The sequence below is a fragment of the Mesoplodon bidens genome (genome assembly GCF_964165515.1).
Source record: "Mesoplodon bidens genome assembly, chromosome: 7".
Lineage (NCBI taxonomy): Eukaryota > Metazoa > Chordata > Mammalia > Artiodactyla > Ziphiidae > Mesoplodon > Mesoplodon bidens.
The window spans coordinates 55,263,677-55,529,896 of NC_138164.1; the positions used below are offsets into that span (position 1 = coordinate 55,263,677).

A 266,220-nucleotide genomic window follows, 5' to 3' on the forward strand; every position below is an offset into this window, starting at 1 on the left:
ATGGACCAACAAATAGAGGGAGGGCATATAATCAGGCATGTACCTGATCATTGATGGAGAAAGAAACCATTGGTATAAGTCTTCCATGATTTCTCTCTTCATAAGGGTAAATTCATTACAGAGAATACATAGAAGTTATTTGTCTATGTTTGGGGGAATAGATGACTGGAGGAAGCCGTTATTCCTGAGATCTGAGGAAAGAGATTGATGCCATATTTGGGACTTTTTGAGGACAAAGAACAAATCTAGTGAAGAGCAGTGTAAATTCTTTTTCTCTGTATGGAGGGGGCAAAAAAGGGTTAAAACCGTAGGATGCAAAAGTGGGTGTCATGCCAGTTAGACAATGATTTATACTGCACATACCAAAGAATGTATAAATCATTTTATCTGACAGGTGGTATTTTTATTTCTTCAGCAGACTTAGCTTTAGAATCATTATAGCTTTGTAACGTAGTATTACAGTCATTAGATCATGACTGAGTGAGTCATTAGATCGTTCATTTTGCCTGATTACATCAACTCATTGGGTTATTGGGGAATGAAAGAAACTCATCAAAATTGCCATCGCAATTATATAGATTAAAGAAAATGAATCCAACTTCTGAGAATTAGCTTTCACAAAATGTTAAAAATTGAGTGGAAGTTAAAAAATTGATTGCAGCGCAGGAATGATTAGTGAAAAGCTTTGTCATTTTAAAAACATCAGAGATTAAAGGAATAGTAATTTTGGAAGCTATAAATAATTGGAATCCATGTAGAGTTTAAAAAAAACTACTTTGAGGGGCTTCCCTGGTGGCGCAGTGGTTGAGAGTCCGCCTGCTGATGCAGGGGACACGGGTTCGTGCCCCGGTCCGGGAAGATCCCGCATGCCGCAGAGCGGCTGGGCCTGTGAGCCATGGCCGCTGAGCCTACGTGTCCAGAGCCTGTGCTCTGCAATGGGAGAGGCCACAACAGTGAGAGGCCCGCGTACCACAAAAAAAAAAAAAAAAAAAAAAAACTACTTTGAAGCATAATTTACATGTAAAATTCACCTGATTGAAGTATACAATTCAGTACATTTTAGTTAATTTACGCAACCATCACCACAATCCAGTCTTGGAACATTTTCATGACCTAAAAAAAGAACCCTAGTGTCCACCATGTGCAGTCAGTCTTAGCTCCCACCCCTAGGCCCAGGCGAACACTATTCTGCTTGCCATTTCAATAAATTTGCCTTTTCTGTCCAGTGCCTATAAATGAATCTTATAATATGTGACCTTTTTGTCTGGCTTCTTTCACTTAGCATGATGTTTTTGAGGTTCATCCATATTGTAGCCTGTATCAGTACTTCATTCCTTTTTATGGCTGAATAATATTGCATCGCTATATTAATATACTACATTTTGTTTATCCATTTACCAGTTGTTTCCAGCTTGGGGCTGTTATGAATAAGGCTGCTATGAAAGATTGGGTATAAGACTTTGTGGATACAGGTTTTCATTTCTCTTGGGGAGATACTTAGGAGTTAAATTGCTGGGTGCTACAGTAAATTTATATTTAACATTTTAAGAGACTGCCAAACTGTTTTCCAGAGTGGCTGTACCATTTTACATTTCCACAAGCAATGTATGAAGGTTCCAATTTTTCTACATCCTCCTCAGTGCTTGTTATCGTCTTTTTTTTTTTTTTAATTTGGCTGTGTCGGGTCTTAGTTGTGGCACGCAGGATCTCTCGTTGCAGTATGTGGTTCAGTAGTTGCGGCTCACAGGCATTCTACTTGTGGCGTTCAGCCAGCCTCAGTAGTTGCGGCATGTGGGCTCTCTAGTTGTGATGCATGGGCTCCAGAGTGCCCGGGCTCAGTAGTTGCGGCGCGTGGGCTTAGTTGCTTCACAGCATGTGGGATCTTAGTTCCCCAACCAGGGATTGAACCCATGTTTCTTGCATTGGAAGGCAGATTCTTAACCACTGGACCACCAGGGAAGTCCCTGTTATTGTCTTTTCGATTATAGTCATTCTAATGGGTGTGAAGTAGTATCTCATAGTGATTTTAATTTGCATTTCCTTAATGGCTAATGATGTTGAACGTGTTTTCTTGTGGTTATTAGCTATTCCTATTTCTTCTTTCATGAAATGTCTATTCAAATCTTCTGCTCCATTTTTAAATTTTTTTTTTAATTGAGTTATAAGAGTTCTTATTTTTAATAAGAATTCTTTATCAGTCATATGATTTAGAAGTATTTTCTCCCAGTCTGTGTCATGGCTTTCATTTTCATAATAGTGTCTTTTGAAGCACAAACATCTTAAATATTGATGAAGTCCAACTTATTAATTTTTTTCTTTTATGGATTGTACAATATTTTTGGTGTCATATCTAAATATATCTTTGCCTAACCCAAGGTCATGAAAATTTTTCCCTATGTTTTCTTCTAAAAGCTTTATATTTTAGTTTTTACATTTAGGTTTATGCCATTTTGCATTCATTTGTATGTGTTATGAGGTAAGGGCCTTTATTCTTCTCTTTACATGCAGATGTCCAATTATCTTAGTACCATTTGTTGAAAAGACTATCCTTTTCTCATTAAATTGTTCTGGCACTTTTGTTAAATATCAATTATTTAACAAATTAAATATAAGGATCAGCTTTTGAATTTTTAATTCTGTTCCATTGATCTGTGTTTGTCCTTATGTCAGTATCACACTGTCTTGATTATTATAGCTTTCTAGTAAGTTTGGAAATTGGCAGCTATGAATCCATCAACTATGTTCTTAATTTTCAAAATTGTTTTGGTATTCTAGGTCATTTGTATTTTCATAAAATTTAAATTCAGCTTATCAGCTTATGCATAATTATTAGGATTTTGATAGAGGTTATACTGAATCTATAGATCAATTTAGGAAGAATTGTAATCTTAACATTAGGTTTTTGAATTCATGAAAATGGAACATCTGTGTATTTCAGGGGTTTTTTTTAGTTTTTCTCAGCAATGTTGTATAGCTATTACTGTACTCTTGCACTTCTTTTAACAACTGTATTAAATACTTAATTTTTTATGTCATTGGGAATAGAATTGTTTTCCTGATTTTATTTGCAGATTATATACTAGTATATAGAAATATAGTTGATTTTTACATATTGATATTGTGTCCTGTGACCTTGCTGAATTCATTTGCTGGTACTAGTAGGTTTTTTGTGGATTCTTGTGTTCATTGCACTTGGAGTTCATTGCACTTCTTGAATGGGTAGATTGTTTTTCCTCATATTTGGGAAGTTTTGGACCTTTTTTTCCTGCCCTTCTCTCTCTCTCTCCTCCTTCTGGGGCTCCCCTTACACATATGTTAGTATGTGTTTATTTTTCTTCATCGTTTTTCCTTTCTTGTCTTTAGATTGGATAATCTCTATTGATATATCTTCAAGGTCACTAATTCTTTTTTTCTGCAATCTCAAATCTGCTGTTGAATCCCTTGGTGAATTTTCATTTCAGTTACTGTGCTTTTCAACTCTGGCATTTGTTTTGTTTTATAATCTCTATCTTTTGATTGACATTCTCTATTGAGTTGTTGTCATACTTTAATTTAAAAACTTGCTTATTTTTCAGTTCTTTAAACATGTTTATAACAGCTGCCTTGAAATCTTTGTTAAGTCTAACATTTAGGCCCCCTCAGAGCCAGTTTCTATTAAGTGTGTCCTCTTTCTGTATATAGGCCTCCCCTTCCTATTTATTTGTATATCTCATAATTTTTTGTTGAAAACTGAACATTTTAGATCAGGGACCAACAAATGTTTTCTATAAAGGACCATACAGTAAATATTTTAGGCTTTGCAAGCTATGTGGTCTCTGTTGTAACTAACTCTGCTGTTGTAGTGGGAAAACAGACATAGGCAATATGTAAATGAACGAGCATAGATGTCTTCCAAAAAAACCTTTATGTAAAAAAAAACAGGCAATGGGCCATAATTGGGCCATGGGCTATAGTTTGCTGACCTCTGTTTTAGATAATATAGCAACTCTCGATTCTGATCTTCCCCCTCACCAGGGGTTGTTGCTGCTACTGTTGTTTGTTGGCTGTTTGGTAACTTGCCTGGACTGTCTGTAGAGTCTGTTTCCCCTGCAATGTGTGGCCACTGATGTGTCTCCTGAGTTTTTTTTTTTCTTTTAATTCTTGTTTTGATTTTTTTTTTTTTTTTTTTTTTTTTTTTTTTTTTTTGCGGTACGCTGGCCTCTCACTGCACAGGCTCCGGACGCGCAGGCTCAGCGGCCATGGCTCACGGGCCCAGCCGCTCCGCGGCATGTGGGATCTTCCCGGACCGGGGCACGAACCCGTGTCCCCTGCATCGGCAGGCGGACTCTCAACCACTGCGCCACCAGGGAAGTCCCTCTTGTTTTGATTTTTAAGGCTGACTTCCTAGGGATTGTCAGCATAGTTTAGTGGTCAGCTAATAATTGGTAACAGGTTGTACTTAAATATCTTGAGCCTAGTTTGGCTTTACCCTTTGCTGAGTATCTGTGTATGACTTGAGCAACACATTTAAAGTTCAGTCAAGTCTGCTGTGACTTTTATTTTCTGTATATGCAAGGCCTCACATTCAGCCAGTGCATAACCTTGGACATGGGCACACCTTCCAGACCACCAAGGATACGTGAGAGCTTACCAAGGTCTACTACGACTGTTCCCTGGGTCTCACTTAAATTTCTGGCTGTTCTATTGCTTGCCCCAACCAGTGCTGCAGTCTCAGCCAGCTGTAATATTAATTTTCGGTGATCGTTTACCACTTATTTTCTAAGATCATTTGTTTCCGACAATACTCTGGACACCAAATGAAGCCATCACCCTCCAAGCAGCAGAGCTGCTGGTTTTCATGGCTTGTCCTGTCCTGATAGAATCATCATGTTGGAGTTGGGGGTATGGAATAGGGCATGAGAACAGCCTCTGATGCCCCAGATCCCTACATTTCTTAACAGAGGTTCGGTTGTTGTTGTTCTTTTAAATAATGCTTTTCAATTTGTTGTGTACCTCTGGTTAATTTCCCCCCCAAAATCTTGAAATGATTGTTTTGATAATTTTGTATCATTTTAGTGTGGCTTTTTGGATAGATGATTTGTCAGTCTCCTCAGTCCATCATTCTGGAAGTGTTCCCAATGTGGAGTTTTTTTTTTTTTTTTTTTTTATGTTCTAGTCTTTTATTGGATGAATGTTGATAACAGTAATTTAAAGAATTGTAAGCCCTTTCTAAATACATTGAATAACGTTGATAACAGTAATTTAAAGAATTGTAAGCCCTTTCTAAATACATTGAGTAGACATTTACAGTTTGCTGTGAGGAGAAGAAGAAATGAGTGAGAAAGTCATTGTTTTTGAGAGGTTTATAATCTAAGAGTGGAGGTACGTACTATGTAAACATGAGGACTGAGTAACCGTGATGTACAGCGGAACTTGATAAGTAGCATAGAACAATGTCTGGGGAGTTGAGAGTGGCAGAGGTTACTTCCAGTTTGGGGACCTTGAGAGGTACCTGCACCAGGCTGGAAATCTAGGTATGAGTCCAGAAAAAAAATGCATCATGGAAAAAATCCCGTGAAAGGGAAATATTCTTTGCATTTGGGGCAAATGAAAAATACATGCCAATGTGGAGTTTTAATGTCCTAAAACCTGACACAGTATATCTTCACAGACCCAGCTGCTTTTTAAAAATTAATATATTGATCTTCCTGTTCCCTTCCAATTTTATAACCCTCCTAACCTTTTAAAATATAACTCTTTTAACTCTCTCTTTTTTTAATTGAAGTAAGGTGATTTACAATGTTGTGTTAGTTTCAGATATACAGAAAAGTGATTCAGTTATACATACATATATATCTATTTTTTTGAGATTCTTTTCCCTTATAGATTATTAAAAAATATTAAGTATAATTCCCTGTGCTATATAATAGGTCCTTGTTGGTTATCTATTTTTGAAAAATATATTTATTTACTTATTTGGTTGCACCAGCTTCTAGTTGTGGCAGGTGGGCTCCTTAGTCATGTCACAGGGGCTCCTTAGTTGTGGCATGAGAACTCTGAGTTGCGGCATGCATGTGGGATCTGGTTCCCTGACCAGGGATCGAACCCGGGCCCCCTGCGTTGGAAGTGTGGAGTCTTATCCACTGCACCACCAGGGAAGTCCCAGTTATCTATTTTATATGTAGTAGTGTGTTTATGTTAATCCCAAACTCCTAATAACTCTTAACTCTCTTAAGATTTACTTTTACATATTCTTTAGGATGAAATTTATGTTTATTCTTTCCATCAGCATTTCTTTATTTGTTCAGTGGTCATTTATTAAGCCTCTGTTCTGTATTGATGTTTGGATGTATTTCCATTCCCGGAAGCTCTAACAAGTGGAGTAGGAAACCAAATTTCTAAGGTTAGAGAAAAACTAGAGTCCTAGTCCTAGAGAAAACTTTACTTATATTTCCTGGTCTGTACTAAGTTTACCTAATTATAATTATAGGTATACCCTATTTTAAGAAATAATAGAAATAAATTAAGATTTTAAAGAAATAATAGGGTGCCTATATCATTTAAAATGTACTATTTACACTCAAATATTTGTATCTTTCAGTTTTGTGACCCTTTTTTCCAGTCACATACCATCCCCTTCGCATTTTGTGGAGAGTGCATAAAATGGTGTACACACAAAGTTTTGTTGTTTTGTTTTTTCCCATGAGGCCCAATAGTAACTAAGGTAAAGATGTTCTGTTTAGGAGGGAAGGAGCAGATTGGGTGGATATTGGAAGTAATGGCTGGTGGCTGTGGAATATGGAGAAGGACCTCATAGTTGCAGTGGCTCAGATTGTTATATGAGGTGCCCTGACTACAGGATAAGATAGGCAGGTAGACAGGTATGCCACATTTCATATGACTTTGTTACTTGGGCCAGGGAAATTTTGCTCTGGGTTGTGGACTGGGTAAGATTCGGCATAAGATGAGTGGGGCATAGGATGCTTTCAGTGTGAGAAAAGGGGAAGAGAAGATAGGTGATGGGACTGTAGCAGAACAAAACAGGTAGGCTGGTGGAGGGAGGAGGTACAAAAAAGCTGACTAGGCTGTATACAAGGGAGGAGATATCTCTAGCTGATAGCAGGTGTTCTGAGTCAACACCTAGATCCTCATCATGCTTTCTGCAGTTTAAGAAAGTGAGGTGAGGTCAAAGGTTTATTTTAGTAGATATGAGAATAGGATTTTTGGATCCATTATCTGGTACATAGTGGGGACAGAAGGAAATGTACTAGAAAATATTTCAGACAAATAGGTTAGGTCTGGTCCTCTAACTTAATCTTTGATTTAATTTTTGTACTGACATCTCACGAGATGTTAGTTAGCATCAGTGCTAGCACTTGTAAAATAAAATGTTAGAACAAAAATTAAGATAATGGATGTAAAATATTTTGAAAAATTAATTGCTATTTAAATGCCAGAAAATCTTATCATTGTATAATGCTAAAATATTTAGAGCTGCTGCTAAATGAAAATTTCTTGTAAGATAAAGCTTCACCAAAATCGTGATGAAAATTAATAGAAAGATAAGGTTTAATTTACCAGCAAATTTCAACAACCATGTACTGAGTATACGCTTGTTGAGCAGTGAGGTCCCTGTGTGTTAAAAGTGCAGGACAGATCACTTGTTAGGGATTCTAAAGATACCATCATTTAAAAATCCTCTGTGCCCTTTTCTGCTTATTGTGTTCATGATGCTAGTTAGACTCAGTACATTTGCTTTGTAAGAAGTCAAAGAAGAAGATTTTTCCAAAAAAAGATGATAGTCTGTTTATCTAGGCCCTCCAAAAGCATTTCCTGCCAGGCAGTTGACATGTAGCCTTGGCACAATTTCAGGAAACTATTTGCTTCTGTTTACCCTTTCCAGATACAGCATCTCCTAGGAATTGAGATGAGGAATCTCCTTTAACTCTTTTAAATTTTAGAAGCATACTTTATATAACACTTTAGAATCTACTCTTTATACTAGCACAACGAGAATTCTTGTGCCTTTAAAAGAAAAATGCGTCTGTTTTAGTAATTCCCTGCTAGGAAAATCAAAGCCTTTAACTGAGTTAACCCAATAAAATGTACTTAGAATATTCCTTTCCCCTAAGATTGTTAAGATAAATCTCTTTCAGAAAACTCAATGCAATTATATCTGAATATGTAAAACTTATTAAATTATGGGACAAATGATAACATTTCCAAAATCTTTCCTCACTAAGAAAAAGAACCCACCATTGAGTTTCTTCTGAATAATATGTTCTACTTAATTCATTTATAATATTTTTCTTTTTATGTAACATTTCAGAAATATTTTGTAAAGTGGGCTGTACTATATTTAAAATAAATTACTCAAAATTTTTATTCCTTTTAGGGAGCCAATTTGTTTCTAAATGTTCTTAATACTCATTTTACAGTTGGGAATGCAGGAGCATATTATATATAGCTTTGTTATAACCTCAGAATACATGTTATTTTAATTAAGTATAAATATATCTTTGAGGGAATGTGATGGCAAATGTATTAATTTAAGGAGAGAAATTTGAGATGCAGAAAGGTATAATTACGTGATGTACATACTACAGTTAAATGTGAGCAAATTTACGTCTTCTCTGTACACTGTTGTTAAATAAACTATTATTACTTACCTCCTTTGTCCTGCCAGAGTGAGCTAGAAAGGATTCTAAAGTTCTAGCCAGCCCCAAACTATAGGCAACAATGGATGGGGAAGGAGGACAAGAAGCTGTGGTGAGACTGAAATAAGTGGCATGAGCATAGGTGGCAAGAGAACAAAGTTTGTGATCAGGCCTGGGCTAGGGATCCAGAGCCAGATAAGTGTTTGAGATTGGGCATATCCATGATCCAAGATCAGAACACCGCCGTGGATCAGAATCAGCCTCTGAATGGCAAGGCTCAGGGCAAGCAACAGATCAAAGACGAGTATAAGAGGTTGACATACAAACACCAGTGGCATGGGTAGATGGGGAATAATGAGCACATGTCCAGGGTCTGGAGTCTCAAACTGAAGGTCTACCATTAGAATCTGACCCCTTATACATCTGGACAACATAGGTCTCTCACTTCCCACCCTCCTTTCTCTCTGTCATTTACAAGATTTCAGACTTAGTTGGAAGTCATGACCCTGCTTTCGCACACTGATACTGAAGGCTTAGGTGCTGAGATGAATGGCTCCCTGCTTTAAGGGAATCAGAAATCAACATAGCTTTCTGAGGTCCACAGAGTTCTGTCTTAGAGGCTGGAGTTGTCAGGGCAAAAAGATTGAGCAAACCTAGGGTCACCACTGGTACCACAAACAAAGAGTTATCTTGGTCTTGTGAATTGGTGGCTTTGGTCCCTTCCGTGACTTCTTAAATCTGTGTCTTGAAGCCATATTGACTTCTGGACTGTGTGGCCCTATAACCATCTGATCACCGAGTGACTGCCTTAACCCGATACTACCTTGATTTTCAGGACTTCATATTCCAGAGGAAGCAAAGAATAGGAAATCCAGAATCAGGATGAAACAAGCAAAATGACTGAGACATCCATTCTATTAGTCAGGAAACTAGCATCACTGTTCTTTGTGGACTGAACTCATCCCCACCCTCACAGCATTGCCTGTCCTGGGTTAAGGCCTTAATAAATATTGGTTGAATATTGAATTATGGGGTCTGCAAGTGATGGAAGTAACTGAATGGGAGAAGGAGTGAGGGCATAACTCCTGACATAGGCACAGAGCCTGAATACAGCTTTCAGGTGTGAGACAGATGGAACTGTATTGCTATATAGGCATGTCCTAGAAATGAACTAAGGCACAAAGAAATTATTGACCTATCCAAGGCTATAGAACCATTCAGGGAAATTAACTGGAAATTAACAGTGTCTTTGTTCCTAGATTTTTGCTGTGCACACTAAACAAATGGGTTATAAAGATTCAAAACAGTGCTTAGGCCAGCAAAAAAAGTTTTTTTAATTAATGTAAAGTTTGAGTAAGTGAAATTTTGAAGATGGTGGAATCTAATTGATAACTTCCTTACTCTTTAACCTGTAAATAATCTCCCTTTTCCAAGTGCTCATTATGTATAGTAGTGATTATGCAGAGAAAAAGCCTGTGATGAAAATGTGGTATAAAATTGTGTTCTTTGTTCAGCAAGTTAAAACAAGCTGGTCTGTAAGCAATTATTATCTTCATCAAAATTCCTAGCTCTAATGTTTTGGCTTCTTTGGCCCAGCACGTATGCCTTCTCAAACAATTGGATGGATTTAAAACACTTAGGAGATGTTTGTGCCTATATCTTAATGTAGCATCAGTTCAACAGGAAAAAGAAAAAAATGTAAGATTTGGCATTGTGGCATGGTTTTAAAAAGAAAAATCAAACCCAAACTAAACTAAACAAAAAGCCCTGAACGCTTAAATCCCTGCATACCGAATGAACATTCTTTATTCAGCTCTTAGTAGCAATATACAAATGTTAATGTGAGTAACCTTTCAATAACTTAGTATTTTAACAGAAACTCCCTAAACATTTATCATTCCATTTGTCAAGAAAATAGTTATTTTATTATACTGTTTATTTGAAATCACTAAACGTGTAAACTTGGTCATTTTAGGACTAGACATGTCCTCCTTGACTCTAACCTGTAGTCTAGAATTTCCCATAGAGTTTTTTTCAATTATAGGTGCCTAGACCCTACCTCTAGAGATTCTGGTTCAGAATATCTAGAGACACCCTGGACCAGAGCATTGCATTTTGAAAAGCTCCTCAGATGATTTTTTTCCCCAGAGGACAAATATTTTATTCTTTACAGAAATATAAAGAAATTAGAAGATGACTATAGTTCTCCTCAGGTGATTTCTGATGTGCACCAGAGGTTGAGGACTGCTTTTGTTCATACTTTACTCAGCACATTGCATCCAGAATTATTTTCCTCAAGTGCACATCATGTCACTTTTCTCCTCAAAAATATTGTCTCTCTACGCCCTTCAGAATAAGATTAAAATTTCTTAATATTGTTCTCATGGTCTTCCTGGATCTGACCCTATATTAGTCAGAGTAGGATTAGTTTACACTGCAGTAACAACCCCTAAAATTTCAGTGACTTAAGATAGCAAAAGCATATTTCTTACTCATACGACACGTCCAGCGTGGGCCAATAGGGAGGCCCTCATTTATTCAGGGACACAGTCTTCTCCATTGTCTCACAGGGCTTTTCAGGGAAGAGAGGCATGGCATCTCTTACCCATTCTTCAGTACTTTGGCCAGGAAGTGACATGTGTTGCTTCTGCTCACAGCCTGTTTGCTAAAACAGCCCCATGGGGCTTCCCTGGTGGCGCAGTGGTTGAGAGTCCGCCTGCCGATTCAGGGGACACGGGTTCGTGCCCCGGTCCGGGAAGATCCCACATGCTGCGAAGTGGCTGGGCCCGTGAGCCATGGCCGCTGAGCCTGCGCGTCTGGAGCCTGTGCTCCGCAACGGGAGAGGCCACAACAGTGAGAGGCCCGCGTACCGCAAAAAAAAAACCAACAGCCCCATGGCCCTGCCTAACTGTAGGGTGACTGGACGATATAAACTTCTGGGGACTGGGAAGAATATTAGTAAGCACTAGTAGTATGTACCACCGACCTTCAATCTACCATTAAAAAAAAAATTGAGGTGGAATTCATACAACATAAAAGTTAATCATTTTAAAATGTGCAATTCAGTGGCATTAATTACATTCACAGTGTTGTGCAACCATTGCTTCTGTCTTGTTCCAAAACATTTTCATCACCCCCAAAGGCGTTCCTTATACCCATTTCTCCCTCACCCTGGCCCCCGGCAACCACTAGTTTTCTTTCTGTCTCTATACATTTGCCTGTTTTGGATAGTTCAGAGAAATCGTACAATATAGTGACCTTTGTGTCCGTCTTCTTTCACTTATATGGTGTTTTGAATGTTCATCCACATTGTAGCATGTATTAGTACCTCATTCCTTTCTGTGGCCAAATAATATTCCATTGTATGAATATACTACATTTTGTTTGTCCATTCATCTGTTGATGGACATTTGGGTTATTTCTACCTTTTGGTTACTGTGAATAGTGCTGCTGTAAACATTCGTGTACAAGTATTGATTTGAACATCTGTTTTTAATCTTTGGGGTATATACCTAGGAGTGGAATTGCTGGGTCATATGGTAATTCTGTGTTTAACTTTCTGAGGAACTGCCAAACTGTTTTCCACTAAATCTACATTTTTAGTCTGTGTTACTGTAGTCAAATGAGGACCGGTCATTGTTCCTAAAGCTACTATTTCACAGCTCAGGCAATTTCTTTGGTTTTGAATTATCTCCCCTTCTTTTCTATTTATTGAAATGGAAATTCTAACAATCATTTAAGGTTCAGTTCCAGCCCTCTCTCCCTCATTTCTCAGTAAGAATCTCTACTACTTCTGCAAATTTCTATATTTCCTCCTCATTGTCTCTTTTATACCACTTATTTTATTCTGACTAGTTGTTTATATATATTTACCTTCCTCACTAGATTATAAACTTGCTTGTACAATTTATTTCTCTTTTATTCCCCGTGATCAAAATCAGTTTATTGCAGATGTTTAATAAACACTTGTTGAGTGAATAAATAACTATATTTATATAATCATTTTTTCTTATTTATTATAGGTTCTTTTTTTGCAAGTAATATGGACTAGAAGATATTACATTCTTGTAATTCTTATTTCGGGGATGCTTGTTGGGCAAAGTTCAGTGAACTTAGTGACAAGGGCAAGTCACTCTTTAATGTAGAGAGATTTCTTAGATATAAGGCTGACTAAGCCAGCCTTTCTGAGCCTGTTCTTGTCTCTAATCCATCTAATGAGCACCTGGCATCTCATCTTATTCTCTGTCAGGTCCAGCCCACCCAGCATCATCAGTCAAGCTATCCTAATACTTTCTTTAAATAAATACTATATAGCCTAGTATTTGGAATAAAACCCCAAACAACATTATAGAACAAGAAAAGAAATGAACTTAGGTCTGACTGAACCTTTTTGTAAGCTGATTATAGAAAAAGAACCTTGCTCTTAGGTACTATATCTTTCATGTACTTTGGAAGGGGAGAGTGAAAGGCACTATTCAGGCAAGGAAAATAGATTCTACTATGAAAAAGGAGATAAGTGAAGTAGTTCAGTTCCATTATCCCTTAATACTTTAACAAACTAATAATTTATTTGTAATTTTATGTTAAAATCCCAGTTAAAACACTTAAGAAAGTAATAATCACTGAAATCCAAAGGAGATTTACTATCTTGACAAAATTAATTTATACCTTAAAGGATAGGTTCTTAAGATCTTTATTAATAACCGCAAACATATGTTAATTATATCTACCAGGAATACTGTTAATTTTCCCCCTTAAATTCTGTGTAGATATAAATAAAATCTTTATTTTATCCTAATAGAAAATTTTCAGGTTGTGAGAGAAAAATATCTACTGTCTTTGTATATGTATATGCCAGAAATTTCTTACAGATTTTCGTTGTCTGTCAGTCAACAGGAGGAACTATTTATTGGAGGGATTGTTTGAGAAAAACATAAAATCAGGAGGTTATTTACAAACAGATGTGGTATTTTTAAACCATGTCTGTATGTTAACCAACATTGCTTGCTGAAGCTATTTTGTAGTCTGGAATCGTGCATAGTAATATTCACAAGCAAACTGAAAGTTGAATTCTGCTAATCCTACCAATACACTGGGGTAGAACTTGAACCCTTAGCCTTGCTGTAGAATGGTGATTTTACCTTTTTTGAGATTATGAACCTCTTTGAAAATCTGTTACAGTATATGGACCTCTCCTCTCAAAAATGTATTATGCACACATAAATAATTTTGCATTCCCTTTGAACATTTCTGAAAAAATATACAAGAAACTCCAGTGATTGCCTGAAGAGAGAGGAACAGGAGGTCAAGAGTGGGAAGGAAGACTTTTTAATATATTCTTCTATACTGTTTTTGAAATTTTTAAACCAGGTATATATCTTACCTGTATATGTATATATATATATATTTTTAATGTGTTTTCTTAAGTCACAATGTTAAAAATTTTTGTACACAATTTTGGGTTCTTTGATTCTTTCCCCCTACAATGAATTCCTCAATTTTAAAATCTTCTTAAACTTTTGTAAACAATGTATAGTAGGAATAAATTTTTAAAGCATTCAGTTTAAGGATTTTTTTTTTTTTCAAAGTTAGGCTGTAAAGGTAACTGTGCTCCAGTATGTTGCTTACTGTGAAGGAAAGAACTAAATTCCGTTTCAATTCATATAATATCTTGCTGATTCCTTTCGGAAAGCCTGTATGAATGTGTGGTGATAGAGGGGCTTTCTTCTAAGGGAAAATTGCCATACATAGAACTGACAAAGATCTTAGAATTAGTTTAGTCTAGTGTTTCTTAAATTTGGAGATGCTAATTCTGTAGATCTGGGACTGGAGCCAGAATCTGTATTTCTGACAAGCTTCTTATGTGATTCTGAAGGGTTAGGAGATGTAGGAATTAGTAATCTAGTACACACTATTACGCTTTACTGACTGCAAAAACTAGTTGCGAGGATTCCTACTACTGACTTAGTTAACATCTGTGTGAATATAAGTAAGCCCCATTCGCCTTTTGAGGGGCTTGGAAAAGAGGAAAGTAAAAAGCCAAAGGGAGTGACAAAGTCATCCCTTCGCACTCTTGATAGCTATTTCTGAGGTGTGCTGGGCCCCTGGAGATTACAGATCAGAGGTTGTTTTATGTCAAAACTGGCCCAAAGTCTTAAAGCTTATGGAAAAACTCCAAGGGTAAATATGGGGTGCTTTAGAAATGAGGCTCTACTTAAATTTAGGGAGAATGGAAAGCAGGATTGGATTAAATAGTACTTGTTGAGGTTATGGATTAGTGATTAGTAATTATTTTCTTTAAAAACTGTTTTAGGATGATTTCAGTCTTTAGTATTTAAGTTTAGCTGTTTCAACAAAACATACTATTTTTATTAAAACAAAAATTTTTGAAAAAAGGAAGTGATATGTGGAAAAGGATGACCTAGAAAACTTAAAGGTCATCTGGGCCGACCATCTTTTCCAGTTGCCTGCCTTAGAGAAACCTGGTTATTTGGATCATGTGGCATAAATAAGCCACCATTGCCCTTTTAAGGACCACATATAATATTATAGGCAGAGCACCTAGGAGGAAATAAGTGCTTCATGAGTACTAGACCTGTACACCTGAAAGACTTCCTTGAAAATCTTAAGCCCTTTGTTCCTCAAAGAAGAAAAAAATGCCAAAGCAAAATCCAGGAACCAGAAAACCCAAACTACTCACCACGCTCAAGTGCAGGGTTTAAAATAGCAAAAGGAAGAAGTAAAGCCCATCTCTGTGACATCAAGTGCTATTTTGGTATATGGCAAAATAGTTGAATTATAAGTCCCTCAAAGTTAAAATATTAAACAGACCCTTAGCTATAAGATGTGTTGCCAGGCATCTGTATGGAATATAACCATGTAATCAGAGTGTATTGTACTTCTCCACACAAAGAGAACCAAAGCTACTGCTTCTAAAGATTAGGAAACTTTCATTAGACTGACAGAAGACAGTACAGAGGAAATGGCTTGGGGGTGGAGGAGATGTATGAGAGAGGATGAAAGGAACAGCATTCATACTATCCAAATTAGAGCCAGGATGTTTATGCTCAAATCTTGTCTTGGCTCTGTGTTGAGAGGACTGAATAATGGGGACATGGGAAAGTGTATCTCTGAGGTCCCTAAATTAGGCACGAAATACACCAAATTCTTCTTATAAACGCTTCTTATTTGCAGCAGTCTCTGCACATTTCTGAATATATATTGTGATTAAAATCCAAACCCAGCTAACGCTAATTATTCCTTCCTCTCTTTTTGTTGCTGGTATCCTTTCTAAAGATGTTATTTCATTCTGTTGTTTACAAGTCACATGCCTCTACCGGATTATAACCTTATGAGGAGTGTTTTTGTTTCTCTTTCATTTATTCAAACAGTATATATTTATTGTGCACCTCTTTCATGCTGCGCACTGTGTTAGGCACATAGGCTACAGTTTTTAGCAAGATAGGCCTAGTCCTTGTCCTCATAGAGCTTATACCTCCCTTAGCACCTTATATATAGTTGGCTTTTTTTGTCAAGTATGTGGACATTAGGTTAATGCAAATCACTAAATTAATACCATTTACAATAGCATTAAAAACATTTCAGATGTCAGTGTCTCTAATAAATCTTTGGCTAGTATTAAGATGAACTAATACTGACATCAGTGGAGTTTAGACTCAAAACTATATTTAGAAAAGCTAAGGGATGTTACTTTTCTTTCTGAAAGAGAATATCTAATTAAGGTTTTTCTTAGGAATTAAAAAAGTTTGATGCATAATTTGCCAAGCATTGGTAAACAAAAAGAACAACTATTTGTATGTCATTATTGCCCTCTTACTTCAGCACATGTAAGAGGCGGCAGCAGCAGTAGCTGCCAGAGATGAAAACAGTTACTATCCTGGGTCTGAAGAGAGAACATCTTGATGCTTTCCAGTGAGTTGGCTTTCTTCACAGGTGTCACGCACAAGAAGAACAAGACTTTAATAGAAGTTTTAATAGTTTTGGAAGTGGGAAACTTAAGAACCTCTGTACAGAGCTTGGGAGCTGCAGGTGGAATTTGCCTGGAGCATTGTTAAATTTTGTGGCTTGTGTTCCCTGAGGATTCTTCTACATGACTTCTCTTGTTGCTTGTGGAGGGTAGAACCACCCTAATTTGAGATCGGAGAAGACTGAAGAAGGCTCAGTCCATCCAGATAGCCCAAGTCTCCTGAAGGGTTCAAGCATGTCAGTGAACTTTTTGAGTTTGGAGTAAAGCTTGTTTTGATTTGCCTAGTTTCAAGTTTTCTCCTGTGTTTTCCAGTAGAGAAATGAAAATCTTGGGTTTTCCTTATGTAAAACCAATTCACTTTACCAAAGACGGACATATTTTTCACACGTAGACAACTATGTAAGGCCTTCTGCTAGAAAGGCCAAACATATGCTCTGGCACCAATTTTATTGAGATAAAGCATTAATACTAGTAATTCATGTTAATATCCTTTTTTGGCAAAGGAACAATAGACTATCAGTTTGGTTCTTGCCACTTTTCCTGTTGGATCAAGAACAAGTTAAATTATCTTCAAGATGTATCAATATCTTAAACTCCCTATTTTTCCCCCCATTATTTTTGATGCTTGCCCTGCAGCTGAGTAAGTACTTCTTTAGGGTATGTGAGAGTTGAATTGGCTTGGGCTTTGGGAACATGTGTTGGCCTTAGAGCCTGTTTATGGTCATTCTTTTTTTAAAAAAACAAATTTTATTTAATTATTTTATTTATTTATTTATTTATTTATTTATTTATGGCAATGCAGGCTTTCTCTAGCTGTGGCAAGTGGGGGTTACTCTTCGTTGTGGTGCGCAGACTTCTCATTGCGGTGGCTTCTCTTGTTGAGGAGCACGGGGTCTAGGGTGCGCAGGCTTCAGTAGTTGTAGCACACGGGCTCCGTAGTTGTGGCTCGCGGGCTCTAGAGCGCAGGCTCAGTAGTTGTGGTGCACGGGCTTAGTTGCTCTGCGGCATGTGGGATCTTCCCGAACCAGGTATGGTCATTCATATACGTTTGCTCCTACAAAATGTAACTAGGTTTGTGAAAGTCAATTTTGTGCATTTCAACATTAAGTTCTATTTATAGTGATTTATGGGATGAGCAATTGGGCTACATGGCTTCCTAACATCCCACCAAGTATGTATGGGTTTCGATTTTAAGTGATTTGCATTATTCTTTTCCAAGTGGATAGTCATACTGAGTTAACAATTTCTTTAAGAATTCCACTAATAAATCACAGATTCTCACTGCTAGTATTACATTGCTTTTTCTTTAATGACACCCTTTTCCAGTTTTTGGTTTTGCAAGCTAATGGAGTATTTAAAACAAATTCTCAGAATGCCCTTAGAACTTTCGGTTCAGACCAGACGCCTTGGAACCCTAGTGCTTTCAGAGTTCTTCCGCTACTCCTGCACTACCAAATGTAGCTTCTTTTAGCGTCTTTTTGGGTTTTGCAGGGCTCCCCCAGCCTAGGGCTGGGAGAGCGGAGAGAGCTCATCGGTTAGTTTGAAGGCAGGCGGGCTGTACAGGCAGCTTTTCCCAGACTCTCCCAGCTCCGGCTTTTCATGCATACCAGCAGAGCCGCTTTTTTCCTCCGGTGATTGAAACCATCTGGACTGCAGGGGGGTCACGTGTGTATGAGAAAATGACATAAAGTTTCAGACCCCCTTGTGCTTTGCTCCAGACCCAGACAATTCTTGGTCGGATGGTCCGAGGTGAGGGCCAGTCCAGTTTGAGGACCAACTCCTCACCCTGCCCCCGAGCCCCGTCTTCCCATCCCCAGCGCCCTCCCTTCCCCCTTTGCGCACTCTCGGCGCGGTTTTCTTGTTCCCTCCTGAGCCTCCGAGCACACCCCCTCCGCCAGGCTCCAGCAGCCCACCCTTTCTGTCTCGGGTGGAGGCACACCTCCTCCACGCCCCCCTCCACTCAAATCTGTGCTCCCTCCCTTCTCTCTCCCTCCAGCCCGGCCGCAGCCCTGGGCGCGGATGCCCGCCCGCCGACCGCCCTCTCTCCCGGAGCGGCTCCTCCTCCGGGCTGCGCGGCTGCAGTCAAGCCCCCATCCGTGCGAGCGCCCAGCCTGGCTGGGGAGCGCAGAGGTAAGTGCGTCCGGGCCGCCGCCCCGGCTTTCCCTGCCCGTCTTCTCGCCGGGAGGTTGCTTGCTTGCCCGCCCCAGTGCCCTTGCTCCAGGCCGGGTGGCGGGCAGGAGGGCCACCGGTTCCGGCTCTGCCTCTGCCGCGCCCTGCCCTGCCGCTGCAGTCCTAGCCCTTTTCCCGCTATTCACCACTCCTCGCCCCGGAGGCGTTCCAGCCCTGGGGGTGTTTGCGTTCGGGGGCCTCTGAAGGCGCAGACGAGCTGGGCTGTTGGGGGCTGCCCTCCGGACGCTCGTGGCTAGCCGTACTTCCCGGCTCCGCTGGGGCGCGCAGTTAGGGGTGGGGAACATGGAGCCGAGGGTCTGGGGAAGTGCAGAGCTGTGGTGTGCGACGAGGAGCCCGAAGTCCGAGCGGTCCTGGGAGTGGGCTCTGTGCGAGCCCCTGGACGCGCCCGGGCTGCTCTGCAGCTCTTACCTGGAGCTGTGGTAGTTTGTGTGCAGGCTCCTTCAAGAATACACACACACAACTCAAACAAAGGAAAATGAACTTCGCACTCTATTACTTTGATTACCTTTCCTTTCTCGCCCTTGTTCTGAAGTGCACTAAATATTAAAAGAGTATTTTTAAGTGACCCAAGACTAATGGACCACACTTCAGCCAACGTTTATGCCACCTTATTAAAGAATTCAGTAGTTTGTAGAGTTCAAGAGACTGAACGTTTTCAAGTGTTTCTGAAGAGAGATTATTGCATTTTCCTGTGGTCTTTATGAGAATGTGGTTTATAATTACTTGAACCTGAGTAAGACTACTTAACTAAGTGAGAGAACTGGCCTTAATGCTGCCTTAGTCCAGCTCTTGCTTTTATCCCCATGCAGGTGTTTCTGCTGTTTGGACCACAGGGTCTTGGGAATGGTGAAGGGGTCATTATCCCATCTCCAGGGCTGTTTTGAGCTATCCCTTATGTGCACATACGTCAATTGGCCATCTTAGGACAGGCCACAATGTTAAAACCGAAGTGACTGTATTACTGTTTGTTTTTTCTTTTCTCCAAGTAATATTTTCAGAAAGTGAATCCCTTCACTGATGAGATTTTTCAGAAATAGGGGTTTCTAACGGATCAGAAATAGTCTAGGTTCCAGAAAGCTAATCAAAGGTAGAGACCAGATTGCTCTTAATCTGTCTCCCATGCTGAATTAAGGGCAGCACAAAGCAAGGGCTCAGAAAGAACCTGTTGAATGCATGGAGTGAATTAAAGCTTCTTGGACTCTGCCAGCTTGGCTGAGAGTCCCCCTGTGACTTCATAGATTAAGGCTTCATTTTCATTTACCCAATAAATATTACCCTTGGAAAAACTCCCCAAGATATAGGTGAGATTTGGTCAAGTGTATGTGGGAAGTGGTATTATCCCCTAATTGGGCCAGAAGGGCAACCATTATTGGTAGACAACCTCAAGGCAACTGAATCTTCAAAGTATTTTTTTTTTTTTTTTTTTTTTTTTTGCGTTACATGGGCCTCTCACTGTTGTGGCCTCTCCCGTTGCGGAGCACAGGCTCCGGACGCACAGGCTCAACAGCCATGGCTCACGGGCCCAGCTGCTCCGCAGCATGTGGGATCTTCCCAGACCGGGGCACGAACCCGTGTCCCCTGCATCGGCAGGCGGACTCTCAACCACTGCGCCACCAGGGAAGCCCCAAAGTATTTTTCATTGAACACTTAAATTGTTATTGGCTTGACAATTGATAAAAACTTTGCTCTTGGGTTGGTGGACTCATCGGGGAAAGAGGAGTGACACATAAGAGAACAATAAAAATTTTAGATCCATTGGCTTAGACCATAAGAATTATAGAAGCTCAGAGGAGAAAATGATTATAAGCCAGGGTAGTTTCATAGAAGAGAAAAGATTTCAATTAGGCGTTGAAACAAAGCATGGTTCTGAAATTAGTGGAAAGTTGATGGGGAGAATTTTCAAGAGAAGAGAGAGTAGACCTTTTGGATTGGAGCTAGGGAAAGAAGTGATGCTTACTGAGCATCTACTCTGTGCCATATGCCATGTTCTGTCTTCCATCTTCTAGTGCTATGAAGTAGGTATTGCTGTTCTTGTTTTAAAGAGAGGTGATCAGAAAGATAAGTAACCTGTTCAAGATCACACAAATAGTAAGAGGTAGAGCTGGAATTCCAGCTCCCTGAGGTCTGATTCTAAAGCTTGTGCTTCCCCAGCTGCCTTCCACAATGGCAATGGCAGGTTCAGTTGAAGCAGACTGGTCAGCTTGAATTCTGGCTCAGGAGCTGGAACTTTATCCTGTAACATTGTCTAGCTTTTTTTTTTTTTTTTTTAAATAAATTTATTTATTTATTTTTGGCTGTGTTGGGTCTTCGTTTCTTTTATAAGTGATTGTCTATCATCTATTTATCACTCTCTGTTTTTTTGTTTTTTTTTTTTAGATGTTGGGAGTAGGATTTTATTAATTAATTTATTTATTTTTGGCTGTGCCAGGTCTTCGTTTCTGTGCGAGGGCTTTCTCTAGTTGTGGCAAGCTGGGGCCACTCTTCATCGCGGTGCGCGGGCCTCTCACTGTCACGGCCTCTCTTGTTGCGGAGCACAGGCTCCAGACGCGCGGGCTCAGTAGTTGTGGCTCACAGGCCCAGTTGCTCCGCGGCATGTGGGATCTTCCCAGACCAGGGCTCGAACCTGTGTCCCCTGCATTAGCAGGCAGATTCTCAACCACTGCGCCACCAGGGAATCCCTGTCTAGCTTTTAAAGAGTTTTGAGAGAAGAAGTGATAGGCAGTGTTTTTAGATTAATGTGACATCTGTGTACAGGAATGTGACATGCTCATCTTAGGTAAAGTGCAAGATGTAGTTCTTAATTAGCAGGTTAAAGAAAGTAGTGTAGTCAGGATATCTGGGTGTGTAAATTCCTGCCCCATTTCCCATATCCTTCGATGGCTTTGTTCACTAGGTAAGAATGGGTTGCACAGACCACAGGGTTGCCAGGGATCAGAGAAGAGCTGGGTCTGAGCAGGTGAGCGTTGACATGGAATGTGTATGCGGAGCAGCATGACTGCCAGTTTGTCATTTATGTTCCCCATGTGTTTCTCCATGCTTTGGTTAAAAACTTTTTTCTTTCCTGACTACCCTGGGTTGTAGATCAATGTTGTAATTTGTTTAAGAGCCTTTCCTAAGTGGCAAAGTTGAGCTCCCAAACTAGGGCCTCTGCCCTAAAGATGTTGTTTACGTTGAGATGCCCTTTTCCCCCAACATTCCGTTGCTTCTTGTAAATGCTGAATTTTAAAACTTGGCACTAGCAAAGTAAAAATGAATTGAGATTACCTTTCTTATTAATAAGACCAATTAAGAGAAAACGTACATTTATTTCACTTTTTGTTATGGAGGAGCAATAGGATGCCTTGGGGTAGTTACTGTGGGGGAATTTAGAAGGGATAGGAAAGCCAGGATTTAGAGATGTGCAAAGCTCTTTCTACCTGGCCACATTTCTTACCAGTTAATTGTGTTGTTCATGTGTACAGCTAGGGAGCTTACAGGGCCATTGACTATCCAAGTTTATAGGCAGGCCCTCTGATTCTCTGCAGATAATGGGCTCAGGAAGGGCAGCAGTGGGTGGAGCCATTTTGTTGGAATTGTCTCCCACTTTGAATGAATACAATCTATTTTTATTTTTATTTATTTATTTATTTATTTATTTATTTGCAGTACGCAGGCCTCTCACCGTTGCGGCTTCCCCCGCTGCGGAGCACAGGCTCCGTATGTGCAGGCTCAGCGGCCATGGCTCACGGGCCCAGCCGCTCCGCGGCATGTGGGATCCTCCCAGACCGGGGCACGAACCCGTGTCCCCTGCATCGGCAGGCGGACTCCCAACCACTGTGCTGCCAGGGAAGCGCCCAATGAATACAATCTAGATTTCTTGCTCTTCCTTGTGCAACCTCTAGGCCTTTTCCTCCTCTGAATGTGTCGGTGCTCTGAAGACTTGGTTCTTAGGCCAAGGAACATCATGTAACAGGAGGCTGCACAAAAAAGGGCAGCTGACAGAAAAATCAAGTTTGTCAACTAAAGAAGTTTCAACTGTTAGAGTCAACCATGTTTTTTGGTAAAATAAAAAAATGCCAAACCAAAATTTGATCTCAGTTCTCCAAATCCATTTTTACCTTTAGGAGCCTCTAACTGGAGAGCTTGCCCTTTTGAATGAGGCTTTGGTGTGTGAAATTCTCACCAGCACCTCTAAATGTGTCAGGACATGACTCAGTTTGGGTTTTGGACCTCTGAGGAATGTGACCTCTTGGTGTAGGGGATTTAGAGTCCAAAGATATGGGTTAAGGTTCCAGCTTTGCCATTTATTTAGAAGTGTCTGGAATTCGATGTTGGAGGGATTTCTTAGCTCAGTTTATCTGTTTCTTCTAGATCAGGGTAGTCTCCCAGGATGAACTGTAGTTCATGCCCTGATAAGTCCCTTGGTTCCTTCTCCCGTTTTGTATCTTGTATCACCTGAAAGCCATTTTGTTTTATCTGTAGCCTGTGGTTACAGATGAGAAAGGAAAACCATCTAGGATTCTCTCCAGAGAATGGCAGCTCTCATTGTTAGTTTACTGGTGATCTTTTGGTGTGGATTTCTGTGAGAATGCTCTTGAGGTTAGTTTTGAGAGTTGGGGTCTCAGAAAGAGACTTTGGCAGTGCTCTTGTTTAAATGTCAGAGATGTTTGGTTGCATTTTTGGCTCAATGCTTACACAGTTGTTAATGTTTTTATATTTCGTAAGCATCTGTCATTTTTATAATTTATTAAAGGAGTGATTTAGATTTTCTAAGATAGCTAAAAGCTTAGAAAAATAGGACTAGAATATCCTTTTGATACTCAGATGTAATCTCATAGTATAGTAGAACCACTTGACTATTTTAACCCACTCCACCTCCAAAAATATCCTTAACTCTCCACCTCCAAATATCCTTAAATTTTTCTCAAGAGATTTGCTCTCTCTCAAGAGACTTCACAACCTCTCCAGGAAATGTTTTCTGAGCTTTCCAGACTGATGATCACAGATTATCTCCTTGTTGTTAGCCTGAGTTTTCTTTTAGTGTTTCTTACTTTTACTGTTTTCCCATCCCTCTTCAATGCATAGTTGTTCACAGAGTGGACAAATTGTCTTCTCTGGACCCTAATGTCAGCTACCAAAAGTGCAGATTGTTCCTTCTGTACCCATCCTTCCCTTCTCTTTCTCTGGCTAAACAAGCTGAGCTTTCTCTGTTTAAGTCTTGCTTTTTAGACCTATGATTATACTTGTTGTTTTGTGTGTTGTTTTATGCAGGAAGTCAATATCAGATATGTTGGCAGTTGGAGCTTTCAGATTGAAGGGAGCCTTTTGGAAATAAAATGTGCTTTTTTTCTCCCCTATCAGCATGAGTAATTGTGGAACATATGTAAACTCTGGAGATGATCTTTTTAAAAAATATTATCACCAAAAGAATTTTGCCCAAGTCCTTTAAGGACTTAAAAAGACTCCAGCCTTTGCAAGATTGCACTAAAAGTAACAGACTAACCCAATTAAGGCCTTTCTAGAAGTGTGGGAATCATTTGTTCAAACCGGAATTTAGGACCCCCAAGCAAATATGATAGAAATAATCTGCTTAACCCTTTATTAATAACATAAGAAAGAAAACCCTTTTTAATGGACCTCTTGTGATCAAGGGCCATAGTGATTAGAACATGCTGAGTGTCCTGATTGTCAGTGTTCTGGAAACTGCTTTGAGTGGACAAGTGTCAATGTTGGTGGCTTTTTGTCTTTCTTTGACATGAAGTTGGGATCTTGGTGTTAATTTAGCTAAGGACAAGTTTGAATATAGATATTTGTAGATTTTTTTTCCCCTTCTCCCTACTCTTCCCTTTCTCGAAGGCTAAAGTGGAGTAGATATAGCCTCTAGTGAAGGAGTCAGTGTCTTGGGACATTTTGTCAGACACTGGTCTTCAAGGAAGCACTCTGTATTGCTACCATTTGTACACTCTGGTGTTCACCTAATGTTATTGAATATCTGCTATGGACAAAGCACTGGCTAGTGCTTTCAAGCATCTGTTTGTTCTCTTATTGCTTTTCTTCAGTGAACATGCTTAATATTAGGTGTTTGATGAATTGATTAGTGGGTAGAGTTGAGAAGTTAGATGGGAAGTAATTTTTGGATACCCCCGATTGGATTACTGCTATGGGGAAGTGGCTGTTTGTACATCAGTCTGGCTTCTGCTCTAGATGCTGAGATGACCCCTGATAAAGAGGCTCAGCATGTGGGCATGTATTTTCTAGTGAGTGAACGGGGCGCCGTCAGTTATTTTTGCTATTAGTCATGTTAGGTTACATATACTGGTGCCGGGAACTCCACTTAGTGTAATATCTCCTGCATTAGAAAGTGCCCAATGGGTTAGTAGTAAGGATTGCCTAGAGAAGTTTTTCCTAAAAGTCTGGCCTTGCCACTTGAGCCAGGGCTGGATTCTAGGTGCTTAGACCTGAAGGGCTTCTACACAAACCAGAGTGATCCTAACACTGGGATCCAAAGGGAATGGAAGTTCTCCTGAAATTTTGTACTGCTATGGGAGGGGAATCAAAGCTTTTGCTTCTCAGTGGACATTAGAATCTATACACAGAGACCTAGGGATGAAGAAAACCAGCTTACAAATGAATATTTAGTGCTGTATAGGGTTAGGAAGAGCATGGAAAAATGGGATTTAAGGTCAGAGTGTTCATTTGAGTCCTTAATGTACAATTAATCAGAGATAAGAGCAGTGAGGGTTTTGTTTTGCTGTTTTTTTCCCTCCACATCTGTGTTTTGACAGGTCACTGTCTTGAATTAGAATAGAATTTAGTACCAACGTGTTTATACGGAAAGTGATAGCAGAGTCATGGGAGATGGGCAGAGGACACTTTGTATCTTATTTCAGATGGACCATTTTTAAAACCCCCATAAGTAGCTCAGTGGTCCAAATTAGTTAGAAATAGCTTTGCTGAAAGGTATTGGTAAAATAACATTTAGCAGCCTTTTGTCTGTTCCAGGTTTAGATATGAGTGAGAAAGCCAATTTGGGAGCAGTTCATGTGCTCAGCTCTGCCCACATTCAAATCGCCGACATAGTTCCCATATCCTTGTCACTGTTACTGGTCCCTGGGGGCCCAGGGGCAGATCTCAGGATCTGAGGCACAGATGTGGTTGAAGCCACATCAAGAGTTGGTCCTGGTGGGTCAGCATTATTTTCTGTGGTTATCACCAGCACTGGGGGCATGGGGAGGAAGGTGGGTGGGACACTGAAGAAAAACAGAAGGGCATATAGTTCTGTGGAAATTGAGTAAAGAAATAAACTCTTAGAACTTCTTTTTCCCCCTCATTGACTTTTACCTTTGTTCTGTTGGAAACTCATATCACTTGAGGTCATTTTATAAATACTCAGAGTTGGGCTTCCCTGGTGGCGCAGTGGTTGAGAGTCCGCCTGCCGATGCAGGGGACACGGGTTCGTGCCCCGGTCCGGGAAGATCCCACATGCCGCGGAGCGGCTGAGCCCGTGAGCCATGGCTGCTGAGCCTGCGTGTCCGAAGCCTGTGCTCCGCAACGGGAGAGGCCACAACAGTGAGAGGCCCACGTACCGCAAAAAAAAAAAAAAAAAAAAAAGTTGCTGTGGATAAATACTCAGAGTCACTAGCCAAAGGCATTGTGACACCTGTGCATTGGTGGAAGGAGCCCTCCTAGATGATTCTCTGGATGTGTATTTGGCTTATGCCCATTTTCTTCCCTCTTTTCATCTAAGTTTTGATACTGTTGTTTTTTTTTAAGGAATAATTTGGCTTCAGTGTCCAGAATTCTTTAGGGCTATAGGGACTGGGGGCCAGGGGCCTGAGTGTGACATGTTGCGAGATAGGAGAGACTTTTACACCTAGACAAATCTTTAGGAAAGAAGAGACAGAAAAGTTTATACACAAAGCATAAGGATTGGAAATCAGAAGGGAAAATGGCGTGGCAGGTGCTTTGGCCATTGTGACTATCTCTAGCAAGATGGGCCTGATGGTTGGATGATGGTGTGGTACTAAGGGTATCTTATAATCCACATCATTCCTTGAAGAAGACGAAGAACTTTTTTTCCTTAATAGAAAAATATAATAATATATTGACTTTAAAATTTTTAACTTACTTGATGTGTCCACAAGTGAGTTTCAAACACCCTAGTATGTGTTTGACTCTGTGCCAAGCATGGTAGTGGGTGTACAAGTATGTGAAAAAACCAAAAAAACCAACCCTGAACTTTGAACATATAATTGTTGCCTAAAGAACTGTATAAAGTATTAAGTTATCAAGCTTTAAATTGTGAGTTGCGTACCGGGGGTTTGGGTCCCCAGACAAGGCTTAGGACATTGCAGGTTTATGGAAAAGCCTTGGGTTGAATGGAGGCCTTTGGAGATGTTGGAGTGCCCCAGGGCTCAGGCTGCAGCCCCCTTTTCTTCTCTATCTGCACTTTTCTTAGGTGATCCCATGGCTTTAAAGTACTAACGTTCATGGAATGTTTACTTTGTGCCAGACTCTGTTCTAGGGGCTTTACATGCATTAGTTTAATCTTCAGACAACTTGGTGATGTAGGTACTGTTATCCTCACTTAAAGATGTGGAAACTGAGGTCAGAGAAGTGAACTTTTTTGAGATCACACAGTTCATAAACTGGAGAGTCAAGATGTGAACTTAGTTGGAGACTGGATGCCAATCCCTTAAGTCCCTTCTGGCCTGCAGAGTTTCTGCTGAAAAATCAGCTGATACCCTTATGGGGATTCCCTTGTATGTTACTTGTCACTTTTCCCTTCTTGCTTTTAATATTTTTTTCTTTGTCTTTAATTTTTGTCAGTTTGATTAATATGTGTGTCGGTGTGTTCCTCCTTGGTTTATCTTGTATGGGACTCTGCACTTCCTGGACTTAAGTTGAATGTTTTCTTTCTCATGTTAGAGAAGTTTTCAGCTATAATCTCTTCAAATATTTTCTCAGGCCCTTTCTCTCTCTCTGTTCCTTCTGGGACACCTATGATGCAAATGTTGGTGCATTTAATGTTGTCCCAGAGGTCTCTGAGACCTCACGCAGAGGCTCAGGACTCTCACTCTTATGGGAGGACCTCTGCGATATAATTATTTTCCAGTTTGTGGGTTGTCCATCTGGTGGGTTTGGGATTTGATTATGTTCCGAAAGTGCCCTTCCTACCATCTCATTGTGGCAACTTTATTGTCTTTGAATGTAAAAAATCTTTTTTGGTAGCTTCCAGTCTTTTTTGTCAATGGTTGTTCAGCAGTTACTTGTGGTTTTGGTGTTTTTGTGAGAGAAGATGAGCTCAAGTCTGTCTCCTCCACCCTCTTTTCCGGAATTGAGTGGCTGTTAAATTTGGATGCTTGCTGCCTCTTTCCTCAGCGTGTGCTGGCCATCATCCCACTGATACGGATGTGCAGGCACAGCGGCCCTCGCGCGCTCCCGGGACTGGGGAGTACTCAGCGTTGTTGCAAAGATTAAGTAAGACGACGTGAAACTATCTTGCCCATTTTCCAGCAAACATGTCTTTGTTTCTGCCCTTTTTTCCTTAGCAGTTCACTGTGCAAAAGCTTTGCCCAACCATGCCTTTTGAATAGGATTTCCTTTCTGAGGTAGCGTGATGAAGTCCCGTGCTATCCTGCTCAGGGCTGGAATCCAGCACGTGTCCAGCATTTCCCCCCTGAGTCACTCAGTAGCCATCTTGCTTCAGTCTGTCCTGTTTTAATGAGGCACCAAGAAAAATCTCCATCCCAACCCTTGGTGGAGCCACGGAGGGGCTCCTTAGTGGACGTGGTGAGGCCAGTGTACAGGTCTCAGCACAGAGCATTGAGAGGGCAGAGGAAAGCAGGAACTCATGTCACCAGATTAAAATGTAATCTACTTGGCTACAAGCTACTCCACCAAGTTGCAGGTTTCCTGTGAAAATGGTCTGCATGATGGGGGGCTGCCGTCCTTCATCCCTGCTCTCCCCCTTCCCACCACTCTCCTTTGTCTTCCTCCATTTGCTTCCTGTCCTTTGTTAACTAATTATAGAAGTCCCCTCGCCTTGGAATTAGCATCTGTGTTGCCACTTCCTAGTAACATTAGTAGGAAACACATTCTTTTTCATTTGAGAAGGTAATAGAGTCCAGGGAAAACTCATGCGGGCAGAATGTCTCATTTATTCAGCTGCAGTGTGGTTTGGACGCTGAGCAGATGTCTGTGGGGACCAGGTATCCATTTGAGATAAATTAACCAGGCTGGTTTGTAAAAAGCATTTCCTCAGCATATACATTTGTCCGTTCCTGAGCAATAACCTCTAAAGGGTGAATTTGGATATGATAGTCTCCTGTTTAAGCCCTTCATGATTATTTTTTTTAAAAATAATGATGAGACATTGATGCTATGGTTATTTGTTGTTTTTTTTTTCCTTTGAGTTCTTTTAACGAAACATACTGAAGTATTTGGAGATGAAATTATATGATACCGGGGATTTGTTTCAAAATTATATGGAAGGGGGTGGGGTGGACGGCAGTAGAGATGAAACAAGGCTGGCCGAGTTGATAATTGTTGAGGGAAGTGGGGGCTACAGGGGTTCCATTGCACTCTTCTGTTTACTTTTACATATATGTTTGTAATTTTCCATAATGAAAATAAAAAAAAACAAAAAAACCCCCACACCCTTCCACAGGTTTTCCATTGTCTCAAGCTAGTGTCCAGCCCTCTTAACATGGCCTTCACACCCCTTCACCTGTCTGGCACCTACTAACCCTTCCAGGTTCATCTCCTTAGGTGTTCTGGTCCTGTGAAATGATTTCCAGTGGCCCCAACATGTACACCCCCCCTGACCTTTGTACTTGCTGCCTTCTCTTCCTGCAATGCTTTTTCCCTCCCTTTCCATCCGCCCATCCTCTCCCCAGTTTTCCTGCCTCATATGGACCCTCAGGCTCCAGACAGCTCACATGCTTTCAGCCTTCCCTGACTGCCCTCCACCTGAGTGTGGGTTCGGTGCCCCCCAGGGGTGCCTCTGTCACTGTTCCCCTCATCTTAGCCTTCCTTACCCTAATTCTAACCACTGCTTCCTTCCCGTCGTCTCCGTTGTATTAAACATGGTTTCGAGGAAAGGGATTATGCCTTGTTCACACTTCTGTCCCTGGCACCAAGCACAGTGCCTGGCATAGAGCAGGCAACCCATAAATTAGGGAATAAAAAGGCCCACCCAGGACTTACCAAGGCTCGGTCTCAGGTCTCCCAGTGGTGCCTGGTGCTGATGCAGCATCTCTCTGCCTTTTTGTTTCTTCACGTCCCTATTCACCTCGCCTCTGTTCTGTTTCATTGAGATTTTCAGTGACTTCCTGTGAGGTCACAGCAGCACAAGCGTAAGTTTGGGCCCTATTTCCCCAAATTTCTGCTGTACATTGTGGAGAAAGTCCAGTCAAACTTGGAGCTCTGATACTCTCTTGAAAATGACTAGACTTGAAATGGTGTCCAGTGATACTAGGCAAATTTTTAAGTTTGTTCTTTATTGATGGTCTGTGTTGCCCCTCTGTTTTTTTTTTTTTTACATCTTTATTGGAGTATAATTGCTTTACAATGGTGTGTTAGTTTCTGCTTTATAACAAAGTGACTCAGCTATACATATACATATATCCCCATATCTCCTCCCTCTTGCGTCTCCCTCCCTCCCACCCTCCCTATCCCATCCCTCTTTTTTTTTTTTTTTTTTTTTTGCGGTACGCGGGCCTCTTACTGTTGTGGCCTCGCCCGTTGCGGAGCACAGGCTCCGGACGCGCAGGCTCAGCGGCCATGGCTCACGGGCTCAGTCGCTCCGCGGCATGTGGGATCTTCCCGGACCGGGGCACGAACCCGTGTCCCCTGCATCGGCAGGCGGACTCTCAACCACTGTGCCACCAGGGAAGCCCCCCATCCCTCTTTGATTAAAGTCTCTCTAGGACACAACTCCAGGGGCATGTGATCTGTGCCATCCATTTGATGGTGACATATGAACCAGGAGCATGGTGCAGGAATGTTCATTACAACAGTTTGAAATAGGAAAAGAAGAAATCATGTGAAGTGAAAATGCATGAACTTAGAGCTAGACATACAAGTTGGTTGTTTCACACCAAAAACCAGCAAGTCAAAGAATATATACAGTATGATACTATTTATATAAAGTTCAAAGGCATACAAAACTAAACAACATACTGTTTAGGAATTCATAATTATAATAATATATAATATGCATATACAGATATATGCAGGGAACTGATAAATGCAGAGATCAGGATGGAGGCGTTCTCTGGGCAGGAGGGAGAGACGTGATTACGAGGAGGCATGGGGAGCTCTGACAGTACAGATAGCGCTTTGTGTCTTGGGCTGCATGGTGGGTGCATGGTTTTTCATTTCATTATACTTAATACTTTATATATAAGCTAAATATATTCTTTGGATATGATTAATTTCCTAATAAAAATAACATGTAAAATAAATCCACCAGCAATTTTTGAGTGAGACTATGTTCTCAGCACTTTGAAGAAGGAAGAGTTTTTTGGTTTTTAGTTTTTATTCATGTTGCTTTTCTTCCGCAGTTCATGGGGGTAATTTTTTTTTTTTTTTTGCGGTACGCGGGCCTCTCACTGTTGCAGCCTCTCCCGTTGCGGAGCACAGGCTCCGGACACGCAGGCTCAGCGGCCATGGCCCACGGGCCCAGCTGCTCTGCAGCATGTGGGATCTTCCCGGACCGGGGCACGAACCAGTGTCCCCTGCATCGGCAGGCAGACTCTCAACCACTGCGCCACCCGGGAAGCCCCATGGGGGTAATTTTAATCAAATCATTCCTTACTTCTGCTTTACCTAAAAGGCTGATGGTAGAAATACAAATTGTAGCAGCTCCCCGTTGGCGATCATCACAAAGTAGATTAAGTAGATCACCTCTCTCTCCCCCGACCTTGTCCCCTCGTTGTTCATCTCAGATGTTGCCGTGGTGGACATGAGCAATGTCTCCAGACAGCCTTCCCTCTTCTACCATCTTGGAGTCCGTGAAAGCTTTGACATGGCCAATAATGTGATCCTGTACCACGACACCTATGCTGACACTGCTCTTTCATTGAAGGTAAAGAGTATTGTCCACCTTCTCCTGAATACTTTGTTTTGGGAAAGCAGTATTGTGTGTTCAGTTGAAATGTACATGTAGCAGAGGAGGTTGGAGAAAAACAAGAAAGATTTGCTTGTGCAGTTCCTTCCTTCCCACCCCAGGTTCTGGCTCACACAGGTGACTTCCTGGCTTCTGTGTGAGCGTATGTGCTAGAGATGTGCGTTTGCAGGCAACTTGAATATTTCTAAGCTCACTGGGGAGATGAAGGCAAAAACTTCTGTTAGTTTCTGTTGAAGCAAACACAGCACTTTGAATCCTCTATTGGGCAATTTGATCCAAACCTGCACATTAAAAAAAAAAATCTTGGGCTTCCCTGGTGGCGCAGTGGTTGGGAGTCCGCCTGCCGATGCAGGGGACACGGGTTCGTGCCCCGGTCTGGGAAGATCCCACATGCCGTGGAGCGGCTGGGCCCGTGAGCCATGGCTGCTGAGCCTGCACGTCTGGAGCCTGTGCTCCGCAATGGGAGAGGCCGCAACAGTGAGAGGCCTGCGTACTGCAAAACAAAAAACAAAAAACAAAAAACCTCAACTTGGATAATAATAAGAAGATGTTTAACAGTTACCAAAATGGGTAGAAACGTTTAGCACAGATGTAATCAGTATTTAATCTGTCATTTTTTTCTCCCCAGTTTAAAGCCAAGCAAAACTGAAAACTTGTGTGTTCATACACAGCTCAGTAATTATTGAGAATTTTTAAATGTATTTTTGCGAATTTGATACAAGCTTTTTTGGATAACAGTACTTTTAAAAATGCTCCTGTTTGTAAAATGTGAAGGTCAGATGTGAGTTATTACAAAATTTAGCTAATATTAATATTGCTTAATATCTTAACATTAGTCAGGAAATCCTGGTCTATGTTAAATTATTTCAGGAATAAAAGATTAGTTTGTTTACAGCAGTGTTACTCAACCTTGACTGCACTTTAGAATCATTTGGGGGGTTTGTAAATATCCCAGTACTCAGGCCACACCAAGATCAATTATGTCACAATCTCTAGGGGATTTTTTTTAACCTCCCAAATATGCAACCAGAGGTGAGAACTAGTGGTTCAGAGTTAGCTTTCCTGGATGTCATTTCTAAATGTTCAGCTACCTTAGCATTAAAAGTCACTAGTATATAAATGACACAATTTTGTGATGGCAAATTGGACATTTTTGATTTGTGTTTCTTAAGGTTTAATATTAACCAGATGTTTCTGGGTTCTGTAACAATTTGGGATTATTTCCTGGTAGAAATACTACCTATCTCTAATACTAATACTACCTATGTGTAACCTTTATGTGTTAATATATCACATACACCTTATATAGGTGTGTCCTCTCTCATCCTAGCACAGTACTGTATTTTAAGAGTCATTCATGTGACAGTGGAAAAAGAAACTGTTTTGCTATTATACTTTACGTTGTAAAATAGTTTCCCAAAAGGCTATAAACCAGTCTAAATTACTTTAGATATTTAGATTTTTTTTCTTTTACCGATATTCACTAAAGTGGTTATGCTTAGAAATATTTAGAATTAGAAAATGTGAAAGGGTAGATTATTAAGCTGTATTTTGATGAGAAACATGAAACTGGAATGTATTTTTTCCCAATTCAATAAATTTTTTTTCTCATTTGTGCGTTAGTGAACTCCTCTGGAAAGTCCCATGACCTAGATAAGTTTTAATTTTTAATGATATGGAAAAATACTTCCTAAAACAAATGGGTACTCAGTTATATCTGACGCCAGAAGAAGCGATCTGCACTTGTCAGAAAATAGAAATCTCAGAACAGGTAAAACACATTTTACGGGGACAGCTGTTTAATTATGTTTTCTTTTTTCAGCAAACGGCTTGCAGCACATAAATGATACAGTCAAGGGCTGCATAACCATTATGCTAAGTTAACCAACTAAAACTGTTGTCACTGAGTTTGAGTTTGAAAATTCCTATAGTGAATATGTATAAATATAATACCTCTAGTGAGGTGTCAGGAATCCTGTCAGCAACACCCCTTCTGTAGGAAGACTGACTTGGGCGGGGCGTGGCCTGCAGCCTTCACACTGATGACTCAAGAAATGGTTCCAGGCCCGAGGTTACCACGGGCTGCGCATGCGCTTCACTGCTGTCACTGAGAAGGCGAGGTGCAGGGCATTCAGAGCCCTGAACTTGAATCTCAAAATATCTTTGGACAGAAGCATTGCCATTGCTATGGGAAAATCCTTATAACCATATATGTCCCCCAGGAATTCCAAAGCTAACCAATCATGATAAATTTTCCTTAGAACATGAATTTTACATTTCTTCGAGGCCCATTCTTTTTGAAGCTTTTTACAGGGGGAGGTTTCAAATGATTAACTCTTGCTCTAAAATGGGTGCCAGATGATGGCATGGGGACAAAGTGCTTACTAGTGCTTATGGAAATTAACTGTTTTGGAAAAAAGCTATATTGATCCTATCTTTTCAGGATATAGTAACTCAAAAAAACACAGTAAGTATTGTATTTTCAGATTTTTAACTTTGTGAATGTAAACATATAAAATGCTTGCCTGAAAATCCCACAGATAGCCAAGTGATGTCTAATTGTACCTGTTGGTTGTGTTTCTAAGGGGGACACCTAGAAACCCCTACCCCCCAAGCTGCCAGCTGGATCAGCCCCACTCAGCTGCCCAGGGTGCAGGGCAGAGGGCAAGGTCAGGCAGGTGTACTTGGTCTTCGTTACACGCTAGGACTTTGAGCCTGCAACCACCCGGCTGTCTTTGAGCTGGGTCCGTGCTCCTATGGACCACCAGGATTCTTTCTGCTGGAGCCAGTGCCTCCATACTTCCCACCACAGTTTCCCTCACAACAAAGAGACATGAACTTATACCGGAGTTAAGGTGGGAGCCTAGCCCAAAGTTCCCTGCCGTAAGCTGAAAAGAAGCGGGATGGAATTCCACTTCTTTCCTTTTATGTGCTAGTGTCTCCTGATTTGACTTAAAAGTTCCTGCAGTGACATAGTGATAACACCGTTTTGGTTTGACTTGTATCATGAAACCCTCCCCCACCCTAAAATCATTCAAGTAAGATCATGTCCTTGGAAATAGTGCCACAGTTATCCTGTACCTTTGAATGCCCCCCACCCAAAAAAACTGCCCATCCTCCGAGAAATTGTGACCTAGACTAAGGACAGTTCTTTCTTCCCTTTGGCCCTCAGCCACTGACCCTTCTAGAAGGGCAGGGCCTCTTGCCTCTTTTCCTAGTCCAGTTGGAGTTCCCAGAGGGAGAGGGTGAAAAGGGCCCAGGAGGTAGAGGTCTCCTGAAGGCGCCCTCCGCAGGGGAGCCGGAGCGTGGTGTGACGCCCCCCTCCACAGAAGGTCCCACCCTGCAGCCCCGGGGCCCAGGCTTCCCCAGGACCCAGGCAGGGCTCCCTGCCAGAGGTGGAAGCCTTGACTCTCCTCCTCCAAGCCCGAGGATGAAATTCTAGAAACAAAACAAGTACAGTTTATGTCATTACCACTGGAGTGTGGGTTTAATAAGCTGACCTGAAAATAAGGCATCAGGGTGGTTTTCTTGGGAAAAGAAATGGGAAGATTTGTCACTTCATTTGGTCCCATTTACATGATAATACTGCCCACTTATGGGCTCTTTCCTGTTCTTTCTAGATCTTGATTTCTTAAACTACCTCCTTCTTGGAGACAGGAATCCAGTCAAAGGAGATTGGGCCTGAGGCTGGGAGGCACAGGGCGTAGTCCCAGCTCTGTCTCTTAGTAACTTTGGGCAGTCATTCCATCCCCCACCCCAAACTTCAGCGCCCTCGTCAGTAAAATGAAAAGGTTGAACTCTGTCGTTTCGTTCATAGATATCTTCCGGCACTCATTGTCCGTGTTCCATATTTGTTGTACAAGTGACAAGACGTAACTTGGGTTCAATACAAGGAATGTCTAGGAAACAGTTAATCCTTAAAACAAGAATTACATTCAGGCAAGGTGCAAGGAAGAAAACTCTTTATTTTTACATCCTGACTGTTAGTTGTGTCGGAGTCTAGAAATCCTGTTCTCGGGGAGACTTAGTGTCATTCTGTTACCATTCTACTACATAACCTCCCTTCTGGTATGTTCTCCCTTGTCTCAACACCCAGGAATTCCTTCACATTCTTGGTAATTCTACCACAGCATCATTCTCCCTAGGCTTTTGTTTGTTTTGTTTGTTTTTTAGGAACAAACTTATTCTAAACGATTTGGCAATGAATCTCTCTGCTGTATTTGGCATTACTTTAAAACTCTGTGCCCAGGACTGGTTGTCATGCTTGATGGGGTATGAAAATTTAGAGCATTCAGGGGAACAAAATAAAGGACCAGAGGTGACTGGAAGGGTTGAAAATAGCACCTAAGAGGAAAAGTCGAAGGGAAGCAAACCTCAGGAGGTATTGTTCATGGTCATTTTCAAATGTTATCCCTTTTCAGGAAGCAGGGAAGTGGTTACTTCTACTCCGGATGTCATGGAAGTAGGGCAAACTGAAAAGAGGTTGGGGTCAGCAGAATGGACATCTCACAAGTAATGGTGATTAAACATTGAAATAGAATGTCAAAGTAAATCAGCTGACATTTAAGAAGAGTTTGTTCACTTGTCCCCTCCACATGGATGGAGGTAATGCTGCTTGGGAGCAGGGGTATGGATCGTGTAACACCAGAGGTTTTGAGAGGGAATCTGATGAAATTGTGGGTCTGTGATAATTGGATAGCTTTAAGAAAGAGAGATACAACATAGTTGTAGTTGGTGAATTATAAAGTCCTGTGAGTCAGGTAGAGATTAAATGCCACACACTGAACATGCAGCTGGGTGCTTGAAGTGATTTATGAATATATGGAAACCAAGATGCTTTGACATCTCTGTCTTCAGGGAGTATTTTATGTTTCTAGAATTGTGCCTGATAATGTATGGAACTCGGCTTCATTTGGCAGAGGGATAGGGTATTAGCCAGGGTTCTATAGAGTAGCAGTCCCCAACCTTTTTGGCACCAGGGACCGGTTTCGTGGAAGACAGTTTTTCCACAGACGGGGACGGGGGCGGGGGCGGGGGGGCGGGAATGGTTCAGGCGGTAATGCGAGCGATGGGGAGCGGCAGACAAAGCTTCACTCGCTTGCCTGCCGCTCACCTGCCTGGCTGCCTGGTTCCTAACAGACCATGGACTGGTACCGGTCCGCGGCCCAGGGGTTGGGGACCCCTGCTCTAGAGAAACAGAACCAATTGGAGATATAGAAAGAGGGAGATAGAGATATTTATTATGAGGAATTACCTCACGTAATTATGGAGACTGAGAAGCCCAACAGTCTACCATCTGCAGGCTGCAGACCCAGGAAAGCCAGTGGTGTAATTCGGTTTAAGTCCAAAGGCCTGAGAACCAGGGGAGCGATGGTGTAGATCAGAGAAGATGAGATGAGGTGTCCCAGATCAAGCAGTTAGGCAGGAAAAAGAGGGCGAATTCCTCCTTCCTCTGCCTTTTGTCCTGGTCAGGCCTCAGTGGATTGGATGATGCCCACCCACAGTGGGGAGGGCATTCTACTTGACTGAGTCCACTGACCCAGATGCTCATCTCATTCAGAGACACCCTCACAGACACACCCAGAAATAATGTTTAATCTGGGCACCCTGTGGCCGGTCAAGTTGATACACAAAATTAGCCATCACAGATGGCTACATTTGCTGCCATTTTTAGGAGGAGTTGCTTTGCAGGGATGTAAAGGATGGGAAGCCAATCTCTAGGCTTCGGGCTGGACCAGACCTGCAGCCTTCTGGGCCCTTCTGTTCTTTGGCAACATAGTATCACTTTTTGTGCTCACCTCTTTTTCAGCTGATGTTCATAGTCTCGTGTTCCAGGGGGTATTTTTTAGACTCTTTATTTAGGTATAATTGACATACCGTAAAATGCACCTGTGTACACACAATTCATTGATTTTTAAGAGTTGTGCAGCCATCACTACAACCCAGTTTTAGAGCATTTCCATCACCCCAAAATATACTTGTTTCCAGACAATGCCTGTTCCCATCCCAGCCCCAAGCAACCACTAATTTGCTTTATGTGTTATAGATTTACCTTTTCAGGACTTTTCATAGAAATGGAAGGATACAATAATGTGGTCTTTTGCATCTAGTTTCTTTCACTTAGCATGATGTTTGTGAGGTTCACGCATGATGTAGCAAGTATCAGTAGTTCTTTTTTATTGCTGAAAAGTATTCTAGTGTATGGATATTCCATGTTGTATTTATATATTCCCCAGTTGATGGACATTTGGATTGTCTCCACTTTTTGGTTATTATTCATAATGTTGCTATAAACATTCAAGTACAAGTCTTTGTGTTGCAAATATGTCTTCATTCCTCTTGGGTAGATACCTAGGAATGGAATTGCTGGATCATATAGTAAATATATGTTTGACTTTGTAAGAAACTATCAAAATAATGTTCAAGGTGGCTGTACCGTTTTACATTTCCATCAGCAATGAGAGGTTTGGCTTCTTCACATCCTCATCAATACTTGGTATTGTCTGTCTTTTTATTATATCCATTTTAGTGAGTATGGAGTGGTATCCTATTGTCGTTTTGTATTTCCCTAGTGGGTAATGATGTTGAGCATCTTCTCATGTGCTTATTAGCCATTCATAGTCTTTTTTTGGTGAAATGTCTATTCAAGTCTTTTGCTTATTTTTAGTTGGATTTTTTAGTCTTACTGTGGAGCTGTAGAGTTCTTTGTGTATTCTGGAAGCAAGGCTCTTATCAGAGACTTTATCAGTTACTTTTTTTTTTTTTTTTTTTTTTTTTTTGCGGTAGGCGGGCCTCTCACTGTTGTGGCCTCTCCCCTTGCAGAGCACAGGCTCCGGATGCGCAGGCTCAGCAGCCATGGCTCACGGGCCCAGCCGCTCTGCGGCATGTGGGATCTTCCCAGACCGGGGCACGAACCCGTGTCCCCTGCATCGGCAGGCGGACTCTCAACCACTGCGCCACCAGGGAAGCCCAGTTACTTCTTTTATGGCTCATGCTTTTGGTGTTGTACCTAAGAACTCTTAGCCTAACCCAAGGTCACGAAGAATTTACTCCTATGTTTCCTTTTAAAGTTTTATAGTTTTGGCTCTTACATTTATTCCTCTGACCCATTTTGAGGTAATTTTTGTGTCTGGTGTGAGGTAGGGGTCCAGCTTCTTTCTTTTGCATGTGGCTATCCAGATGTCCCAGCACCATTTCTTAAAAAGACTATTCCTTCCCCATTGAATTTTCTTGGCACCTTTGTCAGAACCAACTGATCATAAATGTAAGGGTTTGTTTCTGGACTTGAAATTCTATTCCGTTGACTTGTATGTTTACCTTTATGCCAGTACCACGCTGTTTTGACTGCTGTACCTTTATAGTACGTTTTGAAATTAGGAAATCTGATTCCCCCAACTTTGTTCTTCTTTTTCAACACAGTTTTGGCCATCTGGGGCTACTTGCAGTTCCATATGAATTTGAGAATCAACTTTTCCATTTCTACAAAACAGGCCATTGGAATTTTGATAGGGATTGCATTGTATCTGTTTATCACTTTAAGACTTAACAATATTAAGTCTTCCAATCCAAAAACACAGGGTGTCTTTCCATTTATTTAGGTCCCCTTTAATTTCTTTCAGAATGTTTTATAGCTTTCTGTGTACAAGTCTTTTACCTTCTCAGTTAAATTTATTCCTGGATATTTTATTCCTTTGGATATTCTTGTAAATGAAATTGTTTTCTTAATTTCCTTTTCAAGATTTGTTTTTAAAAAATACCTTTCGGGACTTCCCTTGTGGCGCAGTGGTTAAGATTCCACGCTCCCAATTCAGGGGGCCCAGGTTCGATCCCTGGTCAGGGAACTAGATCCCACATGCATGCTGCAACTAAGAGTTCACATGCCGCAACTAAGGAGTCCATGTGTTGCAACTAAGGAGCCCACCTGCCGCAACTAAGACCCAGCACAACCAAAATAAATAAATTAATAAGTAAATTAAAAAAAAAACTTTAAAAAGAAATACCTTTCACAGAAATCTTTAACACATCATATTTTGCTTCATAATTCAGTATTTGAGTTAAAATGTAATTCAGCTTTTGATCAGAGATCCATAAAAATGACTTCTTTTCATACATTATTTTCATCCATTTTCATTCTTAGGCTATCTTCTACTGCTTTAGAGATAACAAAGATAGACGCTTTCAGCATTTTATCACTTCAGAAGACATATTTATATGATGAACAATCAAAAACAAGAGTGAAAATATAGCCTTTATGAAAACAAGAGTGAAAATGTAGCCGACCCCAAGAGACTACTTTATCTATGAAACCTTGGAACTTCCTGGTAGTTTGTTATTATTGTACATAGTCCACAGGTATTCTCTGTTTGTTTTAATTTTCCTTTGTAAATATAACCATACTTTCAAAGTTACATTATATTTTGCAGGTTGATTCCCCCCAGGAAGTAGACTCTGAGACTGAGTTTAGTGAACAGATTTATTGAGGAGTGCCCTTGGGATCACTTCTGAGGGAGAGGAGGGCAGGAAGCAGGACTGGGAAGGGAGAGAAATCCAACTGGGATGCAGGCTCAGTGGCAGCCTTGGCTGATCCCCCATGGGGAGCTCTGAGCTGTAATGACCTTTTGGAGTAGTTCTGAGTTGGGATGGGATGGCCAGGCCTTTATTCTCCTGTATCCATCCCTCACTGGGAGGAGAGTGACATTGAGTGAAGTGCTCTCTGCAGCTGAGGCAGTTCCCGAAGGGGCTGACAGCAGGGGTGAGAGCTACAATGCTCCTGGTAGCTGGGGCAGCACGTCCTTCCTTGAAGGGGGGATGTGGGTGTACGCCTGAGTGTCCACCACCTTATAATCATTTTACTTGAGAAATATGTAAATCATATATACCCCAAGACTAAGCATGTACCTTGAAAGCTGAGATGCACAGAAATAATTTTTTCCTTTGAATTGGTGGGAAATTGTTTGGAAGCTGTGTGTAGCCTCACCAGAGAGGAAGCATGGGGACATAAACCTTCCTTGTCCCCCAGGAAAATTACTAGCAGAAGATGAGGTTTTCCACCCAATACTTGTAGAAGAAATTGTTCGAAGTAAACTAGATTTTGCTTTCATTTGTCATGTCCTAAGGCCAGAGATCAGAGATGGTTTTTTAAAAGCAGAGTTAAATTTCCAAGCTAGGATCATGTTACTAAAAAACACCTTATTAAAAAACTAATCTGGTTCTTGACCTCTGGACTAGGTAATTATTTTTTTCCTCTGGAAGGCCAATGAGATTTAAAAGAAGCTCATTGTTCCCATCAAAATAGTTATCTCTATGATCCCAGCGAAGTGAAAATTCTTTGAGAACCAGACATTGGCAGTATTGGGGGTATTGCCTACAATACTGGAAGTCTTTTACCTGGCTTACAAGCACACTGAGGCCTCAAGTTTAGAATAACAGAATTTCTCCTGGTCCTGCCCTCTTGCCTTCCTCAGTTCTTCATTTTGCTTTGGCTTGGGATCCAAAATTACCAAGGATGATGTAGATTGCTTAGGGACACTTTGGTAAAAAGGCAATTAAATTTCTTTTCTACTTTCCATATCCTTTGGGTTTTCTGAATTCAGAATCAGAATTTCTACCACTTTTATTAGTGAAGACTCAATTTCAAACAAGAAGGCTAGCTCTCATAGTAGATGGAGAGGGAGAATTTTATTTTATGCATTGAATGTGATTTATGTAAAAATTTCTGCCCTTTGAATATTTATTTCATTTGTATAGCTATTTTTTATTTCTACCTCATCTTAAGTTCTCTGTTCAAGTCTTTTTTTGTCTTTTTTTCCTGCCTGTGGTCTGTGTTCTCTTTTAAATTGGAGTACTCTGAATAAATAAACAAATAAGTTGGAATACTCTGGAGGTGTGAACCATAAAACTTTTCTCTGTATCTCTTGAATATCACAGGAGTAATGTCACATTTCACAGGGCCAATGTCAGAACTGAGATAGAAATATTTAATTCTGCCTACCAACTGAATAAGTCTTTAGTGTCCCATGATACCCATTTATTTTCTTTAGGATGTAATTCACATACCATAAACTTCACCATTCACTCATCTGTTGGTGTTGGGCATTTTGTTTTGTATGTCATGTCCGTGTCTATTTAAGGATATTTCAGAATTAAGCTGGATTGACAGTTAGTGACAAGAAGTCTAGGAAGGGATGGGGAGGACATGAGATTTGCCTGGCTCTGTGGTCATCTGTGGGTCAGTTGGTTAACCTTGCTGGGAATCGGTTTCCTCCCTTATAAAATGAGATGATTATTAATAAGGTGATTACTGTGATTTGTGCCAGCTCTGAAATAATTCTCTGACTTTATGATAGCCATTCTGTTATTTGAACAAAGCAGATGGACTCTTGGAATAGCTCAGTTGGTGCTACATGGCATGTTTCCAGCAGGGATATCTTCATTCACCTTTCAGTGGCACAGTAGTCTGATTATCCAATTGAAATTGTTACTCAGCTTCTGTATATGCATTTGTTCCTCTTATGACCAGGCCAATATAGAAAGATAGCAATGTAGAATGCTATTTGCATTAATCTTAAAAAAGTGCATTTCCCTGATGTGCATGCATGCTGATTTTTAAAAATTCTCCTTTAACTGACTAGACAAAGAATTGTACCTTGTAATCATTTTTTTTAGAGTGGTACCTGACCTAGATTTTCTTCCTTAATAAATTGACTTTGTCAGACATGGTTATGTTAAATAATTTTTTAATTGTCTTAGGTTTGCACATTTGCTCCCTAAATTTTCTTGGGAACAATTTTCTATGCTGTTTAAATTCTAGTTTTCACTAAGGATTTGCAGTCCATTTGTATTACAAGATTTAAGCTCCAAAGCTTGAATCTGCCAGCAATCAAGATATGCATTCTTCCATAAGTGCTCAGAAATCAGCTTACCTCGTGGGTAGTATTAAACCACCTTCCATCTGCCTTAGATTTTCCCCCTATCTTTTGAGTAGGCCATTTGTTGACTGATTAAATGTTTGTATCATTACTTTTAAAATGTTCCCTGGAAAGTCAAGCTGAAAGTCTCATCATGAGTTGGTTGGGGTAAATTCTTACACATTTTATTTGCTCCAAAGAATTAATTTATAAAACTTGTGCTGTTTTTGACCAACTATGTGAGCTGCTGCTAGCCACAAACAAAACTAAGCGCTGGTGTAATGGAGGCCCCTTCACTTGTGTTTCTGTGCTGGCCTTCCTGGGCCGCTGACCTTCCTGCACAGGGTGCCTGCAGAGGAGCCTGCTGGGGGGTGCGTCCCACGTGTTCTTGGTTAGTGGCCATGGTTGAACCTGATGGGCAATTAGGTTGAGACCCCAACATGCTCTGCTCTCCTGGGCTGTCCTGGAGAATCCAGACAGTTGTTTATGGATGGGACTCACACTATTATCATGGAAATGTTCATATATGAAGCCCACTGAAGAATCTCTGATGTTTTAGGGCTACAGGTAGGCTGTTCTATGTGAAACATCTGCTTGGAGTCCAGAGCAGGGTTTCTTACATTTTGGGGGCCTGGGACTCCTTTGTCAGTCTGGAGGAGCCTATGGACCCCTTCTCAGAATGTATCTTAAAGTGCTTAAATAAATACAAAGGATTACAAAGGAGACCAACTATATTTCAGTATGACTATATTTATACTAAAATATAGTTATCAAAAATATTTTTAAAGTTGTATATTGTAATCTATGTCCTCCTTTACTAATGTCTCAAATAATAAAATGAAGCAGCAAGTCTAAAAACTGTCATAATTTTGGAGTAGTGATAAGTATAAAAGTTATTTTGAGATCTCTGCAGGAACTGTAATATGACATGAAAAATTCAGTGATTTCTATTAGTGACAAAGTCCCATGTCCTGCTAAAACAAGAATGGGTTACCTACATTCCTGATCGAAGGCTCTGTTGCATTTCAATTAAAGGCAAATGATGACAGAGGTGGAATTTTTTTCTCTCATTCAAATTCACAGACCCCCAAGAATTAATGAGCTCCGGGTTCAGAATTCCCAGTCTGGTCTGGTCTAACATAGCTAATACTTTTATTGGATGTCCACTATGTGCCATGACTGTCTTTAAACCTCTATCACTTAAAGAAATTGACAGTATTATTGTCTTCATTTTAAACATGAGAAAACTGAGGTTTAGGTGGATAAGTACATTTTCCAAGGTTGTCATCTAGTATGGAGCAGCGTTGGGATTCAATCTTTGGCTACACAAATTGTCCACTATGTTGCTATGCTTGAGCTGATATGATACTGACTTCCTATTTCAATAATCATAAGTTATTTCTTTTTTACCTAACTTAGCAAATGTGAAAAAAACCCCCCGACTACCCAGCTCTCCTGAGACAGTGATGAAATTGAAGTGCCTTCGTACACTACCAGTGGGAGTATAAATTGTTCCATCCTTTTTGACAGCAACTTGGCCACACGTATCAAGAACCTTAAACTTGCTCTAGTAATCTCACTCCTGGGAAGCTATTCTTAGGAAAAGACCACAGTGTAAAGATGCCATATGCAAAGGTGCTCATCTCAGTGTATAGTAAGAAAAATTTCAAAACAAAGTTAAATAATAGAATGATGAAGTACATTATATATATTCACCAGTTGGTATATTAGGCAGGCATTAAAAATTACGGCATTTATTTATTTATTTATTTATTTATGCGGTACGCGGGCCTCTCACTGCTGTGGCCTCTCCCGTCGCGGAGCACAGGCTCCGGACGCGCAGGCTCAGTGGCCATGGCTCACGGGCCCAGCCGCTCCGCGGCATGTGGGACCTTCCCGGACCGGGGCACGAACCCGTGTCCCGTGCATCGGCAGGTGGACTCTCAACCACTGCGCCACCAGGGAAGCCCTTTGGCATTTTTATAACCACACTTTTTTTTTTTTTTTTTTTTTTTTTTTCTTTTTGCGGTATGTGGGCCTCTCACTGTTGTGGCCTCTCCCGTTGCGGAGCACAGGCTCCGGACGCGCAGGCCCAGCGGCCATGGCTCACGGGCCCAGCCGCTCCGCGGCATATGGGATCCTCCCAGACCGGGGCACGAACCCGTATCCCCTGCATCAGCAGGCGGACTCTCAACCACTGCGCCACCAGGGAGGCCCTAACCACACTTTTGTAATGAGAGCTTTTTTAAAGATACCTATTATTTAACCTAGTGATGCTACGGGATGAACTGTTCACTGTGGTGATATTTGTAGATAGTGGTAGTTTGGGAAATCTCAGTTGCTAAGTTTAGAACTAAAAGCTTCAGAGGACAGATTCCTCTACTCCCCACCCTCGTAGTGTTAGAGACCAGTGGCTTGTACTCTGCTCTCTGACTTCACTTACTGTGTCAGAATCATCCTTTTGGAAATACTTGAAGAGTGTTTGGAATAAGAGTTTACATAGTTATGTGCCTAGCATACTGGTTCTAATGCCCCTTTATGTAGGAGACTAAGCTGCCTTTGTTACGTTTGTTTTAATGAGCTGGATTCTTGAGATGTTTCCATTTATACATGTAACAATTACAAATATCCAAGCCTGGTTTGCTATTGAACATGTGTTATGCTAATCAGTGTTTTTCTTTTTAATTTTGGGTCACCCCCACCAACAAAAGTCTGAATGTGTTCCATCATTTGAAGATGTTTGGGCCTATTCTTTGTAAGAACAAAAGTACTGCACTCAAGAGCCTGTGCTTTCATTTGGAAGTTTAGGAATTGCTTTTTAAAATGTAGTCATGAGCCCCAATTTCCTTCTGTAAAATTTCTTAAACTTCTATATACACTTTATGAAAGATTTTCTCAAAGGAAGTATTTTTACTTTCCCAAGGCTCCAGATGCCTGCTGTCTCCTCAGTCCTGTTCATTAAACTTGTTCAGTTGTTTTCAGAGTTCATGCGTTCCCTTTCTTTCTCCTTATTTTCTCAAACGGAGGCTAAATGTTTGCTCAGAGAATCAGATCCACTCCAGCTGTGGGCAGGCTTTCACCAGCCTCCACCACTGCTGCTCTGCCCACTTGAGCCATAACCTTGACAGCAAAGAGCATATATTTGTCAGAATCTTATTTTTTCACACCTCATTATTGAGGATTAGAGCAGGACTGGGGCAAAGTTAACTTTTGTGCTATTTGGGTAGAATAGGTTTGCTAAAGGAAGACTGTCAAGATTTCAGCAGAAATATTTGTTTTGGAAATAGTTTTAAAACCTGTAACAATCCTATCCAAATAGGTTGGATTCCTGCACCTTCACCTTACCTACCTCTTATGGATACTCAGGTTTATTTAGTTGTAACCTTTGTACGTATTTTTGTTAGAATTATTATTCTGTATAATATTATCTTTTAACAAAGCTGAGAGAAGAAAGGAAAATAAGTACTTATAGAGTTACACTAACCTGTTTGTTTACCATTTCTGATTCTTTTCATTTGTTTCTGTGGATTCAAGTTACCAAATGGTGCTATTTCCTTATTCCAATACAGCTTTGTTTCCACCTGCATCTTTTGTACTTCTAGTGTCAAATATATTACATATCTATATGTTACAGGCCCCAACATATGATTATATACATCATCTTATGCAATTGTCTTTTAAACCAGTTAAGAAAGAAGAAATTAGCAACTATATTGTCTCTTACAATTACCTGTATAACTAACTATATTGCATACTTTGTTTTTATCATGTGAATTAAAATTAGTCTGGTGTCACTTGCTTTTAGCCTGAAGAGCTTCCTTTAATATTTTTTGTAAGATAGATCTGCTAGGAACAAATTATCTCAGTTTTTGTTAACCTGAAAATGTCTTTATTTCCCCTCAGATTTTCTTTCAGATCCTTTATTAGGGTGTTGGAATTTTCTCTAGAGACTTTGTATACTTTCAGTGATGTTAGATTCACCTTTATTTTTAGATTGATTTTTTTTTTAAGGGTGCACCACACAACGTGCAGGATCTTATTTCCCCAACCAGGGATCAAACCCATCCCCCTTGCATTGGGAGTGCGGAGTCTTAACCACTGGACCGCCAGGGAAGTCCCTCGTCTCCATTTTTAAAAGATAGTTTTGCTAGATATAAGATTTTTGGTTCACTTTTTTTTCTCTCATCACTTTGAATATGTTGTCCTGCTGCCTTCTAGCATTCACTGTTTCTGATGAAAAGTCAGATGTTTTTTATTGGGTTGCCCTTGTACACAATAAGACACTTGTTTCTCTTGCTGTTTTCAAGACTTTGTCTTTCACAGTTTTGACTACAGTGTATCTGGGTGTGGATCTCTTTGAGTTTATCCTACTTGGAATTTATTTAACTTCTTGGATATGTAGATTCATTTAATCAAATTTGTGAAGTTTTCAGCAATGATTTCTTTCAGTATTTTTCTGCTGCTTTCCTCTCCTTTCAGGACTCCCATTATGAGTTGTGTTTGTTGGTGCACTTGATGGTGTCCCACATTTCTTTGAGGCTCTGTTCATTTTTCTTCATTCTTTTTTCTCTCTGTTCTTCAGTTTGCATAATCCCTATTGATCTGTCTACAAGTTTACTGATTTTCTTTCTTCCACTTAAATTTCCTGTTGGGGGCCCCTTCAGTGAATTTTTAATTTTGGTTATTATGCTTTTTAAGTCCAGAATTTCCATTTGCTTCTTCTTTGGTAATTCCTGACTTTTCATTGATATTCTGTATTTGATGATGCATTGTAGTTATACCTTTAATTTGTTAAGTATGGTTTCCCTTAGTTCTTTGAACATATGTATAATAGCAGTTTTCAAGTCTTTGTCTCCAAAGTCCAATACCTGGGTCCTTTCAAAGGCAGTTACTTGGTGCCTGCTGTTTCTCCTGTATACAGATCACACTGTCCTGTTTCTTTGCATGTTTTGTATTTTTTGTTGCTGAAAACTAGACATTTTAGATAATGTAGCAACTCTAGATACTGACTTTTCTCCCTCCTGCCTCTGAAACTTGTTCCTGTTTGCTGGTTTATTTGTTTAGTGACTTTGCTGGACTAGTTCAGTGAAGCCTATTTCCTCCAGTGTGCAGCCTCTGATGTCACTCCTCAGAAGGTGCAGCCTTGAACATGCACACAGCTACCCTAACCCTCCCATCCCCACCTGGGGATGACAGTGGTTATAGCTGGGCTCTTTTTGACTGTATCTTTCCCCAGTTTCCCTGTTAAGTTTCTGACTGATCTTCCTCTATTGATATTACATCCAGTTGTTAGTCTCCCCTAATTGTTAGCTGATTGCTTTATTGTTTTTGCCAATCACCGGAGACATAAATGTTGCACAGTCTAATATCATTAACATTGGGCTTCTTTGCAGGGGTAGTTTTTTTTTTTTTTTTTTTTTTTGCGGTATGCGGGCCTCTCACTGTTGTGGCCTCTCCCGTTGCGGAGCACAGGCTCCGGATGCGCAGGCTCAGCGGCCATGGCTCATGGGCCCAGCCGCTCCGCGGCATATGGGATCCTCCCGGACCGGGGCACGAACCCGTATCCCCTGCATCGGCAGGCGGACTCTCAACCACTGCGCCACCAGGGAGGCCCTGCAGGGGTAGTTTTTAAAGCTGGTCTTTAAGGTTCACTCTGACCACAGGAAGCCTTTCATAACTCTCTCTTCCCCTGCTTCTCTTTGTTAAACTTCTAGCTTGTCTACCTTTCACCCATTGCTATCATGGAGCTACCAACCTCCTCTTAATTTCTTACCATAAAAATCTCCATTGTCTTTGACAGTGCCTGTAGGTTTGAACTTCTCCATGCTATGTTTCACATAAAGTCAGTCCCCTTAGGGAGAGCTGCAAAGCTCTCTGTTCTTATAGCATGCCTCTACCCTAGGCAGAGCCTCTGCACCACCCCTCCAGAGCTGGGGAGTTGGGGGTAGCAGCCTGCCTCTCTCAGAGTGATACTCTGCTATGAGCGGGGTGCTGGTCAAGGGTAGCAGTCCCTGATCTTCTCAGCTTGCCTCTCTTGGCATGGAACCTTTGCCCTATGTGAGCTGGGACATAGATGATCAGGGCCCAGTATTCTTGGCCTATTTCATCTAAGATAGAGCTTCTGCCATACAAGTGGGAACGTGGTGGAGAAATGGAGCCCTGGTCCTCTTGACCATGCTTGCCTGGAATAGAGCTTCTACGGGACAGGGCTGTGGGGAATGAGGATGCTGGTGGCTTAGCCTGCTCAGGGAGAAACTGCCACCCTAGACTTGAAGCTGAGGGTGGGAGGGGGTCCCATCTTCTTGGCTATGCCCATCCAGAGTAGAATTGTCACTCTGGGCTCGAGGGTAGGGGAAGAGCTGGTTATAGCTCAAATACTAGAGTCTCAGTCTTTTTATCAAGATTTAATCAATTTTCTCGAGTAAAGGTTTCTCCATTTGCTGTATGTTCTTAAGACAACTTATAGAGACTTTAAATGGTTTTTAAAAAATATTTGTTACGAGTTATGTTTTTCTGGGGAGGGGATCTGAGGAGCTCCACACACCTCCAGCCTAGCTCTAACTTTTTGAAAATAGCAAATTCTATTTCTTCAAGGATTTTTTTTTTTTTTTTTTTTTTTTTTTTACCTTCTGGACTTCACTGATTCACACAGCTCTTTTCTCCCTCTTAGTCTGAACTGGGAAATCTTTTACCATAAACTCGACCATTTTCAGGTAGAAGAGCAAGCAGTTTAACTTCTGAGTGTATAAATGGCATTTAATTTAATTAACTTTAGCAACATGGCTTTCTTGTTATAGATGATGGAGAAATTCATCTCTAACCTACCAAAACCTTACTTTGCTGGGCAATTTGAACCTGTCTTTGAGAATTTGAAGATATTACTAGAGGGGGAAGGGTCTTTGTTCCTCCTATTCCCCAGTTATCACCAGCACACCAAAAATTTTGCTACTTCTCTTTGTAACAGACTGACATTTGTAGTTTGAGGTGTTTAACCCCAATATCTAGTGTCCACAGGGACAGTATCCAGCTGCTGTTTTGCAGCAGGGTAAGTACTCTCATCAAACCTATTACCAGGAATCATGAAACATCAGGAAGCTTAGTGTTAGACAAGGGTTGGCCCACCACCTGTTTTGGTATGACCTGTGAGCTCCCATTGGGTTTTACAGTTTTAAATGCTTGGAAAAAAATCAGAAGATGAAGAATACTTCAGGACATGTGAAAATATGAAATTCAAATTTGTGCCCATAAATAAAGTTTTACTGGGACACAGCCATGCTTGTGTGTTTACATGTTGTCTGCAGCTGCTTTCATGCTGTAACAGCAGAGTCGAGTAGTTGCAGTAGAAATTATATGGCCCACAAAACCAGAAATATTTACCATCTGGCCTTTGACAGAAAAAGTTTGCTGACAGTCTCAAATATGGTTGAGTGGGGCATCACTAGTCATTTTTGCTTAACGAATTATTTTAGGGCCTAAAGACATATCGTGACAGGGCTACAGATGCCCTAGAAAATACAAAAGAGGGAGAGAATTGCAGGACAATTATTTGTATTTTGAATTTAGATAGAATTAAGAATGCCACCTGTCCTTGTGTAAGCAAATCTTATTCAAAAGGAAAACTTTAAAATGTCTGTCACATATTTGTTCTAAGCTAGTTCCCCAATGTGGAAAGTTTTCCCAAGACTTCTGTTTGATCTGAGATTGTAGCATTCTGACAGTTGTCTCTGTGATGAATGAATTTCTTTTTAATTTAGATGAAACTGTGTTGCTTCTTTGACTTCTCATTCTTGGTGAAAGTGTACTTCCCAAGGTTATGTTTGCATTATGCCAAAATTCCTAGATAACTCCCTTAGTTTAAAAAATTAAAGGGAAGAAGTCGGATGAATTATTTCTGGCATCATGTAAGTTCTTTAAAACTTAGTGAAGATGAAGGAATTAGAGAGTCTGAAATTTTAACCTAGTTGCTTTTTATGACAGTATAGACAAAAGATTGACTATGATAGAAGAATGTCATATAAAAACATATTTTAGTCCTCTAAATATGCTAAAAACTGAGCATGGGCTTAATGCTATTTAAAGGTGGTGTTTATGCTTTACAAAGGATTACAATTTGACTGTGAGTCATGATTATTCCATAGAAAAAAGATACTGTTTTACTTGAGTATTGTTTGACAATATAAAAAATTTTAAACAGATCCTTTTTTCAAAACATCTCTGAAACTAATCATATTTATTAATATCTGCTTCCTGCAAAACAGTTTTTACTCAACAGAGTTTATAAATAGTTCACCTGTGGTTAAATTATCAAATAACAAGGCTTTTCCACCTATGCTGAAAGAAAGAAAATAAGCCTTTACATTGTAATCCTTGGTTATCATTGGGCTGAAGTTCCCTCTGATTTGGGGGGATATGTAATGAAATGATGTAATTTCTGAGACTTAAAACCCTAAAATCTTTGCTGATGAAGTTCAGAAACATATACAGATCAGTTCAGCGTTTGAAACCAAATTTTTGTCTTATGTCCACGTGTTAGAGCTTGTGAAATTGAGTGGTTTCCTGTTTTGCGTATGATAGATTCATAGTCGTATTGTGCAAGTTGTTCATCGTCATTTTCTCCTTTCGTGTCCCACCAAGGTTCCACCTTCCCAAGTCCACAGCTGTGCTTCTGCATCAATTATTTCGTGAAACATTTTTGTTTCTTTTTCCCAGGCATCTAGTGGAATTATTTCATCCCGTACATCATGACACCATGCGCTGATTATTTTTGCTGCGAGAGTGACGCCCAGAGACGTGCCTCGGAGTACATGCAGCCCAACTGGGACACCATCCTGGGTCCGCTGTGTGTGCCCCTGGTGGACAGGTTTACTAGCCTCCTCAAGGATATCCATGTGACCTCATGGTAATTCCCATCAACCGTCAACGCGGGGAGCTTTGCCAGAATTTCCCTTTCACATCCATGGAGGTGACGTAACTTCAAGAGACCTTAGTGCCCAGAGAGTGGGGAACCCCGACCAATTATTTTGAAGTCATCCTGGAATCCAGTGTTCCTTACTGGCTCACTAAGTTGGGCCGTTGAGGTGTAACCGAAAGAGAATAAAACTGGAGTTGAGGTCAGGGTTGAGCTTGTGTTTGGCTCCAACTCCCTGTGTGACCTTGACAAATAACTTTTCTGTAGCTGTTTTCTCATCTAGAAAATAAGGAACTTAAGTCACTGATTTTCTTTCATGCTCTTTCAACTCTGAGATTCTGTGTTTCAAGGTCATTTCTGAATGTGATTTCCTCCCTACTACCAATCAGCTGTTAAGGTTGTTAAAATGCGTCAGCAAAGTCATTCCAACCATAAGTCCTTGTGCTGTAAAAGTCGGGATGTACTTAGTCAAGCTGAAGCCATCCTGACCTCGGCGTGTCCTGTGACGTGTTCTTGGTAGATTTATGTCAGAGAAGGTGTGGAGTAGTGATTCAAGAGTTGACAGGTTTGGGTTTGAATCCTAGCTCAGGCGATTCTTCACAGTGTAGCCTTGGAACAGTTAGCTCACCTCTTTGAGCCTCAGTGCTCAAGAAACCAGTCCTTAAAACATCCCTGTTCTAAAACTTGAAGGCAGAGAAATTCTTCTTCTAAACCAAAGGATCCAGTTTTGGGTTTTTTTTCTTGCCTGCGGCCAATTTAAAGAATTTATTCCTGAAAGTTACGTCTCAAGAAGGATTTGTCCTTCCAAAACAAATGAAAATCCGAAGCACTGGCAGAACTGACTTAAAATGAGATGTAAGGGACCACACGTCCCTGTGGCTTGCATTGTGACTCCCCGAACTGTGGAGCGTTACTACTGTAGGGTTGGTGTGAGGTGCACACTTGTTAACAGTCTGTTCTCTTTTTCTATCCTGTCACCTCTTCTCTGGACACAGTTTCTGCTACAGATTGTAATGGGAAAAGAAGACTGGAAACCCAGACATATGTGACCACATGCCAACATAGAAAGCAAATGGGAGACCTTTTGCAGCACATCCCTGGAAAGCCTCTTTCAGTCCCCCCTTGCTAACTATTGTCTTATTGCACAGTGAACATTTTAGTGAAGCTCAGGGAGAGAACTCTCTCAGTATCATGTTTTCAGGTCTGACAAGCAAGTAGGCTAGCTTGAGTCTGCTAGATGAGCAAGGTCTTTGCAAGAAGTAGATTCAAGTTTGTTTCTCATTCACTTCATGTATGTTTCAGTAGGAAAACAACTCGTTTGATTTGGTTTAATTTCAGAGAACTTGAAATACCTGTTAGTTGATTCCACTCCTTGAACTACCGGATACCTGGCAAGGGTTAATGAGAGGGTAAATGGGGCTTATGGTTTAAAACATCTGTAACAGGGATGGCAGATAAATTTTCAGCTCAAGTGCCAACTTTGATAGATTGATGAAGGCTACCCAGAGCCCTGTGCGGAAAAGGGGTTTGAAGCTATTTCTTTTTTTTTTTAATCTTTTAAAATTTTTATTTATTTATTTATTTTCGGCTGCATTGGGTCTTTGTTGCTGTGCACGGGCTTTCTCTTGTCACGGCGAGCGGGGGCTACTCTTCATTGTGGTGTGCGGGCTTCTCATTGCAGTGGCTTCTCTTGTTGTGGAGCACGGGCTCTAGGCACACAGGCTTCAGTAGTTGTGGTGCGTGGGCTCAGTAGTTGTGGCGGGCAGGCTTAGTTGCTCCGTGGCATGTGGGATCTTCCAAGACCAGGGCTCGAACCCGTGTCCCCTGCATTGGCAGGTGGATTCTTAACCACTGCACCACCAGGGAAGTCCCTGAAGCTATTTCTAAGTCCACATTGATTAGCAACATCTTCCCTGGTTACCAGAGGCAGAAATGGCTGCATGTTTATTACATATATGATGTCTCCAAGCCATAATTAATTCAGTGTTTTGTTCATTTACTTACAAGTTACCATTCTTATTAGGTTTCTTAGTTTATTAAAACTATTTTTCAGAATTACCCTTGAAAACAAGTCTAAACTAAAGTATAAATTTTTTACTTGTCAGGCTGAACTAATAATACTTTAATAGCTTTGATGCCTTTATAGTCCAGCAAATGGACAATGGCTGTCACCCAACTTAATGACTCATTTGATTAATCATAGAATTTTAAACATTAGTAGAATCTGCTAATTTGCTCATCATTGGGGTAATAAGCAATAGACAAACAAGGAAATAAAAATTAAAACAATGCACTGATAATTTTATCAGAGCACTTTCTGTGGGACATCACTTAATTCCTGAAATGTTCATTGAGATCTTATTATAAGCATTGGACCAGGCTGTGTACAGTAAACACTTTTTTTGACATAGTTTTATAACTATTAAAAGTGACATTTGTTATTCTTAGGTGTTGTTTTTCATTCTCTGAAGAGTTTACTTACTGAACCTATTCTTTTTAATAAACAGCCTAATTTTACTGTCTACAGTTAAAACATTTGAGCTGCTTAATGGGTTGACAGTATTACAGCTTGGCAATGCCCAGTCTCCATAAAAAAAAAATTACTTGGAGCGTAGACAACATACTTAAGTCAATCTATGGTCATTGTAAGTTGGCCTCTGTATACCAAATTCGGTCATTTTTAAAGATTTTAAACCAAATACCAGATACTAGCATTGGTTCTTTGAGGGGCTATGATGAGACATTCCAGTGTGGATTTAAACTGCTCGAAATGTTGTCATACATCCCTATTATTATCTAGACACCCACATGAAGGAAGTTTTATGTCTTATATTTGCTTACAGAAAAGCAATCTGGGGCTTCCCTGGTGGTGCAGTGGTTGAGAGTCCACCTGCCGATGCACGGGACACGGGTTCGTGCCCCGGTCCCGGAGGATCCCACATGCCCCGGAGCGGCTGGGCCCGTGAGCCATGGCTGCTGAGCCTCCGCAGCGGGAGAGGCCACAACAGTGAGAGGCTCACACACCGCAAAAAAAGAAAAAAAAAAAAGAAAAGAAAAGCACTCTGGCTGTCAAAAATGACAAGGGGAGTATGGGGTAAAAAGCCGAGGTTGCCCGTAAGCGTCCAGGCACAACTTCTTGGATTGCTCGTGGACACATCCAGGTTCTGGCTCTCGACCAGCTGCAGAAAGCTTTGTGATTACTAGCTTGGGACACCTGATAGATACATTTTAAAGAAGTTCTCATTTTACTCTGTTTCATGGCTTTGGAGTTTTGTTCAGCTTTGTGAAAATCTCTTAATCATGGGGGAAATTACTATTCAAATAAGGTACTTTCTTGTCGTCTTTGTGTTTGAAAATACCAGAGAGAGGGGGATGGGCTGGGGTGGGTAGCAAGTCCTGTGGGTCATCCAGATACATATGGGGTCAAGTTTGAAAATATTTTCAAGGTCATAATGAACTGATATTTCTTTGTTACTGTTTAGTGGTGAGTTTTTGCAGAATGTCACTCACAAATAGGACGTGTCTCCTGTTTGCTGATGCAGGGAGTCTGAGGTCTGGGCGAGGCCCCCATGTGTTAGCCTAAGTCCTGTCAACGAGAACCAAGTTTGTTTGAGCTGCTAAGGGCAACACAGTCCTGGATGCACATGGATGCGACTGGAGGTTTTCTTGTTTTCCTCTCCAGTGCTTATTACAAAGAAACCTTGTTAAATGACATCCGGAGAGCCAGAGGGAAATACCAGGGTGATGCACTGACGAAGGAGCTGGCTCGCATCAAGCTCCGCACGGACAATACCGACGTTCTGACCTCAGACATCGTCATTAATTTACTGCTGTCCTGTCGTGATATCCAGGTATGAAATATGCTTGTCTGAGGCTATCACACTTCTTCCTTGACATGAGGAATTTCTCATATGAAGTACTCTTACACTAGGTGTACGGTTAGGTAACTGTTTTACAGACAAAATAGGGATGTGGCTAGGTCATAGGTCACCTCGCATATCTGTTGTGGTGGACGTATTGAAGAAGGTTTTGTCATATCAGAAGGCCACTCCAGCAAAATCTCAGAAACAGTACTGCTTAATAAAAGGAATTAGAACTAAACAGTTTATATGCACGTAGTGTTAGGCGTTGTTCCAAGCCCTTTGCAAGTCCTAATTCACTTAATTCTCTTCATAAGCCTATGGGGTGTACACTTGGATTATCTCCATTTTACAAATGAGGAACATGAGGTTCAGAGAAGTTAAGTAACTTGCCTAAGGTCACACAGCAGTTGGCAAAGTCACGATTCAAACTGAGGCAACCGGCTCTGTCCTCTTTGCTATTAACTCCTCTGCTAGTTCCTTTAGGCCTTTGTCACTTCCTTCTTTGTTTACCACTATCTATTAGTGAAAGGGAGAGCAGGAGTAGCAGAGGCAAGTCCAGGGCCCAGGGAATGCAGGGGTTTATTCTAAGACAAGTGACAGAGGCTTCTGGAAAGTTCTTGAGACAGGGTTTGTAGAATATGGTACCATGGAGGAAATCAGTCGTTTCCTCCCTCCAAGTTTAATGCTGTGGAGCCATTTCTAAGGATGTCTTGCCTTACTTTCCTTTGGAGGAACACAGGGCAATGTACATAACCTGCAGAATTCTACAAAGCCATATTGGAGGTTGTTGGCCACGGGTCTTTAAATCTGAATGAGAGAGGCTTCCGTTTATGACCTGAACCAAGAACAGAGTCAACCACTTAAGGAACTCGTGCCCCTGGTGATAAACAGATGCATCTAATTGATTTTAATAGCAGGTGCTATTAGGAATTACGATGATTAAATTATTCCCCATGGAACAAGAGAACGGGAGTGACCTTTTTTTGAAGTTTTTCTTCTGTTGAGCTGCTGGCTTCCTTCTGCCCTTGCTTTCACACATCTCTCCTCTTTATAACCTTCCATTGGTGGGACTCTCGGGCTCAAGGGTGAGCCAGAAGCTTCTTGCAATACTCTGCCTTCCCTGTCCCTGGGTAGCAGCACTGAGGTGTAAAGCCACAAAACAGACCTGAGATTTCAGTGGGAGGTCCTCATCTGCTAACTGTGGCTGGCTGTCAGCGAGTTGGCCCGAAAGGATTGTAAGCGCTGCTGAAAGGGTAGCACATGGCCCTGCTCGGAGGGGACACAGCTCAGACAAACACGGTAGCAATTTCTCCCTGGGTAATTATGCAGTTTAGAGCTATGCTTCTCAAGCGGGGGACATGTGGCAGTATCTGGAGACATACTTGGTTGTCACAGCTCGAGGAGGGAGGGGGAAGTGCTCCTGGCATCTAGTGGGTCAAGGCCACGGATGCTGCTTAACATCCCGCGATACACAGCACAGCCCCCACCGTAAAGAATGATCCAGCCCCTAAATGTCAGGAGTACCAAGGTTGAGAAATTCTGGTTTAGATGAATGTGATTGTTTCTGACAAAAAAGGAAGGATTGGCATGTTTCCCCCCCCTTTACGTGGCAAATAACTCTAAGATTTCCTACATGTTTATGTCCCGTTCATTTTAACCCACAGCCCTGCTGGTGTTAACTCTCCTACACTCAAAACGTGGTAGCTTCTCCTGGCTGCTGGGCTCATTTGTTTTGTTTTATCATCTTTGAATCTAACTTCCTTTCCCTGGTCCTTTTGTGACCTCTGATAGCAGGGATTCTTTCTCTGTCTTCTCTCTCATCCACCTTGTTGTTTTTAATCTCATTGCTATTCTTTTAAGGGCTTTAATGTCACTAAATGCTGCCTGTAGGGAAAGGCTTCTATTTAAATGCTGAGGCGGTCTCATGTTCATAACTGTTCAAAAACACCTTCAAGGAGCTGTGTTTCCTGTCTTTCTCACCTTGGGACCTCTTGCCAACAGGACTATGATGCAATGGTGAAGCTGGTAGAAACACTGGAAATGCTGCCGACGTGTGATTTGGCTGACCAGCATAACATTAAATTCCACTATGTGTTTGCACTGAATAGGTAAGAGTGATAATATGCGTATAGAGTTTTGAAACATGCCAGCTGTTAAATTGTTTCCTTCTTTCATTCAGCCCTCATTGAGGATGAGCCAGATCATGAGCTGAATGCTAAAGTTAAGAAAATGGACATGGCATGATCTTAACCTCCAGGGACTTTGTCTTTGGAACATATATTCTAGCTCCGAGATCACACATGTAACTAAATACTTACAGCTCAGAATTATAAATATATTAATGAATATCAAAGCATAGTAGAGGGAGGAAGGCACTTTGCTTTGGGGTTTTAAAGAAGCTTCTCTGGGTCTTTGGGGCTGGGTTTTTTTTTTTTCCCCAACATCTTTATTGGAGAATAATTGCACTACAGTGGTGTGTTAGCTTCTGCTGTATAACAAAGTGAAACAGCCATAGTTACACACATATCCCCATATCCCCTCCCTCTTGCGTCTCCCTCCCACCCTCCCTATCCCACCCCTCTAGGTGGTCACAAAGCACCGAGCTGATCTACCTGTGCTATGCGGCTGCTTCCCACTAGCTATCTATTTTACATTTGGTAGTGTATATATATCCATGCCACTCTCTCACTTCGTCCCAGCTTCCCCTTCCCCTCCCCGTGTCCTCAGGTCCAGTCTCCACATCTGCGTCTTTATTCATGTCCTGCCCCTAGGTTCTTCAGAACCTTTTTTTTTTTTTTAGATTCCATATATATGTGTTAGCATACGGTATTTGTTTTTCTCTTTTTGACTTACTTCACTCTGTGTGACAGACTCTAGGTCCATCCACCTCACTACAAATAACTCAATTTCATTTCCTTTTATGGCTGAGTAATATTCCATTGTATATATGTGCCACATCTTCTTTATCCATTCATCTGTCGATGGACGCTTAGGTTGCTTCCATATCCTGGCTATTGTAAATAGAGCTACAGTGAACATTGTGGTACATGACTCTTTTTGAATTATGGTTTTCTCAGGGTATATGCCCAGTAGTGGGATTGCTGGGTCGTATGGTAGTTCTATTTTTAGTTTTTTAAGGAACCTCCATACTGTTCTCCATAGTGGCTGTATCAGTTTACATCCCACCAACAGTGCAAGAGGGCTCCCTTTTCTCCACACCCTCTCCAGCATTTATTGTTTGTAGACTTTTTGATAATGGCCATTCTGACCCGTGTGAGGTGATACCTCATTGTAGTTTTGATTTGCACTTCTCTAATGATCAGTGATGTTGAACATCCTTTCATGTGTTTGTTGGCAATCTGTATGTCTTCTCTGGAGAAATGTCTGTTTAGGTCTTCTGTCCATTTTGGGATTGGGTGGTTTGTTTTTTTGATATTGAGCTGCATGGGCTGCTTGTATATTTTGGAGGTTAATCCTTTGTCCATTGCTTCATTTGCAGATGTTTTCTCCCATTCTGAGGGTTGTCTTTTGGTCTTGTTTATGGTTTCCTTTGCTGTGCAGAAAGCTTTGAAGTTTCATTAGGTCCCATTTGTTTATTTTTGTTTTTATTTCCATTTTTCTAGGAGTTGGGTCAAAAAGGATCTTGCTGTGCTTTATGTCATAGAGTGTTCTGCCTGTATTTTCCTCTAAGAGTTTTATAGTGTCCAGTCTTACATTTAGGTCTTTAATCCGTTTTTTTTTTTTTTTTTTTTTTTTTTGTGGTACGCGGGCCTCTCACTGCTGTGGCCTCTCCCGTTGCACAGCACAGGCTCCGGACGCACAGGCCCAGCGGCCATGGCTCACCGGCCCAGCCGTTCCATGGCATGTGGGATCTTCCCGGACCGGGGCATGAACCTGCGTCCCCTGCATGGGCAGGCGGACTCTCAACCACTGCGCCACCAGGGAAGCCCCCTTTAATCCGTTTTGAGTTTATTTTTGTGAATGGTGTTAGTAAGTGTTCTAATTTCATTCTTTTATATGTAGCTGTCCAGTCTTCCCAACACCACTTATTTAAGAGGCTTTCTTTTCTCCATTGTATATTCTTGCCTCCTTTGTCAAAGATAAGGTGACCATATATGTGCGTGGGTTTATCTCTGGGCTTTCTATCCTCTTCCATTGATCTATATTTCTGTTTTTGTGCCAGTATCATACTGTCTTGATTACTGTAGCTTTGTAGTATAGTATATTCCTCCAGCTCCAGTTTTCCTTCTCAACATTGCTTTGGCTATTCGGGGTCTTTTGTGTTTCCACATAAATTGTGAAATTTTTTGTTCTAGTTCTGTGAAAAATGCCATTGGTAGTTTGATAGGGATTGCATTGAATCTGTAGATTGCTTTGGGTAGTAAAGTCATTTTCACAATGTTGGTAATTCCAATCCAAGAACATGGTATATCTCTCCATCTGTTTATATCATCTTTAATTTCTTTCATCATTGTCTTATAATTTTCTCCCTATAGGTCTTTTGTCTCCTTAGGTAGGTTTATTCCTAGGTATTTTATTTTTTGCAATGGTAAATGGGAGTGTTTCCTTAATTTCAGATTTTTCATCATTAGTGTATAGTGTATAGAATGCAAGAAATTTCTGTGCATTAATTTTTTTCCTGCTAGTCTACCAAATTCATTGATTAGCTCTAGTAGTTTTCTGGTAGCATCTTTAGGATTCTCTATGTATCATATCATGTCATCTGCAAAGAGTGACAGTTTTACTTCTTCTTTTCCGATTTGGATTCCTTTTATTTCTTTTTCTTCTCTGATTGCTGTGGCCAAAACTTCCAAAACTATGTTGAATAAGAGTGGTGAGAGTGGGCAACCTTGTCTTGTTCCTGATCTCAGTGGAAATGGTTTCAGTTTTTCACCATTGAGAACGATGTTGGCTGTGGGTTTGTCATATATGGCCTTTATTATGTTGAAGTAAGTTCCCTCTATGCCTATTTTCTGGAGCGACTTATCACATGTGGGTGTTGAATTTTGTCAAAAGCTTTTTCTGCATCTATTGAGGTGATCATATGGTTTTTCTCCTCCAGTTTGTTAGCATCGTTTATCACATTGATGGATTTGCATATATTGAAGAATCCTTGCATTCCTGGGATAAACCCCACTTGATCATGGTATATGATCCTTTTAATGTGCTGTTGGAATCTTGGTTGTAGGTTTTTCCCTTTCATCACTTTAAGAATGTTCTGCCACTCCCTTCTGGCTTTCAGAGTTTCTGCTGAAAGATCAGCTGTTAACATTATGGGGATTCCCTTGTATGTTATTTGTTGCTTTTCCCTTGCTGCTTTTTTTTTTTTTTTTTTTTTTTTTGCAGTATGCGGGCCTCTCACTGTTGTGGCCTCTCCCGTTGTGGAGCACAGGCTCCGGACACGCAGGCTCAGCGGCCATGGCTCACGGGCCCAGCCGCTCCACGGCATGTGGGATCTTCCCGGACTGGGGCATGAACCCATGTCCCCTGCATCAGCAGGCGGACTCTCAACCACTGTCCCACCAGGGAAGCCCCTCCATTGCTGCTTTTAATATTTTTTCTTTTTATTTAATTATTATTATTATTATTTAAAATTTATTTTTGGCTGCGTTGGGTCTTCATTGCTGCATGCAGCCTTTCTCTAGTTGCGGTGAGCGGGGGCTACACTTCGTTGCTGTGCGCAGGCTTCTGATTGTTGTGGCTTCTCTTGTTGTGGAGCGTGGGCTCTAGGCACGCAGGCTTCAGTAGTTGCAGCACACTGGCTCAGTAGTTGTGGCTCACGGGGTCTAGAGTACAGGCTCAGTAGTTGTGGCACATGGGGGTTAGTTGCTCCACAGCATGTGTGATCTTCCTGGACCAGTGCTTGAACCCGTGTCCCCTGCATTGGCAGGCAGATTCTTAACCACTACACCACCAGGGAAGTCCTACATTTAATTTTTGATAGTTGATTAATGTGTGTGTTGGCATGTTTCTCCTTGAATTTATCCTGTATGGGACTCTCTGTGCTTCCTGGACTTGATTGACTGTTTCCTTTCCCATATTAAGGAAGTTTTCAAGTATAATCTCTTCAAATATTTTCTCAGACCCTTTCTTTTTCTTTTCTTCTTCTGGGACCCCTATAATTCGAATGTTGGTGAGTTTCATGTTGTCCCAGAGGTCTCTGAGACTGTCCTCAATTCTTTTCATTCTTTTCTCTTTATTCTGCTCTGCAGTAGGTATTTCCACTATTTTATCTTCCAGGTCACATATCCGTTCTTCTGCCTTAGTTATTCTGCTATTGATCCCTTCTAGAGAATTTTTAATTTCATTTATTGTGTTGTTCATCATTGTTTGTTTGCTCTTTAGTTCTTCTAGGTTCTTGTTAGATGTTTCTTGGATTTTTTCCATTCTATTTCCAAGATTTTGGATCATCTTTACTGTCATTACTGTGAATTCTTTTTCAGATAGACTACCTATTTCCTTTTCATTTGTTAGGTCTGGTGGGTTTTTACCTTGCTCCTTCATCTGCTGTGTATTTCTCTGTCTTCTCGTTCTGCGTAACTTACTGTGTTTGGGGTCTCCTTTTCGCAGGCTGCAGATTCGTAGTTCCCGTTGTTTTTGGTGTCTGCCCCAGTGGGTAAGGTTGGTTCAGTGGGTTGTGTCGGCTTCCTGGTGGAGGGGACTGGTGCCTGTGTTCTGGTGGATGAGGTTGGATCTTGTCTTTCTGGTGGGCAGGACTACATCAGGTGGTGTGTTTTGGGGTGTCTGTGAACTTATTATAATTTTAGGCAGCCTCTCTGCTAATGGGTGGGGTTGTTTTCCTGTCTTGCTAGTTGTTTGGCATGGGGTGTCCAGCACTGGAGCTTGCTGGTCATTGAGTGGAGCTGGGTCTTAGCGTTGAGACGGAGATCTCTGAGAGAGCTCTTGCCAATTGATATTACACGGGGCCAGGAGGTCTCTGGTGGTCCAATGTCCTGAACCCGGCTCTCCCACCTCAGCGGCTCAGGCCTGACAGCCGGCTGAAGCACCAAGACCCTGTCAGCCACACGGCTGGAGAACATGGGCTATGAGTTGGGTGTCAGCCACTGCCCTGTTGTAGCTCTGTCTCAGCTTTCTCCAAAGGTCACCCAGATACATTGGGTTATTCCAGCGTTCCTCAGAACTTGCACATGCTGGTCTGGGATTTGTAGATGTCCTCCTGATACTCTTCACTGAAATACCTTGCATTCTTGGTGGTGAGAGATATGCTAATAGTGTTGGTTCTCTTCAGTTCAGAGACTGGAACAGTCTGAGCCTTCATGTGGCCACGTCAGGAGCAGCTGGCCAACAGTCCCAGTGTGATAACATGTCAGATTCCAAGAAGGCTTTCTGCAGTGCCTGAGCAGTAGTCCCAAGCATCTGCTCTGCTCAACTGCAGCACTCTGACCAGGGAACTCGTTGGGACCCTCAAACAATGATTTCTGCTGGCCCTAGAGCCTGACTTGCCCACCCAGGCAAGGAGCTGAGGAGAGCATCTCCCAGCCCCATCTCACCAGAGGAGCGGACACCTGGGTGGGGCTGGGTTTGGGTTTTTTTAAATTAATTAATTTATTTGGTGTTTTAAATTTTTGGCTGTGCTGGGTCTTCGTTGCTGTGCACGGGCTTTCTCTAGTTGCAGTGAACGGGGGCCACTCTTCATTGCGGTGGCTTCTCCTGTTGCAGAGCACAGGCTCTGGGCGCACGGGCTTCAGTAGTTGTGGCTTGTGGGCTCTAGGCGCACATGCTCAGTAGTTGTGGCGCACAGGCTTAGTTGCTCCGCGGCATGTGGGATCTTCCCGGGCCAGGGATCGAACCCGTGTCCCCTGCATAGGCAGGCGGACTCTTAACCACTGTGCCACCAGGGAAGCCCTGGGGCTGGGTTTTTATGATTTAGTAAAAAATTGCCTCATGGGCGGGATAGAGTGTGGGATGGGAGTGGTGAAAGGGCCATTCCACTTGGCCAGAAGTGTGAGCAGATAGTTCTTCATGTGCATTTTGCCTTCTGGGAACATCCAGAACATGAGATGTAGGTGAAGTAAATGTCTGCAGTGAGCAGAGTGTGGAGGGTGGGACTGTGTCGTGAAAGGACCTTGTGTACACAAATAAGGAGCTGAGAGTGTCTTGTAGGCTGGGTGGGTGGGGGCAGTTTTAACAACAGGATTAACGTTGTATGATGGGGAAAGAGGGTGCTGTCTTTATGTAGTAGTATAATCTGAACTTCAGAGCACAAATTACTGGGCTAGGTAGAGTATGTGAGACTTGGAAATTCCTGCTTGGAGACCATGAGCCTCAAAAGCTTATTGCTAGGGGTGTCAGCTGAGATGCTGTAGTAAAGAGCCCCCAAATGCAATGATTTAAATCAGATTGAAATTTCTCTTTTACATAGCAGTCTAGAGGTGAGTGGGCCAGGCTAGTGGCATAGTACTGCCCCAGGAGTTGTTCAGGGACCTAGCTTCTGACCATTTTGTAGCTCTTTCATTCCCAGGAGTGTTGTCCTCTTCTAGTTGAAGCTAGGTCACTGCTACTCTGTGTTCCAGCCTAATGAAAGGGGTAAAGAGTGGAAGCCCAGGGCAAGCAGTTTCCTTTAAAGCAAGTAGAATTTGCGCATGCCACTTCCACTGACATTCTATCAGTGAGAACATAGTCACATGATCCCTATCTAGCTGTAAGGGAAGCTGGGAAATGTAGTCGCTAGCTGGGTGGCCATGTGCCCATTCAAACTCGGCTACTGTGGATTTGGAGGATAGCTAGGAGTCTGACACATCCAATTTCACAAAATCCGAGTTGCCTAAATGTCTTAGTCCTACAGTCACTCTTCCTCCCCAGTAAGATACAGGAAGAGGGGTGGCATTAGGTGAACATGGTGAGAATCACGCCCAAATGCACTTCCCACTGGGCCTGTCCTCTGCTGGGGCCAGGAATTGGTCATGTTTGAATCACATGGCAAAAAACTCTGGGAGGATATTCAAACATGGCTTGAGAACCAAAGAGTTCTGACATCTTCTTATCAACCTTCCACGGCCAACATCTTCCTCAGGGAATGAATATAGTGAGGGTCGATGGTAACCCGAGTTAGAGGACTTTTGGGTCTGATTTCTCAGAGGCTTTTCTTTGCTTCAGCAGCTGGGTTAAGCTGTAGATTGTGGACCTGCCACTGACAACACCTGCCCGACAGCAGCAACACGGAAACCCATGGCTTCAGGATTCTTGTAATGCATATGAGGCTACATCTCTCTTTTATATTAAAGTATGTAAAATGCACAGGCAGTGAAATGTGTAGATCTTTATACAAATTGATGAGTTTTAATAGATACACACATGTAAACAACACCCCTATCAAAATATACAAGATTTCCACCACCCCCCAGAAAGTACCTTTGTGCCCCTTTGCAGGTAGTCCCCACCCCTCCATAGGCAGCCATTATTCATATATTGTAACCTCTGTCTCCATAGATGAGTTTTTCCTGTCCTTCAACTTCGTATAAATGTAATCACACAGTACGTACTCTTTTGTGTCTGGCTTCCTTCACTCAGCATTGTGTTTGTGAGATTCGTCCATGCTGTTGGATGTGTCACTAGTTCATTCTTTCTCCTTGCTGTGGAATATTTCGTTGTGTGGATATGCCACAAGTGATTTATCCATTTTACTGCTGATAGACCTGTAGGTTGTTTTCCAGTTTGGGGATACTAAGAACAGTCCTGCTGTGAGCATTCTTGTGCATGATTTTTGCACACAAATGGACACATTTCTGTTGGGTACATAGCACGTGCTTGTGTCCTGCTGTACTAGATACCGGCAAATAGTGGTAGTCGGGATTTGGATTCCTTTTGGCAGAGGGGCTTCATGGTCTCTATGAAAATGTGCCTTATCTCTCCCCAGCAGTCTTTAAACTCAGCATCCCAAGGCGGGGAACATTGGGAAGGGCATCTTCCTTAAGCCTGAAAAAAAAAGTTTTGTACCTCTCTTCCCTCAGAGTAGTGGGTTCTGCTTTTATTTATACTTAAATTATACTTGATCGATCCTTGACTGAACAAGGATTAATGACTTATCACTGGTGAAGTTTCTGGAAGAATGCCTGGCACACTTTAAGTGCTATTTTTAAAAATGGTTCATTAAATTAAAACTAAGAGGGCCTTTTAAAGTGCTCACCACCAAGTCTTTTCCTGGACCAAGCAGAGGTAATGGTTGTCAAGCAGAATGAAATAATCTGATTACCATCCACTCAAAGTAATGAAAGAATAAAACATGTTTTGAAATGGAAAATCAGTATCTAAGAGAACCGGGTGTGGCAGGATGAAGTGATTCCTGGAGGATATATGTTTCCCATTTGGAAGCAGAATGGCTGGGATTGCTTGCCAGACAGCCACCTTTCTGATGACAGGTCTTTTCCTTCTAGTCTGATGGCTCCCTATTAGACGGTGGTTCTCTTCACTGCCAGGAGAACAGTCACCACAAATATGTATATTGAAGCTGGCCTCCTTAGTGCCAGGAACCTCATTTTCTCCAACCAACGAGAGATTTTCTGTAGAATTGCAATATTTGCTTCATTTATACATGCAATCTGATCCTGAATTTCACATCTTTGCTTTAGGTATAATTTGGCCAGCTGTCAGCAGAGTCACAGTAGGATTTCACATTAGGTCCAGTTTTGAGAAAGTTTATGGAGATACCGTGTTTCTGTAAAGGGGAATATAGTGATGGGCAAATAATGAATTTTCCTGCATTACAGTTGACCATTAACTCTTAGGAAGTGGAACAAATGACGGCCATTAGTGTTACTAAAAGTTGACAGGAATGAATGATTTGACCCTTCGTGTATTAGGCAAGGGCTCCCTGTATTAGGAAAGCTGCCTTGAGTTGGCATCTTTGCCCGATAGCTTCCCTTTCACTGCCTTAGAAGGCCATTCAAAGCTACTTCAAGTTTCCACTGAGCCGTTAAATTGCTTGCCTCCCAATGGCGTGGAACCTTTATGAACAGTTTTTATTTGCTGTTACTTTTACAGACAGGATATTATTAGATATGCTAATGCAGCCAGAAGATCCTGACCAGGGATCCAGGCAGCAGGCAGAGGCATGGCCTGGAAGAAGAATAACAGAATCAAAGTCCTGGGTTTAAAAACAACAAAACTCACCTGTCTCAAGGCAGGACTGTACTCATATTCTCCTCCCTGCATCTTTGGGTCCAGACTGCCAGCCCTGGCAAAATTGAACTCATTGAATTACTCAGCAAGTGGAAGGGAAACTGAATGTGTGACACGTTTATTGGAATATGATGTGTCTCTCTGTAAGTGAGTTAAGGGGAGTGATGGAGAGAGGAAGATACTCTGTGGGCCCTAGAAACGTGTGTGGGCGGGAATATTAGATGAAAGTTACTGAATCCAGCCCACACCAAAGGGTCTGCAGGCTTGTTACAGAACCTACAGCAGTCAGCTCATCCTTGGCCTCTGGGCTGCCCAGCCAGGTCATTGCTCAGGTGGAGGGACGGTGAGAGCTTGTTGTCTCTGCAGTAACCACCAGCCTCCTTTCTTTGGGTTTCTTTTGTTTATATTCACGGTGTGATCTCACCATATGTTTATCTAAATAGCCATTTTTTATTACATGTTTGTAAAGAGTAGGAAAGTGATGACATCACCCTACTTTTTTTCTATTTTTTTTAAATTGAAATATAGTTGGTTTACAATGTTGTGTCAGTTTCAGGTGTACAGCAAAGTGATTTTATATATATATATATATATATATACACACACACACACATATATGTGTGTATATATATATATATATATACACATGTACATGTATATATGTATATGTATATACATATATATTCTTTTTCAGATTCTTTTCCACTATGGGTTATTATAAAATATTGAGTATAGTTCCCTGTGCTACTCAGTAGGTCCTTGTTGTTTATCTATTTTATATATAGTACTGTGTATCTGTTAATCCCAAACTCCTAATTTATCCCTCCCCACCTTTTCCCTGTGGTAACCATAAATTAGTTTTCTGTGTCTGTGGGTCTGTTTGTGTTTTGTAAATAAGTTCATTTGTATCACTTTTTTAGATTCCACATAGAAGCAGTATAATGTGATACTTGTCTTTGTCTGGTTTACATAGCCCTACTTTTATAGTTCATTTCCCTTCAGCTACCTAAAACCATGTTGCAAAAGAAGGATACATATTTGTGGTGATTGTTTTCCTGGCAGTGAGGAGAACCACAAAATCTGTGAATTTACAAGGAATCATGTAGTCCAGCGGTCCCCACCCTTTTTGGCACCAGGGACCGGTTTCATGGAAGACAGTTTTTCCATGGACCAGGGAGGCGGTGGGGAAGGGGGATGGTTCAGGCGGTAATGTGAGCGATGGGGAGTGATGGGGAGCAGGAGATGAAGCTCCACTCACTCGTCCACTGCTCACCTCCTGTGCGGCCCCGTTCCTAACAGGCCACGGACCGGTATCGGTCCACGGCCTGGGGGTTGGGGACCCCTGATGTAGTCTAAATCTTTTATTTTAGAGAGGGGGAAGAAAGAAAGGCAAAGGCCCAAAATAAAATAGCTGGTCATTAAGAGTTCTGGGACCAGAACTCCCCAATTTTAGCACAGTGCTCTATATACACTAATTTAATCATATCATGGCATAATCAATGAAACTCTTCCCAGAAAGCTTTAGCTTATATTTTGTTTGCCCGATGGGCAACTAAAATAAGCCATGGGCCTCTTGGAATTGTAGGGCCATTACTGTTATATGTCCTACTTTTTCATGTATGTTGAGAGCATCAGACAATAGCTGAATATTGAAGCCACTTTCATAATAAATACTTTTTATACCAAAAGACAAGTTGCTTTTTTTTTTTTTAATGAGAAGTGGACCATCTTATTATCTTCTGAGCAGTGGCCTGGCCAATAATACATATTTTCCTTTTGAAACATATTTATCCAAAGAACTTACCACTTCCATCTGTCCTCCTTCCTCCCCGCTGGCCTCTTTGAGCCTATGTTATCTACCTTTTCTGTCAAATTCCTGCTTCAGTTCCCTTTCTTTTGTGCTTCCTTCATTTACTGACTTATTTGTGTGTCAGTGGAAGGGCTTTGTGCTAAAGAAGGAGAGAGTTCGTTAGGGGTGACTTAAGTTAACGCATGATTTCAAAATGTAATCACGTGTGTATGTATTGCATACTTGAACTTATACAGACAGGTGAACTTGTTCTCTTCATATTAATCATGCTGCAATGCTTTGCCTTGGACAATGCTGCCGTTATTCAGAATATCATTGTATCATTGGGGGGGGGATTTTTTTCCTTCAGAATTGCTTTAAGAGTCATCTAACACGGTATATAGGAAATCAGTGTCATTACTGTGGGCTTTGAAGGCAAACAGACTTGGGTTTGAATTCCAGCTCCTATACTTAAGTCTTGTGGCCATGGTCAAGCCACTAAATCTCCTGAAGCCACCTTCCTCATACGTAAAATGGGATACTAACATCTACCTTGCAGTAAGCTTTCCAGGGAGTAATCCTGGCATGAAGCAGGTGTTTGGCTGTGGCTAAGGCTGTGACTATTACTGTGTAGCTTGGTTACCCGTATTTTTACCAAGTTTAAGAGAAAACTTTTGACCATTTCCAAATATCAAAACTACTAGGAAAATAGAGATTTGCCACCAAGGAAGATAGTTTAGAGGAAGAAATTTCATAAAGCAATAAAAGTGCTGTTAGCATGAAAACATCGCTGGGATAAGTAATGGTCCTCTGAGGTGATGATTTTGAATGAGACAAGGTTTGTTTGAGTGTAGATATTTGTAGGAAAAAGAATAGTGTTTAGTAAAATTCAGAGTTGATTACTTTATAACAGGTTTTTCAACTTTGCACTAGTGCCAACTAGAGCTGCGTAATTCTCTGTTTGGGAGGCCATCTTATATATTGTAGGAAGTTTAGCAACCTCCCAGTCTTTCCGCCCTAGGTGCCAGTAGCAACCCGACCCCCAAGTTGTGACAACCAGAAGTGTCTACAGACATTGCCAGGTGTCCCCTAGGAACAAAATCAGCCTTGCATGAGACCACTGCGTTATAGGGAGTCATTCTGGTTGTGAAAAGAGCATATGCTTTGATGTTTGAATCACTTACCAGCAATATGATGTTGACAAGGTAATTAAACTCCTTAAGCCTGAGTTTGCTCATCTGTAAACCAGGTTGGAGATCCCTATGGTGTGGATTAAATGAGATACACCACATGCAGGTGGCCTGCACAGCCCCTGGCAGCTAGATGGCTGTTAACAAAAGTGCGGTTCCTTCTTCATTTATCCTCTCCTTTCACTTCTTAATTCAAATGGGGAGGTTACCTAGTGTGATATAAAAAGATTACAGAATCTCTATCAAAATTCTGTGCATTTTCCACAGAAGTAGGAAAAAAAATCCTAAAATTCGTGTAGAACCGCACAAGACCCCCAAATAGCCAAAGCAATCTTGAGAAAGAAGAACAAAGCTGTATCATACTTCCTGATTTCAAACTATATGTATTACAAAGCTATAGTAATCAAAATGATATGATACTGGCAAAATGATACAGACACATAGACCAGTGGTACAGAATAGAGAGCCCAGAGATAAGTCCACGTACATACAGTAAACTAACCTTTGACAGGGCACCAGGAATACATAATGGAGAAAAGATAGTCTTTTCAATAAATGGTGTTGGCAAAACTGGATATTCACATGCAAAAGAATAAAATTGGACCATGTCTTACACCATATGCAAAAATTAACTTGAAATAGATTATAGACTTATATCTAAGACCTTAAACCATAAAACTTCTAGAAGAAAACATAGGGAAAAACTCACTGACATTGTCCTTGACACTGATTTTTTTTGGCTGTGACATCAAAAGCACAGGCAACAAAAGCAACATAAACAATAAAAGCAAAATAAACAATTGGGACTACATCAGATTCAGATGCTTCTGTACAGCAAAAGAACCATCAACAAAATGAAAAGGCAACCTACTGAGTGGGAGAAAATATTTGCAAATCAGATATGTGATAAGCAGTTCATATCCAAAATATATAAAGAACTCACAGAGGTAAGTGTTGGTGAGAGTGTGGAGAAAGGGGAACACTTGTACACTGTTTGTGGGAATGTAAGTTGGTTCAGCCATTATGAAAAACAGTGTGGAGGTTTTTCAAAAAATTAAAAATAGAACTACCATGTGGTCCAGCAACCCCACTTCTGGGTATATATCCAAAGGAAATGAAATCAGTATCTCGCAGAGATATCTGCACTCCCCTGTTCATTGCAGCATTATTCAGAATAGCCAAGGTATGGAGACAACCAAAGTGTCGGTCAACAGATGGCTAAAGAAAATGTGGCGTGTGTGTGTGTGTGTGCAATGAAATATTATTCAGCTGTAAAGAAGAAGGATATCCTGCCATTTGCAAAAACATGGATGTACCTGGAGGACATTATGCCAAGTAAAATAAGCCAGACACAGGAAGACAAATATTGTATGATCTCATTTATATGCAGAATCTAAAATTTTCAAGCTTATAGAACCAGATTGTAGAATGGGAGTTGGTAGGGGCTGGTGGATAGGGAAAAATGGGGAGATGTTGGTCAAAGGGTACAAACTTTAGTTATAAGATGAATGAGTTCTGGGAATGTAATGTACAGCACGGTGACTATACAGTTGGTAATACTGTATTGTATACTTGAAATTTGCTAAGAGAGTAGATCTTAAGTGTTCCCACCACACAAAAAAGGAACCATGTGAGATGATGGATGTGTTAACTAACTTAATTGTGGTAATCATTTCACAATGCATACATATATCAAATCATCACATCGTAACCCCTGGAGTGGGGGAAGATTGCAGAGGAGTCAACATAGCAAATGTGAGGTGACTTACTGGCTTAGTCTGTAGAAATTATGGCTATTTAAAGTAAATAAGAAAAACTACTCATAATTTAGCCAAAAAGTTGCCCATAGATCTTTTTTCAAAATGTTATTGGAGCATAGTTGATTTACGATGTCGTATTAGTTTCAGGTGTACAGCAAAGTGATTAAGTTATACATATACATATATTCATTCTTTTTCAGATTCTTATATAGGTTATCACAGAATATTGAGTAGAATTCCCTGTCCTATACAGTAGGTCCCTATTGGTTATCTATTTTATATATAGTAGTGTGTGTATGTTAATCGCAAACTCCTAATTTATCCCTCCCCCTGCATTTTGTTTTCGAAATCTGAGTCTGTTTTTGTTTTCTTTTTTTGGCTGAGTAATATTCCATTGTGTATATGTTGCCCATAGCTCTTGGCTGACCAGGAGTTGGTTGTCTAGAGAGCACTTAACTTTGGAATGGTTTGAGAAATATTTCAAAACGATTCTGCTGTTTACAGCCCACAAAACCATGGACTGAACCACTGTGGAAGAAATGAGGTTAATGGGAATTAAGGAGATGGTTTTAAGAATTAAATAAGAGTATCATAAGTAAAAAAAAAACTTATCACAGTTCCTGGGACATAGGAGATGCTGGATAAATGTTAATTGCCCTTCTGTTTCCCAGCAGAGAATCCCAGCCACCAGTGTTGTGTCATCTTCAGTGATGGTATTTGGGGAAGGCTTCTTGGGAAGAGCTAGGATCTGAAAAGCCATTTTGGAGTAACACGTGGAACTTAGTGACTGACTTCTCAGTTCTGCTGGGTAGAAGTCCCTTGACGGGGAGGCCTGGCCCTGCCTTGCCTCCCATTCTGCTCCTCCTAGTTCACTGCCCTAGAGCCATCCTCACCTGCCTTCCGCTCTTAAGAGCAGCAGACTGTTCTCCCCTGTGCGTGTTTGCACAAGCTGTTTCCTCGGTCTGGAATGCTCATTGTTACCTAAGTGAGTCTGTGTATCCTTCAGGGTCTTGTTTGTTTGCTTATTGACCTTTATCTTTTATTTATTTTTTACATTTATTGTCTTCTTTCTAATTTTACAGGCAATACATGTGCATTGCAGACAACTAGAAATACATAAAAGCATAAAGAATAGCAATCGCCCGTAATCCCCACCCCCCAGAGATAACCTCCATTAACATTTTGATGCGTTTCCACCCAGTGTCTACATGTTTTTTAAATTGAAGTATAACTGACCTACAGCACTGTTAGTTTCAGGTGCACAACATAGTGATTCAATATTTCTATATGTTACAAAATGATCACCATGATAAATCTAGTTACCATCTGTCACCTTACAAAGATATTATATAGTTATTGACTCTTCCCCATGCTGTACATTTCATCCCCATGACTCGTTTATTTTGGAACTGGAAGTTTGTACCTCTTAATCTCCCTCACCTATTTCACTCATCCCCTCCCCGCTGGAAACCACCTGTTTGTTCTCTGTATCTGTGAGTCTATATCTATTTGGTTATGTTTGTTGATTTGTTTTCTTAGATTCCACATACAAGTGAAATCGTACAGTATTTGTCCTTCTCTGACTTATTTTACTTATCATAATACCCTCTAGGTCTATCCATGTTGTCCCAAATGGTACTTCAAGGTCTAGTTTAAATGTCCCTTTCTGAGAGAGGTTGATATTGCAAAGAATACCAAATCTAAAAACGATGCTATTATTCATTCTCACAGCACTTGATCTTTTCCTTTGTAGCACTTACTTTTCTGTGTTTACATGTTTAATATTTACCATTCCCTCCCCCTAGATTGTAAGCCAGAGGGGAGCAGGGGCCATGGTATACTAGGCCATTGTCTACCCCATACCACATAGTAGGTGCTCAGTAATTTTTATTGAGTGGTTGAAAGAATAAATGACTAAATGATCACAGCTGTGGCATGTAGTTGGAGGAGATCCATATAATGAGGTACCTGGGTGCTACAGTTAAGGGTTTGGTAGTAGAAAGCAGATCTACTGTATTTTTTCTCTGATGCGTAAAAACAAAGACAACTAAATCATACATATTCAATGTATACAGATAAATATAAAAACACAATTACTGGTAATACCACTATTCAAAGATAACCATTGAAGTAAGGCAGGGCCAAAGCAGGGAATTCAGAAAACTGTAGGGCTGCATACCCTAGGTCAGGGTCAGTGGTGATGGAAGTCTTCCTAGTGGGGGATCCCAGGTGTCTGTTAAGCAAGTTTCGATGCAGACTCAGTGGGGAGTTGATCTTTCTCACTGAGGAAACCCGTGCCTTCTTAGTGTTGTTGACTTGGTATTAGTCAGGGTAGGGTAACTGCTATAACAAATGGCGTCACAATTTCAGCGACTTAACATTAAGTTTTTTTTCCACTTATGCAGTGTTCCAAGGTGGGTGTATCCTCATTGGGCAGTCTCTTCTTTAGGTGACTGCTTGATAATCTAGTCTCTTTCCATCTTCACGTTCTTCCCTCTCTTAGTTCCTGAGATCTCCTTTCAGACAAACAACAAGAAAGACCGTGGTGAATTGCCAGGGGTGTTTTGTGTGTTTTGTAACAGCTTTATTGAGATATAATTCACATACCATACAATTCACCCATTTAAAGTGTACAAATGTACAAGTCAGTGGTTTTTAATATATTCTCAAAGTTGTATAACCATCACAATAATCAATTTTAGAGCATTTCCATCATCCCTGCCCCCCAAACCGTGAACCTATTACCAGCCACCCCTCCCCACCATTTTCTACTAACCTCTCTCCCCAGCCCTAAAAAGCCACTAATCTATTTTGGCAATCCATTAGCAGTTGCTCCCTATTCCCCCACCTCACTCACTAGCCCTAGGAAACCACTCATCTATTTTCTGCCTCTGGATTTGCCTATTTTGGACACTTCATATAAATGGAATCATATAATATGTGATCTTTTGTGACTGGCTTCTTTCACTTAGCAAAATGTTTTCAAGGTTCATCCATGTTGTAGCATGTGTCAGTAATTCTTCCTTTTTTATGGCTGACTAATATTCCATTGTCCCGATAGACCACATTTTATTTATTCATTCATCAGTTGATGGACATTTGGGTTGTTTCCACTTTTTGACTGTACCAGGGAGATTTGTATGAGTCTGGTCAGGAAGTGATGTTTGTTACTCCTTAGCACATTTCACTGACCAAAATCCAGTCTCATGGCCCAACCTACCTGCAAGGGAAGTTGGGAAATGTGCTCTGGCTGAGTGCCCAGGGGAAGAAAAAGTAGATGGGGTTCAGTGAACACATCCTAGTCTCTACTACAACTTGCAAATAAGGAATAGAGTTTAACTGGCTCCATCTTGTGGAGATCCCTGGGAGCGTATCAGAGAGCAGAACCAAAGTTCCGGCAGGAACACTCTTTGGCTCCTGTTGCCTTTGTGAGAATGGGAAAGCCAGCCTGAGAAATGCCCAGCTCCACATCAGGGCCTGCCAGCCCACACTGTAGAGCGTAATCTTCACAGATACCATTTTGTGGTCCCAGGAAACTGAGAAAGGTTGGGATCGTGGGAACAAGGGTGGGATGATTTAATAGTGGTTCTGCCCTGATACATAACTAGGTCCTATTTGTAGGGCATGAAAACAACCATTCTGGTTCATATGTTTCTCTGGCTCTGGGCATTGCTCACACTAAAACACAGATTGCCTCTAACCATTCCTTCTCCTTATGTAAATATGAGGCATCTGGCTGGAGTAGGGCACCTCCTTTCTTGCAGCAAGTGTGTATCTCTCAATATCCAATCAGGAAACAGAAACTACTCTAAGTATTTAAAATAGAGGAAATATAATACAGGAAACTGGTTACACAAGTGATGGAAGAGCTGTGAAGGCAAACAGGGAACTGAGGCGGCTCAGAAATTAGCATCAGCAGGAAGCAGCTACCATCAGTCCCTTGGCTGGAGGGACACAGGAGAGAGGTGATTTTACCAGAACCCAGGGGCCAGGATCACCTGGAACTATTGTGAGTCAGCATGTTGGGAGCTAGGTGTAAAGAAGAGATGCAGCTGGTTGCTAAAACCACCATACAAAACACAAGAAGAGGGAGAAAGTGCCCCGGCTTCCTCCCCTCCTCCAGCTACTCGTCCACCAGTGCCTCCCACTGGCTGCTCATTGCTGGTAATCAGCTGACCTGGGAGCCTGGGAAGCAGCCTAGAGGAGTCAGCACCCCTGTGATGCAGAGCAGAGCAGGGGAAAGAGGAGTGTATCTCAGGGCAAACAAACCAGTGATTGGCCTGCAGGACACAACTTTCAGAAACACTACTCATTTTCTATGTATTTTTTAATGTAAATTTATTTTATTTATTTATTTTTGGCTGCATTGGGTCTTTGTTGCTGCGCCTGTGCTTTCTCTAATTGCGGCGAGTGGGGGCCACTCTTCACGCAGTGCGCAGACTTTGCAGGCTTCTCATTGCAGTGGTTTCTCTTGTTGTGGAGCACAGGCTCTAGGCGCACAGGCTTCAGTAGTTGTGGCTCATGGGCTCTAGAGTGCAGGCTCAGTAGTTGTGGCACTCGGGCTTAGTTGCTCCGCAGCATGTGGGATCTTCCCAGCCCAGGGCTCGAACCCATGTCCCCTGCGTTGACATGTGGACTCTCAACCACTGTGCCACCAGGGAAGGCCCTCTATGTATTTTTAAGTCAACTTTATTAAGGTATAACTTATTGATACATACAATAAAATGCATCCATTTGAAGTGCGCACTTTTATGACTTTTGCCAAATAGATACACCTAAGTTACACCACCACAATCAAGATACAGAATGTTTTATCTCCAGAAGTTCTCTTTTGCCCTTTCTTAGTCACTTTCCCTCACCACCCAGCCCCATTTGGATAATTTTGATTGTCCTGTATTTCAGTTCACTGATCCTTTCTTTTGTAGTGTCCACATCTGATGTTATGCCCACTCAGTGATTTTTTTTTTTTCGTATTTTTGACGTTTTCCGTTCTAGGACTTCTTTTCATTTGTTTTTTGAGAGTTTCCATTTCTCTTACAAAATACACATACACATACATTATATTTATAGAAACAATATATTTACAATAGTTTTAAAGTTCTTGTCTGCTAAATTCAGTAATAGTCATTTCTGAATCTGGTTCTTCTGATTGTTTTATATTGATCATGGGCCACATTTTCTTGCCTCTATGCATATCTCAAAATTTTACTGTATTCTGGACATTTTATCTACAAGAACAGTGGAGACTGAAGTATAATTTCAATTTGTTTTGTTTGTTATCCTGAATATCTGAGCCCTTTCTTAGGTCTGGCGATGAGCATGTATGACTGATTTTTTTCATATTTCTCCTGAAGGATAGCTGGGTTGGGAATGGACCCTCCTTTTTTCTTTTTTTTAAACATCTTTATTGCAGTATAATTGCTTTACAGTGGTGTGTTAGTTTCCGCTTTATTAACAAAGTGAATCAGTTATACATATATCATATGTCCCCATATCTCTTCCCTCTTGTGCCTCCCTCCCTCCCACCCTCCCTATCCCACCCCTCTCCAGCCCTCTTCATTTCATTTATTTGTTTTCATTTATTTCTGATCTGATCTGTATGATTTCTTTCCTTCTGCTAACTTTGGGGTTTGAAGTGGGTCTCTTGTAGACAGCATACATACGGGTCTTGTTTTTGTATCCATTCAGCCAGTCTGTGTCTTTTGGTGGGAGCATTTAATCCATTTACATTTAAGGTAATTATCGATATGTATGTTCCTATTCCCATTTTCTGAATTGTTTTGGGTTTGTTATTATAGGTCTTTTCCTTCTGTTGTGTTTCTTGCCTAGAGAAGATCCTTTAGCATTTGTTGTAAAGCTGGTTTGGTGGTGCTGAACTCTCTCCACTTTTGCTTGTCTGTAAAGGTTTTAATTTCTCCATCAAATCTGAATGAGATCCTTGCTGGGTAGAGTAATCTTGGTTGTAGGTTTTTCTCCTTCATCACTTTAAATATGTCCTGCCAGTCCCTTCTGGCTTGCAGAGTTTCTGCTGAAAGATCAGCTGTTAACTTGATGGGGATTCCCTTGTGTGTTATTTGTTGTTTTTCCCTTGGTGCTTTTAATATGTTTTCTTTGTGTTTAATTTTTGACAGGTTGATTAATATGTGTCTTGGCATGTTTCTCCTTGAATTTATCCTGTATGGGACTCTCTGTGCTTCCTGGACTTGATTAACTATTTCCTTTCCCATATTAGGGAAGTTTTCAACTATAATCTCTTCAAATACTTTCTCAGTCCCTTTCTTTTTCTCTTCTTCCTCTGGAACCCCTATAATTCGAATGTTGGTGTGTTTAATGTTGTCCCAGAGGTCTCTGAGATTGTCTTCAATTCTTTTAATTCTTTTTTCTTTATTCTGCTCTGCAAAAGTTATTTCCACTCTTTTTTCTTCCAGGTCACTTATCCGTTCTTCTGCCTCAGTTATTCTGTTATTGATCCCTTCTAGAGAATTTTTAATTTCATTTATTGTGTTGTTCATCACTGTTTGTCTGCTGTTTAGTTCTTCTAGGTCCTTGTTAAACGTTTCCTTTATTTTCTCCATTCTATTTCCAAGATTTTGAATCATCTTTACTATCATTATTCTGAATTCTTTTTCAGGTAAGCTGCCTATTTCCTCTTCATTTGTTAGGTCTGATGGGTTTTTGCCTTGCTCCTTCATCTGCAGTGTGTTTCTCTGTCTTCTCATTTTGCTTAATTTACTGTGTTTGGGGTCTCCTTTTTGCAGGCTGCAGGTTCGTAGTTCCCGTTGTTTTTGGTGTCTGTCCCCAGTGGGTAAGGTTGGTTCAGTGGGTTGTGTAGGCTTCCTGGTGGAGGGGACTATTGCCTGTGTTCTGGTGAATGGGTCTGGATCTTGTCTTTCTGCTGGGTGGGTCCACGTCTGGTGGTGTGTTTTGGGGTGTCTGTGGACTTATTATGATTTTTGGCAGCCTCTCTGCTAATGGATGGGGTTGTTTTCCTGTCTTGCTAGTTGTTTGACATAGGGTGTCCAGCACTGTAGCTTGCTGGTCGTTGAGTGAAGCTGGGTGTTGGTGTTGAGATGGAGATCTCTGGGAGATTTTCGCCGTTTGATATCACGTGGAGCTGGGAGGTCTCTTGTGGACCTGTGTCCTGAAGTTGGCTCTCCCACCTCAGTGGCAGAGCCCTGACACTTGCCTGGAGCACCAAGAGCCTGTCCTCCACACGGCTCAGAATAAAAGGGAGAAAAAAAAGAAAGAAAGAAGAAGATAAGAGGAAATAAAGTAAATTAAAATGAAATAAAGTTATTAAAATAAAATATAATTATTAAGAAAAAAAGTTTAAGTGAAAAAAAAAGACAGAACCCTAGGACAAATGGTAAAAGCAAAGCTATACCGACAACATCACACACAGAAGCATACACATACACACTCACAAAAAGAGAAAAAGGGAAAAAATATATATATATCGTTGCTCCCAAAGTCCACCTCCTCAATTTGGGATGAATCGTTGTCTATTTAGGTATTCCACAGATGCAGGGTACATCAAGTTGATTGTGGAGCTTTAATCCGCTGCTCCTGAAGCTGCTGGGAGAGGTTTCCCTTTCTCTTCTTTGTTCGCACAGCTCCCTGGGTTCAGCTTTGGATTTGGACCCGCCTCTGCGTGTAGGTCGCCTGAGGGCGTCTGTTCTTCGCTCAGACAGGACGGGCTTAAAGGAGCCGCTGATTCGGGGGCTCTGGCTCACTCAGGCCGTGGGGAGGGAGGGGTGTGGATGCGGGGCAAGCCTGCGGCTGCAAAGGGCAGCATGATGTTACACCAGCCTGAGGCGCGCCGTGCGTTCTCCCGGGGAAGTTGTCCCTGGATCACGGGACCCTGGCAGTGGCGGGCTGCACGGGCTGCACAGGCTCCTGGGAGGGGAGGTGTGGACAGTGACCTGTGCTCGCACACAGGCTTCTTGGTGGCGGCAGCAGCCGCCTTAGCGTCTCATGCCCGTCTCTGGGGCCCGCGCTCTTAGCCGCGGCTCGCACCCGTCTCTGGAGCTCCTTTAAGCAGCGCTCTTAATCCCCTCTCCTTGCACACCAGGAAACAAAGAGGGAAGAAAAAGTCTCTTGCCTCTTCGGAGCTCCAGACTTTTCCCGGACTCCCTCCCAGCCAGCCGTGGCGCACTAGCCCCCCTGCAGGCTGTGTTCACGCCGCCAGCCCCAGTCCTCTCCCTGCGCTCCGACCGAAGCTCGAGCCTCAGCTCCCAGCCCCGCCCGCCCGCCCCGGTGGGTGAGCAGACGAGCCTCTCGGGCTGGTGAGTGCCGGTCGGGACTGATCCTCTGTGCGGGCATCTCTCCACTTTGCCCCCCACACCCCAGTGGCTGCGCTCTCCTCCGTGGCCCCGAAGCTTCCCCCCTCCGCCACCCGCAGTCTCCGCCCGCGAAGGGGCTTCCTAGTGTGTGGAAGCCTTTCCTCCTTCATGGCTCCCTCCCACTGGTGCAGGTCCCGTCCCTATTCTTTTGTCTCTGTTTGTTCTTTTTTCTTTTGCCCTACCCAGGTACGTGGGGAGTTTCTTGCCTTTTGGGAGGTCTCATGTCTTCTGCCAGCGTTCAGTAGGTGTTCTGTAGGAGTTGTTCCACATGTAGATGTATTTCTGGTGTATCTGTGGGGAGGAAGGTGATCTCCACGTCTTACTCCTCCGCAATCTTGAAGGTCCTCCTGGGCCCTCCTTTTAGTTAGACTTAGTTTACTTGTGATTAGCCCAAACCCCAACCTCTTGCCCCTCTGCTGCCTTTTTGATCCTGTCAGTGTTTGAGCAGAGAAGGTTTTTGCTGATATTTCTGAAATCTTTAGATTCAGTTTTCGCAAGGCCCCAAATCTGAGTTCTGTGACAATTTTTGTGGTATCCTTCTACTTTTGAGCCTTTCCTTCACTGTGGCTTCTTTGGCAAAATTCAGGGGGTGGGTGTGAGGCAAGAGAATTATTACACTAAGTGATCTGTGTTTGCCTGGGGACCCTTCCAGATCCCAATCTGTCCCATCAACCCATAATACTGTTCAAAGCTTGGCTGATTTTCTCCTTGTCCTTGTGAAGTTTCTCTATGAAAGGCTCTCTCTTCCATTCATCAGTACCTAGACAAGGCACCCAAATATGGAAGCTATCGCGGCTCTCTGCTCACCTCTGAAAGGTTCATTTTTCTCTAGAATTCATTTAATCAAGGAAGTTCTTCCTTCCATTCAGTATAATTTTTGTATTGTCTGGATTTTTATTGTTACCCGAGGAGCTGAAGGCCTTTCACATTCTTCTACATCCTAAGTGGAAGCGGAAGTCTCTTAAAAGGTTTTTGATGGGCAACCTAAGAAACAGTTTGTTCTAGGAAGGACACTGGTCTAATGAGACCTTTTGCTTGTTAATTCTTAGGGCTGGCTTAGAAGAAAGGTTTTTTTGGAACTCTGTCTCCCACCCTGTGAACTTTCTCTCATAGACACACAGTATAGAAAAGATGGATAGGCAGACAGGATGATTAGTGACAAATCAATGCTCTGGCAAACCTGTAGCTCACAGTAACCTTGTGAGGTAAGCAAAGTCAAACATACGTTCCAAGTGAAGAACTGGAGCACAGAAAGGGCAAGTCACTTGCTCCAAATTCAGGTGGGTAGTACCTGTGTGAAAATAACCAGAACCTAGCCTTATGTGACTCCCAGTCCAGTATTCTGTTTTTACTCTGTGCATTTTATTGTGTAAATAATATATGAATGTTTATATATTCTTGTGAAAAATCGAAGAAAAAGACATTTGAAGTAGTTGTGCCTTGTAACTCTAATCTCTGATCCCACTCATACTCCAGAAATAACCTCTCTTGTCAGTTTGGTGTATGTCCTTTCAGACAATTTTGTATGCGTTTACATACTATTAAACTATGTCATACTGCAGGGTTTTTCAAATACAAGACCATACAGGATATGTTCTGTTATTTTCTTTGTTCACTTAGCAATCAATGCTTGGATATCTTTCCATGTCAGTGCATTTAGTCGTGCTCAGTTTGTCATTCATTTAATAGACTCCTTTTTTGGAGCAGATCCAGTTCTAAGCACTGGGGCACAGCAGAAAACAGACCAAACAACAAAATCCTTCCATCTTGGAGCTTATATTCTCAAATGGGGAGAGATAATTTAAAAATAAGTAAAATTATTAAAACAGGTTAGGGTGATAAGGAAGGCTAGTGGGACAGGGAGATTGCAATTATAAGTTGAATGCTCATAGAAGACCTCACTTACTAGAGAGTAACTTGGAGAAAAGATCAAAAAGAGATGAGGGAAAATACCGTGTAAACATGTGGGCAAAGAGCATTCCAGGTAGAGGGATCAGCACGTGAAACATCAGAGTGGCTTGTGCAGCTGGAGCAGAGTAGCTGATGGTGGGGGGAGAGGGGTGGGTGTTAAGAGATGAGGTTGGAGAAATAACTGGAAACCGGATCTTATAGAACCTTGAACCTTGTAGGGCATTATAAGAGAATTGGCATTTGCTCTGAGATGGGAGCCACTGGAGGGAATTTTTTTTGAGATGTAATTGGCATATAATATTTAATATTAGTTTCAGGTGTACAGCATAATGATTCATTATATGTATATATTGTAATTCTAGTTAGCATACATCACCTCACATAGTGGGAAAGATTTTTTCTTATGAGAACTTATAAGATCTCTCAGCAATTTGCAAATATACAAATACAGTATTATTAATTATAATCATCGTGCTGTACATTACATCCCCAAGACTTATTTATTTTATAATTGGAAGTTTGTACTCTTGACCCACTTCACCCATTTTGCCCACCTCCCACCCCCTCCCTCTGGCACACCAGTCTTTTCTTTATACCTGTGAATTCAGTTTTGTTGTTGTTTTTAGCTTCCACATATAAGTGAGATTATACAGTGTTTTCCTTTCTCTATCTGGCTTACTTCACTTAGCATAATGCCCTCAAGGTCCATCCATGTTGTTGCAAATGACAAGTTTCCTTTCTTTTTTATAGCTGAATAATAGTTCATTGTGAACATGTGTGTGTGTGTATACACACACACACACACACACACACTGCATTTTCTTTATCCAGTTTATCTATCTATGGACACTTAGGTTTTTCCATGTCTTGGCTATTGTAAATAATGCTGCAGCGAACATGGGGGTGTGGGTATCTTTTTGAATTAGTATTTTTGTTTCCTTTGGATAAATGCCCAGAAGTGGAATTGTTGGATCATAGAGTAGTTCTATTTTTAATTTTGGGGGGAACCTCCATACTGTTTTCCATAATGACTGTACCAATTTATATTCCCACCCACAGTGCACAAGATTTCCCTTTTCTCCACATCCTCATTAACACTTGCTATCTCTTGTCTTTTTGATGATAGCCATTCTAACAGGTGTGAGGTAATATCTCATTGTTTTTGCATTTCCCTGATGACTCATGATGTTGAGCATCTTTTCATGTACCTGTTAGCTATCTGCATGCCTTCTTTGGAAAAATGTTTGTTAGATCCTCTGCCCATTTTTAAATCAGACTTTGAGGTTCTTTTTTTTTTTTTTGCTATTGAGTTGTATGGGTTCTCTATATATTTGGGATGTTAACCTCTTATCAGATATATGATTTGTATGGAGAGTTTTGAGAGACATGTTGTGACGTAGAGTTTAGCAGGATCACTTGGACTGCTGTGTTGAAAATAGATCATAGAAGGGCAAGGGTGGATGCAGAAAATGGTGGTGACTTGGACCAGGGTGGTCCTTGTGGATTTCATGAGGAATAGGCCAGTTTTGGATATGGTTTAAAATAAAAGCCAACACATTTTGTTGATTGAACAAAGGGTGTTAGAGGAATGAAGCATGACTCCAAAGTTTTTGGCATGAATAATAGGAAGAATGGATTGGCCATTATTAATAAGATGGAAAAGACTGTGAGAAGAATAGGTTTGACGGGACAGTCAAGAGTTTCATTTTGGACATGTTAAATTTGAGGTATTAGACATGCAAGCGAGATGCCAAGAAGGCAATGGATATGTAAGTCTGGAGTTTAGGGGAGCACTCTAGGCTGCAGATAGAAATGTGGGTGTCATCAGAATATAGATGGTTTGAAAAATCATGATACTTGGATGATACCACCAAGGGATCTGATGTAGTTTCTCATGACGAGGAAAAGTCCAAGCATTGTGCCTTGGGACACTCCAATGTTGAAAGATCAGAGAGGTGACTAGGAACCAGAAAATTAGACTGAAGTAGAAGGAAAATCAGGAAAGTATGGTATCCTGCAAGCCGAATAAAGAAGGTGGTCCGAGGAGGATGGAGTGCTCAACTGTCGAATATGCTGTTGGTAGGTCAGAGAGAGAAGGCTGAGAATTGATCAGTGGTTTTAGCAGTGATGCAGACCTACTGAATCAGAATGTCCAGGATTAGACACTGATGCCTGAATCCCGTCTCCAGAGATTAATTTAATTGGTCTGAGGTACAGCCTGGACACCAAGGTTTTTGAAACTCCCCAATCATTCTAATACGCAGGCAAGGTTGAGACCCCACTGTCTTAGTTAACTTCCTCTCTTAAATTGTGAAATGCCCTTATTATCAGAAACGGATGTGACTGGAGTGATGACACACAGGACTATTTATCTATAGGCTTGTTCTTGGATACTTTGGGATCTGAAAATTATAAGCAGATTTGAAAACTGATTATTAACCACTAAAGGGATTAGCTGTTTAGCACCTGTCTCAAAGTGGCTTTTAAGCTGAAAATCCCTTTGCTTTTCACTCTTTGCAAATGTTTGATTTTTTGTTTTGTTTATCCTCAGAAGACCTTTTATTTTGAGTAACAAGGGTAAGTTTCAAGTTAATGAAAAAATTCAAGGGAAATCTTGATGTAATTGGTCTAAAGAAAACCAACCAAACAAAGCTGAACTCAGATCAATAATTAAGCATTTAAAAGAGTTAAGTACATCTTTTCAGAATCCTGAATATTTTGCACCTCAAAAGTTGGCTCATAACAGGTATAGAAATTTTGTACCTCATTAAAGTTTTAATCTTTTTCATTTTCTCGCCACAGACTCTAGAAATTATTTAAATGCTTTAGTAAATTTGAGTTGAGTTGGTAGCTGTTGGCTTTTAAAAATTAAAGAATATCATGGGTGAGCTGTTTATCAACAGGTCTTGTTCATAGGCTGGTAAAGTTGGATTCTGTGGCCAAAGAGAGGAAGGATCCAATGTATTAGAACAAGACCAAGGTAGAAAATAGAAGAAGTCTGAGTTGAAATAGAGGCTTAATTATTGCAGGCTTCCAGAAGGATGCCAAGTGTCTGGATTAGCCCTTCTCAGCCCAGGTTGGGTTCTGCAAGAGAATTAAGCCCTAATGCCCTAAGGCCTTCATTGTATCAATTGAATGAGCTCTCTTATTCATCCTTAATGGGGCTAGCTGTGTACCATCCTTGGGAGAATGGAGAAAATAATCACTCAAATAATCAAATAATTTTCTCTAGGGCTTAATTCTCTAGCAGGACCCCAGTTGAGAAAGGCTGTTTTAGGTACTAATCTGTCTTCTTGGATGACGTAGTAGTCTTTTCAGGTACAGGTCCTCAGGAAAGAAAGCAAAAAAGAGCCTGTTGTAAAATTGCCAAGAAATTAAAAAGAATAATCCCTTTATTAGAATAGTTATTAGTAAAATAAACACAAGAACACCTTGTACAAATTTCAACAAAGATTTTTTTGAACAATTTAATATGTATCCTTCCAGACTTTTGTCTCTGCACATAAACTTATATGGAAATAGAGTTTAGTGCAAAGAGTGGGATCATGCTATTCATTTAGTTCAGCAGTTTTTTTTCCCATGAACTGTTATGGATGTTCTTCTATATAATTACATACAGATTTGCCTCTTTGCAAGGGTTGCATGATATTCCATAGTTTGGTTGTTACAAAATATATTTTACCACTCTTATGTTAATGGACATTTGGATCATCTCCAGTTTTTCACTGTTATGAACAATGCCATGATAAACATTTGTTCAAAAATTCTTAAGTGTGTATGTGTGTGTGTCTGTGTGTATATAATTATTTCTATATTACAGATTCCAGAAGTAGAATTGTTGAGTCAGGATAAGTACCTTTTCCTTTTTTATTATATAAATTTCAAATACATTCAAAAGTAAGGAATAATATAACAAACCCCCGTTTATCCCATATCCACTTCAGTAATTATCATCACAAGCCAGTTTTGTTTCCCGCTGACTTGCACACACTCCCTCTACTGCAACACTGGGTTAATTGTGAAACAAAGACATGCCATTTCAACTCTAGATATTTCTGTATGTGTCCCTAAAGGTTAAGGACTTTTATAAAACATAATCATAATTATGTTATCATACCTAAAAATTGACAATAATTCCTTAATATCAGTGTTCAAATTTTCCAAATTGTGTCTGTCTCTTTTTTTTTTTTTTTTTTTTTTTACAGTGGATTAGTTTGACATGATCCAGACAAAGTCTACACATTGCGTTGGTTGATATGACTCTTAAGTCATATCAACTCTTCTCCTTCTCTTATTTTTTCTTTTCCTTATTATTTATTTGTTAGAGAAGCCATTTGTCCTATAGAATTTCCAAATTTCTGGATTTTGCTGATCATATCCCTGTGGTGTAATTTAGTAAGTCCCTCCCCCCACTAATCCCCATAAGTTGGTAGTTAAATCTGGAGGCTTATTTCAGATTCTGGTTTGATTTTTTTAATTTAATTTTTATTTTATATTGGAGTATAGTTGATTTACAATATTGTATTAGTTTCAGGTGTACAGCAAAGTGATTCAGTTATACATACACATATATCCATTCTTTTTCAGATTCTTTTCCCATATAGGTTACTACAGAATATTGAGCAGAGTTCCCTGTGCTATACAGTAGGTCCTTGTTGGTTATCTATCTTATATATAGTAGTGTGTGTTTGTTAATCCCAAATGCTTATTTATGCCTCCCTGCCCCATGTTTCCCCTTTGGTAACCATAAGGTTGATTTCAAGATCTGTAAGTCTGTTTCTGTTTTGTAAATAAGTTCGTTTGTATCATTTTTTTAAAATTAGATTCCACATATGAGCAATATCATATATTTGTCTTCCTCTGTCTGACTTACTTCACTTAGTATGATAATCTCTAGGTCCATCCATGTTGCTGCAAATGGCATTATTTCTTTTTCTGGCTGAGTAATATTCCATCATATATATGTACCACATCTTCTTTATCCATTCCTCTGTCAGTGGACATTTAGGTAGCTTCCACATCTTGGCTATTGTAAATAGTGCTGCAATGAACATTGGGGTGCATGTATCTTTTTGAATTACGGCTTTCTCCGGATATATGCCCAGGAGTGGGATTCCAGGATCATAGGATAACTCTATTTTTAGTTTTTTTTTTCAATTTATTGATTTTTTTGTGTGAATTTATACACATGTGGACTTTTTTTATAAAGTAGATTATTGTATACATTTTATTGTGCAGTTTGCTTTTCATCTGAGCTCATAGACAGCTGTCTTTTAATTGGTCTTCTTGTTTCCATATCATACCTCTCCAGCCCATCCTCCACCAACCTGTCAGAATGATTTTTCTTTCTTTCTTTCTTTTTTTTTTTAAGGGTATGACATCTTTATTTTAATTTCAAAAATTAATTTTAAAGCAAAAATCATTATTAGAAATTAAGATAGTTTTTTTGTTTGTTTGTTTTTAACATATTTTATATATATTTTTTCTGCTTTATAACAAATTTAATCAGTTATACATACACATATGTTCCCATATCCCCTCCCTTTTGCGTCTCCCTCCCACCCTCCCTAACCCACCCCTCCAGGCGGTCACAAAGCACCGAGCTGATCTACCTGTGCTATGCGGCTGCTTCCCACTAGCTATCTACCTTACGTTTGGTAATGTATATATGTCCATGCCACTCTTTCGCTTTGTCACAGCTTACTCTTCCCCCTCCCCATTTCCTCAAGTCCATTCTCTAGTAGGTCTGTGTCTTTATTCCTGTCTTACCCCTATGTTCTTCATGACATTTTTTTTCTTAAATTCCATATATATGTGTCAGCATACAGTATTTGTCTTTCTCTTTCTGACTTACTTCACTCTGTATGACAGACTCTAGGTCCATCCACCTCATTACAAATAGCTCAATTTCGTTTCTTTTTATGGCTGAGTAATATTCCATTGTATGTATGTGCCACATCTTCTTTATCCATTCATCCGATGATGGACACTTAGGTTGTTTCCATCTCCAGGCTATTGTAAATAGGGCTGCTATGAACATTTTTGTACATGACTCTTTTTGAATTATGGTTTTCTCAGGGTATATGCCCAGTAGTGGGATTGCTGGGTCATATGGTAGTTCTATTTGTAGTTTTTAAAGGAACCTCCATACCGTTCTCCATGGTGGCTGTACCAATTCACATTCCCACCAGCAGTGCAAGTGTTCCCTTTTTTCCACACCCTCTCCAGCATTTATTGTTTCTAGATTTTTTGATGATGGCCATTCTGACTGGTGTGAGGTGATATCTCATTGTAGTTTTGATTTGCATTTCTCTAATGAGTAAAGATGTTGAGCATCCTTTCATGTGTTTGTTGGCAGTCTGTATATCTTCTGTGGAGAAATGTCTATTTAGGTCTTCTGCCCATTTTTGGATTGGGTTGTTTGTTTTTTTGTTATTGAGCTGTATGAGCTGCTTATAAATTTTGGAGATTAATCCTTTGTCAGTTGCTTCATTTGCAAATATTTTCTCCCATTCTGAGGGTTGTCTTTTGGTCTTGTTTATGGTTTCCTTTGCTGTGCAAAAGCTTTTAAGTTTCATTAGGTCCCATGTGTTTATTTTTGTCTTTATTTCCATTTCTCTAGGAGGTGGGTCAAAAAGGATCTTGCTATGATTTATGTCATAGTGTTCTGCCTGTATTTTCCTCTAAGAGTTTGATAGTGTCTGGCCTTACATTTAGGTCTTTAATCCATTTTGAGCTTATTTTTGTGTATGGTGTTAGGGAGTGATCTAATCTCATACTTTTACACGTCCCTGTCCAGTTTTCCCAGCACCACTTATTGAAGAGACTGTCCTTTCTCCACTGTACATTCCTGCCTCCTTTATCAAAGATAAGGTGACCATATGTCCGTGTGTTTAACTCTGGACTTTCTATCCTGTTCCATTGATCTATCTTTCTGTTTTTGTGCCAGTACCATACTGTCTTGATTACTGTAGCTTTGTAGTATAGGCTGAAGTCAGGGAGCCTGATTCCTCCAGCTCCATTTTTCGTTCTCAAGATTGCTTTGGCTATTCGGGGTCTTTTGTGTTTCCATACAAATTGTGAAATTTTTTGTTCTAGTTCTGCGAAAAATGCCAGTGGTAGTTTGATAGGGATTGCATTGAATCTGTAGATTGCTTTGGGTAGTAGAGTCATTTTCACAATGTTGATTCTTCCAATCCAAGAACATGGTACATCTCTCCATCTATTTGTATCATCTTTAATTTCTTTCATCAGTGTCTTATAATTTTCTGCATACAGGTCTTTTGTCTCCTTAGGTAGGTTTATTCCTAGATATTTTATTCTTTTTGTTGCAATGGTAAATGGGAGAGTTTCCTTGATTTCACTTTCAGATTTTTCATCATTAGTATATAGGAATGCCAGAGATTTCTGTGCATTAATTTTGTATCCTGCTACTTTACCAAATTCATTGATTAGCTCTAGTAGTTTTCTGGTAGCATCTTTAGGATTCTCTATGTATAGTATCATGTCATCTGCAAACAGTGACAGCTTTACTTCTTCTTTTCTGATTTGGATTCCTTTTATTTCCTTTTCTTCTCTGATTGCTGTGGCTAAAACTTCCAAAACTATGTTGAATAAGAGTGGTGAGAGTGGGCAACCTTGTCTTGTTCCTGATCTTAGTGGAAATGCTTTCAGTTTTTCACCATTGAGGATGATGCTGGCTGTGGGTTTGTCATATATGGCCTTTATTATGTTGAGGAAAGTTCCGTCTATGCCTACTTTCTGCAGGGTTTTTATCATAAATGAGTGTTGAATTTTGTCGAAAGCTTTCTCTGCATCTATTGAGATGATCATATGGTTTTTCTCCTTCAATTTGTTAATATGGTGTATCACGTTGATTGATTTGCATATATTGAAGAATCCTTGCATTCCTGGAATAAACCCCACTTGATCATGGTGTATGATCCTTTTAATGTGCTGTTGGATTCTGTTTGCTAGTATTTTGTTGAGGATTTTTGCATCTATGTTCATCAGTGATATTGGCCTGTAGTTTTCTTTCTTTGTGACATCCTTGTCTGGTTTTGGTATCAAGGTGATGGTGGCCTCGTAGAATGAGTTTGAGAGTGTTCCTCCCTCTGCTATATTTTGGAAGAGTTTGAGAAGGGTAGGTGTTAGCTCTTCTCTAAATGCTTGATAGAATTCGCCTGTGAAGCCATCTGGTCCTGGACTTTTGTTTGTTGGAAGATATTTTATCACAGTTTCAATTTCAGTGCTTGTGATTGGTCTGTTCATATTTTCTATTTCTTCCTGATTCAGTCTGGGCAGGTTGTGCATTTCTAAGAATTTGTCCATTTCTTCTAGGTTGTCCATTTTATTGGCATAGAGTTGCTTATAGTAATCTCTCACGATCTTTTGTATTTCTGCAGTGTCAGTTGTTACTTCTCCTTTTTCATTTCTAATTCTATTGATTTGAGTCTTCTCCCTTTTTTTCTTGATGAGTCTGGCTAATGGTTTATCAATTTTGTTTATCTTCTCAAAGAACCAGCTTTTAGTTTTATTGATCTTTGCTATCGTTTCCTTCATTTCTTTTTCATTTATTTCTGATCTGATTTTTATGATTTCTTTCCTTCTGCTAACTTTGGGATGTTTTTGTTCTTCTTTCTCTATTTGCTTTAGGTGCAAGGTTAGGTTGTTTATTCGAGATGTTTCCAGTTTCTTAAGGTAGGATTGTATTGCTATAAACTTCCCTCTTAGAACTGCTTTTGCTGCATCCCGTAGGTTTTGGGTCGTCGTGTCTCCATTGTCATTTGTTTCTAGATATTTTTTAATTTCCTTTTTGATTTCTTCAGTGATCACTTCGTTATTAAGTAGTGTATTGTTTAGCCTCCATGTGTTTGTATTTTTTACAGCTCTTTTCCTGTAATTGGTATCTAGTCTCATAGCATTGTGGTCAGAAAAGATACTTGATACAATTTCAATTTTCTTAAATTTTCCAGGGCTTGATTTGTGACCCAAGATATGATCCATCATGGAGAATGTTCCATGAACACTTGAGAAAAATGTGTATTCTGTTGTTTTTGGATGGAATGTCCTATAAATATCAATTAAGTCCATCTTGTTTAATGTATCATTTAAAGCTTGTGTTTCCTTATTTATTTTCATTTTGGATGATCTGTCCATTGGTGAAAGTGGGGTGTTAAAGTCCCCTACTATGATTGTGTTACTGTCGATTTCTCCTTTTATGGCTGTTAGTATTTGCCTTATGTATTGAGGTGCTCCTATGTTGGGTGCATAAATATTTACAATTGTTATATCTTCTTCTTGGATCGATCCCTTGATCATTATGTAGTGTCCTTCTTTGTCTCTTCTAATAGTCTTTATTTTAAAGTCTATTTTGTCTGATATGAGAATTGCTACTCCAGCTTTCTTTTGGTTTCCATTTGCATGGAATATCTTTTTCCATCCCCTTACTTTCAGTCTGTATGTGTCTCTAGGTCTGAAGTGGGTCTCTTGTAGACAGCATATATATGGGTCTTGTTTTTGTATCCATTCAGCCAATCTGTGTCTTTTGGTGGGAGCATTTAGTCCATTTACATTTAAGGTAATTATCGATATGTATGTTCCTATTCCCATTTTCTTAATTGTTTTGGGTTCGTTATTGTAGGTCTTTTCCTTCTGTTGTGTTTCTTGCCTAGAGAAGTTCCTTTAGCATTTGTTGTAAAGCTGGTTTGGTGGTGCTGAACTCTCTCAGCTTTTGCTTGTCTGTAAACTTTAATTTCTCCATCAAATCTGAATGAGATCCTTGCTGGGTAGAGTAATCTTGGTTGCAGGTTTTTCTCCTTCATCACTTTAATTATGTCCTGCCACTCCCTTCTGGCTTGTAGAGTTTCTGCTGAGATCAGCTGTTAACCTTATGGGGATTCCCTTGTGTGTTATTTGTTGTTTTTCCCTTGCTGCTTTTTTTTTTTTTTTTTTTTTTTGCGGTATGTGGGCCTCTCACTGCTGTGGCCTCTCCCGCTGTGGAGCACAGGCTCCGGATGCACAGGCCCAGCGGCCATGGCTCACGGGCCCAGCCGCTCCGTGGCATGTGGGATCCTCCCAGACCGGGGCACGAACCCACCTCCCCTGCATCAGCAGGCGGACTGTCAACCACTGCGCCACCAGGGAACCCCTCCCTTGCTGCTTTTAATATGATTTCTTTGTATTTAATTTTTGACAGTTTGATAAATGTGTCTTGGCATATTTCTCCTTGGATTTATTCTGTATGGGACTCTCTGTGCCTCCTGGACTTGATTAACTATTTCCTTTCCCATATTAGGGAAGTTTTCAACTATAATCTCTTCAAATATTTTCTCAGTCCCTTTCTTTTCCTCTTCTTCTTCTGGAACCCCTATAATTCGAATGTTGGTGCGTTTAATGTTGTCCCAGAGGTCTCTGAGACTGTCCTCAGTTCTTTTCATTCTTTTTTCTTTATTTTGCTCTGCAGCAGTTATTTCCACTATTTTATCTTCCACCTCACTTATCCGTTCTTCTGCCTCAGTTATTCTGCTATTGATCCCATCTAGAGTATTTTTCATTTCATTTATTGTGTTTTTAATCGATGCTTGATTCATCTTTAGTTCTTCTAGGTCCTTGTTAACTGTTTCTTGCATTTTGTCTATTCTATTTCCAAGATTTTGGATCTTGGAAATAGAATCTTGGATCATCTTTACTATCATTATTCTGAATTCTTTTTCAGGTAGACTGCCTATTACCTCTTCATTTGTTAGGTCTGGTGGGTTTTTATCTTGCTCCTTCTCCTGCTGTGTGTTTTTCTGTCTTCTCATTTTGCTTATTTTACTGTGTTTGGTGTCTCCTTTTTGCAGGCTGCAGGTTCGTAGTTCCCGTTGTTTTTGGTGTCTGTCCCCAGTGGCTAAGGTTGGTTTAGTGGGTTGTGTAGGCTTCCTGGTGGAGGGGACTAGTGCCTGTGTTCTGGTGGATGAGGCTGGATCTTGTCTTTCTGGTGGGCAGGTCCACGTCTGGTGGTGTGTTTTGGGGTGTCTGCGGACTTTTTATGATTTTAGGCCGCCTCTCTGCTAATGGGTGGCGTTGTGTTCCTGTCTTGCTAGTTGTTTGGCATAGGGTGTCCAGCACTGTAGCTTGCTGGTTGTTGAGTGAAGCTGGGTGTTGGTGTTGAGATGGAGATCTCTGGAAGATTTTCGCCGTTTGATATTATGTGGAGCTGGGAGGTCTCTTGTGGACCAGTGTCCTGAAGTTGGCTCTCCCACCTCAGAGGCACAGCACTGACTCCTGGCTCCTCAATTTGGGATGATTTGTTGTCTATTCATGTATTCCACAGATGCAGGGTACATCAAGTTGATTGTGGAGCTTTAATCCGCTGCTTCTGAGGCTGCTGGGAGAGATTTCCCTTTCTCTTCTTTGTGCTCACAGCTCCCGGGTCTCAGCTTTGGATTTGGCCCCGCCTCTGCGTGTAGGTCGCCGGAGGGCGTCTGTTCTTCGCTCAGACAGGACAGGGTTAAAGGAGCAGCCGCTTCGGGGACTCTGGCTCACTCAGGCCGGGGGGGAGGGAGGGGCACGGAGTGCGGGGTGAGCCTGCAGCGGCAGAGGCCGGCGTGATGTTGCACTAGCCCGAGGCACGCCGTGCGTTCTCCCAGGGAAGCCGTCCCTGGATCCCGGGATCCCGGCAGTGACGGGCTGCACAGGCTCCCGGAAGGGCTGCGTGGACAGTGACCTGCGCTCGCACACAGGCCTCTTGGCGGCGGCAGCAGCAGCCCCAGCGTCCCACGCCCGTCTCTGGGCTCCGCGCTTTCAGCCGCGGCTCGCGCCCATCTGTGGAGCTCCTTTAAGCAGCGCTCTAAATCCCCTCCCCTCGCGCACCAGGAAACCAAGAGGGAAGAAAAAGTCTCTTGCCTTTTCGGCAGCTCCAGAGTTTTCCCGGACTCCCTCCCGGCTAGCTGTGGCGCATTAGCCCCCTTCAGGCTGAGTTCTCGCCACCAGCCCCAGTCCTCTCCCTGCACTCTGACCGAAGCCCGAGCCTCAGCTTCCAGCGCCGCCCGCCCCGGCGGGCGAGCAGACAAGCCTCTCGGGCTGGTGAGTGCCGGTCAGCACCGATCCTCTGTGCGGGAATCTCTCCGCTTTGCCCTACCCAGGTACGTGGGGAGTTTCTTGCCTTTTGGGAGGTCTGAGGTCTTCTGCCAGCGTTCAGTAGGTGTTCTGTAGGACTTGTTCCACATGTTGCTGTATTTCTGGTGTATCTGTCTATTTTTAGTTTTTTAAGGAACCTTCATACTGTTCTCCATAGTGGCTGTACCAATTTACATTCCCACCAACAGTGTAAGAGGGTTCCCTGTTCTCCACACCCTCTTCAGCATTTATTGTTTGTAGACTTCTTGATGACGGCCATTCTGACGCGTGTGAGGTGATACGTCATTGTAGTTTTGATTTGCATTTCTCTAATAATTAGTGATGTTGAGCATCTTTTCATGTGCTTTTTGGCCATCCATGTCTTTGGAGAAATATCTATTTAGATTGGTTTGATTTTTTTTAAAGAATACTTAATAGTTGATTGTATACTTTATCTGTTTTTTCTCTTTTTGTGATGTTAGTGGCCCTTGCGATCATTGCCTAGATCCGTTATTTCATTAGGGGTTGTAAAATAGTGATATTTGAATTTTATAATTAATTCCTGAGTTATTAGCACAAATACTTTATAAAGAGAAATTTTCACTCATCTGTCACTTGGTTACCCTGGTGTACAGTTTGTATGGGAAGAGGAAGCTACATGCTTAATTTTGCCTTGATCAGTTTTCAAAAACAATGAATTCGTTTGTTAGCATCCTCCAAGAGTGACCAGTGGGGTTTTATAAGATCATTATGGGGCTTCCCTGGTGGCGCAGTGGTTGAGAGTCCGCCTGCCGATGCAGGGGACACGGGTTCGTGCCCCGGTCCGGGAAGATCCCACATGCCGCGGAGCGGCTGGGCCCGTGAGCCATGGCCGCTGAGCCTGTGCGTCCGGAGCCTGTGCTCCGCAAGGGGAGAGGCCACAACAGTGAGAGGCCCGCGTAACAAAAAAAAAAAAAAAAAAAAAAAAGATCATTATGAACTCATAATTTTAGTGATAGTTGATGTGTTTCAATGCTTTATAGTTATTGTTCTTCTTAACGCTCAAATTGTCCCCTCTTTGGCCAAAAACTGATTCCGGTTGGCTCCTGAGTCTTTGATATGAGTTTAGTAGCTTCTTTGCTTCTTGTGTGTTAAGATGTTCCAGGATCATCTTAGACATATCTGGAATCAATGATTCTTTCAAGGAGTCCTGGTTTCTTTAGTGAGAGATAATGTTCACAGACCCCAGTCAGGGCTTGGAGGTTCTCATTGCTACTGAGTTGGTCATTACTTTGGGCCTTTTTGGTAAATAGTGCTGGGGAAACCACCTCATGGATTCATACTGATGTCCCAATTCAAATTGAGGACTATAGGTTGTTTACTTCTGTGATTTTGTATTTGTATCTCTTATGCTGAAAAATCTGGTTCCTCATGATATTAAATTAACATCATTGTTTGTTGTATTCTATACTGTAAATATAAATATTCAAAATACCTGTTTTCAAAATACCAGTATTAGTATTATCACTAACAGTATGATTACTGGAAACTTTTTAGGATTTCTTTGCATTTATATTTTTTTCCTTAGGTTATATCCTCTTAGGAAAATACAGTCGAATTGCTGTGTTTTTAAGCCATGTGATAAATTAGTTTCTCTCTTTTGTGGGTAAAGCCATCAACCAGATACACAGGTTCATTTGTTTTGTTTTGTCCCAGCTGCAAATTCAGACGGTATGTTCATTGGCAAACAGTGTCTTTAGGCAACATTTTAAAAATTATTTCATTTTCTTTTATAATTATGTAAAAATCGTATGTATCAATAGTTTCAAAGTCAAATTCCAAGAAGTGTGACCTCTATCTGTCCCTGTCCCCTTCATCATGTTTTTTCCCTCCACCTGTCAGTAGCCATTTCTGTTACCTTTTGTTTTATCTTCCATTTTGAAAAAATGAAAGCAGATGCATATGTTTATTCACATCCCCCCCTTTTCTTAATAAAAAGGTAGCATTCTCTGCACAGTGTTCAACATTTTGCTTTCTTATCTTAACAGGATATTCTGGAGATCTCTCCACAGCAGTATTACATAGATGTTGTTTCATTTCTTTTTATAATGTTTAATATTTTATATTATAATATGAATATGAATATCATTAGCCATAGTTGATTTAATCAGTCCTCACTTCTGATGGACCTGTGCTTCCCAACCTTCACAGGAGCACTGTTAATATTTCACAGCCGCAAACTCAAGTTATTTTGTGGCAAAAAATTATTTTAATAACTGTCTAAGGAATCCATTTCCTGTACGTAAAATGAAAATTTTACCATATAATGGAATAATAAAGAAGACTGTGATTTATGAATATATAAATAATTTTTTATTCCGATGGGTATAACAGCAATTACTAGAGTCCATCCCCGTTTGAAGATGGCAAGGCATTTCAGGTCAAGAAATGCCAGGATACATTTCTAAATTCATCTTGTCTTTCTGAATTTGGGGACCTGCTGCTTTTCCAAAAGAACCTTGTGTCAAACTGTCTCATCCTCATGATTCAGGCTTAGCTTCTGAAATCCTTACTCTCCCATCCAACGACAGGAGGCTGCCATATTATTTTGTTTCTGTCTTTCCAAATACATTGATCTGCATATGCTTTCATCTACAGTCTAGGTCTAATTTAAAGAGGAAGGATCAGGTAGGACAGAGTATGATTGAATGAGACTTACTGGTGTGGATCTTAAGCAGTTCTTTCATTTGAATATGAAAAATGAAATATAATTTAGATTTTTTTCCTGCTAAAGCACCAGCCTTTCACAGAATGAATGCATATATACTCTCGTGTCTTGATTCAGACATTTGTCATCTTATCACATGAATCTTTCAGAAGATACAGCACAGGCGATCATGAGAAGGCTCTGCAGGTCATGCTCCAAGTTCTGCAGAGCTGTGACCACCCAGCCCCCGACATGTTCTGCCTCTGCGGGAGGATATACAAGGACATCTTCTTGGATTTGGACTGCAAAGATGATGCCAGCTGAGACAATGCCATTGAGTGGTAAACCCTCAGCCCTAGTCAGTAGCATGTGCATCTCTGCAAAGAATAGAATTGCACAGGCTAAGGATCCAGGTCTTTTCCCTACATAGGTGTGTCTGCCTGTTTGCTGGCAGTGAAAAAAATGCCATAAATGTGGTCTTGGAATTTCCAGATCCCTTTTTCCAAAAGGAAACCATTAGAAACAGGCTTTTCTACTGGTGACATTCTTTCCACAAGTTAACTCATTTATAGGGGCGAGGAGGCTCAGCACACTCCTTCCCAGCTACTCCTTCCAGAACCTTGTTCCACCATCATCATAGCATTATCTTCTCAGTGAGCTGTTCATTACTTACTCATTCATTTATTCAACAAATGTTTATTGAGGGTTTACTGCATGCCAGAAACTTTCTAGATGGTGGGGATAAAGGTACAGCAGATACGAATCCATGCCCTCATGGACCTAGCATTGCTGGTAAGGAGAGTCAGACAAACAAATACAGTAAAATATATAGGATGTCAGCTGATGGTGAGGGCAAAAAGTTAATCAGGGACTAGGGAAAGGAAGATTGGGAGTTGTCTACAGTTTTGTATAGGATGGTCAGTGAAGGTGAATAAAGATGTAAAGGTGATGAGGGAATGAGCCTTGCAGATAACTGTGTTCCAGAAGGAGGGGATAACAAGGGCAAAGACCCTGAGGAGGAAGCATGCTGAGCATGCTCAAGGATGGTGAGGCAGGAGCAAGGGGGAGAGTGGCAGGAAATGGGAGAGAAGAAGACCCTTTTACTCTGAGTGAGATGATACAGTGCTGGAATATTCTGAGCAGAGGAGTGACAAGATCTGACATGCATTTTAACCAGAGTACTCTCACTGTTATGAATACATTTTAGGGGGTGTGTCAGCTATCATTTGCTGCATAACAAGCATCTCCTGGGAATTCCCTGGTGGTCCAGTGGTTAGGACTCTGCACTCTCACTACCAAAGCCCTGGGTTCAATCCCTGGTCAGGGAACTAAGATCCTGCAAGCCGCACGGCTTGGCAAAAAAAACAAACCAAAAAAAAAAAAAAACCCCAAGCATCTCCAAAACTTAGTGGCTTAAAACAATGATTTATGATTTCTCATGATTTTATGGATTGCCCAGGAAGTTCCTCTGGTGGTTCCACTCCTTAAGTGCTGAGCTCACTCCTAAAGTTGTAGTCATCTGGAGAATCAGCAGGGCTGGAAGGTCCAAAATGGCCTCATACACACTTGACAGCTGGTGCTGGCTGTTGGTGGTGAGCCTCCATTTTCTAACGGGTAGTCCTAATCCTGGTAGACCAGCTCTCTTACATGGTGGGCAGCATTCTCAGAGAGTGGATGTGGAAGCCAGAAAGCCTCTTAAGGCTCAGGAACTCACACAAGGTCAGTTCTGTCACATGTTCTTGGTCAGAGCAAATCACGTGGTCAGCCCAGATTCAAAGGGGTGGAGAAATAGACTCCAATCTGTGGGTGGGAGACGTGGCAAAGGCATGTGCATAGTGGGATGGGAGGGCTTTGTGGTTATTAAATAATCTATCACATGGGTGAGGACAAAAGCAGGGAACAGTTAGGAGACTACTGCAGAAATTCAGAGAAGAGCTGATGGGGACTTGAACCAGGGTAGTAGTGATGCAAATGATGAGGTGTCAGAACCTGGATATATTTTAAAGGTAGAGCCAACAGCCTACACCATCCCTTTCCATCACAAGAGCTCTTGGTATCGCTGCTGCAGTCTCATTTAATTCTAACTGCTTCCTCTCCCCCTCTCCCGCCTCCTCTTCGTTTTCCTTCCATACACGTAGGACTTTGTCCTCTTCCCTCTTCTCTCCATCTACACTTTTCCCTGGTGATCCCAGTCACTCCCACACCTTGGAACCTTTAGTTGATCTCCATTCCACCCTCTATCCTAAGCTTTGGCCCCACATCACCCCTCTCTTTGCCCACCTGTTCTACCTCAAGATGGTGCTGGTATTTAAGACTCAACATGTCTAAGGCTGAAGTCGTTTCCTCCTCTCCACAAGGGATGGCTTCCATTGTCTTGCTTTCTTACAACCATTATTTAGCCTTCTAGGCCTACACTTTTGGTTAATGTTTGATAACTTTCACTCACTTATCTCCCCATACAGTCAGTTCCCAATTCCAGTCCTTCTGTGAGTCTTCCCTCACTCCCTACCCATCCTTTCCCATCACCACTACCCCAAATCGGTGCCATTTTTTTTTTTTTTAACTCTCTTGCCAGGAATGTTCTAACGGTATCCCAAGTAGGCTCTCTGCTTGGTGTCTCTAAAATCTGTCCTTCATAGATTGACAGCTTACTCCTCCTAAAGCTCAAAGATCCAAAATGGCTCTCCACTTCTTATTATATAAAACTTCAGACTCTTAGATCACCATTCTAGGCGCTTTTCAGACTTTCTCCAACCTGCCCCTAGCCCTGTTTCCCACTATCTGATATATGTCCAAGTAAACTGAAGTTCCTTAGGAGCTACCCAAACTCCCATCTCTTCTCCTGCCATTTTCTATGCTGGGGGTTCCCTTTCTAAATCACTACTGTTACAATTCTATCCATCTTCATGCCACATCTCAAGCCTCTCTGTCTTCTGTGAGTCCCTCTAGACTTGGATTTGTGTGGTTTTAGGTTACCACACTCATGAAAAATTAGTATTTTGACTAATTGTGTGTAGATATTATCACTTCCATCATGGTATAGGTTCTTAGAGGGCGGGGACCTTGTTTTATTCTTAGTTAATCCCCAGTAGCACCTGTGCACTGTATGCTCAAGAGAAATCACTCAGGGTGTTTAAGGGAAGGGAAAGGAAGGGAAATTAAAGTCTGGTACAGCCAAAATAGGGAGCTGTGTTCCCACCATCGTGGCCAAGAATTCAACCTCCAGGTCAGGAAATTACTTCCAGTGGCTCCTTCAAGGAAGCCAGAGGAGCCTTCTGCATGCACTTGAGAAGGTCGTGGCAGTGGATACAGGAGCAAATAAAGCGTAGTCTTCTGGTCAGGGCATGATGGCTCTGGTGAGACCGTGAGGGTCACCTTGCTCTCAGATAGAGATGTGCAACACGCAGCTCAGATAGGCAGGGGCTGGTCCAAGGTCGCAGGGCTGGTCAGACACAAACCTGGGACTGCAGTCCCGACTCCGAGTTCAAAACCTGTCTGTCCCCAAGCTGGGCCTGTTTCATTTGTGAATAAGAAGCACAGAGAAGTCACCCTCTCTGCCCTCTTCCCAGATAACTTTTCATAGTAAAAGAAAAATCAAATACAGTAGGATTTGGAATTTAAAATCCCCAAGACATACCCGGGGTAGTGGGGGAGAGATTTCCATTTTATTGGAACTCTGTTGACTAGGGTTGGAATGACTTTCTTGATATCCTCTAGTCCCTCTGAGAGTACTTGTATCATGCCCCAAAGCTCATAAAGTCAGATTTTAACTGATTTTATGATTTATGGTCAGATTTAACTGATAAGTTCTCCCTTTCACAATTTAATGTTTTGTTGGTGTTTGATCCTCCTGTTGTCACACGACTGATAAAATCAGACCTGGTGTACAAAAAGAAATTTTTATGTCATTACTTCGTTGATCAAATTCTTTTTTTCCTGATCCTGAGGTTCATACTCACTCATGGAAGAGAAAGAAAATTTTTATGCGCAGAAAAAAGAATAAATAAGAGAATTAAAAATGGCATGGTTAACCTTTTGGTATAAAAGTGGTATTCGCAGTTTTGGATCTTGTTCTTTATCCTAATGTAATAGATCCCTGCCCCTTCTCTTACTTTATTATTTTTTTAATAAATTTATTTATTTTATTTTTGGCTGCATTGGGTCTTCGTTGCACGTGGGCTTTCTCTAGTTGTGGCAAGCGGGGGCTACTCTTCGTTGCGGTGCGCAGGCTTCTCATTGCGGTGGCTTCTCTTGTTGCGGAGCATGGGTTCTAGGCATGTGGGCTTCAGTAGTTGTGGTGCGTGGGCTTCAGTAGTTGTGGCTCACGGCCTCTAGAGCACAGGCTCAGTAGTTGTGGCGCACGGGCTTAGTTGCTCCGTGGCATGTGGAATCTTCCCAGACCAGGGCTCGAACCTGTGTCCTCTGTATTGGCAGGTGGATTCTTAACCATTGCGCCACCAGGGAAGCCCCCTGCTCTCACTTTATATGCCACTGCTCTTTGCGATCCAGGATTTTGGCAGTACTGCTTCATTACATGAAAAAATAATTCCATTTCATGATATAAGCAAACAGACTGCCTGCAGAGAAAAAGCCTATACCTGTTGTGATGTCCATGAAATAAAAAATGCTCAATGTGCAAATGGAGTATAACTTTAAAAATGATATGTGGACATCAAATTGTGTTCTACTTTTGGGAGTTGAATTATAATAGGTTTTAAATTTCTTTTATACCCTTTAATATAGTTTCCTTACTTTATACAAGGATCATGGCTTTTATTTTAAAACTCTAAACCCTCTGAAGAAAGATTTTAAAACTCTCTAGTGTTATTTACTGTGTTGCTATTATGACATTTTATTTATTTATTTATTTTTAAATTTATTTATTTATTTATTTTGCGGTACGCGGGTCTCTCACTGTTGTGGCCTCTCCCGCCGCGGAGCACAGGCTCCGGACGCGTAGGCTCAGCAGCCATGGCTCACAGGCCCAGCCGCTCCGCGGCATGTGGGATCCTCCCGGACCAGGGCATGAACCCGTGTCCCCTGCATCGGCAGGCGGACTCCCAACCACTGCGCCACCAGGGAAGCCCTATTATGACATTTAAAAAAATATTTATGTATGTATTTATTTATTTTGGCTGTGCTGTATCTTGGTTGTGGCACGCGGGATCTTTAGTTGTGGGATGCGGGCTTCTTAGTTGCAGCATGCGGGATCTACTTCCCCAACCAGGGATCAAACCCGGGCCCCCTGCATTGGGAGCGTGGAGTCTTACCCACTAGACCACCAGGGAAGTCCCTATTATGACATTTTTAAGAAGCTATCTGACTGCTACATGTGGCTGTTAGTAAACATGGGCAGCTGGAGGAGAGCTGTAAAACAATAAATTAGAGTAGTAAACATTTTCACGAGAAGATTGGTTTGTGCTAGTATTTGCACTTTTTCCCTCTACCATAATAAAATGATATAATAGGAATTTGGTGGTTCTTTGATTACAGGTATTGCGAAGGGTTTGAGCTCCAGCCATCTCTTTATTCAGGAATCAACCTTGCAGTTTTGCTGATAGTTGCTGGACAGCAATTTGAAACTTCCATGGAGCTAAGGAAAATAGGTAAAGCTGTTTATGACTGCAGATGTTGATATGCTTTGGTAACACAAGTTCAGCATTAAAAATTATGTCCAAATAACCAACATTATATTTCAAAAGGAACAGTTACTGTGGATAGCACACCTGAGGCAGTAGCCTGAATAAAATGCCCATTTTCTCCTCTAAAGGCTTTTACATCATATGGTGGAAACTGGGAAGACTTTTCATAACTTTATCTAAAAGTCAAATTCTTAAGGTGTCCGGCTGAACAGTTTGTTGGGAAGAAAAGGGAGCTTGGAGAAAGTGAACAATTGCTGGGATGTGGGTCAGTTCTTCAACGTCAGCATGTTGGCCAGTGATGTTGGGAAAGCTGTCCAGGCAGCAGAGAGGTTGTTCAAACTGAAACCTCCAGTCTGGTGAGTCAGGTCTATGTGTTTTCATCACCCATGTCAATATTTGATCTTGTTCTGAAAGGTTTCCCCCAGGAGGAAAAGGTGTGAATGCCAAAAATAATAACAATTGCTATGTTTTTCCTTCTGACTTCTTCATTAAAGCAAAGTTAGGGCAGAAAGAGCAACTCTTGAGGCCTCGCTTGGTTTTCTGTGACAGGAGGGAAAGACAGACAGACAGACACCCACACACAGAATGTATCCCTACATGCTATGTCTCCAAGACAAAACTCTCAGCCCTATTAATCTTTTCAGGCCACGTAGGTCCTCAAGAGCAGAACGTTCTTGGGTATCAGTACATATTGTGCATTTGTGAGAAAGCAGATAGTAAAGCTAAAAGTACACCAAGAAAATGATTTTCATCACAAATGAAAACTGGAACTAACACACCAATTATAGATATGGTCAAGAAAATGGTGGCCCAGCAGTGGCCCTAGGTTAGAACATTATACAGCCATTAAAAATGTACAAGAAATAATACTTAGAGACATGGAAATGTGTTCATGGTTTATCATTAAATAAGAAAAGCCAGAGGCAGGGTATATTTTTCTATATCAGAGCTCAGACTTTGACATTATCAGAATCACCTGTGTTGATTAAAACACAGATTGCTGGGCCTAACCCTTCGGATTTCTGGTTCAAAGGGTCTAGGGTGGGGCCTGAGAATTTGCATTTAGAAATTACAAGCTGACACTAGTCTGGGGACCACACTTTGAGAACTACTGTTTTATATGGACTCATTTTAATTAAAAGCCTCTGTTTCATATGTGACTCAGAGGAGGGTCTGGGTGGGTTGGGCAATAGCTGACTTCCCAATAGACATTAAGCTCCACTAGAGTTGTGGTTATATTATTGATTGCTCTAGTTTCATAATAGATTCTCAGTAGATATTTGTATAATGAAAAAATGATGAGTCATGGATTTGCTCCAACATATTGATAGTGGCTGTGTCAGGAGGTAGCAGATTAAGAAGTTTGTAATCTGCTTTTTTTTTTTTTTTTTTTTTTTTTTTTTCTTTTTGCGGTATGCGGGCCTCTCACTCTTGTGGCCTCTCCCGTTGCGGAGCACAGGCTCCGGATGCGCAGGCCCAGCGGCCATGGCTCACGGGCCCAGCCGCTCCGCGGCATATGGGATCCTCCCAGACCGGGGCACGAACCCGTATCCCCTGCATCGGCAGGCGGACTCTCAACCACTGCGCCACCAGGGAGGCCCTGTAATCTGCTTTTTTAACTCTCTTTTCTGATTTGTCTAAAATGCATTTGGATTACTTACATAATTTAAAATTTTTTACTTTTAACGATCCGTATTCATCTGTCCCCTTCTATTTCTCAGCTCAGTGGGCCAGTCTGGACTGTCAGGGGTAGGAATCTCAGCGTTCATATCTAGTTTGACTATATTTCTTTCCCATCTGGAGGACTTTAGTTTGACCCTGAAGCCCTATTAACCTCTTGAAAGTTTTCTGAGGCTGAGAGAACAGAGGCAGGCTGAGGTTCCAGCCCTCCTGGAGTGGCTGCTGTTTGCAGAATTCTAATTTTAAGGTGCGTTGTTGCATCTGAGCCAGACAGAGCTGACTCTGGAGAGGAGACCTGAGGCTTGAATACCTTCCTACTACATCAGAACCTGGACTGACTTACAGTGTTGGTACCTATTGTCGTGGGTTCAAGACCACCCTGAGGTTCACGATTTGCCAGAAGAACTCACAGAGCTCAGAAAAGCTATTCTACTCATGGTTATGGTTTATTTGCTTTGGAAGTTGATTCTCTCTCCGTCCCTCCCCCCCCTTTCACCCCGTTCCTCTCCGTCTCCCCATCCTTCTCCCCTCCCTTCCCCCCCTCCCTCTCCCCCAGCAGAATAAAATGGGACTGATGGGCTGTCACCTCACTCTTCATCCTCTCGCATCTTGTGCCGACTTGGGTGCCGACCTGTGGGTCCTCAAGTTTACTTCCTAATTTCTCTCAAACACTGTAGCCTTCCTCTTTCTTCTCTGTGACTTCCTCAGGCAAGCCTTTCTTGGCCCCTCTGTCTAAAGAGGTGCCCCCCACCCCTTCCTCACCATTATCCTGCCTTATTTTCTTCAGAGGTCTGTATGTTATCTTATTGCATACCCTTATCTGTTAGTTACACTATCTGCCCCATCAGAGCATAGACCTCCCATAGGGAAGGGATTGTGGGCCACCGTATCCACCAGTCCTAGAGCAGGGTTGCTGCATAGCAGGTACACGTAGAGGATCTGTGGAGTCCAGAGCTTCCCACTTCCTCACTGGGCAAGATAACCTATGTGGCATGTTCCCACACATGACAGAAATCTCTTCCTTTAGGTTCTGGTGATAGAACCGACCGAAGTCTACCAGCCTTCGTATGTCTCTATAAACAGTGAAGCTGAGGAGAGGACAGTTTCTCTGTGGCACGTCTCACCCATGGAAATGGTAAGAAAACAATCATAAACAGCTCTCTCTTTATTCTGTATTATTTAATGAAAAATTCAGTTTTCAAGTAGGAGAGTCAACTATATTGTAGTACTTGAAAGAACAGGCACCCATGCCTAACTTCTGAGTTACAGGAGTATATGAGGGAGTGTAATCACAGATGGAGGAAAGGAAGCAGGGTTTTCCAAATATATATATTTGTATTATATGTATAGCTATGTGTGTATATACATACGTGTATATATACGTGTGTGTGTGTATATATATATGTATTTATATACGAATGAATATAAACTTGTGGAACAAAATGAGTTAAACCATGAAGGAAGTGGATAAGGAATAAAGTGAAAGTCCCTCCAAATCCCCCAAACTTGGTATGTATTCCCATCACCAATGATTTGATGGATGTCCATCTATACCTTTCTCTAAGCTCAGTTATATATGTATAATGTGTGTATACATATATCCATTATATATATAATATACATATATATAGGGGGAAGAAGCATATGTGAGATCATATGGTGAGATTTGTTATTTTGCAGCTTACTCTTTTTAAATGATCGATACATCATGGACAGTTTTTCATATAGCACACACTGATCCACCCGATTTTTAAAATGTGATATTCCCTATATTCCCATATCATGGTGATGCATTTCCGGGTATGGATGAGCCATAATTTATTTCACCACTTTCCTGCTAATGCACATTTAGGTTTCAGTTTTGCATTCTAGCTGATGGTAAATACGCCAGGGCACATCCTGGTGGTTACACCATACCACGCGCGTGTAGATGTTTCAGGATGGGCTTCCCTGGTGGCGCAGTGGTTGGGGGTCCGCCTGCCAATGCAGGGGGCGTGGGTTCGTGCCCCAGTCTGGGAAGATCCCACATGCCGCGGCGCGGCTAGGCCTGTGAGCCATGGCCGCTGGGCCTGCGCGTCTGGAGCCTGTGCTCCGCGGCAGGAGGGGCCGCAGCGGTGGGAGGCCCGCGTACCGCAAAAAAACAAAAAAACAAACAAACAAAAAGACTACATATGTTTAAAATTCGATAGCTACTGTCAAATTTGTACTATTCTAATTTATACTCACACCAGCAATATAGGAGTGGAAACATTTTCATTGCCCATTAAAGATATTACACAAATGCTGGGCCAGGCCTCATGTTTTGTGGTAACAGCTGTATTTTCATCTGTATTTGTCTAAAGTACTTCATCAGATTTTTTCTTTAATAAAATATTTTGTAGTAATAAAAAGAGGTAGCACCTCTGACAAGTACATTAGACAGATCTATTTGCTATGTCTGTGTTTTCATGGAGTAGGGGGAGAATTCTGCCATCAACTTGGCAAAGAAGGATTTTTTCCACCTGGAAACAAGAGTGTGAGCAATTATGTCTTAATCAGGTAAAAATAAGCAATATCTTCAAAAATAAAATACAACGTCAGAGAATAAGGAGAGGCTCAGAATCATATTGGAAACTCTTTATCAGAAATAGTCATGATACAACAACTTTCCATTGTTCAATGGGTATAAAGTTTCAGTTATGCTAGATAAATAAGTCTTAGCTGCTGTACAGCACAGCGCCTATAGTTAACAATATGGGATTGTGCACTTCACATTTGTTAAGAGGGTAAATATCATATTTGTTCTTACCACACACACAAATAAAAACAAAACCCAAGGGACACAAGGACACTTTGGGAGGTGTTGGATATATCTATTACCTTGATTGTGGTGATGGTATCACAAATGTGGGCATATGTCCAAACTCATCAAATTATGCACATTAAATAGGTGCAGTTCTTTGTATATCAATTATACTTCAAGAGAGGTACATATGAAAAATATATAGTCATGAATGATATTTCAAGTTGCCTTAGTCTGCTTGAGCTGCTGTAACAGAATACCACAGACTGGGTGGCTTAAACCAGTGGTCCCCAACGTTTTTGGCACCGGGGACCAGTTTTGTAGAAGACAGTTTTTCCACAGACCTGGGGGGTGGGGGTGATGATTCAGGCGATAATGTGAGCGATGGGGAGCGGCAGATGAAGCTTCGCTCACTCACCCACCCGCCCGCCCTCCGCTCATCTCCTGCTGTGCAGCTGGATTCCTAACAGGCTGCAGACCGGTACTGGTCCGCAGACCGTTACTGGTCCACAGCCCAGGGTTTGGGGACCCCTGGCTCAAACAACAGAAATTTATTTCTCACAGTTCTGGAGGCTGGAAAGTCTGAGATCAGGGTGCCAGCATGGTCAGGTTCTGGTGAGAACCCTCTTCCTGGTTTGCAGATGGTGGTCTTCTTGCCCTGTTCTCACGTAATGGAAAGAGAGATAGAGAACTCTCTCCTGTCTCTTCTTACATAGGGCACTAATCCCATCACGAGGGCTCCACCCTGGTGACCTAATCACCTCTCAAAGGCCACCATCTCCAAATACCATCACACTGGGGGTTAGGGCTCCAACATATGAATTTGTGGAGACACAAACATTAAGTCTATAACACAAATGTAAGCCAGTAACTTTGTCTAATATTTAACAGCGAAGCAACCTTCTCCTCATTGATGAGAGAGTCAGTAGCCATTAGTGAAAATGAGCTGCCGTAATGTGCTGGGGTATTTTTCCTGCACTGTGTGCTTTAAATATTTGATCAAAAGAGAAGGAGCTAGAATAAGATACATACATGGTGTTCATACAGATACATCTCATTTGAAGAATGCATGTATCTTCTATTAAATTTGCCTCTTTGGTTTTTTTTTAACCTTTTATTTAAGTATAACACACAGAAAAGTGCATAACTCATAAATGTACAATTTGATGCATTTTTTATTAAGTGAACACACCTAAGTAACCAGTGCAACCCAGGGAAGGGAACATTAGCAGTCCCCCACCCCCCAAAGCCCTACTTATGTTCCCCCCTCCAGGTACCAGTGCCATGAAGCACCCTGTCCTCAGTGTTGGGATTCTTGTACTAGAGGCCAACCTTGCTTACATTCTTTGTGTCATTGATGCCACTGTGATGCAAGAGAATTTTCAAAATTCTGATCTGTAACCTCCCTATTCCATTGATAGAGGTAACAAAACACCTCATTTTTAAATTTTTTTTAAATTGATCTATGTCATCTCATTTTTTTCATATTTCTTTTTTTATAAATTTATTTATTTATTTGGCTGTGTTGGGTCTTCGTTTCTGCGCGAGGGCTTTCTCTCGTTGCGGCGAGCGGGGGCCACTCCTCATTGCAGTGCGTGGGCCTCTCACTATCTCGGCCTCTCTTGTTGCGGAGCACAGGCTCCAGACGCGCAGGCTCAGTAGTTGGGGCTCACGGGCCCAGTTGCTCTGCAGCATGTGGGATCTTCCCAGACCAGGGCTCAAACCTGTGTCCCCTGCATTGGCAGGCACAGTCTTAACCACTGCACCACCAGGGAAGCCCCATCATTTTTTAATTTTTATTGGGGTATAGTTTATTTACAATGTTGTGTTAGTTTCAGGTGTACAGCACAGTGAATCTGTTATACATATATCCACTCTTTTAGATTCTTTTCCATATAGGCTATTGTAAAGTGTTGAGTAGAGTTCCTTGTGCTATATAGTAGGTCCTTATTAGTTATCTATTTTATATATAGTAGTGGCTATGTGTCAATCCCAATCTCCCAATTTATCCCTCCCCCCCTTATCCCCCGGTAACCATAAGTTTATTTTTTACATCTGTAACTCTATTTCTGTTTTGTAGATAAGTTCATTTGTAGCCTTTTTTTTTTTTTTAGATTCCACATGAAGCGATATCATATGCTATTTTTCTTTCTGTGTCTGACCTACTGCACTCAATATGGCAATCTCTAGGTCCATCCACGTGGCTGCAAATGGCATTATTTCGTTCTTTTTTATGGCTGAGAAATATTCCATTGTGTATATGTACCACATCTTCTTTATCCATTCTTCTGTCGATGGGCATTTAGGTTGCTTCCGTGACCTGGCTATTGTAAATAGTGCTGCAGTGAACATTGGGGTGCATGTGTCTTTTTGAATTATGGTTTTCTCTGGGTATATGCCCAGTAGTGGGATTGCTGGGTCATATGGTAATTCTATTTTTAGTTTTTTAAGCAACCTCCATACTGTTCTCCATAGTGGCTGTATCAATTTACATTCCCACCAACAGTGCAAGAGGGTTCCCTTTCCTCCACACCCTCTCCAGCATTTATTGTTTGTAGATTTTTTTGATGATGGCCATTCTGACTGGTGTGAACACCTCATATTTTGACAAGTAGTTGTGGAAAAAACTAATCCTATTAAAGTGACTCTTCATACTTTTAGAGCAAAATGGTTTTGTTTTCATGGAATTCTACAAACCTATAAGGTTTGCAGGTCTTTAATGGGAATTTCCATCGGTACATATAGTATCTCACTAGCTGTAAATGTGCTACTTTGTTTGTATATAGTCTGTAATAAGAAATAGAAAGAACTATATAAGCAGCAAATGCTATCTTTCCTTGACTGAGGAAATGTTTTGCACAGTGCTTGGTAGTTGTCAGGACAAATGTCTGAGAGAAATATAAATTGCCTTTTTTTCTTTGAGAGGAAGGCTTTGCTTTTGCCTTCATTTACGTTTTTTAAATTGTGCAGGTTGTGGAAGCAAGCAGATTAGCCTGGAGTGAAATGATAACTTCTCTGCACAGACTTGCAGTTCTTCCCGGTGGGCTGTGGTGGTGGGAAGCAATCACACAGGCACACGTTCACCTGCAGACAGCACCGCTGTAACATTAGATTAAGGTCTGCTTCATCAGCCGGGGATTCAGAAACGTACGCTGGTCAGTGTTTAACCACCAGCTCTCCAGGGGATATGGGAGCAGAGGGCCCATTTGTAGTGTTTACTGATTTCTGTGGTGTAAATACTCCCGTCATGGCCAGTTTCACGCAACCAACATCAGGTCACCGAGCATAGGGTTAGGAAGAGATGTGCACAACTGGCCTCCCAAGCTGGTGCGAGCTCGCCCAGCACAGCGATGCGGGGAGGCTGCACAGAGCAGGCGCAAATGCAGTGTTTCTCCCTCGGCTTCTCGTGGGTCCCAAAGTCACCAACAGGTGCACTGTGGCCACCATTGCTATCCATACGGGTAGGGCTGCTGGTTTTGGAAAGCTCTTTGGGAGGTGCCTTTTATGCTTATATTAGCGACTGGAACATCTCACACAAAAAGTCTGTGCTTTTAACAACAACCAAAAAAAAAAAGTCTATGCTTTTAACACAAAAATCCCCCCTCCCTGAAAGTCCGCATCCTGGGGGTAGGAGGGCAGAGGCTGAGTCAGCACCTAGGGGATCCTGAAGGAGTCCCCTCCCTCTGAGTTCCCGGCCCATTTCTCCAGAGCCCACCCCGGCTCTGCTTCCAATGCACTGTTACTGGGGGCTTCTGGCACTGTGGAAAGCTAAAATCTTCAATCTGTTTCCTCATCATGATTTGGTGAAATATCCCCTCTCAGGAAAGATTAGAATGCTGCCTTACAGGAGGCTCAGGACAGGAGGAGAACAGTCATAGCTTTCCTGATTGACCCGCCAGGACACCACCAGATAGCTCATGAAAAACTCCCCTTGCAGGCACAAGAGAGCATGGACTTCACGGTTCCATTTGTGTAATATTCCAGAACAGGCAACACTCTCCACAGTGGGACAAGTCAGAATAGCAGTTGCCTTTGGGTCGACAGGAGTGACTGGGAACAGGGGATCTGAGGGAATATTCTGGGCTGCTGCTAATGTTCTGTCTCTTGGTTTAGATGCTGGTTACAGTGGCTATTCATTTTGTGGAAATTTATTGAGATGATCAGTGTACCCTTTTCTGAATGTATGCCGTATTTCAGCTTAAAAGTTCAGTAATAATTTAAAAAACACTTGTAGTGGCCCTGTTGATATTCCCCAATCATTATTGGATCCTGTGACTTTCCAGACAAAACTCAGTCTTTTATTAAGTGTCAAGCCCCTATGTAACCCTGCCCTCCTTCTCCTCTCCCTCCCCGACCCTCAGCCCCAGCCAGACCTTCATCTGTCATCTCACAGTCCCCTGAGCTGTGGCCCTGCAGGAGTTTACATCTGCACTTTTGTTCTCATCCTTCCCCCTCCCTGGAATTCATTCTTCCAATTACCCAAGTCCTGACTTTTGCGAAGGTGTCTCTAACCACCCTTTCCCTCCTTCCGTCCTTCCACTGAACGTCTGTCTGTTGGCTACCCAGTTGTCTGTATCATGTGCGAAGTACATCCTATCGCTTATTTATCCATTTTCCAAAGTGTCTCCCCAACTGCTCTGCAAGCGCATGCATGACTTCTATATTTTTACATCTGTAGGACCTATGAAGCAGGAACCCCCCACCCAGTGCCTGTTGATTATGATGTAAAGGGAAAGCGGAGGGGAGCTCCATGTGGTTTACTTCCTTTTTTGTAAATTTTTTTAAAATTTAATTTTATTAATTTTTTGGCCGCACCACACAGCATGTAGGATCTTAGTTCCCTGACCAAGGATCAAACCCGTGCCCCCTGCAGTGGAAGTGCAGAGTCTTAACCACTGGACCGCCAGGGAAGGCCTTCCGTGTGGTTTACTTCTTAACCAGTAAATCTTCCTCCCAAATCGAGAAGTTCCCTAAAGCTACCCTAGAGTAAACCTACCGTCCGGGAATACTTTGAAAACTTGTGTGGTCGAGCTTTCTATATACATACAGCCTCTTGCAGGCTCTCTCGAATCTGCCCTCATTCATATTTCTGTACCTGAATCCAAAGCAGGCTGCCGTCCTCCACCACTGCCCTCTTTCAGTGACTTGGAACACATCCCTCCTCTGAAATGCGCTCAGTCTTTCTATAAAGACGGGTCTGATGTGATAGCTTTCATGTTTTCATCCACTTTCGTCTTTCACAGCAGGGGGGAGGCTTAAAGGCCTGATCATGGCCTCCAAAGGCCTGATGATTTCCTTAACCTACTCTCGCACTCCCCCTTCACTCACTCCACTCCCGTCTCACTCCCCTCCTTGCTGGTCCCCACACATGCAAAGCACACTGCTGCCTCAGGGCCTTTGCACTTGCTGTTTCCTCTGCCTGGAACTCGTCCCCCAGTTATCTGCATGGCTCACTCCCTCACCCCCTTTAGCTTTCTGCTTGAAAACTCAAGACTTCCTGTCCCACCTTAATGCTCTTTGCTGTGTTATTTGTGTTCATAGCACTTTTCACCCTCCACCATACTCTTCACTTACTATTTGATTTATTACCTATCTCCCCTCACTCGGTTGTAAGCCCCATGAGGGCAGGGGTTTTGTCATTCTCTGTCATGTCCCTGCTGGTACGTTGCCCAGTGCATAATAGGTGTTTCATCAACATGTCTGGATGGATCTTCTCCCATTGGGAACCATCTTCCCAGCTGTGCCTGTTGCCATTGCTCCAGGATGGCAGGAAACTTGTCCCCCGATCGCTTGTGGCTGTTCTCCTGAGCCATATGCTCAGTCATTTGGCTCTCACGCTTCTCTGGGAGGCTTAGCTGGTCATTTATGGCATTCCTCAGGCTAACCTAATGTATTTGCTTATTTAAAATTATTCTCTGTTGTTGTAATGTATTGGTATTGTAGCCTATGGCCCTTCTAAAACTGGGAATTCAGACACTCCTTCTGAGGCTTAGCTTTGTTCATAGTTTAAGGGCAGGGGATGGTGGTGGAGGGAGAGGACAGGGTTATATATGTATTTTTTAAGTGCGTCTTGTACAGATTGAAATCCCAGTTAGTCTTTGTATTAGTCATGGTAGGCTAGATGCTAAAACAAACATCCCCCAAATATCAGTTTATCTATGATGATAAAAGTTCATCTATGCCTCATGTCATGTCCAGGTTGGCAGGGTCCGAATTCCATCTGGTAGTGGGTGGGGAAAGAGAATGTAGAGGAGAGGATAGCTGTGGAGGTTTCTAATGAGCCAAGCCCACAGGTGGAGCACATCACTCTTGTTCACATCCCATTGGTCAGAACTCCATCAGATGACCCCAGCTAACTGCACAGGAGGCTGGGAAATGTAGTCTAGTTATGTGCCCAGGGAGAAAAAGAAATAAAGATTGGTGAACACTGACTGGTGTCTGGCCACATTCTGGCCTCTCCAAACGTTTTTGTGGGTCATTCAAGTTGGGTGGGCTGTTCCCAAACTCATCTTAGAGTTTTCCTGATATGTTGACAGAAGATGAAAGGCTGCTCACTGTGTATGTACTGTATGCCTATTGTTTCTATTTCAAATTTAGATCATTTGTTCTAAACTGGATTAGAGATACAAATGAATTTTTACAATAGATTAGAAGATGTTTCTGGTGTTCCAAGTTATGCAAAATATCTTGCTTTAACTGCTAACTTCTACTGAAAGTAAAAAATAGCAGAAGCAATTGACCATAAATGAAACCAAAAATGATTCTTTGCATGGAAAACATCAAACTACTGACTTCTGTCCTTAATTCCTGCAGAAACAAATTCATGAATGGAATTTTACAGCCTCTTCCATTAGAGGAATAAGGTAAGAACGTAAGAGAAAATGTAATTATTGTTTTAATACAAATAATGGTGTTGTTTTTATCACTTTGTTTCTACTTATTTGTAATATGTGGTGTTCTCATTTTTAACAGAATCCAAAACAGACTATTTTCTCCCTTGTTGCCCTGCCCGAGCTTGTTCATCATGTGCTGCTAGTAAGGCTTCTTGGCTTTTTATAGCAGAGTAGTTGTTTTTGTATCCAACAGACGAAACTCTCTTGTCTCAAACTTATTTTTTTTTTTTTGCGGTACGTGGGCCTCTCACTGTTGTGGCCTCTCCCTTTGTGGAGCACAGGCTCTGGACGTGCATGCTCAGCAGCCATGGCTCACGGGCCCAGCCGCTCCGTAGCATGTGGGATCTTCCCGGACCAGGGCACGAACCCGTGTCCCCTGCATTGGCAGGTGGACTCTCAACCACTGCGCCACCAGGGAAGCCCCCTCAAACTTTTTTAAAACAAGAAGTTATGTGTGTAGAAAGAGAAAATGTTTCTTCTTTGAGCCAATGATGTTCATGTGCTCAGGGACCCCCAGAACTGAAACTGGGAGTTACTTGGTAATGATACTTGGCTGGGATCTCCTGAGCAGAGTAATGGAGCCAAGGGCATTGTTCTTGGCAGGTGAGTAAGGTGGTGTATTCCCAGGAGAGGTCTGCCACTTGCTATTTGGTTTAGGAGGGCTGACCATTTGGGCCTGAATTGTGTGGCTGCTCTCTGAGTCCGACCCTGCCAGCACACCCAAGGGTGGGAGGAACTCTGGAGTAGATCTGAGTTCTAACCCCTCTTTTGCTGTTTGACCTTAAGCAAATCATTCAACCTCTCTAGGTCTCAGTATCTTCATAGTTTCCATCATATTAAGGGCTTGGACTAGAACTCTATGTCTTTTCTCTGATTCTCAGACCACAGGCCAATGAATGAATCCGTATTACCCCCAGATGCAGCATGATCCTTTTCTAGACACATCAGTGTTTAAATTGGAGTAATGTTTACATCACTTTTAAAGGGAGAGAAATTATTTAAGAACAGACTAGCATATTTGAATAATACTGCTCAAAAAATATAAGATAATTCAAAAGGTGTTAAACATTTTCAAACATGTACTACCCAGAAACTAAGTTGTATGATAACATGTAGTCAAGAACCTTCTGTTTGTACCTTCTCATAGAGATACCTCTTGCTGCCATTTTAGCCATCAACAGGGATGTGCAAAGGGCCTGGGGTGAATCAGACCCTGGAACCAATGTGACGTGAAGAGCATGTGTTGAACATTCCCAAGGCTATCCAACTAACTGTGGTAGTTCCTTTAAAGATTGGTTTTGAAAAATTACTGATGTATAAGCTAGTTTTAATTCATTTTAAATCACCCTGTATGGTTGCTGTTTCAACTCGTAATTTGTCATGTAATCCATAACATGTAAGGAATGGTCAAGGAAGCTATAATCTCAGGAAGAGACGACTTAGAAAGGGCAAGATAAAGTGGCTTCATTTGTTTGAAGGGCTAATTATAGAATTTAGCCTTTTGCATAGTGCCGCCTGGCAAAATGAGGGCCATTGCATAGGCTTTGGCACAGTGCAGGTAAAGAACTTTGTAGCAGTGAAATCCATCAGGAGATGGAATATGATGATTTTCTGTCACTGGATATTTCAGGCAAACTGAATATTGCCTGTTCAAGGAGCTGTAGAGTCAGACCCAGGCCTCTGGTGGGGATGGACCAGATAACATTTAAAGGCCTTTCTTGAGCTAAAATGCCATGTTTATTTCCCCTTCCCTTGTGTGGCCACAAATACTGTGTCCTAATATTTTTCAAGTCTAGAAATTCCTTTGATATCACAATAAATTATTTCACAAATACCTTTTTAATGACCTTATAAACTCTTGAAGACAGAAACCATATTTTATTCCCATTCCTGTTGCCCACATGCTTTGCTTAACATTGAATATATAGTAAGTTCTTGATACATATTAAAGTCTATTGATGAATACAAACTCAAACATCAGCAAGATAAATGCCCCTCCTATTTAAATTTCATAGAGAAATATAAGTCACTTTGGTGGGCAGGGGGGTATTTGTTAAAACATTAATGAAACTTTCAAATTTGTAAAATGGAAGAAAAGCTGTTCCTAGATTTTTCTCAAAAAAATTAAATTGATATCAAAATTTATATATAATAGGCATTCTTATGTTTTGAAATTTTGCAGCATATCCAAGTTTGATGAACAGTGTTGTTTTCTTTATGTCCATGATAATTCTGATGACTTTCAAATCTACTTTTCCACTGAAGACCAGTGCGGTAGGTGAGTTTTAATCTGATTCAGGTATTTTCAGTCTAATTATGGTGAATCACTTTTAAAGGGTCTTTGTTGTGAAAAATATTTATTTGCTATACTGCTTTTCCTGAAGTTTTAACTTATGGAAAATAATTTTTCCAGCTTTATTGAGATATAACTCATACACCATGCAATTTGCTTGCTCATTTTAAAGTATAGAATTCAATCTTTTTGTTTTTAGTATATTCACAGTTTTGCAGCCATCACCACAATGTAATTTTAGATTATTTTCATCACTCCCAAAAGAAACACAGTATCCATTAACAGTCACTCCCCATTTTCTCTCAACCTAACCCCACCCCCCAATCCCAGTCCTCTGCAACCACTGAATCTACTTTCTTTTTTTTTTTTTTTTTTTTTTCTTTTTGCGGTATGCGGGCCTCTCACTGTTGTGGCCTCTCCCGTTGCGGAGCACAGGCTCCGGATGCGCAGGCCCAGCGGCCATGGCTCACGGGCCCAGCCGCTCCGCGGCATATGGGATCCTCCCAGACCGGGGCACGAACCCGTATCCCCTGCATCGGCAGGCGGACTCTCAACCACTGCGCCACCAGGGAGGCCCTGAATCTACTTTCTGTCTTTACGAATTTGCCTATTCTTGACATTTCATATATATAGAATCATACAATACATGGTCTTTTGTGACTCGCTTCCTCCATTTATCATAATGTTTTCAAGTGTCATCCATGTTGTAACGTATCAGAATTTCATTCCTTTTTGTGGCTGAATAATATTCCATTGTATGGATATATTGGATTTGTCCATCATTTGAAAGGCACTTGGTTTGCTTTCACTTTCTGGCTATTGTGAATAATGCTGCCATAAACATTCACATGCAAGTTTTTGTGTGAACTTATGTTTTAATTTCTCTTGGAGCCAAATTACTGGGTCTTATGATAGTTCTTTAACTTTGAGGAACGGTCAGACTGTTTTCCTAATTTACATTCCCATCAGCAATGTATGAGGGTTCCAGTTTCTCCACGTCCTTGCAACACTTGTTACTGTCTATCCTTTTGATTGTAGTCATCCTAGTGGGTGTTAGGTGGAATCTCATTGTGGTTTTGCATTTCCCTAATGACTAAAGATACTGAGGATCTTTTCATGATCTTATTGGCCATTTATATATCTTCTTTGGAGAACCATCTACACAAATCCTTTGCCCAATTACAACATTTTTTTAACTTTTTATTTTGGAAAATATTCAGACCTACAAGAAAGTTCACCCAGAACTCCCTACTGTTAACCATTTACCACATTTGTTTTACATTCTCTCTATATGCAGATGACTATTTTGTTCCGAACTGTTGAAGAGTAAGTTGTAGACATAATGCTACGTTACCTCTCGGTACTTCATTACGTGTTTCCCTAAATACAAGAACATTCACTTATGCAATCACAGTACCGTTATCTAATCAGGAAACTAAGATTGATATGGTTCTATAATTTACAAACCTTAGCCAAATTTTAGTTATTGTCCCACTAATGTCCTTTACAGTGAAACAAAAGATATTTTTCCTCTGGTTCTTGATCTAAACCAGGATTACATATTAACATTTAGCTGTCACGTCTGTATAGCCCCCTTTTATCTGGAACATTTCTTCATCAGTCTTTGTCTTTCTTGACTTAATGCTTTCAAAGAGTACAGGCAGTTTATCTTGTATAATCCTTCAATTTGGGTTGGTTTGCTGTTCCCTCATGATTATATTAGTGTTATGCATTTGGGGTAGGAATACCACAGAAGTGATGCCCTGTCCTCAGTACAACACATTGGGAGATATAAAATATCTTTGTCTCATTACTGGTGATATTAACTTGGCTCACCTGGCCAAAGTGATGTTTGCCAAGTTTCTCCGAACTTTGCCCATTTTTAATTGGGTTATTGGTATTTTTGTTAATAAGTTTTAAGAGTTCTTTATATATTCTGGATACAAGGCCCTTGTCAGATGTGTGATTTGCAAGTGCTTCCTCCCATTCTGTGGGTTATCTTTTTACTCTGTTGATGGTATCATTTACAGCACAGAAGTTTTAAATTTTGTGGCGGTCCAGTTTATCTGTTTTTCCTTTTGTCACTTGTGCTTTTGATGTCATATCTAAGAAGGCTTTGCCTAACCCAAGGTTTTCTCTGGTGTTATTTTCTTCAAAGAGTTTTATAGTTTTAGCTCTTATATTTAGGTCTCTGATCCATTTTGAGGTTTTTTTTTTTAATGGTCTGAGGTAGGGGGTCCAACTTCATTCTTCTGCATGTGGATATGTGGTTGTCTCAGCACCAGTTGTTGAAAAGACTAGTTCTTCTCCCTTTTTTAGAAAATCAGTTGACCATAAATGTAAGCATTTATTTCTGGACTTTCCCTTCTATTCCATTGATCTATATGTCTATCCTTTATGCTATTAACCACATTTTCTTTTCTTTTTTTTTTTTTTTTGGTACGCGGGCCTCTCACTGCCGTGGCCTCTCCCGTTGCGGAGCACAGGCTCCGGACGCGCAGGCTCAGCGGCCATGGCTCACGGGCCCAGCCGCTCCGCGGCATGTGGGATCTTCCCGGACCGGGGCACGAACCCGCATCCCCTGCATCGGCAGGCAGACTCTCAACCACTGCGCCACCAGGGAAGCCCTAACCACATTTTCTTGATAACTGTAGTATTGTACTAAGCTGTAAAATCAGGAAATGTGAGTCTTCCGACTTGGTTCTTGTTTTTCATAATTGTTTTGACTATCGCAGGTGCTTCCATGTCCATGTGAATCTTAGGATCAGCTAGTCAATTTCTTCAAAAAAGGCCGCTAGGGTTTTGGCAGGGATTGCTTTGTATATGCAGATCAATTTGAGAGGCTTTGCCATCCTAACCATATTAAGTCTTCCATCCCATGAACATAGCATATCTTTCTATTTGTTTAGGTCTTCTTTAATGTCTTTCAACAATTTTTGGAGTTTCAATGTAAAAGTCTTATACTTTTTTGTTAAATATATATATATTTTATTCTTTTTGGTGCTATTCTAAGTGGAGTTGTTTTCTTAATTTCATTTTCAGATGGTTCATTGCTGGTGTATAGAAATACACTCAATTTTTGTATATTGATCCTGCAAACTGGCACTCATTTATTAGTTCTAATAGTTTTTATTGAATTCCTTAGGATGTTCTGTATACAAGATCATGTCATCTGCAGATAGAGATAGTTATAGTTCTTCCTTTCCAAACTGGATGTCTTTCTTTCTTTTTCTTACCTAATTGTCCTGACTAGACTGCAGTATAATGTTGAGTAGAAGTGGCGAGGGCAGACATCCTTGTCTTGTTCCTGATCTTAGGAGGAAAGCATCTAGTCTTACACCATTAAGCATGATGTTACTGGTAGGTTTTTCATAGATAACATTTATCAGATTGAGGAAGATTTCTTTATTCGTAGTTTGTTGAGAGAGTTTGTATCATGTAATTTGAGAACATTTTAATTCAGTGCATCTCAGACAATCATTATCACAACGTATTTAGAAATCAGACTAAATATCAGACCAGGGCACCCTTGGGTCACAATCTTCAATTTTAGAGTTGGAAAATGCTTCCAAATATCAAGCAGAACATCCCTTTACTACAAAGCTTACCTTCTGACTCTCATTCTCTCCTCAGTGCCTTTTCTTGTCATACATTTAAATAATTTTTTAATTGAGGTGTAATATACAGACGAGTGTGTTAAGTATATCAGCACCCCCAGAAGGTGCCTTGTGCCCCTTCCCAGTCATTAAACCCGCTCCTAATGTAACTATTTTGATTTCTATCACCAGTGGTTAGTTTTGCCTGTTCTTAAACTTCAAATAAATAGACTCATAAAGTATGTACTCTTTTATTTCTCACTTGTTTCTTTTAAAATAATATCTATGAGATTCAGCCATGTTGTATTAGTTCATTCTTTTTTTCACTGTGTAGTGTTCCATTGTGTGAATATATATGACAATTTATCTGTTCTATCAAACATTTGAATTGTTTCCAGTTTGGGGCCATTATGAATGAAACTGCTATGAACACTCTTGTGCATGCCTTTTCGTGAACATATTCATTGATTTCTGCACTGTATGTACCTAGGAATGGAGTTACTAGGTTATGGGATAGGTTTATATTCAGCTTTGGTTGATACCAAAGTAGATATAGCAATTTACACTTCCACCAGCAACATATGAGAGTTCCAGTTGCTCCACATTCTGAACAACAATTGATACTGTCTTTCAAATTTTAGTTAATCTGTTGCATGCATACCACATGTCTCCTAAGAAGCCTGACTGTTGTGTCCCAGCTTTCAAAAATTAGAAAAAGCAGAGGTGGGATGGGTTAGAGAAAAGAACATTCTAGTGTTTTTTGGAAATTATCTTAAAGTATGCAATATTCTTCCCTGCTACCTTAAGAGAGAATACTGAATACAAATCTTCTGAGTCAAGTCATTTGTATGCAAATAAACAACTACACAAGTCTAGGGAGTGGCTGATGTGGCCCAGCAGCATTTGTGAGAAAGATTTATGGGTTATAGTTGATATTAAGCTTAGTCTGTGTCAACAGAACGATGAGGTCGTCTTACACATTTCCTTCTCACCTCTCTCCTTATACAAGACCTTATTTCTCACTAAGAGCTAGAGTGCTGGCAACTTAGGAGGTGATGGTCCCACTATCCTTAGCACTAATTCAATCACCCCTGGAGCACTGGTCCTGGGACCAGACTTGAAGAATAATACAGGGACACCTTTGAAGAATTACAAGTTAGTGAAGTGACTCATAAACAAGTCCTGGGGGAAACGTTGAGGGAACAAGAAGGAAAGACTTATAGGGATATAATAAAATTATGTACATTTCTAATGGGCAGTTATGTAGAAAGGGACTAATTCTAAGCAGTCTACACATGAGACCCACATAAAAGAAGTCTCAAGTTCAATATAAGTGAAGCATTTCTCATTGAATTCACCAAAGAATGAGCTGCCTTGTGAGGTAATGAGTTCTCTGTCACTGGGGGTGTTCACGCATCAATTAGCCAGCCAGTTGGTGGTGATATTGTATAGAGGGGATTCAAGTATCATATGGGTATTTGAACTAGATTAGATAACCAGTACACTACCATGTCAAATCAAGGAGTGGAGTGATTGTTCCGTAACTTGTAAAAGCTTGGTTTATTTAATCACAGTTTAATGTAGTCAGGCCAAGTTAGAGGAAAGGAATAGGAGTGATCATAATTAGCGGCAACTTTGTGACGTTTGGTGTTCTAGGTTTTGCTCTTTGGTCAAAGAGATGATAACCAATGGAGTGGGCAGTACAGTGGAGCTGGAGGGAGAGACCGATGGGGATACCTTAGAGGTGAGTCACAGAAGACCTAGAACATGGAAAAAGTTATTTATTGTGTCTTTGATGCTTAAAGAAAATGTCCCATTTTTTTGTGAAAGTTCTTTATGTGTATATTTTAAAATACTCATTAATGAACGAGCTAGCCATCAGTATTCATGACTGTCAGAGATTAAATTTAATGCATCTCTATAGAAAAACCTCATTACTTTGGCATCCTATCAACCAGAATGTGTAAGAAAAATTTGACATGGACTAGACTAAAATTCCCTTTTGTGTACAACTGATGGAAAAGCTTTTTCTGTGCTAATTAATGATGTTTGTGAAACTACAAGAGAAATAGTTGGGCAAATAGAAGCAGACTTTTTCATTTATGCCTAAAATGACTTTAGTTATATCTACTTGCATATAATATATTAAATATGATAATATGAAGAAATTAATATTAATTTCTTAATATTAAGAAAGGGTCATATAAGCTCTTTTGGAAAGCACAGTGGTAGTCCACAGATAACTACACCACCACGCATGTGTTCAAATCTTGCACAGTTATTATGACTTGCCACTAATTCAGGTCCTTGTAGTTTAGTGAGATTTTACTATACTTTCAAGTGGGCTGAAATGAATTCTTTGAGATTTCTTACAGAAAATATCAAAGGGATTCATTTTAATAATTGAGTCAGGTACTCGAATGCTTAGCTTAGAATCAAAGTTTGTTGTAGAAACGAACTGAGTGATGCACTTTGAAGGTAACAGAGAAAGGTGGGAGATAAAAGCCTGTTACGAAGCAGGCGGATGTCTGGTTAAATCAGACAGTGATGAGACCCCCTAGTAACCTTAATTGTCGTGAGCATCCCTAGAAGTGGATGGGAAGGGACACATCCACATGCATATGTGTTCTGTGCACTTCTGTAAACAGGTATAGGGGGCATAGAAAATAACAGAAAGAATCCCTTGCTGCCTCTGCTTTAAATAAATATTGCTCAGTCTAGAGTTACATTTGTTTTAATCATTGTGAAGAACCAACTGGAATGCAGCTGTACAATTTTTGATGATAAGATTGGGGGAATAAAAGAGCAATACTCATTACAGGTGGAATTTTGCAGTATGTGTTTAATGCTAGATCTGTACGTCTAAAAGCAGGAGTGGGGCAGCATGTGTACTTTCTATTAAGACAATTTTAGTTTTATTTACCTTCAGTTCTTTTCTGGGCTATAGAAAGTGGTTGCTTTCCTGGCAAGTTGATAAGGGATCATGTAAGAGGGCACCTATTTGGGGTACTTGACATGCTTAGAAGCAGTTTTAAATTGCAGCATCAAAGTGAGGGGAGTTCTCCAAAAGGTGAGCCCACTAAGTTACATATGAGCCGTATTTTTAAATTTCTTGCATTCTATTTCATAAAATCATGTTACGAATATATGAGTAACTGACAACTCTACCCCTTAAAAGCAATTATTTAATGAAAAGTATATAACCCAAGAAATGTGACCTGCCTGGTACTCAAATAATGTTATTTATAAATTTTTTAAAAATTGCAGGACAATGTTTGGGCTTTTGTGGGGTTTCTCCACCACAAGTTGTGTGCTTTTTTATCTTGTTGCTTTTCCTTGGTATGAGTATGACCACGATGCGAATGGTGAGAGAGTGGTGCTGGGGAAGGGCACATATGGGATCGTGTATGCCGGCAGAGATCTGAGCAATCAAGTGCGAACAGCCATGGAAGAAATTCCAGAGAGAGACAGCAGGCAGGTCAGGGCGGGCCTCCGCCTTCTACAGTTGCCACCTCCATAGCCCAACTCCCGTGCCCACTGCTGATGGTGCATAATGAAAGCATGATGTCATCAAAAAAATTTGTAATTCTCTTCTAATAAGGGTGATCTGCTTTTGTGCTCTGCATATTATAAATAGATGGAGAAAATGGAACAACTTCACTTGGAGGCATGTGGATTGCAGAGTCACATTTTAAAAGAAGACTGTAGTTTTATTTCCACCCGTCAGGAGGAAATAAAGTTCTACATTTTTACATAGGCGTTTGTTTGCAAATATTTTAAAATATGACTCAGTGCTTTAATTCTCATTGTAACAATTTGAAATGGCTATTATTTATTCAGATGTATCCTTACAGAAAATTAAATGTGGTTAACAAAATTTTAGTTTTTTGCTATACAGACTATTTTATTAATACCCTACCCTTCAACCTCACCCATAGATTTTGGACTATTGTTTTGTTTTTTTTTTTTTGCGGTACGCGGGCCTCTCACTGTTGTGGCCTCTCCCGTTGTGGAGCACAGGCTCCGGATGCGCAGGCTCAGCGGTCATCGCTCACGGGCCCAGCTGCTCCGCGGCATATGGGACCCTCCCGGACCGGGGCACGAACCCGTATCCCCTGCATCGGCAGGCGGACTCTCAACCACTGCGCCACCAGGGAGGCCCTGGACTATTGTTTTTTAAACCACAAGTACTACCAATTTATTTCTCCTACACTTTTTAAGAGTCTAACTAAAGGTTTATTCCTTTTTGAATTCATACCCCTCCTAATTCTAAACAAGAACGTGTTGACTGTCAAGTGTTTTTGTAGAGAAGCTACATATACAGTAATGGCCACAGTATAAGAAATAACAGCTCCGTGCTCCACCGGTGTGCTCAGACCACATCTGCAGCGTTGCCTTCAGTGCTGGACACTGATGGCTGTGTGCACACAACCCTCCGTCCAGGTGGTCAGTGAATTATTAAGGATGGATTACAAGTGATTTGTAGCAGCTGTAAGACCCTTTGTCATTTATTTGTTCATTCGTTCACTTGTTCATCTATTCATTTTTAATGGGATTGTGTGTTATGATATTTGAATTATAAAGCGGGGTCTGAAATGAACTCATCCAACTTCTTCCAAGGCTAAGAAGGTTAAATGACTTCTCTGAGGACATGAAGAAACAAGACTAGGATCCAGTCTCTTGAATTCCTCTTCCAGTATTCTGTCTCTTATTCTCATGATGGATAAGGCGTTGCAGTTGTTTGTTGGGGGAAAATTGCTAGCTTGAACCACCTCCTTCAGTTGGTTGTGTTAGTCGTTTCAGCTCTTCACTGCTGATGGTCGTTCCTGGGATTTTAGAGCTGGAAGGGACCTTAGAGACTATTTTGTCCCATTCCCTAAATTTACAGGCTGAAGTTAGGATATTGGGTACCTTCTCTGTGCCAGATTCTGGGCTGGCACTGGAGACTGAAAGGAGAGTAGGATACTGTCCTAATGTTAGGGTGTGCCCAGTTTGGTAGAGCAAAGTGACAAGTGCCATAATACAGAGGTTCACAGAGTGTTTGTAGAGCATAGGAGTGGAATGAATTGCTCTTCTTGGTTGAGTTGTGGCAAGTTTGAGAAAATAAATCATCTTTGAGCTGGCCTTTGAGGGATGAGTAGGAGTTCGTCTGGCAGAAAATGAGGCCAGAGCATTCTATGCTGAGGGGAAGCAGAGCTGTTAAGCACAGAGTGTACTGAGAGAAGAAAAAATTGTCTGTTGTGACTCGACTATAGGATGTAGGGCAGTGGGGGGGGGCGGCTCTTAAGATGAGGCAAACATTTTTAAAGATGTAGTCTGACCTGAGTTTGAAAGTCCTTGTGTGCCATGTTAAACAATGTGGTCTTTATGTGGACTTTAGGATGGCAAGTGATGTGACGGGGTGTGTGTGTTTTAGGAAGGGGAAATATGGTGGCCAGGGGAGAATAGACTGAAGAGGCCAGAGGCTGAGGCTGGGAGGTCCATTAGGTGGCTGTTGCTGTAGTCTGGAATGAGTCTGTGGAATGAGACTAGAAGGCAGCTGAGGACAGAACCTTCTGGAACAGCTCCCTTCATGGGGGAGCAGAGGAAGAGAGGCTGTTGAGAGAGACAAAGGATGGTTGGAGAGTTCAAGCCCTATAAATAGCCATAGTAACAGCAGCAGCCATTCACTGGGCACTTGCCACACACCAGGCACTCCACTGGGTGCCTGAGAAACTTGACACACTTTGGCCCCCGGCAGCCCTGAGTGCTTCGTATTATTATCCCCTGTTCTACAGATGGGAAGCTGAATAGTCTCATGGGAGCCAAGGGAGAGAACATTCCCACAAAGAAGGGATGGCCAGCAGCAGGGCAGGTACTGGTGAGGTGCGATATATGGACCCCAAGCTCCAGGGATTTGGCAGGTGACATTGGCTTTGTTTTTCTCACCAGTTACTCTCAGCCTCTGCATGAGGAGATCGCCCTGCACAAGAACCTCAAGCACCGCAATATTGTTCAGTACCTGGGCTCTGTTTTCAAGGACGGCTACATTAAGATATTTATGGAGCAGGTGCCTGGGGGTGAGTAGTCACTGGTCTTCTGGTCTCATACCCCGAAAATCACTGATGAAAATATAATATGAACATCGTTATTCATCCTGCCGTTAAAAAATGACAGACATTTTAGGTGTGGGAGACCATTTGTTTCCCAGAGGAGTTGGATACAGGTTTTCCAGTGTCACATAAACAGTCTATTCCTGGTCTGGTAATTCAATCATCAAATATTCATTGAGGATCTACTGAGTGCCAGCTGCTGGGCCGAGCACTAGAGACATAGAGATGAATAAAGCATAGTCTCTGGCCTTGAGGCCTTCACAGTTTAGGAGTTGAAATATGCTTTGGAGAAGAGGAAATGGAGATTTTTTTAAATGACGTTGCAAAATAACAGGTTAACAGGGAAATCGAACACCAGTGCTTTATCCACAAGATCCCCAAAGGCAGACAGTAGAGTGCGAGGGTAGGAGTTCCTCAGATCTGGAGCCAGCCATCTAGTTTGGTTTTTGTTTGTTTGTTTGTTTTTAATATTTATTTATTTATTTGGCTGTGCTGGGTCTTAGTTGCGGCAGGCAGGCTCCTTAGTTGTGGCATGCAAACTCTTAGTTGAGGCGTGCATGTGGAATCTAGTTCCCTGACCAGAGATCAAACCCGGGCCCCCTGCATTGGGAGCGCAGAGTCTTAACCACTGTGCCACCAGGGAAGACCCCAGCCATCTAGTTTGAGTTGGTCCCTCCATCTGCAAGCTGTGTGACCTCAGTTTTCTGACTGAATAAATGAATTTTAAAATTGGATTATTAATAAGTACTATCATAGTTGGAATAATAATAATTATTGGAGTCATAATGACACTATCTCAGTGGCTTGTTGGATGGGGTAAGTGAGATAATGTTTGTAAAGCTCTCAAAACGGTGCCAGGCAGAGAGCAAGAAGTCGGTAAGTGCTCATTTTAAGAAAATAATGATAAAATTAATAGTAATCTGAATGCAAATATAAAAACTTTAGTTAGAAATCTGTATTCATTCATTCTTTCAACTCATAGTTACTAAGAGCCTGCCATCACATTAAAAACCTAACTATATGTCTTAAGAGCAAGGCAATGGGCTAGATTTTGAGGGTTACATTTATGATGATGTACAGTTTCTTCTTCCCTCAGATTGCTCATAGTCTAGCAGAAAATACTGATTTGTGTTCCAGACGTGAGGTCTTGAGGATGACCACAGAGTTGGAGATAGATGTGCACCTCCCCTTTTACAGATGGGGAAACTGAGGCATAGCAAGGTCCCATAGCACTGTGTAAGGGCGACTAGCTGATGCTGAGGGCCTGGACAATAATCTCTGAAACACAGGGTCAGAAGGCAGTGAAGGGAGATTTTCTTCTGGCCCCAAAGTTCAATGTTTAATAGTATAATTGGAGTCGGGGTGGGGGGTGGTGTTAAGACCGTCCTGCCCCTGGGACCTGGCATTAGGAGCTTCTCACAGTGAGGACAGAGAGCCCCAACCTCCTCCAGTTCGGGTCCCTGTCTCCCTTAAGGGCCCCTCACTCTGCTCCTGTCCACCTCTGATTTCAGGGTGAGGTATAAAACGTGGCTTTGACCCAAGCCCAATGGCTGAGACGCTTGTGCAGCATGTGCAGTGTCAGGCCAGCCCTTCAGAGTTCAGAGAGCACTGTTGCGCTCTCTTCCTGATTCTGTGCAGCTGAACAGAGCTAAGCCCAAAGGTGGCCTGGCTGAGTTTCGGGGGTCACAAGGGGTTCCTTTCCACCCTACACCTCTGGTCGGGCTGATGTGCTGGTTCACGCCCCGCCCCTTCTCTGGCTGCGCTGCTTGCGCATCTGGGAAACAGGCAACAGAGAGGGAGGAAAGATGTTGCGTTTAGCCCAGATACAGTGATGTGGGCGCGAGTGCTTACGTTAGGTTAGAAATGTCACTTCACTTTATTTCCCTGAACCCTTATAATTGACTCTTCATCGCCCTGATGAGTTGTTTTTTTTTTTTTTTTTTACTGTGTCCATTTCCAGGAAGCCTTTCGGCTCTTTTGCGATCAAAATGGGGGCCGATGAAGGAGCCCACCATCAAGTTCTACACCAAGCAAATCCTGGAAGGCCTCAAGTATCTCCACGAAAGCCAGATTGTGCACAGAGACATAAAGGTACTTGCTTGTCTGAGCCAATGAGATTTTACTTTGCATCTCAGGTCACATGAGCTGCTGGAGTGTCTGCAGGTGGACCAGCTCACGGAGGGGAGAGGATTGAGCAGAGTCTAGGCTTCCTAGAGACACATGACCATTTCTTAAGGTCCAAGTCTGTTTTACATTAGTTTGTTTCAATCTGTCTTTAAGCATTTGATGTTCTTCCTTTTCTGAAGGGTGATAGCGTCCTGGTGAATACCTATAGCGGAGTGGTGAGAATCTCTGATTTCCGCACCTCTGAACGTCTTGCAGGAGTGAATCCATGTACAGAGACTTTTGCTGGTAAGCAGACAGAGCTTGGCGTGGGGTCGCCATCCTGGAGTTAGGCTTGCTGCAACTGCAGTCCTTTGGAAGTTACTCACCAAGCACCTGTGTGCACAGTGGACAACTGGTAGTTGAAGTGGACGGTGTATTGTCCCCAACTTCAAAGTGTTTGAACTCTGTCATAATGATGCACTTAGCTATTTGTGGCAACGAGATTGCCTTACTTTCTTCCTTGTCTTCCAAGGTTGAGTAGGTGGTGTGCTCTGCTTGAGGTTTTCTGAGGGTTTCTAACCAGTCAGCAAAATGGCAGCATCTCTTCTAAGTTAGTAGCACCTTATTCAGAATCGTGGGGAATTCTGAATAACAGCATCCCTCAGACAACTTATTAGAACATCTTATTGGTCTTTTATAAAAATAGCCTGTTGCCTTAGGGAATTCTGGTACCTCGTGCTTTCATATGATTATGTTTCCAAGAGAGGCTGATTCTTTTAGGGTATTCTAAGACGGGTTTGGTATTCTAAGTGGGTTTGAGCAATTGAATTTTCTTTTCCATGTGTCAGTGATAGAATCATTTATGTTTTGAGAGGGACTGGATTCAAAGAGTGGAATAAAATTGCCAGCTAGCTTTCCATGTACACGACCAATGAGTAGAATGATGCTCAAAAGCCACCTATGGCTTTTTGTAATTCCCATTTAAAAGCAAAACAGAAACTTTGATCCTTGGAGAGAAGTACTGATTTTGATTAAGTAAAGGTTTGTGCTCCCCCTAGGGTGTAATGAAAGCATCACAAAGATCTTGCTTGATGGAATTATGAAACAGCGCTTATAATATTATAGCTCCGATGTAAGTTATAAAAGACAGATGATTGTTTTCTATCCCTATAACACCAAACTATAGAGTGGACAGACTTGCCTTTAGTTTTGGTGAATAATGTCTCAGCTTTGAAAGACTTTGCTTCAACAAGAGAGTTGTTGTTATGTCAGCCACTGGACGCCCACAGTAGAGACTCGTTCTCTATCTAAAGAAAACTTTTATGAATCAGAAATGACTTCTCAGTTGTAACACCAAAGGAGATACATGCACCTCAAAATGGGGAACTATTACACCAAGGACCCCGCCGGAATCTCCCAAAGAGTGTATTGAATTTTCGTTCATTGTTTCTGATATAAATGTATATATCTCAACATGTATGTATCAGTGAGTATGTCTGTATGACTGGCATATTTTTTTACTAGCCTAATTAAAAATGACTTCTGTCCTCTTTGGAAGCCACCAATTAGCTTAGCAATATGTAGCAAGAGGGGCTCTGATATGGCAAGGAGTTATTTCAAGACATAAAACCCCCAACAATTTATCTCATAATTACCATCCCCAAGGAGAAAAAAAAATCATAAAGAAAATGCATGTATAATTCATCATTGCGTATCACATTTTCCCAAGTAATTGGCTTGAGGAGGCATGAATTTTGCATTGCAAAATAATGCAGGGGTGTTTGGGGGATAATAAAGAAGGGGTAGGAAATTTGGGGTAGGAAATTCCCCTGCATATAATTACTCTTTGCAAAACAGAGCGGTTCTGTAAAGAAATCTCAGCTGCTGGTGCCACACTCCGATTGGGTGCGGGTGGACACAGTGGGGCATTTCCACGCAAATGCCCGGAGGCTTTTGGAGCCTGGAAGGAGGGGCAAAGACTTCAGACAACTTCCTGGCCCGAAGTCCTCCCCTCCTGTGTTCCTCTGAAGGCTTTTCACCATAGGTGTAAACCAGCTAGAACAGGAGGAAGGGCCATTATGGCCAGGGTCAGCCCCCTTTGCTTTTGGTTTTGCAGCAGCTTTATTGAGGTTTAACTCACATATCGTAACATGTACCCATTTAAAGTGCACATTTCAATGGTTTCTGGTAAATTTTCCAAGTTGTGCAGCTATCGCCGCAATCCAATTTTTGAACATTTCTGTCACCCCCAAAAGGTGCCACCTTGCAGTCAACCCCCATGCCCACCCCCAGCCCCAGGCAACCATGGACCTACTCTCTGTATAGATATTCCTGCTCTGGAGATTTCTTATAAACGGAATGATACAGTACGTGGTCCCTTGTATCCAGCTTCCTATACTTCACATAAGCTTTTCGAGGTTCACCTGTGCTATATATAGTGTGTATCGCTACTTCATTCCTTTTCTGGCTGAATAGTATTCCATTGTATGGATAGACCACATATTGTTTATCCATCTACCAGTTAATGGTCATTTGGATTGTTTCCCCTTTTTGGCTATAGTGAATGATACTGCCGTGAACATTCACATACAAGCCTCTGTGTGGAGATATGTTTCCATCCCTCTCCGGTAGATACCCAGGAATGGAACTCGGGACAGGAACTCTGTTCTGATCTGTGGCTGTGAACAGCCTTGGTTCAAATTCTGGCTCAACCACTTGCTAGCTGTGTGACCTTGGGCATGTCACTTAAGCTCTCTGTGTCTCCATTTCTTCATAAGTATATAAAACAGAGATGCTCATAATACCCACTTCAGAGGGTTTTTATGTGGATTAAATGAGTTAATATTGATGAAGTGCTTTAACCAGCACCTGGCTCATAGCAAGTGCAAGTGAAGTCTGCATTAGTGAACTAAATACTAATTTGCACTTAGAAGTCACTGGTCATTCGAGCTGGCAGGAGCCTTTGAGAGAATCGAGTTTATGTGCATAACAACATGTTGAGCCTGTCGGACTCAAAAGGTGTAATTTTTATTTTTATTTTTGTCTCCCACGCCTGCTCAGGGCAATGGTCCTTTCCCATGACTCTTCCAGCCACACTTAGATAACAAAGAGATTTTTTTACAATTTTATCAATCCCTATTTCTTTTTTTCAATTTTTTATTGGATTATAGTTGCTTTACAATGTTGCATTCGTTTGTACTGTACAGCACAGTGAATCAGCTATATGTATACATATATCCCCTCTTTTTTAGATTTCCTTCCCATTTAGGTCACCACAGAGCACTGAATAGAGTTCCCTGTGCTATACAGTAGATTCTCATTAGTTATCTATTTTATACATAGTATCAATAGTGTATATATGTCAATCTCAATCTCCCAATTCATCCAACCCCGCCCCTTTCCCCCTTGGTATCATTACATTTGTTCTCTATGTCTGTGTCTCTATTTCTGCTTTGTAAGCAAGATCGTCTATACCAATTTTTTCAGATTCCTCATATATGCTTTAATATATGATATTCGTTTTTCTCTTTCTGACTTACTTCACTCTGTATGACAGTCTCTGGCTCCATCCGTGTCTCTGCAAATGGCACAGTTTTGTTCCTTCTTATGGCTGAGTAATACTCCATTGTATATATGTGCCAAATCTTCTTTATCCATTCCTCCATCAGTGGACATTTAGGTTGCTTCCATGACCTGGCTACCGTAAATAGTGCTGCAGTGAACATTGGGGTGCATGTGTCTTTTTGAATTATGGTTTTCTCTGGGTATATGCCTAGTAGTGGAATTGCTGGGTCATATGGTAGTTCTATTTTTAGTTTTTTAAGGAACCTCCATACTGTCCTCCATAGTGGCTGTATCATTTTACATTCCTACCAGCAGTGAAAAGGGTTGCCTTTTCTCCACACCCTCTCCAGCATTTATTGTTTGTAGACTTTTTGATGATGGCCATTCTGACCAGTGTGAGGTGATACCTCATTGTAGTTTTGATTTGCATTTCTCTAATGATTAGTGATGTTGAGCATCCTTTCATGGTTTGTTGGCCATCTGTATGTCGTCTTTGGAGAAACAAAGAGAAAGTCTTAATGGCACTTTGAGAAGCAAATGAAGTCTGAATGCAGTCATTGAAAGGGTTCTGGCTGATATACAGGCGTGCCTTGTTTAATTGCGCTTTGCTTTGTTGTGCTTCGCAGATACTGCATTTTTTTTTTTTATAAATTGGTTTGTGGCAATCCTGCATTATTAGATGATGGTGAGCATCTTTTTAGCAATAAAGTATTATTTATTTGGTTGTACCGGCTCTTAGTTGTGGCAGGCGGGCTCCCTCGTTGCAGCTCATGGGCTCCTTAGTTGTGGCTCATCAGCTCAGTTGTGGCTTGCCAGCTCCTTCGGTGTGGCATGCAGACTCCTTAGTTGTGGCATGCGAATTCTTAGTTGTGGCATGCACGTGGGATCTATTTCCCTGACTAGGGATCGAACCCAGGCCCCCTGCATTGGAAACACAGAGTCTTATCCACTGCACCACCAGGGAAGTCCCTAGAAATACAGTATTATTTAATTTAGTTCTGTACGTTGTTTTTTTAGGTATAATGCTACTGCACACTTAATAGACTACAATAGAGTGTGAACATAACTTTTACATGCACTAGGAAACCGGGAAACTCCTGACTCATTTTATTGCCATATTCGCTTTATTGTGGTGGTCTAGAACCGAACCTGCAGTATCTCCGGGCTCTGCCTGTACTCATCCACATGCTCGTCCTCATTTAAAGGGCGGACTCCTCTCCCCGTCCCCGCTGGTCAGGGTGTCGGTCTTTGCTCCCTCCCTCACCTCTTTCCCCACTCACCAGATGTGGACAGGAGAGGAGAGGGGCAGAAAGTTGTCACTTGACTAACACTGTTCTAAGCTGGCTTCCTGTGCTCTGGGTCTGGCTGATGGTTGCTATTAACTCTTTGCTGCCGGACCCCTCTAAATATAACTCCCGTGTCCGGGACAGGGGCCCCTCCTTTGGCTGACTACACCTTGCTTCCTCACCCTGATCTCCTACCCTGCACATTATAACTACCCCTCCATCTTTTTCTACTGAGGGAACCAGGCCTGGACGGCTGTCTTTGGGCAAGATTCCCTTTAAAAAAGACCCTATGGTGTAGTGGTGAAGAATCCTCCTGCCAGTGCAGGGGACACGGGTTCGAGCCCTGGTCTGGGAAGATCCTACATGCCGCGGAGCAACTAAGCCCGTGTGCCACAACTACTGAGCCCGCGTGCCACAACTACTGAAGCCCGCACACCTGGAGCCCGTGCTCTGCAACAAGACAAGCCACCGCAATGAGAAGCCCGCACACCTCAACGAAGAGTGTTCCCCGCTCGCCGCAACTAGAGAAAGCCCGCACGCAGCAACAAAGACCCAACACAGCCAAAAATAAATAGATAGATAGATAGACAGACAGACAGGCAGACCGACCCTAAAGCAGGGAACTCTCTGGTGGTCCAGTGGTTAGGACTCTGCACTTTCACTGCCAAGGGCCTGGGTTCAATCCCTGGTTGGAGAACTAAGATCCCGCAAGCCGCATGGCAAAAAACCCCAAAAAACAAAAAAAAAAGCCTAAAGCAATACTTCTACAATGGGTTTTGCATCTGGTGTCCCTTTTTTACCCGCTGTCAAGAGGGTGTGGTGATATTCACAGACCATATGGTCCCCACTCTGCTGCTGTCAGCTGCTTTTGCTCCCATGGGAACCAATCCTCTGTGCAGCTTCTTTGCAGGGGACACATACATATGGAGCTCTGAGTGGGCCCAGTGAGGAGCCCTCACAGGCTCTGGGTTGGGAGAAAGTGGTGGCCCCTCCCTCCAGACCCACCCCTTGGGCAGGGCAACTGGGGTGACCCTGGGGGCATGGGAAGCTGCACCTTACTTCTCTTTTTGCTACTTTATTAATATTAAATTTTGAAACTTTGGGCTCTAACACTGTCTCAAGGGGACTGTAGAAGGTGCAAACATGTGTGGCCTCCTTTCAAGTGCACTTATCCTGGGTGGATGTTGAGTTGCTTGAGTCGCCATGGGCCCGCACCTTCTGGAGACAGCTCATCCCCAACACCTGTAATGAGAGAGGGTACACCTCCCAGCGCAGGCTCTGCTCTCTCACCCCTTTTAACCCTTGATCTGGGTGGGAGGCCTCTGGGCTAGGGGCCCACGGCTTGTGTAACCAGTTATCTGAGACCGCCGTAGAAACATGCGTCTGTGGTCCCTCTCTCACCCCTTGTCTTGGTATCCAGATCATATCTTGGCCCCTCAGTCAAAACTCCTAAATTATCATCCCGTGTCATGTCTTTTCTTTGCTGATAATTTGAAAATCCTTCTTGGGCCGTTGTCCAGGAGCCCCCAATGGATTTCATGTCCCAAGGGGACTGGGTTGATGCCTGTGGGTCTCCTGATCACCTTGTCCTGAACTCTGCACCACTGCACCCATGTAGGTACCTGAGGGACCATAGGAAACCCCTAAGAGAGCCAGATTTAAGGCAAGCAACATTTCCAGGATTTATCCATTCATTTGCTCCCCCACCCCCATGGCATCTTCACTTGGTTTTCTCCACAGAAGCCAGTCTTTGGTACAGCTGATGTACACCCACAGAGTGCACGCTGCCCCGGGGTGGTCCCTTGACTCTTGGAAATAGTTGTGGGGATCTATTTCTCTTTGTTGGCTGCTTGCTGTGACTGGATGGTTTCCCTATGAATACAGTAGTAAATAAAATGGAGCACCCAGTTTTCTATTACTGCCCTGGGCCTAATATGGAAAGAAAGTTATATGGAAAGAAGTCACATTATGGCTTTGGAAATTCTTGCATCAGCTGCTCTTAATCAGGCAGCTTTTCTTCAGTTGTGCTTCTCCTGGATCCATTACTTAGATCAGGAATGTCATGGTGTGTCGCTCCAAATTTGAAGACAGAAGCCCTGGGCTTTAGCTTGAATGAATTCCCTAGCTTCTCTGAGCCTCGGTTTCCCCATATGTAAAATGGGAACAACAGTACATCATACCTCTTCTGCCCGTCCTTAAGGCGTTGTGAGAGTCAGATGGACAGTGCTACATGGAGCTGCTGTGTAAGCCATTGAGTGCCAATTGAAAGTCACATGTTGTGGCCAGAAGCCTCCAAGATGGCCCCCAGTGATCCTCACCTCCTGGTATTCACAGCCTTGTTTGTATTCCCTTCCTGTTGAACACTGCCTGGACTTAGTGACTTGCTTCTAATGAATAGATTAGGACAGAGTGGTGGTGTGTGACCTGGAGGCTAGGTCAGAAAAGGCAGTGTGGCTTTCCTCTTGCTTTCTCTTGGATTACACACTCTGGGGGAAGCCATATTTTTTTTTTTTTCCATTTTTTTTTAAGTTTATTTATTCATTTTTTTAATTAGTTTCTGCTTTATAACAAAGTGAATCAGTCATACATATACATCTGTTCCCACATCCCTTCCCTCATGCATCTCCCTCCCTCCCACCCTCCCCATCCCACCCCTCCAGGCGGTCACAAAGCACCGAGCTGATCTCCCTGTGCTCTGCGGCTGCTTCCCACTATCTATCTACCTTACGTTTGGTAGTGTATACACGTCCATGCCTCTCTTTCGCCTTGTCACAGCCCACCCTTCCCCCTCCCCATATCCTCAAGTCCATTCTCAAGTAGGTCTGCGTCTTCATTCCCGTTTTGCCCCTAGGTTCTTCATGACATTTTTTTTTTAAATTCCGTATATATGTGTTAGCATACGGTATTTGTCTTTCTCTTTCTGACTAACTTCACTCTGTATGACAGACTCTAGGTCTATCCACCTCATTACAAATAGCTCAGTTTCGTTTCTTTTTATGGCTGAGTAATATTCCATTGTATATATGTGCCACATCTTCTTTATCCATTCATCCGATGATGGACACTTAGGTTGTTTCCAGCTCCGGGCTATTGTGAATAGAGCTGCAATGAACATTTTGGTACATGTCTCTTTTGGAATTATGGTTTTCTCAGGGTATATGCCCAGTAGTGGGATTGCTGGGTCATATGGTAGTTCTATTTGTAGTTTTTTAAGGAACCTCCATACCGTTCTCCATAGTGGCTGTACCAATTCACATTCCCACCAGCAGTGCAAGAGTGTTCCCTTTTCTCCACACCCTCTCCAGCATTTATTGTTTCTAGATTTCTCTTTTTTTTTTTTTTTTAATTAGTTTCTGCTTTATAACAAAGTGAATCAGTCATACATATACATCTGTTCCCACATCCCTTCCCTCATGCATCTCCCTCCCTCCCACCCTTCCCATCCCACCCCTCCAGGCGGTCACAAAGCACCGAGCTGATCTCCCTGTGCTCTGCGGCTGGGGAAGCCATATTTTAAGCAGCCTTATGGAGGATCCCATGTGGTGAGAAAACAAAGGCTCTTCCCAACCCCCATATGAGCTTGGAAGTGAATCCTCCAGCCCCAGCCAACACCTTGGCTGCAGTCTAATGAAAGACCCTGGGCCAGATCTACCCAGCCCAGCTGTTACATAACCAGCCCTACATTCCAATCATTAGAAACTGTGTGAGATCATAACTGTTGTTTTAAACTGCTAACATTTGGGGTAATTTATTTTTTTTCCTAGCATGCAATAAGTTACTTTTTTATTGGAGTATAGTTTATTTACAATGTTGTGTTAGTTCCAGCTGTACAGCAAAGTGAATCAGTTATACATATATACACTCTTTTTTTTAGATTCTTTTCCCATATAGGCCATTACAGAGTACTGAGTAGAGTTCCCTGTGCTGTACAGTAGGTCCTTATTAGTTATCTGTTTTATATATAGTAGTGTGTATATGTCAATCCCAATCTCCCAAATTATTCCTCTCCCCCTTACCTCCTGGTAACCATAAGTTTGTTTTCTACATCTGTGACTCTACTTCTGTTTTGGTTCATTTGTACCCTTATTTTAGATTCCACATATAAGCAATATCATATGATATTTGTCTTTCTCTGTCTGACTTAACTTCACTCAGTATGACAATCTCTACGTCCATCCATGTTGCTGCAAATGGCATTATTTTGTTCTTTTTTATGGCTGAGTAATATTCCATTGTATATATGTGCCAAATCTTTATCCATTCCTCTGTTGATGGACAGTTAGGTTACTTCCATGTCCTGGCTATTGTAAATAGTGCTGCAGTGAACACTGGGGTGCATGTATCTTTTCGAATTATGGTTTTCTCTGGGTATATGCCCTGGAGTGGGATTGCTGGGTCATACGGTAGTTCTATTTTTAGTTTTTTAAGGAACCTCCATACTGTTCTGTATAGTGGCTGTACCAATGTACATTCCTACCAACAGTGAAAAGGGTTCCCCTTTCTCCACACCCTCTCCAGCATTTATTGTTTGTAGACTTCTTGATGATGGCCATTCTGACCCGTGTGAGGTGATACCTCATTGTAGTTTTGATTTGCATTTCTCTAATGATTAGTGATGTTGAGCATCTTTTCATGTGTTTGTTGGCCATCTGTATGTCTTCTTTGGAGAAATGTCTATTTAGATCTTCTGCCCATTTTTTGATTGGGTTATTTGTTTTTTTGATATTGAGCTGCATGAGCTGTTCGTATATTTTGGAGATTAATCCCTTGTTGGTCGCTTCATTTGCAAATATTTTCTCCCATTCTGAGGGTTGTCTTTTTGTTTTGTTTATGGTTTCCTTTGCTGTGCAAAAGCTTTTAAGTTTAGTTAGACCCCATTTGTTTATTTTTGTTTTTATTTTTATTACTCTAGGATATGGGTCAAAAAAGATCTTGTTGCGATTTATGTCAAAGAGTGTTCTGCCTATGTTTTCCTCTAAGAGTTTTATTGTGTCTGACCTTATGTTTAAGTCTTTAATACATTTTGAGGATTTTTTTTGTGGATGGTGTTAGGGAGTGTTCTAATTTCATTCTTTTACATGTAGCTGTCCAGTTTTCCCAGCACCACTTATTGAAGAGACTGTCTTCTCTCCATTGTGTATTCTTGCCTCCTTTGTCATAGATTAGGTGACCATAGGTGTGTGAGTTTATCTCTGGACTTTCTATCCTGTTCCATTGGTCTGTATTTCTGTTTTTGTGCCAGTACCATACTGTTTTGATTACTGTAGCTTTGTAGTATAGTCTCAAGTCAGGGAGCCTGATTCCTCCAGCTCCATTTTTCTTTGGGGTAATTTATTATATAGCAGTAAATAACTAATATGGATGTCATTGCTAAGTCCCTACCTTTAGAAAGAGTGATGTTCATTATGGTTCCATATAAAGAAAATCTCCAAATTTAGCATTAAGCAGACTAATCCTCCAATTGTGAAACAGTTGTACTAAGGACAGTTATTCAGTCAGGGTCAATAAGCCATCGCAATTTGGTTTAGTGCTATTTTCTACTGCTGCATAACTTTCTAAGTTTATTTTCTTGCTCTTTTAAGAATTAACTTTTGGGCTTCCCTGGTGGCGCAGTGTTTGGGAGTCCGCCTGCCAATGCAGGGGACACGGGTTCGTGCCCCGGTCTGGGAAGATCCCACATGCCGCGGAGTGGCTGGGCCCGTGAGCCATGGCCACTGAGCCTGTGCGTCCGGAGCCTGCGCTCCGCAATGGGAGAGGCCACAACAGTGAGAGGCCTGCAAACCGCTAAAAAAAAAAAAAAAAAAAAAAAAAAAAAAAAAGAATTAACTTTTAGCCATTATATTAGTCAGGATCCAGACAGGAAAATTGAAATCACCCCAGTTATTTTTACAGAGAGAATTTAGTTGAAAGAACTGTTGCCTGGGACTTGAGTTATCAGAAAGCAGCCTACATCCCTAGGGCCTGAGGGAGCAAAGGGGAGGGTGGTTCTGTCGCTTGTGCACAGGCATGCTCTCTTCCCCCACCCCTCCCAACCCACCAGGCAGCAGCAGGCAAAGCAGAAGTGTGGTTTGCACAGTGCCAGACCCAGCGTAGCAGAGCTGAGAGATAACAGCTTAATAAACAGCACAGTGTCACGTCTTTCCTAAGTTAATGAATTATGGGTTAGTTAGAAGGCACATTCCCTGCCAAGGCCTCTCTCTCTGTTGTTCACTGTAGTAGGCGCCTGTAGGGGATGTGGTGTCACTGAAAGTTCCCTTCCTGGGGCTCTGTGATTTCCTGACACTGCAGCAAGTGCTACGAGCCTCCATCTTGCCCAACCCTGCAGCCAACTGAACACTTCCCCACCAGGCTTTCAGCTCGGGAGACCAAAGCCATCATTTTTGCCCTGCTGATTTCTTGCACTCACTGATACAACCTAATGTATATTTAACTTTAAATTAGGAAGAATGAAATAAAATTTTAAAAAATTTTTAATTTAAATTCATTTCTTCAGTGTCACCAGCCACATTTCAAGAGCCCAACAGTCCTATGTGGCTAGTGGCTACCATACTGAACTGCACAGAATAGAACATTTCCATTATTGCAGAACATCCTATTGGTCAGAGCTGTCCTAGAGCCTTTAAAATGCTCATAGGACAGAAACAAGCTGAAAAGACATTGGATGTTCAAGAGGAGGAGGATGTAGTAGGTAGCATCTCCAAGCTTATTTTAACCAATGAGCCCTTTATTTTCATTGATCAAGACTCAGGAAACCTACTTTGGTTTTGTGATCTTGAGGCAGAGACTGGAATTTCTCTGTGCATCAGTGTTCTCTCTTCACACCCTGGCCAATATCATTTCTGAGTTCGCTGTTTATTATAAACCTCTTTGCCAGCACATAGCATCTGCTGCTGTTGCTTCCACATTCCCCTTGCCTCTGGATTAGTTTCAAGGAAAACCAAAGATTTTACTCTTAGCGCCCTTGATTGACCTCCCTGCCCCATCTCTCCATCAACCCCTTCCCCTCCCTGATCACCACCTTCCCTGTGGCAGCCCCTGGTGGCTCATGAGCCACAGGAGAAAGTCCAAAGCCAGAGCCTTCAGAACACACAGCGCTCCCGGGTCCACTCTATACTTCACACCCGCAGGCTTTGGGTCAAGCTGTTCACCTCGTCCAAAAGTTCTCCTGTTCCTTTGTCCACCTCTTCGAGCCTCATGGCAGGAGTCTACTTCACTGGCAGCCCAGCCACCACCTGTTTGGATTGGCCACCATGTTCATGGCAAGGTCATGCTTTGCTCTGCCTGCTCCTGGCCAATGACTGAGCATGGTGAGGGTACTAGAACCAGTGTGCCGCTCTTCTTTGGGTCAGGGCCTCCCTGGCGGCCTGGCCAAAGCTGTCTCAGAGGTGCTCTGCCATCAAGACGCTTCCTTCCCGCTCCTTTCGCAGGGGTCAGACCTGCACTGCAGTCTGACAGCTCTCCCTGCCCAGCCTGCTCCATCCCCCTTTATCCGTCCCACCCCTTCTCCCAGTAAATCTCTTGTATGTCTAATTCTGACTTGGCATTATTTCTCAGAGACCCAAACTGACACAGCTAGAGCTTCCCCTGACTCAAGCCAGGCAGAATCAAGCACTGTTCCATCCATGTTCTCAACGCCTTCTGTGTATACCTGTTAGAGCACTTACTACACTCACCATCACCACTGCCTCCCTCCTCGTCACCACGTCTCCTCCACTAGGCAGCGTCTAAAGGTCAGGCACCACATTTCTTACATTCTGGTCCCCCTGTATCTGCCATGCACTAATGTGTGTTGATTGAATTAGATTGGGCCCATTTATCCTTCGAGGGTCTGAGTGATCCTCTGTCAACGTTGACTAGTGTTAAAGAAAGGCATGTTGCATGTCTCTGGTCAAAGAAGAGATGCAGTGACATCATTTACGCATGAGACCAGCCCCCGTATATCATTAATACGAGAGTTAAAGTTCACACACTCGTTTACTAATGGTCCACTTAGTTTTTAAACAATATGGTACCCACCATCTTTGTTGTATTTTTTCCCAATAGGCACTCTGCAGTACATGGCGCCCGAGATTATTGATCGAGGACCTCGTGGGTACGGTGCCCCGGCTGATATCTGGGCCCTGGGCTGCACCATCATCGAGATGGCTACCAGCAGGCCTCCATTCCATGAGCTCGGTGAACCGCAGGCAGCAATGTTCAAAGTAAGACATGTTGGATGATTTAGGTTGCTGGTGTTGGAGAGAGATAATTCAAATCAAAAATCTCCCAATCCAGAAACCTCTCCACAAAGGTGGAAGAGAAAGCAAACAGGTTGTTTTATTTTTGAATAAGCATAAAATCAGAATGTGATGTGCGTCACAGGCCCGAGAGAGTGGAGCGCTAAGAAGCTGGAAAGCGGAACTCAGCCTTTCCTCTAGCCAAGCAGGTGCAACCCTTTATATCCATGTTCTGAAGAGAAATGCTAACTAGTCCTCAGGCGCAAGGACTAGACAGCACCACTGGTCACAGGAGGTCACCCGAGGTTCCCCTGACAACTAGGGTGACCATTTGTGTTAGCTAATTGGCTTTACCCAAAGGAAAGGTCAACTTGTCAAACCTTGTAGTTCTGGAGCAAAAGGCTCCACTGAAGTTAGGCTCCTGCTTTCCCACAGAAACCCGGAAATCGGAGCGCTACCTTCCTCGGTGGTGGCATTTCAAAGAGATGGCTCCCAGGTCCTTGAGAAAGACATTTCTGGCAAGAGGCTTATTTGGCTTTTAAAAAGATTTACATACATCTCGAAGAGAGACACAGAACTTAGAATGACAGGTTTTCTAAAGTGAATGCTCTAAGATAGGTGGGGGGGTGTCTCTTTCTTTCTTTCCAACTGAGGGAGTTAAGCTTCTTAGTTAATCTGTACGTGCTCTTACACTGGGTAAGGCTCGAGGGCCGCGTTGGGTGAGTGTCTTTGGAGGACAGGTTTCTGTCTACATTTGGAGAGGAGGAACTTTGGGTATCAGATGCTGTCTCCTTTGTCCTGCTAAAAGCCTTCCCAGAGCTGACAGGAAGGGTGACCCGTGTGTTGAGGCCCACATGGTACTGACTGGCCCTATGGGTGGGGCTTTACACTGGACATGCTCCCTTGGGAAGGGACATGCTTGCTTGCGAGCCCAAGGGAAGCTGATGCGAGGACAGCCAGTGTATCCAAGGTCAGGTCTGCGGCTTCTGGCTCCGTGGACGCTTGGAGAAGTTGAAGAGCAGCTGTAGCCTTCAGAGGTTGTTACCAGCACTGACCTTCCGCAGAGCACTTTTGTTTGCCCCAAAGATAAGAAGGAAGAGAGCAGGGTCCCAGAAGGCTAGATGGCCACTGCTTACGGATGACAAGGTCGCAGTACATGGAAGCAGCCTGATAGAACGTGATTCCAGAGGCCTTTCTTCCTGCTTCTCTACCACGCCTGGTGGCCTCCCAGGCCTGCAGCCCCACAGCCTCACCGCCTGCATCCTTGCTAGGCCCTCTGGCTCAGTCTCTTCGGCAGAAGGAACTCAAAGGCCCGAGTGCAGGGCTCTGCCCATGAGCTGGGTGCAGCCTGCTCAGTGGGTTCTGAACACCCTGTGCTGTGATGCCTTGGTGCACTCCTCAGCCCAGCCCCTGCAGAAGGTTCTCTGAGCCTCCCACCCTCCCAGCAGCTGTCAGGTAGCCCTAAAGCCAAGATCTCAAGTCGATGAGTGTCTCCTGGCACCTGCAATCCAAACAAGACCCTGAACACCACGGCTGGCAGGCAGCAGTAACCTTCCAGCCTTTCCATGTCTGTCCAGGATGGAGCCACCTGGGGCTGGCAAAGATCTTCCTGCAGCTTCAGTTACAGGCCTCGGAATAAATACCAGCTGGTGGGCTTCCCTGGTAGCACAATGGTTAAGAATCTGCCTGCCAATGCAGGGGACATGGATTCGAGCCCTGGTCCGGGAGGATCCCACATGCCGCGGAGCAACTAAGCTCGTGCGCCACAACTACTGAGCCTGCGCTCTAGAGCCCATGTGCCTAGAGCCTGTGCTCCGCAACAAGAGAAGCCACTGCAGTGAGAAGCCCGCGCACTGCAACGAAGGGTAGCCCCCGCTCGCCACAACTAGAAAAAGCCACGCGCAGCAACGAAGACCCAACCCAGCCAAAAGTAAATATTTATTTAAAAAAAATAATAATATAGTGCCCATGTTTGCTCTTCTCGAGAGCCGGGGGAGAAGCTACTCCCTTCCTCTCTGAGTTCTTGTCCTGAGTTTTTGTCTCTGGACCGCCCTAGTGCCCTTATATCCCCACCCCTCAGGCGAGGGGTGCCAGCTGGAATGTGCCCTGCATTTCAGATCTTGTGGGTTGAATTCTATCCAGTGTTTAGTGTTCTCAAAATCCAAAGCTCGTTTTTTGAAAATGTTATGTTGTGGTAAGAACACAACATGAGATTTACCCTCTTAACAGTATTGTTGACTCAGGGTCCAGCACTGTACAGCAGATCCGCTAGAAATTATTCATCTGTTTAAGTGTCATGTGTGCCCAGTGGGTAGTAATGCCCCATTTCCCCCTCCCCTCAATGCCAAACTCTCCATCCTGCCCATGAGGAGCAGCGTGTCAGAAGCGGTTGGTGCGCCCCTGGTGCAGGGACTTCAGGCTGTGAAGTCGGAAGCTGGCGGTTTGCTCTCGGCAGTGCCCCGGTCTCACTGAGGGGGCAGGGGAGGCCGCGCCAGCCCCATGGTTGGAGAGGAGCTGGGAATGGGGTGCATCTGGAGGACAGAATGGCTTCCACTCCTGGCTCATTGGGTGGGCTTGGAAACGATGAGAAGACTGTGAACGTTAAAGATGACAACTCCTCAGATGAATGGAGAGCCGTCCCCGATGGGAACGGTCACGCAGGATGGATGAGCGGGACTCGTGGAAGCACTCCCGTGTCACAGTGAGATGTGACGACTCAGCCGGAACTCCTGCTCCCCCACAGGGCGCAGGGACAAGAGAGCCTGCAGCAGGACGATGATGAGCTGGCCAGCAGTGGAGCTGAAGCAGAAATTGCAGCAGGAGCCTGAACAGGAAAGGGCAGCGCCGCCTCCCTCAGCCAGTTGCACCCCTTGGGGATGAGGGCGTGGGCCCCGAGTTACCAGCCTCCAGGTTTGCTCTGCCTGTGGTTTACAGCTGGAGGTTGGAGATTTGGACTGTGAACGCGTAGAGGCTGAGAGGCTGGGGCGCGATGCTCTCGGAGGGCCTTTCACACGTGGCCCTTTATCCTGAGCATCCTCCCTGCATAGTGATCACGGAGCTCCAAGAGGACTAGAGCAGAAACCCCAAGGCCTCTTAAGGCCTAGGCTCTGAAACCCCCACCAGTATCACTTCCCCCACAATCTACTGGGCAAAGCAAAGTCCCCAGAGGCCAGCCGGGGCTAGGACACGGATACCAGTCATTGAGGCCATTGTTGGAATCCATCATCAGCCCCTCCTAGGATGGCAGATACAGGAGCTTTGTGTGGAAGGTATGTACACCTGGATTTGCCCGAAACCACACTGTCCCATCGGTCACCTCTGCCTTCAATGCAGGTAGGGATGTTTAAGATTCACCCTGAGATTCCGGAAACCCTTTCAGCGGAAGCTAAAGCCTTCATTTTATCCTGTTTTGAGCCTCACCCCCACAAATGTGTCACCGCTGCTGGGCTGCTCCAAGAGGGTTTCTTAAGGCAGGTGAACAAGGGCAAGAAGAACCAAATTGCTTTCAAGTCGGCAGGTGAGGCCTGCTGGGATGGCAGGGGTGACAGCTCTCCCAAGTGCTGAGCTTCCCACATGGTGCCCGTCTTTGTGAAGAGCGGTGGGGCTGGTGCATTAGGTGTGGGACGCAGAGACACAGGGAGCCCATAGGTGACAGCAGTGTACCCTCACATACCCGATGCTCCGTTAAAGCCTTTCCTTTGGGATTGTGCTGGGGAGGAAGGTGGGAGGTACCCTGGCTGGGGTTTTGTGTCTTCCCCAGGTGCAGAGCCTGGCGCTTCATTTTTGGAGGCTGGCCTGTCACCCTGTGCTGCTCCCGACCTTGATTAAAGGGTGTCTGTCCTGCAGGCCACCGAAGCAAGCAACCCCTTCTGGGGCAGTAGGTCCTACCGGGCAGTGACATAAGAGTGGTCCCGGTGTGGATGGGGTCGGGAGCTGGGACAGGGTGCCTCAGCATCTTGCACCCAGAGAGCGACTCGCTGTCTCAGCGTGTCCAAAGGGCTGGTTAGAAATGCAGAGTCTCGGGCCCATCCCAGACCCGCTGAAGCAGAACCTCCATCTCCCCAGGATCCCTGGGTGATCACTTTCACCCCCAGTTAGAGCAGCGCAGGCTTAGGCCCCTGGGTGGGTCACGTGGCCCAAGGGGCTGCCTGGGGCTCACCCTCCCCACCCCCAGCTGCCCCGCACAGAGGGTCCCAGGGGCGCCACGCTGCCCCTGCCCCTGGCGGGGGGAGCTGATGGGTGGCAGCAGCGGCAGCGAGCATGGCTCGGTCTCCCCGGACTCCGATGCCCAGCCCGAGGTGTTCTTCCAGAAGTCCCAGACGCCCACGCACCGGGCTCAGACACCTGCTCAGGTACGGCCACCCCCCACTCGGGGGACAGAGTCCCTCCCAGGTGTAAACCAGATGGCCGCGAAGGGCTTTCGCTTCCTTTCTGCACGATCAGCAGGGCAGCCGGGGCGGCCACTGACAGTGAGAGAGAGGAGGGCAGTGAGGTCACTCTGTCCCTTCCCCTCTTCTCCTCTTCCTCCCCTCCCCCTCGTCGCTTCCCCTTCCCTCCCGTTTCCTCCTCCTCCCGTCAAGCCTTATTCTCTCCCTCTTACCCCCCTCCTTCCCCCTCCCTCCCTTCCCCGTCTTTGCCCTCACCTCCAACACTGGTGCATCGTCCTGAGGGTGGGGCTGCGGCGGAGCCACCTCTTAGCCCCTCCCCCACGGTGTCCCTGGGAGGCGGGGGATTGTCGCCTGCGTTTGTCCGCAGTGTTCCTGATGAGAGCTCGGCCTCAGAGGACCAGAGCGCAGCCTCGTCCCTGGAGGACAGGGGCCCAGGCCTCTTCCTGCTGCGCAAGGACAGCGAGCGCCGTGCCATCCTCTACAGAATCCTCTGGGAGGAGCAGAACCAGGTGGCTTCCAACCTGCAGGAGTGCGTGGCTCAGGTACAGGCCGAGTGTGGGAGTTGCAATCCCACCCCCTCCGCCCAAGGCCAGGTCCCAGAAGAGGTCCAAATGGGACTGGTGTTCCTGCTACCCTAGAACATTTGCACAGTTACAATAACCACCCTAAGTATTTCCCAACGTCCTCCCCTTTTCCAACAAAACAAAAGAAAATACAACAACAACAACAAAAAGACTCCACTGAAGCCTGAATTTGCATTTGCGGAACACTGCAGTGAAACCAGGCACTGATGGGGCAGTGCTGCCTCCTGGTGGAAAACAAGCCAAATGGCAGCACAAAGCCCAGTTAACCCCCTGCTGCACCAGTTGCCCTCAGAAGCTGGGAGAACAGTCGCGTTAGGAAGAAAGGTTACGGATGGAAATATTTGAGTTTTAACTCATTTTGGATGGGACAAGTTCCTTCTAGCAAGAGGCCACTGCCCACTATGAACTGTGCCTTGTGACAAGGCTTGTTGGGGGTGGAGGGTGGTTTACAAGGGGTTAAACAGGATGGCAGACCATTCCTTGAGGGGCTTAGTTCTGTTGTTTGTGGGCCAGAGAGGAGAGGGGGCCACATAACCCTCTAACAGGAAGGATATGGAGGAAATTCCAGGACCAGAGACCGTGTCTCGCCTGGGAAATCCCCAGTTCCATTAGCAAATGGACAGTCTGGTTGATTAGTTGCCCACAGTACTTGGATTTTCCCTCCCTCTCTCTGAATTACTCAGTGACTGATTTTTTTGGGTGGGGGTTTGGTGATCAGAGTTCGGAAGAGTTGCATCTCTCAGTCGGCCACATCAAGCAAATAATTGCGATCCTGAGAGACTTCATCCGCTGCCCGGAGCACAGGGTGATGGCATCCATGATATCAAAGCTAAAGGTGGACCTGGACTTTGACAGCTCGTCCAACAATCAGATTCATCTGGTACTCTTTGGATTTCAGGATGCTGTAAGTGCTCCATTTGGCCTTAGAGAACATGCCAGAAGGTAGGAAGCCCACTGAAGTGGCTCACAGCCAAGACCATGGATTTCGATTACCATCATCTCCCGTAGTCTCCATTTCTTCTCACCTGTTTACGCCTGAATCCCGAGTGTCAGCAGTTTTCTAAACACTGAATATGTGTGTACAAGTGACTGGTCTGATTGCATTATGGCCACGGAGAGCAGGAGTGTAGGATTTGGGAACGAGTGGCATCTGCCAGCTGGGTAGGTGTGGGATTTAAGCTTATGTGTCTGCCCGAAGAGGTGTGAGTTGCTCCAGGCCCAAGATCATGTCTGGTTTAGCTTTGTGTCTCAAGTCCCCAACACAGAGCTTGAGGTTTCATAGATGCTTCATAAATGTTTGTTGAATAAACAATGAAGAGGCCCATGCGGTAGCTCCGATCTCTGTACCTGTCCCCTAGACCCCCGTGTGACTTGGGGTCAGCTTAAAGGAAGACTCAGTCCAGAAGAAACATAAGTCAGGTAGAAACTCAGGGCAGCATGGTTAACCCTTTATCTCAGAGTAGAAGCAAATTCGAATTAGTAAGAACTATTTCCTAAAAGTACAATGGACCAGAAATCTGGATTTTTGTGATTTGTAGGTAAATAAAATTTTGAGGAACCACTTAATTAGGCCCCACTGGATGTTTGCGATGGACAACATCATCCGTCGAGCGGTGCAGGCTGCAGTCACCATCCTCATCCCAGGTAAGGGCCCTCTTTTCGGTCAAGGTCAACTTCAGGTGGCTATGGAAAAGGTCAGACAGGTCCTCTGTATTCACCAGTTGTTGCTTTCCCTTTCCCATCTTGGGTATGTATGTCCCTGCAATTAAGTAAATGGTGTCACAGACCCCTTTAGGGCCAAGATTCTGGGATTCTCAGAACATCTCCTGGTGATGTATTTTTACATGCCCCCAGGCATAACTGAGGAGCACGCACCGCAGGTAGACTAAACTCAGGATCTCAAAGGAGCACTGAGCCTGATGGCCTGGATCCTAGTGCGTCATCTTGTGTGCTCAGCAACGCCTCCTAGTTGGTTGACGATTTAACGGCTCAGTCTCCTCTCTCAGAATCATCATGTGGCAGCTACAGAAATCTTTGGCTTTTATAGGCTCTATTTTTGAAATGTTAGAGCAGCTTAATACCCAAGTTGATTCTCCTTCCGCGGTGCCTTCTCCCTAGGAAGGGAGGCTATGCAGCGCTTCGGTTAACACTGCCACTTCCTCTCATTACTTTGCTCCCTCCCTGTCATCCTCTGCCTGCTCCCCTGAATGCACTCTGCCCAGGCTCAGCTTCTGGGAGTGGCTTGTTAAACCCCAGGACTTCATTATTCCCCAGTCCAAGCAGGAAGGTGTTTGTAGTAAAAACACGGGCCTGGGTGGAAGCCCGCTTGTCCCTTTTTAAAACTGCCTTTGGCTAACTAACACTTTGAAGTCTGTTTCCTTATCTGTGACGTGGTGGGGACCATCTTTTCACTGCAGAGCTAACTGAAATAGTCTCCCCTCCGTTTTATAAAGTCAGCAGTCCCCTGATGGAGCGTCGTGTTGGCCTGGCCGGCCTCTGAACAGCCATGTTTGCTGGCCCGGGACATAAGCTACACCAAGCCCTGGCCTTGTTGAACCGTGGTCCTTTTCTTCCGTGATTCCACAGAGCTCCAAGCCCACTTTGAGGCTGCCTCAGAGACCGAAGGAGTGGATAAGGACACACATGAGGCGGAAGAGGACTATGTCCTGGCAGACCCACGCGGGAGCGAGGCGCAGGCGGCGTGTGGGTGGAGCGGGCCCGTTTCAGCAGTTGCCCAGGAGGCCCAGCCCCAGCAGCTCCACCAGCAGCATTTGAGCCTCCAGCTGAGCAAGTTCAGGCAGGAGACCAACAGGTGGGCAGGGGTGGGACAATGACCCGGACCAGCCGGTCAACTCAGTGGTCGAGTGCCTCACCCAGGTCTCAGAAAAGCATCTTTACCCCCAAGGAACCGCACAAGGAGATATCCTCAGCTTCAACTGGGGGACTAGAAGGATGCCTCCGTTTTAATGCTAGGAGTCAGAGACGTAGAGTGCCTTGCCACAAGCCGTACTAAAGGCAGCAGATCTTGGAGTTTTCTCTTTACAGAGATGGGTTCCCTGACATGGTGTGTGGGTCCAGCAACTTGGGGGGACATCTGCGGCCCGCCCCTGCCGAAGTAGCTGAGTTGGGGGCCAGTTAGCACTGCGTCGATGGACAGGTATCCCATAACCCTGACCCCAAGGAAGTCTGCCCTGTCCTCTTTGAATCTCTCCCTTGTGTTTTGTCATGATCCCTAGGCAGGAATTAGTGAACCGCCTTCCCAGACAGCGGACCCTGGCACTGCCGTGAGGTTCCCACAAGAGTTGGGCTTTTTTGTTTATTTCCAGGCACATAGTAGGTGTTCAAAAAATATTTGTTAAATGAACAAAAAGATTCCCATTTGTGCTGGGGAACTATGTCGTCAGTGGGCTTAGCAAACTAGTCGGTACCGGTTCCAAATGATGCCTTGTTGCCCAGTGGTCATTGGGAATGCTAAAATTTAACGGGGACAAACGGTGTCAGGCGTACCTATTTTGGAAGAAAAGTTGTATACACCCCTAGGGATCTCTGAAGTTTAATTTTAGGCAGATCTAATCATTTCTTTTTAGAAAGGCCCAGAGTTCTAATTAAGTGGTAGTGGTGGCAAAACTTTAAGTTTTGAAAAAATGACAAATGTGAAAGTTGATAGTAGTACTTAGCACTTTTTAAAATGTGTTTCTGGGGGGCTTCCGTGGTGGCGCAGTGGTTGGGAGTCCGCCTGCCAATGCAGGGGACATGGGTTCGTGCCCCGGTCTGGGAGGATCCCACATGCCGCGGAGCGGCTGGGCCCGTGAGCCATGGCCGCTGGGCCTGCGCGTCCGGAGCCTGTGCTCCGCAATGGGAGAGGCCACTACAGTGAGAGGCCCGCATACCGCAAAAAAAAAAAAAAATGTGTTTCTGGTAAGGTTTATAATCACCAAATTCATAAAATGTTATATATGGGTTCAAAGGTTACTCCTTTCCAGGGTCAATATTGTTATCTTCCATCTCAGTAGAATTAGTAATGAGACAGCAGCCAACACCTGACTGCGAATGGCTGACACACACACAGCTCCTGCAGACACGCCTGCCCTTGTAGGACAGAGATGCCTTAGCTGCTGCTGGACACAGCAGGAAGGCACCTTTTGCCCTGAGTGATACGAGGGTAACACATCTGTCCTGAGTAGTGTCTGTGAGACCAAGCCCCGTGAAGCGTTTAGCGCAGTCTTGGGTAAGTGTTCGCAGTAGTGTATTGTGAAAACAGTGATTGTAAAATCTGCTCTTGACATCCCAGAGTATTAGGGAATCCTTAAAAATGAATTTTTTTTTTTTGGCGGTACGCGGGCCTCTCACTGTTGTGGCCTCTCCTGTTGCGGAGCACAGGCTCCGTGGCCATGGCTCACAGGCCCAGCCGCTCCGCGGCATGTGGGATCTTCCCGGACCGGGGCATGAACCCGTGTCCCCTGCATCGGCAGGCGTACTCTCAACCATTGCGCCACCAGGGAAGCCCTTAAAAATGAATTTAAATTCACTTCAATGGAAAAATATTTGCTGGAAAGGTGAAACAACAGGTGTTGAAAGTAACAAAAAGGCTGGGAATCACTGTTTTAGATTATACATTCCATACATTACTATTAACTGGAATTGCACTTAAAATTCAAAAAAGATAAAATTGCTGAGAAAACCATAATTCAAAAAGAGACATGCACCAAAATGTTCATTGCAGCTCTATTCACAATAGCCCGGAGATGGAAACAACCTAAGTGTCCATCATCAGATTGAATGGATAAAGAAGATGTGGCACATATATACAATGGAATATTACTCAGCCATAAAAAGAAACGAAACTGAGCTATTTGTAATGAGGTGGATAGACCTAGAGTCTGTCATACAGAGTGAAGTAACTCAGAAAGAGAAAGACAAATACCGTATGCTAACACATATATATGGAATTTAAGAAAAAAAAAGTCATGAAGAACCTAGGGGTAAAACAGGAATAAAGACACAGACCTACTTGAGGATATGGGGAGGGGGAAGGGTAAGCTGTGACAAAGCGAAAGAGAGGCATGGACATATATACAGTACCAAACGTAAGGTAGATAGATAGTGGGAAGCAGCCGCATAGCACAGGGAGGTCAGCTCGGTGCTTTGTGACCGCCTGGAGGGGTGGGATAGGGAGGGTGGGAGGGAGGGAGACGCAAAAGGGATGGGGGAACAGATGTATATGTATGACTGATTCACTTTGTTATAAAGCAGAAACAAAAAAAAAAAAGATAAAATTGATAAGAATATGCCTTGTATTTAATGTTTGATATGAATGTAAATAGAAAACTATTAAGAAAATAGCTTCATATTTATACTGAATGTATAAATGGAGAAAACTAAGTTATTTGGCCTTTAAAATGAAGTAGTCTTATTTAAAAATCGAATTGTCCTTCCACCCCTGCCTGGTTATAATAAATATTGTGTTTTATTAAGGAGAGGAATGATGGTTCAGTGTGAACAGGCTTCAGCACCGACATGCACACGAATGGGGGCGTGTGTGCACGCTAGGGTACACCAGGTAAGCTGCTGGGCACTGGGAGGGACAGGACCATGATCTCGCCCCATAAAAAGGTGGCCGCGTTGGACAGGCATATAAGGAATTGTTTTCCTTTTAGTAACTAAGAAAGTATTTGTTAAACTAGTATACAACTAAACCAAATAGAACTATTTCAAAGAAGTAATTTGAAGGAGGGTTAAGCAAACTCTTATTACCTATTTTCAACCTACATAACTAAATAACCTTTATAAGATCCATACTATCCTTAAGCTATAACATTAAAAGACATTATATCTTTTAATGCAACACTGTACAAACCACATGCAATTACACTATCTATCTATCTAAATCTACACTTTCTTTCTATGGGTTTTCTTCCTCCTTAACACAGTTGAGAACCCAAAGCATTCCTTACAGTTGCTGCCGAATAGCCCACTGAAGGTGTAACCATCTCGCATTAGCTGATGGACTTAAACTTGATCCACTGGTTTGCACCCCGGACTTCAAAAGGCGGATCGCTGCAGTAGATGTGATAGCCGAGTTCTTCCAAAGGTGGTTCAGGATCAGCTGTAGCAAACTGGGCAGCATCCTCAATTTCTTTCCTCACTTCAACATCAATTTCCTAAAAATCAATCAGATTACAGTTCAAGAGATGTTTTGAATAGACAGCAGCTTAGGTACCAACTTGTTCTACTGGGAACCTGTTGCTAGTTGTTAACTCTTCTACTAGTACTGGAAGTATACCTATTATTATTGAAAATGTTATTTTAAAAATGACACAACGATCCACGAAGGAGGATTCTGGAGGACAGATACCAACATTTAAGACATATACCCTGGCGAGGGAACATTTATGAATTAAAAATCTACAGTATATTTTTAGGAAAGAAGGACTATGATGGTGGAGTTTAATGTCCCGTGAAAAATATTGCTTTGGCCAAGAAGTTCGTTCGGGCATGGCCAACCCAATACAATGTGTACTTTCCCATTTACTTACCTAGTTTATTACCTAGGAGTGGCAGCTTCTTGTGTAGAGAAAAACTGCTCAAAAAGGAGAGCCAACCTTCAAAGGCAGACTTTTAAACCATCAAGAGTCACTGTACCTTTAGTTCTTCAACACTGGCAAGATTGCTGTTCACCATCCTATCCTTGAGAAGCATGATAGGGTCACTCTTACTTCTAACTTCCTGAATTTCTTCTCGTGTACGGTAACTAGAGGGAGGGAAACAGAGTTACAAGTAGATAAGAACAGTGCCGGTGCAGCAAAGACAGCCTGGGAAACACAGCAGTCTGTTTCTGAGATGAAGGAGCACATCAGTACTTATGTCACCGTAGGAAGGGCAGAATTACATACTTTCAAAATACAAGAACTCATCCTACCATTCTGTAAGGAAGAGCTGCTCTGTCTTTATAGAAAACTCTACAATGGCAATTCACCTGGCTTCTCTGGCATTCTGACAACAGGGGCCAAGTTTCTATTTGCTGCTTTGATCTAGAGGTAGGGCATGAAGGTAGTGGTGGAGGCAGGGGAGATGGTTTTCTGTGGTGACAGCTATAACCTTTGAGGCAGCAGAAGGCTAAGCAGGAAAAAAATGTGCCTTGCCTTTCTCCCTTAAGACCACAGAGCAGTGTGGCTGGCAAAAACTTGGAGAGGTGGTTTTCCGATTCTTGATTGTACAATTGACCCTTGTCCTACAGCATTTGAAATAACACTAAAAGCAAAGAAAGGCTCTACCATGTTTTTAAGAACAGAATTACACCAAGTGCTTTCTTCCATGTAAGTTGCTCTTCGTAACATTTTCCCTTAGACCTTCATTCTGCACTCAAAGACTTATTATGGCCTACTTTGACTAAATCTACTCTTAATTATGCCACACTCCGGGACTGCAGCATTGCCTGCCAGCGTTACCAGGTGACAAAACTCCCTTTTTTTTTTGACTTATTTATTTCAACATATGGAATATCCCATGTGCTACTACTTGGTCTTCCTTCATACCAGCCAGAAGAGGAATATGCCATGAGAGAATCTGGGGTAATGCCTACAAAAGGTAAATGCTCCCAAGTATACTACTCTACCATCAGTCCTGTATTATGCAACAATTCCTCTCTGCAGTTGTTTTCTTATTGGTGCTCATGCTAACTAGCATGTACACACACTAGATAACTAGGAATTTTCAGAATGCTTTCTATATTGGAACCAATTTATTGGAAGACATGGCTTACAGGCTCAGACTAACTACTAAATCAATGCATGAAGCCAACTGGTGTCTGGCTTCAAAAGCAAACAAACACTGAAATGCTTTGCTTTTTCATCCAGGTAGCACCATTCAAAACCCATCCACTAGACTTCCCTGGTGGCGCAGTGGATAAGACTCCACCCTCCCAATGCAGGGGGCCTGGGTTCGATCCCTGTCAGGGAACTATATCCCACATGCATGTTGCAACTAAGGAGCCCACGAGCTGCAACTAAGGAGCCTGCCTGCCGCAACTAAGACCCCACACAACCAAAACCCATCCACTAAGGACACCACACTCAGTTTTCCCATGACCATACCTGACTCCAGGATCACTCATGCTGTGTCCATGGTAACGGTAAGTCTGCAGCTCCATCAGTATGGGCCCCTAAAACAGAACCCAGTGGAGGTTAGGTGAAACAACGGCCACAGCCTCAAAGGTACGTCCTTTCAGGATCAAATACCTTCATCAGATCTGAGTTGTTAAGAATTTCTTCTTAGTTGACTACCTCTTCTCATTTCTATTACCTATTTATTGCATGTTTCATCCTCCTTATTTTTAACAGGAACTTATTAATAAAAGCCACCCCCCGCAGCATATTTTGAATCAAAAAGGCGGACAATTCTTTATGTAATGTGACTAGTTTCTATTTCACCAGAATTGCATTTGATATATAATTCTTTAAGCACAGCATAGATTTAATGAAGAAAAGCCTAATCTTCAGGGTCAATATGCTAGTCTTTCCACCCACCCCACCCCCCAGTCACAGGAGAAATCATCTATAAGCATTCTGCTCAAGGCTAGAGAAAAACACTAACATAAACCTTAACAACATAAGATGAAAAGCAAACCTCTAGTCCTCTCGTCCTTCTCCACTTCCCAGCACACATGAAGAGAGGCTGGATAGGTGAATTTCTACGACACTTATTTCATGCAGTGTTTCGTAGGGGACAGCAACCAATCCTGCTTGACAGAGATGTGGCTAGTGTGTAACAAAGGGGGCAGGTGCTGATCCTGCGACTGGGAGAGCCCGGCTACCACGAGGTAGCTTGCTCATGCTACACCAGCCCCCTTTTATTTTTTTGTGATACGCGGGCCTCTCACTGTTGTGGCCTCTCCCGTTGCGGAGCACAGCCTCTGGATGCGCAGGCTCAGTGGCCGTGGCACACGGGCTTAGTCACTCAGCAGCATGTGGGATCTTCCCACACCGGGGCACGAACCCGTGTCCCCTGCATCAGCAGGCGGACTCTCAACCACTGCGCCACCAGGGAAGCCCCAGCCCCCTTTTAGAAGACAACTTTGAACAGAGGGGATGGGGTGGATCTAGGATCCTTGGGCAGTTTGGTGTAGTAGTTAAAAGAGGGTGGGGGATGGAATCCAAGTGCTTGGGTTTCAGTTCTGGCTGTACTGTATAGTAGCTACATACCTCAGTTTCCTCATCTACAAAACAGTAATTAACCCAGCTCAGAGTTGCGCCGATTAAAAAAAGGTAATACCTAAGTGCTTAGCACATTGCCTGACAGATCATCTCTCAGTAACTGTCACCTATTGATTGTTCATCATCCCGTAGCCATTTGGAAGCACGGCTGGTTAGGCTAAGGGGATGGTGATTTTAAAGGGGTTTTTCCAGACCCTCCCCTAATTAAAAGATCAGGCTTTGGTCAGGCTGAGAAAGTCACCACACTACAAACTACTGATCCTGTTTCCACATACTGTTGGACGCCACATATTCTTTCAGGAACTGGGAGAGAGGGGGATGATACCCGCCACCCAGGGAATGGACCCCTAGTCTCAGAGTCCTGATGCAGACCACTGAACCCACTGCCACCAACCTGCCATCTCAGTCATCTCATGTTTTTCTTGTTCAACCGTTCTACAGCTCCCTCCCCTCTTCATTCACCCTCTCTTCCATTTTCATCCCTGCCAGCCAAATCTTATTTGCACTACTGCCCAAACACGTACGTGGGGGAAGTCACTGAAAGGTACCTCAGGGGCCTGCTTTCTGGGCTGTGGAACACTGATTTAGGGAGAAGAACATCTTTCCACCAGCTCAGATGGCATGTAAGCCTCTTTTTAGGCCAATCTCACTGTTCCCTTCTCCCTCCACTGCTATAAACTGGAAGGGTCAAGATTCTTAGGACTGAAACAGCAAGACTAAGACTACATAATTTAAACATATTATTTAATTTATAGAAGACAAACTTATACTGGATGCCTATTTTGCAAAGTTCTGTGCAGGGCACTGCAGGAGTCCCCAGTCTGTTCACTCAAGGGGCTTATGATTGATGGGGTGGTGGGAGTTAGAAGCACATAATTAACCAAACCAAAAGGTAAAACAGATTGTCACAATGAAGACAGAGGCAGAATGCTGAGGGAGCACTGGAAGGAAAGATTTACCCCAAATGGGGCTAACATGGAATGTTTCCCAAGACGTGAGCTATCAAGACCATGTTATTTATGAAGGGACCTGATTCGCTTAACTGGACCCTGCTTCTATCTTTTACACCTCAATTAGCAGCTACTACTAAATTGCTACAACAGACACAGGGGGCATTCTTTTAACTTTAAGACAGATAAATGTCATTAGAAATCTCCAGCCTAGAGGCCTACAAGAAAAATCTTACCTTTCCAGATCTACAATAGGCAGCTGCAAATCTTGTGGCCTCCCGGACACACAGGATATCCATTCCATCTACCTATTAATAAAATGGGAAAGATTAAACACAACATTGTAAATTAACTATACTTCAATAAATTTTTTTTTCTTTCTTTTGCAGTACGCGGGCCTCTCACTGTTGTGGCCTCTCCCGCTGCGGAGCGCAGGCTCCGGATGCACAGGCTCAGCGGCCATGGCTCACGGGCCCAGACGCTCCACAGCATGTGGGATCCTCCTGGACTGGGGCACGAACCCGTGTCCCCTGCATCGGCAGGCGGATTCTCAACCAGTGCGCCACCAGGGAAGCCCTCAATAAAAATTTAAAAATAAAAAGGAAAGGGGCAGAGCATAAATCCAACTGCCCAAAACCATTTTCATCTTACATGACCTGTTAATCCACTAAGAAAACAGAACTCTTTGATCTCTCTGAGATTTTCAAGGGCACTTGACAGAGTGCCCAGGCATCAGGCCCTGAGGGTGTAGCTCCAGCTCTACAACAGGTGTCCTTACCCTCAGCCCAGGAATGAAGTCGCCTCTCTTGTAGTAATCAGTGCTGGCTGCTGCTCTCTCCACAGATGTTCCCATCCCATAGCGGTTATTCTCACAGATGAAAATACAAGGCAATTTCCACAAAGCTGCCATATTGTAAGCTTCGAATATCTGACCCTGGAAGTATGTATAAAAGTTCAAGTGGTTTCATTTTGCTGTTTTTCTCTAGACTTCATCATCCACAACAGCTGCTGCTCTACCCAGCAGAGAAAGCTTGCATAGGATGAAACGCCTCACCCACAACTAAGCTTCTGAAGCAAAGGAGTGTGTGCACTTGGGGGGGGGGCGGGCATGGCACAGCAAACCCATCACCTCTTTTGCCGCTAAGGAAGTGACAAACCAAGTACTACTACTTGCTTCTGCAAGGCCAAGGCAGCAGCGGAGAATACAATGGGAAAAGATCGACATGTAAGAATGTACTACAGCTGCCTAGTTTTGTGCTTCATTATAAATTCTATGAGACCCTCTGGATAACCAGAGTGAACCAGTGTCTGAGAATCAGCATCCAGAGCAGGGCCTCGCAGGGTGTCAGCCACGGACTGGTGATTACTCAGACCACGAGAGAAGAGCAAAAAGAGTCAGGGCTCAGAAACTATGAGGGGTCTGACAGTGCCTTGGCATTCAGGAGAATGAATCTGTACATTACAGTACTGGTTTAAGAACTGGTTTGCCAAGGATTAAAATGTACATCAGTCCTTCCCCAGAGTCTGTGGAGCACTGAGGTAGAGCAAAGGTGAGCGTACTCTGAGGAGTGCACCTATATGAAGTGCTCATGAAACAATGCCAGGAGGTAAATCTCTAACGTGGCCACAAAACCAAATTTTAGCTTGCCATGTATATGGCCATTTTAACTAGTAAGCAATATACTACTTCGCCACAAACTGAACTATGAATATTCAACACTTTGGACATAAAACTGTAATCATTATTGGAAAGTTAAGAGACACTCACCTGATTAGCAGCGCCATCACCATACAAAGTCAAACAGATTTCATCTTTTCCGTTATACTTACAGGCCAGAGCAATCCCAGCTCCCAGGGGCACCTAGTATTAAATAAGGACAACCAAGAAAGGAACCACAGAAATCTGTGAGGGAAGAAGTTAATGCTCTGAATGTTAACTCTGACCAGAATGTGAGATAGAAATGACACTGTCCCTACCCCAACCCTGTCTCTGCTTACCCTACCCCCAATATTATAAACAAACTGGCAAAGTAACACAAATAACTACTATCGTATTCTATGTCAACCATTTAGCAATAACATTTATGCATTCAGAGATTCAACTGCTAATCCTAAAAGGCCAAAAAAAGAAACCAAGGATTAAAAAAAATACCAAAAACAAACAAAATAACCCAGATGCTAGAACCTTAATATATTAGAAAGTAAACCGAACAATCTAGATATGATCTTCTACTGTTACTTGTTCATTATCTACTAACTGATGAGAACAAGGAGGACGGCATAACCACAGAAGCTGGCTTTAGATTCAAACTAGGCCCTTAAGATCCTGACCACCTGCTTCTCCTGGCCTGGTACCAGTGCCAGCACTGTCTACAGCAGGGAGAGAGGTGTGCCCGAGAGGATGTGACAAAGCAATTAAATACCAATTAAACGGCAAAGGTATAGTTCTACTGCTAGAGGCTCTTGCTTACTTATAAAACATAACAAATACCTAACAGGAAACATTTTAAATCACTGTCCAAATCTACTTATTAAATGATCAAATGATAGAGTATGAAGCAAGAGGTCATTTAAAGCACACCGTGCCCCCCAAGTACTGAAGTACTTCAGAGGGAAGTTCTCTGGGGTACAAAACATTGCACAGCTGTGGGCCAGGGCCAAATCCAGAAAATCATACAATCCTAGTCCTCAACTACCTGAGCTCCCACGATGCCATTGCCCCCGTAGAAGTTCTTGGCGTACATATGCATTGATCCTCCTTTTCCTTTAGCACAACCTCCTCTTCGTCCTAGAAGTGGCACCACACAAACATGACACATCAAAAACCAAATATATAAAACAAACAAAAACACACCCTGAGTATTTACGTAGAGGCTCAACCATTAGAACTCAGAAACCGATTCAACTACATAAGCACCTGTCCCTCTATGCAAATACGTAGACAAGTCCTCCCCGTCTCCTGGCCCTTTTATAATGAAGGTCAGACCAGTCCCATGTCCTTGACCTTTCCAACTTTTTCAGCTCTCTAATCACTGAGTTTTCTTCAGATGTTAGTGTGGTACCCTAGACTTTTTTTTTTTTGTCCAGTTACAAACACCTGATTTCTCCTACACTGGTATAAGAGTCAAGGGGGACAAAGGGACTGTTGAGAAGATTCCTAGAATTTAATTTCTACCCAATGAAATACTTATAGTCAATTTACTTTCTCTGCTAGATTTCTATTGGCATGCTTGAGTGATAAACACTATTCTGATTTTATAGAGATGACCTTTTACCTGAGAGGCCAGATAACCTCAAAAATGGTCAGTTTACCCAAAAGCACAATAGAGGTACCAGAGCACCAAAAGGGAGAGGTTTTTTTGGTTTCAGCTTTTTTTTTTTTTTTTTTTTAACCCTCAAAAAGGTTTCAGTGTTAACTTATAAACAGTTAGCATCTTAATAGGTGATCTGAAAACTTAATTTCCCCTTTGGTAAATTAATAGCAAACCTGTAAGCTCTGTGAGAATTGCTCGGACAGAAAGCCCACGAGTAAACGTAAAGCCATGAGCCCGATACGCTGTGATCAGATGGTCTGTGGGGTTTATGCCGGCCTCCAGGCCCACACAACAAGCTTCCTGCATTCAAGGAAGAAGCAGCAATGAGTCAGTACAGTACACATGTCTAGTTAAAAGGTTCCCTAGACTATTATGAAACATTTGGCCCAGTAGAGCTCTTCATTAATAACAACAAGTACCTCTATTTTTCACCAGAAACAGAGTAGAGGGTAAGGCCCAAGCCAGAGCCATAAACTGGCAATCCACAGATACGTTGTTTCTTTTAAGCCTGTATGGTGATTTGTAAAAATCCTGAATCAAATGTGAACATTAAAATATTGGGGAATTTCACATGAAAATGGAGACGTCTGTCTTCTCTCGAAGACATCAGCAACAGGAAGCATTAGCCCCATATTTCCACATGGCACCAACTGGCTGGACGACCAGCCAGTTATGACTACCCCTGCGGGTGGGGCCTGTCTGCTCCACTTCACCACTAGTCCCTGTCACCATTCTCGATTCTTCATACAGCTGGCAGCCTTCACTCATGTATTCTACCTAACTGGTCCCTGGTAGGCATCTGATTTTGTAAACCTTGGCCTAAACCTACAAAACAAAAAACAAAACAAAAACCCTTCCCCCAAAAGTATACTCAGTACAGGTGATCATAATGCTGTAATGGCACAGGAAGTCAGCAATATGATACATGAGTAAATTCTTTAGCATAAGCTTCCTAGCAGGTCTCAGCATTCTCATTTTTATTCTAAAATACCAGCCTCAAATCCTTCAGGCAGATAAGGCAGGGTAAAAGCCAATAAACACACACCATACTTCAATTCCTAAGTAACACAGTTTGATTACAAAACTACCACCCACCTGACCATCACACAAGTGACAGAAACCACGAATAATTTTCTGTTTATATAGCTGATCTGCTTTTAACTCCATTCGACGAACAGTCTGCATCATTCTGTAGTATTTGAGCCCATCCTCCCTGGTGAGCACCGTAGTGACAGGAGGGCCCTCTTCCAGCCGGTGAAGATCACATTTCTGAAATGGAATCAGACAGTTATCTCTCAGTCACTACAATGTAAACACTGCCAACCCATTCTAAGATCTAACTCGAAATATTTAAATCGAAAACCAGCAAATACTGAACTTGAAAACCAGCACACGAGCACATCAGAAATGCTGCATACTGCTTCTGATTCCTTCATAAAACTCACTGCAATGAGATGGGGTTTTGGAGGAAGGAAATCTTTCTAAGATGACTTTCACTGAAAACCCCTAGAAGTCAACTGAGTTATAGGTTGAAAGACAAACTTTCAAAGAAGCATTCTAAGAATCTTCTTATTCAAACATGTTACCAAATCACATTTTAAGTCTTAGAGTAGGTCTTTAATTTTTTTAGCTTCCTCTCCTGCTCCAAACTACCAAAAACCTGCTACATAAAAGGAGTAAATTCTAATTTTGGCTAACTTCTCTGAATCTTCGATTCTAGAACATTTGGAATAAAATGGTGAAAAGCATGAATCTCAAAATGCTCTACTGCAAAGATAAAACTATATATCAAAGTGTACCTGTGGAAAAAAATTTAACACGAAGCAAAACACCTCTTACCTTAATTTCAAATGTAGCATCATTTGCAAAATTACGGGATGCCACCAGCACTCTGCTTGCCTTGAAAAATCAAAATATACAAGTATATTAGTGCTTTTTATTGTCAGTTATTTTTGAGTTATTATTCTTATTAATCAGTTATCAGGATGCAGTCCTAGAACTCTAAGAGCCCTAACACATTCATGGGCTTATCTTCCATTCTGTTCACTGTGTTGGGATCTTGTCCTCCAAAATGAATCCATGCTTTGGCCAATGAAACATGATTGTACCCCCATCTAAAGGCAAACTGCAGAAACCCGTCTATTTAGTCCCTTTGTTTTCAAAGAAATTACAGTGAAAATATAATGAAGTTAATGGCCAAACTGAAGAGACTAGATAATCTGTGGGGTATGTTTATGCTATTCTTAGTCATAACCACATAAGTTGAGCAAGCTAATGCTTTACTTTCAGAATTATTCTTCAAAGAAAACTAGGATTCAACTCCTATTTCAGGCAATTCACTTCTCTATGAAATGGTACTAAAAGAAAAATATTTTAAACTACACAAAGCATGAGATAGACACCTTAGTGAGAAATGTACAAAAGAAGATACTTAGGGCTTCCCTGGTGGCGCAGTGGTTGGGAGTCCGCCTGCCGATGCAGGGAACGCGGGTTCGTTCCCCGGTCTGGGAGGATCCCACGTTCTGCGGGGTGGCTGGGCCCGTGAGCCGTGGCCGCTGGGCCGGCGCGTCCGGAGCCTGTGCTCCGCGGCGGGGGAGGCCGCAGCGGTGAGAGGCCCGCGTACCGCAAAGAAACCCCCCCCCCAAAAAAAGAAAAGATACTTAGCACTCCTTGACTTAAAAAAACAAAAGATTTGAGGGATGTTTTATGATTTGAACAGCACCAGAAGGAAGATGTTCTCTACAACTCCCTTCCTTTTTTTTTTTTTTTTTGAAATAATAAATGCTTCTCAAGAGGGCAGACAGCAGAAGCAAGAACAACTACAATCCTGCAGCCTGTGGAACAAAAACCACATTCACAGAAAGACAGACAAGATGAAAAGGCAGAGGGCTATATACCAGATGATGGAACAACATAAAACCCCAGAAAAACAACTAAATGAAGTGGAGATAGGCAACCTTCCAGAAAAAGAATTCAGAATAATGATAGTGAAGATGATCCAGGACCTCGGAAAAAGAATGGAGGCAAAGATCGAGAAGATGCAAGAAACGTTTAACAAAGACCTAGAAAAATAACAGAACAAACAAACAGAGATGAACAATACAATAACTGAAACGAAGACTACACTAGAAAGAATCAATAGCAGAATAAGTGAGGCAGAAGAACGGATAAGTGACCTGGAAGACAGAATGGTGGAATTCACTGCTGCAGAACAGAATAAAGAAAAAAGAATGAAAAGAAATGAAGACAGCTTAAGAGAGCTCTGGGACAACATGAAACACGACAACATTCGCATTATAAGGGCCCCAGGAGGAGAAGAGAGAGAAAGAACCAGAGTAAATATTTGAAGAGATTATAGTCGAAAACCTCAACATGGGAAAGGAAATAGCCACCCAAGTCCAGGAAGCGCAGAGAGTCTCATACAGGATAAACCCAAGGAGAAACACGCTGAGACACACAGTAATCAAATTGGCAAAAATTAAACACAAAAATTATTGAAAGCAGCAAGGGAAAAACGACAAATAACATACAAGGGAACTCCCATAAGGTTAACAGCTGATTTCTCAGCAGAAACTCTACAAGCCAGAAAGGAGTGGCATGATACACTTAAAGTAATGAAAGGGAAGAACCTACAACCAAGATTACTCTACGTAGCAAGGATCTCATTCAGATTCAATGGAGAAATCAAAAGCTTTACAGACAAGCAAAAGCTAAGAGAGTTCAGCACCACCAAACAAGCTCTACAACAAATGCTAAAGGAACTTCTCTAACTGGGAAACACAAGAGAAGAAAAGGACCTACAAAAACAAACCCAGGGGGCTTCCCTGGTGGCGCAGTGGTTGAGAATCTGCCTGCTAATGCAGGGGACACAGGTTCGAGCCCTGGGCTGGGAGGATCCCACATGCCGCAGAGCAACTAGGCCCGTGAGCCACAACTACTGAGCCTGCGCGTCTGGAGCCTGTGCTCCGCAACAAGAGAGGCCGCGATAGTGAGAGGCCCGCGCACTGCGATGAAGAGTGGCCCCCGCTTGCCACAACTGGAGGAAGCCCTCGCACAGAAACGAAGACCCAACACAGCAAAAATAAATTAATTAATTAATAAACTCCTACCCCCAACATCTTTAAAAATAAATAAATAAATAAAAATAAAGTAAACAGGAATTCTTCTATATTAAAAAAAAAACCCAAAACAATTAAGAAAATGGTCATAGGAACATACAGATCAATAATTACCTTAAACGTGAATGGATTAAATGCTCCAACCAAAAGACACAGGCTTGCTGAATGGATACAAAAACAAGACCCATATATATGCCGTCTACAGGAGACTCACTTCACACGTAGGGACACATACAGACTGAAAGTGAGGGGATGGAAAAAGATATTCCATGCAAATGGAAATCAAAAGAAAGCTGGAGTAGCAATACTCATATCAGATAAAATAGACTTTAAAATAATATTACAAGAAACAAGGAAGGACACTACATAATGATCAAGGGATCAATCCAAGAAAAAGATATAACAATTATAAATATACATGCACCCAACATAGGAGCACCTCAATACATAAGGCAACTGCTCACAGCTATAAAAGAGGAAATCGACAGGAACACAATAATAGTGGGGGACTTTAACACCTCACACCAATGGACAGATCATCCAAAATGAAAATAAATAAGGAAACAGAAGCTTTAAATGAAACAATAGACCAAATAGATTTAATTGATATTTACAGGACATTCCATCCCAAGACAGCAGATTACACTTTCTTCTCAAGTGCGCACGGAACATTCTCCAGGATAGATCACATCTTGGGTCACAAATCAAGCCTCAGTAAATTTAAGAAAATTGAAATCATATCAGGCATCTTTTCTGACCACAACGCTATGAGATTAGAAATGAATTACAGGGAAAAAAACGTAAAAAACACAAACACATGGAGGCTAAACAAGACGTTACTAAATAACCAAGAGATCACTGAAGAAATCAAAGAGGAAATCAAAAAATACCTAGAGACAAATGACAATGAAAACACGGCGATCCAAAACCTATGGGATGCAGCAAAAGCAGTTCTAAAAGGGAAGTTTATAGCTATACAAGCTTACCTCAAGAAACAAGAAAAATCTCAAATAAACCATCTGACCTTACACCTACAGGAACTAGAGAAAGAAGAACAAACAAAACCCAAAGTTAGCAGAAGGAAAGAAATCATAAAGATCAGAGCAGAAATAAATGAAATAGAAACAAAGAAAACAATAGCAAAGATCAATAAAACTAAAGGCTGGTTCTCTGAGAAGATAAACAACACTGATAAACCATTAGCCAGACTCATCAAGAAAAAGAGGGAGAGGACTCAAATCAATAAAATTAGAAATGAAAAAAGAGAAGTTACAACAGACACGGCAGAAATACAAAGCATCCTAAGAGACTACAACAAGCAACTCTATGCCAATAAAATGGACAACCTGGAAGAAATGGACAAATTCTTACAAAGGTATAACCTTCCAAGACTGAACCAGGAAGGAACAGAAAATATGAACAGACCAATCACAAGTAATGAAATTGAAACTGTGATTAAAAATCTTCCAGCAAACCAAAGTCCAGGACCAGGTGGCTTCACAGGTGAATTCTATCACATTTAGAGAAGAGCTAACACCCATCCTTCTAAAAGTCTTCCAAAAAATTGCAGAGGAAGGAACACTCCCAAACTCATTCTATGAGGCCACCATCACCCTGATACCAAAACCAGACAAAGATACTACAAAAAAGGAAAATTACAGACCAATATCACTGATGAATATAGATGCAAAAATCCTCAACAAAATACTAGCAAACAGAATCCAACAACACATTAAAAGGATCATACACCATGATCAAGTGGGATTTATCCCAGGGATGCAAGGATTCTTCAATATATGCAAATCAATCAATGTGATACACCACATTGACAAATTGAAGAATAAAAACCATATGATCATCTCAATAGATGCAGAAAAAGCTTTTGACAAAATTCAACACCCATTTATGATAAAAATATCTCTCCAGAAAGTGGGCATAGAAGTAACCTACCTCAACATAATAAAGGCCATATACAACAAACCCACAGCAAACATCATTCGCAATGGTGAGAAACTGAAAGCATTTCCTCTAAGATCAGGAACAAGACAAGGATGTCCACTCTCACCACCATTATTCAACATAGTTTTGGAAGTCCTAGCCACAGCAATCAGAGAAGAAAAAAAAAGAAAATGAATACAAACTGGAAAAGAAGAAGTAAAACTGTCACTGTCTGCAGATGACAAGATACTATACATAGAGAATCCTAAAGATGCTACCAGAAAACTACTAGAGCTAATCAATGAATTCGGTAAAGTTGCAGGATACAAAACTAATGCACAGCAATCTCTTGCATTCCTATACACTAATGATGAAAAATATGAAAGAGAAATTAAGGAAACACTCCCATTTACCATTGCAACAAAAGGAAGAAAATAGTTAGGAATAAACCTACCTAGGGAGACAAAAGACCTGTATGCAGAAAACTATAAGACAATGATGAAAGAAATTAAGGATGACACCAACAGATGGAGAGATATACCATGTTCTTGGATTGGAAGAATCAATACTGTGAAAATGACTATACTACCCAAAGCAATCTACAGATTCAATGCAATTCCTATCAAATTACCAATGGCATTTCTTACAGAGCTAGAACAAAAAAATCTTAAAATTTGTATGGAGACACTAAAGACCCCAAACAGCCAAAGCAGTCCTGAGGGAAAAAAACAGAGCTTGAGGAATCAGACTCCCTGACTTCACACTATACTACAAAGCTACAGTTATCAAGACAATATGGTACTGGCACAAAAACAGAAACATAGATCAATGGAACAAGATAGAAAGCCCAGAGATAAACCCACACACCTATGGTCAACTAATCTACGACAAAGGAGGCAAGGATACACAATGGAGAAAAGACAGTCTCTTCGATAAGTGGTGCTGGGAAAACTGGACTGCTACATGTAGAAGAATGAAATCAGAACACTCCCTAACACCATACACAAAAATAAAGTCAAAATGGATTCGAGACCTAAACGTAAGACCAGACACTATAAAACTCTTAGAGGAAAACATAGGAAGAACACTCTCTGACATAAATCACAGCAAGATCTTTTTTGATCCACCTCCTAGAGTAATGGAAATAAAACCAAAAGTAAACAAATGGGACCTAATGAAACTTCCAAGCTTTTGCACAGCCAAGAAAACCATAAACAAGATGAAAAGACAACCCTGAGAATGGGTGAAAATATTTGCAAATGCATCAACAGACAAAGGATTAATCTCCAAAATATATAAAAAGTTCATGCAGCTCAATATTAAAGAAACAAACAACCCAATCCAAAAATGGGCAGAAGACCTAAACAGACATTTCTCCATAGAAGACATACAGATGGCCAAGAAGAAGCACATGAAAAGCTGCTCAACATCACTAATTATTAGAGAAATGCAAATCAAAACTACAATGAGGTATCACCTCACACCAGTTAGAATGGGCATCATCAGAAAATCTACAAACAACAAATGCTGGAGAGGGCGTGGAGAAAAGGGAACCCTCTTGCACTGTTGGTGGGAATGTAAATTGATACAGGCGCTATGGAAAACAGTATGGAGGATCCTTAAAAAACTAAAAATAGGGCTCCCCTGGTGGCGCAGTGGTTGAGAGTCCGCCTGCCAATGCAGGGGACACGGGTTCATGTCCCGGTCCGGGAAGATCCCACATGCCGCAGAGCGGCTGGGCCTGTGAGCCATGGCTGCTGAGCCTGCGCGTCCGGAGCCTGTGCTCTGCAACGGGAGAGGCCACAACAGTGAGAGGCCCACGTACTGTGCAAAAAAAACCCAAAAAACTAAAAATAGAATTACCATATGATCCAGCAATCCCACTACTGGGCATATACCCAGAGGAAACCATAATTCAAAAACACACATGCACCCCAGTGTTCATTGCAGCACTATTTACAACAGCCAGGTCATGGAAGCAACCTAAATGCCCATCAACAGATGAATGGATAAAGAAGTTGTGGTACATATATACAATGGAATATTACTCAGCCATAAAAAGGAACAAAATTGGGTCATTTGTTGAGACGTGGATGGCTCTAGAGACTGTCATACAGAGTGAAGTAAGTCAGAAAGAGAAAAACAAATATCGTATATTAACACATGTATGTGGAACCTAGAAAAATGGTACAGATGAACCGGTTTGCAGGGCAGAAGTTGAGACACAGATGTAGAGAACAAACGTTATGAATACCAAGGGGGGAAAGCCGCAGTGGGGTGGGGATGGTGGTGTGATGAATTGGGCGATTGGGATTCACATGTATACACTGATATGTATAAAACTGATGACTAATAAGAACCTGCTGTATAAAAAAATAAATAAAATAAAATTCAAAAATTTAAAAAAATAAATGCTTCTCATTTATTACTGGGAAAAAAACAGATTAGCCAGCTGTTTTTTCAGTGGGTGAAATTCTGACAAAGATGCCTCTTTCTGAGGTTGATCTGTTGTTAGATCAAGCAAAGTGACCTATGTGCAACTTGGACCATTGCTTGGGCTCAAAACAGATCTCGGAGCTGGTGTCATTGACTCATGCCATTTGGTGTGCAGATTAGTGGCATCTGTGTTTTAACCTCAATTCCTATTGCTACAGAATTCCTATTCTGAGGCTTAGAAGGGCAGGCCTCTGACTGCACTGTTGCCATCTGAGTTGAGGGGGTGGGACCTGCAATGAGTTTTCAGTGACGCTTTCTCTCTGTGCTGATGAGATTCATGCTACCTGAGTTGCCCAAAGCCATAGAGCACTTAACTGTTGGGGCTGGGGTACAAACCCAGCAAATCTGGCTCCAAGGTCTGTGTCACCTCACCTTAAGCACCTCACCCCCACGAGCTGCCTCCTGAAACCCACACGGCCGCCGAGGAGTCCCAGTGCTCCCTTCTTTTTTTTTTTGGCCACGCCGCACAGCATGTGGGATCTTAGTTCCCCGACCAGGGATCAAACCTGCGCCCCCTGCATTGGAAGCGCAGAGTCTTAACCATTGAACTGCCAGGGAAATCCCCAGTGCTCCCTTGTTGATGTTCAGGTGGCTGTCACTGCTTGGTGGGGGGGAAGCGGGTAAAAAGCTGCCAGAAATGTTTCCTTTTCACTCTGCTCACAGCAACAGTACTCTGTGTGATGGCTAAGGTCCAGGTTAGACCACAAACATTTAATCAGTTAGGAGGACTGTACTACTTTAGCCACATTCTGCCACGTCACACATATGTAAACCAATATGACTTCTTCTCATGCAGACTTGAAGAACGTTCTTCAGACCCCACAAAAAGTACTTTTGATATGTTCATACAGTGTGTTACCTTACCATCCAACTTGTAGCAATGGACTTGATCTTGGTGAGAAGGGGTAAGGTTGATCTGCTAAGTGTACAAGCCAATAGGCAGAAAGCTGTTACCTAGTGATCTCTTCACCCATCAATATACCATTATCCAATAAAGCCAACAAAAACCATGACATTGCTGGAGAAAAAAAGTTGAAATGCTAGAGACAAATGCTTCAGTTAAGTTAAAGATTGAGAGAGTCCAATACATCTAAGAATAAGTGAAGAAAATTGAGAAATTTGGGAAGAAGTTGACAAGTATGAGGTGACAAACAAAAGGTTATGTTTGGCAATCATGAAATGGATATGTTATTTATTTATTTATTTATTTTTGCGGTACACGGGCCTCTCACTGTTGTGGCCTCTCCCGTTGTGGAGCACAGGCTCCGGACGCGCAGGCTCAGCGGCCATGGCTCAAGGGCTCAGCCGCTCCGCGGCATGTGGGATCTTACCAGACCGGGGCACGAACCCGTGTCCCCTGCATCGGCAGGCGGACTCTCAACCACTGTGCCACCAGGGCAGCCCGGATATGTTATTTTTGACAGTTACTTTGTTTTGTGGGGCTAGAAATATATATCTTGTCTTGAAAAATAAATTTCCAGATACAACTACAGAAAGTGCATCTTGGAGACTGAAAACTAACGACCAAACCAGTCAAGCAACAGTAACCGAGAAAAGGAAAAATTCTCTTTCTCCATCCTAAATTCCCAGCAAGAAAGAATGACAGTTCTACATAATAAAGAGCAAGAAGGTAAGGTCAAAGATTTTGACTGGGAGGAGCTTGGGAAGATGGCGGAAGAGTAAGACGCGGAGATCACCTTCCTCCCCACAGATACATCAGAAATTCAACTACACGTGGAACAACTCCTACAGAACACCTACTGAACGCTGACAGAAGACCTCAGACCCCCCAAAAGGCAAGAAACTCCCCACATACCTGGGTAGGGCAAAAGAAAAAAAGAATAAACAGAGACAATAGGATAGGGACGGGACCTGCACCAGTGGGAGGGAGCCGTGAAGGAGGAAAGGTTTCCACACACTACAAGCCCCTTCGCGGGCGGAGACTGCAGGTGGCGGAGGGGGAAAGCTTCGGAGTAGCGGAGGAGAGCACAGCAACAGGGGTGTGGAGGGCAAAGTGGAGAGATTCCGGCACAGAGGATCGGTGCCCTCAGGCACACACCAGCCAGAGAGGCTTGTCTGCTTGGCCGCTGGGGCGGGCGGGGCTGGGAGCTGAGGCTCGGGTATCGGCTTTCAGTCGGCTTTCAGTCGGAGCGCAGGGAGAGGACTGGGGCTGGCGGCAGGAAGAGAGCCTGAAGGGGTTAGTGCACCACGGCTAGCCCGGAGGGAGTCCGGGGAAAGGGTCTGGAGCTGCCGAAGAGGCAAGAGACTTTTCCCTTTTGTTTCCTGGTGCGCGAGAAGAGGGCATTAAGAGGGCTGCTTGGGGAAGCGCCGGAGACAGGCGCGAGCCACGGCTAAAGGCGCGGACCTCGGAGACGGGCGTGGGACGCTGGGGCTGCTGCTGGCGCGCCGCCACGGGGCCTGTGTGCGAGCGCGGGTCACTGTCCGCCCCGCCTTCCGGGGGGCCTGTGCACCCCGCCACTGCCGGGGTCCCGGGACCCGGGGACGGCTTTCCCGGGAAAGCGCACGGAGCGCCTCGGGCTGCTGCAACGTCACGCCGGCCTCTGCCGCCGCAGGCCCGCCCCACACTGCGCGCCCCTCCCTCCCCTCTGCCTGAGTGAGCCAGAGCCCCCGAATCAGCGGCTCCTTTAAACCCGTCCTGTCTGAGCGAAGAACGGACGCCCTCCGGCGACCTACGCACAGAGGCGGGGCCAGGTTGAGACCCGGGAGCTGTGAGAGCAGAGACAGGGAAATCTCTCTGTGCAGCCTCGGAGGCAGCGGATTAAAGCTCCACGGTCCATTTGATGTGCCCTGCGTCTGTGGAGTGCATAAATGGACAGCGAATCATCCCAAATTGAGGAAGTGGACTTCGAGGACAACATTTAAGACTTTCCCCCCTTTTCCTCTTTTTACAACGATTTATCCCAAATTGAGGAGGTGGACTTGGAGAGCAAGATTTTTGATTTTTCCCCCTGCTCTCTTTTAGTGAATGTGTATGTGTAATCTTCTGTGTAAGATTCTCTCTGAATAGCTTTGCTTCCACCATATGTCCCAGGGTTCTATCTGTCCGTTTTTTTTCAATAATTACTTTTTAATTTTAATAACGCTACTATATTTCATACTTTATTCTATTTTACTTTACCTGCTCTTTCTTTTTTTCCTACCTTCCCTTCCTCCCTCCCTCCCTCCACTCCTCCTTTCCTTCTTTCTTTTTCTTTCCTCCCTCCCTCCCTCCCACCCTTCTTCTTCCCACTTTCTTTTTCTTTCCTTCCTCCCTCCCTCCGGTCTTTCTTTCTTTCGTTCCTTCCTCCCTCCCTCCCTCGCTTCTTCCATTCACTCTTCCTTTTGCTTTCATTCCTCCCTCCCTCCCTCCTTTCTTTCTTTCCATCCTTCCTCCCTCCCTCCCTCCCTCCTTTCTTTCTTTCTTCCTTCCTTCCTTTCTTCCCTTCTTCCTTTCTTTCCCTCTCTCTCTCTTTCTTCTACTAATTCTTTCTTTCTACTTTTTCTCCCTGTTATTCTGAGCCGGGTGGATGAAAGGCTCTTGGTGCTGCAGCCAGGAGTCAGTGCTGTGCCTCTGAAGTGGGAGAGCCAACTTCAGGACACGGGTCCACAAGAGACCTCCCAGCTCCACATAATATCAAGCAGCGAAAATCTCCCAGAGATCTCCATCTCAACACCAGCACCCAGCTTCAGTCAACGACCAGCAAGCTACAGTGCTGGTCACCCTATGCCAAGCAACTAGCAAGGCAGGAACACAACCCCACCCATTAGCAGAGAGGCTACCTAAAAACATAATAAGGCCACAGGCACCCCAAAACACACCACCAGAGGTGGACCTGTCCACCAGAAAGACAAGATCGAGCCTCAACCACCAGAACGCAGGCATTAGTCCCCCCCACCAGGAAGCCTACACAACCTACTGAAACAACCTGAGCCACTGGGGACAGACACCAAAAACAACGGGAACTACGAATCTGCAGCCCGCAAAAAGGAGACCCCAAACACAGTAACATAAGCAAAACGAGAAGGCAGAAAAACACACAGCAGGTGAAGGAGCAAGATAAAAACCTACCAGACCTAACAAATGAAGAGGTAATAGGCAGTCTACCTGAAAAAGAATTCAGAATAATGATGGTAAAGATGATCCAAGATTCTATTTCCAAGATCCAAAATCTTGGAAATAGAATAGACAAAATGCAAGAAACAGTTAACAAGGACCTAGAAGAACTAAAGATGAATCAAGCATCGATTAAAAACACAATAAATGAAATGAAAAATACTCTAGATGGGATCAATAGCAGAATAACTGAGGCAGAAGAACGGATAAGTGAGGTGGAAGATAAAATAGTGGAAATAACTGATGCAGAGCAAAATAAAGAAAAAAGAATGAAAAGAACAGAGGACAGTCTCAGAGACCTCTGGGACAATATTAAACGCACCAACATTCGAATTATAGGGGTTCCAGAAGAAGAAGAGAAAAAGAAAGGGACTGAGAAAATATTTGAAGAGATTATAGTTGAAAACTTCCCTAATATGGGAAAGGAAATAGTTAATCAAGTCCAGGAGGCACAGAGAGTCCCATACAGAATAAATCCAAGGAGAAATACGCCAAGACACATATTAATCAAACTGTCAAAAATTAAACACAAAGAAATCATATTAAAAGCAGCAAGGCAAAAACAACAAATAACACACAAGGGAATCCCCATAAGGTTAACAGCTGATCTCTCAGCAGAAACTCTGCAAGCCAGAAGGAACTGGCAGGACATATTTAAAGTGATGAAGGAGAAAAACCTGCAACCAAGATTACTCTACCCAGCAAGGATCTCATTCAGATTTGATGGAGAAATTAAAACCTTTACAGACAAGCAAAAGCTGAGAGAGTTCAGCACCACCAAACCAGCTTTACAACAAATGCTAAAGGAACTTCTCTAGGCAAGAAACACAACAGAAGGAGTACACCTACAATAACGAACCCAAAGCAATTAAGGAAATGGGAATAGGAACATACATATCAATAATTACCTTAAATGTAAATGGACTAAATGCTCCCACCAAAAGACACAGAGTGGCTGAATGGATACAAAAACAAGACCCATATATATGCTGTCTACAAGAGACCCACTTCAGACCTAGAGACACATACAGATTGAAAGTAAGGGGATGGAAAAAGATATTCCATGCAAATGGAAATCAAAAGAAAGCTGGGGGCTTCCCTGGTGGCGCAGTGGTTGAGAGTCCGCCTGCCGATGCAGGGGACACGGGTTCGTGCCCCGGTCTGGGAAGATCTCACATGCCGCAGAGCGGCTGGGCCCGTGAGCCATGGCCGTTGAGCCTGTGCGTCCGGAGCCTGTGCTCCGCAAAGGGGAGAGGCCACAACAGTGAGAGGCCCGCATACCGCAAAAAAAAAAAAAAAAAAAAAAAAAAAAAAAGAAAGCTGGAGGAGCAATTCTTATATCAGACAAAATAGACTTTAAAATAAAGACTATTAGAAGAGACAAAGAAGGACACTACATAATGATCAAGGGATCGATCCAAGAAGAAGATATAACAATTGTAAACATTTATGCACCCAACATAGGAGCACCTCAATACATAAGGCAAATACTAACAGCCATAAAAGGGGAAATCGACAGTAACACAATCATAGTAGGGGACTTTAACACCCCACTTTCACCAATGGACAGATCATCCAAAATGAAAATAAATAAGGAAACACAAGCTTTAAATGATACATTAAACGAGATGGACTTAGTTGATATTTATAGGACATTCCATCCAAAAACAACAGAATACACATTTTTCTCAAGTGCTCATGGAACATTCTCCAGGATAGATCATATCTTGGGTCACAAATCAAGCCTTGGTAAATTTAAGAAAATTGAAATTGTATCAAGTATCTTTTCCGACCACAATGCTATGAGACTAGACATCAATTACAGGAAAAGATCTGTAAAAAATACAAACACATGGAGGCTAAACAATACACTACTCAATAACGAAGTGATCACTGAAGAAATCAAAGAGGAAATTAAAAAATACCTAGAAACAAATGACAATGGAGACACGACGACCCAAAACCTATGGGACGCAGCAAAAGCAGTTCTAAGGGGGAAGTTTATAGCAATACAATCCCACCTTAAGAAACAGGAAACATCTCGAGTAAACAACCTGACCCTGCACCTAAAGCAATTAGAGAAAGAAGAACAAAAGACCCCCAAAGTTAGCAGAAGGAAAGAAATCATAAAAATCAGATCAGAAATAAATGAAAAAGAAATGAAGGAAACGATAGCAAAGATCAACCAAACTAAAAGCTGGTTCTTTGAGAAGATAAACAAAATTGACAAACCATTAGCCAGACTCATCAAGAAAAGAAGGGAGAAGACTCAAATCAATAGAATTAGAAATGAAAAAGGAGAAGTAACAACTGACACTGCAGAAATACAAAAGATCATGAGAGATTACTACAAGCAACTCTATGCCAATAAAATGGACAACCTGGAAGAAATGGACAAATTCTTAGAAATGCACAACCTGCCAAGACTGAATCAGGAAGAAATAGAAAATATGAATAGACCAATCACAAGCACTGAAATTGAAACTGTGATTAAAAATCTTCCAACAAACAAAAGCCCAGGACCAGGTGGCTTCACAGGCGAATTCTATCAAACATTTAGAGAAGAGCTAACACCCATCCTTCTCAAACTCTTCCAAACAATATCAGAGGAAGGAACACTTCCAAACTCATTCTACGAGGCCACCATCACCTTGATACCAAAACCAGGCAAGGACGTCACAAAGAAAGAAAACTACAGGCCAATATCACTGATGAACATAGATGCAAAAATCCTCAACAAAATACTAGCAAACAGAATCCAACAGCACATTAAAAGGATCATACACCATGATCAAGTGGGGTTTATTCCAGGAATGCAAGGATTCTTCAATATACGCAAATCAATCAATGTGATACACCATATTAACAAGTTGAAGGAGAAAAACCATATGATCATCTCAATAGATGCAGAAAAAGCTTTCGACAAAATTCAACACCCATTTATGATAAAAACCCTGCAGAAAGTAGGCATAGACGGAACTTTCCTCAACATAATAAAGGCCATATATGACAAACCCACAGCCAACATTGTCCTCAATGGTGAAAAACTGAAAGCATTTCCTCTAAGATCAGGAACAAGACAAGGCTGCCCACTCTCACCACTCTTATTCAACCTAGTTTTGGAAGTTTTAGCCACAGCAATCAGAGAAGAAAAGGAAATAAAAGGAATCCAAATCGGAAAAGAAGAAGTAAAGCTGTCACTGTTTGCAGATGACATGATACTATACATAGAGAATCCTAAAGATGCTACCAGAAAACTACTAGAGCTAATCAATGAATTTGGTAAAGTAGCAGGATACAAAATTAATGCACAGAAATCTCTGGCATTCCTGTACACTAATGATGAAAAATCTGAAAATGAAATCAAGAAAACACTCCCATTTACCATTGCAACAAAAAGAATAAAATATCTAGGAATAAACCTACCTAAGGAGACAAAAGACCTGTATGCAGAAAATTATAAGACACTGATGAAAGAAATTAAAGATGATACAAATAGATGGAGAGATGTACCATGTTCTTGGATTGGAAGAATCAACATTGTGAAAATGACTCTACTACCCAAAGCAATCTACAGATTCAATGCAATCCCTATCAAACTACCACTGGCATTTTTCGCAGAACTAGAACAAAAAATTTCACAATTTGTATGGAAACACAAAAGACCCCGAATAGCCAAAGCAATCTTGAGAACGAAAAATGGAGCTGGAGGAATCAGGCTCCCTGACTTCAGCCTATACTACAAAGCTACAGTAATCAAGACAGTATGGTACTGGCACAAAAACAGAAAGATAGATCAATGGAACAGGATAGAAAGCCCAGAGAGAAACCCACGCACATATGGTCACCTTATCTTTGATAAAGGAGGCAGGAATGTACAGTGGAGAAAGGACAGTCTCTTCAATAAGTGGTGCTGGGAAAACTGGACAGGGACGTGTAAAAGTATGAGATTAGATCACTCCCTAACACCATACACAAAAATAAGCTCAAAATGGATTAAAGACCTAAATGTAAGGCCAGACACTATCAAACTCTTAGAGGAAAACATAGGCAGAACACTCTATGACATAAATCATAGCAAGATCCTTTTTGACCCACCTCCTAGAGAAATGGAAATAAAGACAAAAATAAACACATGGGACCTAATGAAACTTAAAAGCTTTTGCACAGCAAAGGAAACCATAAACAAGACCAAAAGACAACCCTCAGAATGGGAGAAAATATTTGCAAATGAAGCAACTGACAAAGGATTAATCTCCAAAATTTATAAGCAGCTCATACAGCTCAATAACAAAAAAACAAACAACCCAATCCAAAAATGGGCAGAAGACCTAAATAGACATTTCTCCACAGAAGATATACAGACTGCCAACAAACACATGAAAGGATGCTCAACATCTTTACTCATTAGAGAAATGCAAATCAAAACTACAATGAGGTATCATCTCACAACCAGTCAGAATGGCCATCATCAAGAAATCTAGAAACAATAAATGCTGGAGAGGGTGTGGAGAAAAGGGAACACTCTTGCACTGCTGGTGGGAATGTGAATTGGTACAGCCACTATGGAGAACAGTACGGAGGTTCCTTAAAAAACTAAAAATAGAACTACCATATGACCCAGCAATCCCACTACTAGGCATATACCCTGAGAAAACCATAATTCAAAAAGAGACATGTACCAAAATGTTCATTGCAGCTCTATTCACAATAGCCTGGAGCTGGAAACAACCTAAGTGTCCATCATCAGATGAATGGATAAAGAAGATGTGGCACATATATACAATGGAATATTACTCAGCCATAAAAAGAAACGAAACTGAGCTATTTGTAATGAGGTGGATAGACCTAGAGTCTGTCATACAGAGTGAAGTAAGTCAGAAAGAGAAAGACAAATACTGTATGCTAACACATATATATGGAATTTAAAAAAAAATGTCATGAAGAACCTAGGGGTAAAACGGGAATAAAGACACAGACCTACTTGAGAATGGACTTGAGGATATGGGGAGGGGGAAGGGTAAGCTGTGACAAAGCGAAAGAGAGGCATGGACATATATACACTACCAAACGTAAGGTAGATAGATAGTGGGAAGCAGCCGCATAGCACAGGGAGATCAGCATAGCACAGGGAGATCAGCTCAGTGCTTTGTGACCGCCTGGAGGGGTGGGATGGGGAGGGTGGGAGGGAGGGAGATGCATGAGGGAAGGGATGTGGGAACAGATGTATATGTATGACTGATTCACTTTGTTATAAAGCAGAAACTAATAAAAAAAAGGATTTTGACTGTCAGAAAGCTACTTAGATACTTTCTCCCATTTCATTACTGTGAATCTCAAAAACAGTAAGATTCACTGATATAATGGGTGAAAGGAGCCACATTAAGCGAAAGTTAAGCTAAAAGTCATATCAGAAGTGTGAGGGGGGGGGCCTTTCTCACCTTCTGAGATGGCCCACACTCTGTGGAGTGTGCTTCTCTCTAAATAAATCCACTTCTTGCCTATCACTTTGTCTCTCACTGAATTCTTTCTGCGATGAGACATCAAGAACCTGAGCTTCGGGGCTTCCCTGGTGGCGCAGTGGTTAGGAATCTGCCTGCCAGTGCAGGGGACACGGGTTCGAGCCTGGTCCGGGAAGATCCCACATGCCGCGAGAAACTAAGCCCATGCGCCACAACTACTGAGCCTGTGCTCTAGAGACCACGAGCCACAACTACTGAGCCCGTGTGCCCCAGCTACTGAAGCCCACGCACCTAGAGCCTGTGCTCCGCAACCAGAGAAGCCACCGCAGTGAGAAGCCCGTGCACCACAACGAAGAGTAGCCCCCGCTCGCTGCAACTGGAGAAAGCCCACGTGTAGCAACGAAGACCCAACGCAGCCAAAAATAATAAACAAATAAAATAAATAAATAAAAATAAAACAAAACAAAACAAGAAAGAAATGTGAGGGAGATTCGGATCAAGATGGTGGAGGATTAGGACGTGGAGCTCACCTTCTCCCACAAATATCAATATACCAAAAATACATCTACGTGTGGAACAGTTCTCACAGAATATCTACTGAGCTCTGGCAGAAGACCTCAGACACCCAAGAGGGCAAGAAAATCTCCACATAACTGGGTAGGACAAAAGAAAAAAGAAAAAAAAGAGAGAAGGCAATCAGGACGGGACCTGCGCCCCTGGGAGGGAGCTGTGAAAAAGAAAAGGTTTCCACACCCTGAGAAGTCCCCTCACTGGTGGAGATATCACCCAGGGCAGAGGTGGAGCTTTGGAACATTGGAGTTGAGTGCAGCAACTGGTTTGCGGAAAGCAAAGCGGAGAGAGACCTACACAGACGGTTGGTACCACGACCTTGCACTCCCCAGCTTGAGACGCTCCTCCACTGCGCTGGGCAAGGTCTGGGTGCTGAGGTTTGGGCTTCGGAGGTCAGACCCAGGGAGAGGACTGGAGTTGGCTACGTGCAGACAGCCTGAGGGGGCTGGAGTGTGGTGCACCATAACTGAGGGAATACAGGAAGAAGCTCGGGCCTGCCAGAAAGGCAAGGGGCCATTGTTGGGGGATGCATGAAGAGAGAGGTGGGACCGCCATAGGAGCTTCTTTCTCCGTGCACTCTCAGGCAGCAGGGCACCACCTACACGAGCTCCGGGGAGCGAACTAGAGCCGCCACTGCCATCTCGGACTCCAGAGGCGGATGCAGACCACTGCAGCTGCCAAGGGTCCCGTGACTGGGCACCAACCACTGCCCCCACCCTCCCCAGGAGCACGCGCGGGCCACGCACCTGCACATTCCCTATCAAGGGGATAACGACCAGCACACGCAGAGGAAAGAGACGGCAAGAATCCAAACCAAAAACAGCCCTCATGCCAAAAAAATATTAAACCCACACAAACTACGCAGGGAGGCACCTGCATATAAGTAGCCCTCCAAGACTACAGTAGATAACTGTTTCTCCTAAATTCAGAGAGTCAGAAAAATATAAGCAAAATGAAGAAGCAGAGGAACCACTCTCAGTTAAAAGACCAAGAAAATTCCCCTGAAGGAACAAACAATGAAACAGGCCTTTTCAGTCTAGTAGATACCAAGTTCAAAAAGGAGATAATGAAAATACTGAAGGACTTAAGAAAGGCTATCGACAGAAATGCAGAGTACTGTAAAAAGAAACTAGAAACTAGAAAGAGGAGCCAAGAAAAATTAGAAACTTCATTTGCTGAGACGAAAGCTGAGCTAAAGGCAATGAATAGCAGAATGAATAATGCAGAAGAAAGAATAAGTGACCTCGAAAGTAGAATAGTGGAAATTACCCAATCAAAACAGCAGACAGAAAGGCTAATGAAAAAAAATGAAAGCAATATAAGAGACCTATGGGATAATATAAAGTGTGCCAATCTACGCATAATAGGGATTCCAGAAGGAGAAGAAAGAGAAAAGGAGACTGAAAATGTACTTGAAGAAATTATGACTGAAAACTTCCCAAGCCTAAAGAAGGAAGCAGATATCCAGAAACAGGAAGCACAGAGGGTCCCAACAAGATGAACCAAACAGACCTACACCAAGACATGTTATAATAAAATGGCAAAAGTTAAAGAGAGGATTTTAAAGGCAGCAAGTGAAAAACAAAGTGTTAGTTACAAGGGAATCGCCATAAGGCTACCGGCTGATTTCTCTACAGAAATGCTGCAGGCCAGAAGGGAGTGGCAAAATATATTCAAGTCTTGAAAGGGAAAAATCTGCAACCTAGAATACGCTACCCAGCAAGATGATCATTTAGAATAGGAGAAGAAATAACTTATCAGACACGCAAAAACTAAAAGAATTCAGCAATACTAAACCTACCCTAAAAGAAACACTCAAAGTTCTTCTCTATATAGAAAAGAAGATATAGGAAGGAGGAAATCACAATTGGAAAGTAAATCACTTAAATTAGCCACTATACAGATCAAAACAAAAACAAAAAAACCTATTTGTGAAAGTGATGATAAACACAAGGAACAGCAAAAGGATAAACATGAAGATGTAATCAAAAGGACATCAAAATCATAAGATGTGGGGAAGGAGAGTGACAACATGTAGATTCATTTTTTTTTTTTTTTTTGCTGTACGCGGGCCTCTCACTGCTGTGGCCTCTCCCGTTGCGGAGCACAGGCTCCGGACACACAGGCTCCACGGCCATGGCTCGCGGGCCCAGCCGCTGCGCGGCATGTGGGATCTTCCGGGATAGGGGCACGAACCCGTGTCCCCTGCATCGGCAGGCGGACTCTCAACCACTGCGCCACCAGGGAAGCCCAGATTCATTTTTTTAGAATGCATTTGAGCCTATATGACTACCAGTCTAAAGCAAACAGATACAGGAAGGGGTTCACATACTTGAAAAACAGGGCAACTGCAAGTCAAAAACATACAAGAGATTCACAAAAACCAGAAAGAAAACACAGGCATAAAATAAAAGGAAATCCTCAAACCATAAAAAGGAACAAAGAAGAAACACAGAATAAACTGGAAAACAAGGTTTAAAATGGCAATAAATACATACGTATCAATAATTACCTTAAATGTCAGTAATGCTCCAATCAAAAGAAACAGAGTGGCAGACTGGATTAAAAAAAAACCAAGAGCGGGCTTCCCTGATGGCGCAGTGGTTGAGAGTCCGCCTGCCGATGCAGGGGACACGGGTTCGTGCCCCGGTCCGGGAAAATCCCACATGCCGCGGAGCAGCTGGGCCCGTGAGCCATGGCCGCTGAGCCTGTGCATCCGGAGCCTGTGCTCCGCAACGGGAGAGGCCACAACAGTGAGAGGCCCGCGTACCGAAAAAAAAAAAAAGCCTAAAATATGCTGCCTACAAGAGACCCACTTAAGGGCAAAGGACACACAAAGATTGAAAGTGAGGGAATGCAAACGGAAAATGACAAGAAAGCGGGGGTTGCAATACTTATATCAGACAAAATAGACTTTAAAACAAATAGCATAAAGAAAGATAAAGAACACTATATAATGATAAAAGGATCAACACAAGAAGAGGATTTTACACCCGTCAACATATATGAACCTAATATAGGAGCACCCAAATACATAAAACAAATACTAACAGACATAAAGGGAGAAATTTACCGGAATACAGCACAAGTAGGAGACTTTAACACCCCACTCACATCAATGGACAGATCTTCCATACAGAGAATCAATAAGGCAACAGAGATCCTAAATGATAATAACAATGCTTAACACAGGTAGCACCCACTATGTACCAGGCGCTACCGGGAAAAGTTTACATATTTGTCACTCGTTTAAGCCTCACCGTCTCTCATCCTCATTAAAAAAAAAAAAAAAAAAAAAAAAAAAACACAACCCCACGGGGTAAGTACTCTCATCTCCATTTTAGAGATGAGGAAACTGAGCACGGGGATCTTTAAGAAAAAACAAAAACCTCTTACTCAAGGTCACAGGGCTAGTAACTGGTGAAACTGAAGTGTGAATGGAGCCATTCTGTCTCCGGATTCCCGGTCAAGAGGAAGATTTAAAATGAGTGGGCTGGGAAGAGGCGGTCAACTGGAGACTCGAGGAAGCCCAAGGCCCCCTTTTCTGTCTGAGGTAAACGAACGGGCCCTTCCAGAGCGCACCAACCAGGCCGGCACCGGGAGCCGCGCCTGACCTTCACGCGGACCTTATAAAGCTCCCCCTCCCTCAGTCGGCGCCCGAGGGCCGAGCCACCGCTCCCCTCGCGGCCAGGAGCGGAGCGCACGACGTGGAGGCAGGACAAAGGCCCGCGGCTCTACGAGGCCCGGCCCACTCAGCCCGCTCGTCCTGCCCTCTGGCGTCCTCCGGCCTCGGGCCCACTCGCGCCCCACCCCGGCTCGCTCACGCCACCTCACCGGCTTCTGGGCGACGCCCGACAACACGCGGGAGACGGCGGCGAGCATCTTCCTCATGGAGTGCGGGCTGTGGCGGCAGCGGTAGCTCCCTACGACCCAAGCAGCGCGGCCCAGGTGCCTCCAAGTCTCCTTTCAGGCTCCCGGAGCGAACGCTACCACTCACGCCAGCACTACGCGACGGAGACGTCATGCGCCTCGCCGGACCGCGGGCCAACCAGAACGGCTCCCAGGGCGTGCCCCGCCTACATGAGAGGCCCGCGGCCGCCCATTGTGTGTCGGAGCCAGAGGGCGAGGCTGAGGGAATCCTTCCGTCACCAAGCAACCGGCAGGTGAGGCGCCGGAGACCTGAGGGCGCCTGCGTGGGAAAGTGAGGCCACACCTCTAGGCCCCGCGGGAAAAAGACCTTCTTGGATTTTGCACCCCAGCTGAGCCACGCACGATCATTCATGGCCAATCCTACTGAGCGTCCAGCCCCGCCGGTGCTGCAACTTTGCAGCCTTTGCGCAATACACAAGATGGTGAAGATTAATATGCCTGGTGGAGGCCAAAAGACAGAACACCTGGTTTCTATAAATGGTTCTGCTGCTAACTTGTCTTTTAGAGATCATGTGACAGTTGTAAGTCTTCCCTATCTACTGTGAGCTAGGATTTGATGAAATAAAATTCATATTTTAAGGCAAGACAAGAAAAATTTAAACAAATTGTTTCTTCTCTGCCCGTTTGGGCCTCCTGCCTCCCCACTCGTGTGCATTGTGCACCTGCATTTATGCATTAACCTTAACTCCCTAATGGCAGAAATACCTGCTCAACCATAAACATCAATTTTTCTTTTTCTAGCGCCAGCCATGTAACCCCTTTGAAGATAACATTCCTTTCTCAATCCTGTAAGGGATCACGATGACCCACCACTCACCTTGGATGTGCATACATCTTTGGTGAATTTTATGTACAATGCCAATATATCATTTCCCTTAAAGATAGTGACGGGTACAGAACAGACCAGGTCACATGACCTGGGGAGATACGGGGCCACACCTAATGGAAGTTCTTAGCTTAAACACTTTCATATGACCTTATTAATGTCACTAGCTATATTGTTTATATCCTGCCTATTTTACAAAATGATTGTTTCTTGCATTACCAGATGTGTGACTGAGCCTGTGATAAAAATAACAATGACTACGTGACTTGAAATGATTCACCAAATACTGATATATAGTTCTCTTAAGATCAATGATGGTAATAGCGTAACTCTAGCTATGGAAAGAAGCAACAAGAGGGAACCATTTCCAGGACCATAACAGACCAGTAAGACAGGCGGTCCAGAGGCTTTGGGCTACTGTCAACAGGGCCTAATCCACTAATAGCACATGGAGAGTCCTATCAATGAAATCCTGGCCTTACCTGGGAATGAGCATTCCTAGTGTTGTGGGCCAAATTGGTCATGAAATGCCCCCCAAACGTTGGTCTAAATTAAGACCAAAAGGGAAGGGTTTGTAAAATAAAGAATGTTGCCCACCATCCAGTTCTACAAGAATCAAGCTGTGAGCCGCTGCAGTCACCGACCTAAAATATACCCTAAAAGGAATTCAGGGTGAAGAACAGGGTGAGGCATTTTGTGCTCTGGGAAAACTGGCAGAACTGGCCCTCAGGTAGTTAGATATTTTCAGGAGAAAATTTTATGAACCCAGTTTCTTGCATCTTCCCATACTTGGAAAAGCACTAAAACCATTAACTAAGATATCTCTTCCCTCATGAACAGCAGTAACCTTCTACCAAGATGTGTGTTTGATTGCACGTGCCCCTTCTCTAAAATCACAGACACACTGGCCTCCCTGCCCCCTTACCTCTTCAGAACAGTTCTGAGATCTCTGAGAGGCTGTCTCCCAGGTTATAATCCTCAGGTTGGCTCAAATGAAATTTTCCATTTCTTTCTTAGGTTGACTATTAATTTTTTCCTCATTATAAAATAAATGTCATGGGGATGTAATATACAGCATATTTGAAAGTTGCTAAGAGAATAGATCTCTTAAAAAGTTGTTATCACGAGAAAAAAATGTGTAATTATGTATAGTCATGGATGTTAACTAGACTTATTGTGATAATTTCACAATATCTACAAATATTGAATCATTATGTTGTACACCTGAAACTAATATAGTATGTCAATTATACCTCAATAAAAAAAGATCCATTTCATTTCTTAAAGGAAAATAAACTTTGACAGTGTCTATAATAATGTAAAAAAAAAAAAAGAAAGAAAGAAAAGAAGAGAGGAGGGTTTCAGAGCTTGGGTAGAACTGGAGATGAGGGACTCTTCTCTCTCCAGCACTCCGGCCTGGCCAGTTTATGACCAGCTTCTCTGGGTGAAGCCGGAGGATTTAGATTAAGGATCTTGAAATATGCCTTTTGACCTTTCCTTTACAAAGCACCCTAAAAATTCTCAATCAAGCTGAACTTTAGAGCAAACCATGGTCCTTACCATGCCTTGGGCTTTCTTGGTGGGAGCCATCCCCCCAGTGGATGACTTAGAAAAATCATATATATAGGTCATAAAAGTCAATGAATATTTGAGTGTTTTTGATGTGCTAGGCTCCATGCTGTGGGAAGGATTTTTTTTTTTTTTTTGGCCATGCTGCGTGGCTTGTGGAATCTTAGTTCCCTGAACAGGGATCGAACCCAGGCCCTCAGCAGGGAAAGTGCAGAGTCCTAACCACTGGACCACCAGGGAATTCCCTGGTTGGAAGGATTATGGCTAGGGGCTCTTCTGACTTCAGAGCCACAGAAATGTTTTCCATAACCATAACACAAAATGGAATACAAATGGAGACAAAATGCAACAAATGAATTTAACCATATATGAAGTTGTTGACCTAACCCCACAGGGAATGACCTGAACAACACAGTAATAAAGCCAGAAAAAAAGAACTGCTCAAAAAAGGCTTAAATTGTTTTCAGTTATCAGTGTCATTGTTATTGGAGATCACACACACACACCCGCCCCGATAAAATGAATATATAATTATGTTGATGTCATTAGGAACCAAGATTTTCAACGTAAAACAAAAGAGACACAAATATAAAATGAAAGTAAAAGAAGCTTAGTGGTACTGATTTTGAATTGGAAATAACAGTATAAACTCATGACTATTTTCCCCTTGAAAAATATACATCTTAACTCTCTCCACTGGAAAGACCTAGAAGCAAAGAGCCACCCAATAGTAATTACTCTGAAAACTGGTAAAGGGAAAGAATTGAGGATTTATCCTCCCTCTCCTATACAGACTGAATTTCAAGGTAAACCAATAGCTGATAGGGGAAAGTTTTTTTTTTACTTTTTATTTTATATTGGAGTATAGACGATTAACAATGTTGTGATAGTTTCAGATGCACAGCAAAGGGACTCGGCTATACATATGCATGTACCCATTCTCCCCCAAACTCCTCTCCCATCCAGCCTGCCACATAACATTGAGCAGAGTCCCCTGTGCTATATAGTAGGTCCACTGGTTATCCATTTTAAATACAGCAGTGTGTGCATGTCAATCCCAAACTCCCTGACTATCCCTTCTCCCCATCCTTTCCCCACCAAGAAAGTTCCTTATAGAAAAGTTTTCACTAATTAAGAAGGAATCCTAGAGTTTTAATATCCCCATCTTGCAACCCTCAAGGAGATGATGGATCTAGCCATTGGGGAACTTTATAAAGTAGGATCAAATTGAGAACATCTGGTCAACCAGCAGCCCACGCTCCTGCCCCAAGAGAAGCTCAGGTGCCTCCTCACCTGAGGCATGTCCTTGCCTCCTATCACACTGGAATCCCATCAAGCCTTCAGGCTTCCTACCAGCTTACAGGATGGAATCTGTGAAATCAAAAAATGCAGGAAGTATTACGGAAGAGGTGGCCTAGTGTCTTTAAAAAGCAAATGGCAAGATAAAAGGAAAAATAAGTGGATGCAGGAATTGTCACGTTACGAGACTTAGAGACTTATCAGCCAAATGCAACCTGTGGATCCCGGCTGCATTCCAAAAAAAGCAACTGGAAAAAAGCATTATCAGACAACTTGGACAATTTCAACACTGACTGGATGTAATGCTATTAAAGAATTGCTTAGGTATGCAAATGTTATTAAAGTAATTTTACAAAGAGTCACAGATACACACTCAAGTTTTTACAGTTGAGATGATATGATGCTTGGGAGTAGCTTTAAAATAATCCAGTGACAGTGGTGGCCACACTGGCAGAAACAAGATGGACCATGAGCTGCTAATTGTTTAACCTGGTGGTGCCTGAACAGGGGTTCCTTGGACTCTTCTCTCTACTCTTGCAGATGTTTGAATATTTCTCATTACAAAAAGAGCAGTATAGATGCCAGACATCAGGGATTACATGGTGAACAATTCTCTCTGGTTGTTTTAAGAAAATCCACATTTCACCTTTTGGTATTTGCTACAGGGCATAGAAGCTACAGAAGGGCTTGCTTATGTCAGGCCATTGCAAACATTTATGAATACTCATTCATTTCACAATACATACTGAGCACCTGTAAACCAGACACTGGAGTTGTAGGTGACAGGCACATGATGGCTGTCATGGAGTTAGGGTCTGGGGGAGAAGGGGACGGATATTGAATGGATAAATTACACACATAGTGCACATTTCCATTATAAAGAGTGTTATGGAGGACTGGCGGTGATCGGGAAAGACTGAGGAAAAGCCTTTCAGATGTGATCTGCTAACCAAGCTGCACTGAGTAACCAGCTGAGCTGAGGCAGGAAGAGGGCATGCCCGGCACAGTCCCAGGTCAAAGGTGCTTTTGAGAAGTGGAAACAAGATTGACAGTAGATCATCCTGCTCCTTTTAGGCTCACTGAGCATTTAGACGTTTGTCCTAGGAACAGTGAGAAGCCAAAGAAGGATTTTAACTTTAGCTTTGCATTTTGTACATATGGAAGATAAGATGTACCTACCCATGACAGGACCCCAAGGGAAATTCATTGAAAGAGGTGCCATAGTGTTTTCTTGGAAGCATGGGTTTCCTGAAACACGGTAAGATGTGTGGATAATGGTGGGTATGATCATTTCGTTCTAATAGCCAATGTAGAAATGTAAAAAAAAAAAAAAAAAAAAAAGTATTCTAAACTCTTCCCTACTGAAATGTGGGTGTGCTCAAGGTGAAGAGAATTTAAGCATGAAATGCTGGGACCACCAGATCTGCAGTTCAACTATGGTGCTGCCTTTGACCTATTCTGCATGGCCTGACAAGAGTAGGGCAAACCTTTTCTTCCATCTGTGGTTGCGTTGCCCTGGGTTGGCTTTCACAAAACCAGAGACTGCATCACATGGCACACTCTTCTAAGTCTGGCCTTGTTCTCCCATCACGCAGACCGTGGCTGATTAGTGTGGCCTTAAGTTATTGTCAGTCATTTCCTGCGGCTGATTTCCAAACAGAAGCAGCCTTTGGAAACCTAATAATAGGCTTGTGGAGAGGCAGCATAGCATCTGGACTCTGGAATCTGTCTGGTCTCAAATCCTGACTCAACCACTTACTAGCTGTGTGACCTGGGGCAAGTTGCCTAATCTCTCAGTGCCTGGACATGCTCATCTTTAAAAAGAATGGAATGACATGGGCTTCCCTGGTGGCGCAGTGGCTGAGAGTCCGCCTGCCGATGCAGGGGACACGGGTTTGTGCCCCGGTCCGGGAAGATCCCACATGCTGCGGAGCGGCTGGGCCCGTGAGCCATGGCCGTTGGGCCTGCGCGTCCGGAGCCTGTGCTCCGCAATGGGAGAGGCCACAACAGTGAGAGGCCCACGTACCACACACACACAAAAAAGAATGGAATGACAATATTCATCTCATTGGGCTGTTATGAAGCTTATATAGATTCATATTTGTCAAGCACTCAGAATAGTGCCTGACCTATAACAAACACTATTACTAGAATTTGGTTGGTGTGCAAATCTTTGAGCTTCTTGGTGCCTCACTGTCCTCATTAGTAAAGCAACTTCTAGAAACTTCTATTTTCCAGGTCCACTTTGAGAATGAATCAGTTGGGCACTCAGCAGGTTTAAGAGGTGACTGCTATCTTTATAGTCAATAGTTAACTACTGTTTACGGCCACCAACAAGAACTACTACATAAACAAAAAGAACCTCTGTCAGTGTAGTACTTAGCCAAAGGTCATTAATTGAACAACGCGGCTAAACAAAGGCAGATGTCCAATGGCAGGTGGGATCGGGGTGTTCAGCGGCCCTTGAACTCATCCTGCAGCTCAAAGCTTCTTTCTGGGTCAGGTTCTCCGCTCGTGAAAATCCACCAGGCCTCAAATGAGATCTAATTAAACTTAAAAGCTTTTGTACAGCAAAGGAAACCATAAACAAAATGAAAAAACAACCCACAGAATGGGAGAAAATATTTGCTAATGAAGCAACTGACAAGGGATTGATTAGTCTCCAAAATACAAACAGCTCATGCAGCTCAAATTTAAAAAAAAAACAACGCAATCAAAAAATGGGCGGAGGGGGCCTCCCTGGTGGCGCAGTGGTTGAGAGTCCGCCTGCCGATGCAGGGGATACGGGTTCGTGCCCCGGTCTGGGAGGATCCCATATGCCGCGGAGCGGCTGGGCCCGTGAGCCGTGGCCGCTGGGCCTGCGCGTCCGGAGCCTGTGCTCCGCAACGGGAGAGGCCACAACAGTGAGAGGCCCGCATACCACAAAAAAAAAAAAAAGAAAAAAAAAAAAAATGGGCGGAGGACTTCCCTGGTGGTCCAGTGGTTAAGACTTTGCCTTCCAATGCAGGGGGTGAGGGGTCTGGTCCCTGGTCAGGGAGCTAAGATCCCACATGCCTTGCAGCCAAAAAACAAAAACATAAAACAGAAGCAATATTGTAACAAACTAAATTAAGACTTTAAAAATGGTCCTCATCAAAAAAATCTTTAAAAAAAAAATGGGTAGAAGATCTAAGTAGACACTTCTCCAAAGAAGACATACAGATGGCCAAGAGGCACACGAAAAGATGCTCGACACCACTTATTATTAGAGAAATGCAAATCAAAACTACAATGAGGGCTTCCCTGGTGGCGCAGTGGGTGAGACTCCGCCTGCCAACGCAGGGGACGCGGGTTCGTGCCCCGGTCCAGGAGGATCCCACATGCTGTGGAGCATCTGGGCCCGTGAGCCGTGGCCGCTGAGCCTGCGTATCCACAGCCTGTGCTCCACAACAGGAGAGGCCACAGCAGTGAGAGGCCCGCGTACCACAAAAAAAAAAAAAAAATCTACAAACAACAAATGGTGGAGAGGGTGTGGAGAAAAGGGACCCCTGCTACACTGTTGGTGGGAATGTAAATTGGTGAAGCCACTATGGAGAACAGTATGGAGGTTCCTTAAAAAACTACAAATAGAACTACCATATGACCCAGCAATCCCACTACTGGGCATATACCCTGAGGAAACCATAATTCAAAAAGAGTCATGTACCAAAATGTTCATAGCAGCCCTATTTACAATAGCCCGGAGATGGAAACAACCTAAGTGTCCATCATCGGATGAATGGTAAAGAAGATGTGGCACATATATACAATGGAATATTACTCAGCCATAAAAAGAAACAAAATTGAGCTATTTGTAATGAGGTGGATGGACCTAGAGTCTGTCATACAGAGTGAAGTAAGTCAGAAAGAGAAAGACAAATACTGTATGCTGACACATATATATGGAATTTAAGAAAAAAAAATGTCCTGAAGAACATAGGGGTAAGACAGGAATAAAGACACAGACCTACTAGAGAAAAAATAAAATAAAATAAAATAAAATAGAATTTGTATTTTTAAAAATGTAATCATTCCACATGAAAATTATGATACATATGAAAAAAATAAAATAAAAGCCCAATCAAACTTTAAAAAATTTATTTGGATGGTCCTAAATACCCATTTCTAAGTCTCTCTTCAAAAATTTGAGCATCTTCATTTTAAAAAATAATCATTAATACAAGTACTTGGAATTGGTGATGCCGGAACTTGGCCTACATTTCTGAGTCTGACCCTAAGATGAAAATTCAAATGTAATATAACGTGAGTTAATGACCTGACCGATGGCAGCAGAACTGCGCCACCCTGTCCAAGCATGTTAGTAACTTTGTCCTTAGGACTGTCTGATTCTGTATTGCTGGTTTCACAAGAAGGCTAGGGATGGCAGTACACTGGGGGTTGGAAGGAGGCTGCATAAACCTGGTCTCTGTGAAGCATCCTCCAGGAGCTGGGCCATGCATGAGCCACTAAGGCCCTCCTGAAGTTTCCTCTCTGTACCCATCAACCACTCTGAGAGACTCTGTGGTCCTGTTGGAAGACTGGATGGCAGGGGCTACGGTTGCTACCTGTTAAATCAATAAATAGTTATCAAACGTCTGCTCTTTGCCAGGCACTGTTCTAGGTCCTAGGGATGCACAGTGACAGGACAGACAAGGTCTTGTCATTTTAGAGCTTACATTTTAGAGGGAGGAGACAATGAACAAATCAACACGGAAAGTATCAGCTAGTAGTAAGTGCTGTGTTGAAAATTAAAATAGCTTAATATCACAGATGATGGTGTGGATTCTTTAGGTTTGGGAATTGTGGAGGTTTCTCTAGGTAAACGGTATTTCAACTGAAAAGTAAATGGCAAGAAGGAAACAGCCTTGGACAAATCAGGGGGAAGAACATTCCAGACAGAGGAAAGCCAGGTGCAAAGGCTATCAGGCAGCAACAAGCATGTGTGTGGATCACAGACTAGTGAGAAGGCAAGTGGTATGAGATGAGGCCAGGGAACTGGGCAGGGGCCAGAGCACACTGGGCTTTGGAATTCAGAATGCGGGTTGTGGGTTTAATTCTAAATATGTCGTGCAGCTTTTGGAGGGGGTTTAAACAGAAAAGTGGGGTGATCTGATTTCTGTTTTTAAAAGATAGCTCTGGTTACTGTATGAAGAATAGGTTTTAGAAAGCAGGCACGGAGGCAGAGAGCAGTTAACAAACTACTGCAACCAACCAAGCAGCCATCCAGTGAGAGATGAGGTTGTCTGGGTAAGGCGGGAGTGGTGGAGAGGAGAGAACAGAAGGATTCTGGACATGTTTTGGGAGAGAGTCACCAGGACTTGCTGGTGATTGGGTGGAAGGGGAAGGGAAGGACAGAAACTGAAGGTGACCCCTAGTTGTCTGAATAACTGGTAGATGGAGAAGACTGCAGGAGGAGCAGGTTTGGGACATGTGACAATCTAAAAACCTGTCTCCAGATTCTTTGATGCTCCTTCCATGCAGAGTTGGGGGCCTTTTGCCCTCCCCTTGAACCTGGGATCTGTGATTGATTAACCAATCTTATATGGCAGAAGTAACATTTTACTAGTTCCTGGGCCCAGGACTTAAGATACTGGCAATTTCCACTTCGTCTTCTTGGGAAGCTCACTGGGACTTCAGTCACCGTGCCTTGAGGAAGCCATAGCAGCTCGTGAAGAGAAACCAATCCCTCCCCACCTCCCCACAACCCAGCTGACTCCCAGGTGACAGCTGGCAAAACTTGCCAGCTAACCTTAGAAATGGATTCTCCAGCTGATGCTTCACTGAGCAGTCCCCGTTGAGCCGTACCAAAATGACAGACTTGTGAGCAAAATCAATGATTATTGTTGTTTTAGTCAGTAGGCTTTGGGTGCTTTCTTATGCAATAATAAGACACTGGGAAAGAAGAGAAGATCCAGAGTTTAATTTTGGCCATTCTAAGTATGACATGTCTATTAGGTATCCAAATAAAGAGTTCAAATAGGCAACTGGTTCTATGAAGTCCCAGGAGCGCTCAGGGCTGGAATATTAATTTTAAAGTCACAGAATAAAGAATGAGATGGGTTGAGGTCACCTGGGAAAAGTATGTAGATAAAAGAAGACCAGTCAACGCTGAATTCTGGGGTTCCCTGTGTGGCCACAGGGACAGAACGGACAGGAGCTGTTGATGAAGTAAACAGGAAGAGGTCAGAGCTGAGCTTTGCCTTCCTTCCACGAGAACAAGTTTTGTGGGAGAACTCTGAGTGGGAGAGGAATCTGTACATGTCCTTCCCTCCAGCTGTGGATATTGTTCTTGAGCCATTTACTGAAGTGCTGCTTTTATGGCTTTAGCCACGTTTCCCTTGAGCTTCCAATGCTAATAAAAGAGTGCTTGCCTTTTCACACGAACAGATGATTATCTTCACTTTGGAAAATTGCTTCCTCTGAATCATTCTCTGAGCTGTTGAGTGTGTCATCTGTAGGCACTCACTGGATTTAGGTTTGCAGGTGATTTTATAATTGTCATGTGGAAACTTGGGAAAGGCAGCAGCTGCACCGCACAGAGCAAGGAATTGTGGATCTTTGCAGGAAGATGCACCAGGGCTGCTGCATGCTGCCCACCACTGCAGACCACTGCAGCCAGTGGGCCTGTGCTCCGGGAAACCCTGAGCTCCCTCCTGCACACCGCGATCTCCTCCTCAACTCAGAAGACATGCCTCTTACTGGGGCTGTCAGTATCTCTGCTTCTTTTCACGCAGGAGGATGGATCCCAGGAGCCTTACCCAAGTCTACATCGCTCTTAGTCAGTATTTGGGAGGCACATGGATTAGGTGAGGCTGGAGTAAAGCATTTCCTCACCAAGTCAAGGGAGCCTTGTTACCTGTGGCCTTCTTGCTAGGCAAGCCATCAGCTGCCTCCAAATCCAGGTCCTGGGCGTTGCCACTAGGAGCCCGTCCACAGGAAATTAGAAGCCTTGGAGAGGCTCCCTCCCTGTGTCATCTTCTACTCCAGGGGCTTGTGAACCCAGCTCAGGGGTGTCCTGGATATTTGTGGTAACATGCTTCCTTCTCCCTTCAGGCAGTCCTGATCAGCCTACAGGAGACCAACATCAGGGGCCTGATGGCCCAGCAAGGCTGCTCCTGTGATTGACAGCTATAAAGACATAACTACTCAGCAGGGATCACTTTCCAGAGAACACAGGATTGAAATAGATTTAGAAAGTGAAACCACTCATTCACAGGCAGGTTGCTCTAGCTGAATAAAAGGGATACAAATTAAACCCACCTACTATAAACAGTGATCATAACTCCGCATTGCTTGGTTTTCAGAGTATCTCATTAGGGGAATGGACTACAGACCTTAGTTACTTATAACTCTTTGTTACATGTTTGCTCATTCATTCATTTATACAACATATTTACTGAGGGCTTACAAAGTGCTAGGTATTGAGGAACCGGTGATCCTGTAATGAACAAAATGCTCTTGTGGAGTTTAGATTCTAGTGGGGGGAGACAGAAAATAAACAAACATATAGTAAAGTCAAGTGTGATAACTGCTATAAAGAAAATTTAAAAGGGTGAAAAGATAAAAGTATGAGGAGGTGGTGGGAGGGAGCTGCTACCCTAGAAAGGGTGAGCTCATCATTGGAATCATGAATCCAGCCCCCTCCCAGGGCACTGGCTCCGTAAACCAAGCCTGGCAGCACTGGCCCTGGCAAGTTCCTCTACCCACCCAGCAGGAACTTGACAGTTTGGCTCAGGCCAGGCTGACGAAAGCTCCAGCTTGTGAACAAGCCATTTTGCAATTCCTAGAACAGATGCCACCTAGTGGTTGTAAATGGAATCCACCTGTGTTTCAGTCATCCCACTGCCTTGAGGTTAAGTAACCTTGGAGCTTAAATGCTCATAATTCAAGACAAGATGTTACCAATGGGATGTTGGGGACTAGGGCTGTGGTTTGACAACTGATTGCATGTTGTTTCAAACAGCCCTCGGAATGTATCTGTTTAGATCTTTTCCTTCCCTCTGCCTGGCCTAATGACTAATGACCAGGTGAGAAGTCATTGATCTTAAGGTCCTTTCAAACTATCAGCAATTCTCTGAATCGCATCCATGTCCAAAGACACACACACACACACCCCACATTCATTCATTCATTGTTATGGTCTCGGCACCATGCTAGGCTGGATACATATTCCTGAGACAGGAGGAAAAAGGACTTGAAAGAATGGGGTGGGGGGGAGGTGGGCTTCCCTGGTGGTGCAGTGGTTAAGAATCCACCTGCCAATGCAGGGGACACAGGTTTGAGCCCCGGTCCAGGGAGATCCCACGTGCCGCAGAGCAACTAAGCCTGTGCGCCACAACTACTGAGCCTGCGCTCTAGAGCCCGTGAGCCACAGCTATTAAGCCTGCTCACCTAGAGCCCGTGCTCCACAACAAGAGAAGCCACCGCAATGAGAAGCCCATTCACCACAACAAAAGAGTAGACCCTGCTCACGGCAACTATAGAAAGCCCACACACAGCAACGAAGACCCAAGACAGACAAAAATAAATTAAAAAAAAAAGAATGCAGGGGAACAATCAGACCCATATTGTAATCTTGTGTAATTTTCACCACGTGTTGTTTCAAGAGCTAACACAACCCACTGACTTGGATTGTCTTATGATCCTATATTTTATCCTAGGACTGAAGGATAACTTTGAGGCATAGTTTGGAGTTTTCTGTCTTTTCCTTGTGCAGCGCAAAAAGCAGAAATACAAGCCTACCTCAAATCTGAGCTTTGGTACTATCTTTGCCTTATTATACACACTTTGTGGTTGAAAAAAAATTAATAGTTTCTGAGCAGAAAATGGAACCAATGCCCCAGGGAGGATAGACCCAGCAATGTGTGACTGACACAGTCATGGCCAGCAGAAGAGTGTGGTGGTAAAGAGTGTGAACTTGTGGTGAACCCTGCTGGGCTCAGCCCTCTGCAGCCTTGTGTGTAACTCACTGTGCATGACCACAAACTGGTCATCATTACACAGTGCCAGTGCAGCTGCAGTAAATGATGCCTGACCATTGCATAAAACTGTGGACAATATAGCCAGATGGTAATGGTGGCAAAGGAAAAATATGTGCTCAGAACCCCAATGTTAGGTCCAGGTGACTTGGCTTGAGGAAGGCAGCTTTTAGCAGCCACATCAGGCACCAAAGCTGAAGTTTTGAGTGATGTGGGTGCAACTATAAGAGGCTTGGTAAACCCTCACTCAGGGTTTCCAACGAGGAACTAAGGGGACTCAAGCAGCATGACTCACCCAATATTCCCCCTCTCAGTATTCCTAATGTACTTTTCTGAGAATGCATTCTTTCTGTTTATCTTAGTGAATGATTTCTCAAAGATTTATGTTTCATAATGTTCATTTTCTCCAAGACTCCCATTATGGCCTCTGCAGTACCTGGATTTGTATCCCAGCTCTGCCACTTAATAGCTGTGTGACCTTGCACAAGTTACTTGACCTCTCTGTGCCTCAGTTTCCTCATATAGTAAATAAAGAAAAAGATAGTACTTACTGGATAGGGTTGTTGAGAGACTAAATGAGTTCACACATGGAAAACTCTTAGAAAACTACCTGGAATGTCGTATGGGCTCAATAAATGTTAACTATCATCATCATTATCATCTTCCACCACTTCAGACTAGAGAAGTTAAATCCAAGATACATTTTAAAAATGGGTTCATACTCTGCTAGTTTCTCCCATTTCACTGAAATAGAGAATCCTTTAGTTTCAGGCTTTCTAGCAGGATGTGTTCTAGGACCAGAAGAATTGGAGCTTGAAGTAGGAATGAAAGGCCATAATGCCTGACTTGGGTTCTTCCACAGGACCTTCTGAAAACCCCTATTCTCCTGAGCTGGAAAGGAGAAATGTGTTCTTCCAATCTCCTACGACTGAAAACCACTATTCTCCTGAGCTGGAAAGGAGAAATGTGTTCTTCCAGTCTCCTAAGACTATCTCTCTCAGATCAGAAACAGCACCCATATACAGAGACCTGTCAGTCTTACACTTTCTGGAGGCCATCTTCACAGGTCTGTTTCCAGACGGTAGAGCTCTCCCCTGGCCTCTGGTTCTCGCCCTTTCTCCAGGTTCTCTACCTATGTTGGACAAAGGAAGGAAAGAGGAACAGGACTCATATTTATCGAGGGCTCACTTTGTGCCAGGCCCTTTGCTTTACATGTTACCTTATTTAAACCACACAGAGCCTGGCCAGATGGATAAACTGAGGCTCAGAGAGCTGCAGAAACTTGGCCATGGTCCCACAGCAAGCAAGGAGCAGAGCTGGGATTCAATGCCAAGCCTCTTTCCACCCGACATTCTCGCTTGAGATACTGAGACTCCCCCCCACACTTTTCTGTCCTCTTTCGCTATCTCCTTTGAGATTACATCCTGTCCTCATGCCAGGAAATGAAACAAAATCACTGCTGACAGGAATGGATCCAAAAGACCTAGCCAACGTTGGAAAACACCAGCGGGGCTGCCATCGGTCTTGTTTTATGAGGCTATGGTGACACTGGCAATTACCCTGAAGGAAGAAGACAGAAGTAACGCTTGTCTTTGCGTTAACCTGCCAAAGTCGACAGTCTTCAGGGCTGGGTGTCAACCTGGGAGCAACGTGTAGCCAGAGATCCTGGTAGACATACAACACCTGCGGGAGACAGCTGTTTGAAGAATCTTCCTGCCAGAGGGATTTGGAGTGGTACTGAGGGCACCAGAGGAAGAAGGGGACTCTGCAGCTACAAGGATGGAGATGGTGAGTGAAGAGGGAGCCGGGCAGTGGCCATTACTTCCAGGGTGTGCCCAAGGGCAAAGTCAGAGCAAAATATGCATGGGTAGGAAGGGAAGGGGGATGAAAGTTCCTTGACTGTCTCCTCTTTCTCCTCTGATCTTCTCATCTACTTTTCTTGACTCTCACCCCCACCACTCATCTGTAGACCATTTTCAAAGGTCTCCCTGTTACCTGAAGACCCAAAAGAGAGTTTCTAGGTGAACAGATTATAAGCCTGGAGCTGCTGACAGCCATCACACTAGAAGAGTCGGCCTACAGTGGCATCAGCTCAGAGTTGAAACACAGTGTTAATGTTGTTTGAGCCCCTGGATTCAGCCATGCCTGAAACCCCCGCACTTTTAAATTAAGGGGACAGTTTTCCTTTTTAAAAAAAAAATTGAGGTATAGTTGATTTACAATATTGTGTTCGTTTCAGGAGCAAAAAGTTTTCATTTTTGCTTAGGAAATTTTCAACTTGGTTTCCTGTCACTTATAATAAGAACAACATGAATAAAATCCTAACTGAAGCAGCATCAGCTTATCTAGCATAATTTTCCAGGACATACCCTCTTTAACAGCCAAGGCAGGATGTTGAGGATTTTAGAACAGAATTTAAAACAGAATTTACTTCACATGGTAAATCCAGAATCCAGAGACACCACAGGGAGGAAGAGAGGAGGCCAGCTGCTACCCCAGGAGGCCCTGGTTCCAGGGAGGGGGCGAGACACTCAGGTCTGTAGGGAGGCTTGGAGGAAGCATAGGCCAGGGCCCATTCTGAGGCTCAGCAATCCTGAGACTGTCCCAGGTAATTACGGTAGCTACCTTCTGCTGAGCCCTTACTACGTGCCACAATGTGCTATGTGTATTATTATTTCATTTAATCTTCACAGCAGCCCTGAGAGGTAGATACATTACTAGCATCATTTTCTAGATGAGGAGCTAAAACTCAGAGTGGTGAAGTAACTTAGTAACTTAGTAGTTACATAGCTAGTAAGTAGAAGAGGAGGGATTCAAACCTAGTGTATCAAACTCCAAAACCTGTGCTTTTAACAACTATATTATAGTTTTTTCTAGATGGGTCAGTAGGGCAGGGGAGGTGGGCTATATGGAGAATTAATAATGATCTTTCCTTGGTACAGCTTTCCAGAGTTTACAAAGCCCAATTTTATAAGCAATCTTGCTGCATCCATTTTACAGATGTGGAAACTGAGGCTTAGAGGTAGGAAGTGACTTGCTCAAAGTCATTTGGTCAAACGGGATAAACTGCCCAGAGGTCTGCAGTCTGCAGTTTACAGGGAGTGGGGTTGGCCTCATACCTTGCCCCATGCTTAAGAGCAGTGATGGTATCAGTCTGGCTGAGGAAGATCTCTGAGAGATGAGGGGACCAGTAGGTGTTGTGGCCATAGATCCAATTGCAGAGCACAAACCCCGCTATAGCAAAGAGCTCTGCATTCACAAAAAGACTCTCAGCTCCAGCCAAGGCTCTATTTATTTTCCCATAACACTTGATATGGACAAATTCCACTTCAATCAGAGACATTCAGCTCCTGGTTTTCTGGGTAGGGGTGTGGGGGGAATCTCGCTATGAAAAGAGCCCCTTTCTTCTGTCGGGCCATCCCCCCAAAAAAGGCTGCAAGACTGAGCTGAGCTGCCTGCGGATGGGGAGTTGGAATCTGCCTGCCTGGCTTCCTCTCAGAGGAAAGTGGCTGTCCTGGCCGGAGCCCCAGGGGCCCTCACTTTTGGACCTGTCCTGATGCTTTGCTGAGCTCAGAGGCACCTATCCTAGAGAGACAAGGCAAGGCTGTCTTTTACCATTCCCTGGGCGACTCAGGCCTGGAGGAGTGACTAGGCAGGGATCCAGGCGACAGGACAGAAGGGCCCAGGGCAGCCACTGTTGTTCACTGCTGGAAGTGTGCCAGGGAACTGGAAGGTGAGCTACAGTCCCATCCCGCCCTTTGCCCCCCTCCAGGAGGCTGTGCGCTCAATGTGTGCTGGGGGACAAGGAATCCCTGGGGCTTCCTTGAAGCCAGGTGAGCAGCCTTCTGACCTTCTGGATTTATTTCCCCACAGGAATATGCTTTGGGGATGGATGCCAGAGGATCTGGGTAGCCCTCCCTCCTGTGTGCTAAGCCCACTAGAAGTCCCCTGACCCAAACTGTCACATTTAGGTGCTTATCTTGGTGCCTAAAAGCCATGAGTATAAAGATGAATGAGGTGGCTTCTCACCTTGAACGTCTTGGAGTGGAGGAGGAGGAATGACTCACAGCCAGAAGAACATTAACCACTCTCTGAGATGGAATTGAAGGCTTCAGTAAATAATCTGGGCATCAGTGTCAGATGTTGATAACCCCAAGATCCAGTCAGTATTTCTGCCTAGCCTGTTATTTGTCTGCATCAGACTCAAGTAGCTGGGAACAAGAGTGGGGAAAGGAGATGAAAAAACCCAGAGCAGGTCCAAAATAGAAGGATAGAATCAGTTGGTGGGAAAGCCTACCTAGGGAAACATTTCTGGGATGGGGGCCAGGAATGAAACTTCCTGGCAGGGAATTGATGATTGGGAAGCTCTTCAGTTCTGTCCTGGTATAAGGAAAGAGGCAGGGCGGGAGCCTGCCCAAGAGTTCACAGCAACTTTTTCTGACTCCTCAGTATTTCCTGAACCCTCTCAAAGAGGTCATGGGGTTTCTTGAAGCCTTTCTGTTGGCGTGTCAGTTGGGCACATAGATACCTGTAATGGAATCTCCCCTTCAGTTTGGTCAGAGATGTGCTCAGAGAAGTCAGAAAAATAGCCAGCTATGGGTGTCCCTTTAAGAGATTCCCAAGTCTACCCTTGGTTCATAGCAGCAGTTCCTCGAGTATTTAATGATCCTACTTAAAACTTTGCCAGATCCCACCAACAATCTTGTCTAGCGTTAAGCTACTGTCTCTATCAAACAACTCTTTGGAACTCTGAATGTTTTCAGCTTTTCAGAAGCTCCCTAAAGACTAGGAACCTGGTGACGTGACCCCCATTTGAACAGCTAGGCAGCCATACTGTAGCCAGTTGTCAATGCATCACCCCCAGGCCCTTCTTATCAGCCTCTACAGAGAAAGCAAGATGGAAAACTAAGCACAGCCACAGTAGGGGAGGCCACATGTGAAGCTCAGCAGGGGTGATCCCATGTTACCAGCCTTCAGTGCCCCCTCAAACTACCCCCATTTTCTTACATGGGGGCACCTGCACCTTTCCACTGAGGCCTCTCCACTCTCCTCCCTTACCTATCATGGAACCACTTTGGCCTGCTTCTCATCCTAGGACTGAGTTGAAATACTTCACCTCTTCCCTAGTTGAAAGTTCCACTCTGAACCTTGACTCTTGGCCACAAGTGAGGCATGTTAGAAGTTCCTTGGCCTGGTTTATCCTTATTTAGATTCCCTGAGGACCAAGTGAGGCCAGGAATTCTCAGGTGCTAGAAAGATGCCACTGATTTTGACCCTTCGAGTTCAGGATTATATGGCATCAGGGGGTTGATCAGATGGCCTTTAGTGATCTTTCTGGCCTCTGAAAATCAGTCAGTGACTTTCCAGTTTTGGAATAGAGACAATTGGGGTGATTTGAGCTTATGGTATCATAACCTCACTCCATGCAGTCAGACCATTTGAATTCACTAACCGAATAATTGTGCTTTAAACCTCAGGCTTGATAGAGGTACCTAAAGGAAAAAATGTTTTCTGACTTTTCTATTTCCTTGCCCTGCACAGACCCCACCTGGTAAGATTTTCTATTCCTTAGCTCAGAGTGTCTGTAGATGGGTTGCTTGGTATGTCAGCTGCCCTTACTCTTGTATAATAGAAATATCTTTCCAGGCTGGGCACATGGAGGAGACGAACTGGATTCCTCCCTCCTTCTGTTGCCAGGCCTCTGCATTGGCACTTTATCTGCTCAGTGTTTCTGGCTGTGTTGAGTTTATTTGTGAGATTAATGTAACAATAAAGTGAAATCTTCCGCTCTGTGTGCTTGTCTGACAAAGTCTTTGTGTCAGGTCCCCTGGAAGATGGCGGAGCCCAGGCATAGCCCAGCTGCATCTGTGTTTCTCTTAAAGGATCTTCTGAACACAAGGCTTTGTGGTCCTCATTTCCTCCATTGCTACTAGCCCTTTTGCTCCCTCTTACCGGCTGTATGTCCTTGGGCAAATTAGTGAACCTCTGTGAGCTTGGCTTTGTAATCTACAAAACAAGTGATAATAGTACTTACTTCACAGTATCAAATGAGATAACCTGTGTAAAGTAGTTGGCTTATGGTAGTCCCTCAAAGATTTAACTGTTTGTGAGAACAATCTTTTATGGTGGATACCCAGTGTGTGAGAGAACATTTACTTCTAGAAATTTTATTTACGAATTTACTTCTTATAAATATTGATTTATTTAGAAAGGAAATATTTATTTGGTTCAAACAAATAAGAGGTTTGGGAAGGGGGAGGGTTGAATGAACTTTAATATATAGTTAAAGTTAAGGTCTGAATGACGTTGCAAATAACTGCATTTTACAGATGATAGAAACTTACCTTTTAAGTGTTAATATTTTTAGTATTTAAACAGTGTAGTTATTAAATAGTCAACAAGAAACATTCTATACGTATGACAGTGGTTATCACAATCTAGAATTATATTTCTACCACTACTCAGATGATATTACCATTCCACCTCAAAAGGTTTTCTGTCTTACTTTTGTCCATTTATTCTAAATATAATAAATGTAAAAAGACTTAACCAATCTGACTCTTAAACAATGAGCAACAGAATCAAGATTCATAATCACCTTAATACAATGAAACCAACAAAATTGTTTTAACAGAGTTTAAAAAATACATCCTGGGGCTTCCCTGGTGGCGCAGTGGTTGAGAGTCTGCCTGCCGATGCAGGGGAGACGGGTTCGTGCCCCGGTCCGGGAAGATCCCACATGCCGCGGAGCAGCTGGGCCCGTGAGCCATGGCCGCTGGGCCTGCGCATCCGGAGCCTGTGCTCCGCAACAGGAGAGGCCACAGCAGTGAGAGGCCCGTGTACTGAAAAAAAAAAAAAAAAAATCCTGACTTCCATTTTTTAAAAATCTATTGCAAGAGGGAAGGGATATGGGAACAGATGCATATGTATAACTGATTCACTTTGTTACAAAGCAGAAACTAAAAAAAAAAAAATCTATTTCACTTGCACAGTGGGGGAGAACTTGGATTAACAGAAATTCCTGTGAAGATGATATTGGTGTTTAGTTGATTGCACATTCTCTATGTAGAAGTATCAAGGACTCTGTGTGTAGGAGATGTCATTTGTAAGACAGGGATGTATATATAATCTGTGGAGCATCCAGAAAAGGGCAATGGTAACCTCATTATGGTCTTCAGAGTTGTCATGTGGAAAGTGTTCTTTCTGGCACCAGAAAGCAAGCATTTCCAATAGGTGGAGGTTGCAGAGAGGCATATCCTGACTCAGTTGGAGGGAAGCATCTACTTTAATCCAGGGACTATACTAATTTAAACAAAGAAGGTAGTAGTGTTCACAATTTTGCAGATGGAAAAGCTAAGGCTCAGAGTAGTATCAAGACACAATTGCTTAGCACAATTAAATGGACTGCCTCTAAATTCTCTTTCACTGGGAGTGAAAGGTGGGATGATCATTTCCTAGCAATATTGGAGAGAGAGTTCTGCATTGGGTGGAAGGTTAGATAAGGAGACTTCCAAAGTCATTTCTAATGCCAAAATTCTTTGATTCTAGGACATATTTATTAAATGGCGTTGTGAATCAAATGTAGTTTCTTTCTGGGGCTTCCCTGGTGGCGTAGTGGTTGAGAGTCCACCTGCCGATGCAGGGGACACGGGTTTGTGCCCAGTCCGGGAAGATCCCACATGCCGCGGAGCGGCTGGGCCCGTGAGCCATGGCCGCTGAGCCTGCGCGTCCGGAGCCTGTGCTCCGCAACAGGAGAGGCCACAACAGTGAGAGGCCCGCGTACTGCAAAAAAAAAAAAAAAAAAAAAAGTAGTTTCTTTTTGACTCATTGCCATCACTACAAACATAGACTCGTTAATTTGGACTGAAATTATGAGCTTTTTATGCAGCTTTGAAGAGTTGCAGGCTACTGTTCTCAAGAAATCAGAAAGCAGAGACGTACTAGTCTGTGTGTTATAGCTTGGACTCCTCTGTTAGCCGCTACTTCTTCCTTCCATTATCAGTGCATCCTAAGCTATGCTACTATCTTATTTTATGCTTACTTGTCTGGTCAGTGACCTACTGACAGCTGTTCCTCACATGGTGTCAAGCATGTGGGCATTGTGACATCTATTTTCTCAGAGACCTTTTTATTCAAGGGTTGTGGTATGTTTCAGAAGACTGGGGCTGCCAGATGCCTGACCAGAATGGAGAAAAAGCTGGGTCTTTACCTGCTTTTAGGTAGTGACTTGTCCCAAGGTTCTAGCAGCCTGATGACTACAAGCCCTGTTCTTTCTTTCCAGCACCTTTATCACACTCTTTCCTGGACCTATGCCCCTAACCAGCAAATCCCAGCCACCAAAATCAGAGAGGGGAATTCAATCCTGGCATTGTTTTTACTGGAGGCAGAGTAGCCTTCCAATGTGTAATGAATACAGAAAACCTAACTCTTCAGGGAACCCACATACTCCAATGCTGACATACTCAAACCCTTGAACAGGAGAAATAAGCTGGGAAGAGGGGGTGTGGCTGATGTAGTAGAGATACCTGTGTTTGCCAGAGGAGAGACTTCGAGGACAAAGGGAGTGGAGACATATAATCTTCTGTGCTGTGAGCCTGGATAACGGGAATTTAACTTTGCTTCCATCATTTGGCAAACTAATATGGGATATCTTGGGATTCTGTTGTGAAATGCTGAACTCCTTGGATATACTGGATGCCCTTGTACTTGGGGGGCTGCTATTGTGGTTCTCATCTTACTTATTTTGAAAATGGGTAAGGACATGAGAATTTCATTGTTTCTGGGCTGCCCATATGAAGAGTCAACTACTCTGTTTTGAAGGTTCTACAGAAACTATCCCCCACGTGTCTGAGTTCATAACAGTTTCTCTGTGGTAGATAAGAACCGGTTGGAGAATAGAAAGTACATTGAAGTGAATAGGTTTCATAAAGATCAATTCAGTCACAGGGCTGTATGAAGGGGTCCTGTTCTAAGGTCTGAGGAAGGGTAGCCAGAGAGGAGAATCCAACTGGGTATGCCCCACGGAGAGTAGAATTTCAGATATAAAGGCTCAGTATCAGCAGGTAAGGCCTAGGAGGAAGGCCAGGACTTGAAAAGAGTGACAATTTAAAGGGAAGGGAAAATGGGTGGGAAGCTCAGCATCAGCCTAAGTTGATAATCAAATAAGGGGCACCAATACTGAAGTATACCTAAATTAACAAACCATACTATATAACTCATATTTGAGTTATACATCTCATAATAATTTTAATTTGCTCTGTTTCATGGTGGTAAAATACATAGCACCAAAGACTCCATCAGTCACTAAAAACAAGATGATTACTCGAAAGACTGTAAAGTAAATTAGACCTGAGATCCTCACCCCCTAGTCATTCATTTGTTAATTTGTTTATCCCCTGGAGAAATTGAACTAGTTGGAGCCACCAGGAACAACTGGCAGCTGAGAGGAGGCATCCTACTGAAGATGGGTTCAGCATTCTGAAGCGTCAGATACCTCTTACGCTGACTTGGATCCCAGAACCCTGAAATGTGGCTGTTCTCTTAGGACAGTGCTTTCACTGCAGCTCTCTCAAGGTGGTTTTTTCTCCCACGGTTCTATTACTGGTCCTAGAGATGGGGTAGATGGTCTCCTTGCTTATTATTACATCTTGCAGACATTTCTCCCTCTGCTTTCCCTTAAAACCCCCCAGCTTTGAGCCTCATGCCATCAAATTATATCAATTCTGTCCCTTCATTGTTGCTATCATCTACAAAACCTACAAGCCCCTGGGTCGTTCCCCCTCAGTTTTCAATAAGTTTAGCTCTTGGCTCATTTCACTCCCCCCAACACTACCCCAGATTTAATTCTTCGTGATTTAATTACATAAATGGATGATCCTTTCAACACCCTGACATATTGGTTCCTTGAATAAACAGTCTTCCACTGATTTTATCCTCTACCTTTCCCTGCCATTTACTCCGATGGTCATACCTTAGATCTTGTTATTACCAAAAACTATAACCCTTTCATGATCTCAGGCTCATGTATCTGACTGTCTGACCACCAGCTCTGTCTTCCAGACATCTCGTAGCAACTTGATTGCAACACTCCCATGATTATCACCTTTCATTGTCCCTAACCTGAGTTTCTCTCCTCTCTTCATAAGCAACTTAAATCCCTGGGTCAATGGATATAATGATTCACTTGCATATACTTTTAACTCAGTTTACCTTCTCTTTTTGTCACACTCACTTTGCAAAACCACAATTCCAGTCAGAGCCAGCTCTTTGCCTACCCCTATGCAGCAACCATGCTGACTGGTCTCATTTTAAACTCATGTCCATAACTCCCAGGCCCTTAACACTTCCCAGCAATCATATTTCCCTAGTCATTCACCTTTTTATTCTAGATCAGGGGTCTGCAACCTTTTTCTGCAAAGGGCCGGATAGTAAGTATTTTAGGCTTTTCAGGTCATACAGTCTCTTTCACAACTACTATACTCTGCCATTGTAACAAGAAAGTAGCCAAAGGCAATATATAAGTATTTCCTTACATATTGCCATACAACTCATAAAATTTGAATTTTATGTAATTTTTATGTGTTGCAATTTAGTATTCATCTTTAGGTTTTTTCCCCCAACCATTTAAAAGTATAAAAATTATCCTTACCTGGCAGACTGTACAAAAACAGGATTTGGCCACGGGCTCTAGTTTGCTGGGCTGTGTTCCTAAGTTATTTCACACCTTCTCTTTTCTTTCAAGTCTCTAATACTGCCTTCTAATACTGCCAGCAGATGGCCTTGCTTTCTACTTCATTCATGAAATAATCAGAACATTCACCACTCCTACCACATCTAACCTCTTACCAGCATCTCTATGCATGAATTCAGCTTTCCCTTCTGTTACTGTGTTACCATAGCACAAAACCAAAATATTGTATAACTTACTGTGTTTATTGTCTCCCCAACTGGAATGTTAGTTTCAGGAGGGCAGAAAGTTTTATCTGTTCTACAGATAAAGGTATATGTTATATACCAAGTACCTAGAAGAGTGTTGAGCATGTAGTAAGTGCTCAACAAATGCTTGATTGAACATTGGCTACCAGACCAGCAGGCAGGAGTTTAAAGAATTTTTCTCTACAGAAACTTACCTCTCCTTCCAAGAGAAAGAAACTATGCATCTTGGCAGTTGATCTTGAGTGCCCTAAGTGGTATTTTTTTCAAACTTCTTCGAGAAAACACCCACAATAAGAAATCCCCATTTTATGGAATTGACCCAGTACATAATATGTACATATGATGTATATGTGTGTATGTGTGTGTATGTGAAACCAAAGTTTCACAAAACAATTTCCTTTTTATGTGTGATGTATTCTGACATAGATTTTCTATTCTGTCTTTTGGGAAAAAAAAGTTTGTAGCAAGTGATTAAATTGATTTCACAAAACACTAATGGGTTTGCAACCAGAAGTCTGAAAAATACCACAGTGTGTTCTACCAATCACAAGCCCTGTCTATGTACACAGAGCTTCCAGTCAGTTTTCTAATGCCTAACTCTTACATGCGAATAGATAGCCAAGGATCTCCAGACATTTAAGGAAAGCTTCTGAGAATTCCCTGGCTGTCCAGTGGTTAGGACTCTGTGTTTTCACTGCCGTGGCCTGGGTTCAATCCCTGATCGGGGAACTAAGATCCTGCAAGCTGCATGGCGTGGCCATAAAAAAAGCTTCTAACAGGAAAAAAAAAACCAACAACACAGCCACGAAACAAAGACTGAAAAACTCAAAACATTAGAAATATCATCAGAGAAATAAGATGCTGTATTCCCAGATGGAACAGATTGCTGTTTAAAAGGGGGCGGGGCAGTCAAGAAAGTAGTAAATTTAAAACAGGATAACAGAAATGTGAAAATTCAAAAGAAGAGTTGGAAGACAGAAGTCTTTCAGAAAAAAAAGAGGTAGAAATGGGGAAGAAACAATCAAATTATTCAATTATTCTAGGGCAAAACCTGTGCAGTGGGCTTAAAGAATAACTAGTCCAGAATGAAGGAGGATGATGAAGCCCTGGAGGGTTGTCTTCAATTAAAAAAAATAAATAACTGATAGGCTACCTGATGTGTTTGAAAGTATTGAGAGTTTGGGATAAATTAATTATAGATACTTGAATGCTAAATACTTAAGAAACATGGAAAAAGAGGCAATGGCTAACTTCAGTCAAAAAAAGGAAATGAGGGCTTCCCTGGTGGCGCAGTGGTTGAGAGTCCGCCTGCCGATGCAGGGGACGTGGGTTCGTGCCCCAGTCCGGGAGGATCCCACATGACGCGGAGTGGCTGGGCCCGTGAGCCATGGCCTCTGAGCCTGTGTGTCCGGAGCGTGTGCTCCGCAACGGGAGAGGCCACAACAGTGAGAGGCCCGCGTACCGCAAAAAAAAAAAAAAGGAAATGAAATCATATTATGCTAATTTATTCAACCGTGAATAAATATGTACACAGTTATAATAATGTAAGGAATAGTGATTTACCTAAGTAAGATGATATAGATATATTGAGGGATGGAGGATGGAGAAATAATACATGTGTTTATGAGAGGACATTGAAGTGTAAGTACATAGCTTATTTCCTATAGCAAGAAGTAAAATAATAGCCCAGACTGAAAAATCAAGAACTAGTAGTATAAGCATGCTATTAAGAAATAGGGAGATAAATCCCAGAAGAGATTTATCTTAAAAGATAAGAAAGAAGTTGTCTCTGGGGAGCAGAAATTCAGAATGTAGAGGGCTGGGGTAGGGTCAACTGTGAAGTACCATTTGATATTTTAAATGCAGTATACTGGGGACTTCCCTGGTGGTTCAGTGGTTAAGACTCCGTGCTTCCACTGCAGGGCGCACAGGTTTGATCCCAGGTCGGGGAAGTTCCGTGTGATGCAGCCAAAAAAAAAAAAATACTATATTGGTAAAAATAAAGATGAATACAAGTAGTATAGTTTTTTCAGTTATTTGAAAATCTTAGCAGTCAGAATGGAGGAACTGTTTTCCTTACGTATTGTAAGATATAAGACACTGGGAAACCAAGAACACTGATTTAGCACCCTTCTGAAAGAAACTTTAAAAATTCTCCCTGCTTTGGTACTATACCATGTGTTGCTTTGTTATTTTACAGTCTCCAGTAACTTGTCAGCTATTGCTGATACCAGCATCTCTAGGAACAGAAAGATGTAATTCTGGCCTCATACATTGTTGTTACCATGGTGGGAGCCAGCAAGTATATTTATGTGGCTTTACAAGTAGCAGGGGGCAGAAAATCTTACTAAAGGGGGCTTAAGTAGGAGGGAGCACCCTGGTAATGCACATGGTAAAGGAGAGGGCTCACATGAGACATTCCCAGGGTATGCTCAGAAGAACTTCTGTGTGTCCTGCTGTAACCACTGGAGACATGATCCAAGGAAACCATCATATTGATGCTGTGCATGACTCCATTTGTTCTCCTGGACTGCTGTGGCCTGGGAAAGTGCTGAGTAGATCAGAAAGGATAAGGTGGAGAAAGAAGACTGGGGCATCCAGAGAACCATTTGAGCACTGGAGGGAAAAGGGGTGAGGGGACTGCAGACAGAGCTAGCAAAACCTCGGTCCCAGATACATAAATTGTCACTTCTGCTTCCTAACCTTCTGACTTGCACACTTAAATTTAGAGAAGAGTCTTCTTACTCTTCTGACCATCCCCCACCAGGGAATTTTTTAGGCCTTACAAAGAAGTGAGAGGGCGCATACCTGGTAGGAAGGTGCACCTGGACTTGTCACTCCTTAAGTGGAATAGAGTAAGGAAACGTAGTCACAGGGAAGCAGGGAAAAGAGTGGGTACTCACTAAGGCCAGTCTTGTCTGTAAACAGAACAACTCTGATGTGACCTGAAGGTCTAGGAAGACCCTAGGACAGAAAATCTCCCCTCTCCTGCCTACTATGGTGCCCAGATCCCATCTGTACTTCTTTGGGCATCTCAGCATTGCCCTCTCATGGTCAGAAAGGAATAAAGTAGGGATTCAAGTAGGTACCTGATTCTTGGAGACTGACCAGAGGAGCCTCTCCCACTCCTTTTCCCTTTTCCAGGTCCCCACAAACATTTATTGGTTTTTACTCTGTCCCAGTCTCCAGGTACAAAGGTAATGAACAAGGCCCCTGCCCTCAAAGAGTTTGCAAAATTTTGATGGAGGTTGGGAGTACAGAGGCAGATATGAAAACATAATTTTATCCTAACGGGTTAAATTAGGAAACAGATCTGCACAAATACAGATGGAAGTGCACCTAAGTCAGGGAAGGCTTTTTAGTTGAAGAGACCCCTGACCTAAGGGGAAAGTAAGAGTTATCTAGGCATGAGCAGGGCAGAACAAGAACTGACTCCTCCACTTCCATTGTGTCACCTGGAATTACATTCCTTGTTTAGTGACATATATCCCCCCAACCTCAAACCTTTGGCTCTAGCTGTGCCAGTTCAACTCTGTCACCCCTCTCCTTACCCAGGCCTGAGTCTTCATTCAGACTCTAGCCAGGCAACCGACCATCTTATTACAGTCACTCTACTCATGGCAGCCACACCCTATATTCTAGAACAGCTATGTCTAATATAAATATTAAATTTTCTAGTAGCTACATTTAAGAAGTAAAAAGAAGTGAAATTATTTTAATAACATATTTTATTTAACCTAATGCACCCAAAATATTTCAACCTTAATATAAAAACATTATTGAGATATTTTATGTTTTTCATATTGTCTTTGAAATTCAGTATATATATATATATATATATATTTTTTTTTTTTTAATTTTTGTCTGCACTGGATCTTCGTTGCTGCATGCAGGCTTTTCTCTAGCTGCAGCGAGCAGGGGCTACTCTTCAGTGTGCGGGCTTCTCATCGCGGTAGCTTCTCTTGTTGCGGAGCACGGGCTCTAGGCGCACGGGCTTCAGTAGTCGTAGCACACGGGCTCAGTAGTTGTGGCTCGCGGGCTCTAGAGCACAGGCTCAGTAGTTGTGGCGCACGGGCTTAGTTGCTCTGCGGCACGTGGGATCCTCCCGGGCCAGGGCTCGAACCCGTGTCCCCTGCATTGGCAGGCAGATTCTTAACCACTGCACCACCAGGGAAGCCCAAGATTCAGTATATTTTACACTTACAGCATATCTCAATTCAGTCACACTTAAAGTGCTCAATTGCCACATGTGGTTAGTGACTACAATGTCTGACAGTGTAACTCTAAAATTCTGCCCAGACTGAGTGTACTTGGTGAGGCACTATTATATATTTCCTCTAGGTCTCTGTACCCCGAGTCAAGGCCCTGAGAACAATTTTGAAGAAGAACGGGAAGGCCTGTGAGGTTTCAGCCACAGAGTAATCACTCCCTTCAGATGCTAGACCTAGACAACTAACCCAAAACTGATCTCAAACTTGCTGATAAGACAGCTTTTAGCAATCACAAATCCACAAGTGCATCACAGTCAGACACATTTGACCCCTGGTGTCTCCAGATTGTCCTCTGGCCAGCAGAACACCCGCTAAGAAAAACTGATAATTAACTAATGTAACAGCATCTTCAGAAGGCAGCCTGGAGGGGCCTTGGTGAAAAGACATCTAGTCCTGCCATTCTGGTTCTGGTTGGGACTGGGAACCACTTGCCATTTGGGACTGAAAGGGGCTAAAAATATTTGGCGTAGCATCAGACACCTTGTGTTAGCGTCTAGCATCAACAAGAATCACATGGGAGAAAAATATTGAGAAAATTCTATCCGTTAATTAAAACATTTCCACAAATTAGGAAAAGACCACCTTTTAAGTTTCGCTTAGAGAAAGGAAACACGGGGTATTCCATGAAAGCAGAATTTGAAATCCAGAGGTAAGAGTTCAGTCACCTCATACTGAGACCAGAAAAGGGAAGTGTTTGGACCAAGGTCATTCAAAAAATCCGTAGAGGTTGTGATGAGCCCCTGCATCCTTTCCACTACAACCCCACTGTCTCTACTAACTGAAAAATATTTTAATTGGAGACACTGTGCCATCTCCAAGGTTCTCCTAAATTACCCTTCAGGATGACCCGCTCTGGGAAGGATGGGTCAGCGCTCCCCGGCTTCTGACTTAGGGGACCGCCACCCTGAATAGGATTGTAGCGCCGCGATCCCCCACCTTCTGGAATCCTGGACGGAGGAAGCTACTAGGGCTGTTCCCTCGCCAACTCCACACCTTCCGGAGCCTGGCCTGGCCCAGCCCAGCCCCTCCGCTGTTTCCCAGTTCCTGGCGGCAGGCTGGGCTTAGGCGGTCAGACCGCCAGTGGGAGGCAAGCGGGGAGCCCCAAACGGAGGCCACACCCAAGAAGGCAGCTCACAGACTGTTAGCAACTTCGCGGGGAGTGGGGTCCGGGATGCGAGTGGGCCGCAGGTCAGTACCCAAAGTGCCAGAGAGGACCTCTCCACTCTCTGACTGGGGGTGGGCATCCCGGGAAGCGATGGCTCGGCCAGGCCCATACCTGTCCTCACGCCTCGCACCCGCCCCGCCGGCGCCGGCCGGGACGGGCCGCCTCTCAGCAATTCCGGGGGCTTATTAGGCTCACTCTGGGTCCGGCAACTAACTGCTCCGGCCTCGCAGGGGTCGCTCGGGCCACGCCCCCCACGCCCCCCCCCCACGCCCCGCTGACAGCCCCGGCTTGCTGGGGGCGGGGGGGCGTCTCCCTGGGCGGGAGGACCTGCTAGTGCACTGGCGGCCCACAGCGCCGCAGCCTCGGTGCCGGGGAAAGATGGCCTATCACCTCGAAGCTCCGCCGGACCCACGCTGCGCCCCCGAGAGGCCGCCTTTGCTTCTGGGGCACCGCGCAGCCTCCCGACCTTCGCACCGGGAACCGTTTCCGGGGCGAATGCTTTTCGTAGCTGACCCGGCGCGGCCCGTGACGCGAGAGCCCAGACGGAAGTGCGGGCGGAGGAGTCGGAGGCCGAGCCGGAGCCCGACCGAGAGCAGGTCTCGGGGGCTCCGGCTGTGGGGACTGCTGGCCCTGGAAGCGATGGCGACCCTGTGGGCCGGCTTCCTTCGTCTCGGCTCCATGCTCAGCCTGTCCTGCCTGGCGCTCTCGGTGCTGCTGCTAGTGCAGCTGTCGGACGCCGCCAAGGTGAGTCCCGCCCCGCGCTCGCCCCAGACCGGAGCTCCTCCCCTGCCTCCGGCCTTGTCCACCTGCGTCCCGCCCAAGTCCTCTCCCAGCCCTGACAGGCCGACCCCTAGCTTCACAGCCCTGGCCGACTACCACCCGGAACCCTCCTGACAGCCAGAGAGCAGTCCAGCCCTCCTGCTCCAGCTGTCTGACGGTCCCCGTCCGCACCCCTCCCACCCACGGAGCTGACACCCCGCCCCAGCCCCACCCGGCCCTGACGGCGCCCAGAGTTGGGACAGCATCTCCGCCTCCTTGAATTTCTCTTCTCAGCCCCGACAGTACCCCCCGCGCCCAAACTTGACAGCCTTTCCAACTCTAAGAGCCTTTAACTAACTTTATACGCTTGAGCTCTGACAGTCCACCGCCGCCCTCCAGCGGCTTCACAGACCACTGCCCCAGTTCCCCAGGCCAAAATGATAGGAAGCCCGCATCTCACAGCTGTCTTCCCTCTTAGGAACTAACTCCTCTCCACTCACCCCTGAACAGATTCCCTTCCCACTGTGGGAACTTGCTTCTCCTGGCAGCCTTCCTTCTCAATACGACCTACAGGAGTCTCTCTCACCGGCCTCATATCCTCACCTGACTCCCTCCAGACCTCCTGGCCCCTTTCTTGCCTTCTCTCTTCTTGATAATTTAGTGGGTAAGGGAGGATCCAAACTACAGGAGAGGTGAGGTTGTGGCCTTCTCCCCTGCTCCATTTCTTGGCCCTTCTGGTCCCCCTCATGCTGCTATCTAGTCCCCTTCGTGCCCATACCCTCCAGACCTGTCCTTGATGAGCTAGCTCATTACTAGGGAAAACAGATGGCCTGCACATTAATGTGATGGGAAAACAGAATGACATTTTTCTTTTTTAAATTGGAGCTTTACTCTATAATACCTTTAAATATAGGGGCTGGGAAAGATGGGTGACAAGTATACAGATCAGGGGGGTTTTGGTCAGGGGTTCTTTTTTTATTGAAGCATGTAGTTAATTTTCAATGCTATGTTAGTTTCAAGTGTACAGCAAAGTAATTCAGATTCTTTTCCGTTATAGGTTATTACAAGATATTGAGTATAGTTCCCTGTGCTATACAGTAGATCCTTGTTGTTTAGGTCAAGGGTTCTTTTTGAAATCTTCCCTACTTCCCTCCAGAAGCAGGGACAGCAGCAAGTCTCCTGACTTTCAAAACACTGCTGGCACCCTCTGCATATCTTCTGTCATCACTCTAAGTGGTATATTGTAACCATGTACTTGTCAGTCTCCTTTACTTGGGCATGTCCTAATTATGGGCAGGAACCATGTCTCACGCTTATCTGAATCCACCTCATTGCACACAAGTTCTGGCACAGGACAAATGCTCACTAGTAGTTGCTCAATGAGTAAATGAATTACCAACTCTGCCAGATATACCACCATATATAGGAGCTTTGGACCCGGTCCTCTGGAGACTAATGAGCCGCTGACTTCTCAGATTAGATTCCCCTTTGCTGGGGAAGCATCTCCTACTCCCTCTGTTCATAAATTTAGCCACCCCTTCCTCCACTTCTTGAAACTTGCTTTATCAGTAGTTGTCCTCTCTCTCAGGGATTAGAAGTAAAGTTTCCTGGGAAGGGTAGACCAAACGGATCTCAGCTACACGACAGTACTTCCCTTATGTATTGGGTTGGCCAAAAAGTTCGTTCGGTTTAAAGTAAAAATAAAAGACACATTCTTCATTTCCACAGAGAACTTTATTGACCGTGTTCACAAACCGAACGAACTTTTTGGCCAACTCAGTACTTCCTTTCTAATTGTAGCTGAGTGCCTCCAAAACTTCATCCCTTCTATAGGACTCTGGCCCAACCCATTTTATCCATATCAATACCTTTCTACCAAAGGGTGGAAGGATGGTGAGGAGAAGAATTGTGATTTGTTTTGTGAGTAATTTTTAGTTTGATATTTCCCCATCCTTCTGTAATCAGCATTCTTATCTGCAGGCACAGCTGTCTGTCTACCTCGTCTTTCTACTGGCAGGTAGATGGTGATAACATTAGCACAATTTGATTGTCATGTGACACAAAAATGTGATTAACAAGTCACAGATAGTAGATGTTATTTCAAAATAATTTTATGTAGTATATAATCATTCATTAGCATTACCAATGGCTTTAAACAACGTGTACATCTCAAAGTTATTTAAAATTTTAAATGAATGGTTTTAGAATACTTGGCAGGGGATGCTTAGCAAAATGTGTAAGTTGCAGTTTTTAAAAATATTGATGATAAACTGTCAACAAGTTTCTATTTTGGTTATAGAATTCTGAGGATGTCTGATGTAAATGTATCTGTCCTCCCTATAAAGATAATTCTGGGCATATTTATAATAAGAACATATCCCAAAGAGACTGGTAAGTATTCTGGATTACTGAATTACCTGTCAAATTTCTTTCTTTGGTTGTCACTGTTAGCCCTGGATATTCTTCCAATGTATTGTTTTCTCTTTAAGCAAAAGTGTTGAATTCCATTTCTATTTGAAAAAGTGAGAGTAAGGCCCTGAGTGCATGATGTAGGCCCAAAGGAATGTAGCCAAAATCCCCAGGCAGGGAGGCTTTTACATTGGGATGGGGCTGAGTTTGTGGCACCCAGACTACCCATAGCTACCCTTCTGTGTCCCCTTAAATTTTGGTCCTCCCTCTTGCTTCTCAGTGGAAGGTAAGCAAGCCTCATTTATCTGGGTCAGAGTTTTTACAATTTGTAGGTTTGGATGATATATTGTCAGATATAGGAGACTATGTTTAAAAGTGTCAAAAGGCTCAGGAAGGAATGGGAATGAGCCATGAATATCAGAGTGTACCAATTGGTGTGCTATTAATAGGTTATAGGTGTGCCAAGTCATTGATCCCTTCAGCCCTTGGCATATAATCAGGCAGGCCTGTGATGACTGGGATCCTGACTAGCTAGCCACCAGCAGCCTTCTCTATTTATCCCAGTGGACCTTACAAATAATAGCTTTTTCTACATGTGCCATAAAATGATTGGGAAGCAGTTGTTTTGTAGCAGGATAGGTGGGCTCCTTACCCTGGACTGGGACGTTTTATGGTTTGCAATGGAAGATTGCCAGGATAGGCCTAGAAGAAAAATAGCTCCAAATGTTCCGTACTTTCACATGTGCCCGATTTCACAGCTAAATAGCCCCGAACGTTTGAAAGCAGAATTAAATTCATTGTGTTACAATATTCCAAGCTGACTTTGAATAAGAAAAGGCAGCCTTTGAGCATGTTTAGCTTTTCTGATGTCGTTGTCTGTTCTTCCCATGATGTGCATTTAGGTTCAATCTGACATTTGGTAAGTGTATTCTTGAGAACTTCTTGTGAGCTTTTGTGTTCTACTTTAAATTGTCTCATACTACAAAGTGATTTAGCTATTTTTCTAGGTTTTATATCAGCAAGTTACTTTATATGAAAAGAAAACTCAAATAAGTTATTCCTATAAATTTTCCAAATATTGTGCACTTACAATCAGTTTATTCTACTATCAGTAATAGAATGTGATGCCTGTTACTTGAGTGGCAAATGAACTCACTATTCAAGTGTTTAGCACTAATCTTTTCACTGACTTTTTGTTTTTCCAGGTTCACAGAGAACCGTATATCATTTATCCCTGGTTATTGGTGAAAATAGGGAGCTTTGAAAATAAACAGTTGAAAACAAGGCTTGCTTTGGAATTTTTCTTCCCTCTCTCCCTTGCTTCCTTTCTGCAGCTTAGTCTTTTACTAGGGATAGGTTCACAGATGTCACTGAAAGTTTTTTAACTGGCTTTAGAAGGGTAGGCAAGTTATGACTAATCAAGGTGTTATGGCTTTCTGAGGCTTCCAATATCTTATCTGACCCTATATGTAATTTTATATATAGGGTCAGATAAGATATTGGAAGCCTGGCCTCTCCATTTTGTCCAGTTGTTAGCTTTAATTCTTCATTGACCTATACTGTCTAACTTAAGAAAAATTTGAGTTCTCTGGTTTGTGTTTGAGGTGTGATTTGAAGCTGATAATGTCCTCCTTTTGGCACTAGGGGGAGGTGTCGCCTAGTGTCCTGAAGTGGTTGTGTTCTGTATCTGGGTTCTGTGTTCACAGTGAGTGGCCAGTCAGAACCAACCTTCCTGCTTCCTCTCCCATCCTGCACAGCACTCAAAATCTCCTTGTTATTAAACTGTATTTGTACTTCCAAAGAAACACTCAATACTCAACACTTAGATTCCCAAGTAATTCTTAAGTATTGTTGCTAAGGCTTCTGAAGCTGAAATAGAAAACTAAGTAGGAGATAAGTCTCATTTTCCTGAGGTTCAGAGAGATACAGGGGGGCTGTCCTAGGAGGCAGGAGCCCTGGATTCTGGTCCCTTTAGCTATTACTTTACTCTGTGACCTGTACAGGTGAGCTCTCCGAGAGTGCTGGGCTGCATGACCTCTATGATTCTGAGCTAGATACCCCTGCAGTGGGATTTAGCTTCCTCTGCCTATTTTATGCCTGCATCCAGCTGGATATGTTCCTGGTCTTCTGTACATTTGGAACAAATATCACACACTTGTATGGTGTGAATTGTGGGACCTTACTCTTATTTGAAATTCTGCCAGTTGGGACTTATTTTTTCATTACTACCTTTGTTAAAATTAAATTACCTGTTAAGGAAAACTGACTGAACTTTTATCATTTATGCCATTTTGGGTTTTCTTTCTTATGCCACAGCTCAGAGGGAACAGAACACAAAAAAGTACGATCTGATAGGGCAAAGGGAAGGAATCAGCTTGGAGCATTGGATGCCCTCAAGAAGGTGGGTGGAGTGAGACAGGATGCTGTGGTAGAGTTCTGGAGGCAGCCAGACATGCCTAAGGGAGAGAGCACAAGAGGGAGGGAAACTGCCCAGCAGCCAGCAGGAGGACAGCAAAGCTTTGCCTGCCTTTGCTGAAGGTGATCAGGGTAGTGGGCTCTTAATAGCTGGGGAGAGTAAGAATTTAATTATTTCCTAGAATTGACAGATTTCTGGGAAAAAGATTTTTTGGATAGGCTTGCTTTTTCATAAGCCATAAATAAGTGACCTGGAAAATGGGGAGAAAATAAACCTCCAACCACAAAAACATTCAGCCTTTTATTATTTTTAGGTACTGTTGCCAGGTAGTGTTTTCATTTAAAAATATTTTTGTTGTCCTAATCCTACTTCTACATGCTTTTTAAATAGACTTTTGCTTATTAAGAAAAGTAACTGTTTCTTACTCTGGTGTTCAGCTTTCAGAGCTTCATAATTTACCAACTGTTAGGTGTGATTAGCCATTCATATACCACACTGTGGCAGTTTAGATGATATTAGATAATTCATGAAAGAGGTAATCTCATATTTGAATAATGCTCCAGGTCACTTTAAATCATTTAAAGCAGTTTTACTTGCTAAATGAACAAGTCTAAATATGACTTGATCTGCTAAGTAGTTTTCAGTCCCATTTGGGATTTTTCAGGTGCATTTTTAACTATAAATATCACTTTTGAAAATAGCTGCTACATATGTGTCTTTATGGTTTCTTAGACTGTTAAAGCTTACCAAATTGCTAATGTTGAGAGAGGAAATGATTTCCCTTCCCTTACTGATTATTCGTTCTTTATATTCATTCTTTCATTGGGAAAGTTCAATGATTATTCCAGATTTCAGGAAAGGTTTGATCAGTGCAAGTAGAAAATCCAGCTAGGTTTAGGCAGTATTTTATCTTTGTTTTTTCAGCGATTGCCTTCATGTTGTGGACCCCATGCCTGTGCGGGGGCCTGATGTAGAAGCATACTGTCTACGCTGTGAATGCAAATATGAGGAGAGAAGTTCTGTTACGATCAAGGTGAAAAAACAATAATCCATCTTTTCTGCTTCTGGAACAGTTTTTGATGGTATCTAGACAAGAAAGAAAGTTTTGGACATTTGAATTCTATTTAGTTACCTAAACTATTGCTCTTCCATCCTGTTCCCCAGCACCCTCTTACCCCCGCCTTTCTCATCCCCAGCCCGTACCCTAAAAGGAGCAAGGGGCCTGCTCTCCACCTGCCTCGTTGAGATGCCTTGTGCATTAATTAGGATACCTTAGATAGATGTGATATGTGAAATGGCACAAAAAAAGCCCTCAGTATAATTAGCATTTCCCAGAAACACATTCCAGCTTCACTGCGGGCAACGTATGCCAAAGATTAGTGAGAAAGCAGGATGATTAGACCTTCTTCTTCCTGCCCCCTCAACCCTTAGAAAAAGTTATATATAGAGTGACTACTCTATCCTACAAAACATCACTTCTGGATTTTAAGATTTCCTTTGTTTATCTTTTATAGGAAGTGGAATGTAGATCAGTCTCATCACAATATGGACCTCTAATGAGTTCAATTACTTTATTATGGTGGCTAATAGTTCTTCTCCCCAATTTTTTTATATGGAGGTCCCCATTCTTGTTGCAAAAAAAAAAAGCCTCAGGGGAATCTGGGGTGGTCAGCTATGCCAGTTACAAAGATTCCTGTTGTGATTGACCCTGTGGAGAGCTCCTGCTCCAGCAGGGTACTGTCCCATAGAGAAACCATCACTGTACTTTTCTATTTTTTAACAAAAATTTAATGTATAATTTCCATACCCCAAATGTCACTCACTGTAAGTGTACAATTTATTTTTTTGTTGTTGTTTTTTTTTTTTTTGCAGTACGCGGGCCTCTTACTGTTGTGGCCTCTCCCGTTGCGGAGCACAGGCTCCGGACGCGCAGGCTCAGCGGCCATGGCTCACGGGCCCAGCCGCTCCGCGGCATGTGGGATCTTCCCGGACCGGGGCACGAACCTGTGTACCCTACATTGGCAGGCGGACTCTCAACCACTGCGCCACCAGAGAAGCCCATATAAGTGTACAATTTTATAAATTTTAGCAAATTTAAAACCAATTTTTAAAATCCAGTTTTAGGGACTTCCCTGGTGGTCCAGTGGTTAAGACTCCGCACTTCCAATGCAGGGGGCACGGGTTCAATCCCTGGATGGGGAACTAAGATCCCACATGCCCCGCAGCCAAAAAGTAAAAATAAATAAGTACTTTGGGTATTGGCCCTGATAACTTTCTAAAAAAAAATTTAAAAAATTCAATCCAGTCTTAGAACATTCCCATCACCCCAAAAAGATCCCTCATAACCATTTATAGTTAATCCCATTCCTACCCCCAGCCCTAGACAATCACTATTCTGCTTTGTGTGTCTACAGATCTGGACATTTCATATAAATGGAATCATAAAATATGTGGTCTTCTATGACTGGTTTCTTTCACACAGCATAATGTTTTTGAGGTCTCTTCATGTTGTAGCATGTATCAGTACTTAATTCCTTCTTATTACTGAATAGCGTTCTATTACATGAACATACCACATTTTGTTTATCCATTCATCAGTTGATGGACATTTATTTCCAGATTTTTACTCTTATGAATAATGCTGTCATCAGTATCTGCGTACATGTCTTTGTGTGGGTGTATGTTTTCCTTTCTCTCTGGTAGATTCCTAAGAGAGGTAAGTTTATATTTAATTTTTTAAGAGACTTCCAGGTTGTATTCTAAAGTAGTTGTACCATTTTACATTCTCACCAGTAACATACGAGGGTTCAGTTTCTGTACATCCTCGCTAACGTTTGGTATTGACTGTCTTTAACTGTAGCCATTCTAGTGGGAGGTGTCACACTGTACTGCTTGACACCACACAAATTAAGATCTCAAGAAAATCATGTGCCTAACATGTATTTTTGTATATCTAAATTGATCTAAAGCAGTACGCTGTTGAAATTCATGTGAATTACACTTTCTGTTAGGGATCCTAACAGAAAGTGGTCTTGACTGCAGTGCTGTTCAATCTGGGACACTGTATTCAGGTGAAAAAAGAGAACTGCTGTGCTAGCAGTGGTGCAAATGATTAGCAGTAGGTGAAGATGGAATTTGAAGACTCGTGAAAAGATCCCAAAGGCAAAATGCTTTCTTTCCTTTTTTTCTATAAATAATACTTTGGTGAAGAGTTGCGTTTATTTCTTATGTTGGAATCTGATTTGTATGGAAATCCTATATGCTTGACAGATAGATCAGTCTTCACTAGGGCTTTAACGTTATTATACAAAATTCAGATTTCTTGGCTTGAACAGAGATATAACTTATTTTCAATTTCCTTTAGGTTACCATTATAATTTATCTCTCCATTTTGGGCCTTCTGCTTCTGTACATGGTGTATCTTACTCTGGTTGAGCCCATACTGAAGAGACGCCTGTTTGGACATTCACAATTGATACAGAGCGATGAAGATGTTGGGGTAAGTTCTTAGCATGCCCTAGCTGTTCAAGGCCAGTCTCTGTCGTCATCTGATATAAAGTGCATGTAAAGAGTAGTTACATAATAGATGTCCCTATCTGGAGCAGATCCTCCACCAGAGAACCTAAAGACAGTTCTAATATTAGTGTATGTCTATTTATGAGGAAATTGCTCTGTAAAGCCATAAGTATGGTGGTTAGACCGATGATCCTTGGTGAGTGTGCTGTACAAGGAAGGCTTTGCCTTTCACTACCAAGGGCACAATTTTCATTGCCTTTTCCTGTTTACATTGAGAAAAGCATTGGAGATAGTCTTCTTCCTAGGCTCCTGCCTGAACACCTTTCCTGTCAACATCACCAAATATTTTAAAAGGCAAAGAGGCTTTAGTGAAGGGAAGCATGAAAACCATAATGTTCTTTACTTAATGAAGTACAGCTTGATAACCTGCTGATGTTTTATATTTCCTCCTTTCCTCCTTTAAAAAAATCTGTGATCTTTAACTCTAGAGAAAAATAAAACCATCACTCCTGATTCTCTTCCTATCTTTAAAACACATTCATATTTGTATATATAATTAATATTACTTCACTCAAAACCTTTGAGAAATTGACACAGTCCGCAAATTTGTTATTCAGTATGGCTTAGAGAATTATATTGTTTGTTTTGTCATTATCCTGTTTGGGTTTGTTTCCAAATTTTCCACTATTTCATTATTACATATATAATATTCTTTAGAAATTACTTTTTATTTTGGATTACTTTATTGAACTATGTTTCTTAAAGTGAATAAAATTTAGTAGAGTTTCAAGAATCAATTCCAAAAGCCAAAGCCAGGATAAAGCCTTGCCAATCACAGTCAAAAGTCCTTTTACTCTGGAATGGCTTGTGGACCCATTGGTAAAAGATGAGAAAGGGGATCCCGAATGAATGGCTTAAGTTATAATTACAGAGCCTGCTTGTCTCATGAATATCGATATTGAATACTCAACTTAATTTGAGCAAGATTTCATTTTTGTTTTGTGAAGAACTTTCATAGAAATACCTCTCTTTGCCTCTTTTCCCCTTGCTTCCTTTAGTAATTCAACCAACACATAACAAGTAACTTTTCCATATCAGGAAGGATTAGAGTCTCAAATACTGTTCCCATGTTAATTTTCATTCACATACAACATTTCCCATTGACATTTTGGGTCAGATGATTGCTTTTTGTAGGGGGCTGTCCTGTTCACTGCATGATATCTAATAGCATCCCTGACCTCTGCCCACTAGAAGCCTCATCCCAATCATGACAATCAAAAATGTCCACATACGTTGCCAAATGTTCCTGGGGGTCAAAATCACCCCCAGTTGAGAACTACTAACATATGAAAACGTTATGTATCAAAGGCCACCTAAACCATTTCATTATAGACACAGAGACAGAAACTCTGACTTAAACTACATCCCTTATAGCATTAAATATCTGGTTCCTGATTTTAGGGGTAGACAACAGAACATAAAAGAAATGGATGCACAAATGTGTAGATAAAACCAGGTAGGAAAGGCATTTGTTGGGACCATGTGCTTAGTAGGCATTTTGTTCACCAGTTATTGATTCTGTGAGCATGTCGATCATATGAGAACATTGTCTTGAGAGGCCTGGCTGACTTGTGATATCTGTTAAATTGATTCTGGGCAGAGAGAGGTTTTCTAAACACAGGTATGAATTTATGGTAACAACTCTGTTCAAAAAGAAGTTCAATTTAAATGGCTACAATTGTTGCTAATCCAAGATGATAGTTCTCTCTTTATGTGCCTTTAAACGTGCTTTTGTTAAATTCTGTTTTAATTTTGTCTATTTTTATCAGGTGTAGAGCACTTTGAACCAAGTGAGAGTCAGCACAAGTAGTCAAGAAGCTCAGTGCAAGGAGCCACAATATTTACTGTGTTATATATCCACGACACATCATTGCTATGATCAAAGCAGTACATTAAAACATGTTTTGTACTTATTGTAATTTTATCAGGTGTAAAAATGCAAACATATATAAAGGGTAAATCTCTATTTGCATTCTCCCGGCATCCATGACTATGAGCAGCTAGTTCAGTCTTGTTCTGATGGATGGAGAATAGGCCAGAAGGATTAACTGTTTGTTTAGTCCTTTAAATTTGTTCCTTAAGAAGATGTCTCTCCCCCTACCTTGAAGAGTAGATAACAGGACTATGAAATTGAGAAGCACTCTGCTGGTAAAGTACATCCTTCTTCCCAGTCTTGTTAATGTCAAAACAAACCAATGGTAATAATGTTTTATATACAAGTTCACTGAAGCACCACATTCGGATAGTGCCATTTTAATCTACCTGAACAAAATCAGTGTGCTAAGAAGATGTGACACCAAGTCAAGTTTAGGGGAGCTAAGACCTGTGCTTGTGCTCATTTGTTAGATGACCGTGGATCGGTTTATTTCCTCATGGGAAATAAAGTAATCCAACAACATTAGCCGCCTTCCTCTTTCCTAACGTTCTTTCTTACATCTTTGAAATATTTGAACTTTGCGGAATTGTTTTTATTATTTTCATTTGTAAGGTTAAAAAAAGGATGGGGTTTGCACAAGATATTACCTAAATTAAGTGAAAAGTTGAAGCAATTTTGGTAAAGAAGGCAGGGATAAATTCTTTACAGAAAACTCTTTGATGTCTTTGAAATGTCGACATTATATAAATATCTTGCTCTAAAAAGAAGACCAGGTGTTAAAACACTGTTTAGTTACAGTTTTATATATATAGTTATGCAGTTATGTATAGCTTTCCATAGACACGCTGACTCCTGCCCTGTGTATATAATAGAGCTTTTGCAAACATGCGAAACAATATTGTTTCTTTCCGAGAGGCAAAGGTTAAGAGGTCTGACTTGTGACTTGTATCCTATGTTGGAACATTTAGGAGCTTTGCTAACCCAGGTTCAGGAAAAAGAGATCAAGGAAAAGGCAAACAAAAGCAATAAATTAATACTGAATGCCTTTTGTCATTTAGGCAGCTGTGTTTATATCTCATTCATAGATAGAGTAGCCTGGTGGTTTCCTGTGTAATGACTACAAACATCAGTGGCATTGGTTTATGTTGGTTTACTTTGACCAGGACAGGTTCGTTTTCTACACAGATACCTGGGTGACCCTTCCATGGCCTCTTTCCTAATGCGGCAGCTAACATGGAAGCTACTGTGTGCTCAGCAATGAAAGATTCAAGTCTTTACCAAATAGAAACGCTGAAGTAATAATTCCTTACTGTCCTTAGCACTAGAGGGTAATTGTAGCACTTGAGCTATGTCTCTGTTCATTACAGATTGGGGAAGGGGGGAAATGTAGGTGTTGAGGGCATAAGAAGAGATGGAAACCAACCAAGATAGGATCCAGTCAACTCATCTCCCAGGATGAATGTGGCCCCAAGCTGGCAAGTAACAATTCTAATATAATGGGAGTCAGGAAATTAAAAGATAAGAGTTTCCTCAGCCACAGATTAGCTATATAGTATCAAATAAAACAAGGAAAAGCCCTACTTTCTGTATCTGTAACATATAGATATTAACATGCAAAATAGATTTTCTTTCCACCACTCATCAAGACGGGCTTCTCTTTAATATAAATGACCACTGTCTTTGTCTTGATCCCTACTTCTTAAGGGAATGTCTTTGGAAATGGTGACTCATGGGAACTTTGCACAAATACCTCCTCATCGCTTATTTTACTTGAACCAACTATTTCTGTAGTTGAGTTCATCCTGCTTCTGGCAGTTGAGTGCCTAAGAGTGCTTGGCCAAATGAGATGGTCTGTTTGAAAAGGCCAGCTGCTCCTATCTCCGTGGCTGGATAACTGCTATTGTGTGTGTGTGTTTTACACGGACCATACCGTCTGATGTTCTCCATTCCTGGACTTTCAGGATCACCAACCTTTTGCAAATGCCCACGATGTGCTGGCCCGCTCCCGCAGTCGAGCCAATGTGCTGAATAAGGTAGAGTATGCCCAGCAGCGTTGGAAGCTTCAAGTTCAAGAGCAGCGAAAATCCGTCTTTGACCGTCATGTTGTCCTCAGCTAATTGGGAATCGAATTCAAGGTGACTAGAAAGAAATGAGGCAGACAATGGGAAAAAATTGACTGAGTTTTCCTGGGTTTTGTTTTAATGCCCTGTTGATTTCACTAACTCTTGCTGGAAAATTCAAAACTGGAAACAAAAACATGCTTGGTATTTTCTTTTCTTGTTAATGTATTAATGGAGGCATTTTTTTTTTAAGCACATGCCTCAAACAACGTTAGCCTTTTCTTATTTGTGACTTTTACTAATAAAAATATGTCTGCCTGTAAATTATCTTGAAGTCCTTTACCTGGAGAAAGCACTCTCTTTTTTACCACACAGTTTTAATTTGGTTTTCAAGATAATTTTCAAGGGTGGTTTTTGTGTGGTGTTTTTTGTTTTTGTTTTTGTTTTTGGCAGAGTAGGGGAGGGATACGTGGGAAGTGCTTAACATGACTTTTCTCAAGTCACTTTACTAAACAATCTGTTGTAAATAGACTTTGCCTTTTATTTTCAAGTTTCACTTATATTTTGCAGTCTGCCAGCCTCATCAAAGCCCTGACTTACCTATTTGAATTTTGCACTGACTATGTTATCTGGACATCTGGTTGGCCTGTGGCTGCACTTCATGGTAAATTGGATCTGAAATACCTGGTGGCTCTTCACAAGATGCAGATTTTCTTCATGTACTGTGATGTCTGATGCAATGCATCCTAGAACAAACTGGCCATTCGCTAGTTTACTCTAATGAATAAACATAGTCTTGGTGTGTGGTCTTTCTCATCTTCTTCTAGTATCTTTAAGGATGAATCCTAAGGACTTGGACACTTGCAATAAAGAAATTTTCTTTTAGACCCAAGCCTCCCTGGATTGATGACATACACATATTTGTCAGCATCTCCAGTCAGGTTGAGAGGCAGCTGTTTGAGCTGTAGTGTGTACAGCTTTGAACTAGCACTGGAGTTCCAGTTGCCTCCCTCTGAAAGGTATAGCAGTTATTGGATAACTGGCTTTTTTCTTCCTATGTCCTCTTTGAAATGTAACAATAAAAATAATTTTTGAAACACCTACCAGTGTATCTATGTCTCCTAACTTTTCTCCCCTCCCTCTTTTGCTGTATGATGAACTTGAAGATGCAAAGACAATTTGTACCCTGATGTAAGACTATTGTTTTCTACCAGTCTAATCATAAAACACTGGTAGTAAATTATCTGTGTGTGGGTGTGGGTGTGTAGAGAGAGAGGGAGGGAGAGAGAATGTATGGATACTTAGATGGGTCTCTGAAAGTATACAGATATCATTTTTTTTTTTTTTTTTTTTTTTTTTTTTGCGGTATGCGGGCCTCTCACTGTTGTGGCCTCTCCCGTTGCGGAGCACAGGCTCCGGACGCGCAGGCTCAGCGGCCACGGCTCACGGGCCCAGCCGCTCCGCGGCATATGGGATCCTCCCAGACCAGGGCACGAACCCGTATCCCCTGCATCGGCAGGCGGACTCTCAACCACTGCGCCACCAGGGAGGCCCCTACAGATATCATTTTGATAAACGGATTTAAAATGCATGAAGGAGTGTTCTACGAAATTTTTGAACTAAATTACATTAATTTCATAAGGATGAGATTTTAGGAGCCATTAATGCATTTTTTGGTTAGTGAAAAGCACTTTTTTAAACCCCAAAATCTAACCTAAAATTATTGATTTTATTGTTAGTATTAAAAGATATAAGCTCAACTACAACGAAGTGAAATTTATTCCAGGTATGCAAGGCAGTTTGAACATTTGAAACTTAATGAAATCTATCACATCAACACACTCAAGAAGAAAAATGATGTGATCTTATCAATAGATGCAGAAAGGGCATTTGACAAAATCCAACACCCATTCACAACGAAAACTCTCAGTAAACTAGGAATAGAGGAGAACAAGACAAGGATGTTCTTTGTCACCACTCCTTTTCAACATCATACTGTAAATCCTAGCTAATGCAATAAGACAAAATAAAAGGTACACAGATTGGGAAAGAAAAGTTAAGACTATCATTGTTTACAGATGACATGATTGTCTATGAAGAAAATCCAAAAGAGTTAAAAAAAAAACCTGGTACTAATAAGTGATTTGACTATAGCAAGGTGGCAGGATGGAAGGTTAAGATACAAAAGTCAATTGCTACCCTACATAATAACAATGAACAAGTGAAATTAAAACACAATTGCCATTTACATAAGTATCCCCCCAAATGAAATATGTATAAGTCTAACAAAATACGTACAAAATGTGTATGAGGAAAACTACAAAACTGATGAAAGAAAGAACTAAATAAGAGATTCCATGTCCATGGATAGGAAGACAATATTATCAAGATGTCAATTCTTCTCAACTTGATCTCTATAGATTCAATTCAATCCCGGACTTCCCTGGTGGCACAGTTGTTAAGAATCCGCCTGCCAATGCAGGGGACACAGTTTGATCCCTGTTCCGAGAAGATGCCACATACCGCAGAGCAACTAAGCCTGTGTGCCACGACTAATCAGCCCACACCCTAGAGCCCACGAGCCACAACTACTGAGCCCGTGTGCCACTACTACTGAAGCCTGCACGCCCTAGAGCCTGTGCTCTGCAACAAGAGAAGCCACTGCAATGAGAAGCCTGTGCTGTGCAACAAAGAGTAACCCCTGCTCGCTGCAACTAGAGAAGGTCTGTGCACAGCAACAAAGACCCAATGCAGAAAAAATAAATAAATAAATAAAAATCCCAATCAAAATCCCATCAAGTTCTTTTGTGGATATCAACAAACTGATTGCAAGGAAGCAAAAGACTCAGAAAGTCAACACAATGTTAATGAAGAAGAACAAAATGGGAAGACGGACGCTACCTGTTTTCAAGACTTATTGTACAGCTGCAGTAATGAAGTCAATATCAGTGTGGTGCTGGCAAAAGAATACAAACAGATCAATAGAACAGAATAGAAAGCCCAGAAATAGATGCACACAAATGTAGTTAACTGATCTTTGACAAAGGAACAATGGGAGCACGGAGAAAAGTCTTTTCAGTGAATGGTGCTGGAACAACTGGACAGTCAAGTGCAAAAAAATTAAACTAGACACAGGCCTCACACCCTTCAAAAAATTAATTTGAAATGGATCACAGACCTAAATGCAAAACAAAAAAACTACAAAACTCCTAGAAGACAACATAGGAGAAAATCTAGATTACCTTTGGTTGCTGATGACAGATTCAATATCAAAAGCATGAATCAAGAAAGAAATCATTGATAAGCTGGACTTCATTAAAATTAAAAACTTCTGGTGAAAGACTGTCAAGAGAACAAGAAGACAAGCCACAGACTGGGAGAAACTATTTGATAAAGTACTGTTTTCCAAAATATACAAAGAACTCTTAAAACTCAACAATAAGACAAACAACTTGATTTTAAAATAGGGCAAAGACCTGAACAAACACCTCACCAAAGAAGATATACAGATGGCAGATAAGTATTTGAAAAGATGCTCCACATCATATGTCCACAGGGAAATGCAAATTAAAACAATGAGATACCACTACACACCTATTAGAATGCCCAAAATCCAGAACACTGACAACACCAAATGCTGGTGTGGATGTGTAGCAACAGGAACTCTCATTCATTGCTGGTGAGGATGCAAAAATGGTATGGCCACTTTAGAAAAGAGTTTGGTAGTTTCTTAAAAAACTATACATACACTTACTGTGTGATCCAGCAATTGCACACCTTGGTATTTAATATCTGAGTTAGTTGAAATCTTATGTCCACACAAAAACCTTGCCCATGGCTGTTTATAGCAGCTTTATTCATAACTGCCAAAACTTGGAAGCAATCAAGAAGTCCTTTGCTAGGTGAATAGATAAGTAAACTGTGGTACATCCCGACAATGGAATATTTTTTTAAATTTATTTTATTGAAGTATAGTTGATTTACAATGTTGTGTTAATTTCTACTGAACAGCAAAATGATTCAGGTATGTATTCTTTTTTTTTTTTTTTTTTTGCAGTATGTGGGTCTCTCACTGTTGTGACCTCTCCCGTTGTGGAGCACAGGCTCCGGACGCGCAGGCCCAGCGGCCATGGCTCACAGGCCCAACCGCTCCGCGGCATGTGGGATCTTCCCGGACCGGGGCACGAACCCGTGTCCCCTACATCGGCAGGCGGACTCTCAACCACTGCGCCACCAGGGAAGCCCCAGGTATGTATTCTTTTTCATATTCTTTTCTAGTATGGTTTATCACAAGATATTGAATATAGTCCCTTGTGCTATACAGTAGGACCTTGTTGTTTATCCATTCTATATTATAATAGTTTGCATCTGCTAATCCCAAACTCCCAATCCATCCCTCCCTCACTCCCCTCCCCCTTGGCAACAACAAATTTGTTCTCTATGTCTGTGTGTCTGTTTGTTTCATAGATAAGTTCCTTTGTGTCATATTTTAGATTCCACATGTAAGTGATATGGTATTCAGACAATGGAATATTATTCAGTGCTAAAAAGAAATGAGCTATCAAGCCACAAAAATATGTGGAGGAACCTTAAATAAATATTACTAAGTGAAAGAAGCCAATCTGAAAAGGCTATTTACTATACAATTCCAACTATATGACATCCTGAAAAAGGCAAAACTATGGAGTAAAAAAAAAATCAGTATATAATATGTCATTATACATTTGTCAAATTCCATAGAATTGTACAACACCAAGAGTGAACCGTAATGTAAACTATGGGCTTTGAGTGATAATGATGTGTCAATATTGGTTTATCAATTGTAACAAATATATCATTCTGGGGCTGGCCTATTGGTAGTAGAAGAGAATGTGCATATATGTAAGAGCAGGGGGTAAATGGGAACTATGTACTTTCTGCTCAGTTTGCTGTGCATCTACAATTGCTCTGAAAAATAGTTTATTTAGCAGGAAAAAAATTTTAATAGATATATAATAAAATGTAAGTTCATATTGAGCTTCCTGGTTATGGCCTTAATCTCTATTTTAAAAATATTGGCGAATAGTTGCACATTATGAGATTATTACTTAAAGATATTTTCCATAAATAATTTTGATATAAGATTATATAACTCAGATAAATGGGGGCATTCTTTTTATAAAAGAATTTGTTACAAGAGTCCAATTTTGCAAGCAAAGCTTTCTATTTAGTATTGTTGTATGTTGTCATATCTACATATTAGGTAGAGAAAACAGATAAACCAGACTGAGCAGTTCTGTTTAACTGTAAGCTATTTTGCATGTTGTTACTAAATGATCACCTATAAATCAGTTTAAGTCTGACTCAGCCCAAAGTACAGCCTCTCGGCAACAAAAGTCAGGTAAGAGACTTCTCCAGAGTGGCCCATGGTGGAGAATAAAAACATGGTTTTTAAGAAAATCCCTAGGCACGGTTGATAAATGATGAATTTTTTCAGCTATCTGATTATTCCATTATCTTAAACTATCAAATATGCTTATATGTTGAAAGAGTCAGTTTTGCTGATGATTCAGTCATCTGGAGGAGTGGAAAGTGTTTTTGGGTTTGGAAGTCAGGAGCTTTAGGTTCTGACCTCTGCTCTGCTACTAGCTCTGCAACAATTATGAGGGATTGGATAAGAGGGTTTCTAAGGTTTCTCTAGGCCTAACATTCAGTAATTCAATTATATGTGCAGTTGTAGCTTTTTGGTTTTTCCATGCTAGATATTTGTAATCTCTCAGAAAGTTGAAGCTTTTGTGCTCAGCAGAGCATCCAGAATCTCTTAGGATTTTATCATTAAGACCTCATCATTTATTTCCCAGAAGAGTTCTAAGACAGACACCTGAGATTTTCCCTAAAAGGCAGGTGCATTTGTTAGCTATGCGTGTATCTGGCTTTGGAGCTGCAGCACTTACAGCCTGTGTGGCTCTCTTTTAAAACCTTTACTCAATTTCTACAAACATGTCCAGCTGCCACTAGACTTCCTGTCTCGATCCTCTTTGCTACTGCCTTTTTCATTCTATCACTGTTGTTGTTAAATTTTCTTCTTTGAATACAGGGTCATTTAAATGCTGCTACACCGATCGGTGAACTTTTTGGAAATGCTCAATAGAAAAGGCTTCTCATCAGTGTGTCTCCAAAGACACCAGGCTCTTTTTCCAAGAATTATGCAACGTCTTGTTAAAACCTAGAAACTATTAATTACCTGCTGCGTATACAAATTACTCAGATTTCATCTGGGTCAAGGCTTAAGATATTGTTAAAATTATCAGTCAGGATGAACTATACCGAAAGAATTCTTGTGTGCAATTAGCTTTGATGACATCTGCTTTACTTTTTGGTACCCTGTTGTATCAGTTCTGGCTCGTTAGCTATAGGCAGAAATCAGGTGCTGATGTTCTCAGAAATGTAGTAATAGGGGCTCCATACCCACTGTGCCATCATTTCCCAACTTCTGCCATACACATCCTTTATCTCTTACCCTGTAGAATTCTTGGCTCGAGAATTTCCCAACTCTTTTTCTCAGCAACTTTTTCTTTTTGACAGGATCTTGGCTAGTTTGTAATCCAGAGATTTTCATTTTATGTTAGTTATTTTAGGCCATTGGATCAGTAACTTGGAATCTTTCATTTCCTCTGTTTTGATTTTTTTTTTTTTTTTTTTCTTTTTGCGGTATGTGGGCCTCTCACTGTTGTGGCCTCTCCCGTTGCGGAGCACAGGCTCCGGACGCGCAGGCCCAGAGGCCATGGCTCACGGGCCCAGCCGCTCCGCGGCATATGGGATCCTCCCAGACCGGGGCACGAACCCGTATCCCCTGCATCGGCAGGCGGACTCTCAACCACTGCGCCACCAGGGAGGCCCTGTTTTGATTTTTAATTGGACCTATGGCACTTATCTCATTCCCTCACCACCACACCTCTATATGGAAGAGCTTTTCCTGGCATTTATTCCTTTTTCAGCCTTTTTCACCATGACATTATAACCCTCCCCACCACTCACATTTCCCACCCCTCATCTGCTATCCCCCATCCCCTACTTCCCTTTCTGGTTCCAGAGTCATTGTCTTTTCTGTAGCCATACTTGATAGGATAGGTTTTTTCACAAGAATTGTAATACACTTTATTGCACTTGAATTCTGGTGCTTAGAGACTGCTCCTGTCATTACATAGTGCAGCCTGCAGAGTTTTGTTTTACTCAGGTAGAGAAACAAGTGCCAGTGTTTACCTAATCTTGCCCTTAAACATTAGGGCTGGGTTTTTTGTGGAAAAAGAAAGCCACCTTTCCTTCTTTTCTGAAAGCCCAAAATTAGATTTCATGTGGCTTTTCCTTTTCCATTTTGGGTATGTTCTTCATTTCTCAACAGATGTGCTTTGGATAGATCAATGTTTGATTTTCCAGTTTTAGGGAAAATATAAGCCAGGTTTTCTATAAGGTGCAGGTGAGAAAGGGATGCTGCACAAGTATTCATCTGTTAAGAAACGAAACAGGAAAAGAACTAATACCTAGTGCATTATGTATTTTTTTTTCATTTAATCCTCACAACCACCCTGCAGAATAGTTGATAGCTCAGTTGGACATAGGAATAAGCCAGAGCTCCGAAAGGTTAAGAAATTTGCCTAAGGACACACAGCTAAGAAGAGGCAAAGCCAAGATGGAAACTTGAGAATGTTAATGACTGAAAGAAAAACACTCTTTTCCTACAGCACTTCCTTGACTTCCAGTTAACTAGTTACACTATAATGTTCCTGTGAAATCCATTGTGACCACATTATTACAGTCAAAGGCAAAAAGTAATGGTAGTGTAATAAATAAGCTGGATGCAGGCCTATTCAGAAGAAGGGAATGTGTTGATATGAGACATCTTGGAGTATAATACTTTAAGTTCCATGAAAAAAAAAAACCTAAATACAGATGCACTTTACTCAATATATTTAAAGTTCTAAGTAAAAATATGTAAATTGACCATGTTTTAAATGTGTTAGGGGAGTTTCTCATTAAGGAAATCTTACAGTGAATTTCTAAGACCAAATGATTCCTTTCTTATTTTTATTTTCAGTTTTGCCCCAGGCATATCAGGTATCATTTAAGAAGTCTATGCCTGTGAGGTTGCATGATCACTAACTAGTTTGTAATTTCTCCAACACGTATTTGAATATTGTGGTGTTTCAGTGTTTCCCAAACGTCAGTATTTGAATACACCTTCACAATCTTCATTATATTAGTGTTCCACCTGTACTGCTATTTACTTACTATTTTTCTGTAAATCAATTTACATTTTTTACTCAAGTAGCTTTATTTTTAAAAGAGACGTTGTATCACTACTGTAAATGTGAAATCAGTATAATTCACAATAAATAGAAATTAATAGTAAAATATTATTAGATTCCAGCTAGATACTATTCCTGTTGAAGGCTTCCATCTGAGGAGGATTAGAAAGCATTCTAGTAGTATGGAAAACACACTGTCATCAGACTAAAGATATATCCTTGTAATCATAAGGACTGAAAGGGAATAACTTTCTCACAAGGCAAGTCAATGTTATTTCATGCTATTTCTGTGTACCATCAAAAATCCTCTCCCTTTCTACCCAAAGAATGTTGTAACCCCATCAGGTTTTCAGAATGAGCTCAGAAACTATTCATCAAAGCAGAAAAGTCTCTGATCTCTGTCGATACCTGTTCTCTTTTGATCTGGCCAAATTAATAAACTTGGTTCTGTTTCCAGGCTAAAGAGGAAATGATGGACAATAGAAGCTACTCCAATCTGCCAGACAAACTGCCTGTCTTCACTGATTCCACCCACTTGCCACTGACCGGGTCCTTCTATCTGGACCCCATGATCATGTTCCACCTGTACCCTGAGGGCCCGATGCCACCTCCTTACTCTGAAGACCTGCCATTGCTGCCTTTTTCCAGTGACTCTCTGATCATGGAAGATTATGGGGAACCCTGCGCCTTCTGCTTCGCAATGCCTTATCCAAATTACAGAAGGTGTGAATACTCCTACAGGCCAGCCTTTATCCAGAAAAGGAATGAGCGGGAAAGGCAGCCGGTGAAATGTGTCAATGAAGGCTATGCCCAGCTCCGACATCATCTGCCAGAGGAGTACTTGGAGAAACGACTCAGCAAAGTGGAAACCCTCAGAGCCGCAATCAAGTACATTAATTACCTGCAGTCCCTTCTGTTCCCTGATGAGGCTGAGGCCAAGAATAACCCCAGGAAAGATTCCTCCATAATGGCAACCACCAGCCGCCACACTGACCCCATTTTCGGAATCATTTGATTCTGTGTTTCTAAATAGAAACAAATAAGTTCACAAAATATGGTCCCTTACATCATTTGATAGTTTTCCTAATGGAGTTTCTGGGTGGGCAGATAATAGTTCAAATGCTAAGCTGTGTTGGATATTTCTTACCTGGGTTTCAGATGTACTAAACATTATCTTATGTAGATTGAGAAAACGCTTCTTAACCTTTGGTAATTTCTTTCAAGAACTTTAGGGAAGCAGGAGTCCCCAGAATTCTCTATATCTCTCACCTTGCCCTTCTCGCACACTTGGCCAGAGTCCCAGCTGTAAGAAACTCACAAGAGTATTGTAAGGTAAGACTAATGACTATTCAATGCCTGTACTGCACTTTGCAGATGCTTCATGCTAAGCAATCACAATGAACCTCCCTGGATTTGTCAGTTTGGTGGGTTTTATTATTTGGGGTTGGCGAGAAATCTATACGTCACTCATAACGTGATGCGGAAGTATCTTGGGGCTAAAGCAAAAGTAGTTAAGAAAACCTTGTTGTCATTTGAAATTACTTCAGAGTCATCCTTTTCCTGCATGCAGCAGACATCCTCAGGTAGCTCAGTTTGCGCTTAAGAGTGCAGGCTCCACAGTCAAACTGCCTCCATTTACATTCTGACTCTGCTGCATCCCCACTGTGTTTTCTCAGTTCTTCATCCACAGAATGAGAATTATAGGAAAAGCAGCTACCCCTTATGTTTATTATCGATGTTAACAGTGCTTGTGAAACATAATGAAAACATTATGTGAAAACATAATGTGAAACATGAAAACACATAATGTTTTCATAGCCATTATTTTTAAAATTTATTATCCTCTTTTTTTTCTTTTTTGCCCATGACATCAACATTCTTTAGGTTCTCCGGGCCAGAAAATGTGGGAAGGACAGTGAAGTCCTCTATCTTGGAGTCTGCCTTCAAAATGTTTCTATTTCTGTTCCTATGATGAGCTTCAGCTCTTCCTTCTTCCTTAACTCCCACGTCCCCTCTGTCACCAAGCCCAGGCAGGACTTCCAACACACTGTCACATTCACCTCCACTGTCACCTCTCTGTGAAGCCTTTCCACCACAGCCATTACTTGTTCCTTTATTGTGAACACATATTTCCTTGCCGTTCCTTTCCTGCTATCTTTACTCCTGCTATCTTTGCACACCTATCTCTGCCTTCAGTAGAATGTAAGCTCCTTGAAGATAGGTGTCAGTCTTATACATCCTATATTCCTAGCACCCAGCAAAGTGATTCAAGCCAGGTAGGCATCAGGAAATATTTGGTGGTGTTATTTTCCTATTTCCATCCTGTCACATTGTGTCTGGATAACTCCGTGGCCTCCTGGGCTCTGTTCTCAACTGGCTCTATCACCACTCTGATATTCTTTCTTAAAGTATTTCACGTCGCTTCATCGCTCAAGCCCCATGACAACTTCCTTTTGACTCTGACATTGTTGACGTTTATCTGCTTGGTTTTCAAAGCTCCCATCAATTTGGCCCCTTCCCGAATATCCACACTTGATTTTCCCATGACACCCCATTCCCTCCACTCCAAAAAGAAAATCACAGTCTTGCAAATGCATCCTTCTCTCTTAGCTCTTGCTTCCTACCAAGAAGGAATGGAATATTCTCCTTCTTCCTTTCACCATTGAAATCCCACCTATCTTATTCAGGAATCCTTCTCTCATAGCCAGAGACTAAATCACTCAGCCTTTAGGGTAACAGTCGTTCTCCTGGCTGCAAAGTTAAGCTCTGTGAGGGTAGACATCAGTTAGGATGCTTTTGGTTGCAACCGATACAAAAATCTGATAAAAATTGGTGTAACCAATAAAGGGAATTTCTTGGTTCACATACCTTCGCTTCTAGCAGTAGGGCCGCCTTCAGGCAGGGCTCAACACTGTCACCAAGAACCTGGTTTCTTTAGATCTATCCTCTCTGGGAATAGCTTCAATGTCCCAGAAAGACTGTCAGAAGCTCCCAGAACCTCAAGCTTTCTTATTTATGTATAGGAGGAGAAAGAAAGTCTATAACCCAGGATTTCCAACAAAAGTCTTGAGATTCATTCTGATTCCAGAGGCACATGCCCATGCCCTAGTGGCCAGGGGATGGAATGTGCTGATGGACACACATGAATCGGGGGGTACAGTCAGCCTCTCCTAACCACACAGAGCCACAGCAGAAACAGGAACTGGTGGAAGGGGGGGATGGATGGGGTAGAGACAACCACAAACGTCCCTGCATACTTTTTGGGTCTTCTACACTGAACACAGTGCTGGGCACACAGCCAGTGCACAGTGACTGTCGGATGCCTCAAATACCAGCCTCCTCCTCTGGAGGTTCAAATGAGAGCAGAATCTAGACTTCTGTTCCTTTGGTCCCCACTGTCCACTCCCACCACCCCAAGTGAGCATTACACCTCCGCTCCTCAGCAGTCCTGTCTGTTACAGACAAACATGCCCACACTTCCGGTTTTTGGTTTTTTTTTTAAACTAAAGACAAATTCTATCTTAGAGTGCTTAGGCCACCCAGTGGTTCCCTCCACTCCAGCCTCCTGCCCGCACCGGGTGAAGGCAGGTCAATAGCCTTGAGTCTCTGGGGGACCAGCTCCCTCCCTCACGAGGCTCTCCTGGGATCCGGGAGGGCTGCGCATCTTGATGGACCCTTCCGGCAGAGGGGAAGCCCGAGCTTTTGGGGAACTGAGGTCGCACTGGCCTTTCCCGCCAACACCCCCTCCCCAGCAAGGCGGAGAACTACCCGCTACCCTCTCGCCCCGCGCATGCGGCCCAAGGCCCCAGTCCCACACCTCTGCACATGCTCAATACACTCCCTCGGCCCAGCTGGCTCGCATCCATGGCAACCTGCTAGGCAACCAGGAGTCAGTAGGTCTGAGGCCGTGAACTCCATCTGTCGGAAGGGGCTGAGGCTGAGGTGGAGTTTGAGGCTGTGGTAAGTCCCCTTGGGGTCAGAACTGTGGACTTGGGCAGGAGCAGACTCAACAGGGCCGTGGTGGGCTGGGCCAGCGGAGTGGGATCTCGGGCCCTGGGTGGCAGCTGGCGCCTCTGAGCACGTCTACGGAGGCCACAGCCCTGGGCTCTCAGCTCGGTCTAGTCCCGCAGGTGACTGGGTTAGGAGGGAAGTCTGTGGCTTGGGTTAGGGGTCAGTTTGTCACCAGGCCTACGATTTGCGAAGGGACGTGTGGTCTTACCCCCGAAGTCCCTACAACTGGGGTGGAGATGGGGGAAAAAATACTAACGTATGTTGAGCTACTTAAATATGCCAGGTGCTTTCCACATCTCATCTCCTGGGCGGTAACTGAAGCACCGAGATGAAGTGAGCACGCAGCCAGCAGGCTGTGAAGGATTTACTACAGCTAAATCCTTCTCTGAAATCCCATCTCTTGCTCTTTCAACCCCTCCCCTATTTCCTGAGCTGAGCCTCCCGGGCAGGTGATTCTGGGGACACCCCGTGCATCAGTGGGACCTGGTGCGGCCACAGAGAGGCCGCAAACCGCAGAGCTGAGCCCAGCCCGGGCCAGGCGCCCTCTCCTGGGCTGTGGGCTGCAACTCAGATAATACCGCCGCTTGTTCTCAGGTGTTTTCTCCCAGGGCCATGGACTCCTCCGCAGGGCCTGGGATGCCTTTGCCCAAATACTGCAGCGTGGTCACAATCCTGAAGGCCCCTGCCTGGGCCAGCACTGCTTCTCCCTGGGAACTCTCCTTCGCCTGCCCTCTCGCCTCCCAAGCACCCTGGCTCACCCAGCAGAGCCCCCTCACCAGGTATCGATCTCGGCTTCCTTTTTCCTCTCTGTTCTTGGTTCTAGATGGTGGGAGAGATGGCCCAGGAGGGAGAGAGCTTGCTTCCTGGGAAGGCCGAAAGGGTTCTTTACCGTGTGGGCTCTGAGTTGCTTGGGGTTTAATATTCCCCTAGTCTAAACTGCACTCTCAGTGACATCAAAGGTTGACCTGGCTTTCATCCCACCTTTTAGCGGAGTGGCAGATGTCAGAGTTGGCATGTGTGAGGGAAGGCAGGCATCATCAGTTATAAAACTTCTAGCTCATTTTACCATCAGCTCTGAGACTTGCCATGGGACTACATGAGAGATTAGGGTTTCTGCTACCAGCCGCTAAGGTGAGGTCTCCAGGTCCCTCCTCAAGTTCCCTCAGTATCCCTCAGTTATCCTGGCTTTTTATGAATGGTATCCTTAGTTGGCTGTCTACAGTGTGAATACGAGAGGGGAAAGGAAGCTCAGCCTATAAGCACATACAGGTGGTGCAAGTCCCAGGGATTCATGTCCATGCTATTCAAGTCAGTCTGCCCAGGTTAGAGACATGCCAGCCTGAACCCTTTAGCCCCTTTCTTGATTCACCTGTGTAGACCATCTCATTCAAAGCCTGAGTTAAGCATTCCTGTATCCGGGCTTGCCCACAAAGTAAACAGTTTTTTTCAGAAACCCAAACCCTGACTCAACAATTCCCTACAGCTTGGTCCTGTCCACAAAATTTCCCAGAACTAGCTTCTCCTTTTTTCTGTCTCACAGCCTCCTAGTCAGCTCCTCTGTGCTTCCCGTGCTCAAACGCCTCCTCCTCTCTTATTGCCCCACAGTGCTCAGCTTTCTTGCAATTTTGCTCCTTTGGCATCACCATCCAAGCCTCCACGCCTCATCGTGGAATCCCACACCTCATCGTGGAATCCCACACACCGCCTCAGAATTCCCCTTCCTGGAAGTCTTTCCTGGCCTGCTGTCTAGTCTCAGACCAGCACTCATAACCAGAATGTATAAAGGCTAATCCCACCCTGATTACCTTGAAACAATTCCCAATCCTCAAACGACGGTTCCCTTCACTCTCCTCTCCTCCTGCCCCTTCCAGTAGCTTACCTTATCTTACTGGAAGTTACAGATTGCCACTCTTTACATGGATTTCTGTTCCATATTGCCTTATCTGTCATGCACACACCATGGCGCTGCTCAGATCTAACTCTGAAGCATGTTTCTTCATGGTTTTAGGTCTTGGTTTTCTCTACTCCCTAATTCCATTTGCTTTTTCCCAGATATGCATCTTATGACCCGTGTCTCCACATTGCTGACCCAGCACGGCAGGGGCCTGGCTGGCTGAGAAGAGGTGGACATGCTGCGGACGCATGGGTCCTGGCAAGAAGGGAAGCAGATGGCTTTTATTACAGGGGCTGCTCCCGAGGCAAGTCCCTAAGTCCCAACATCTCCCCATATGCTCCTCTGGGTGGCCCTGTCATACCTGATATGCCTCAGCTGTGTGTGCCCAGCAGTTCAGTTACTTGGATAAGCACAGATCTTCCATGGTCAGGATGCAGAAGTGAAAATGTAATGTCAGTGAGTGCATTAATTTGCTAGGGCTGGGTAACAAAGTGGCACAAGCTGAGTGGCTTAAACAACGGAAATTGTCTCTCGGTTCTGGGGACTGGAAGTCCAGGTGTTGGCAGGGTTGGTGATTCTGAGGGCTGTGAGGGAGGATCTGTTCCGTGCGCCTTTCCTAACTTCGTCAATCTCTGGTGTTCCTTGGCTTGTAGAAGCATCCCCCTAAGCTTGGCCTTCATATTCACATGGTGTTCTCCCTGGGTGCATGTCCGTCTTCAAATTTCCCCTTTTTGTAAGGACACCAGTCATTGGATTAGGGGCCCACCCTACTCAGCCGTACTCAGTGTGACTTTGTCTTAAGTCGTTATATCTGCAATGACCCTATTCCCAAATAAGGTCACGTTCTGAGGTACTAGGGGCTAGGACATCAACATATGAATTTGGTGGGGTAACTATTCAATCCATAACAGTGAAGAAAATATACAGTAAAAGCACTTTGTTCAGGAAAATTCAATGTGTCATATTATGGGCGCCAGCCTAAGGGAAAGAGGAGCAAAACATGTGTACTTCGTGTAAGCCTGTGTCCCTCCACACAGGAGCACGGTGCCTGCGTGCTGGGGCCAGGCCTGGGCTTTACTTTGATGGCTACTTGCTTCTTTGGGATTTTTCTCTTCCCACAAAGAGTCAGACTTTATGAATGTGGATCCATAGAGGGAAAACAAGTGTGATTTCTAAAAATATATATAAATTATAGAATTTCCAAACAAAAGTCATTTTGTCATTTTCAAGTAACTAATATGTAATTTCAAATGAAATATTAACAGGGTTTTGCTCAAATATAGATCCTGTCTAGTGGTTTGATAAAAGTCAATTTGTAAGCTTGTTCTTTTAATTAGCTTAGTACTTGTCCTGCCCTCTCTGCCAGGCTGCTCATTTGCTTCCTTTGCCTAGCCTCCCCTCATGGACGTAATGGCAGTGCAGAGGGCTGCTCCAACAGCCCCAGCCTGTCCTTGCCTGAGAGGGCCTGTGGATGATACCCCACCCCTGGCTGGCTGCGGACACAGGGACAACACTTCCTGGGAGTGCTGGGAGGAGGGGGTGTGCTTGGGGAAAGATCCAGAGGACCCAGGTTACTCCTGTGAGTTGCAGGCCAAATATAAAGATAGGAGAAAAACAAAACAAAACAAAACAGGAAAAGGAAGAGCACGGGACAGGAAAGGCAAGAAGTGATAAACAAGAGTTGCCACGGCAAAAAGCAGAGGGAAGAGTGTCCGCCTCACAGCCAGCCTGTCTCTGCCACAGCAGGCTCCCGAGCAGCGCCTGGCCCTGCCCGCTTCCCTAAGTGGGCCTTGCCCCGTGGGAGGGAGACCCTGGGCCTGGCCCTAGGCGTTGTGGGGAACCATGATGCTCCCTGCAGTACTTCCTAATGCCAGCTCTTATTCTGAGTGTTTTCTTTCCCACAGCTGGAGAGGCAGGGGTTCCTGCTGGTGGAATTTGAGGCTCCCCTTGTCACATGCCCAGGGCTGCCAGCCCAGCGGCAGAGCGTGGTCTTGGAGGAAGATGTCATTCAGTTCTCGCCATCCGTGGCATACTCACTGCGACTTGGGCACAAGGTGCTGGCACTCTGGGGACCAGACCAACAGCACTATGGCCCCGGCACCATTCCTTTGGGCTTGGAGGCAAGAGACCCCCAGAGAGGTAAGGGAGCGCTCTGGCCTCCCAGTCCCCAGGAGCCAGGCTGGTGATCAGGCTGAGAGAGCAAAGGGTGTCTCTCCAGCTTAGGGGTTTTAGAGGCTTAAAAAATCCTGACCCTTTCACTTGCAGCTTCGTCCTGAGGGTGGCCACAGATAGACAAATCATATTTTTCAGATTATAAAATATTCTTTATCGGGGCAAAATAGCCCAAGGCTCCTATGTCTATGTTGGTTACTTAACCTATGGTGCGGTGAGGTTATCCTGGGGTCACACCAGTACTCATGGTCCCCCACCAAGTCGTCCAGAGACTGGGACAGTCCCCTTGTGCGAGGCCAGCCAGTCAGCATCGTTGTGTTCAGAGAAGCGACAGAAGGAGGTTTCTCCTTCCCTTCCCCCACCTGAGGATGCGTCTTGGTTTTGACATGAAAACCAAGACATGGCGGCACAGGAAGGGGTGGTAAGCATGGGGCAGGCGAGGAATGTCCCTGGCAGGCTCTCCAGGGAGAGGTGCGCGCGGGCAGAAGCAGAGCAGAGGCTTTGCTTCTGGGGAGAGGAGACCCCTTATCCCATGATATGAAAGAGGCGGCTGTAACAAAATCGTGACCTTTTCTGTTATGTAGCATCCAAAGAAGAAGAAAGTACTGTTCACTTCTGGAATGGCAGGACAGCTCCTGTGCCTCTTGGAGGGGTCAGGTGGGTGCCCCCAGCCGTCTGGAAGAAGGCTGTGGACAGGCTGCACAAGCCTTTCACCACGGAGCACCCCAGGCCCCTCCTCTAGGCCCCTTGCTGCTCTCTGGTGGGGCCGGTCGCTGGATGTGTCACCGGCGGGCTTCCTCTGAGCACTCCGTTCCTGTGCCCTCCCTGCCACCCGCATGCCTGCTGCCAGCTGCTGGGCCAGGGCTGCCTCTGCTGCTGCCCCTTGGCTGGACCCACCTGGTGGCCTCTAACCAGAACCTCAGTGGTCACAGCTAGAGAGCATCCAGAGGCGGAGCTGAAGCCCACGGCACAGCTTTTGCCCCTTGAGGATCCTAAGGAGGAAGAAGTAGCAGCGCAGGCTCCCACGGCTGTTTCTTCCTCCTCTGCCTCCTCTTCTTCTGAAGAAGAGGATCTGGAGAATGAGCTGGAGATGGGCCTTCCCCAGAGGCTGCTGGTGGACAGCACAGGCAACACGGCCCCCATCCTTCTGGAGGAGTCTCCAAGGAGGCAGGGTGGCCTCTGCCAGCTGGAATGGAGGTACTGGAGGGGAAACGGGTCCGAGCCGCGTCCCGGGAAGCCAGGTAGACCTTTTCCTAAGGCAGGGCTGAGGCCTCTGCTCCCTTCCCTCCCCTGTGTCTCTCCGGAATCTGAGGCACATGTCCGCTGTGCTGGGATTGGAAGTAACACTTGGTCATGTCGAAGGGGGGGCTGTGACAAGAGGGAAACGTGGGCTTTATTGATTAAATGGAAACCTAACAAGAAAGGATGGGCTGATCTTTGTGCGAAGGTTTGCATCCCTATTTGACAACTGTCTTTTCTTTCTTCACTAGTCTCTACTGGCAGGACTCTGCCACTGTCCATTTCTACCCTCCCCTCCCTCGTTTTCCTTGGAGGCGTTGATTTTTCTCTAGATGTGCAGTCAGAATGCCTCCAGGTGTTGATTGGAGTCTTTCAGCGCCCTGAGAAGCTCAGAAACGGGTCTTTAAACACTGGCCATCAGACCCTACTCTCCAGATGGGCCCCTTAGGAAGTCAGAGCGGGAGGAACCAGGCACAGCCTTATGCGTCTCACTCTACCACTGAGAGGGGAGGCAGTGTCATTGTCATCGGCAACCTGCAGCCATCCCCAAACTTCTCTACCCAAGCAACATGCCCTTGTAGGTTTAGAGCAGTGTATCATTGATATGCCTCATGCCGTGCTATCTAAGTTCCCAGTGGGGCCCAGAAAGAGCAGATGCCTAAGGCAGCTGGCAGAGCTTTGTGAAGGAGGTGACTTCATAAGCCAGCCCTAGACTAGATTCTTGGGGCCCTGTGCTGACTAACTCAACCTTCAGTGAACTAAATGAACATTCACTCTGGGGCAGGGATACTGAGGGTTAAAGAATACCACAGCTAAGGGCATAAGGATCTGTAGGTCATTCTAATAATTGGCTATAAGGAGCAATATAGTATCTTCAGGTACTTGGCCTGGCTTTCCTCTAGGTACTGGATCATTTGTTATGCTCTGGGCAAAGGTTAATTCTTGGAGCTGAACCATGAGAATCAGTGAGCTTGCCCCCTGCCAGGTCCTACCTCTGCACCCAAAGCTCTGGAGAGTATGCCTGCACGGCGGGTGGAGAAAGGGGCATCTCCAGCCCCCATCCCAGATGGTGCTGCACAGCACACTAACTAGCGAGGGGAACTGGTGAGGTGAAGCGTGTAAAACGACGTGTGTGCCTGGGCTAGAAACAATGGCAAATACCAGAGCTTTTCTTCTCTCCCCTCCAGATCTTGTATCCTTTTAAGGAAATGTGCTGCTTTGCTTCTCCTAACTGCGCTTGATTGCCATCAAGCACTGATGCTTCACAGTCTGGTCTGAGGCTCTACCTCCTAAGGATCCTCTTGTACGGGTCCTCCGCCCTCCACGCTTTTGGCTCCTTTTAGTTGCAGGCAGTGAGGTTACTGTCTGAGACTAACCTAACAATCCCAGAGGGCCAGGATTCATGCCAGCAGTCATGCTGCTCTCCACCCTCGCTTATGACTGAAACAGGGTTCAGACAGTTAAGGGATTCTTTGATCCTTGATACACTTCATAAGTGAAGTCTAATCCCATCAAAATGGTGGCATATTCAACTAACTGAGTTTTGGGTTTAGGAACAAGACTTTGCAACATCGGGAAAGAAGAGAAGGGCAACAAACAACAGACAGTGAAAACCGCAGCAGTGGGGAGTCCCAGGGAGCTGGTCCTGGAAGCCACTGGCGTGAAGCCACTACAGATCCTGCCAGAGGAAGCTGAACACAAAAAACTGAGTCGGGGTACTGCGGCACATCAGGGAGACCAGAATTCCCCCTTAACTAAAAGCCCCAAGGATCTAGGTAAAGCAGATGGCTGGGAAGGGGCTTCTGAAGGACTCCTTCCATGGTTCTTTGACCTTCGGGGGTCATACCACTTTTGAGAATGATAAAACCTATGGCCCCTCTTCCCAGAAAAATGCACACACCCACAATTTTGCATATGATTTCAGAAGGCTTACAGAACCCACGAATTTCATCACTAGGGGTGTAAGGATCCCCAGTTAACTGACCCCTCTACACTATGGTGGTGGGCGTGGGCCTGCTTTACTAGGCCCTCGGTCCGTGAGAGTCTGTTCTTTGCTAGGAATGCGAATACAGCTCTACTTAAACCTTTGTATTCTTTGTTTTTTTTAGAAATATATTTTTTTGATGTGTATGATTTTTAGTCTTTTATTGAATTTTTTGCAATATTGCTTCCGTTTTATGTTTTTTTGGTGTTTTGGCTGTGAGGCATGTGGGATCTTAGCTCCTCGACCAGGGATAGAACCCGCACCCCCTGCATTGGAGGGTGAAGTCTTAACCACTGGACTGCCAGGGAGGTCCCCAAACCTTTGTTTTCATCATATAAAATACTGGCCTTTTTTCTGAGGAAAGACATGTTCAAAATGAGGTGACTCCCTAGGCAACTAAACTGAGAGATGCAACAATACTGTTGGTGTGGTAGCTCAAAGATGTTTAGGACACATCAATGACTTTGTAATTTTAAGGATCGAACGTCACTGATTTTAAAGTCAGAATAAGACTCTCAAGACTTCTTTTTCTCTTGTAGGAAGCTAAAGAGTAGATACCTGAGGAGGAGTTAGTTACAAAGTGGCTGACGCAAGGCCTTCTTCTATGGAAATGGTACAGTGCAGGCCACAGGTGATAATCCAATAAGCAGCATCTTCACCCCAGGAAGACATCCTTGCAGATGAGTGGCACCTGTCCTAAGGGGCACAGGAGTGTGGCGGCCTTGGCGAGGGCTCCCTTCCAGGGGTCTGGTGCGATCTGCTTGAGGATGCCTCTTCCACAGAAGATGCCTCTTCTACAGAACATGGTTGGCCTGCTTTGGGCAAATGTGTCCACAGCCTCTCTGCCATCTTTTCATAAAGTCTCAGTTGTACATGAGTAACATTTTGTTTGACTTCTTAATGCCAATAAAAAGGAATTCTCTTCATTTCCAAATTTCTCACTTTACTATCATAATTAACCTTTACTTGGAAAGCAAGCAGTAAAAACTATTCAGACAGCATCATTACACTATGACTTCAGGCAGAAGAGGGTGAGGGGACTTTCAAGTTAAAATAGGCACTGAAAGAGACAATCTCCAGTTCCTAGGAAAGCTAACCCTCTACAGTCAGTCAGCATTAAAAGCAGGATTAATGTGTAAATTTTAAGAGGACACATGGTAGCTTTATTCTTCTTGATACTTAAAAAACAAACAAGAAAAAGGTGATATCTGTGATGGGCAACGTCATATGGGGAAGACCAAGTCCACACTTTGTCCTGAATCAACTGCTACCACGTGAGTCTTCTTGGTCAAGTCATTTACACCCACAGTGATGGAATAGGTCCCTGGATATACTTCTATGTAGAGGTCCTTAGAGATGTTCTCAGCCTGGAAGGAAAAGTGGATATTAGCAGTTTAGAGATTTTATGTCTCAGTGCCATCAGGGCACCTCCTCCCGGCTCCCTCTGTGTGTGATGGAGTGAGGTACTAACGTGGGAGATGGAGGTCCTGCTTTCAAGGCTTGGCTTGGCAACGTAATAGGACTGCCATTTAGGCCAGTCTCAGCCTCTCCTTATGCTTGTTTCCTTATTTCTAAAATTAGCTCACAAATAAGCATGTATGTGAAAACACTAAATTGTTATAGGAACATGAAGGATCATAAAAGGAACACTCTGGTTGGAGTAGAAAGGTTAAGAATCAGATAGAGGGAAAGGCTAATGATGATTGCTTTGGGGCTCAAAAGTAGGCAGTGGCACTTGTTATCACAGATCAGCAGTGATGGCAAGGCACTGTGGGATAATGAGAAGTATTCTTTTTAACTGTGCTTTGCTAAGTTCATTATTAGGAGGATGAAACATTTCTTTTCACCTAAAGCTGAGAACACTATGAGTAGATTCCACTTTGTCATGCAGAAAGTCAGCTGGCTGGCTAAAGCCCTCCCTTGGAGACTGGTTCTCCTATGCAGATGGTCCCCAACTTATAATGGTCAGACTTATGGTTTTTTTATTTTACGATAGTGTGAAAGTGATACACATTCAGTAGAAACCATACTTCCAGTTTTGAATTGTGATCTTTTCCCAGGTTGGCGGTGTGCAGCACGATACTCTCTAGTGATGCTGGGCAGCGGCGGTGAGTGATCTCCCAGTCAGCCACGGGGATCACAAGGGTGAACAACTGATGCACTTATAACCATCCTGCACTCATACAACCAGTCTGTTTTTCACTTTCAGTACAGCATTCAATAAATTATCAATACATGAACTATTCAAAACTTTATTATAAAGTAGGTTTTGTGTCAGATGATTTTGCCCAACTGCAGGGTATGTAAGTGTTCTGAGCATGTTTAAGGTAGGCGAGGCTGAGCGATGACGTTCAGTAGGTTAGGTGTATTAAATGCACTTTTGGGCTTCCCTGGTGGTGCAGTGGTTAAGAATCCACCTGCCAGTGCGGAGAACAGGGGTTCGATCCCTGGTCCAGGAAGATCAAACATGCTGCGGAGCAACTAAGGCCGTGCGCCACAACTACTGAGCCTGCACTCTAGAGCCCGTGCTCTGCAACAAGAGAAGCCACCGCAATAAGAAGCCCATGCACCGCAACAGAGTACCCCCTGCTCGCCGCAACTAGAGACAGCCCGCGTGCAGCAACGAAGACCCAACGCAGCCAAAAATAAATAAATAAAAATTTAAAAATAAAAATAAAATAAATGCACTTTCAATTTATGATATTTTCAACTTACAATGGGTTTATCGGGACGTAAGTCGAAGAAGATCAATACTGCAAAACACTGGAAGCTGGAGTTAGTGGAAAGATTTATATTTAGAGCTGAGCTGAGCACAAGCCATTCTCCAAGGACAGACTTCATGCCTGGCTGGGAAGTGGTCATGGCAGATGTGCAGGCAGAGGAAGGGTCTCAGCGCAAATGGCCAAAGAGCAAAGTCACAAACCAGAAAAGAGCCTGTAATTAAGAGCCAAAGCGCCTATCCCACAACTGGGAGACCACTACCAGTGCTTACTCAATGCTCAGAAGGAGCCACAGGCAGAAGCTGTCATTTCTACACCACCCCTGGGGGTGGGGGGGCAGGTGAACCAAACTACTGGCCAGTAAATTCTGCTAGGAGGAATAAATGATAATATTTATACTTTTATGAAACTTCCTCTCTTTCCATCTTGCAAATAGATTTGAAGCCCAGGTTTTCCGAAGCTGCTTTATGCTATATCCTTTCATGCCCAGTTACTGCAAAATTGGAGGCTTATCATCATTTAACTGATGTGAATATGTATGAGAACGCCACAACTATTTATTGGTCATCAACTATGAAAATAAACAAAAGGAGGCTTCAGAAAATACAGCTATATCAGAATTGCAGAAAGCCAAGGATGCTTCATTTGTCTGCATAAAAGGGGCAAGATTGGCATCTGTGATTCCAACACTGTGAACATCAGGAAGATTAGCATTACCAAAATACAGTAAGTATTGGAGGCATCTAAGCCTAACAACTTGTACTAAAAGCAGAATAGTCTTAGTTGCTACTAACTCTAGTATATTCTGAATCCTGGCTAGTAGCACACTGTATACAAACAAAAATTAAGCAAACTATTGCAGCAACACACCAGAGTTCCATTCCTCAGAATTCCAGCCCTTCCAAGTTCCAAAAGATTCCCTGGGTTCATGAACTAATGAATATTTTATCCTAAAAACATCACTGTATGTTTTCACAGAGAAACATTTGCGGAAAATAGGAACAAATCCCTTCAAATGTTTTGGAACCTGATCTAACCAAATGTATACGTTTCAGAATTTCAGCAATGGTTTTCACTTTGTAAGCAGGAGGGTCAGGCCCCTCCTGCTGCTTGAACAGATGGTGGAATTCCAACAGGACCCACTGCCAGCCCAGCCGAGCTGTAGGAATGGAGATATGAATACTTCACATTCTTTCCAACCACAACTATGAGTTCAGGCACAAAGAATATTCCTGAAATTTCAAGTGAAGGAAGGATACCAAGGAAACATAATTTTACACGGAACTAAAATGTTGTACACTGTCCCCAAGGGTAAAAATATCCCAACTTAAAAATACTATAGATCCAGTACAAAGAACCCTATAGTAACCAGATCAGTTCATGGAATTGCAGTGGTGGTGGAGCCCAGTACCCTAGAAGTTCTGTACTCACAGGCTGGGATGCCTCTAGTGCACACTCTGATGCCTGACGGACGCCTCCAACACGAAGGGGGGTGTCTTTTCTCTGAAGAGTGAGGTAGAAACACTGATTAGGGCCCAAACTTTGACTTCTGGATGGTAGAGAGAAAATTTGTCCTACTTAATTAGGAACTAACAATTGTTCTGTCAGTGTTTTCCAAGTTGTCACCTAAGTTCTTAAGGCTTTTAGTGAATTGTGCGAAGTATTTTTAGTCAGATGTTTACCATGATTACCTTTTATCCTTACATGGGCTTTGGACTCAGATAGACCTGAGTTTGAATCCTATCTCTGTCATTTACTGAGAGGGACAGATTAATTTCTCTATGCCTTGGTTTCCTAGTCTATAGCTTCGGCATACTACACTGTAAGGAAGATCTAAAGTGCAAAAGTGATTGACATTTAACAGGCTCTCAGAAAATAGAATTCTCTTCCAAGGTTCTCTCAGCAGTGGGAGTACTAGAGGGGAAGAGGCTGAACTGAGAAAGTCAATTTCCCTTAGAGGCACCAATTTACGTCTTATAGGAAGGGATGGGAGGGATACGAATGACTCTTGCTCACATGTAACTCCCTTAGGGTCAAGCACTCTTAAGAGGGCCTAGGCCAGGGCAGAAGACGAAGCCCAGGATCCAGGCTCTGGTGCTACCCCTTGTACCCCAGGCCAGGGAAACAGGATGGCTCACATCCCTGCGGCCACTCTCCCGTCCCTTCCCTAAACCCACAGGCCAGAGAAATCAGGAATCCAACCTGTGGATTAGACTCTGAACTTAAGTTTGCTATCTTTGAGTACAACCAGGGGAGTTTAAAAAGAAAAACAAAAGCAAAAGAAAGCCTACTCTCCCCAGAAACAACAAAGGAGTCCTGTTGAATCAGTTCAACAAGTAGAGTCTTTGGCTTCCCAGAGTGACATGTGGTAAAATACAGGTAATTTGCAGTGAGAGGCTTGTAATTGTTATCTTTAGGAAAAGCATTTTGTTAAAAAGAAACCCCCCAAGGGCTTCCCTGGTGGCGCAGTGGTTGAGAGTCTGCCTGCCGATGCAGGGGACGCGGGTTCGTGCCCTGGTCCGGGAGGATCCCACGTGCCGCGGAGCGGCTGGGCCCGTGAGCCATGGCCGCTGAGCCTGCGCGTCCGGAGCCTGTGCTCCGCAACGGGAGAGGCCACAGCGGTCAGAGGTCCATGTACCGCAAAAAAAAAAAAAAGAAACCCCCTCCTTGCATTTCCTTTTTTAAAATTACCAAAGACATACTTATCACTACCTTAGAGTGAAATATGTGATTATTAAAAGTCTCTTTCATACCCCTAGATGTAGCAGAGGATATCTGAAGCGCTTTTTGTTAAGCCTGTCCAAGAATCCCTTGGCCCAGGACTGCAGGTTCAGCTGAAGATCCGACAGTGGCATCCATCTCTTATTTTGGACAAAAACTCCTATTTCATGTTCATTGCTGTAAGTCCTCTAAGGCTGGAGGTGAAACATTTCTGCTGAGCGCTGTAATGCTGAGTCACCCAGGCATCCAATAATACAATCCAGCAGGAGCTCCAAGATGTAGGGCCTCCTATCTTGGGAAGCTGAGGGCACAGCACAGCACAGCTGAGGATACATACCTGACCATTCCCAGTGTCCGAGCACAAGTGCAGCTTCGACTTCCCTCTGTGATAACGATACACGTGGGTTGCCCCTCCTTCCTCTGGCACAGATGAATAGTATTTCTAGAGAAGTAATGTGAAAGATGCTGGGTAACCAAATAGGCTGGTCAAATTTTCAAAAAACTCCTTGTTACTTGGGCAAAGTATGGTTAAGGAGGGAGGCAAGAGAGCAAAGGTAAATTACCTGCCCTCTTGAGAGGCCTCTGAAGTCATGCAACAAATCTTAGCCCGTGTAAAGTGGCTGCAGAGAAGGAAACTGCACTTGGCCTTACTTTGCTGCCATCTGCTGCCTCTGTAGGGCAAGAACTCTGGCAACTCAAGCTGGGTAGGACCATGCTCTCTGCCAGGTTAAATAATTTTCACAACATCCTCACCCCGAGGTCAAATACACAAGCCCTTTCATCTCCTCTCATGACAACTTCTGACAAACAGGTCTGTGTTTACTAAGTCTCAGACAAGGACAAGAGAAGAGAGAGGTGCATCTCCTTGAGATTTAGAAATACAACAGGAAATGTAACATAAACGCAACAGCTATGCAGCCATTCTCCCCATGCGGAGGAGGGAAGGGAGAAGACTCCGATTTAAGCAAAAATAATCCAAAGGATCAGAATGCAGTTTTTTTCTTGTCTACTTCCTTCCTCCCCCTCAAAGTTAACCTCAGACTTGCCCCTGATTGTGACTAATGATGAGGACAACATAAGCCTGCTTGTTTTGAACAAAGGGTAGGGACAGTGTTTAAGGCAAGAGACCAAAAGAATGAGAAGCTGGGGAAAGCATGTCAGGACATGACTCTAATGATGTAATTTAGGGGATGCTTCAAAATTCTGAAAGCAAACTCAAACACCATTCTTAATTCTATTTCTAGAAAGCTGAGGGGTTCTGAGCCTCCATTCCTTAATGGAGGTTTGAACTAAAGCATGAACTGAAAACCAAAATGAAGAACACCAATTTGCTAAGCCTCAAACCAAAGACAAATATTATTCTTTTTACTGACCCATGAACCAAAGTGTTTAACTTGATCACTTTATAGCAGAGCCAAAGTTATGGATTTTTCTAAAACCATTTAACAAAATAATAACATAAAAATACTCTCTGAACCGTATCTCACTGGTTGGAATCCTATTTTTGGAGTCACAAGGATTTTATAAAAGATGTAGAAATATTAGAGATTTTTTGAATCTTAATATTCATTATGAAATTGAAAAGCAGGACAGAAACAAGGTATTCCCTTCCTTCTGCCGTACAGACCAAGCACGCTTACAACCACATAAGAATCATAAAATGTTAAGGCTGGAAGAGACCACAGAGTCTGTTTTAATTCCCAGAAGACAGAGAGTACCTTCCATGCAGGTGATTTTCTTGAATGTTGGCTGCCTGCCTTCAACATTCCCTCAAAGTACTTAAAGATGACCTTAGTGTATGGTTTTGAGAAGAGGGCCTTTAAAACCTTTGTTCACCCACTTCAATGAATGGGACCAAAAATCTCACAGAAGTCCCCTGTGCTACAGTTTATGACAATTTTCTGGTGTTCATCTCTCAGTGGAAACCAAAGAAACAGACTATAAGGGCTGGAAAGGACTTGAAACATCGTCATTTTACCATGTGGGAAGGTAAAGCTGAGAGAGACTAACTAGCCTAAGGCATTATAGCCAGGAAGTGGCAGAACACAGGTCTGATTCCTGGGAGGCTGCTCCTGCCATTAAGCCACACTACCTCTGATGAGGGCACTGCATCTGTGCCACATAACCACCTCTGTGGCCAACAAGTGATACGGACCCAAAGGGGCATACTTAAAAACTACATCACCAGGGGGACTTCCCTGGTGCCAGTGGTTAAGACTCTGTGCTTCCAATGCAGGGGGTGCAAGTTGGTTGGGGAACTAGGATCCCACATGCTGTGTGGACACACACACACACACACACAAAAGCACACACTACCTTACCAGGGACTTGGAACAGAGATTAAGATCTAATGGAGGGATTCTGTTTCAGTTTTTGCTTTGAAAACAGAGAGGCTCGGTTCCAGTTTAGAACGATCTTACTGATTAAAAAAAAAAATTCAGTTCAAAGTTTTAAAAACCGCTAATATTCGGACTTGTTTTGGAATTCAGCAAATAAGCCCCGCCCCCCCAAATAATAGTGAGGGCAGATCTTTTCTGGCTTGTGCATTGCTGTATCCTCATAACAGTTGAAGTTAAGCATTCAATATTTGTTGAATGAATTCTAACCTGGATTTATCACCTGGTTTAAATCCTTGGCTGTTTACAACCTGCCCACGAAGGCAGGGCAGGGTGAACAGGCAGTCTTCCAGATTCTCTCTAAATTCCACAAAAATCCACTTTGTGATCCATCAGCAGGCAGATCAGGGGCATGACTTTGGCCACCAACTTACCCCACACTGACTTGAAGTATAGTCCATGAATTCAGCCATTGTTCTGAAGGAAGCACTGAGGGTTGGGTGTCTTTCTTCTCTCTATTTGAATAAACGGCAAGTCACAAGTGAGATCTGTATTCCCTACTGGAGAAGGAAGTCATTTTGGGAATACCTTCCTTTTTACTTTTTGAAAGGCCACTGCAAGTTTAAGTCAGTAAAAGGCTCTTACTGAGAAAGAATTCCAACTCTAAAAGGAATACACAGACATGCACTTTTTCCAGGACAAAGACAGGTTTGTTGGCTTTCCTCTAATATCAAATGGTAGCCTGTAAGAATTGTTGTAAAAAGTAACCAACCAGGGCCGAGCACTAGCGGTCTCTAGCGGTATCCTAAAGCTAGCCAATAGGAATCTGTCAAATGTCAAGAGTTTTCAAAAGGCCTTCCGGTTCACTGTCCTGATACTTAACAGCTTCCGCCAAGGACAGCATCCCTCGGGTGCTGCTGTGTGGCGTGCCCAGGTTCTCAGCAAGCCGCTGCTGAGCGAATGAATGGGCTGGTCCCGCAGCACTGGGGCCCTCACCTCTCCTGGGACAAGGCGATGGGGGCCGGCTGCCGGCCCTCTTTCTCTGTAGGGCCGCTCCCGGGAAATAACCCCCACGCTGCCTTTGGGAAGCTCCACCGAATGCCAGTCCACCGCCCTCCTTTTGGCCCGCTCCAGCACTTCTTGACCCAGCCTAGCCGAGCGTTGCAAGGAACGTCGGTCCACCCCGTTCAGCGCCGCGGCCGCCAAACAGTTCTCCATGTCTCTCTGCGAGGGCACATACACACAAACACCGGCGGGTTAGCGGGCCTCCGGGACCCCGCTCCAGCTCGGGGTCGGACCCAGGGCCTTGACCTCCCCGGCGACCGCCACCCCCCGGCTCCGCCCAACGCGCTCTCCAGCGGGCTCGGTGTCAGGGGCGAAGGCATGCGCGCGGAGGCCCTCCATTTCCGTCTCCCCCTCCCTCGCTAGGAAGCCCTCACCCAGCCGGCCTCTCAAGGCGCATGCGCTCAGCGCACGGTCGTCGAGGGAGGGCTGGGCCTGGAGCATCCTGCGCCGGCGCAGCAGGCCATGGGCGGTGAGGGGTCGAGGGGCGTGGCGGGGGCGGTGAAGAGCCCGGCCAGCACAGGACAAGCCTACCGTGTCCCGGCCGCCGCTCCAGTGAGCGTGTTTCCGGGCTAAGTGCCAGAGCGTAGGGGGCGGGGCGGGGCCTGCCAGCTGGCGGGTCGCGGGAACCGGAGTCGACCCAGTGGCGGAGGCTGTGTGTCCACGCTGTTGCAGGAGCCCCTGGGCCAGGGTCTGGCCCTTAGAGGTCGTCTCCGCCGCTCAACGCGGAGAACCTGGTGTAAAGTCAGGTGGTCTGTTGGGCTAAGAAGTCGTGGGGAGTAAGACGCGTGCCTCCAGGCGCCTATTAAAGCCTGGTCTATATTTTGGGATATCGCTACTCTAAAACCTCTTTTGTGTGGGCGATGACTAGGATAGGCCAAACAGTGCGGCTGCCACAGTGGCGTTTGGAGGAGGGAGTGTGTCTGGCCAGCAGGCTGTGGGCTGTGGGCTGTCCGGCCCACAGGGCCAGGGGTGCCTGCGTTGTGTGTAGGGCCTCTCGTAATCCCCTCATGGTTTCTTCCTCACTCCTCCGGTGAGAAGTATAGACTCACACCTTTTTTGGAGGCCTATTCTCTCGGGGGCAGGGGTTCACCTTTCAAGAATAGTTGCCCCACGTTTAAATAAGGAGCCATGCGTCTTTACCTTCCATTCCACGCCACCGGTTATCTGGTAGGAGATACAGGGTCTCACTGAGAATTAGTGACTTCGCTACACCATCCTGGCACGCAGCGAAGCCTTGTTGCTCAGGAGGGACCACTTTAAGGGACACGAGGAAATCCTCAGTGCTGAGGAGGTCTCCTCAGCAGATGGCTTGATTAGCAGTTCTGAGCTATCAGGTGTGTATGAGGCTACTACTACAACCTCCATCTGCACTGTTGCTCATTTCCTGCTTTCCTCTCCGAGCGAAATTGAATGGAAGTCTTCATTATCCTCGGGATAGTTTTCATTGTAGGGGTTTTCTAAAACTTTTCCTTCAATAAGTGTTTATCAGGGGCCTCCTTTAGACCATAGTGGTTTTATGCACAGGGTCCCAAATATCCAGTCTGGAGAGCTGAGTTTGAATTCAGACTCTGTCACTTTTTTGCTGTGTGATTCTGGGCAAACAAATTAACTTCTTTGAGCCTCACTTTTCCTCATCTCTATTCTAGAGGATACCAATAGTACCAATCTTCATAGACTGTGAGCTTCTTGAGGACATGGACCATATCTGCCTTGTTTACTGAGTTTAAGAGTCATGTAGTATTTTATTTGCCACAGAAGGGACTGAAAATAGCGACTGAATGCATGAATAGGTTGCTGTAAGGATTTTGTGAGAGAATTCCTGTAAAATACTCAGCACAATGCCTTGCCAAGAATAAATGCTCCATAGATATAGCTACCATTACGTGCCAGGCACTGCCCTAGGAGTGGTGGGGAATACAAAGTATAAAAGAGAACTTAAAAGAGGGAATGATGCACATAAAATCTGTAATGCTAGGAATGAAATATTAAGATTTTGTTCATAAGCTGTTTGCTGCAAGATTGATCCTGATAAGTGCTACGAAGCTTAGAGGAGAAATATATATTGTTCAGCTGGGGGATCAAGAAAGGTTTTGTAGGAAGGAAACATTTGAGCTGGGCCTTGAAGGATGGCCTAGGAATTAATGGGAGAAGGGGTAGTTAAGATACCTGTTAATTGCTCTTATAATGAATGTAGTTAGGGGTGAGATAGAATTTGTTCTTCTTTTATTATTTATGGATTTCAAGATCCTGGCTCCATAACTGTTATCTGTGTCTGTGTAAGCATGAGCAGACTACTTAACTATTCTATACCTCAATTTTGCCATCTATAAAATGGGAATAATAGTACATTCCTCATAGGGTAGTTGTGAGGATCAAATAAGTTAATATATGTAAAGTGCTTTAAATAGTACTTAGCACATAGTAAATGCTCAATAAATATTAGCTAGTATTATTTTCTTCATCAGACTTCAGCCTTCTCTCCCAATATGCCCTCACTCATCTGAGACTACATCTATACTGCACCCCACTTGACTCTCTTCCCCAGGATTCTATTACTACTCTCCACTCCCAATTCCATTCCAGTTGAAGCATTATCTTTTTGTCAAGGGAAGTTTTTGAAATCCTCCATGATTCCCAAGTGCAACCTATGTTTTCATGGCTTTTTTTTTTTTTAAATATTGTGGTACTTATCCCAATCTGATTTAAATTATATGTAGTTCTGGTTAGTTCTCTCCTATCATCTTATAAACTTCTTGAAGGTGGAAACTGTTCCTTATTTGTCCCTAAGTATCCAGGGACTGTTGAGCAGTAGGTGTTCAATAGATACTTGTTGAATTTACTGATTGAATTTTTAATTTAAATAGATTCCTTTTAGGCCAGATAAGAATTGGCTTGTTAAAAAAAATCCATGTACATACACTTTAATGAATTCAATGAATATTCAGTTGTAACTAATTTTCCCAGAATTTAACATTTAGAAATATATGGGAAAGAAGTTGCTTGGAATGAAACTGAAGCCTGAAGACTGACATGAAATTAAATCTTTGTGTTTGTCTTTATGTTTATAAATATATATGTATATATATGTTTAAAAATAATTTCAACGTTTGTACTGTAAGCCACAGATTGAGAGAATCCTTTTTCTCTTTTTTAAGATTGGATGGAAAAAAATGATGGAACATGACCTGCCATCAGGACCGTTGTGAATCAAACACAGCCCAATCCAGGTACTCCTGAAAGCCACTGGTAGAGACTTAGAAAAGGACCAACAAATAGAGGGAGGGCATATAATCAGGAATGTACCTGATCATTGATGGAGAAAGAAACCATTGGTATAAGTCTTCCATGATTTCTCTCTTCATAAGGGTAAATTCATTACAGAGAATACATAGAAGTTATTTGTCTATGTTTGGGGGAATAGATGACTGGAGGAAGCCGTTATTCCTGAGATCTGAGGAAAGAGATTGATGCCATATTTGGGACTTTTTGAGGACAAAGAACAAATCTAGTGAAGAGCAGTGTAAATTCTTTTTCTCTGTATGGAGGGGGCAAAAAAGGGTTAAAACCGTAGGATGCAAAAGTGGGTGTCATGCCAGTTAGACAATGATTTATACTGCACATACCAAAGAATGTATAAATCATTTTATCTGACAGGTGGTATTTTTATTTCTTCAGCAGACTTAGAGAGCTTTAGAATCATTATAGCTTTGTAAAGTAGTATTACAGTCATTAGATCATGACTGAGTCATTAGATCATTCATTTTGCCTGATTACATCAACTCATTGGGTTATTGGGGAATGAAAGAAACTCATCAAAATTGCCATCGCAATTATATAGATTAAAGAAAATGAATCCAACTTCTGAGAATTAGCTTTCACAAAATGTTAAAAATTGAGTGGAAGTTAAAAAATTGATTGCAGCGCAGGAATGATTAGTGAAAAGTTTTGTCATTTTAAAAACATCAGAGATTAAAGGAATAGTAATTTTGGAAGCTATAAATAATTGGAATCCATGTAGAGTTTTAAAAAAACTACTTTGAGGCATAATTTACATGTAAAATTCACCTGATCGAAGTATACAATTCAGTACATTTTAGTTAATTTATGCAATCATCACCACAATCCAGTCTTGGAACATTTTCATGACCTAAAAAGAACCCTAGTGTCCACCATGTGCAGTCAGTCTTAGCTCCCACCCCTAGACCCAGGCGAACACTATTCTGCTTGCCATTTCAATAAATTTGCCTTTTCTGTCCAGTTCCTATAAATGAATCTTATAATATGTGACCTTTTTGTCTGGCTTCTTTCACTTAGCATGATGTTTTTGAGGTTCATCCATATTGTAGCCTGTATCAGTACTTCATTCCTTTTTATGGCTGAATAATATTGCATCGCTGTATTAATATACTACATTTTGTTTATCCATTTACCAGTTGTTTCCAGCTTGGGGCTGTTATGAATAAGGCTGCTATGAAAGATTGGGTATAAGACTTTGTGGATACAGGTTTTCATTTCTCTTGGGGAGATACTTAGGAGTTAAATTGCTGGGTGCTACAGTAAATTTATGTTTAACATTTTAAGAGACTGCCAAACTGTTTTCCAGAGTGGCTGTACCATTTTACATTTCCACAAGCAATGTATGAAGGTTCCAATTTTTCTACATCCTCCTCAGTGCTTGTTATCGTCTTTTTTTTTTTTTTTTTTAACTTGGTTGCGTCGGGTCTTAGTTGCGGCATGCGGGATCTCTCGTTGCGGTATGTGGTTCAGTAGTTGTGGCTCACAGGCATTCTACTTGTGGCGTGCAGCCAGCCTCAGTAGTTGCGGCATGTGGGCTCTCTAGTTGTGATGCATGGGCTCCAGAGTGCACAGGCTCAGTAGTTGCGACGCGTGGGCTTAGTTGCCCCACAGCATGTGGGATCTTAGTTCCCCAACCAGGGATTGAACCCATGTTCCTTGCATTGGAAGGCAGATTCTTAACCACTGGACCACCAGGGAAGTCCCTGTTATTGTCTTTTCGATTATAGTCATTCTAATGGGTGTGAAGTAGTATCTCATAGTGATTTTAAATTGCATTTCCTTAATGGCTAATGATGTTGAACATGTTTTCTTGTGGTTATTAGCTATTCCTATTTCTTCTTTCATGAAATGTCTATTCAAATCTTCTGCTCCATTTTTAAATTGTTTTTTTTTAAATTGAGTTATAAGAGTTCTTATTTTTAACAAGAATTCTTTACCAGTCATATGATTTAGAAGTATTTTCTCCCAGTCTGTGTCATGGCTTTCATTTTCATAATAGTGTCTTTTGAAGCACAAACATCTGAAATATTGATGAAGTCCAACTTACTAATTGTTTTCTTTTATGGATTGTACAATATTTTTGGTGTCATATCTAAATATATCTTTGCCTAACCCAAGGTCATGAAAATTTTTCCCTATGTTTTCTTCTAAAAGCTTTATATTTTAGTTTTTACATTTAGGTTTATGCCATTTTGCATTCATTTGTATGTGTTATGAGGTAAGGGTCTTTATTCTTCTCTTTACATGCAGATGTCCAATTATCTTAGTACCATTTGTTGAAAAGACTATCCTTTTCTCATTAAATTGTTTTGGCACTTTTGTTAAATATCAATTATTTAACAAATTAAATATAAGGATCAGCTTTTGAATTTTTAATTCTGTTCCATTGATCTGTGTTTGTCCTTATATCAGTATCACACTGTCTTGATTATTATAGCTTTCTAGTAAGTTTGGAAATTGGCAGCTATGAATCCATCAACTATGTTCTTAATTTTCAAAATTGTTTTGGTATTCTAGGTCATTTGTATTTTCATAAAATTTAAATTCAGCTTATCAGCTTATGTATAATTATTAGGATTTTGATAGAGGTTATACTGAATCTATAGATCAATTTAGGAAGAATTGTAATCTTAACATTAGGTTTTTGAATTCATGAAAATGGAACATCTGTGTATTTCAGGGTTTTTTTTTAGTTTTTCTCAGCAATGTTGTATAGCTATTACTGTACTCTTGCACTTCTTTTAACAACTGTATTAAATACTTAATTTTTTATGTCATTGGGAATAGAATTGTTTTCCTGATTTTATTTGCAGATTATATACTAGCATATAGAAATATAGTTGATTTTTACATATTGATATTGTGTCCTGTGACCTTGCTGAATTCATTTGCTGGTACTAGTAGGTTTTTTGTGGATTCTTGTGTTCATTGCACTTGGAGTTCATTGCACTTCTTGAATGGGTAGATTGTTTTTCCTCATATTTGGGAAGTTTTGGACCTTTTTTTCCTGCCCTTCTCTCTCTCTCTCCTCCTTCTGGGGCTCCCCTTACACATATGTTAGTATGTGTTTATTTTTCTTCATCGTTTTTCCTTTCTTGTCTTTAGATTGGATAATCTCTATTGATATATCTTCAAGGTCACTAATTCTTTTTTTCTGCAATCTCAAATCTGCTGTTGAATCCCTTGGTGAATTTTCATTTCAGTTACTGTGCTTTTCAACTCTGGCATTTGTTTTGTTTTATAATCTCTATCTTTTGATTGACATTCTCTATTGAGTTGTTGTCATACTTTAATTTAAAAACTTGCTTATTTTTCAGTTCTTTAAACATGTTTATAACAGCTGCCTTGAAATCTTTGTTAAGTCTAACATTTAGGCCCCCTCAGAGCCAGTTTCTATTAAGTGTGTCCTCTTTCTGTATATAGGCCTCCCCTTCCTATTTATTTGTATATCTCATAATTTTTTGTTGAAAACTGAACATTTTAGATCAGGGACCAACAAATGTTTTCTATAAAGGACCATACAGTAAATATTTTAGGCTTTGCAAGCTATGTGGTCTCTGTTGTAACTAACTCTGCTGTTGTAGTGGGAAAACAGACATAGGCAATATGTAGATGAATGAGCATAGATGTCTTCCAAAAAAACCTTTATGTAAAAAAAAACAGGCAATGGGCCATAATTGGGCCATGGGCTATAGTTTGCTGACCTCTGTTTTAGATAATATAGCAACTCTCGATTCTGATCTTCCCCCTCACCAGGGGTTGTTGCTGCTACTGTTGTTTGTTGGCTGTTTGGTAACTTGCCTGGACTGTCTGTAGAGTCTGTTTCCCCTGCAATGTGTGGCCACTGATGTGTCTCCTGAGTTTTTTTTTTCTTTTAATTCTTGTTTTCATTTTTAAGGCTGACTTCCTAGGGATTGTCAGCATAGTTTAGTGGTCAGCTAATAATTGGTAACAGGTTGTACTTAAATATCTTGAGCCTAGTTTGGCTTTACCCTTTGCTGAGTATCTGTGTATGACTTGAGCAACACATTTAAAGTTCAGTCAAGTCTGCTGTGACTTTTATTTTCTGTATATGCAAGGCCTCACATTCAGCCAGTGCATAACCTTGGACATGGGCACACCTTCCAGACCACCAAGGATACGTGAGAGCTTATCAAGGTCTACTACGACTGTTCCCTGGGTCTCACTTAAATTTCTGGCTGTTCTATTGCTTGCCCCAACCAGTGCTGCAGTCTCAGCCAGCTGTAATATTAATTTTCGGTGATCGTTTACCACTTATTTTCTAAGATCATTTGTTTCCGACAATACTCTGGACACCAAATGAAGCCATCACCCTCCAAGCAGCAGAGCTGCTGGTTTTCATGGCTTGTCCTGTCCTGATAGAATCATCATGTTGGAGTTGGGGGTATGGAATAGGGCATGAGAACAGCCTCTGATGCCCCAGATCCCTACATTTCTTAACAGAGGTTCGGTTGTTGTTGTTCTTTTAAATAATGCTTTTCAATTTGCTGTGTACCTCTGGTTAATTTCCCCCCCAAAATCTTGAAATGATTGTTTTGATAATTTTGTATCATTTTAATGTGGCTTTTTGGATAGATGATTTGTCAGTCTCCTCAGTCCATCATTCTGGAAGTGTTCCCAATGTGGAGTTTTTTTTTTTTTTTTTTTTTATGTTCTAGTCTTTTATTGGATGAATGTTGATAACAGTAATTTAAAGAATTGTAAGCCCTTTCTAAATACATTGAATAACGTTGATAACAGTAATTTAAAGAATTGTAAGCCCTTTCTAAATACATTGAGTAGACATTTACAGTTTGCTGTGAGGAGAAGAAGAAATGAGTGAGAAAGTCATTGTTTTTGAGAGGTTTATAATCTAAGAGTGGAGGTACGTACTATGTAAACATGAGGACTGAGTAACCGTGATGTACAGCGGAACTTGATAAGTAGCATAGAACAATGTCTGGGGAGTTGAGAGTGGCAGAGGTTACTTCCAGTTTGGGGACCTTGAGAGGTACCTGCACCAGGCTGGAAATCTAGGTATGAGTCCAGAAAAAAAATGCATCATGGAAAAAATCCCGTGAAAGGGAAATATTCTTTGCATTTGGGGCAAATGAAAAATACATGCCAATGTGGAGTTTTAATGTCCTAAAACCTGACACAGTATATCTTCACAGACCCAGCTGCTTTTTAAAAATTAATATATTGATCTTCCTGTTCCCTTCCAATTTTATAACCCTCCTAACCTTTTAAAATATAACTCTTTTAACTCTCTCTTTTTTTAATTGAAGTAAGGTGATTTACAATGTTGTGTTAGTTTCAGATATACAGAAAAGTGATTCAGTTATACATACATATATATCTATTTTTTTGAGATTCTTTTCCCTTATAGATTATTAAAAAATATTAAGTATAATTCCCTGTGCTATATAGTAGGTCCTTGTTGGTTATCTATTTTTAAAAAATATAGTTATTTACTTATTTGGTTGCACCAGTTTCTAGTTGTGGCAGGTGGGCTCCTTAGTCATGTCACAGGGGCTCCTTAGTTGTGGCATGAGAACTCTGAGTTGCGGCATGCATGTGGGATCTGATTCCCTGACCAGGGATCAAACCCGGGTCCCCTGTATTGGAAGTGTGCAGTCTTATCCACTGCGCCACCAGGGAAGTCCCAGTTATCTATTTTATATGTAGTAGTGTGTTTATGTTAATCCCAAACTCCTAATAACTCTTAACTCTCTTAAGATTTACTTTTACATATTCTTTAGGATGAAATTTATGTTTATTCTTTCCATCAGCATTTCTTTATTTGTTCAGTGGTCATTTATTAAGCCTCTGTTCTGTATTGATGTTTGGATGTATTTCCATTCCCGGAAGCTCTAACAAGTGGAGTAGGAAACCAAATTTCTAAGGTTAGAGAAAAACTAGAGTCCTAGTCCTAGAGAAAACTTTACTTATATTTCCTGGTCTGTACTAAGTTTACCTAATTATAATTATAGGTATACCCTATTTTAAGAAATAATAGAGATAAATTAAGATTTTAAAGAAATAATAGGGTGCCTATATCATTTTAAATGTACTATTTACACTCAAATATTTGTATCTTTCAGTTTTGTGACTCTTTTTTCCAGTCACATACCATCCCCTTCGCATTTTGTGGAGAGTGCATAAAATGGTGTACACACAAAGTTTTGTTGTTTTGTTTTTCCCCATGAGGCCCAATAGTAACTAAGGTAAAGATGTTCTGTTTAGGAGGGAAGGAGCAGATTGGGTGGATATTGGAAGTAATGGCTGGTGGCTGTGGAATATGGAGAAGGACCTCATAGTTGCAGTGGCTCAAATTGTTATCTGAGGTGCCCTGACTACAGGATAAGGTAGGCAGGTAGAGAGGTACGCCACATTTCATATGACTTTGTTACTTGGGCCAGGGAAATTTTGCTCTGGGTTGTGGACTGGGTAAGATTCGGCATAAGATGAGTGGGGCATAGGATGCTTTCAGTGTGAGAAAAGGGGAAGAGAAGATAGGTGATGGGACTGTAGCAGAACAGAACAGGTAGGCTGGTGGAGAGAGGAGGTACAAAAAAGCTGACTAGGCTGTATACAAGGCAGGAGATTTCTCTAGCTGATAGCAGGTGTTCTGAGTCAACACCTAGATCCTCAACATGCTTTTTGCAGTTTAAGAAAGTGAGGTGAGGTCAAAGGTTTATTTTAGTCGATATGAGAATAGGATTTTTGGATCCATTATCTGGTACATAGTGGGGACAGAAGGAAATGTACTAGAAACTATTTCAGACAAATAGGTTAGGTCTGGTCCTCTAACTTAATCTTTGATTTAATTTTTGTACTGACATCTCACGAGATGTTAGTTAGCATCAGTGCTAGCACTTGTAAAATAAAATGTTAGAACAAAAATTAAGATAATGGATGTAAAATATTTTGAAAAATTAATTGCTATATAAATGCCAGAAAATCTTATCATTGTATAATGCTAAAATATTTAGAGCTGCTGCTAAATGAAAACTTCTTGTAAGATAAAGCTTCACCAAAATCGTGATGAAAATTAATAGAAAGATAAGGTTTAATTTACCAGCAAATCTCAACAACCATGTACTGAGTATACGCTTGTTGAGCAGTGAGGTCCCTGTGTGTTAAAAGTGCAGGACAGATCACTTGTTAGGGATTCTAAAGATGCCATCATTTAAAAATCCTCTGTGCCCTTTTCTGCTTATTGTGTTCATGATGCTAGTTAGACTCAGTACATTTGCTTTGTAAGAAGTCAAAGAAGAAGATTTTTCCAAAAAAAGATGATAGTCTGTTTATCTAGGCCCTCCAAAAGCATTTCCTGCCAGGCGGTTGACATGTAGCCTTGGCACAATTTCAGGAAACTATTTGCTTCTGTTTACCCTTTCCAGATACAGCATCTCCTAGGAATTGAGATGAGGGATCTCCTTTAACTCTTTTAAATTTTAGAAGCATACTTTATATAACACTTTAGAATCTACTCTTTATACTAGCACAACGAGAATTCTTGTGCCTTTAAAAGAAAAATGCGTCTGTTTTAGTAATTCCCTGCTAGGAAAACCAAAGCCTTTAACTGAGTTAACCCAATAAAATGTACTTAGAATATTCCTTTCCCCTAAGATTGTTAAGATAAATCTCTTTCAGAAAACTCAATGCAATTATATCTGAATATGTAAAACTTATTAAATTATGGGACAAATGATAACATTTCCAAAATCTTTCCTCACTAAGAAAAAGAACCCACCATTGAGTTTCTTCTGAATAATATGTTCTGCTTAATTCATTTATAATATTTTTCTTTTTATGTAACATTTCAGAAATATTTTGTAAAGTGGGCTGTACTATATTTAAAATAAATTACTCAAAATTTTTATTCCTTTTAGGGAGCCAATTTGTTTCTAAATGTTCTTAATACTCATTTTACAGTTGGGAATGCAGGAGCATATTATATATAGTTTTGTTATAACCTCAGAATACATGTTATTTTAATTAAGTATAAATATATCTTTGAGGGAATGTGATGGCAAATGTATTAATTTAAAGAGAGAAATTTGAGATACAGAAAGATATAATTACGTGATGTACATACTACAGTTAAATGTGAGCAAATTTACGTCTTCTCTGTACACTGTTGTTAAATAAACTAATTATTACTTACCTCCTTTGTCCTGCCAGAGTGAGCTAGAAAGGATTCTAAAGTTCTAGCCAGCCCCAAACTATAGGCAACAATGGATGGGGAAGGAGGACAAGAAGCTGTGGTGAGACTGAAATAAGTGGCATGAGCATAGGTGGCAAGAGAACAAAGTTTGTGATCAGGCCTGGGCTAGGGATCCAGAGCCAGATAAGTGTTTGAGATTGGGCATATCCATGATCCAAGATCAGAACAAGGCCATGGATCAGAATCAGCCTCTGAATGGCAAGGCTCAGGGCAAGCAACAGATCAAAGACAAAGAGTATAGGAGGTTGACATACGAACACCAGTGGCATGGGTAGATGGGGAATAATGAGCACATGTCCAGGGTCTGGAGTCTCAAACTGAAGGTCTACCATTAGAATCTGACCCCTTATACATCTGGACAACATAGGTCTCTCACTTCCCACCCTCCTTTCTCTCTGTCATTTACAAGATTTCAGACTTAGCTGGAAGTCATGACCCTGCTTTCGCACACTGATACTGAAGGCTTAGGTGCTGAGATGAATGGCTCCCTGCTTTAAGGGAATCAGAAATCAACATAGCTTTCTGAGGTCCACAGAGTTCTGTCTTAGAGGCTGGAGTTGTCAGGGCAAAAAGATTGAGCAAACCTAGGGTCACCACTGGTACCACAAACAAAGAGTTATCTTGGTCTTGTGAATTGGTGGCTTTGGTCCCTTCCGTGACTTCTTAAATCTGTGTCTTGAAGCCATATTGACTTCTGGACTGTGTGGCCCTATAACCATCTGATCACCGAGTGACTGCCTTAACCTGATACTACCTTGATTTTCAGGACTTCATATTCCAGAGGAAGCAAAGAATCGGAAATCCAGAATCAGGATGAAACAAGCAAAATGACTGAGACATCCATTCTATTAGTCAGGAAACTAGCATCACTGTTCTTTGTGGACTGAACTCATCCCCACCCTCACAGCATTGCCTGTCCTGGGTTAAGGCCTTAATAAATATTGGTTGAATATTGAATTATGGGGTCTGCAAGTGATGGAAGTAACTGAATGGGAGAAGGAGTGAGGGCATAACTCCTGACATAGGCACAGAGCCTGAATACAGCTTTCAGGTGTGAGACAGATGGAACTGTATTGCTATATAGGCATGTCCTAGAAATGAACTAAGGCACAAAGAAATTATTGACCTATCCAAGGCTATAGAACCATTCAGGGAAATTAACTGGAAATTAACAGTGTCTTTGTTCCTAGATTTTTGCTGTGCACACTAAACAAATGGGTTATAAAGATTCAAAACAGTGCTTAGGCCAGCAAAAAAAGTTTTTTTAATTAATGTAAAGTTTGAGTAAGTGAAATTTTGAAGATGGTGGAATCTAATTGATAACTTCCTTACTCTTTAACCTGTAAATAATCTCCCTTTTCCAAGTGCTCATTATGTATAGTAGTGATTATGCAGAGAAAAAGCCTGTGATGAAAATGTGGTATAAAATTGTGTTCTTTGTTCAGCAAGTTAAAACAAGCTGGTCTGTAAGCAATTATTATCTTCATCAAAATTCCTAGCTCTAATGTTTTGGCTTCTTTGGCCCAGCACGTATGCCTTCTCAAACAATTGGATGGATTTAAAACACTTAGGAGATGTTTGTGCCTATATCTTAATGTAGCATCAGTTCAACAGGAAAAAGAAAAAAATGTAAGATTTGGCATTGTGGCATGGTTTTAAAAAGAAAAATCAAACCCAAACTAAACTAAACAAAAAGCCCTGAACGCTTAAATCCCTGCATACCGAATGAACATTCTTTATTCAGCTCTTAGTAGCAATATACAAATGTTAATGTGAGTAACCTTTCAATAACTTAGTATTTTAACAGAAACTCCCTAAACGTTTATCATTCCATTTGTCAAGAAAATAGTTATTTTATTATACTGTTTATTTGAAATCACTAAACGTGTAAACTTGGTCATTTTAGGACTAGACATCTCCTCCTTGACTCTAACCTGTAGTCTAGAATTTCCCATAGAGTTTTTTTCAATTATAGGTGCCTAGACCCTACCTCTAGAGATTCTGGTTCAGAATATCTAGAGACACCCTGGACCAGAGCATTGCATTTTGAAAAGCTCCTCAGATGATTTTTTTCCCCAGAGGACAAATATTTTATTCTTTACAGAAATATAAAGAAATTAGAAGATGACTATAGTTCTCCTCAGGTGATTTCTGATGTGCACCAGAGGTTGAGGACTGCTTTTGTTCATACTTTACTCAGCACATTGCATCCAGAATTATTTTCCTCAAGTGCACATCATGTCACTTTTCTCCTCAAAAATATTGTCTCTCTACGCCCTTCAGAATAAGATTAAAATTTCTTAATATTGTTCTCATGGTCTTCCTGGATCTGACCCTATATTAGTCAGAGTAGGATTAG

At 42.7% G+C, this 266,220-nt stretch overlaps 6 protein-coding genes across 9 annotated transcripts; 4 read left to right on the plus strand and 2 right to left on the minus strand.

Moving 5' to 3' along the window:
- Window positions 1-31,104: 31,104 nt before the first annotated feature.
- On the plus strand, window positions 31,105-149,350 carry LOC308620114 (mitogen-activated protein kinase kinase kinase 15-like; the record flags this gene model as incomplete). Its single annotated transcript, XM_081239434.1, is given in 28 exon segments — window positions 31,105-31,153; window positions 31,743-31,882; window positions 34,368-34,400; window positions 51,549-51,730; window positions 55,422-55,590; window positions 57,604-57,710; window positions 96,692-96,842; window positions 96,846-96,862; window positions 102,015-102,127; window positions 102,360-102,519; window positions 103,885-103,912; window positions 104,871-104,978; window positions 113,439-113,488; window positions 115,701-115,796; window positions 121,064-121,151; window positions 122,748-122,881; window positions 125,339-125,466; window positions 127,460-127,590; window positions 127,806-127,911; window positions 140,499-140,656; window positions 144,005-144,188; window positions 144,859-144,896; window positions 144,898-145,005; window positions 145,007-145,023; window positions 145,427-145,601; window positions 146,362-146,547; window positions 147,182-147,287; window positions 148,230-149,350. Coding segments are annotated over 28 exon segments (3,210 nt in total). The 3' UTR covers window positions 148,478-149,350.
- Window positions 149,351-150,923: 1,573 nt separating this feature from the next.
- On the minus strand, window positions 150,924-185,510 carry LOC308619874 (pyruvate dehydrogenase E1 component subunit alpha, somatic form, mitochondrial). 3 transcript variants are annotated; one of them, XM_081239092.1, is made up of 11 exons: window positions 185,436-185,510; window positions 160,959-161,018; window positions 160,215-160,388; window positions 159,293-159,419; window positions 158,502-158,593; window positions 157,574-157,666; window positions 156,584-156,739; window positions 156,042-156,113; window positions 153,737-153,804; window positions 152,286-152,394; window positions 150,924-151,804 (listed from the first exon to the last, which is right to left on the minus strand). In XM_081239092.1, exons 1-11 carry the CDS (start codon window positions 185,442-185,444, stop codon window positions 151,640-151,642), a joined length of 1,125 nt encoding a protein of 374 aa, XP_081095218.1. In that variant the 5' UTR covers window positions 185,445-185,510; the 3' UTR covers window positions 150,924-151,639. The 3 variants fall into 3 exon arrangements, with proteins under 3 accessions (XP_081095218.1, XP_081095217.1, XP_081095219.1); XM_081239091.1 differs by lacking the exon at window positions 185,436-185,510 and adding an exon at window positions 181,652-181,822; XM_081239093.1 differs by lacking the exon at window positions 185,436-185,510 and adding an exon at window positions 181,214-181,499.
- A 25,155-nt stretch (window positions 185,511-210,665) lies between these two features.
- On the plus strand, window positions 210,666-225,005 carry TMEM9B (TMEM9 domain family member B). The gene is given in 7 exon segments (XM_081239095.1): window positions 210,666-211,552; window positions 213,867-213,881; window positions 213,885-213,958; window positions 217,317-217,425; window positions 219,757-219,891; window positions 223,806-223,979; window positions 224,475-225,005. Coding segments are annotated over 6 exon segments (855 nt in total). The 5' UTR covers window positions 210,666-211,186; the 3' UTR covers window positions 223,962-223,979; window positions 224,475-225,005.
- Window positions 225,006-229,216: 4,211 nt separating this feature from the next.
- Window positions 229,217-233,407, plus strand: ASCL3 (achaete-scute family bHLH transcription factor 3; the record flags this gene model as incomplete). The annotated part of the gene is given in 3 exon segments (XM_081240863.1): window positions 229,217-229,232; window positions 229,235-229,284; window positions 232,647-233,407. Coding segments are annotated over 3 exon segments (624 nt in total). The 3' UTR covers window positions 233,205-233,407.
- On the plus strand, window positions 233,001-244,036 carry LOC308620116 (uncharacterized protein C11orf16-like; the record flags this gene model as incomplete). Its single annotated transcript, XM_081239436.1, is given in 9 exon segments — window positions 233,001-233,077; window positions 233,414-233,521; window positions 236,795-236,979; window positions 238,253-238,410; window positions 239,982-240,233; window positions 240,851-241,005; window positions 241,009-241,507; window positions 243,059-243,280; window positions 244,029-244,036. Coding segments are annotated over 7 exon segments (1,461 nt in total). The 5' UTR covers window positions 233,001-233,077; window positions 233,414-233,521; window positions 236,795-236,812.
- A 593-nt stretch (window positions 244,037-244,629) lies between these two features.
- Window positions 244,630-252,862, minus strand: LOC308620942 (A-kinase-interacting protein 1-like). Of its 2 annotated transcripts, XM_081240861.1 has the most exons (5): window positions 252,263-252,862; window positions 251,701-251,781; window positions 249,268-249,372; window positions 247,641-247,712; window positions 244,630-244,856 (listed from the first exon to the last, which is right to left on the minus strand). In XM_081240861.1, the coding sequence occupies exons 1-5, from the start codon at window positions 252,482-252,484 to the stop codon at window positions 244,713-244,715; spliced, it is 624 nt and encodes a 207-aa protein (XP_081096987.1). In that variant the 5' UTR covers window positions 252,485-252,862; the 3' UTR covers window positions 244,630-244,712. The 2 variants fall into 2 exon arrangements, with proteins under 2 accessions (XP_081096987.1, XP_081096988.1); XM_081240862.1 differs by lacking the exon at window positions 247,641-247,712 and having other exon boundaries at window positions 252,263-252,858.
- Between the last annotated feature and the right edge of the window lie 13,358 nt (window positions 252,863-266,220).

Excerpts from the sequence above, each read along its gene's own strand:
- LOC308619874 (XM_081239091.1), bottom strand. The coding sequence starts at position 181,708 with ATGAGGAAGATGCTCGCCGCCGTCTCCCGCGTGTTGTCGGGCGTCGCC. Across the intron at positions 159,420-160,214 it reads GTCACTTGTGTGATGGTCAG|GAAGCTTGTTGTGTGGGCCT; the intron begins GTGGGTGGTAGT and ends CCTTGAATGCAG. Across the intron at positions 156,740-157,573 it reads GTGATGGCGCTGCTAATCAG|GGTCAGATATTCGAAGCTTA; the intron begins GTGAGTGTCTCT and ends ACATACTTCCAG.
- LOC308620942 (XM_081240861.1), bottom strand. The coding sequence starts at position 252,484 with ATGGAGAACTGTTTGGCGGCCGCGGCGCTGAACGGGGTGGACCGACGT. Across the intron at positions 251,782-252,262 it reads ATCGCCTTGTCCCAGGAGAG|AGAGAAGAAAGACACCCAAC; the intron begins GTGAGGGCCCCA and ends TTATTCAAATAG. Across the intron at positions 244,857-247,640 it reads CACTAGAGGCATCCCAGCCT|GCTGAGAACATCTCTAAGGA; the intron begins GTGAGTACAGAA and ends TTTTCCTTCCAG.